Genomic DNA, 243,793 nt, shown 5'->3' on the forward strand with positions numbered 1-243,793 from the left:
GGCACTATATGGGCATTATTATTACTGGGGAAAATAGCTGGCACTATACTGGCCTTTATACTGGTAAAATTATGAAGGGCATTACTATTAGTGAAGGCACTGTCAGGGTCTCAGTGACATTATTAATACTGATAGCCCGACCGGGGCATTGCTATTGCTGGGACCACTATAAGGAGATATTTTAAATACTAGTACACTGTAGGGGACATTACAGGGGGCCTTATAACTGCAGGGGCACTAAAGGGATGCATTAGACAGTAACCACTGGTGGCCCTATAGGGGAAACTATAACTACTGGGGACACTATAGAGGTGGATAAATAATACTGGCGGTACCACAGACATCCTTATTAATACTATAGAGAGCCTTATTACTGCTGGGTGCACTATGGTGGTTGTTATTATAGGGCACAATATGGAAGGCACTCTCACTAACAGGGGCATTCTTGGGGAGCGGTATCATTATTGGGGGCATTTTAGGGGGCACTATTGCTAACAAGGGCACACTGGGAAAGAATCATTGCTATTGGTAGGATTTTTATATGACTATGGAGGGACTAACCTGTATGGCGGTATAGTATTTGTGGAGCACAGCAGGCACAGTACTGGGGGCATCAGCAGGATAATATTGTTGGGGCAGCAGGGTGGGAGGATGAAGATAATAGAAAAATTAGGAACCTAAGATGTCTGTTTGGTAAACTCTGAAGAGACAAGATGCTGCCGAAAGAAGTCGTCATGGGCCAAGGGGAGAAGATGAGGAAAGAAAAATGCTACATCAGAGGAGACGTCGCCTATGAAGCACTGGATGTAATAGGTATGTGGCGCCGCATTCTGTATGTTTGATAGTGTCCATACAGCAAGTAAAATATAATGTATGTTTAGTCCTAGGGTGTGTGTGTATGGGGGAGGCAGGGCAGATACTTTGAGAATATGGCACATATGCATTGGGGCTTGGGCCCCGGATCTTTTGAGACCCTAGCAACGCCCCTGGTCTTGACTAGGGTTTAATCACTATAATCCAGCAACTGTTAATGGGGTGTGAGAGAGATAGCACTCTTCCTCCGCAAACCTCCTGTATGCCAACGTCAGCATTGACCATGGCATATAGGGGCATAAGAGGTTAATCCACTGGCACCGTCGCTTCCAGTAATGGGGCGGTCTGTAACAGCTGGGCTCCTGCCACTGATCGAGCAAGCTTCTGCGCCCACCCGATCAGAGCGTCGTACACATACGACTCTAGTCAGGAACTCACTTCCCACTGTGCCATACATATATGGGGCATGTTGGGAAGGGGTTAACACATGAAAATAAACAGATGAGATGGGAAAATCTCCTTTAGTTACGTAATAATTTTGCACACTAGTAGTTGCCCAGTAATTATGCACACATACACATTCTCCTAAGAATAAATAAATGAAATTATTTGAGCACAAGAATATACATACCGGAGGGGGCGGTGGTGGTGCCATAAAACCAAACAGTGAGTAACCTGATCCAGCAACCTGTAAGCAAGAAAAGCAGCCCTATATAAATATTATATAGTATTAATTATATTTTGTATATATTATAATTTTCACTAAAGCGTGTGCAAAACAAGAGCTTTGAAAGAACATACAGTACATTGACTTTGTCTTGACCAGGGTTTTTTTTTTGGTTTGTTTTTGTAAAACAGTGTAGTGTGAAAATAGCCTAATGCTATTTGCTGAAATGAGTCAACCCCTTTAAGGACAGTTTTAAGAAAAGTAAGTCTGAAAACAGTGTAATGTGCCCAGTAAGAATATGTCATTTGCTGCACAGGCGTAATCATGTTTGTTTCTTCCTCGATTATGTGGAAGAGTACTCCTGTGTTTTAGAGGATATAATAACGTCGATTATTTTAGGATGTTGCTTATGGAGGGGAGCAAACAGGGCTTTTCTGTGTATGAAATATGGGAACAGAGAGTGCTTACTAATGGGGAAAAGTATTGGTTAAGTTCATCTTGCAGTTTCAGTCCTTATTAGCAACAGGTGGCTTTGCAGGAAAGCTGCCTGTTGCTAATAAGGACTGAAACTGCAGGATGTACGTAGCCAATACACAGACAGTCCATTGAGTTCAATAGGTACTGTGATATGCTTCACACACCTTGGCATGCTATCAGTGAGGTTATTAACCCCTTAAGGATTTAGCCCTATTTCACCTTAAAGACCCGGACATTTTTTGCAAATCTGACCAGTGTCACTTTAAGTGGTGATGACTTTAAAACGCTTTGACTTATCCAGGCCATTCTGAGATTGTTTTTTGGTCACATATTGTACTTCATGACACTGCTAAAATGAAGTAAAAAAATGTAACCAAAAATGGGTAAAAAATTGAAAATTTCCAAGTTTCAATTTCTCTACTTCTATAATACATAGTATCACCTCCAAAAATAGTTATTACTTTACATTACCCATATGTCTAATTCACGTTTGGATCATTTTGGGAAATGATATTTTATTTTTTGGGGATGTTACAAGGCTTAGAAGTTTAGAAGCAAATCTTGAAAATTTTCAGAAATTTTCAAAAACCCAATTTTTAGTGACCAGTTCAGGTCTGAAGTCACTTTGCAAGGCTTACATAATAGAAACCACCCAAAAATGACCCCATTCTATAAACTACACCCCTCAAGGTATTCAAAACTGATTTTACAAACGTCGTTAACCCTTTAGGTGTTCCACAAGAGTTATTGGCAAATGGAGATGAAATTTCAGAATTTCAATTTTTTGTCAAATTTTCTATTTTAATCCATTTTTCCCAGTAACAAAGGAAGGGTTAACAGCCAAACATTATGGCCCTGATTCTGCAGTTTACCGAAACACCCCATATGTGGTCATAAACAGTTGTACGGGCACACGGCAGGGCGCAGAAGGAAAGGAATGCCATACGGTTTTTGGAAGGCAGATTTTGCTGGACAGTTTTTTTTGACACCATGTCCCATTTGAAGCCCCCCTGATGCACCCCTAGATTAGAACCTCCAAAAAAGTGGCCCCATTTTAAAAACTACAGGATAGGGTGGCAGTATTGTTGGTACTATTGTAGGGTACATATGATTTTTGGTTGCTCTATATTACACTTTTTGTGAGGCAAGATAACAAGAAATAGCTGTTTTGGCACCGTTTTTATTTTTTGCTATTTACAACATTCATCTGACAGGTTAGATCATGTGATATTTTTATAGAGCCGGTCTATACGGACGCGGCAATACCTAATATGTATACTTTTTTTATTTATGTACGTTTTACACAATGAGTTCATTTTTGAAGCAAAAAAAAAATATAATGTTTTAGTGTTTCCATAGTCTGAGAGCCATAATTTTTTCAGTTTTTGGGCGATTACCTTGGCTAGGGTATGATTTTTGCGGGATGAGATGACGGTTTTATTGGCACTATTTTGGGGTGCGTCTGACTTTCTGATCGCTTGCTATTACACTTTTTGTGATGTAAGGTGACAAAAAATGGTTTATTTAGCACAGTTTTTATTTTAAATTTTTTACGGTGTTCATCTGAGGGGTTAGGTCATGTGATATTGTTATAGAGCCGGTCGATACGGACGCGGTGATACCTAATATGTATACTTTTTTTTATTTATGTAAGTTTTACACAATATCATTTTTGAAACAAAAAAAAATCATGTTTTAGTGTCTCCATATTCTGAGAGCCATAGCTTTTTCAGGTTTTGGGCGATTATCTTAGGTAGGGTCTCATTTTTTGCGGGATGAGATGGCGGTTTGATTGGCACTATTTGGAGTGCATATAACTTTTTTGATCGCTTGCTATTACACTTTTTGTGATGTAAGGTGACAAAAAATTTTTATTTAGCGGTTAGGTCATGTGATATGTTTATAGAGCCGGTCAATACGCACGCGGCAATATCTAATATGTCTATTTATTTTTTTTCCCCTGTTTTTTACAATTTTTTTAACTTTATTTGGGGAAAATGAAGTTTTTTACTTGAAACTTTTAATTTTTGGGGTGGAAAACTTTATTTTTTCAACTTTTTTTTCACTTTATTTTTTGTCCTACTTTGGGACTTGAACTTTTGGGGGCCTGATCCTTTACAATTCATTCCAATACTTCTGTATTGGAATGCATTGGCTGTATGAGTAATACTGCGTATATTATTCATACAGCTTCCGGCCTGTGAGATCCAGGGGGCTGGATCTTACAGGCTCGTCACCGGAAGGCAGCACGATGCCTTCCTTAGGCATCTCGCTGCCTTCCATGCCATCGGGTCCCCCCTACAGCTGCATGGGGACCTGAAGGCACCGCCACACGCCGCCGCAAACCGCAGGTAAAGACGCAAACTGAAGGTGTGAATTGACGGCGATGAATCGATCGCCGACACGGGGGGGGGTCACCAGACCCCCCCCGCGCATTTAGCCAAACATGCCGTACCAGTACATCATAAGTCCTTAAGTGGTTAATGATCGTCTGAGGAATGTTCAGCCACTATGAATGCACTTGGGCACCCAAATCATTAAGATTCGGTGCTAGCAGCTCCATTTGCAATTGCTGACAAGTGATGTCTCAGATATGCCCGACAAGAGAAGCTGCAGGCTGCTGACAGTACAACAAGCAACATGTAGCCTGGCATTGTCCTGCTGAAAAACGGCTTCTGGACAGTTTGGTCTCCAAACCAATCTCCAGCTCTCCAGGTGTCTGAGACAAAAGCGGGGTTCATTATTGAAGAGGACAGACCTCCATTCCAGCCTCCATTGCAGTCTTGCTGTGTACCATGATAGTATTTGAGAGTGGTTTGGAGTGGATTGTAGCCCAATGTAGAGCAAATGCCGCCTCCTGGTTTCTGTAGACGCTGTTTGCCGCACCTATGCTTGGGATATGACATGCAATTTCACTTGCAGTACAGAATGGATCACTTCTAATCAGATGATCCGTCCATGCAGAGGGTCACCCCTATGCACCTCTTGCTGTCATTCCAGTTCATCATTGCCCCCCACCCCAACCAGCGGGACATGCAACGTTGCACAATGCCGACATCTCGACCTAGGTGTGTAGCAGTCTGCTGAAGTGATAAACCAAGGTCTCTCAGCTCAATGTTTCTTCTCTGTTCATGACAAGTGGTCATAACTGGCACATCGGAGTTTGGGAGGCATCGCACAATTATCCTACACAATCTCAGCGTCACCTGCTACTTCCTAGATTTGCATAACCATACGGCTTGTCCTTCATTCTGTTGCAATTTCAGTGTAGTTTAGATACAAAATGACATTGTAAGAGATAATTATTAAATTATATGAGCACAAAAATATACATACCGGAGGGGGCGATGGTGGTGCCATAAACTGTCTTAGTGAAGCTGGAGGACCACTCGCTGGGGGTGGAGGTGGGGGAATTGCTGAACCAAACAGTGAGTAACCTGATCCAGAAACCTGTAAGCAAGAAAAGCAGACCTATATAAATATTATATAGTATTAATTATATTTTGTATAAAATATAATTTTCACGAAAGCGTGCCCAAAACAAGAGCTTTGAGAAGAACATACAGTACATTGACTTTGTCTTGATTCGGTTTTTATTTTTTGGGAAAACAAGGTTTGAAAGGGAACCTGTCACTTCCAAAAACCATTCCAGTACCTGAGAGTAGCCAGCAGTGTATTTCTGATGATCATTTTCTTCCTGAAGGCTACTCTGCTGGCTACTCTCAGGTACTGCTGGCGGCTTGGGATGGTTTTTGGCGGTGACAGGTTCCGTTTAAGTAGTCACATTCAAGACATATTATCTAATATCTAGGTCTGTAATCACTATAATCCAGAAACTGTTAAATATACTACCATAAAATGGAAAGCTATGAAGATCATCAGTATCAGGACTTGGGGGGAGGTGACAAAGGTGGGAGAACGGAGCCTCTAAGAGCAGGAACAACGCCCCCCCCCTGCTCCTAGAGACGAATTAGCATATTATATAAGTTAGATTTATGGTGTAACGGGGGCATAGATAAAAGTAGGAATAGGCTAGTTAGGTTTAGCTGACATTAGCACATCGCTAATGTCAGCTAGCTTAATAGGGTTAAATCTGGTGACAGAATCCCTTTAAGACAAAAGTCTGAAAACAGTGTAATCTGCCTAGTAGCAAAATGGTATTTGCTGCACAGGCATAATCTGATGACAGGGTCCCTTTAATCATTTTTGTTTCTTCCATAATTATGTGGGAGAGTATCTGTGACGAATACCACACCTCATCCCCGCTTGACGTCGCCTACGTGGAGCTCACGAGACGCGGTATGGTCAAGGGTTACCAAAAACGTGACGTTACGCCCTCCAGAGGAGCAGGTAAGGTCAGCTTGGTACAGTTTACACATACACCTCCTGTCCACGTGGGCACAGAGAGGCAACAAGCGGAGAGAGCCTTTTCACTGCCGCAGTGAAAACAGCGCGTTCTCAGCTCGGATAATCTGCCACCAGCTTCTCATTTGATATAAGCCCAGTCCGCTAACGGGATTATATACGGTGAGTAACCAACCCGCGGTAGCTTAGAACTAGGCCGAAACACGGACGTGGGCAATTCATGATCGAGATACAAGACAGCACAAGATTAAAGTATATATTTAATCGCCGTAAGGGCTCACTAGATATAACTGTTGAGGGAAGTGTTAGATTTAAATATATATGCATATATGCCCTTACATATATGCATATATATTGGCCCTTTTGCATGGGCCGGTCCAGGTGGTGTATGTATATACATAGAGATGTATGTATGCCCCCTTGTCAGCATACCTCTCTGTGTATAATATATATATGTATATATGCAGGTGGGCTTATTGCTGCCCATTTATGCCCCAGAATTATATTGTGTGTATATATACATGCATGTAGATGTACCCCAAACATCTATATGGGTGTATATACCTAAATGTGGCCAAATATTTCCCCAGGTTGGTGTATGTGTATATACATGTATATAGATATGCCCCAAGTATCTGTATAGATGCGTATACTTAGATATTGCTGGCCGGAGAATGGTGCCCCCCCCCCCCAGCTGAGGAGAGGCCGACATCTGGACAATTATGTCCAGTTTCGGCCACTTCAAAGGACAGATGATCAATAAAGATCCTCTCCCCGGAGTTGGTATGCCTAACAGAACAGGGACATGAGAACAGAGTTCCCATACCCCTGTGTGCCACTCTGTAATTACAGCGCCAGAGATGTGCGATATCTCCACAGGCGGGAGGATCAAAGGATCCCCCCCACCTGGAAGCTCGGGCTGATGCGGTGATGTCATATCACCGCGCCAGCCCATGTGGACCTGGCTGCAGGCGTGCGTGCGTACGCCTGCAGGGCGGGAAAACGGGAGAGAGCGCAGCGGGGTTTAAATACCCCAGCGGCACTGTGCTCGGCAGATCGGGATCCCTACCTCCCCCTCCAGAGAAGAGAGCGCAGGCAGCCATGTGCAGGGCTGCGCTGCGCTAGGAGACACAGAACCCCCCCGAAGGAGAGCGCATAACCCATAGAAGAGAGCGCAGGCAGCAATGCACTGCACTCAGAGTCTACCCTGCACCCCTGCCTGCTGCTGAATCCTGGCAGCATCAACTCCTCAGACCCTGTGTGTAGCCCCAGAATTAACCCCTGATACCCCTGCAGGGTATTAAACCCTTCATTGCTGCTCTCCTGAACCCCTTCATCCAGGAACCCTTGAATTGTTAACCCTTTCTTGGGTTACCCCTGCACAGTAAACCCTTGCTGTCCAGCTACAACCCTGTGTACCCTGGCCTGCAAGTATTAACCCATGCAGTGCCACAATTGTGTTTAACCCCCCGTAGGGACAGTGAGTAGCCAGGCGGGTGGGTTGCCGATATTTGTGTGTAAGTAAGTGTAACTGTAGTTAGATCCTGGGGAGGACTTGGGACTGTGTTAGCGTAGTTAGGACCGTATTAGTGTGTTGTTATAGTGTGTGTACTTATATTTCTGTGTGCTGCTATAAATATATATATCTATTCCATTGATATAGATCTATATAATTATAAGCAAATATTAGACTGTAATGTGTAGTGTGTTAATAAATACCTTTTATTTAAGCACAGTGTGTAGTCTTTTGTAGTAGTAGGCACCGCAGCAATAGCCGCAGGTAGTTCAGTATAGAGCGATGTATTCAGTATCATTTGTTTAATTGGAATAAATAGGCAGAGTCATCACTAGACGACTCACGCCTATTTATGAATATAAATTATTGGTACTATCCAAAATATCAATAATTAATATTACCTTTAACAATAACACAATATACACAGAGAATATATACAGTGGACTGAGGTTACAGATACAGGTTACCGTATATGGGTATATAATATATAAATAATAAAGTTGAATATTTTTAGATTTTGCTTATGAAGCTTTTTAGTCCTTTTTCTGTGTATGCAATATCAGAATAGACAGCGATTACTAAGGGGGATTTGTATTGGTTAACGTCATCTTGTGGTTTCAGCTCTTATTAGCAACAGGTGGCAACAGGTAGACAACCAGGTGCATCCATGCATTACACAGACAGTCTAATGATTTCGATAGGTACCGTGAAATGCTTCACACACCTTCACACATCAATGAGGTTATTAATGATTGTCTGAGGAATGTTCTGCCATGCTGAATGCTCTTGGGCACCCAAATCATCAAGATCCACTGCTAGCAGCTCAATTTGCAAATGCTGACCAATGATGTCCCAGATGTGCTCGATGGGAGACAAGTCCGGACAAGCTGCAGGCTGCCCACGGTACTACAATCAACACGTGGGCCAACATTTTCAAGTTGAAAGACAACTCCTGGGACGCTTTGTAGAAATGGCAGTATCACTGATTCCACAATCAAATCATTCTAACCGAGCTGTTGGTGTACCTGAAATGAAGACTAGAGGGGTCCGGCTACCATAAATTATGCCTCCCCCTCTATAATCCAAGGAGTAGGACCAGTGTGACGATCCCTTTTGAAGGCCTCATGGTGTTGCCCACATGGACTCCAGACCAATTTCCAGCTATCATTGCATCTGAGACTAAAGTGGGACTCATTGCTGAAGAGGACAGACCTCCATTCCAAACTACATTGCTATTTTGCTGTGTGCCAGGATGGTCTTGGAGAACAGTGGCATGAGGTAAATGGAACACCTGTAGCTGGACTTCTTGATTGTAGATCAATGTCGCCTTCTGATGGTTTGTGTAGATGCTGTTTGCCGCCCTATGCTTGGGATATGACATGCAATTTCACTCGCAGTACAGAATGCAAATCACTATCCATCATCATTAGATGATCTGCCCGTGCAGAGGATCATCATTGTGCACCTCTTGCTGTCGTTCCAGTTGATCATTACAACATTAACCACCACGCAACGTTGAACAGCACTGACAACTTGGCCTAGGTGCGTAGCAATCTGCTGGAGTGATAAACCAAGGTTTCTGAGTTCAAGATTTCTGTTCATCTCTGTTTGCGACAAGTGGTGATAACTGGCACATCGACGATCAAGAGGCATTGTACAATGATCCCACGCAATCTATGCGACGTCTCCTACTTCCTTGATTTGCATAACCTTACGGCTTGTCCTTCATGGTGTTGCAATTTCAATGTGGAGGAGTGTAGTTTAGCTAAAATATTACTTTGTAAGAGATAATTATTAAAATATATGAGCACAAAAATATACATACCGGAGGGGGAGGTGGGGGTGCCATAATCTGATGTACTGGAGCTGGAGGACCACTACCTGGGAGTGGAGGTGGGGGAATTGCTGAACCAAATGGTGAGAAACTTGGTGCAGCAGCCTGTAACCAAGATCGGTCTTTGAGCTACACAGAAATGATTTAATAATAATTCTATTTTGTAAATAAGTTAGTTTTCACAAAAGTGTGCACAAAATGAGCTTTGAAAGTACAAACTGACTTTGACTTTTTGTAAAACTAGAGTTAAGTAGTCACATTCAAGACATATTACATAATATCTAAGTCTGTAATCATGATAATCCAGCAACTGTTCTATCTACTACCATAAAATAGAAAGCTATGGAGGTCATCAGTAAAAAAAAAAAAATGTTCTCTCCAAGTATAATTTTACTCCAAGCATAGTGAAATGGCTTTTTTCAGGCCCTCTCCCTTCTAGCAACTAAAATAACTGTATTGGTGGGGCATTGTGGTGGAGGTGGCGGGCTGTAACTCTTCACAGTGCACCAAAGATATGCAATTTATACAATACTTATTTACAAATATTACTTTTAGGCTACATTCACATAATAGTGGAAAAAAGCAGTTTTATTAATGGCTGTCACTTTTTTTTTAGAACCAAAGTCTATGAAAAAAAAAAAAAAAAAAAAATATATATATATATAAAATATATACACACACATACTTAAATACTCACCTCATCCACTTGAACGCGCTGAGACTTGCTCTGCACTGGAGGGAACTGATGCTCCCAGCATTTTGATGTAACTATTGGGGGAGATTTCTATAGTATGGGAACACTATTGGGGGCATTTTATTACACAGGGGGCACTATTAGGTGGATTTTATATATAGAGTCGCACTCTACAGGGCCCTATACTGTATATACTAGGCCTACTATGGGGTCATTATGGGGCACTGTGACAGTCTACTGAGGGCACTGCAGGGGTTGGGATGCTTAAAAAAAAAAAATAAACCAATTAAATTCATCTGTTTTTCAAGGCCATTTTTAACTGACATGAAAAACAGCTGTAAAAAACGGATAAACTGACAAAATGAATGCACACATGGATGCTGAATGGCCATGAAAAACTGACAGTGTGTCTGTTTTTAATGGTAATTTTTTTTTACTGTTGTGTGAATGTAGCCTTAGGATTTTATATGATATTTTTTATAATAATTTGTGACATTACTTTCTATGTTAACCTAATGCTGGAATCTACATTAGGCCTCATGCACACAGTCGTTACCTGGACATGCCCGTATTGCGGCCCGGAAACAGCAGGCCTGCAATATGCGGGCACCGGCCGTGTGCTCACTGCATCAACGGATGCGGACTAATTCACTAGAATTGGTCCGCAATTCGGAAGGTGTGGCATCACACCTTCCGCAAATTGGGTCCCCTATGCAAGGAACGGCCAAGCAACGGCCGTGTGCATGAGGCCTTAACGAGGATTTCTGGGACCTCTGTATTGACAATACTGATCAATACTATCACAGAGTAACCGCCGCCAGCTGCCCGTCTCGCAGCAATCAATATTCCTTTAAGCTTCTTGAGGTCAGCCCCAGCTGGCCTCAAATTTCACACCTGCCCATAGAACACTGTGCTCAAGGGCGTAACAATGACTCATGGGACCTCATAGCTAAACTTGTAATAGAGCCCCACCATAACCACCTTGAACAACAGGTTCTGAACATGAGCAGCTACACTGAGAAGTTACAGCACAAGCATTATGTGCACAATTATAGTATATAGTTTAGCACATGGTGCATTTACAGGTCCAGGACTCTCTTACGTCTAGTTTGCAGATGCAGATGCAGCAGTAACCTTAGACCCCATGCACATGGACGTATGTGTTTTGCGGTGTGCAAACTGAGAATTCGCAAAACACGGATACCGCCCTTGTGCATACCGCCATTTTCCCCTTCTATAGAAATGTTCCTCTTTTTGCAAAAAAGTATAAGACCTGTTCTATTTTAATTTTTATTTTTGCGTTACTGCGGCATGGGCATACCATGTGCTGTGCGCATTTTTGTAGCCCTGTTGAAATGAATGGGTCCACATCAGATCCACCAAAAATGCACAATTTTTTATTTATCTGACTATCATGATTGTGATTGGTATCGTTATATGGTGATCTCCACATTTTTATAATCCCCTGATAAACCAGTAAGAGTGGGGAAAGGCGTTGGAACTTGGGCATCTCCATATCTAACGTAATTGCCAACATATTTATATATACATATATATATATATATATATATATATATATTTATATTGTTACTACAGAGCACTTTTGCACTTGTGTACATTGGGGAAAATAAGTATTTTGCAAGCTTTCCCACCTGCAGGTCTTTTATACAGGTAACGAGTTCAAACTGGTGCAATTAATACAGGTAATGAGTGCAGAGTAGGAGGGATTCTTAAGGCTAGGTCTACACGACGACATTTGTCGCAACCATATCGCGCGACAATTTTTAGAATGATAGTCTATGGTGTCGCACTGTGACATGTGACTGCGACGCGAGATGTCGTCGTGTAGACCTAGCCTACAGAAAAACTAACAGGTCTGTGAGAGCCATAATTCTTGCTGGTTGGTAGGTGATAAAATACATATTTCATGCAATAAAATGCAAATTAATTATTTAAAAATCATACATATTTTTTTTATTCTGTCTCTTACAGTTAAAGTGTACCTACGATAAAAATTACAGACCTCTCCATTCTTTGTAGGTGGGAAAGTTTGCAAAAATCGCCAGTGTATCAAATACTTATTTTGCCCACTGTATAAATATATATATATATAGTGCCTTGAAAAGTATTCATATCCCTTGAACTTTTCCACATGTTTTCACATTACACCCACAAACGTAAATGTATTTTTTTGGGGGTTTTATGAGATAAACCAACACAAAGTATCAAGTACGTGTGAAGTGAAAAGAAAATGATATATGTTTTTCTAAATGTTTAATAAATAAAAATCTGGAGGTAAAACATATGTATGTGTATGTACAGTATATATATATTTGTGTGTTTATTTAAGTAACAAGAGGTTTGAAACTTCGGCTATTTTTTATCGAATATATGCGATAGTTCTGTCTGTCTAGCAATCAAAAAGTGCTATGTACTGTACCTTAAAATGGTACCAATAAAACTACAGGTTGTCTGCAGACAGCTCTATAGGTTGAAATCTAAAGTTATGACACACCCCAAAAATATTTGTAACAACTTTGGTACAAAAGTGGCAAAAGATAAAAAATATATTTATTAGTTTGGTATCTAAGTAATTATTCTGATCCACTGAATGAAGTTTACATGTACATTGTACCACACAGTAAACACATTGGCCCCCAAACAGTTGAATAGTGATTAAATAGACTGTAGTCCAAAAGGGTACAAATGGAAACTTAAAGGGGTTATCCCATCTTAGACAGTGGGGGCATATCGCTAGGATATGCCCCCATTGTCTGATAGGTGCGGGTCCTACCTCTGGGACCCGCACCTACAAGGAGAACGGAGCCGGGGAGAGTTGTGGCTGGAGGACCCTGGGTTTCCCAGGGTCCGTCCACCACCAGGCACAGCTCCCCGCCTCTCCCATTGAAGTGAAAGGGAGCGCACCGCGCATGCGCAGCCAACGCTCCCATTCATTTCTATAGGGTCGACGAAAATAGCCGAGGCTGCGCATGCGCAGTGCGTCCTCCTCCACTTTCTCTGCTCCGTTCTCCTTGTAGGTGCGGGTCCCAGCGGTGGGACCCGCACCTATCAGACAATGGGGGCATATCCTAGCGATATGCCCCCATTGTCTAAGATGGGATAACCCCTTTAAGCTTGTCCTATAAAAAAAAACAAGCCCTCACTCAGCATCATTGATGAAAAAATGTAAAATACAAATGTTTTTTTAAAGTGTATTCACAGTGCAAAAGTAGTAAAACATTAAACAAGCCCTAATGCAGCTAAGGGAAATAAGTGTTATAGCTCTTGGAATGCAACAATGAAAAAAAAAATTGCTTTGTCCTTGATCATTTGCAGGTCTCAGCGACATCGGCTACCTCCTCAATTTGCATAACCATTCGGCTTGTCTTTCTTGGTGTTGCAATTTCAATGTTGAGGAGTGTAGTTTAGATAGAAAATTACATTGTAAGAGATACTTAATAACAGGAGCACAAAAATATACATACCAAAGGCATTGCCCGCCTAGACCTTCTTTTTTTCTCTGTGAATTCAAAGCCTCCAAAATCTGAGGAGCTGATTGTATTGTACTGTGTTGCTGAATCAAGCAATTCCCCATATGAGGCTAGAGGAACCCCACATGGGACTGGAGGTTGGGGAATTACTGAACCGATGACTGTGGCCTATACAAAAATTATAAAATAATTATATTTTTTTTATTGAAGTTGTAGTCACAATCAAGCCATTTTACCTAATATCTAAGGGCTCATGCACATGACCGTATTTTTTGTCTGCATCCAATCCGCAAAAGGTGCGGACATCACACCGTGTGCTGACTGCATCCATATGTCCTTTACGCAGCACTTGAAAAAATAAAAAATAAAATAGAACATGTCCTATTCTTGTACATTTTATGGACAAGGATAGGACTGTTCTATAGAGGGGAGGGCATTTCATTCCACATTTTCCACAGCCTGTATCCGTGTTTTGCGGACCACAAAAATGGCTACAGCCGCGTGCAGAAGCCCTTAGTCTGTAATCATGATAACCCAACAAGCGTTCTATATACTATCATAAAATAGAAAGCTATGGAGATCATTGGTAGACAATAATAGGAAATGTTCTCTCCAAGTATAGTTTGACCGACTAACAACCACAATACCTGTAGTGGTGGAGGCGGGGGGCTACAACTGTTTACAGTGCAGTAAAGGTTTGCAATTTATACAATGCTTATAAACACTTCTTTTATGATTTTACTTGATATTTATAATACAGTATCATTTTATAACATTACTAAATATGTTGGCCTAAGGCTTGGTGCTACATTAATGTTTTGGGACCTCAGTATTGATGACGTCACTGCCGCCAGCCCACCTACCTCGCAGTGATTGACATTACTTTAGCTCATTGCCAGCTCACCTGAAATCTCACGGCTGTGTATGGAACACTGTGTTCAAGGGCGTAACAATGACTCATGGGGGCCCCATAGCAAAACTTGTAATAGGGGCCTCGTACCACCATACCACCATGACCATGTTCAGTAGCAAGTTCAGAACATGATTATGGTGGTTCCCCTAAAGTATAGGGATAATGCACACAGTGGTGTCACAGTCATGGGAGAATGTGCACAGAGAAGTTACAAAGCAAGCAAAATGTGCACAAAGATGTCACAGCAATAACGCTCACAGTGATATCACAATAGTATCATGCTCATGGTGATGTACAGAAATAAATCAGTGAAGCCATAGCACAGAAATAATGCAAAAAGTAATGCACTCTTCTATTCTCCATATACAGTATATCACTAACTACACATGTGAGTGTAGATGGGCCCCATTAGATACTGGGCCTTGTAGCACCTGTTACTCCTGCTACCCTGGTACTTACGCCTGTGACTGTGCTTCCTCCTCGCTGGAAACATGCGCAGTGAATTGAGGTGCATACACCTCAATAGCACATTGCGCATTTACAGGTCCATGAACCTTTCACGGCTAGTCTGACAGACACGGCAGCAACCTTAGGCCTCATGCACATCCGGTCCACATTTTTTGTGGCTCTGTTGAAATGAATGGGTCAGCATCTTGTGGATCAGATGCATAATAAAAATACGGTTGTGTGCATGAGGCCTTTGAAGCGGACTGTTAAGTGCACAGGTGTGAGATTTCGGATGAGCCGGCCCAGACTTTAGGAAGCTAAGGGAATGTCAATTACAGCGAGGTGGTTGGGCTGGCAGCGGTGACTCCATGACTAGGGAAATCCAGTTATACGCCTCAGTGATTCCTGGGCCCTTTTTTCAAGAAATTGCCTTTTAAATCGTTTTAAGAAAAATAAGTCTCAACAGGGTAATGTGCCCAGTAGCAATGTGCAATTTGCCGCATGGGCATAATGTGATGATATGAATGCGAGGGAATAATAAAGTAGAATATTTTAGGATTATGTTTATGGAGGGCAACAAGCGGGGAATTTAGCCCTTAGGCAGTTTGGCGTCTAAAGTTCGGGTTCGGGTTATCAAAGAATCGCGTTATGGATTCCGCTACCATGGACCATAACGGAATTTAGAATCCATAACGCGATTTTTCGATAACCCTAACCCGAACTTTAGATGCCGAACTTAAAACACAAGTTCGCTCAACACTACCCTTATGGCTTTTTCAGCGTGCCCAATAAGGGCTCATGCACACGACCGTGTGCTGCCTGAGCCTGTGCTGCCGACAGCAAATTGCTGTCCACACTGCACGGGCACCGACCGTGGGGCAGCCGCATGCGGATCGTGGACCCATTCACTCGAATGGGGTCCGCAATCCGCACCGCAAAAAAGTAGTGCATGCACTACTTTTTTGAGGTGCAGAGGCACATACAGTAAACCCACAGCAGCACTCCGTAGTGCTTCTGTGGGCTTCCGTTCCGTGCCTCTGGTCCGCATCTCCAGGACTGTGGACCCATTCAAGTGAATGGGTCCGCGATCCGTGATGCACACGGCCGGTGCCCGTGTATTGCGGACCCACCGTATGCGGGCCGAAATACAGCCACGGCCAGGCAACAGCTGTGTGCATGAGCCCTAAGGAAGATTTGTATTGGTGAAGTCCTTCTTGCTGTTTCAGTCCTTATTAGCAACAAGTGGATTTAGAGGTCCCGATGTAGCCATGCATTACACAGACAGTCCATTGATTTCGATGGGTACCGTAGTACCGTGAAATGCTTCACAAGAGACATTAATTATCATATAATAAACATATTAATGACTAAATATAAACCACTAAAGCTAAAATCACTGGCGCTAGATACTTGTATCAATGCTGCAGTGTTGTGGCAGTCCCATATGTCCTGCAAATCACAGTAAAAACAAACTTGGACACCGCGCAACGCCCATCAAGCTAAAACACCCCCTCCTGCTATTTCTCTCTGATACAATAATGCCAATAAGTATCTCCACTAAAGGATCAAGATTACCTTGATTCGGATACTTTTCTGGAACTTCTCGTTCTCCGAGGTGCAGGTCACATCATATGGGGCGCAGGTTTTTTCAAGGTTCTTTTGCGCAGGGGGATTCTACAGATTAAAGGCTGCTAGTTGGGATTTCGCCCCGGCCGGTGGCGAAAGACTCTGCTATGCTATTACTCGCACTCGCAGGGGAGCGGGTGACATCACCACTAAGAGCTACAAATCGTCAGTAGCACCAAAGACCAACCAACGCGTTTCGAGCAAACTACGATGCTCTTTGTCAGGGAATCACTTGAACGCTACTGTTGCTTTCTTTATATAGATATCACTTCTCTGCATACACCCTACGAGCGCCATGAATACACCTGCGCCTCATTCGAAACCAAACAGTTCAATCTTGAAATTAAGGCCCCTGGGTATGAGTGTATCCATATTAAAAATCCATTGAGTTTCTTTTCTTGACATATTTTTTATAAAATCTCCTCCTCTCGCTTCCTTTTCCACTTTTTCTAACCCAATAAATGATGATAAATGAAAGAATGATGGAAGTTTTGAGGGATCGTCATCTATTAGGTTAGAAAAAGTGGAAAAGGAAGCAAGAGGAGGAGATTTTATAAAAAAAAATGTCAAGAAATAAAACGCAATGGATTTTTAATATGGATACGCTCATAACCATGGGCCTGTCACGAGGGTGTCAAGACCCACGCCTGACTCCGTTATACCCGGGGTCAGGAAGTCGCAGCGGTTGGCTGCGCGCTCTATGTAAGATAGGGCTGTTTCCTTATGGTAGCTTTCTGGGTTTGCTTTGCAACCCTTTTTGGCTCACTCAGGGATCCGTAGCTCCTTCTCCTCAGCTGTTCCTTGTCCAGCACTCCCAACCTCCTTATATTCCCCTCTCACACTTCTCTGGTTGCCAGATATAGAGCTTCCTGCCTTCTATACTGACCCACTGGAGCTGTGTTGCTGCGTTCTCTGGTTGTTGGTCCAGAACGTTTCCCTCCGGATCCCTGTTGGACCTTTGTGGTCTGCTGTGGTCGCCCACCTGGGTTTATGTGTTTGTCTGTATTGTCTGTCCTCTCCCTGGTGTTTCCCTCTTAGTGTCAGTGGTGCGGACTAGCGATCCCACCGGCCCGTTCACTATCTAGGGCTCATTTTAGGGAAAGCCAGGGTTTAGGCTCGTGATCGCCGCACGGGTGAGGAACCCGTCTAGGGACGTCAGGGCAGTCAGGTGCCAGCCGCAAGGTGAGTCAGGGGTCACCACCTTTCCCTCTCCCTTGGGCAGGGCTTTCCCTTTTCCCTCCCGATGCGTGACGCCGGTCATTACAGGGCCTTAATTTCGAGATTGAACTGTTTGGTTTCGAATGAGACGCAGGTGGATTCATGGCGCTGGTAGAGTGTATGCAGAGAAGTGATGTCTATATAAAGAAAGCAACAGTAGCGTTCAAGTGATTCCCTGATCCAATTGGCTGTCCGTCAAGACACTGGACGATCCTCGACCCAAATTAAGGCCCTTACTGGTGCTGACTGCAGCCCCATAACCATCAGATGACATCTGAGACTGAAGGGCTTCAAAAACAAAAAACGTCTTCAAAGACCTCGTCTCCTTGAACGCCACAAAACTGCTCGTTTGGACTTTGCAAGAGAGCACCAAACATGGGACATTCAAAAGTGGAAGAAAGTTTTATTCTCTGATGAGAAAAAATGTAACCTTGATGGTCCTGATGGTTTTCAATGTTACTGGCATGACAAGCAGATTCCACCTGAGATGTTTTCTACGTGCCACAGTGGAGGGGGCGCCATAATGGTCTGGGGTGCTTTTTCCTTCAGTGGAACAATGGAGCTTCAGGAAGTGCAGGGGCGTCAAATGGCCGCTGGCTATGTCCAGATGTTCCAGAGAGCATTCCTCATGACTGAGGGCCCTCGTCTGTGTGCTAACGACTGGGTTTTTAACGGGACAACGCTACAGTACACAATGCCCGCAGGGCAAGGGACTTCTTCCAGGAGAATAACATCACTCTTTTGGCCCATCCTGCGTGTTCCCCTGATCTAAATCCAATTGAGAACCTTTGGGGATGAATGGCAAGGGAAGTTTACAAAAATGGACATAGTGAAATAGCTTTTTTTTCAGGCCTTCTCTGGTCTAGAAATACTGACTAGCAACCAAAATAACTGTACTGGTGTGGCAGTGTGGTGAAGGCGGTGGGCTGCAACTTATAAAATGTTGATTTATAAACATTACTTTTAGGATTTTATATTATATTTATAACATTACTTTATAACATTACTATCTATGTTGGCCTAAGGCTGAGTTTTACATTAAAGGTTTTTTTTGGGGACCTCAGTATTGATGATGTCACTGTCGTTAGTTCGACCACCTTGCAGTGATTGACATTCCTTTAGTTTCCTGAGGTCAGCACCAGCTCGCCTGAAATTTCGCAGCTGCGCATTGAGCACTGTGATAATGGGGAGTAACAATGACTCAAGGGGCCCTAAAGCAAAACTTGTAATAGGGCCTCTCTCCACCATGACCAGCTTTAGTAGTAAGTTCAGAACATGAGCAGCCTATGGTTATCACTGTGTGCATTATCCCTGTACTTTAGCGGAACCAGTGATGTCACATTCATGGGAGAAAGGGCACAAAAGTTACAGCACAAGCATAATGTGCACAGTGACGTCACAGCAATAAGGCTCACAGTGATATCAAATAGTCTCATGCTCATGGTGATGTACAGAAATAAATCAGTGATGTCACAGCACAGAAAAAATGCTAACAGTTATGTAGTCTTCTACCAATTTTATATTTTTTTTTTTTGTTTTACACAAAGCATTTTTGAACAAAACCATCCTGTTTTTGTGTTGCCATATTCTGAGAGAATTTTTTTTTATTTGCCGATCATCTTGTATTGGGGCTTGTTTTGTGTGGGACGAGTTTACTTTTTTTATTGGTACCATTTTGGGCTAGATAGTATTTTTTAACTGGTTGCTATTACACTCTTTGTAAGGCAATGTGACAAAAAATGGCTGTTTTGTCTTCTTTTTTTTTTACGGAGTTTACCCGACGTGGTAGATCATACTGTCTATTTTGAATTTTTTATTTTTTTTATTTTAATGGCTGGAAGAGGGGACAGGGCCCTTTTACTTGAAGCTTTTAATTTTTTTATTCTTAAACACTTTTTTTTGCAGTTTTTGTTTACTTTTTATTTTTGTCCCACAGTGGGACTTCAACATTTCAGTCTTATCTTATCCCTGTTTGAATGCAGTGCAATATATGCTGTATTGAACGGCATTGACTGTCAGTGTATTAGACTGGCAGTTCGCTGGGCCTAATAGGACTCTGTAGCTGCTGGGCCCCAAGGCCTGTCAACCATTGGAACCTCGTCATAGCAGGTGTCCCAGATATGTCCGAGAAGAGACCAGTCCAGAGAAGCTGCAGGCTGCTGACAGTACAACAAGCAACATGTAGCCTGGCACTGTCCGGCTGAAAAACGGCTTCTGGACCGTTTGGTCTCCAAACCAATCTCCAGCGCTCCAGGCGTCTGAGACAAAAGCGGGGTTCATTATGGAAGAGGACAGACCTCCATACCAGTCTCCATTGTAGTCTTGCTGTGTACCATGATAGTATTTGAGAGTGGTGGCCTGAGGTCAATGGAAGAACTATAGCTGGAAGTCTGGATTGTAGTGAAAATGCCTCCTGATGGTTTGTGTAAATGCTGTTTGCAGGGCCGGCTCCAGGTTCATGTGGGCCCTTGGGCGATAAAGTCTCATTGGGGCCCCTTGTGGTATTTTGCACAGCGCTTACAGCAATGAAACTGCATGTATTATAGATTAAATACCTTACACAGAGCGGATATATGGGAACCAGTCCTTATGTGCCTACTTTTATTTACTACCCAGTGTTTCAGTCCCTCTGGTCTACTCACAGTTATGTGCCCCCTCACAGTAGATATGCCAAGAAATGTGCCCCCTCACAGTAGATATGCCAAGATATGTGCCCCTCTCACAGTAGATATGCCAAGATATGTGCCCCCCTCACAGTAGATATGCCAAGATATGTGCCCCCCTCACAGTAGATATGCCAAGATATGTGCCCCCCTCACAGTGGATATGCCAAGATATGTGCCCCCTCACAGTGGATATGCCAAGATATGTGCCCTCTTATGGTGGATATGCCAAGATATGTGCCCAGTGCCCCCTTAACAGTGGTTATGCCCAGATGTGCCCTTCACAGGAAGTGAAAAAAAAAAAAACAATAAATCCTCCTCGCCTCAGTCACCTGGCTCCTCCCATGATCTGTGCTCCCCATCAGCAGCAGCAGGATACTGTGACACATCGTGCTGCTGTGTAGGAGGAGCAGAGGCTGATTCTCAGCCTGCCCCACTCTCCTCCTACACAGATCAGCAGGACCATGTGTGAGGACATCGTGCCACTGCTGCGGAGCGCTGGCGGCTCAATGATCGATCGGGGAGCGAATAGTTCCCTGCTTCAGTGGCGTGCCTACAGTGTTTGGAACTCAGGGCGGGTACTTTCTCTGGCACTCCCCCCCCCCCCCCCCCCATATTCTAAAAAAAATGTTAACCCCCTCACAGGTATTGCCCTCATTGTACAACCTTCACAGTAGTTTTGTACAGAAGTGTGCCCCCTCACATTAATTATGCCCACATTGTGCCCTCTCACAGTAGTTATGCCCTCTCTGTGCCCCTTTCACAGTAATAATTCCCATTGTGCCCCCTTCATAGTAATAATGCCCATTGTGGCCCCTTCATAGTAGAAATGCCCACTGTGCCCCCTTCACAGTAATAATGCCCACTGTGCCCCCTTCATTGTAGTAATGCCCTCTGGCTCTGTGCCCCCTCCACAGTAACATAACATAGTAGTAACATAGTACATAAGGCCGAAAAAAGACATTTGTCCATCCAGTTCGGCCTGTCATCCTGCAAGTTGATCCAGAGGAAGGCAGTAAAAATGCTTATTGTGCCCCCTTCATATTAGTAATCCCTCTGTGCCCCCTCCATAGTAATAAAGACCTCTGTGCCCCCTCAATAGTAATAAAGTCCTCTGTGCCCACTCAATAGTAATAAAGACCTCTGTGCCCCCTCTATAGTAATAAAGACCTCTGTGCCCCTTACATAGTAATAAAGACCTCTGTGCCCCCTCCATAGTAATAAAGTTCTCAGTGCCCCCTCCATAGTAATAAAGTTCTCAGAGCCCCCTCCATAGTAATAAAGACCTCTGTGCCCCCTGCATATTAATAAAGACCTCTGTGCCCCCTCCACAATAATAAAGACCTCTGTGCCTCCTCCATAGTAATAAAGTCCTCTATGCCCCCTCCATAGTAATAAAGTTCTCTGTGACCCCTCTGTATTAAAAACAAAAAAACACAGTAACTACTCACCTTGTCCCGTTCCTGAAGCTCACAGTCCTCTCTTCCTTGCAGGCACGGATCGCTCTGCAGCACTGTGTGGGGGCGGAGATTATGCAGATTACTGGGCTGCAGGCCCCACCCATGCAGGCCATCAGCGCGATCTGTGTCTGCAGGCTGAATGGTGGAGTGGGGAGAAGTCTTCCTGCATCACATTCAGAGCGCGGCAGGCCTGAAGGAGGGGAGGAGCGCTGGGAGCTGAGCGTTGAGTGACAGGACCCAGCTCCCTGCACTCCGGCAATGAGCGCTTCCATCTGTATTGATGGAAGTGCTCATTGCTTCTGGCCTCTGGCAGCTGTGCTGTGGGCCCTGGCACTTGCCCGGGTATGCCGATGCTGACGCTGGCCTTGGCTGTTTGCCGCCCTATACTTGGGATATGACATGCAATTTCACTTGCAGTACAGAATGGATCACTTCTAATCAGATGATCTGTCCATGCAGAGGGTCACCTCTGTGTACCTCTTGCTGCACAATGCTGACATCTCCTGTGTAGCCGTCTGCTGGAGTGATAAACCAAGGTCTCTCAGCTAAATGTTTCTTCTCTGTTCATGACAAGTGGTCATAACTGGCACATTGGAGATCAGGAGGCATTGCACAATTATCCTACACGACCTCAGCGTCACCTGCTACTTCCTTCAATTGCATAACCATACGGCTTGTCCTTCATGGTGTTGCAATTTCAGTGTTAAGGAGTGTAGTTTAAATAAAAAATGACATTGTAAGAGATATTTATTAAATTATATGAGCACAAAAATATACATACCGGAGGGGGCGGTGGTGGTGCCATAAACTGTTTTACTAGAGCTGGAGGACTACTCGCTGGGGGTGGAGGTGGGGGAATTGCTGAACCAAACAGTGAGTAACCTGATCCAGAAACCTGTAAGCAAGAAAAGCAGCCCTATATAAATATTATATAGTATTAATTATATTTTGTATATATTATAATTTTCACTAAAGCGCGTGCAAAACAAGATCTTTGAAAGAACATACATTGACTTTGTCTTGACCAGGGGCGTCGCTAGGGCTTTTTATCCGGGGCCAGGGCCCCGAATCAAAACTACCACTGCCCCGAACCTCGTGACAACAAAGTCAGCAGCAGCCCCAGCATCTCCTCCTATACCTTGCCTAGCGACATTCGTGTAACATCCCAGAGTATGTCACTAAACTCTGTCTCCCTGCTACAACATGTCAGGTGCATATGTATTGCCATCTTGTGTAATCAAACTTAGCATTTTACTGTGTATGTATTGTCCAGGCTTGTATTATATAATTGCTGTGATTTTCATGTTCACCAGCAGGTGGCAGTAATATGTAGCAGACCATAGCCAGTTAGTATATCTGGATTGGAATAGTCCATTCCAGCCTAGTCTCCCCTGTCTGACCAGGAGTGGGCTGTTCCTGTAGTGTCCCACTAGGTAGGAGTGGGCACTACACAAGGGTTAATTGGGTCACGTGTTACTTCTCCTCACAAGGGACAGTGATGTTATATTTATATATGCATTTAATGTATTTTTCTATGTGTTGTTTCCCCTGTGACATGCATAGCAGGCCTATCTGGGTGTAGTTCGACATCCTGGACACTAGAGGGAGATAGGGAGCCCCTAGTATAAATGTCCAGGCCGAGACAGGGAGGGGTTAGGTCATAGTCAGGAGTCTGTGGAGACAGAAGTGAGAAGGCACCAGCCCAAGATATGCTGAGGGCCTCCTCCTGACATGCAGCTAGATAGTCCAGGCTCCTAGTTGCCCCAGGAGGCTAGTGAAGGAGTACAGCCTGCCTGGAGACCAGTAATCCAACAAGCACAGAAGAAGTGACCCCAGTAGTAGGAATTAACCTCCTGGGAGAGACCTGCAGCTTCCCTCACAACAGGAATAATGCAACCAGCTCAGAGAAGTAAGCTGAGAGGCAGAGGTACTATAAGATAGAAGCAAGGGTCAATACTGGAGGAAGATTTAATTACCAAGGATTAAAGCCAGCATTTAGGCATCCGGGCCTTGGGATCCAGCCAGCTAGAATAGCTGAGGGGATAGTGCAGCCTGGTCTGTGAAGCATTAACTGTTTACCCTCCAAGTATCTTGCAAGATTTATAATTGTGAAAGTAAACCTGCTGTGGCATTTGTGATATAAGGGACTGCATCATTATCAACTGTCTGTACAAAGTTGGACTGTTTTCCAAGTAAAGCAACGTTTGGTTTACCATACCATCTGTGTACTCTATTACTACTCCTATAAATCGGTGTGCCACCGTTACAGGCACTGGCGTCACGATCCTTAAAGGGACCTTGCCTCAGGCACTCAAAATACCTGCAACATCCAGGGCACCTCATCCACCATCAGGTCTGGTCCCTCCATACAGAGAGTGTGCCCCAGAGGAACTTGTGTCTACCTCTCCTTCACTGCCGCATGCCTGCCCAGGGTTCTCCACTAAAAAGTGAGTAACCCTCGATTGCCCATAACCGCGACCTCACTATCGCAATACCCTGCAGGTCTGGCGTGCTGCATTCCCATGTCCTGTCTCATGAGGGGAAAAAACAGTTAGATCCAGTGTGTACCAGCCCCCCCGCTTGGGGAAGGCTGTGTTAGTAGGAGCTCCCAAAACAGGGATCCCAAGACAGGATCATGCCTCGGCTGAGGCAAAGATCACTCTTCCCAGCCTGAGCCATCAGCCTCAGCTGGTTGACAAGAAAAGCAGCCACCTCCAGCCTCCAGGAAGAAGCATCCCCTGTGAGCCAAGCTATGAGTACATATTCAGAGTCCAGGAGAAGCCAAATTCCTCCTCAGCTAGTCAGGCCCATTACAAGCAGAAGACAGACAGAGCAGAAGATAGATATCTGCCAGATTCTCCAGGCACATAGTATAGAAGCAGAAGAGGCATTAACCCCTGCCATACATTGCCAATACCTGCTGGGACCTAAAGACTATTGCTGTACTCATATGGATTTATGCTGCACCCATTCAGTAAAGACAAGTTGGATCATATTACCTGTTTGGATCTCATTTACTGCTATCAAATTCCGCAATTACTCCTACTAGCAACACTTATTTTATTGCAAGTGAGCCAGGATCCAGGAGTCCAGCCGTACCAAGGTAGGAGACACCGTTGACGCTACACATTATCCCCCTCTGGCATTCCTCACCTGGTACGTGAGTTATTACATCTGAAAGGGCCCTGAGACTATAACCTGCGCACATTGCAATTGGCGTCACAAACTAAAAACTATTAATTTTGCGCCAGTGTGCATTAGTCACCAGACCGGCTTACTGCATTCGCAGCTCCAGCCGCCGCATCTGCAGAGGCAATGGGACGGGCTGTGACGTCACGCTGCGCGTCCAATCAGCTGGCGGCCATTGGACGGGACGCAGCATGTCCTTCTACTCCGGCCTTGTGGTAGTTCTTACCTCATAACTATGAGTGCTGACGGCGAGCCGCCTGGGAGCTTCAGCAAGAGGCGGGGCGGGCTTCATGTAAGTGTCACAACCAGACAGCTGAGAAGCTCTGACAGAGGCCTTTCAGAACCTCCTCCTCGAGTTTCTGTGTTGTGGGATTCAGCTCCTCCTCTCGTTAGCCTCTCTCAGCTGTCATGTGTTAGACTAATTGCTTCCCTTTAAATTCTTCCCCAGAAGGCTTTTCTGGGCGGCTTATACTACTTCCTGGAGTGTGTGTGCACGCTGACTCTGTCCTCCTGTTTGCTTCAAAGCTAAGTGTTGTACCTTTATCTGTTATTTTCTGTTTGCTGGATCCCAGGTGACCCTGACTCCCTCCGTATCTTGTGTAGGGAGCCGGTGGTCGTGTCCGCTCACTATTGTAGGGTGCTCAGGGCTTTATAGTCAAGGTTCGTGGATATGCAGACCTCCACCATTCGGATCTTTGCACAGGCTGAGCAGCCAGGGAAAGTGCCAGGTCTTCTGCAGGGGTCTCCCTTGGTTCCTTAGTTTTTGGATCCAGCGAGTCGTTTATACATGTTGCTTTGCCTTGTTTCCTGTACACCGTCCGTGACATTATAAGCCGCCATAACCGTCTCAAGCATGGATCCGGTTTCACTTTTGGCTGAACGCTTACAGGGTCTTTCATTGGAGGTAGCTGATCTCCGTAAGACTTTTTCTCAGCTTCAAGTGACCGGTTCAGCTTGCGTTCATGGAGTTTGTTCTGAGCCTAAGATCTCGCTCCCGGATACGTTCTCCGGGGGTAGTGAGAATTTTGTGCGTTTTAGAGAGGCTTGCAAACTCCATTTTCGCCTTCTTCCCCACTCCTCTGGTGATGAGGAACGGAGGGTGGGGATCATTATATCGCTGCTCAGAGGTAACGCTCAGTCCTGGGCCTTTTCTCTGCCGGAGGGGGCACGGCCTCTCCGTTCAGTGGATGAATTCTTTTTAGCCCTGGGTCAGATATATGATGATCCGGATCGTATTGCTCTGGCTGAGTCTAAACTACGTCTATTATGCCAGGGTAAACAATCCGCAGAAATATACTGCTCAGAATTTCGGAGATGGGCAGTTGATACTGGTTGGAATGATGCTGCGCTCCGAAGTCAATTTTGCCATGGTCTTTCAGAGGGATTGAAAGATGCATTTGCCTTTCATGAGAGGCCTATTTCTTTGGACTCTGCTATGTCTCAGGCCGTTCGTGTTGACAGGCGTCTTAGAGAGAGAGGAGAGATGTCCCCTTCCTGTCATACTCAGTCCCAGGACAGTGCAGCGGTCCCGTTCTGTGCGCAGGGGTCTCAGTCGCCGTCAGCCCCTTCTGAGCAGGAGCCCATGCAGCTGGGGTTGATTGCTTCTGATAATAGAAGATTCAGCTCGCATGGGAGGGTTTGTTTTTGTTGTGGAGGTATAAATCATTTGGCAAATATTTGTCCCTCTAGGAGATTCAGGTAGTTTTCTGGGAGTAATAAAGAAACAAACAGGAAAAAATCTTTTAAAAATGTTCCGTCTGTTACTATTGGCAGGGTTGAGGCGGAAATTGAAGGTTTTCCATTTGCTTGTAGTTCCAGTTTTGTCCTGCCGGCTAGGGTGGCGCTAGAGAGCAAGAACATTTTTTGTGAGATTTTTGTGGATAGTGGAGCAGCGGTTAATCTCATTGATAATCAATTTGCGATAACTCATGGTTTCCAGGTGCGCACTTTGGGAAAGGATATTCCTGTTTTTGCTATCGATTCCGCTCCACTTTCTCAAAAATCATTAAAGGGCATAGTTCACAATATCCGTTTAATTGTGAGTGATGCTCATGTTGAGGATGTGTCATGTTTCGTCCTTAGCGGTTTACCCACCCCTCTGGTGTTGGGGCTGCCCTGGCTCACTAAGCATAACCCCACCATTGATTGGCAAGCGAGGCAAATAAATGGTTGGAGTGACTTTTGCAGAGAGAATTGCCTCATGACATCTGTTTCTGAGGTTGCTACTAAGACTGTACCATCTTTTCTCTCTGAATTTTCGGATGTCTTCTCTGAGAGTGGAGTTCAGGATTTGCCCCCGCACAGGGAGTACGATTGCCCTATTAATCTCATCCCAGACGCCAAGCTGCCTAAATCTCGTTTATACAATCTTTCCCAACCTGAGAGGATCGCTATGCGTGCTTATATCTCTGAGAGTCTGAGAAAGGGACACATACGACCCTCGAAGTCACCTGTTGCCGCTGGTTTTTTCTTTGTTAAGAAAAAAGATGGTTCTTTAAGACCTTGTCTGGATTTCAGGGAGCTGAACAATATCACAATTCGTGACCCTTATCCGCTTCCTCTGATCCCGGACCTATTTAACCAGGTTGTTGGGGCTAAAGTCTTTTCCAAATTAGATTTAAGAGGGGCATACAACCTGGTCAGGGTCAGAGAAGGGGACGAATGGAAGACGGCCTTCAATACCCCTGAGGGCCATTTTGAAAATTTGGTTATGCCTTTTGGTTTGATGAATGCCCCAGCCGTTTTTCAGCATTTCGTGAACAGCATTTTTTATCATTTGATGGGAAAATTTGTATTGGTGTATTTGGATGACATTTAGATTTTTTCTCCCGATTTCAAAACTCATAAGGAACATTTACGTCAGGTCTTGCTCATCCTGCGGGAGAATAGATTATATGCGAAACTGGAAAAATGTGTGTTTGCGGTTCCAGAAATTCAATTTCTGGGGTTTCTTCTCTCCGCTTCTGGTTTTCGCATGGACCCCGAGAAGGTCCGCGCTGTGCTTGAGTGGGAGCTTCCTGAGAATCAAAAGGCGCTGATGCGTTTTTTGGGCTTTGCCAATTATTACAGGAAGTTCATTTTGAATTATTCTTCTATTGTTAAACCACTCACTGATATGACCAGAAAGGGGGTAGATTTTTCTTCTTGGTCAGTAGAGGCGCGTAAGGCTTTTTCTGATATCAAGGAGAGTTTTGCTTCCGCTCCCATCTTGGTGCAACCTGATGTTTCTTTACACTTCATAGTTGAGGTTGATGCTTCTGAGGTGGGTGTGGGGGCGGTCTTGTCTCAGGGTTCCTCTCCTGCCAATTGGCGACCGTGTGCCTTTTTCTCAAGAAAACTCTCCTCCGCAGAGAGAAATTACGATGTGGGAGATAGGGAATTGTTGGCCATCAAGTTGGCTTTTGAGGAGTGGCGCCATTGGCTAGAGGGAGCCAGACACCCTATTACCGTATTTACTGACCATAAAAATCTGGCCTACTTGGAGTCAGCCAAGCGTCTGATCCCGAGACAGGCCAGATGGTTCTTTTCTAGGTTTAATTTTGTTGTCACGTTCCGCCCTGGAGTTAAGAATGTGAAGGCAGATGCCCTGTCACGTTGTTTTCCGGGAGGCGGGAATTTTGAAGACCCGGGTCCCATTTTGGCTGAAGGTGTGGTAGTCTCTGCTCTTTTTCCTGAATTGGAGGCAGAGGTGCAGGCAGCCCAGTCAGAGGCTCCTGATCTTTGTCCTCCTGGGAGGTTGTTTGTGCCTCTCGCTTTAAGACACAAGATTTTTAAAGAACACCACGATACGGTCCTTGCTGGGCACCCGGGGGTAAGAGCCACACTGGATCTCATCGCTCGGAGATTCTGGTGGCCTGCGCTTCGTAAGTCGGTTGAGGGTTTTGTGGCAGCCTGCGAGACTTGCGCTCGTGCCAAAGTCCCTCATTCACGGCCATCAGGTCCTCTCCTTCCCTTACCCATTCCTTCCCGTCCTTGGACACATCTGTCCATGGACTTCATAACAGACCTGCCTCGTTCCTCGGGGAAGACTGTGATTCTGGTGGTGGTGGACCGTTTTAGCAAAATGGTGCATTTCATCCCTTTTCCTGGTTTGCCCAATGCTAAGACGCTGGCGCAGGCATTTGTTGATCACATTGTCAAATTGCACGGTATTCCTTCAGACATAGTCTCTGATAGGGGCACGCAGTTTGTTTCCAGATTCTGGAAGGCTTTCTGTTCTCGCTTGGGGGTTCGGTTGTCATTCTCTTCTGCTTTCCACCCGCAGTCGAATGGCCAGACAGAGCGCGTCAATCAGAATCTGGAGACATATCTGCATTGTTTTGTGGCGGAGAATCAAGAGGATTGGTGTTCTTTTTTGTCCCTTGCTGAGTTTGCTTTAAATAACCGTCGTCAGGAGTCCTCTGATAAGTCACCATTTTTTGGTGCATATGGGTTTCATCCACAGTTTGGGACTTTCTCGGGAGAGGGGTCTTCTGGTTTACCTGATGAGGACAGATTCTCCTCGTCTCTGTCATCTATTTGGCAAAAGATTCAAGATAATCTAAAGAGCATGAGTGAGAGATATAAGCGTGTGGCTGATAAGAGACGTGTGCTTGGTCCGGACCTGAATGTTGGTGATCTGGTGTGGTTGTCTACCAAGAATATCAAATTGAAGGTTCCCTCCTGGAAGTTGGGTCCTAGGTTTATTGGGCCTTACAAAATCCTGTCTGTCATCAATCCTGTTGCATACCGTCTTGATCTTCCTCAGACTTGGAAGATCCATAATGTTTTTCATAAGTCCTTATTGAAACCTTATGTTCAACCCATTGTACCCTCGCCTTTGCCTCCTCCTCCGATTATGGTTGATGGGAATCTTGAATTTCAGGTCTCTAGGATTGTGGATTCTCGTCTTGTCCGCGGTTCTCTTCAGTACCTTGTTCAGTGGGAGGGGTATGGTCCTGAGGAGAGGATGTGGGTCCCAGTGACGGACATTAAGGCCTCTCGTCTCATCAGGGCTTTCCATAGGTCCCATCCTGAGAAGGTGGGTTCTGAGTGTCCGGAGTCCACTCGTAGAGGGAGGGGTACTGTCACAACCAGACAGCTGAGAAGCTCTGACAGAGGCCTTTCAGAACCTCCTCCTTGAGTTTCTGTGTTGTGGTATTCAGCTCCTCCTCTCGTTAGCCTCTCTCAGCTGTCATGTGTTGGACTAATTGCTTCCCTTTAAATTCTTCCCCAGAAGGCTTTTCTGGGCGGCTTATACTACTTCCTGGAGTGTGTGTGCACGCTGACTCTGTCCTCCTGTTTGCTTCAAAGCTAAGTGTTGTACCTTTATCTGTTATTTTCTGTTTGCTGGATCCCAGGTGACCCTGACTCCCTCCGTATCTTGTGTAGGGAGCCGGTGGTCGTGTCCCCTCACTATTGTAGGGTGCTCAGGGCTTTATAGTCAAGGTTCGTGGATATGCAGACCTCCACCATTCGGATCTTTGCATAGGCTGAGCAGCCAGGGAAAGTGCCAGGTCTTCTGCAGGGGTCTCCCTTGGTTCCTTAGTTTTTGGATCCAGCGAGTCGTTTATACAACTGTTGCTTTGCCTTGTTTCCTGTACACCGTCCGTGACAGTAAGTGACAGGGCCCGCCGCCAGTGCTAGTAACCCTCTGATGACAGCCTGTGGGTGCATTGGAGGGACATTACTGGGGGCAGTTTGGAAAATTACTATGGGCACTATAGGGAGATTACTGGGTGCATTGGAGGGAGATTACTGGGGGCAGTGGAGGAAGTTACTATAGGCACTATAGGGATATTACTAGGTGCACATTACTGTTGGCACTATGGGGACATTACTGGGGGTAGTGGAGGGAAATTACTGTTGACACTATAGGGACATTACTGGGGGCAGTGGAGGGAAATTACTGTTGACACCATAGGGACATTACTGGGGGCATGAACATTACTGGGGGCAGTTGGGGGTCATTACTGTGGGCGTTATAGAGACATTAATGGGAGCAGTGGGGGAATATTACTGGGGGCACTGTGGGGACATTATTATTACCAGAGACACAATAGGGGGCATTAATATTACTAGGGCACAATAGGTAGTATGATAACTCAGGGCACTGTGGAAGCATTATTATTACTCGAGCACCACAGGGGTTATTTTTATTATCGGGGTCACTAAGGGTGCATTTAAAATACTGGGGCACCATGGAGTCATTATTATTACTGGGGGCACTATATGTGCATTATTATTACTGGGGAAAATAGCTGGCACTATACTGGCCTTTATACTGGTAAAATTATGAAGGGCATTACTATTAGTGAAGGCACTGTCAGGGTCTCAGTGACATTATTAATACTGATAGCCCGACCGGGGCAATGCTATTGCTGGGACCACTATAAGGAGATATTTTAAATACTAGTACACTGTAGGGGACATTACAGGGGGCCTTATAACTGCAGGGGCACTAAAGGGATGCATTAGACAGTAACCACTGGTGGCCCTATAGGGGAAACTATAACTACTGGGGACACTATTGAGGTGGATAAATAATACTGGCGGTACCACAGACATCCTTATTAATACTATAGAGAGCCTTATTACTGCTGGGTGCACTATGGTGGTTGTTATTATAGGGCACAATATGGAGGGCACTCTCACTAACAGGGGCATTCTTGGGGAGCGGTATCATTATTGGGGGCATTTTAGGGGGCACTATTGCTAACAAGGGCACACTGGGAAAGAATCATTGCTATTGGTAGGATTTTTATATGACTATGGAGGGACTAACCTGTATGGCGGTATAGTATTTGTGGAGCACAGCAGGCACAGTACTGGGGGCATCAGCAGGATAATATTGTTGGGGCAGCAGGGTGGGAGGATGAAGATAATAGAAAAATTAGGAACCTAAGATGTCTGTTTGGTAAACTCTGAAGAGACAAGATGCTGCCGAAAGAAGTCGTCATGGGCCAAGGGGAGAAGATGAGGAAAGAAAAATGCTACATCAGAGGAGACGTCGCCTATGAAGCACTGGATGTAATAGGTATGTGGCGCCGCATTCTGTATGTTTGATAGTGTCCATACAGCAAGTAAAATATAATGTATGTTTAGTCCTAGGGTGTGTGTGTATGGGGGAGGCAGGGCAGATACTTTGAGAATATGGCACATATGCATTGGGGCTTGGGCCCCGGATCTTTTGAGACCCTAGCAACGCCCCTGGTCTTGACTAGGGTTTAATCACTATAATCCAGCAACTGTTGATGGGGTGTGAGAAAGATAGCACTCTTCCTACGCAAACCTCCTGTATGCCAACGTCAGCATTGACCATGGCATATAGGGGCATAAGAGGTTAATCCACTGGCACCGTCGCTTCCAGTAATGGGGCGGTCTGTAACAGCTGGGCTGAGCAAGCTTCTGCACCCGCCCGATCAGAGCGTCGTACACATACGACTCTTGTCAGGAAGTCACTTCCCACTGTGCCATACATATATGGGGCATGTTGGGAAGGGGTTAACACATGAAAATAAACAGATGAGATGGGAAAATCTCCTTTAGTTACGTAATAATTTTGCACACTAGTAGTTGCCCAGTAATTATGCACACATACACATTCTCCTAAGAATAAATAAATTAAATTATATGAGCACAAGAATATACATACCGGAGGGGGCGGTGGTGGTGCCATAAACTGTCGTATTGAAGCTGGAGGACCACTCGCTGGGGGTGGAGGTGGGGGAATTGCTGAACCACACAGTGAGTAACCTGATCCAGAAACCTGTAAACAAGAAAAGCAGACCTATATAAATATTATATAGTATTAATTATATTTTGTATATATTATAATTTTCACTAACGCGTGTGCAAAACAAGAGCTTTGAAAGAACATACAGTACATTGACTTTGTCTTAACCAGGGTTTTTTTTTTTGTTTGGTTTTGTTTTTGTTTTTGTAAAACAGTGTAGTGTGAAAATAGCCTAATGCTATTTGCTGAAATGAGTCAACCTCTTTAAGGACAGTTTTAAGAAAAGTAAGTCTGAAAACAGTGTAATGTGCCCAGTAAGAATATGTCATTTGCTGCACAGGCGTAATCATGTTTGTTTCTTCCTTGATTATGTGGAAGAGTACTCCTGTGTTTTAGAGGATATAATAACGTCAATTATTTTAGGATGTTGCTTATGGAGGGGAGCAAACAGGGCTTTTCTGTGTATGAAATATGGGAACAGAGAGTGCTTACTAATGGGGAAAAGTATTGGTTAAGTTCATCTTGCAGTTTCAGTCCTTATTAGCAACAGGTGGCTTTGCAGGAAAGCTACCTGTTGCTAATAAGGACTGAAACTGCAGGATGTACGTAGCCAATACACAGACAGTCCATTGAGTTCAATAGGTACTGTGATATGCTTCACACACCTTGGCATGCTATCAGTGAGGTTATTAACCCCTTAAGGATTTAGCCCTATTTCACTTTAAAGACCCAATTTTTTGCAAATCTGACCAGTGTCACTTTAAGTGGTGATAACTTTAAACGCTTTGACTTATCCAGGCCATTCTGAGATTGTTTTTTCGTCACATATTGTACTTCATGACACTGCTAAAATGAAGTAAAAAAAATAACCAAAAATTGGTAAAAAATTGCAAATTTCCAAGTTTCAATTTCTCTACTTCTATAATACATAGTAATACCTCCAAAAATAGTTATTACTTTACATTACCCATATGTCTAATTCACGTTTGGATCATTTTGGGAAATGATATTTTATTTTTTGGGGATGTTACAAGGCTTAGAAGTTTAGAAGCAAATCTTGAAAATTTTCAGAAATTTAAAAAAAAACAATTTTCAGTGACTAGTTCAGGTCTTAAGTCACTTTGCGAGGCTTACATAATAGAAACCACCCAAAAATTACCCCATTCTATAAACTACACCCCTAAAGGTATTCAAAACTGATTTTACAAACGTCGTTAACCCTTTAGGTGTTCCACAAGAGTTATTGGCAAATGGAGATGAAATTTCAGAATTAAATTTTTTTGGCAAATTTTCCATTTTAATCCATTTTTCCCAGTAACAAAGGAAGGGTTAACAGCCAAACATTATGGCCCTGATTCTGCAGTTTACCTAAACACCCCATATGTGGTCGTAAACAGTTGTACGGGCACACGGCAGGGCGCAGAAGGAAAGGAATGCCATACGGTTTTTGGAAGGCAGATTTTGCTGGACTGTTTTTTTTGACACCATGTCCCATTTGAAGCCCCCCTGATGCACTCCTAGATTAGAACCTCCAAAAAAGTGGCCCCATTTTAAAAACTACAGGATAGGGTGGCAGTATTGTTGGTACTATTTTAGGGTACATATGATTTTTGGTTGCTCTATATTACACTTTTTGTGAGGCAAGATAACAAGAAATAGCTGTTTTGGCACAGTTTTTATTTTTTGCTATTTACAACATTCATCTGACAGGTTAGATCATGTGATATTTTTATAGAGCCGGTCGATACGGACGCGGCGATACCTAATATGTATACTTTTTTTTATTTATGTAAGTTTTACACAATGAGTTCATTTTTGAAGCAAAAAAAATCATGTTTTAGTGTTTCCATAGTCTGAGAGCCATAATTTTTTCAGTTTTTGGGCGATTACCTTGGGTAGGGTATGATTTTTGCAGGATGAGATGACGGTTTTATTGGCACTATTTTGGGGTGCGGGTGACTTTTTGATCGTTTGCTATTACACTTTTTGTGATGTAAGGTGACAAAAAATGGTTTATTTAGCACAGTTTTTATTTTAAATTTTTTACGGTGTTCATCTGAGGGGTTAGGTCATGTGATATTTTTATAGAGCTGGTCGATACGGACGCGGTGATACCTAATATGTATACTTTTTTTTATTTATGTAAGTTTTACACAATATCATTTTTATAACAAAAAAAAAATCATGTTTTAGTGTCTCCATATTCTGAGAGCCATAGCTTTTTCAGTTTTTGGGCGATTATCTTAGGTAGGGTCTCATTTTTTGCGGGATGAGATGGCGGTTTGATTGGCACTATTTTGGAGTGCATATAACTTTTTGATCGCTTGCTATTACACTTTTTGTGATGTAAGGTGACAAAAAATGGTTTATTTAGCACAGTTTTTATTTTTTACGGTGTTCATCTGAGCGGTTAGGTCATGTGATATGTTTATAGAGCCGGTCGATACACACGCGGCAATATCTAATATGTCTATTTATTTATTTTCCCCTATTTTTTTATATTTTTTTAACTTCATTTGGGGAAAATGAAGTTTTTGTTTATTTTTACTTGAAACTTTGAATTTTTGGGGTGGAAAACTTTATTTTTTCAACTTTTTTTCACTTAATTTTTTGTCCTACTTTGGGACTTGAACTTTTGGGGGCCTGATCCTTTACAATGCATTCCAATACTTCTGTATTGGAATGCATTGGCTGTATGAGTAATACTGTGTGTATTACTCATACAGCTTCCGGCCTGTGAGATCCAGGGGCTGGATCTTACAGGCTCATCACCGGAAGGCAGCGCGATGCCTTCCTTAGGCATCTCGCTGCCTTCCATGCCATGCCTTGCCTTCCATGCCATCGGGTCAGCCGCATGGGGACCCGATGGCACCGCCACACGCCGCGCAAATCGCAGGTAAAGTCGCAAACCGAAGGTCTGAATTGACCTGCGGTTTGCGGCGATCGCCGACACGGGGGGGTCACGGGACCCCCCCGCGCATTTAGCCAAGGTGCCTGCTCAATGATTTGAGCAGGCACCGGGTTCCGATCACCGCCCGCCGGTGATCGGAAATACACATGACGTACCAGTACGTCATGGGTCCTTAAGGACTCGGGAAACATGCCGTACCAGTACATCATAAGTCCTTAAGGGGTTAATGATCGTCTGAGGAATGTTCAGCCACTATGAATGCACTTGGGCACCCAAATCATTAAGATTCGGTGCTAGCAGCTCCCTTTGCAATTGCTGACAAGTGATGTCTCAGATATGCCCGACAAGAGAAGCTGCAGGCTGCTGACAGTACAACAAGCAACATGTAGCCTGGCACTGTCCTGCTGAAAAACGGCTTCTGGACAGTTTGGTCTCCAAACCAATCTCCAGCTCTCCAGGCGTCTGAGACAAAAGCGGGGTTCATTATTAAAGAGGACAGACCTCCATACCAGTCTCCATTGCAGTCTTGCTGTGTACCATAATAGTATTTGAGAGTGGTTTGGAGTGGATTGTAGCCCAATGTAGAGCAAATGCCTCCTCCTGGTTTCTGTAGACGCTGTTTGCCGCACCTATGCTTGGGATATGACATGCAATTTCACTTGCAGTACAGAATGGATCACTTCTAATCAGACGATCCGTCCATGCAGAGGGTCACCCCTGTGCACCTCTTGCTGTCATTCCAGTTCATCGTTGCCCCCCACCCCAACCAGCGGGACATGCAACGTTGCACAATGCCGACATCTCGACCTAGGTGTGTAGCAGTCTGCTGAAGTGATAAACCAAGGTCTCTCAGCTCAATGTTTCTTCTCTGTTCATGACAAGTGGTCATAACTGGAACATCGGAGTTTGGGAGGCATCGCACAATTATCCTACACGATCTCAGCGTCACCTGCTACTTCCTAGATTTGCATAACCATACGGCTTGTCCTTCATTCTGTTGCAATTTCAGTGTAGTTTAGATACAAAATGACATTGTAAGAGATAATTATTAAATTATATGAGCACAAAAATATACATACCGGAGGGGGCGATGGTGGTGCCATAAACTGTCTTAGTGAAGCTGGAGGACCACTCGCTGGGGGTGGAGGTGGGGGAATTGCTGAACCAAACAGTGAGTAACCTGATCCAGAAACCTGTAAGCAAGAAAAGCAGACCTATATAAATATTATATAGTATTAATTATATTTTGTATATATTATAATTTTCACGAAAGCGTGCCCAAAACAAGAGCTTTGAGAAGAACATACAGTACATTGACTTTGTCTTGACTATTTTATTTTTTTTTTTTAAAACAAGGTTTAAAGGGAACCTGTCACTTCCAAAAACCATTCCAGTACCTGAGAGTAGCCAGCAGTGTGTTTCTGATGATCATTTTCTTCCTGAAGGCAGATTCGGCAAAAGCTCTGAAAACGTTCTTTTATCCCCTGCCTGCGCGATTTTCTAGTCATGCTTGCTTCAAGTCAAGGTAACCGTGCCCCCTTCCCTGCCCCTTCGCTGTGACTGACAGCACTTATGCACGAGAGTTCGGCTGGCTTTGCAGGCTGTCAGTCACAGGCGAAGGGGCAGGGAAGGGGGCACGGTTACCTTGACTTGAAGCAAGCATGACTAGAAAATCGCGCAGGCAGGGGATAAAAGAACGTTTTCAGAGCTTTTGCCGAATCTGCCTTCAGGAAGAAAATGATCATCAGAAATACACTGCTGGATACTCTCAGGTACTGCTGGCGGCTTGGGATGGTTTTTGGAGGTGACAGGTTCCGTTTAAGTAGTCACATTCAAGAGATATTATCTAATATCTAGGTCTGTAATCACTATAATCCAGAAACTGTTAAATATACTACCATAAAATGGAAAGCTATGAAGATCATCAGTACAAAATAATATCAAACGTACTCTCCAGGTATAATTTGACTCCAAGTACATCGCTGCCACTAGCCCGTCCAACTCACAGTGATTGACATTCCTTTAGTTTCCAGAGGTCAGTGCCTCGCCTGAAATCTTGCGGCTCTAAATTGAACACGCTCAAGTGCATAAAAATGACTCAAGGAGCTCCATAGCAAAACTTGTAATAGGGCCCCACCTTTAGTAGCAAATTCAGAACATGAGCAGCTTATGATTATGTATGTTTCCCTAAAGTACAGGGATAATGCACACAGTGATGTCACAGTCATGGGAGAATGTGCACAGAGAAGTTACAGCACAAGCAAAATGTGCACAATGATGTCCCAGCAATGCAGGGAACTGAGGTGCAAACATGTTAGCTTCAAAAGCACACTGCGCATTTACAGGTCCATGAACCTTCGCTAGTTTGACAGACAAAGCAGCAACCTTAGGACTCATGCACACGACCGTATGTGTTTTGCGTTCCGCAAATCGCAGGTTTGCAAAACACGGTGTGGCAAGGTGTGTGGTAAAGTGCTGGAAGGAGTGTATATCTCACCCAAAGTCCTCAACTGTGTAAGATGCAACAATCCAGAAAGTTCCAGTAAAGGTTTATTTTTCTGGAGCCGTTTTGTTCGGATCTTGTTGTAGGCTGAATCTTTTTGGACTGGTGGCTAGATTTGGTAGAGGGACCAGTCCACACTCTTATTCCAGCACAGATATTACCTCTGGCCTGAGGTGATCTCAAGGTGAGCCAGAGCCTGGATGCTGGTGGACCTGTCTACAGTGAAGAGTCTGATCTCCTGGTGTTTGGTGAAACCTATGTTTAGAGCCTAGACCGGGAAGGTTTTTTTTTTTTGCAGTTTGTGTTAAGTAGACGTGGACCCTTACAAGTTGACCCTCTAACTTGGGTTGGAGGAAAAATAAATGGTATTTTGGACTTTTGAACCTGCTGTCTCCAGTGCAGTCTTTTACTGTCAACCCCATCCTGAGTACCGATCCCAACAATGGATACCTGTCGTGTGTATGCTACCGTTTTATTTTAGCCTTATATGAACTTCTATAGAAATGTTTTATCCTTGTCTGCAAAATGGACAAATATAGGACATCACGGGACTGCGGCACAGAAATATGGATGCGGACTGTACACAGTGTGCTGTCTGCACTTTTTACTGCCGTGTTGAAATGAATGGGCATGTATCTTGTGGATTGGATGCACAACAAAAATACGGTTGTGTGCATTAGGCCTTACACTGGAGAGGACTGTTCAATACACAAGTGTGAGATTTCGGTCAAGCCGGCGCTGACGTTTAGAAGCTAAGTGAATGTCAATCACAGCAAGATGGGTGGGCTACTAAAGGGGACTCTGTGACTAGGAGGATCCAGATATAAGCCCCAGTGACTCCTGGTCCCACACTAACCTCACGTTAGGCCAAAATACTTATTTCAAGAAAATGGCTTTAAGGAGATTTAAAGGGATTGTATTCGGCGCAGGGGCGGTCAGGAAGCTGGCCGCCTGCGAGCGTCTTTCCCTCACCGCACCTGCGCCGAATGCTGAACAGCACGAGATTTCACCAGAGCACAGGGCTGGCAGACAGATGTGAGCGCTGCCTGGTCCTATCAATCAGGACTTGGAGGGAGGCGACAAAGGTGGGAGAACGGAGCCTCTAGGAGCAGGAACAAATTCTGTCCAGTTTCGGCCACTTCAAAGGACAGATGATCAATAAAGATCCTCTCCCCGGAGTTGGTATGCCTAACAGGGACATGAGAACAGAGTTCCCATGCCCCTGTGTGCCACTCACCTCCGGCGTGTAATTACAGCGCCAGAGATGTGCGATATCTCCACAGGCGGGAGGATCAAAGGATCCCCCCGCCTGGGAGCGCGGGCTGATGCGGTGATGTCATATCACCGCGCCAGCCCACGTGGACCTGGCTGCAGGCGTGCGGGGTTTAAATACCCCAGTGGCACTGTGCTCGGCAGATCGGGATCCCTACCTCCCCCTCCAGAGAAGAGAGCGCAGGCAGCCAAGCGCAGGGCTGCGCTGCGCTAGGAGACACAGAACCCCCCCGAAGGAGAGCGCATAACCCATAGAAGAGAGTGCCGGCAGCGATGCACTGCGCTCAGAGTCTACCCTGCACCCCTAACCCCTGCCTGCTGCTGAATCCTGGCAGCATCAACTCCTCAGACCCTGTGTGTAGCCCCAGCATTAACCCCTGATACCCCTGCAGGGTATTAAACCCTTCATTGCTGCTCTCCTGAACCCCTCCATCCAGGAACCCTTGAATTGTTAACCCTTTCTTGGGTTACCCCTGCACAGTAAACCCTTGCTGTCCAGCTACAACCCTGTGTACCCTAGCCTGCAAGTATTAACCCCTGCAGTGCCACAATTGTGTTTAATCCCTTGTACCCCGTAGGGACAGTGAGTAGCCAGGCGGGTGGGTTGCCGATATTTGTGTGTATGTAAGTGTAATTGTAGTTAGATCCTGGGGAGGACTTGGGACTGTGTTAGCGTAGTTAGGACCGTATTAGTGTGTTGTTATAGTGTGTGTACTTATATTTCTGTGTGCTGCTATAAATATATATATCTATTCCATTGATATAGATCTATATAATTATAATCAAATATTAGACTGTAATGTGTAGTGTGTTAATAAATACCTTTTATTCAAGCACAGTGTGTAGTCTTTTGTAGTAGTAGGGCACCGCAGCAATAGCCGCAGGTAGTTCAGTATAGAGCGATGTATTCAGTATCATTTGTTTAATTGGTATAAATAGGCGGAGTCATCACTAGACGACTCACGCCTATTTATGAATATGAATTATTGGTACTATCCAAAATATCAATAATTAATATTACCTTTAACAATAACACAATATACACAGAGAATATATACAGTGGACTGAGGTTACAGATACAGGTTATATGGGTACAACAGGGTTAAGCAGAGCAAAAGTCAGTTACCGGGTAGTTGGCAGTTCAGGGCTGCCAGTAAATATTAATCCATTTTCCATTCTTTATTAAAGGATATAATAAAGTTGAATATTTTTAGATTTTGCTTATGAAGCTTTTTAGTCCTTTTTCTGTGTATGCAATATCGGAATAGACAGCGATTACTAAGGGGGATTTGTATTGGTTAACGTCATCTTGTGGTTTCAGCTCTTATTAGCAACAGGTGGCAACAGGTAGACAACCAGGTGCATCCATGCATTACACAGACAGTCTAAAGATTTCGATAGGTACCGTGAAATGCTTCACACACCTTCACACATCAATGAGGTTATTAATGATTGTCTGAGGAATGTTCTGCCATGCTGAATGCTCTTGGGCACCTAAATCATCAAGATCCACTGCTAGCAGCTCCATTTGCAAATGCTGACCAATGATGTCCCAGATGTGCTCGATGGGAGACAAGTCCGGAGAAGCTGCAGGCTGCCCACGGTACTACAATCAACACGTGGGCCAACATTTTCCAGTTGAAATACAACTCCTGGGACGCTTTGTAGAAATGGCAGTATCACTGATTCCACAATCAAATCATTCTAACCGAGCTGTTGGTGTACCTGAAATGAAGACTAGAGGGGTCCGGCTACCATAAATTATGCCTCCCCCTCTATAATCCAAGGAGTAGGACCAGTGTGACGATCCCTTTTGAAGGCCTCATGGTGTTGCCCACATGGACTCCAGACCATTGCATCTGAGACTAAAGTGGGACTCATTGCTGAAGAGGACAGACCTCCATTCCAAACTACATTGCTATTTTGCTGTGTGCCAGGATGGTCTTGGAGAACAGTGGCATGAGGTAAATGGAACACCTGTAGCTGGACTTCTGGATTGTAGATCAATGTCGTGCAAACGCCTTCTGATGGTTTGTGTAGATGCTGTTTGCCGCCCTATGCTTGGGATATGACATGCAATTTCACTCGCAGTACAGAATGCAAATCACTATCCATCATCATTAGATGATCTGCCCGTGCAGAGGATCATCATTGTGCACCTCTTGCTGTCGTTCCAGTTGATCATTGCAACATTAACCACCACCAACGTTGAACAGCACTGACAAATTGGCCTAGGTGCGTAGCAATCTGCTGGAGTGATAAACCAAGGTTTCTGAGTTCAAGGTTTCTGTTCATCTCCGTTTGCGACAAGTGGTGATAACTGGCACATCGACGATCAAGAGGCATTCTACAATGATCCCACGCGATCTATGCGACGTCTCCTACTTCCTTGATTTGCATAACCTTACGGCTTGTCCTTCATGGTGTGCAATTTCAATGTGGAGGAGTGTAGTTTAGCTAAAATATTACTTTGTAAGAGATAATTATAAAAATATATGAGCACAAAAATATACATACCGGAGGGGGAGGTGGGGGTGCCATAATCTGATGTACTGGAGCTGGAGGACCACTACCTGGGAGTGGAGGTGGGGGAATTGCTGAACCAAACGGTGAGAAACTTGGTGCAGCAGCCTGTAACCAAGAAAATCGGTCTTTGAGCTACACAGAAATGATTTAATAATAATTCTATTTTGTAAATAAGTTAGTTTTCACAAAAGTGTGCACAAAGTGAGCTTTGAAAGTGCAAACTGACTATGACTTTTTGTAAAACTAGAGTTAAGTAGTCACATTCAAGACATATTACATAATATCTAAGTCTGTAATCATGATAATCCAGCAACTGTTCTATCTACTACCATAAAATAGAAAGCTATGGAGGTCATCAGTAAAAAAAAAAAAAGTTCTCTCCAAGTATAATTTTACTCCAAGCATAGTGAAATGGCTTTTTTCAGGCCCTCTCCCTTCTAGCAACTAAAATAACTGTATTGGTGGGGCATTGTGGTGGAGGTGGCGGGCTGTAACTCTTCACAGTGCACCAAAGATATGCAATTTATACAATACTTATTTACAAATATTACTTTTAGGCTACATTCACATAATAGTGGAAAAAAGCAGTTTTATTAATGGCTGTCACTTTTTTTTTAGAACCAAAGTCTATGAAAAAAATAAAAAATAAATATATATATATATATATATAATATATACACACACATACTTAAATACTCACCTCATCCACTTGAACGCGCTGAGACTTGCTCTGCACTGGAGGGAACTGATGCTCCCAGCATTTTGATGTAACTATTGGGGGAGATTTTTATAGTATGGGAACACTATTGGGGGCATTTTATTACACAGGGGGCACTATTAGGTGGATTTTATATATAGAGTCGCACTCTACAGGGCCCTATACTGTATATACTAGGCCTACTATGGGGTCATTATGGGGCACTGTGACAGTCTACAGAGGGCACTGCAGGGGTTGGGATGCTTAAAAAAATAAATAAACCAATTAAATTCATCTGTTTTTCAAGGCCATTTTTAACTGACATGAAAAACAGCTGTAAAAAACGGATAAACTGACAAAATGAATGCACACATGGATGCTGAATGGCCATGAAAAACTGACAGTGTGTTTTTTTTTACTGTTGTGTGAATGTAGCCTTAGGATTTTATATGATATTTTTTATAATAATTTGTGACATTACTTTCTATGTTAACCTAATGCTGGAATCTACATTAGGCCTCATGCACACAGCCGTTACCTGGACATGCCCGTATTGCGGCCCGGAAACAGCAGGCCTGCAATATGCGGGCACCGGCCGTGTGCTCACTGCATCAACGGATGCGGACTAATTCACTAGAATTGGTCCGCAATTCGGAAGGTGTGGCATCACACCTTCCGCAAATTGGGTCCCCTATGCAAGGAACGGCCAAGCAACGGCCGTGTGCATGAGGCCTTAACGAGGATTTCTGGGACCTCTGTATTGACAATACTGATCAATACTATCACAGAGTAACCGCCGCCAGCTGCCCGTCTCGCAGCAATCAATATTCCTTTAAGCTTCTTGAGGTCAGCCCCAGCTGGCCTCAAATTTCACACCTGCCCATAGAACACTGTGCTCAGGGGCGTAACAATGACTCATGGGACCTCATAGCTAAACTTGTAATAGAGCCCCACCATAACCACCTTGAACAACAGGTTCTGAACATGAGCAGCTACATGAGAAGTTACAGCACAGGCATTATGTGCACAATTATAGTATATAGTTTAGCACATGGTGCATTTACAGGTCCAGGACTCTCTTACATCTAGTTTGCAGATGCAGCAGTAACCTTAGACCCCATGCACATGGACGTATGTGTTTTGCGGTGTGCAAACTGAGAATTCGCAAAACACGGATACCGCCCTTGTGCATACCGCCATTTTCTTTTTCCCCTTCTATAGAAATGTTCCTCTTTTTGTTCTGTTCTATTTTTTATTTTTTTTGCGTTACTGCGGCATGGGCATACCATGTGCTGTGCACATTTTTGTAGCCCTGTTGAAATGAATGGGTCCACATCAGATCCACCAAAAATGCACAATTTTTTATTTATCTGACTATCATGATTGTGATTGGTATCGTTATATGGTGATCTCCACATTTTTATAATCCCCTGATAAACCAGTAAGATTGGGGAAAGGCGTTGGAACTTGGGCATCTCCATATCTAACGTAATTGGCAACATTTATATATATATATATATATATATATTGTTACTACAGAGCACTTTTGCACTTGTGTACATTTGGGGAAAATAAGTATTTTGCAAGCTTTCCCACCTGCAGGTCTTTTATACAGGTAACGAGTTAAAACTGGTGCAATTAATACAGGTAATGAGTGCAGAGTAGGAGGGATTCTTAAGGCTAGGTCTACATGACGTCATTTGTCGCAACCATGTTGCGCGGCAATTTTTAGAATGATAGTCTATGGTGTCGCACTGTGACATGTGACTGCGACGCGAGATGTCGTTGTGTAGACTTAGCCTACGGAAAAACTAACAGGTCTGTGAGAGCCATAATTCTTGCTGGTTGGTAGGTGATAAAATACATATTTCATGCAATAAAATGCAAATTAATTATTTAAAAATCATACAATGTGATTTTCTGGATTTTTTTTTTTCTGTCTCTTACAGTTAAAGTGTACCTACGATAAAAATTACAGACCTCTCCATTCTTTGTAGGTGGGAAAGTTTGCAAAAATCGCCAGTGTATCAAATACTTATTTTGCCCACTGTATAAACATATATATATATATATATAGTGCCTTGAAAAGTATTCATATCCCTTGAACTTTTCCACATGTTTTCACATTACACCCACAAACGTAAATGTATTTTTTTGGGGTTTTATGAGATAAACCAACACAAAGTATCAAGTACGTGTGAAGTGAAAAGAAAATGATATATGTTTTTCTAAATGTTTAATAAATAAAAATCTGGAGGGAAAACATATGTATGTGTATGTACAGTATATATATATATATTTGTGTGTTTATTTAAGTAACAAGAGGTTTGAAACTTCGGCTATTTTTTATCGATTGTCTAGCAATCAAAAAGTGCTATGTACTGTACCTTAAAATGGTACCAATAAAACTACAGGTTGTCTGCAGACAGCTCTATAGGTTGAAATCTAAAGTTATGACACACCCCAAAAATATTTGTAAAAATTTGGTACAAAAGTGGCAAAAGATAAAAAATATATTTATTAGTTTGGTATCTAAGTAATTATTCTGATCCTCTGAATGAAGTTTACATGTACATTGTACCACACAGTAAACACATTGGCCCCCAAACAGTGGAACAGTGATCAAATAGACTGTAGTCCAAAAGGGTACAAATGGAAACTTAAAGGGGTTATCCCATCATAGACAATGGGGGCATATCGCTAGGATATGCCCCCATTGTCTGATAGGTGCGGGTCCTACCTCTGGGACCCGCACCTACAACGAGAACGGAGCCGGGGAGAGTTGTGGCTGGAAGACCCGGGTTTCCCAGGGTCCGTCCACCACCAGGCACAGCTCCCCGCCTCTCCCATTGAAGTGAATGGGAGCGCACTGCGCATGCGCGGCCAGCGCTCCCATTCATTTCTATGGGGCCGAAGGAAATAGCAGAGCCAGCGCTCTGCTATTTTCGGCGGCTCCATAGAAATGAACGGAGGGCGGCTGCGCATGCGCAGTGCGCCCTCCTCCACTTTCTCTGCTCCGTTCTCCTTGTAGGTGCGGGTCCCAGCGGTGGGACCCGCACCTATCAGACAATGGGGGCATATCCTAGCGATCTAAGATGGGATAACCCCTTTAAGCTTGTCCTATAAAAAGAACAAGCCCTCACTCAGCATCATTGATGAAAAAATTTAAAATACAATTTTTTTTTAAAGTGTATTCACAGTGCAAAAGTAGTAAAACATTAAACAAGCCCTAATGCAGCTAAGGGAAATAAGTGTTCTAGCTCTTGGAATGCAACAATGAAAAAAAATAAAATTGCTTTGTCCTTGATCATTTGCAGGTCTCAGCGACATCGGCTACCTCCTCAATTTGCATAACCATTCGGCTTGTCTTTCTTGGTGTTGCAATTTCAATGTTGAGGAGTGTAGTTTAGATAGAAAATTACATTGTAAGAGATACTTAATAATATGAGCACAAAAATATACATACCAAAGGCATTGACGTAAACCTTCTATTTTTCTTTGTGAATTCAAAGCTTCCAAAATCTGAGGAGCTGATTGTATTGTACTGTGTTGCTGAATCAAGCAATTCCCCATATGAGGCTAGAGGAACCCCACATGGGACTGGAGGTTGGGGAATTACTGAACCGATGACTGTGGCCTATACAAAAATTATATAATAATTATATTTTTTTTATTGAAGTTGTAGTCACAATCAAGCCATTTTACCTAATATCTAAGGGCTCATGCACATGACCGTATTTTTTGTCCGCATACAATCCGCAAAAGGTGCGGACATCACACCAGTGTGCTGACTGCATCCATATGTCCTTTACGCAGCACTTGAAAAATAAAAATAAAATAGAACATGTCCTATTCTTGTACATTTTATGGACAAGGATAGGACTGTTCTATAGAGGGGAGGGCATTTCATTCCACATTTTCCACAGCCGGTATCCGTGTTTTGCGGATCCATAATTTGCGGACCACAAAAATGGCTACGGCCGCGTGCAGAAGCCCTTAGTCTGTAATCATGATAACCCAACAAGCGTTCTATATACTATCATAACATAGAAAGCTATGGAGATCATTGGCAGACAATAATAGGAAATGTTCTCTCCAAGTATAGTTTGACCGACTAACAACCACAATACCTGTAGTGGTGGGGCAGTGTGGTGGAGGCGGGGGGCTACAACTGTTTACAGTGCAGTAAAGGTTTGCAATTTATACAATGCTTATAAACACTTCCTTTATGATTTTACTTGATATTTATAATACAGTATCATTTTATAACATTACTAAATATGTTGGCCTAAGACTTGGTTCTACATTAAGGGGATGTTTTGGGACCTCAGTATTGATGACGTCACTGCCGCCAGCCCACCTACCTCGCAGTGATTGACATTACTTTAGCTCATTGCCAGCTCACCTGAAATCTCACAGGCTGTGTATGGAACACTGTGCTCAAGGGCGTAACAATGACTCATGGGGCCCCATAGCAAAACTTGTAATAGGGGCCTCGTACCACCATACCACCATGACCATGTTCAGTAGCAAGTTCAGAACATGATTATGGTGGTTCCCCTAAAGTACAGGGATAATGCACACAGTGATGTCACAGCAGTCATGGGAGAATGTGCACAGAGAAGTAACAAAGCAAGTAAAATGTGCACAAAGATGTCACAGCAATAACGCTCACAGTGATATCACAATAGTATCATGCTCATGGTGATGTACAGAAATAAATCAGTGAAGCCATAGCACAGAAATAATGCAAAAAGTAATGCACTCTTCTATTCTCCGTATACAGTATATCACTAACTACACATGTGAGTGTAGATGGGCCCCATTAGATACTGGGCCTTGTAGCACCTGTTACTCCTGCTACCCTGGTAGTTACGCCTGTGACTGTGCTTCCTCCTCGCTGGAAACATGCGCAGTGAATTGAGGTGCATACACCTCAATAGCACATTGCGCATTTACAGGTCCATGAACCTTTCACGGCTAGTCTGACAGACACGGCAGCAACCTTAGGCCTCATGCACATCCGGTCCACATTTTTTGTGGCTCTGTTGAAATGAATGGGTCAGCATCTTGTGGATCAGATGCAGAATAAAAATACGGTTGTGTGCATGAGGCCTTTGAAGAGGACTGTTAAGTGCACAGGTGTGAGATTTCGGATGAGCCGGCCCAGACTTTAGGAAGCTAAGGGAATGTCAATTACAGCGAGGTGGTTGGGCTGGCAGCGGTGACTCCATGACTAGGGAAATCCAGTTATACGCCTCAGTGATTCCTGGGCCCTTTTTTCAAGAAATTGCCTTTTAAATCATTTTAAGAAAAATAAGTCTCAACAGGGTAATGTGCCCAGTAGCAATGTGCAATTTGCCACATGGGCATAATGTGATGATCTGAATGCGAGGGAATAATAAAGTAGAATATTTTAGGATTATGTTTATGGAGGGCAACAAGCGGGGAATTTAGCCCTTAGGCAGTGTTGAGCGAACTTGTGTTTTAAGTTCGGCGTCTAAAGTTCGGGTTATCAAAGAATCGCGTTATGGATTCCGATATCATGGACCATAACGGAATTTAGAATCCATAACACGATTTTTCGATAACCCGAACTTTTGATGCCGAACTTAAAACACAAGTTCGCTCAACACTGCCCTTATGGCTTTTTCAGCGTGCCTAATAAGGGCTCATGCACACGACCGTGTGCTGCCTGAGCCTGTGCTGCTGACAGCAAATTGCTGTCCACACTGCACGGGCACCGACTGTGGGGCAGCCGCATGCGGATCGTGGACCCATTCACTTGCATGCACTACTTTTTTGCGGTGCAGAGGCACGTACAGTAAACCCACAGCAGCACTCCGTAGTGCTTCTGTCGGCTTCCGATTCTTGCCTCTGGTCCGCATCTCCAGGACTGTGGACCCATTCAAGTGAATGGGTCCGCGATCCGTGATGCACACGGCTGGTGCCCGTGTATTGCGGACCCACCGTATGCAGACCGAAATACGGCCACGGCCAGGCAACAGCTGTGTGCATGAGCCCTTAGGAAGATTTGTATTGGTGAAGTTCTTCTTGCTGTTTCAGTCCTTATTAGCAACAAGTGGCTTTAGAGGTCCCGATGTAGCCATACATTACACAGACAGTCCATTGATTTAGATGGGTACCGTAGTACCGTGAAATGCTTCACAAGAGACATTAATCATCATATAATAAACATATTAATGACTAAATATATCAAAATAAAATCTAAACATAAACCACTAAAGCTAAAATCACTGGCGCTAGATACTTGTATCAATGCTGCAGTGTTGTGGCAGTCCCATATGTCCTGCAAATCACAGTAAAAACAAACTTGGACACCGCGCAACTGCCCATCAAGCTAAAACACCCCCTCCTGCTATTTCTCTCTGATACAATAATGCCAATAAGTATCTCCACTAAAGGATCAAGATTACCTTGATTCGGATACTTTTCTGGAACTTCTCGTTCTCCGAGGTGCAGGTCACATCATATGGGGCGCAGGTCTTTTTAAGGTTCTTGTGCGCAGGGGGATTCTACAGATTAAAGGCTGCTAGTTGGGATTTCGGCCCCGGCCGGTGGCGAAAAACTCCGCTATGCTATTACTCGCACTCGCAGGGGAGCGGGTGACATCACCACTAAGAGCTACAAATCGTCAGTAGCACCAAAGAACACCAACGCGTTTCGAGCAAATTGCGATGCTCTTCGTCAGGGAATCACTTGAACGCTACTGTTGCTTTCTTTATATAGATATCACTTCTCTGCATACACTCTACCAGCGCCATGAATCCACCTGCGCCTCATTCGAAACAAAACAGTTAAATCTCGCAATTAAGGCCCCTGGGTATGAGTGTACCCATATTAAAAATCCATTGAGTTTCTTTTCTTGACATATTTTTAATAAAATCTCCTCCTCTCGCTTCCTTTTCCACTTTTTCTAACCCAATAAATGATGATAAATGAGAATGATGGAAGTTTTGAGGGATCGTCATCTATTAGGTTAGAAAAAGGAAAAGGAAGCAAGAGAAGGAGATTTTATAAAAAAAAATATATATGTCAAGAAAAGAAACGCAATGGATTTTTAATATGGATACGCTCATAACCAGGGGCCTTAATTTCGAGATTGAACTGTTTGGTTTCGAATGAGGCGCAGATGGATTCATGGCGCTGGTAGGGTGTATGCAGAGAAGTGATGTTTATATAAAGAAAGCAACAGTAGCGTTCAAGTGATTCCCTGACGAAGAGCATCGTAATTTGCTCGAAACGCGTTGGTTGGTTTTTGGTGCTACTGACGATCTGTAGCTCTTAGTGGTGACGTCACCCGCGCGAGTGCGAGTAATAGCATAGCAAAGTTTTTCACCACCGGCCGGGGCGAAATCCCAACTAGCAGCCTTTAATCTGTAGAAACCCCCTGCGCACAAGAACCTTGAAAAGACCTGAGCCCCATATGATGTGACCTGCACCTCGGAGAACGAGAAGTTCCAGAAAAGTATCCAAATCAAGGCAATCTTGATCCTTTAGGTCCCTTTCACACGAGCGAGTTTTCCGCGCGGGTGCAATGCGTGACGTGAACGCACAGCACCCGCACTGAATCCTGACCCATTCATTTCAATAGGGCTGTGTACATGAGCGTTGTTTTTCACGCATCAGTTCTGTGTTGCGTGAAAATCGCAGCATGTTCTATATTCTGCGTTTTTCACGCAGCCCTGGCCCAATAGAAGTGAATGGGGCTGCGTGAAAAACGCATTGCATCCGCAAGCAAGTGCGGGTGTGATGCGTTTTTCACTGATGGTTGCTAAGAGATGTTGTTTGTAAACCTTCAGTTTTTTATCACGCGCGTGAAAAACGCATCAAAATGCATTGCACCCGCACGGAAAAAACTGAACAACTAAACGCAATCGCAGACAAAACTGACTGAACTTGCTTGCAAAATAGTGCGAGTTTCACTGATCGCACCCTGAACGCATCCGCCCCAATCCGCAACCCCCGTGTGAAACCAGCCTTAGTGGAGATACTTATTGGCATTATTGTATCAGAGAGAAATAGCAGGAGGGGGTGTTTTAGATTGATGGGTGTTGCGCGGTGTCCAAGTTTGTTTTTACTGTGATAAACCACTAAAGTTTATATATCCTATAAAATATAGCCAAAAGGTTCAAGCTTCTTGTTAGTTAAAGGGGTTCTGCACTTTCAATTAACTGATGATCTTTCCTCTGGATAGATCATCAGCTTCTGATCGGCGGGGGTCCGACACCCGGGACCCCCGCCGATCAGCTGTTTGAGAAGGCAGTGGCGCTCCAGCAGCGCCGCGGCCTTCTCACTGTTTACCGCCGGGCTGCCCGCCCACTGACGTCACGACTTGTATCAACTAGAGTGGGCGCGGCTAAGCTCTGTTCACTTGAATAGAGCTTAGCCGCGCCCACTGTAGTTGATACAAGTCGTGACGTCAGTGGGCGGGCGGCCCGGCGGTAAACAGTGAGAAGGCCGCGGCGCTGCTGGAGCGCCGATGCCTTCTCAAACAGCTGATCGGCGGGGGTCCCGGGTGTCGGACCCCCGCCGATCAGAAGCTGATGATCTATCCAGAGGATAGATCATCAGTTAATTGAAAGTGCAGAACCCCTTTAAAAGAGTTTTCTGACATTTTAAGGCCCCTTTCACACGAGCGAGTCCCACGCATCAGACTCGCAGCATGTGTGAGGGAGAGCATCTGTTCTGAACCTCAGAGCACTGCCGGGGTCACATAGCATTGTATTGATTTATGATGCTATGTAACCCTTTAGGCCCCTTTCATACGAGCGTGACAGATTAGGTCCGGATGTGTTCAGGGTGCGTTCAGTGAAACTCGCACCATTTTACAAGCAAGTTCAGTCAGTTTTGTCTGCCATTGTGTTCAGTTTTTTCCGCGTGGGTGCAATGCGTTTTGATGCGTTTTTCACACGCGTGATAAAAAACTAAATGTTTACAAACAACATCTCTTAGCAACCATCAGTGAAAAACGCATCGCATCTGCACCTGCTTGCGGATGCAATGCGTTTTTCACGCAGCCCCATTCACTTCTATGGGGCCAGGGCTGCATGAAAAATGCTGAATATAGAACATGCTGCGATTTTCACGCAATGCAGAAGTGATGCGTGAAAAACAATGCTCATGTACACAGCCCCATTGAAATTAATGGGTCAGGATTCAGTGCGGATGCAATGTGTTCACGTCACGCATTGCACCCGTGCGAAAAACTCGCTCGTGTGAAAGGGGCCTTACAGTTCTGGAATGTATTGGATAACACTGGCAGCATTATGTCAGTGTCATCTAATACAGTCCTAATCAAAAGTTTAAGACCACTTGAAAAATGGCAAAAAATCATATTTTACATTGTTGGATATTAACAAGGTTCCAAGTAGAGCTTCAACATGCAACAAGAAGAAATGAGAGTGAGACAAAACATTTTTTGAGCATTCAATTAATTGAAAATAACAATTAAACTGAAACAGACTGTTTTTCAGCTGATCCAAATTTTAGGACCACAGGCCTTTAAAAGGCCAAATCTGTGCAAAGATGTGGATTCATTGTCATTTTCTGTCAGGTAGTCACACGTTGTGATGGCAAAGGCAAAGAAACTCTCCCTTTTTGAACGTGGTCGGGTTGTTGAACTGCATAAGCAGGGTCTCTCACAGCGCGCCATCGCTGCTGAGGTGGGACGCAGTAAGACAGTCATTTGGAATTTTTTTAATGATCCTGAGGGTTATGGAACAAAAAAGTAAAGTGGAAGACCCAAAAAAAGTCATCAGCACTGAGCCGGAGGATCCAATTGGCTGTCCGTCAAGACACTGGACGATCCTCAACCCAAATTAAGGCCCTTACTGGTGCTGACTGCAGCCCCATAACCATCAGATGGCATCTGAGACTTAAGGGCTTCAAAAACAAAAAACGTCTTCAAAGACCTCGTCTCCTTGAACGCCACAAAACTGCTTGTTTGGACTTTGCAAGAGAGCACCGAACATGGGACATTCAAAGGTGGAAGAAAGTTTTATTCTCCGATGAGAAAAAATTTACCTTGATGGTCCTGATGGTTTCCAACGTTATTGGCATGACAAGCAGATCCCACCTGAGATGTTTTCTACGCACCACAGTGGAGGGGGCGCCATAATGGTCCGGGGTGCTTTTTCCTTCAGTGGAACAATGGAGCTTCAGGAAGTGCAGGGGCGTCAAACGGACGCTGGCTATGTCCAGATGTTGTGGAGAGCGTTCCTCATGACTGAGGGCCCTCGTCTGTGTGGTAACGACTGGGTTTTTCAACAGGACAACGCTACAGTACACAATGCCCGCAGGACAAGGGACTTCTTACAGGAGAATAACATCACTCTTTTGGCCCATCCTGCATGTTCCCCTGATCTAAATCCAATTGAGAACCTTTGGGGATGGATGGCAAGGGAAGTTTACAAAAATGGACAACAGTTCCAGACAGTAGATGGCCTTCGTGCGGCCGTCTTCACCACTTGGAGAAATGTTCCCACTCACCTCATGGAAACGCTTGCATTAAGCATGCCGAAATGAATTTTGGAAGTGATAAACAATAACGGCGGAGCTACTCATTACTGAGTTCATGTTTGGAAGTTGGATTTCTGTTTTGGGGGGGTTTAGTTTTTTTTTGGAGGTGTGGTCCTAAACTTTTGATCAGCTGAAAAACAGCCTGTTTCAGTTTATTCGTTGTTTTCATTAAATTAAATGCTCAAATTTTTTTTTCTCTCACTCCCATTTCTTCTTGTTGCATGTTGAAGCTCTACTTGGAACCTTGTTAAGATCCAGCCATGCTAAATATTATTTTTTTGCCATTTTTCAAGTGGTCTTAAACTTTTGATCAGGACTGTATGTCACCTGTATTATTTTTAACCCTCTATTTAGCTCACAAATTAGTTTTAATGGTGTGAATTAAAAGTTACATTTTATTTAGATACAAGTATTTGGGTCAAGTTTGGTATTTAGCCATTTGGTTTATTGTGGAGATGTAGTTATCATACCTATACCCAGATAGGGTCCTCTTTTTGAAAATTGTACACTCGCTGACACATGCTGCAAGTCTGAAGTGTGGAACTCACTCATGTGAAAGGGGCCTAATACTGATGACCTATCCTGAGAATAGGTCATAAGTATCTGATTGGTGGGGTCCGAGACCCGAGACCCCCACTGATCAACTGTTTTGAGAAGGCTCTTTCTCACAGCTCGCCAAGCACTGCACTGTACATTGTATAGCAAATGTGCTTGGTACTGCACTTAGCCCCATTAGCTTGAATAGGGCTGAGCTGCCCCTAGGCGGCGTAAATGATGACGTGACATCACTGGCCTAGGAAAAGCTGAAAGAAGCTGTGAAGGAGGTCGCTGCATGTCTCCTCCGCTAGCGTGCAGGCGATTGCCAGGCATCTGTACACGCTAAGTCTACTTTCACACTGGTGTTTTGGCTGTCCGTTTGTGAGATCCGTTCAGGGCTCTCACAAGCGATCCAAAACTGATCAGTTTGCATTCTAATGCATTCTGAATGGATAAGGATCTGCTCAGAATGCATCAGTTTGCCTCCGTTCCGTCTCCATCCCGCTTTGGAGTCTGCTTGCAGCGTTTTGGTGTCCGTCTGAAACTGAGCCAAACAGATCCGTTTTCACTGACACAATCTGGCACAATAGAAAACGGATCCGTCCTCTATTGACTTTCAATAGTGTTCAAGACGGATCCATCTTGGCTATGTTACAGATAATGCAAACTGATCCGCACAAAACGCGAGTGTGAAAGTAGCCTAAAATCCGGGATCGGTGCAAGAATCGGGGGAGCCTAAATGTGTGTGCAGCAGCCCCTGTCCTCCTCCTGCACATAAGTTCCCGTGTCAGGGCTCCATAGGAATATAGTATAATCCCCATAGACTCCAATGCTAATGCACTGGAGTCTATGAAAGAAGCAAAAAAGTTATTAAAAAAAAATCTAAAAATTCTAATCACCCCCTCTTTCCCCAAAATGAAAATAAAAAGAAAACACAATAAAAAATAAAAATAAAACACATCATGTGCAATGCTGAGATGTACTATTAAAATGTAAAAATATTTATCAAATACGGAAAACAGCAAATTGGGAAAATTGGGAAAAAAAGGCAAAATGGCCAATTCCCACAACAAAATTAAATAAAAAGTGATCAAAAAGTCATACAAACCTCAAAATGGTATTGATGAAAAGTATAGATTGCCCCGCAAAAAATGAGCTTTCACACAGCTCTGTACACATAACTACAAAAACGTTATAGGGGTCAGAATATGGCAACAAAAAGACAAAAATAATTTTATTTAAGGTTTTTATATTATTTTTTCAGTACAAAAACGCAAGAAAAAGTATACATATGAGGTATCGTTGTAATTGTACTGACCTGGAGAATGAAAGTAAATGGTCAGTATTACCATACAGGGAATGCCGTAAAACAACAAAACCCATAAAACTGTTGGGAATTGCATATTTTTTTTCCAATTATACCCCATTTGGAATATTTTTCCCAGCTTCCTACTATAGCATATGCCAGGCATGCTCAACCTGTGGCCCTCCAGCTGTTGCAAAAATTACAACTCCCAGCATGCCCTAATAGCTGAAGGCTGTCCAGGCATGCTGGGTGTTGTAGTTTTTCAACAGCTGGAGGGCCGCAGGTTGAGCATGCCTGGCGTATGCAATATTAAATGGTGGAATTATAAAGTGCAACTTGTCCTGCATAAAACAAGCCCTTATACAGCTATGTGAACGGAAAAATAAAAAACGTTATGGCCCCAGAAAGGCAGGAAGTGAAAAACGAAAACACAAAAACTAAAAAAATTATGTTAACACACGGGTATACGTACCGGCTTCAATGTGGTTAGGTCTTCTGCCTATCTCAATGCTTTCAACAAGTGAAAAACACTTTTCTTTGGGCTCTGTCGCTATACATAATTTGACTAACGGCTTTTTGCGTCGCAGAGCTTTAGGCGGGCTGGGTTTAACCTACAGGAGAGAATAGTAACTATTATAATGAATTATTCTCATAATAAATGCATTTCGTATATGACTGTTAATAGTCACAAAAAGCATGCACATAACAAGAGCACTGGAAGCACAAACGTTCCTTAGCCTAATATAGGAACGTCTCACAAGGTAACAATATATATGTGTATGTATATGTACAGTGACACACAGTATGTCACCGTATGGACAAATATGCAGCTAAGCTGCAGTCACTGTCCTTGTGTCTTAAAGGAGAAGAGACAATCCTGAAGAAAATAGATGGCAGGTAAGCAGCGTCCATGCGGTACTGGCTTAAAGAGATTTCCCCTACAGCACCATTTGTTTTTCAAATGTTTTTATTTAAGGCTGACATAAAGAAAATAACATACATTTTGTTATAAACAATAGTATTAAGCATTATTATTTATGACCCAGCTTTGACCTTTCGAATACACTCAAATATGACAATACATCAAAGTTATTTTGTCAACCTTTTTTTGTTTGTTTTTTAAGGAAAAGGGTGGGGGGGGGGGGGTAAAGAGGGATGGGTATGGGAAGAAGTGGTGGGGGAACCCTAACTAAATTCTCCGTGAACAGAACATAACAGTAGCCCATTTCACTCATCTCATCTCCTTAATTAGTTTGTATGAAATCTAAGCAAGCACGCGGCACGCAGGGACCCCCATCAAGCACCCCGGTTAGATCACATCCCTGATATAGGTAGGTCATTTGATAGGATACGTATCTGGTACCATGAAGTGAGCTGGAAACATTCCTGGATGCATCTCCTAACCTGGAGAGGCAAGATATCTATAAAACCCTCCCAGAATGCGGAAAATTTCTTCACTTGAGTCTCCTTTTTGAAAGATGCCTCTACCCAATCCATTTTCCATTAAGAAGGAGAGTTTCTGTAAAAATAGCTTAAATGGTGGAGGTGAAGGGTCAATCCATGTGTGGAGGATGGTCTTGACCCCCGCCCCTGCTACTAGAAATAGTAATTTCCGTCTGCCAGGGGTGCATCGTGTGGTTGAGGAGTCAATATACCCAAAAATGCCCCATATAGGGACTAGAGGTGCTGCTGACGTCAGATAAGTGGTGGTGAATGTGCGTATTTTACCACAAAAGGATTGTATCACCGGGCATGACCACAAGCAATGAAAAATATCTGCTCCTGCCTATCCACATCGAAAGCAACTATCCGACTCGAAGACACAATTCGATGGCCCTGTACCGGAGATATATATGCCCGGTCGTACTTATAGAGGTGGGGTCATGTAAAGAGTGAATGTGGACATATTTAGTGCGGTTTTGGGTCAGACGCGCCAAAAGGCGTCCCGATTTGTTTGCCTCCCTGAAATATTTGTTCTGATCCAACCAGGGTCATCCAGATTGCCTGACTATGGACAAAGGACTCTAGTATCTGTTTAGTTTCCTCATATATTTGTTTGGTCTGTGGGGAGGGAGAGTGGGCATATGACTGTTGGGATGTGAGCAGATTTGTATGCAGGGAGGAGAATTTCTCAGCAGCTTTTTTGCATTTCAATCGGATGTAGTTGATAATATGTCCTCTAAGGACTGCCTTGGATATTGCCCATAGGAGTGGGAGGTTATCTAAGTGTTCAATGTTCCACAAAATTGTCCCAGTGTATTTTGAGGTATTCCTGGAATTCGTCTGACTTACAAACCGGATTCCAAAATAGTTGGGACACTATACAAATCGTGAATAAAAACTGAATGCAATGATGTGGAGGTGCCAACTTCTAATATTTTAAGGGAAAAATATGTTGAATCAGAATTTCATGGTGTCAACAAATCCCAAAAAAGTTGGGACAAGGCCATTTTCACCACTGTGTGGAATCTCCCCTTCTTCTTACAACACTCAACAGACGTCTGGGGACCGAGGAGATCAGTTTCTCAAGTTTAGAAATAGGAATGCTCTCCCATTCTTGTCTAATACAGGCCTCTAACTGTTCAATCGTCTTGGGCCTTCTTTGTTGCACCTTCCTCTTTATGATGCGCCAAATGTTCTCTATAGGTGAAAGATCTGGACTGCAGACTGGCCATTTCAGTACCCGGATCCTTCTCCTACGCAGCCATGATGTTGTGATTGATGCAGAATGTGGTCTGGCATTATCTTGTTATAAAATGCAGGGTCTTCCCTGAAAGAGATGACATCTGGATGGGAGCATATGTTGTTCTAGAACCTGAATATATTTTTCTGCATTGATGGTGCCTTTCCAGACATGCAAGCTGCCCATGCCACACGCACTCATGCAACCCCATACCATCAGAGATGCAGGCTTCTGAATTGAGTGTTGATAACAACTTGGGTTGTCCCTGTCCTCTTTGGTCCGGATGACATGGCGTCCCAGATTTCCAAAAAGAACTTTGAATCGTGACTCGTCTGACCACAGAACAGTCTTCCATTTTGCCACACTCCATTTTAAATGATCCCTGGCCCAGTGAAAACGCCTGAGCTTGTGGATCTTGCTTAGAAATGGCTTCTTCTTTGCACTGTAGAGTTTCAGCTGGCAACGGCGGATGGCACGGTGGATTGTGTTCACCAACAATGGTTTCTGGAAGTATTCCTGAGCCCATTCTGTGATTTCCTTTACAGTAGCATTCCTGTTTGTGGTGCAGTGTCGTTTAAGGGCCCGGAGATCACGGGCATCCAGTATGGTTTTACGGCCTTGACCCTTACACACAGAGATTGTTCCAGATTCTCGGAATCTTCGGATGATGTTATGCACAGTTGATGATAGATGCAAAGTCTTTGCAGTTTTTCGCTGGGTAACACCTTTCTGATATTGCTCCACTATCTTTCTGCGCAACATTGTAAGAATTGGTGATCCTCTACCCATCTTGGCTTCTGAGAGACACTGCCACTCTGAGAAGCTCTTTTTATACCCAATCATGTTGCCAATTGACCTAATTAGTGTTAATTGGTCTTCCAGCTCTTCGTTATGCTCAAATTTACTTTTTCCAGCCTCTTATTGCTACTTGTCCCAACTTTTTGGGGATTTGTTGACACCGTGAAAATTTGAATGAACGTATTTTTCCTTTAAAATGATACATTTACTCGGATTAAACGTTTGATCTGTCATCTACGTTCTATTACAAATAAAATATTGACATTTGCCATCTCCACATCATTGCATTCAGTTTTTATTCACAATTTGTTTAGTGTCCCAACTTTTTTGGAATCCGGTTTGTATATAGATATGTTGGAAATTTCCATAGCCTAGTTCTGATTTGTGATTATAGGGTTTGTATAGTCATGGTGATGGGCGCTTGATCTGAGATTGTAATTGCCATAATCGAGGTGTCTTGAATAGTGTGGAAAAGGGAGGTTGATGTTAATAGGTCAGGGGTGCACAACGTTTCCTGGTTGGGGGCCACATTGCCAGACTGAACCAATGACGAGGGCCACAATTAAAATTTAAAGGTGTATTAACAACTGAAATATTGTACTTATGGCATGTTGAACACACATTATATACCATTAATGTCTAGTTACACTTCTAGGACTCCCATCTAATGGGAGAAATACATGAAAAATACATGTGAGCAGCCACAAGACATAGGCATACATGTCTGTTACCAGATGGTTGGGGGCCGCACAGAATGGTATCAAGGGCCGCATGTGGCCCCCGGGCCGCAGGTTGTGCACCCCTGTAATAGGTAGTCAAGTCTTGAGAAGCTAGCGTGTGCTGCAAAGTAAAAGGTGTATTCTCGGGAGGTGGTGTGTTGAATTCTTCACGGGTCGCATAGGGATACTGCTTCCAGTAGGTTTGTGAGGTCCCTGGAGGACGGTCTAAGTGATGATTGTGAGGTGGAATTATCTAGAATAGGGTAGATGGTGGTATTAAAATGGCCTCCAATGATTAGGCTAAGATCTGCCCTAGGTAGAAGGGCCTGGAGTCTAGCGAAAAAGTCTGTGTTAGTTTGATTAGGGGCATATATGTTAAAAAGGATATATGACTTCCCCGCTATTTGTATTCGGAGCAGTATATACCTGCCCCCTTTATCTATAATTTCCTCCTCTATAGACACCCCCAAGCCCCTTCTGAACAGTATGGCTACCCCCCTGGCTTTGGACATATAGTCTTCTGAGTAACATCCCTCTAGCCAAGTCGCCCGTAGGCCCCTATTGGATCCCTGTTTCCAGTGTGTTTCTTGTAAAAATATTACATCTGGTTTCATACGTTTTAAATGGGTGAGAACCTTTTTTCTTTTGACTGGGTTATTAAGGCCCGCTACGTTCCAGGATTTGAGTTTTAATGTGGAGGGGGTGTGATAGTCCTCTGTGTCATGAAATATGTGTGGTGTCATCCGATCTCCGTACTGTGGTGTAGAAGTACAAAGATTGCATCGTAACTGACCATTCCCCATCGTCCCAACAGTGAATGAGGTGGCGAGACCAAGGTGGCGCGCTCAAGGGCCCGCGCGCCGCAACAAAAAGCCTGGAGGAAGAAAGTAGGAGGAGATGAGTGGGCAATAACAAGAACAAAACATAAAAAGAACCATATAAACAACTGCATAGTAGTGCAAACACATTGTAAACAAAACAGTGTCCCGCAGTCTAGTTCTGATGGGGGCAATGAGACCCATATGTTACCCACAAGCGTAAGATCATGGGTGTAGAAAGGCACATGGTACCCTCCCATTATGGTAGTACAGGTTTCAGTTCTCTGGATCAAGGCAGAAGTGACATCGGGCATCCCATGGATCTTTGAAAATTAGTTGCCTGCCATTTTCCAACACTAGTAGATAGATGTGCAGCGTGATATTCTACAGTGTTGAAAAGTCAATCACTTGTAGTATAGACCCCAAGACAAAAAATAAAGGAAAAAAAGCGCCAGACCCCGTATCAAGTACAGTTGGAAATAGAATGAAATGGGAGTAGAAAACACCTCTACACGGTGATGACTACTAGATAGCACAGAAATGTGTCGTGAAGCAATAGTGTGGAGTCGAGATAATGTGTGCTCCGGGTAGAAGACCCTGAATATACACCGCTATGCAAATAAGACCAACTAAAACCCTATAGTCAAATGGTGGTGTGGTTAATAAAGATAAAATGATAAAAATGATATAAATAGTAAAAGTGTGAAGTGCCCAAGCAGGACAATATCACACGAAATAAATAACACTCACTTCACTGGGGGGTAGTCATCAGGATAAGCATAAAACACCTGTGACTTGGACCCCCCTGACCAGGATCGCATGTAGAGTCGTAGTGATGGAAGGCAGCAAAAAGTCCAGTGCTTCTGATCAATCACCTTTAATGTGTATACGTGGCTCAACGCGTTTCGGGGACAACAAATCCCCTTCTTCAGGAGCATTACATTACATTTTCCAACACTCCCAGTTTTGCCGGGTAGAGCAGTTGGAATCGAATCGCCCTGTCGTAGAGACCTTGGCATATTGGGGTAAATGCTCTCCGTTTCTGGGATACTAAAGCGGAGAAGTCTTGAAAAATCAGGATGTTGTGTCCTTGTACCTTTAGTGTACTTTTTTTTGCCTACTTGTATGCCAAAGTCCATCCATCACATTCAGGTTGAGATTGACGACTGAGTATGGGTTGCCACTCCGTATTGTTGGATTTATGGATTTCCATTAAGTAACCTGGCTATGTCAGTCATTAAAGCACTGGTATCTCTTTATATATACATTTTTTACATCTCTGGCTATTTGACCAAGATAGCCTTATTTATACTGACTTGCCGGTGGAACGCATAGCCACACCTACGGGACGCCACAGTGGAACGCAGTTGCTCACATGATCCAGCCTCTGCCGCCGACGGATGACGGTTTGGACCATTTCTGGCATGGTGGAACGCACGGCCATTTTGGATTTTGGATATGGAGACTGCAGAGTCAGCAAACCAGATATTGACCACACAGGCAACATAACAAATATAAAAAATAAAGACTTAGGGCTCATGCACACAAACGTATTCTCTTTCCGTGTCGGTTCCGTTTTTTTGCGGAAAGTATGTGGAACCATTCATTTCAACGTGTCCGCAAAAAAAAAAAAAACAGAAGTTATTCGGTGTGCATTCTGTTTCAGTGTGTCCATATTTCCGTCCACATTACGGACAAGGATAGTACTGTTCTATAAGGGGCTAGCTGTTCCGTTCCGCAAAATACAGAATTAACACGGCTGTCATCTGTATTTTTTGCGGACTGCAAAATACATACGGTTGTGTGCATGAGCCCTTAGGGGGAGATTTATCAAACTGGTGTAAGGTAGAACTGGCTTAGGCTACTTTCACACTTGCGTCATGGATGGATCCGTTCAGATAATACAGCCGCCTGCATCCGTTCTGAACGGATCCGTTTGTATTATCTTTAACATAGCCAAGATGGATCCGTCTTGAACACCACTGAAAGTCAATGGGAGACGGATCAGTTTTTTATTGTGCCAAATTGTGTCAGTGAAAACGGATCCGTCCCCAATGACTTACATTGTGTGCCAGGACGGATGCGTTTGGCTCAGTTTCATCAGACGGACACCAGAACGCTGCAGGCAGCGTTTTGGTGTCCGTCTCCAAAGCAGAATGGAGACTGAACTGATGCAAACTGACGCATTCTGAGCGGATCCTATCCATTCAGAATGCATTAGGGCAAAACTGATCCGTTTTGGACCGCTTGTGAGAGCCCTGAACGGATCTCACAAACGGAAAGCCAAAACGCCAGTGTGAAAGTAGACTTAGTTGCCCATAGCAACCAATCAGATTCCACCTTTCAGTTTCCAAAGGAGCTGTGAAAAATGAAAGGTGGAATCTGATTGGTTGCTATGGGCTTCTAAGCCAGTTCTTCTTTACACCAGTTTTATAAATCTCCCCCTTAAAGGGAACCGGTCACCAGTTTTATGGTGTCCTAACTAAGGGCAACATAAATGACTGATTCTTTTAGCAAAATGCTGGGTCACTTTCTTTAATTGACCCAGTCAATCTGCCAACATCTTGTATTGAAAAGCTCCAGCTGATAATGATGAGTCATGAATATTCATGAGCTCCTGACTCTCCCCGCCCACCTGCTGCTGAATGACAGTTATTTTCCATATGAATCAGCAGCAGGTGGGCAGGGGAGTGGCTATAGCTCTGAATTAAATATACGCCGGACTCACTGACATCACGCTGGACTCAAATCAGCTCATTAGCATGCGGCATGCGGCATCTTTGTGTGTATATTATGAGGTAACCATCTGTCACACCAGTAAGTGAATACATCTAAGGTACTTTTTAGTAGTTAATGATTGTATATAATTAGTTAGATTATAATCAAATATCCACATGACAGGTTCCCTTTAAACTGTAAAGTTTCTTTTTACTCTCAAATGTAAAATAAAAAAGGGATGTAAAATAAAGAGAACTTGCACATCCTTGCACTGGCTAGTCCCAGGATGATTTATAAATTTTTGTTGCTTTTTGGGGAAACTAGCCAGTGGTATTGTATTCGTGGGGTCTCCATAATAATTATGATGACCTATAAGAGCACTAACTATGCAGAACTTAGGCCCTGTCTGTTCACATCATTTTTCCCTGTTGTATACTGTATATCAAACACAACCATAAGCCCTATTGATGTGTTGGAGTACCTCTCCATTATGAAACAGCACAGTTTCAGCATTGTTAATACACAGTCATCCTACAGACAATGTAGTTAGTGAGTCATTTTACTGCAACTATATTAGTGACAAATTCCACTGTGTGCCTATAGTGTAGCACGCCTTGGAGACTTCCATCAGAAGTAGACGCCAGCAGCATTGCCCAATGGATCAATGTACATTGGAAACACTGCATGCATCAACTCTCCTCATGAACAGTTCACCGTACATTGCAACAGAAATACATTAAGTAATGCAAACACAAATACATAACAAATGGCCCTAGTCCTCAAGCCGTACCGACAATGGAGGTTCCTTCTCTTCTAAACAAAAGCTATCCACTGGTGCAACGTCAGGACGTGACATTTTGGACATGAACATTTGGGAACGAATATCCGGTAAACTTGATTCCTGTTTCTTCCTAGAACACTACAAAAAAAGAATGATAGCTATGATTTACAATCAATTATTCTCACAATAAATGCAGTCTATGTAAGAACACTTAGTGGGGTTTCCAGGAACTAAACTGATTAGGCCTGAACTGCAAAATCAGGGACAGACGGTGGACAGACGTGGCACTATTTCTGGGGGGGGGGGGGGGGCAAAGCAGATCATTTTAACTAATCCTGAACAACTAATTTAAAGGGAATTTGTCACCCCTGTCACCCACGAGTAGTACTGCAGGTAAGGAGTCCAGATCACTCATTTTTATTTTCCTACTGCCCTCGGTCCCCCCACTGCCAGCGATCAATGCTGAACTGAAATACACAGTCCGGACTGCTGTGCTGTTCTACCATAATGGAGAGGACTCATGTGCGCATGCACAGCAATCCCGACAATGTATTTCAACACAGTTCTCATCAATGACAGCGAAAGAACTGGGGGCAGGAGGAAAATAAAAAATAGCGATCTGGACTCCATATCTACAGTACTACTCATATATTACTATAGATAATGGTTCAAAATCGGGGTGACAGACTACCTTTAATTAGAATGTATTATCATAAAACTTTATCTTTAACCACTTCTCAATGGAGCCATTTTATTTTTTTTTATTTTTTTTAATTCACGTAGCAATATGAAGGCTTGTTTTTTTTTTTGTCAGACAAGTTGCATTTTTTAACAGCACCATTTACTGTACTACTCCATCTGATGTAATAGTAAGCCGTGAAAAAATTATTAATGGTCTGGAATGGGAAAGAAACAAATTTACCAAATTTCTATAGCTTTTTCTATGTTTTAATACTTTAAAAGAACATGTCATCAGTAGTCAGTCACTCAAGAGCTAAAGTAAGTGGTTTCTGAGAACCAGCATCAAAACCATCACAGCTGCCTGAGAAGAGTCACAGCTGCCTGAGAAGAGTCATGGTTATTAATGAGCTCCTGCTGGCTCCACCCACTTGCTCATAATTGGTGCTTTTTTCCTTAGGCCTCTTTCACACGGGCGTCATGTTTTTTGCCCGGATAAGAGGCGGGTGCATTGCGGGAAAATGCGCGATTTTTCCACGCGAATTTGGTACCCAAACCCGAACTTCTTCACAGAAGTTCGGGCTTGGGATTGATGTTCTGAAGATTGTATTATTTTCCCTTATAACATGGTTATAAGGGAAAATAATAGCATTCTGACTACAGAATGCATAGTATAATAGTGCTGGAAGGGTTAAAAAAATAAAAAAGTTAACTCACCTTATCCTCTTGATCGCATAGTTCCCGGTCACCTGTGGTGACGTCAGATCACATGCTCCAATCACATGGTCCATCACCATGGTGATGGAGCATGTGATCTGACATCACCACAGGTCCTTTAGCCCACAGCTAGTAAAGAACAGACCGGGAACTACGCGATCAAGAGGATAAGGTGAGTTAACGTTTTTATTTTTTTTAACCCTTCCAGCACTATTATATTATGCATTCTGTATTCAGAATGTTATTATTTTCCCTTATAACCATGTTATAAGGGAAAATAATACAGTGAATAGACTGTCACCTAGAAACCATGCGTGAAAATCGCACCGCATCCGCACTTGCTTGCGGATGCTCGCGATTTTCACGCAACCCCATTCACTTTTATGGGGCCTGCATTGCGTGGATTATCGCACCGCAACGCACAAAGAGGAGCATGCTGCGATCTTCACGCAAAGCATAAGTGATGCGTGAAAATCACCGCTCATGTGAACAGCCCCATAGAAATGAATGGGTCAGGATTCAGTGCGGGTGCAATGCGTTCAACTCACGCATCGCACCCGCGCGGAATACTCGCCCGTGTGAAAGGGGCCTTAGTTTTCTCCCTAGGAGAGCCAATCATTAGCACGTAGGTGGGGAGAGCAAGAGCTCATGAATAAATGTGACTCTTCTCAGGCAACAGTGACTCTTTTCTAGGCCTGGGTTGCAATGCTAATAATGAGTGACTGCGGAAATCAATGTGTATGACAATTCTTTATGCTGCCGTAAAATTGATGACAATTTCCTTAACAAAAAAAAAAAAACGTTGAAAAAGTTATTACTACGCGAGACTTCGGGTTATAACTACAGAAACTTATTTCTACTATAAAAAACCTTTGCCCCGAACTTAGGTTCGGTTCCAGGTGCTACCTTAGAACCGAACCCGAGTTCTGTGCAATGGCTTTTTACAGTAGAAATTAATTTATGAAGTTATTACCCGACGTCTCGCAAGACTTCACAAAGTAATAACTTCAGCTCATCGGAGCCAATACATTCTAATACTGTGCGGAGCTTGGATTAAGCATCCGAAGTCGATTCGCTCATCCATATCTGGCATGCATAACTAAAAAAAAAAACGTTTCTGTTTACAGAGAGGCAAGCTGTAATTTTTATTGATGCTATTTTAGGATATTTATGATGTTTTGATCTTTTTCCCTGTTATGACCGCACAGATTAAATACTTACATATGTAAATAGATGGGATATTTTGGGATGCAGTGATACCAAAGATGTTCATTTTCTTTTTTATTTTAAAATGAGGACTTTTCCATTGGTCTTGTTTTTTTTTGCATAACAAGTTGTAATTTTTAATGCTACCATTTAATCTATAATATTACCCCCGCTCACTGTGAACTGTGGATGATTACGGTGATACATTTGATATGATTACGTTTTTTTTGTTTTATTAAAAACATCATCTTTTCATTTATTTTGGCAGGTAAACTGGTATGACCTACAGATTTTATTTGTACCATTTTGAGTACATATAGATTTTTCTATTTACTATTTATTAAACTTTTTAATAGTTTGTAATTTTACAGATGTGCCAATACCAAGTATGTTTTCATTTTATTGTTTAGATTTTTTTTTATTACAGAGGTATTTGGACCCTTTTAACTTTGAGATTTCGAGACACCTGAAACATGCTGCATATGGAGCAGGTTTATCTCCTGATCCTGCTCCCCACACCCACTGCACATACACACTAAGGCTGGGTTCAGACCTGAGCGTTTTACAGCGCGTTCCTACGCGCTGTAAAACGCTCAACAGGCAAGAACCAATGATTCCCTATGGGAATGGTTCTCACCTGAGCGTTTTACAGCGCGTACGATCGCGCTGTGAAACGCCCAACGCCCCAAGAAGTACATGAGCTTCTTTGGGGCGTCTTGTCACGCGTTCCCGTACATAGACTTCCGGGAACGCGAGACAATGGGCGTTCGCTTGTCTCTGTATGCGCGATTGCAAACGCCGGTACAATCGCGCATACAGAGCGCTCCATCGCGAACGCTCAGGTGTGAACCCAGCGTAAGGGGTTGTAGAGGTGTTTTGACTGGGACCTGCACCTATCTATAGAACATGGCACCCCTGATGCCATCCAGGCTGGACATGGCAGCCTGAGGTGATTCCATATAGAAAATAGAGGTAACAGCCCAAAAACAAGCTACTCTGATTCCACACCTCACAAGTGAAGAAAATAGCATAGTTTGCAGCGCTACACAGTTTTTGTAATATGCATTGGGGCACATTTACTAATAGACTTGTGACGTAAAAAGTGTCACAAGTCCCCTTTTCTGTCCGACCGTACAACACAATTTTGGCGCATGGACAGTTTTGCGCCTTGTACACCAGTTGAGCTTGAATGGGGTGGGGATGTGTGGGGGGCCTAGCCCTGGCAAATTTGCTTACAAGTCTTACAAGTGCAAATGTTAGCTAAAAACGACACCAGCCAGGGGCGTAAAAAAACGTGCTCCATTCACTTTCAACCAGAAAAAAAGCTATGCCTCTGGTTCCACCAGTTGGAAGGTAGCTATCCTATAAGTCAATGTCTGGCCTTCTAAACAGGCCTTGAAACATAATATAGGATTATAGCTAAGACAGTAGTTTTTCTGAAGATAGCGGTTTCGGGATGATTGCCTATCATTAGTACAGATGAGACTACTTGCACCACAGTTATTTTTAAAGCATACCAAGCCTGCTACTCCCCCTGTTACACAAACTGCTATAAGAGTATGACCACATGGCGCTGTTCTGACGGAGTTGCACCTTCAATAATGGAGGGCCATTAACTATGGAGACTGACTTCGGGTAGAAGCACACGGTTTGGTCGTGTCACAGTTGCAATTTGGTCGAGTACAGTGCGGGCCGCAGCCGGCTCTTGTTAAACTAATGAGACCGCAATGTGTAGTCGGTCTGCATCGTTAATGGTCCCATGGCACCTTCAATACTGTGTGGCCTTTAACAATGCAGACCAACTAAACAGTGCGGTCTTGGTTAGTTAAGCTGTGGTGGTACCCTAACCCTAAGTTCACACCTGAGCGTTTTACAGCGCGTTCAAACGCGCTGTAAAACGCTCAACACGTGAAAACCAATGCTTCCCTATGGTCCTGGTTCACACTTGAGCGTTTTACAGCGCGTTTGAACGCGCTGTAAAACGCCCAATGCATAAACAAGTTCTTGAGGTTTTTTTGGGGCGTTTGTCGCGCGTTTTGGCCCATAGACTCATTGGACAACACTGCAGTCAATCACACAAACGCGCGTTAAACGCGCGTTTACTATTGCAAAAAACGCGCGACAAATACGCGCGTAAAACGCGCGTCTCAGAAACGCTCAGGTCTGAACCCAGGGTAAGGCTTCAATGTAGTGGGGACGAGTAGAACCACAGTTTGATGTAGGGAACTTCAGAGAGTATATAGACCAGCTTCCATGTATGTATAAAATAAGAAGTGGATGAGAGCTTCTGCATGTGATGAAGGTGTGGTCTCCTAAATTTTGACCCATTACATAGGAAAGTCCAGCTCGGACATACATATATACAGTATAATATATATGATGGCCTATGCCACCTTTTTTACATGCAGTATTGAAGTGTTTTTGGGGGCAGCAGAAAAAAAAAACACATGCAATTTAACACCATGAGTTTTTTTGTTCACATAGCCATATGAGGTCTTGTTTTTTATCAGTACAAATTCTATTTTTAAGGCTAGATTCACACGATCATATGTGTTTTGCGGACCGCAAATTGTATATCCGCAAAAAAAAAAAAAAAGGATGCTGTCCACATTTTTTGCGGACCCATTGAAATGAATGGGTCTGCATCCTATCTGCAAAAAAAACAAAACAGACACGGAAACAAAATACGTTTGTGTGAATGTAGCCTAAGTGGTACAATTTAGCAAATGGTGTATTAAAAAAAAATTTGGGGGTTAATTTATATATTTTGTGTTTTTCTTTTTGCAACATTCATTGTGCGCTAAAAATCATATCATGACCTTATTCTGTGGGTCAGCATGACCATGGAGACACCAAATCTTTAATTGTTTTTATTATATTTAAAGGCTTTGTACACCATAGGGGGTAATTTTTTTATGATTGCATTTTATTCTTTTTGGGCTAAAAATAATTTTTTCAAATGGTCTTTATTAAAATATTCCGCTGTTTTGTCACAAAGGGTTAACTGTCTAGCTGTGTGAATTGTACTTTCACTTTGTGCCAGTCATCTAATAACCCTTTTCTCTAAATTACTAAAGTAATTTAAGGTCATAACCACTTATTTAAGCCACATTGTTATCAGTGAGATATGAATTGAACTATAATGAGTGTTTAGGAGGTCATAGTAGAAGCCATCAGCTGAGCTCCTTGATGGAACAGAGTGAAAGTTCCGAGCCTGCTACTAGAGAATTTCAAGGCTACACAGAAAAAGGGGTTCAAAAATTTTCATAAAAATATATTTTTAGATCAAAGTGAGTACAGAGCAATAATAAAAAAAACAGCCCCCAAAAGTGTGCATATAATATTTTTGTATATAAATATAAAAGCCTTTGGGGAAAAAAAGAATCAAAATGAGGCTTGCATCACCACGTTCTGACACCAATGACTTTTTATACTTCTGAACTAGGCTTGTTTTTGTGTGTGTGTGAACAATTTGTTTCAGGGCACAAAGAGGCCAAAAAAGAAAAAAGGCTATTCTGCTATTTTAATTTTTCTCTCTCAGTGTTTGCCGTCCAGGATATTTTATATTTGAATAATCTAAACATTTTGAGATGTGACAATACCTAATGTTTATTTTTTTATTGCTTATTTTATATGCTAATTGGAAAAGGGGATTGATTAGAATTTTTTATACATTTGGGCTTTTAAAAAATATTTTTAGAAACATGTTTTTACTTTTTATTTTTTAGTCCCCAAAGAGGGCTGCAGTAGTTTATTATTGCAGTGTACAAGAATTGTGCAGTTTACCTATTAAAGGGGTTGTGCAGTCTGTGTATATTAATGACCTATCCTTAGACACTTGCCAGGGTGGCGATCTGGGGACAGGTTTGGAAAATTTAAACGTAGCCTGTGCAAGTTGCTCCTAAGAGAGGGCGGAGCTAGCCGAGCATGGTGGTGGACACTTAGCCTTGTGCTCCTCATCACACCACCCGGCCACATAGCTTTTTTAAGCAAATAACCTGCTCGAAACATGGGCAAACTATACAAGGAGAGAAGCAAAGATACGGAGGGCACACTGAGATCCCAGAAATCAAAAGGGGACTTGACAAGGTTCCTGAATAAGGCGATGCCTTCTCCGGTCAGAGGGAAGAAAATGGCGGCGGGCGCTGCCCGCTCCGAAACACAGGAGGATGACTCAGATGGTGGTAGACACGCAGGGAGCAGCTAACCCACTACCGATTAAAAGATCCTTCCTGAAGCACTCCCTGTCGCAGGCTCTATCTCCAGTGATGAAGGAGTTGGCAGATATAAAGATTGAGGTACATCAGATGGGGTCTCAGACGGCTATTGTAGAACATAGCAGGGGACTGCAAGCTCAAATGAAGTCCCTGTGCTCACAGTTAAATACTGCTTACCTTTGCCTGGAAGACCAGGAAAATAGAGGAAGGCGAAAGAATGTGAGAATCAGGGGGATCCCTGAATCTATCCCAGCTGAGGAACTTTCAGATTGTGTGCGCTGGATCTTTTCTATACTGGTAGGTCAGACGCATGCGGCCGCCATTACAATCGAGAAGGCCTACAGGGCTCTTAGGTCCAAACCTGCAGACGGTGATCCGCCAAGAGACACAGTCTGCGCACTTTTAAACTACCTGGATACAGAGGAGATCTTCAAAAAAGCAAGAGAGAAAGAGGACATTCTCCTGGACAATCATAAAATCCTGATTTTTCAAGATTTGGCGGCTAGCACACTTGCAAAACGGAGGATCTTACGTCCTTTGACAACAGAGCTGCGAGCTAAAAAGCTGCCTATGAGATGGCTCTTACCTTTCGGCCTGAGCACTACAATTAAGGGCCAACAAATTACGGTGCGCCATCCGGACGACCTGCCGAAGATCTGGGAGGCCCTTGAGAGACCACCCATGGACATACCGTTGTGGCTACCAGCGACTACTGCAGAGGACCTTTCCCAACTGCCTTCACCAGCACCGTGGACTCTCTAATCTAAAGCCAAATCTGCCAGGCCCCTATGGACTAGCGCTTAGCTTTATAAGGTGACTATGCTACCAGCTGTAGCATTCTAATCTGATAGTCCATCTATTCGCAAAATGTTTGCATTGCTGTTATAGTTATTATTAGCAAATTGTTGTGTCTGAGCTGACAATATGCAAATCCATGTATGGGGAGTTGACCCGGCTGAGAACCGGGGTTGCCATTCAGAAAGAGGAGACTACCTGGGATGACAAGACCTTTTAAGTGCCCCCCTTCTCCCTCACCTGGAGCGGCTCTCTTCCTGACTCGCAACAGATCATATTTGTGTACCCAGATGCGAGTAGGTTCTGTCATAATTTCATATTGGTCGGGTGTGTGTGGAGTCCCTGGTCATATCAGGCTATATCACTGATGGTCGTCCCCCCCCCCCCCGACCTTATACTTTTTGAATGTTATTGCACTATTGCGCAGATTTGCACTGTTAGGGCATCTGTGCCCTTCTTCCTATGTTTACACCAATACTTACCCATGTCTCCCAAGTAGTGTCGACCTGCGTACAACTCTGTATCCTTGCGTTAGGCGAGCTAGATGTTAGTTGACTAATAATATGGCTGAAGTTACTATTTGCTCACTGAACGTCAATGGGATGAATATCCCTCAAAAAAGAAGCCAAGTGTATCAGACTCTTAAAAGAGAAAATGCCGACATACTCTTTTTTGCAACAGACTAATTTTAGACATCAACGTGTCCCTAACGTGGGTAATAAGTGCTTCCCTGTCTGGTACTACTCCACCTACTCCTCTGCTTCTAGAAGGGTTTCTATTGGCATTAGCAAAAATATACCATTTACCTTAACGGCCAAGATGGCGGATCCTCTTGGACGCTATTTGTTTGTCAAGGGAAAAGTTCTTAATAAAACAATCACCATGGCCAATGTATATGCCCCAAATGTTAAGCAGATTCTGTGGTTTATACAGATGCTGGGCACCCTCCAGGAATTCATATAAGGCCTATTGATATTAGGTGGTGATTTCAACCTAGCCATAGATCACACCATAGATTCCACCTCCAAAGCACCGCTTTTCTCCGAAAAACAAGTACGTAGATTGCAATTGGCTCTCTCGGACTTGCGGATCTCTGATGTCTGGAGGGTCCTCAACCCAGAGGAGAGAGACTATACATTCTTCTCGCATGTCCACGGTACTTACCAGCGCCTGGACTACATCTATATGTCTAATGGATCGCTCACTTCTGTTGTGAGCGCAGAAATTGGAATCTCCACTGTCTCTGATCACGCTCCGGTCAAAGTTCAGTGGAAGCTGCAAGATTTGCCCCCAAAGGTATGGTTGTGGCGTCTCAACACCACACTTCTAGAAGATGAGACTACTATGACCCAGATAGAACAAAAGATCAAAGAGTACTTTAATAAGAATGATAGACCTCAAACCCCCATGCCCATAATTTGGGAAGCCCACAAGGCAGTTATTAGAGGGGATTTGATTAGCCTAGGCTCTAGAGTAAAGAAACAAAGAACCCAGAAGTTGAATTCCCTATTGCTACAGATTTCTACCCTAGAAACCTTACATAAAACAACACAGACTGATGAAGTACAATGTACACTCAAAGCGCTGCGCCACCAGGTTAAAGACCTGTTAAATATTAAAACGGCTAAAATACTGCAATCGTTACGCTTTAAATACTACTATCATGGGGACAAAGGCTCTAAGGTGATGTCTAGCCTTTTACGCACTCAAAAAAGCTAAACTTTTATTCACGCAATCAAGACTAAAGAGGGTAAGAGACTCACTACAACACCTGCTATAGCTAGAGAGTTCTGTAACTTCTACTCGTCACTATATAACTTAGAAAAGGAGAATTGAAGGCAGATTCTAAACAACACTATTTAGGCAACTGCGTTGATTCCTTCCTTCAATTCATCACAATACCCACCTTATCAGTGGACAACAAGTCCAAACTACTGCAACCCTTCACGATTGAGAAGGTGGATAAGATCCTTGGCACTATACCATCGGGCAAAAGCCCAGGCCCAGACGAATAGCCTATTTATTACTATAAGAAATGTAAAAATATTCTGACTCCCTACTTTGTGAGACTCTGTAATGACCCGCTGCATGGTTCTACCCTTCCTGCCCAAGCCCAAGAAGCTCACATCACCATCATCCACAAGGAGGAGAAAGATCAGGAGTTATGTGGAAGTTACAGACCCATATCTCTTCTAAATACAGATCTGAAGTGGTGGGCCAAGCTGCTGAGCCACAGAATTGCCTCTCTGCTTCCGGACCTGATTGGTGAGGAGCAGGTGGGATTTGTACTGGGCAGGGAGGGAAGACATAATGTTAGCAGAGTATTACATGCAGTTTCTTATGCCAACTCTAAAAAGATGCCCCTAGTCCTTCTAGCAACAGATGCGGAAAAGGCGTTTGACAGAGTGAGCTGGAAGTTTATGCGGAAAACTCTGGAATCCTTTGGGTTCCCGGATAGATTTATACAGGCGATATTCACATTATACTCCTCCCCTTCAGCCCGTATACTAGTGAATGGTACAATGTCAGACCCCTTTACCATTGGGAATGGTACCAGACAGGGTTGCCCGCCATCTCCTACGCTCTTCATACTAACCATGGAAACGCTGCTTTTGAAATTTAGGCAGACCCCTAATGTTAGAGGTTTGAGAATAAATACATTTGAACACAAAATGGCAGCGTTCGCTCATGATTTGCTATTGTTTATCTCAAACCCGTAAATAGCCATGCTGTGTGTAATGGGTATTTTCGAGGCATTTAGTAAAGCATCTAATTTCAAGATTAACTTTGACAAATCAGAGGCTCTAGGGATTTCTCTCTCCCCTTCTCAGTTGAGAAGAATAAAGGATATGACCCCTTTTAAATGGCCTGTTAAAGCAATCAAATATCTGGGGTTCAGACCACTGTGTCAGGCTTCTCCAAGAAAATGTTATCTTGGTTGGGAAGGAAACGTGCTGGTCACATTCATCCTCCCACAACTGTTATATTTGTTTCGGTCCCTCCCGATCTCCATACCTGTCGTATTTCTAACCAAATTGAAGTCAATGTTCAGTAATTTTCTCTGGGCTGATAGAAAAGCTAGGCTACCCTTCTCGCTCCTTACTATGAAAAAGAAACAAGGGGGTATTTCCCTACCAGATGTCAACTCATATCTACAAGCCATCCACCTAGAAAGGTGGTTAGCATTAACACGACCCGACCTGGTCCCTATACACGTTGATATGGAAAAGACCCTATTGGGGAGACAAAGAAAATACCTGCTATGGTATAATACACCCTTGCCAAATAAACAGGAACTACCGAGTGAACTAATAAGAAATACAATATATAGATGTCAAAGATCTAGTGCGCTAAATATGGGGAAGAATAAACTGTCCCCCCTTAGCCCCCTCCATATCCTACCACAGATACTTGCAAAGCGCCCTACAGAGGCCACAAAAATCTGGACCTCTGTAGCTCACTTTAGATTAGGTGATCTATATCGTTCCAAAGCTAATAAAGATTTTTACAATGATATTACTGGCAAATCTAGTGGAGCGGGAAATATCCTACAAGTTTGGGATTTTGAAAAATCCTGTACTAGTTTCAAAAGGTCCATCCATTTGCCCCTGCCTGATCCTTCATGGCTAGAAAACTATGTACTATTGCCCACTCTACCAGCTAAATGTCTTTCCACGGTGTATAGACAGCTGTTGACGCCTGGAGATTCTCAAGAACCAATCTATCTAAAAAACTGGGAACGAGAGTTGAACATTAAACTAGATGAGAGCAGTAGATCCTCCATTCTTGCTCACTCACATGGGTTCTCTAAATGTGTCAGAATTCAGGAAAATTCCTTTAAAACACTTTCTAGGTGGTATAGGACCCCAGAGTTCCTCCACCGAATAAATCTGTCTCCCTCAGATCAATGTTGGAGGTGCTCATCAGGAATTGGTAACATCTCACATATTTGGTGGTTCTGCCCCAAATTGAAAGAGTTCTGGTCAGAGATAGAACTTACTTTATTAATTATATGTCCCAATAAGATAAAGCTATCTGCCCCATTAGTACTACTTTGGTTACCAGAAGCAGACTTTAGACCAAATAAATAGAATTTGGCCACTCACATGATCACGGCAGCATAATTACTCATTCCGCTGAGGTGGAGAGAGGCGGACCCCCCCGACTATCTCTATGTGGTATGATAAGATGTCAAACTTATGTCGTATGGAGGAGCTAGCTAGCTGAGAAAACAAGACTAGGAAAGCTTTCCTAAACGTATGGAAACCGTGGTTAGCACATGTAAAGGAGAAAATGGAACTAGACACAAAGAAATGAGTCTTAAGACCTAGGGATGTTCAAAGTTTTATACGTCTTCTATATTGATTTCACATGTATCTCAATACATATGGGGATCTTGGTCGATACCCCCCCTCAACCCCCTCCCCTGATTCCCCTAAACCCCCCCCCCCCTATCTTTTCCTCCACATGTATACTTAGATAACCAGCTGTTTGCATATTTTATGATGCTAATGATGCTATATGATCCATGTCTCCTGTATTGTCAGGCAGATGGCCTCTGAAGGTTATATATTGACCAATAACTATATGACTGTACAGTTATCTGTGTCTCATCTACTTATCTGGTGATCTCTGTATACTGAATGTATATTCTCATTTCTCATATCCACAAAGTTCAATAAAAAGAGATTTGTTAAAAAAAAAAAAAAAAGTTGCTCCTTAGATGTGGAACTCCTGAAAGGTGTAAATCCAAACACTGTGTCTCCTGGGGTCTAGTCCTGGACAGCCGTTTTAAAAGAATATACGCCATCATTGTCAGGTCAATAGTTTTATACCAAACTAAGCAGCCACAGTCAAGATGTCTAAATGAAAATACAGTGGGATGCGAAAGTTTGGGCAACCTTGTTAATCGTCATGATTTTCCTGTATAAGGCCTCTTTCACACGACCGTATGGCTTTTTCAGTGTTTTGCGGTCCGTTTTAAACGGATCCGTTGTTCTGTTTTTTGTTTCCGTTCCGTTTTTCCATATGGCATATACAGTATACAGTAATTTCATAGAAAAAATTGGGCTGGGCATAACATTTTCAATAGATGGCTCCGCAAAAAACAGAACAGATACGGAAGACATACGGATGCATTTCCGAATGTGTTCCGTTTTTTTTGCAAACCCATTGACTTGAATGGAGCCATGGAACGTGATTTGCGGGCAATAATAGGACATGTTCTATCTTTTAACGGAACGGAAAAACAGATATACGGAATGCATAGGGAGTACATTCCGTTTTTTTTGGGCGGAACCATTGAAATGAATGGTTCCGTATACGGAACGCAAAAAACAGGCCGCAAAACGGAAAAAAAAAAACGGTTGTGTGAAAGAGGCCTAAATCGTTGGTTGTTACGATAAAAAATTTCAGTTAAATATATCATATAGGAGACACACACAGTGATATTTGAGAAGTGAAATGAAGTTTATTGGATTTACAGAAAGTGTGCTATAATTGTTTAAACAAAATTAGGCAGGTGCATAAATTTGGGCACTGTTGTCATTTTATTGATTCCAAAACCTTTAGAACTAATTATTGGAAGTCAAATTGGCTTGGTAAGCTCAGTGACCCCTGACCTACATACACAGGTGAATCCAATTATGAGAAAGAGTATTTAAGGGGGTCAATTGTAAGTTTTCTTCCTCTTTTAATTTTCTCTGAAGAGTAGCAACATGGGGGTCTCAAAACAACTCTCAAATGACCTGAAGACAAAGATTGTTCACCATCATAGTTTAGGGGAAGGATACAGAAAGCTGTCTCAGAGAGATTTCAGCTGTCTGTTTCCACAGTTAGGAACATATTGAGGAAATGGAAGACCACAGGCTCAGTTCAAGTTAAGGCTCGAAGTGGCAGACCAAGAAAAATCTCGTATAGACAGAAGCGATGAATAGTGAGAACAGTCAGAGTCAACCCACAGACCAGCACCAAAGACCTACAACATCATCTTGCTGCAGATGGAGTCACTGTGCATCGTTCAACCATTCGGCGCACTTTACACAAGGAGATGTTGTATGCGAGAGTGATGCAGAAGAAGCCTTTTCTCCGCCCAGAGCACATAAAGTGCCGCTTGAGGTGGGCTAAAGCACATTTGGACAAGCCAGCTTCATTTTGGAATAAGGTGCTGTGGACTGATGAAACTAAAATTGAGTTATTTGGCCATAACAAGGGGCGTTATGCATGGAGGAAAAAGAACACAGCATTCCAAGAAAAACACCTGCTACCTACAGTAAAATATGGTGGTGGTTCCATCATGCTGTGGGGCTGTGTGGCCAGTGCAGGGACTGGAAATCTTGTCAAAGTTGAGGGACGCATGGATTCCACTCAGTATCAGCAGATTCTGGAGACCAATGTCCAGGAATCAGTAACAAAGCTGAAGCTGCGCCGGGGCTGGATCTTTCAACAAGACAACGACCCTAAACACTGCTCAAAATCCACTAAGGCATTTATGCAGAGGAACAAGTACAACGTTCTGGAACGGCCATCTGAGTCCCCAGACCTGAATATAATTGAAAATCTGTGGTGTGACTTAAAGAGAGCTGTCCATGCTCGGAAGCCATTAAACCTGAATGAACTAAAGATGTTTTGTAAAGAGGAATGGTCCAAAATACCTTCAACCAGAATCCAAACTCTTATTGGAACCTACAGGAAGCGTTTAGAGACTGTAATTTCTGCAAAAGAAGGATCTACTAAATACTGATTTCATTTCTTTTTTGTGGTGCCCAAATTTATGCACCTGCCTAATTTTGTTTAAACAATTATAGCACACTTTCTGTAAATCCAATAAACTTCATTTCACTTCTCAAATATCACTGTGTGTGTCTCCTATATGATATATTTAACTGACATTTTTTATCGTAACAACCAACGATTTATACAGGAAAATCATGACAATTAACAAGGTTGCCCAAACTTTTGCATCCCACTGTATGTAAGTCTGCTATCATGATATGTGAGCGGCTAGCTTTATGCACTACAATTAAAACGTAGTGCAATTAAGATCATCATTAGAAGATAATATTAAATATTTTTTAAATACATTCTCACCCAAGATACATTGGACAAGCCAATTCTGTCCTTAAAGGAGTGTCCAGATAATTCTGCAAACCTGACAAATTCCCCATGATGTTGCTCAGAGGAAGAAGAGTCATCTTCTTATTCAAGTTGTCCGTAGTCTAATGGTGCAGATAGAATAAAGCTATTCTGTTTCTGCCCACCTCGGTTTTCTCATTCCCAACTCAAGTCCCAAGTCTGTTGCTTACAAGCTGGAATAGCTGGCCAAATATTTTACCAGGAGTCCCAAAATGCAGGACCTGACTGTTGGTGATGGTTGCCATAATACTTTAGATAACCTGCTGTAGCAGAGCAACTTCTTCTCAGGCACGCTTTACCTGCCATGTAGAACATTGCCCCCAAGCTACAGGCACCATGTTATAGAGCAGAATGAGCTGAGCAGAGTGATATGTAGTTTTGTGGAAAAAGATTTTGAGAAACTTATTTTATTAATATAAACCTCTGCTTTTTCTATGCTTAGGAGTCCAGTGGGCAGTCCTATTCGTGATTGACAGACATCCCTGTATAACTGTCAATCACTAATTAGAACCACCCACGGACTCCTAAGCCCAAAATGAGCAGAGATTTAAATGAATACACAGTTACACTGAATCCTCCTCTGTACTAGGCTAGACAGAACTGCAGGCACAATGTAACAGGTCCCCTTTTATTAATGTTAACACATGGGTATACGTACCAACATGATTGGTGCAGGGATCTTTTCTGCTACCTCAAAGTTTTCATAGGGTGAGATACTCCTTTCTTCTTCGGACTCTGCATCCATACATATTTTCCTCTGTATTCTACTACGTGGTGGTAACATAGGCTGGCTGAGGTTAACCTATATGAAAGAATAGTAACTATTATAATGAATTATTCTCATAATTAATGCATTTTGTATATGACTGTTTATAGTCACAAAAGGCATGCACATAACAAGAGCACTGGAAGCACAAACATTCTTAGCCTAATATTATGAACATTTCATAAGGTAACAATATATATGTGTATATATATGCACAATGACCCACAGTATGTCACCGTATGGACAACCATGCACCTAAGCTGCAATTACTGATGGCAGGTAGGCATTGCTCATGTGGTACATGCTTAAAGAGATTCCGCCTTCAGTACAATTTAAGATTCCATCCATGCCTTATTGGCAGTAGCCTAACTTCTGGAATCCCCACTGATCCCAAAAAAAGGAATACCCACTTGTCAGTGCATGTCCAAATTGGCCGCGCATGCGCAACAACTCACTACAGAATCAGCAAACCAGAGAGTGACCACACAGGCAATATAACATATACACTGCTCAATAAAATAAAGGGAACACAGACAACATAATGTAACTCCAAGTCAATCACACTTCTGTGAAATCAACCTGTCCAGTTATGAAGCAACACTGATTATGAATCAATTTCTCCTGCTGTTGTGCAAATTGAACAGGTAGAAATGATATGTAATTAGCAAGACAACCCCTGACCACGGACCATTTCTCTGTTCTCATCCTTTTTTGGCTTTTGTTTCGGTCACTTTTGCATTTCGTCATTGCTCTAACCTCTAGAGGTAGCATGAAGTTGCTCAAGTAATGCAGCTCATCCATGATGGCACATCAATGCGAGCTGTGGAAAGAAGGTTAGCTGTGTCTGTCAGCGTAGTGTCCAGAGCATGGAGCAGATACCAGGAGACAGGCCAGTACACCAGGAGACATGGAGGGAGCCGTAGGGGGGGCAACAACCCAGCAGCAGGACCACTACCTCCTCCTTTGTGCAAGGAGGAACAGGAGGAGCAGTGCCAGAGCCCTGCAAAATGACCTCCAACAGGCCACTAACATCCATGTGTCCGCTCAAACTGTCAGAAACAGACTCTATGAGGGCCCGACGTCCACAAGTCAATGTTGTGCTTACAGCCCGACACCGTGCAGGGTGATTGGCATTTGCCAGAAAACACCAAGATTGGCCGTTTCGACACTGGCACCCTGTGCTATTCACGGATGAGAACAGGTTCGCACTGAGCACATGTGATAGAGTCTGGAGACGACGTGGAGAACGTTCTACTGCCTGTAACATCCTCCAGCTTGACCGGTTTGGCAGTGGGTCAGTAAGGGCTCATTCACACGTCCGTAGAATAGGTCTGCATCCGTTCCGCAATTCTGCTGGACGGGTGCGGACCCATTCATTCTCAAAGGGGGCGGAAAAGGATGTGGACAGCACACATTGTGCTTACCGCATCCGCATTTCCGGTCCGCGGCTCCCGAAAAAAGGAGAACATGTCCTATTCTTTCCGCAATAGAGGAAAATAATAGGCATTTCTATAGGGGTGCCGGCCCAGTGTATTGCGCATCCGCAATACACTATGGACGTGTGAATGAACCCTAATAGTGTGGGGAAGCATTTCTTTGGAGTGCCGCACAGCCCTCCTTGTGCTAGCCAGAGGTACCCTGACTGCCATTAGGTACTGTGATGAGATCCTAAGACCCATTGTGAGACCATATGCAGGTACAGTGGGCCCTGGGCTCCTTCTGATGCATGACAATGCTAGGCCTTATGTGGCTGAAGTGTGTCAGCAGTTCCTGCATGATGAAGGCATTGATGCGATGAACTGGCCTGCCTGTTCCCCAGACCTGAATCTAATCAAGCACATCTGGGACATCATGTCTCGTTCCATCCACCAATACCGCGTTGCACCACAGACTGTCTAGGAGTTGACTGATGCTTTAATCCAGGTCTGGGAGAAGATCCCTCAGGAGAACATCCAATGCCTCATCAGGAGCATGCCCAGGCATTGTAGGGAGGTCATACAGGCATGTGGAGGCCACACATACTACTGAGCCTCATTTCCTTGTCTTGAGGCATATCCACTGAAGTTGGATCAGCCTGAAATTAGATTTTTCCACTTTTGAGTACCATTCCAAATCCAGACCTCCATGGGGTATTAATTTTAAATTAACTTTGATCATTTTTGTTTTATTGTTCTTAACGTATTCCACCATGTAATGAATAAAGATTTGCAACTGGAATATTTCATTCATTGAGATCTAGGATGTGGTATTTTAGTGTTCACTTTTTTTTTTTTTAGTATATATATATATATATATATAGATATATAGATATAGATATATATACACTGTGTATATATATATATATATATATATATATAAAATAACCTAAACTGTAAAGTTTTAAGTTCTTCAAATGTTAATCTCCAGTCATTTGTCTCTTAGAGCGGTCTACGAGTCTGAGGGAATTCTTCCCCTTTCCTCCACAGAGAATGTTTTCAGCTCTGTAGTTTTCTCTCCTGGCGGTCGGTGATGGTGGAGGAGTTTGCCCTTTTTCCTAGGGGTCTAGGGCAGTGAAACGTCTGCTTCTCATTTGCCCTGTTGATCTAGGGGGAAGGAGGGGTTAGTAGTGACTTCCCTGTTGCTTTAGGGTTGTGGAGAAGTTAAAGGGGTTTCCTCAACTCAAACACTGGTGACATATCGCTAGAATATGCTACCACTGTGAAGTTCCTTTGGAGCTCTGCCTATTGCAAGGCTTCATAGAAACATAGCAAATCTCCAAATCAGAGCAAATCAGATGATCGCATGTTGAAGTACGTGTTTTGGATAAGGAGGCCGATAGGTACAAACGAGGTGTGAAGGAGGCCATCTACGTAAAAATGGAGAAGCCAAGCTTTAATAGAGGTGGGGGGGTTAGACATCTATTGTCTGCCACATACAATGCTGTCTTGACACCTTTTTCTGGGAAGTCTTTATCACCTACTGACTCCAATTAGGATAATAGAATCAACACCTTTGACCCCATGCTGGGTATAATGACCTCTGACCCCATGCTGGGTATAATTACCAGATGTTGATTCAGTTACATATTTATTCCCAGAGATTTCTTGTACAGTCACTCAGAATTAAGAAAGCTTGTTCGAAGAATGAGTTTAAATGTTTTCAAGAAATCTACAGTACGTCCAGTTGCTTTGATTTATTCTTTACAGATATCTTAGAGATCTACCTTTTCTGTAGGACACCGCCAGATAATCTGGTAAAATATCTCTCAGATCTGGGTCCATTTTAATAATGTCCCAGTACCTATTCAGAATCTCACGTACCTTTCTACTCTTGTTATCAAAGGTCCCTATAATTCTCAGAGCTGAATCAGGCCCTTCATTTCTATAGGTTCGTGTATGAATGACACCATCCTGAAGCCTAATATTAAGATCAAGAAATGATATATGGTCATCATGCAATTCATAGGTAAAATGCATGCCAATGTCATTAGTGTTAATGACCAGCATGAACTCCAAAAAGGCTTCTCTGGGGCCACTGCATAGGACAAAAGATACTATTAGCTGAAGAACACAAGTCAATTATCGGGAATGAGTGCTCATCCCTGATAACTGACCCAAAGAACCATCTGTGTAGAAGGACCATTAAACATGAACATATAGTTACAAAATGATGTATTATTTAAAGGGCTTATCCCATGACTAATGTAAAAAATGAAAATCAGACATTATATAGTACATGACAACCTCTTTCTAACAAAGCTAGACCCAGCCCTGTACCTCACATGGATCCAGAGAACTCCCCACTCATTGCTCTGCTAGATTTATATCAAGCTGGCAGTTCAAGGAAGGGGGGGGGTCTTTTCTGCTGTAGCTAAGGGGGCGTGTCTCAGCTCTCCCTATCACAGCTCAGGAGGCAGCTGAAGGATGAAACTGAGCATGTGCGGCCTTCTCAGTGAGACGGACAAAGAAATAAGAAAAAAATAAACAGCAGGTGGCACTATACAGATACATTTTATTGAAAAACTCAGTGGCTGTGCTACATTTTTAGTTACATGCAATTACAAAAGGATTCACATGCAGGTGCTGGTTTGAAAACTGAAGATTATTTTTCATGGGACATCGCCTTTAAGTCTAATTTTTCTGTAAATCTCTCAAGGCCCAAGTCAATTTTGGGGGCAACATATCACTTTCCCCTTCCCATCTTCAAGAAGTTGTAACTTTTTATTTTTATTTTATCATTTATTGTTACATAACAACATCAGGGTATGCACACCCTAAAACAGTTACAGCTGGGGTGCGCAGACCCCCAAAAAAAGTCACTTACAAAAGAGGTATGCAAACCTCGAAACAGTGTCACGTATAAATGGAGTACCAATAAAGTCCAATGTCAGCTTAAAAATATAGTGAAGAAAGGAAAAGAAAATGAAGCCTCTCCATTTCTGAAAAAGCCTCTTTGTATGTCTATCTTTGGATCGCATTGTATATCAGCGCTCAATATGTAACAGTTTTTTCAGTTGTTCCATAATAGTGGGTATTGTTGTCACCACCAGACATCTGAGAAGCTCTGACAGACGTCCTTCAGAACCTCCTTCCTTTTGTTTTGCTTTCATTTTCTCATCTTGTTAGCCTCTCTCAGCTGTCATGTAGTTGCACTGATTGCATCCCTTTAAATCCCTTCCCATACTGCATCACTTTGCGGTTTATACAACTTCCTGGAGTGTGTGCATGTTGGATGCTACTACTGAGTCTTCTACAGATAAGTTTTGTTCATTCATTTGTATTTTCCTGTTTGCTGGATCCCAGGTGACCCTGACTCCCTCCGTATCAAGTGTAGGGAGCCGGTGGTCGTGTCCCCTCACTATTATAGGGTGTTCAGGTGTTATACAGTCGAGGAACGAGGATATGCGATCATCTACCATTGAGATTTTTGCATAGGCTGAGCAGTTAGGGAGAGAGCCATGTCTGTTGCAGGGCTATCCCTTTGGTTCCTTAGTTTTGGATCCAGTCAGTCGGATCTTCATTTTGTGTCTTCTAGTTTTCTGTACACCTTCCGTGACATTTGTAGGCATCTCCGTTTGCAACCACCTCTGCAATGTACATCTTTTAGTCACCATACAAATTGAGTGGAACAGATGGGGAAGAGACTTCCTCGAACCCATCCGATCCCCTTCCTCAAAAGGAAATAGAAAGAGCTGGGGGGTTAATTCCACCCTCTGCCCCCATATCTCTCTGATCATCCTAGCCACTGCCTCCCAAAGCTGCTTGCTCTTCGGACATGTCCAGAGCCCATGATACAGGTCTGTATAACTCTTGCCACATTTAGGACAATTTGTTATACGATCAGGTCTATCTGAGTGTGAGGGTATTTTAAAACCAAAGATGGCTCTGTGTACAATTTGCAATTGAGTATCCCTCCAAGCTGTTCAGCCCAAGTTTTGAAGTCCCACTGACTTTCCCCTTGGGTTCTTTCCTTTTGCATTCTATAATAAACAGAAGAGACTGACACCTTAACCCCTCCTAGTTCCAGAATTGTATCTAGGGTGTTTTGGTTAACTTCTTTATGTAGTACTACTAGATTCGATGTAATAGCTGCTTTAACCCCTTAAAGACCTTAACCTGCTTTAACCCCTTAAGTCCAATCCCCAAACATTGCACTCGCCTTAGCGGTGGGGTTTCTGCAATTTTAAATAGCAGAGACCCGTGGCACATGTATGCAATCAGCCAAAAGGCTGATCACATACATCTTATCCTTCAGATGCCGTGGTCAAATGTGACCACGGTATCTGATCAGTCAGGAACCCAAAGTTGCACGCTTCTGGTCCGGTAACAGCGCTCCCCGACTGAGATCGGGGAACCTGTTACATTGCGCTAATTGACCAAAGCCTCAAGCAGGCTTCAGAGTCAATTAGATGAATATACCAATACAGGCCACTAGGTTGCAACATTGTATTGGTATAGTGCAGGGATGCTCAACCTGCGGCCCTCCAGCTGTTGTAAAACTACAACTCCCACCATGCCCTTCTGTAGGGTGATAGCTGTAGGCTGTCCGGGAATGATGGGAGTTGTAGTTTTGCAACAGCTGGAGGACCGCAGGTTGAGCATGTCTGGTATAGTGCAAATTAAGTTTTCAATGATGACTATTTAGCCATCAATGAACACTATGGGCAATCGAATGACTGCCAGTTATTGCCACCCAAGGTGACTTAAAAAAAGTTAAAAAAAAAAAGTTTTTACAAATATAAAAAAAAAGAAGTTCAAATCACCCCCTTTTCCTAAAAATAAAAACACTTACGGTAATTAACCAATTAAAAAAAATATAAACATCATGGGGATCGCCACATGCAAAAATGCCCATACAATTAAAATATAACAATATTAATGGCATATGGCAAATGGCGTAACGGGAAAATAAAAATAAAACCAGACAATTTGCCATTTTTTGTCACTTCAACTACCCAATAATTTTTTTCATAAAAAGTGATCAAAAAGTCGCACACACTTCAAATTGGTATCACTGAAAAGAACAGATCGTCCTGCAAAAAATGAGCCATCACACAGGCCCGTACACAACGGTTTCAATTTTCTTTTCAGTGTTAAAACGCAAGAAAAATGATACAAGTGTGGTATTGTTGTAACCGTACTGACCTGGAGAATGAAGATAACAGGTCAATTTTACCGCATAGTGTACAGTGTAAAAAAAATATAAAAAAAAACTTTTCACAGAATTGCAATTTTTCCCAATTCTACCCCATTTGGATTTTTTTTCCGCTTCCTACTACAATGTATGCAACTGTAAATGGTGCCATTAGAAAGTGCAACTTATCCCGCAAAAAATAAGCCCTTATAAGGCTATGTGAATGGAAAAATAAAAAAATTAGGACTATGGGAAGGCGGGGAGTGAAAAACGAAAAAGCAAAAAAGGAAAATCCCAGGATTCTCAAGGGGTTAATCTGGGCAAGTTGGATATTCTGGAATGGACGTAATGAAAATTTAGCTATCAGCTCCTCACTGGAGAGCCATCTGGGTTCTGAGTCGTGAAGCAGGTGTCTTACTTGTCTGATCCCTTTAGATTTCCACTCTGCAAAAAGGCTATTGGTATGTCCATGTATGAACTCCGGATTATTCCATCCATGTTTAGATATTCTATAAGATAACCAGTACCATCTCCTCAATATTCTCCATGTTGCTATAGTATCTTTTGTCAGCTAACATTGTCAAATGCCTTTTCGGCATCCAATGTAATAATAGCTGGGTTTCTCCCCAGATAAGCCGGCGATCTCATGACTAACAGCGCCAGCAGTACTTTGCGAATATTAGTGACTGCCAATCTACCCTTAACAAATCGCACCTGTCTAGGGGAGACCAACGTGGGAAGAATATCTGCCAGCCATTTGGAAAGTATTTTCAAATCCTGATTTATTAATGAGATTGGCCTATATGAAGATGGGTGTTCAGGATCCTTCGCCTCCTTGTGGATTAAGGTAATGAAGGCTGTATTCATGTCGTCAGATCTGAGCACTCATTGCTTTATAAAAGTCAGAGGAATATCCATCTGGGCCCGGAGCCTTTCCGGACGGAAAGGACCTTATAGTAGCCTGGATCTCCATTGCTGGTATTGGGTCCTTCAGAAAAGCAAGCTGTCCATCGGTGATCTTAGGCAAAGACAGGGCATCCAAGAATGCTCGTCCTTCCCTATCATCCCCCCCCCCCCTAAGTAAAGCCTAGTCCCCCAGTATGCCATTTGTGTGTTTATGTCTGTGCTCCTTGGTCCCATCCTTCCTCCTCATACTGTTAATGTGCATCATCGGACGCCTACCCCTTGCAAGTGAAGCCAGTAGCCTCCCCGACTTATGTCCAAACATATGTAACTCAGCTTCAAGTCGAGTTCTTACTATACTTTCCTTCTTGTCAGCTCATATGTCAAAGTCTCTCTAAGCCGAAACCCATTTCTCTTTGGTGGCCACGAGAAAGTCCACATACGCCGTTCTCAAAATATCGCTCACCTTCTCGAAATTTACCCTTGCTAGCTTTTTTATAGACAAAACATATGCCATTAGGTGCCCTCTCAGGACAGCTTTTGCTGTTTCCCAAAACAGTGCGGCTGAGTGGATATGTTCCATGTTATAGTCTGCATACTCCATCCACCATCCCTGCATTATCTTTATAAAGTCCTCATCCTGCAAAAGAAAATTTGGGAACCACCACATAAAGTCTCTGTCTCTAGGGTGCTGATCTTCAAGGTCAAGAAGCAGAGGAGAGTGGTCTGATATGACCATATATCCAAGGTAACCTTTTTAATTTTACATCACAGCTGTACGAGGGCTAGTTTATTTGTGGGATGATTGAACCATTTAATGGCTCATATATTGTATTGAGAAACTGTAATGTGATATTTATTTATTACAGTGTTAGGCCTCATGCACACAACAGTATTCATTTTGCGGATCTGCTAAATATGGATGCTGTCCATGTTGCATCTGCAATTTTTGCATGGTCTGCATTTTGCAGACAAGTATAGGATATGTTCTATCCTTGCGCGGAACAGATATCCATATGCTTTCCGCAAAATGCAGGCCAGAAACCCACCAAAGTCAATGGGGGACATTTACTAAGCATGTTGCAGAATTATGGCATAACATGCGCCAAAAGGAATGGCGTTTTGATTTGCTCAAGTATATCAACTATCTTCTCCAGAAAGAATGCATCACGCCAGGGAATGAGTTATAAATGTCAAAGTAGGCAAGGTTAACAAATTGGCGCATATTACGCCTCATTTATCATCCTCTTATCGGCAGAAATAGCTCAAATTGTTGCAGACAATTAAGCCAGCTTATGTGGTGGTGTTTTGTGTAAAAAGTTGCATTTATGGCATAAAGTTGCGACCTTTTTGTAAAAAAAAATAAAATAATTGCATTTATGAAAACAAACTTGGGGTGGTAACAAGTTATAGTTTATTTTTATCTAATATAAATTACAAAAACAGGGTTCTGTCAGTAAAGTGACATTCAACAAAAATGTCCCAAGTTTGAGACAAAATTCACAATTTACCAGTGGAAATTTCTCAAATATTGCTTCAAAAGTCGCAAGTGTGCTCTGGCAGGGTTGGCTGAAATGGCGCATTTGGGTTTATAAAAGTCGTATTTTAGTGCTATTAGCTTTAAAATGTTGCAAGTCGAGAGAAATAGGAAAATAATCAAGTTAATATTTAAAAATTCACATTGTAAAAGTGGCGTGCGCCTTTTCATATATGAGGTGAAACAAATCACCTCTTTTGATTTGTAATGTTAGTATTTTTTGCACACATTATGCCAATATTGATAAAAGTCCCCCTATAGGTCCACAAATAAAATGTGGATTTTGCTGATCCGTGATTTGTGGACTGCAAAATTGACACTGTCGTGTGCATGAGGCCTTGTCAGTGCGGTAAAATTGCATGAAAATTTTTTTTTTTAATTTTATAAACATGATAAATAAAAAAATGAAAATAAGTTTCAATTTATTTGTTTTTAAACTTTATCAAGCCATTTGTAATGTTTTTTTTAATGTCCCCCTAAAGGACTTCAACCTGTAATAATCTGATTGCTTGTATTTTACACTGCAGTACTTCTGTATTCCAATCAATAGTGGTTTTACAGGAATCCTACTAATATTAGCAGTAAGAGGGCAGAGCTGGGGGGCTTCAGATGGTCCCTGGCTGCCATGACAACCATTCGGCACCCTATGTTTCTGTCTGCCAGGGTGGCGATCTGAAGACAGAGGAAAGCCCCTCCTCTCTCTAAATACTCAGATGCCATGGTTGCTATTGACAGTGGCATCAGAGGGGTTAAACAGGGGTTAAACAGCCAGGATCAATGTTATCTCCAACCTGACTGCTGCAGGCGGCTGTCAGTTGTATAAAACAGCCAGTACCCACCATGCACGGAACAGGCTTTGCTCCTGAGTCTGTTCCATACACTTCCCCATTACCAATGACATACACTGATCATTAAGGGATTAGAAAAAAAAATTGTGATTGCTTCTTTTTAGTTTAGTCTCAGGTCTGCGTTTCACTGTTAGCTGCACTGATGGCAAATGCATGCCTACAGCAGCTAGACATAGTTTGTCTTGTATTGTCATTGATGTTTTTTATGGAATTACCAGATATATATACCTAACAATTACATTTATAACTTATTCTTAAAGGGGTTATCCAATCCTGTAAATACCCCCTGAAATGCCTGGGTCCCTCCTACAGAACATACTTACCGGGTCCAAGATGTCGGAGTCCCTCTGGATCACTGAACAGCGGTGGCTCCTGTAGAACGGCCATCCTTTGCAGATCAAAGCATCTGGCGACTGAATCTCCATAATGTTCTAAAGAAAAGGAATTTCCATAATTTAAAAAGGTCTTTGTATTTAAACTGCAGGATTCGCCATTTCAGATGACCCATATCGCTTCACTTCTAAACAGGTAAACGCTGGTCGAAACTGAGTGAATTGTAGCCAAGACTGATATATCATATGAACCCCTTTCCGTTAGAAAAAACATGAGTTTAATTCAATATGGTGGATTTCAAAATGTTGAATGAAAAAGTTTTAATGTTTCCTCCACCAAATGATGCAGCCTCCCTCCCAATCAATACTTTCACACATTGTCATCTTTCTACAAATTACACCAATTAACACATAGTAGGAGTTAGCTCTGTAGTGGTAGGCAAAATGGGATCAGATGCAGTCAGAGACAGTGACACAGGCTTTACCTGTTCTTTATTTTTGTTGCACAAAATAAATGTATAGTATAGCCTTTACATGCAGGCTCAAAACACAAATCAACCGCTGCTTGGCTGAGCACTACCTAAACATAAGGTTCCCTGAGTATATGAGTAGCTAGTACTACCAACCACTCGAACAATATTATATTAACGTACCTTATACCAGTATTAAATGTCCACATTGAGGCTAGCAATCACAGTAACAGTCTCCCGAGACAGGTTCTGCCTCCTCAGATGGCTCTGTCCAAGAAGAGAATGATAGGCCCCACTATAAAACTGCCCATCATTCCATTTAGATCCAGGCCTGAAAACAGGACTTACAGAAGCCTTTTGCAAACTACTCTTTGCTAAGGATAATCAGCTTTCCTGGATTCCTTATTTCTCATCAAGCTTTCCCTGGATGAGATATATTTTTCACCCTATAAGACGCTCCTGCCCATAAGACGCACCTAGGTTTTAGAGGAGGAAAATAAGTATTTTTTATCAAACCTCAGCTCAGAGCCCCAATCAAACCCTCAATATTAAATCAGACCTCATCTTAGACCCCCAATGTTAATCAGACCTCAGCTCAGACCCCCAATAAGACCTTAGATCAGACCCCTAATAGAAATAACCCCCAAGCAGACTTCAGATCAGACCCCTAATGTGAATGACCCCCCCCCCCCACAAGCACATCTCAGATCAAATCCCCAGTGTGAATGACTCCTTAAGCAGACCTCTGATCAAAGGCCCAATGTGAATGAGGGTTAGTCCAATCTTGAGGAATTCAACCAAAATATAGGAGAAACTAGAGGCGCCAGTGGATTAGGAGAAGTTAGAGGTGGATAGAGTGTGGATAAAATGACCCTATAAATCTTTCGTATAGGTTGAGGAGGGATAGACAGCTAATGGGATGTACCACGCGGATAACAATCACCACCCACAGTGTATCACGCCATTTTGCATTAACCCACAATAGTGACCCCTCTTGAACATGTATCCCTCTCCTTTCAACAATTGTGTAGAAAAGAAATGTTTTGGATCTTCCAATTGACTACCCTTGTACCATATGGTCTTAGTGAATCCTTTGAATACATTAATTACTAAGCTCTTTTATTCACCCGATTTCCGTTACCATACCATTAGCACCATGGTTTTAGGTCACCCTTTTATGAATTCTCTACATATTTTTTATAATTTTTAATTTGTTTATACTTCCTATATGTACCATATATTTTTTTTTTGGGTTCATTTAGTCCTTATGTACTTTTATAATATTTATTTCACTCATAGAACAATTTTAACTACTTCATTGCTATGAATATGATCTTCTGTTCATTTATGCATATTTATACATATATATCCTTTTTACCTATTTTCTTTTTATCATACATACCTTTAAATATATATTACCTTAAATATATTCCCATTATATTAAGTAAATCCCTCTGCATACCTTGTTTAATTAAAGTATATTCCCCTATATGTAAACAATGTCTTTTTGCCAATATGCACATTCCCAGTGTTTAGAATGAGTCCCTTTGGTTTTATTGATCATATATACTGTATATATATAATTATATGGCATAACTACACAGCCAGGCCTTTACACATCATGTATTAATTACTAATGAACTACTATTCCAATCTGACGAAGAAACACGTTTGTTTCGAAACGCGTTGGTAGACTTATTTTTTTCTCTGGAGGCATCCGTCACACAGGAGCGTTCTCGGACTAACTCCCACTAGCTTCCCCACACACATGCCAGAGCTATTTGTACTACCACGAAAGGAACAAGTATTTTGCCGAATCATAATACCAAAGTAAGTCGGGAACATCGGATAACTTGGAAACAGAAAGATAGAGGTGAGATCATCTTTCATATACCCACACTGGCTGCATGGTTGAAAATTTGCTAGATTTGATACATCTACATAATTAGGTGTCTTGTTTTCAGCGCAGGGATCCACTCAATTTTATATTCCCCTTAGGCCTCTTGCACAAGACCGTATGGCTTTTTCAGTATTTTGCGGTCCGCAAAAAATATGGATGACGTCCGTGTGCATTCCGTTTTTTGCGGAACGGAACAGCCGGCCTCTGATAGAACAGTACTATCCTTGTCTGTTATGCGGACAATAATAGGACATGTTCTATCTTTGAACGGAACGGAAATACGGAAACGGAAGGCATAGGGAGTACCTTCCGTTTTTTTTGCGGATCCATTGAAATGAATGGTTGTGTATACAGTCCGTATACGGAACGCAAAAAAACGGAACGGAAACGGGAAAAAAAAAAACTTTTGTGTGCAAGAGGCCTTACTCCAGAACAGCTATTACACCTAGCCTTAGGAGATTCCAGGTGTGGCTACTGGGATCTTTATTGGTGAATAAATACAGGCATTAAAGCCAGGGTCAGAGTCTGCTGGCTATTTGATCGTGTTGCTGTGCAAATCCTAACCTTCCTGACATGCTGAAGGCATAGGTGTGAGAGAGAAGTTCTCTGTACAGTTAGGCTACATTCACACGTCAGTATTTTTCTATATCCTGAATTTCGGTCAGTTTTTTGCGGATCCGTTGTTCCTGAAAATGTTTCCATATGTCATCCGTATGTCATCCGTTTTTTGCGGATCCACTGACTTTGTATTGTACCAGGATCCGATTTTGCGGATAATAATAGGACAAGTTTTATATTTTTTCGGACATGCGGAACGGAACAACGGAAACGGACAGCACACATTGTGCTGTCCGATTTTTTTCAGGACCCATTGAAAATGAATGGGTACGCAACTGGTCCAGATCTGTTCCGCAAAAAACGGAACAGATCAGGAAAGAAACAACGGACGTGTGAATGGACCCTTAGTGCCCAGACGGGAAGGTGTTTATTTAATGTTTTTGTTTTATCCTTTATGTGCTGTAGCTTCACCCGAAGTGATGGCTAACTTAGATATCCTGTATTGTGTTTCTCTAGATGGAATATAAAGCACCATTTGGACTTTTAACCCCTGAAGTCTGATAGTTTGTCATTGCCAACTCCACTGCATGTACATGAACCTGCGACTAATATATACAGTATATATATATATATATATATATATATATATATATATCCTTTACTTATTTTATAGTGATCCTGAGTTACAACCTTTATAAAATAGTCCCAAGTGACATTCACCATTCCGCAGTACACAACATTTCTGCAATGTCCTGCACTCAGTTTATGTACCCCTGTGTCTTGAAAACTGCATTAAAAAAATTAAAAACATTAAGGTAAGAAAATAACTAACTTACAGAACCGCCAACGGTCGGATATTCCTGTTCATAACAGGGTGATTCCTGAAAGTAAAATATTGAAGATACACATGATTAAATCAGTCATTTAGGGATAACTTTCAGAAACTAGTTAGAAACAATATATGTGTGTGATCGTTCTGTCACCATTGGTATTTATATTTTAATAGTATATGTTTAGAACTACACGAACCAGAGACCTGTATAAAATATATTTATAAAGACTAAACCTGTGTAAAAGTACAATAAGAAGAATAAAGGTAGAAACCAGTAGACACACTTGCTATTTCAAATCATTCCAACTTTACTGAATGCAAACACAAATACTATACAACAGGTACTGTAGGCTTACAAATTTGGAACCCATATCTCCTTAAAGGAAATCTGTCACCAAGATAATTGCTATTGAAGTAAAGCCATAGCCTAAGAGCACTTAGTACCTTATTTCTAGATGTGCCTTTGTTCTAGCAATAGATGTTTTCTATCTTCTGAAAATCCAGTTTATTTCATATGCAAATGAGGCAGTAAGGTGCCCAGAGGGGCGTCACTCTTGCAGGAAGGAGCCCAGGCACGCCTCCTGCTAGTGCCCAAGCCTGCCCTCATGCTGGGAGCAGCAAAAAGGGGGCAGAGTTATGGCTTGAATGTGATGAAGGAGGGGTGTGGACACATTGCGGCAGGAGGCGTGCCTCGGCTCCTTCCTGCAAGAATGATGTCCCTCTGGGCACCTTACTGGCTCATTTGCATACCAAATAAACTGGATTTTCAGAAGATGGAAAACATCTATTGCTGGAACAAAGGCACATCTGGAAATAAGGTACTAAGTGCTATTAGGCCATGGCTTTACTTCAATAGCGATTATCCTGGTGAAAGATTTCCTTTAATCACACAGCATATACCTCTAGTTTTTGCTAAACTATATGGCAAAAAATCGTAGACCCCATCCTAATTATTGGGTCCCGATGTTACAGCGACACCTCCTATACAAGTGCATTAAATTCAAGCTCACAGTCACGCGATCTCCACAACTCAACCATGAGGCAGTACAAACTTTTGGCCTGCATGGCACATAACACCTTCAATTTTCTGTAACATCCCACATTACAAAGCTCCAAACTGCTCCAGAAGTGACATCCGCACAAGAACTTTGCACCAGGAGCTTCATGAAATGTTTATCCATGGTCAAGCAGCTGCACGCAAGTCTAAAATCACCATGTGCCATTCCAAGCATCGACGGGAATTGTTGTAAAGCACTAGTGGACTAACAGTCTAAAGCACGATTCAGAGGATTCCGCTTTTCTCCAGCAAAGGGTAATGCTACAGCATAAATCATGTTTTAGACAATTCTAGGTGACAACTTTGTGTCAAGAGTTTGGGGAAACAACATCCTCAAAAGACATGGTTAGGTGGAGGAACTCAAGTTATCTGCATTGAGCCCTGACCTGAACCCCACTGATCACCTTTGGAATGGATTTGAAAGATAACTACAGGTCAGACCCTCTAATCCAAATTCAATGCCTGACCTCACTATTGTATTTTTGGCTCAATAACCACAAATTCCCACTTCAAAATATTGTGGAATGCCTTCCCAAAAAGTTGGAGGCTGTTGTAGTCACAAAAATGGAGGCCCGCCCATGGTTTAACTCCTATAGTTTTGAAAGAAGCTCCAACAAGGTTATGTAAGCATGCACAGGCAAATTAAGAACTCAAAGTGGTCTCATGTTGTAGGCTGACCCAAACTAGTAGAAGGCACGACCAAGCCAAGTGGGAGGGTTCAGAACACAGCTAGGCATGGTCACAATGATTCTTTTTACTATGTAGGTATAATGTACAAGTAAGCAAGGCATTGCACTGGTAGGCAGGGACAAAGAAATAGAAATGTAGGCAATACAAAATATGGCAATAGGCCAGCACACTACTTTGCAGTATATATATTTGATTAAACTTTATTAAGTCTTTCAGCAATACCACCACTGAGTTTTCATGTTGTAAATTTTACAACTTTCAATTATGATTACAGGCTCAGTGATGACAAATATATACCTTTTTTTTTTTAACACAACTTTTCTATTTCATAAACTATGTTGTTGATCAGTACGGACCCAGCATCGTATTTCTTTTTTGTCAAGTTCCGCAGTTATAAATCCCCTCCATTTTCTCATAAGCCTTTTTACCATGGATTCTTTTGCATGTTCCGCAGCCAAGAATTCCATTCTCATTCACCATTTGATTTGTTGTAGGATGTCTAATAGAGAAGGTGTAGATGGTTTCAACCAGTGGTGTAATAAACATCTTTTAGCTGCTAATATGCTCACGTGTATTATTTGTGCAATTGGTGTATTTTCTGGGTGGTGATGAAAGAGGATAATGTCAGATGATAGTGGAATGTTCAACTTCATCACATCTCTGGCCCATTTTATAAACAAGGTCCAGTAAGCAACAGATTGCGGGCAGGTCCAGAGACCATGATACAGGTTAGTGTTGTGCATTTTACATTTTGGGCAATAAGTTATTCTGTCAGGATGCACTGTTTTGTGTGTTTCATGAAAACCGTATATCGCCTTGTGTAAAATTCTAAACTGGGTCTCACGCCGGATCTCATTTGGGGCTGATTTCCTAAATTGCTAACCACCCCTGAAGGATTTTATCTTGTAGATTTAGGGCTTCTAATTCCTTTTCCCAGGATTTAAAGCATCTATCAGGGGACTTTTCGGAGTGGGCCTTTTGTAGTTTATACGAAAGATCTGATAGGATAGAGAGGTATTGTTTGTCTGTTTCACAAGATCAAACTGGTTTGAAGGGAATTATCTCGATAGATCTCTCAGTTGCGGTCTCAGAAAATTCATGACCTGCAAGTAAGCCAAAAATGTGTCAAATCAGTCCATATGTGGAGCAGACCTCTTGAAAAGAAAGGTATCTATTTCCTGCCTCATGCCACAAGTCCCGTACTGTCCTGATTCCCTTATTCTGCCATTCTCCAAATTGTATATTATGTATTCCCTCTTTGAATTTAGGGTGACCACAGATGGGCATGTGTTTGGACAGTGAAAAGGATAAACCATAATCTTTTCAAACTGCCTTCCAGGTTGCCACTGTGTCTCTTATAAGTAAACTCTTCTTCGTTAGGGGAGGTAAACTGGTGTATTTTGAATGTAATAGGGCAGCTAGAGACCATGGTTGGGCCAGTTGAGATTCTATCTCATAATTAGAGTAGTAACTCGACCGAGATAACCAATCTACACAGTGTCGGAGATTGCTAGCCAGAATTTATCTTCATGTGTCAGGAAAATTTTGTGTATCTATGTTTATAGCGTGTTTTCCCTGTGTTAGGAACATCAATTCTCTTTTAAAAACAGTACAATAAAAGTCAGTCCTGTGTCCCAGTAAGGACAGGTACTTGCGCTGCTGCAGGCTCCGTGGTAGTGTGGTAGGTATTCACACTCAAAGCAGTCAATAGAAGGGGGGTTGGAGCCGCGCTGCTCTAGATTAGGTTCCCCGGTCAGTGATGAATGGTATTGGGCTCCACACGCCTTTTCTCTGTCACCCTAACAGGGTCCGATCTTCCAAATACAGTGGCCTCTATGAGGTTCAAAGGACAGACAAAATAGTGAAGTACCCTTTACCAGATGGTATAAAAAGGTTTTAATCTACTCACAACAAAGTTGTTCAACAAAGGCATATAGTAATTCCACTTTACAGCGTCTCGTTCCTGCCCGACCCGGGTTTCGCTACCTTGCTTCTTCAGGGGCGAACTGCGCATATGCACAATCAGGCTCCTTAAGTAGCCCAGCTGCCTCATTACATTGAATGTTACACCGGATCATATCCGGGAAGTGCAGATCACACTTTCATATTATACACTCACAAAACAGCATTACTTTCATCTTAATTACTCTCATCAATTTCGTCATAAATCATGACCACATATCTCTTATATTACAATATCATTTTAGTCAGCCTAATCATAATCCGTTATTGCATTTATCTAATACATCAATCCCCGCTAATAGCCGCACTTTAAACACATTTTCTAAGAATGGTTACATATTCTCCTTCTCGTAGTTTTATCCCTCATCTCCTTTCATCTATCAGTCATCATGACATCGTCATTTCGCCCCACCCTCTCCTAGAGCGTCATTCGGATCTGTCCAATCCCGCCTCTCCGGTTACCTCCAGCCACGTCACTCCATGACGCTGCCCTACCAAAATAGTCCAACCTCCTGACGTCACCCGAAGGTCCTCAAGAGGCGAGATGGGGAAGAGTCGAATATCGCACCAGGTAAGGTATTTCAAAAAGGCACGGTTTCAAGTCAAACTCGATATTTAATCCACCTGGCTGCAGAGTCCCCAACTGGTAGATCCACTCGACCTCTTTCTTATTTATTTGTGTCAGTGAATCCCCTCCTCGCCAATGTGGTCTAACTGTCTCGACTCCAGCAAATTTCAAACCCCAAGGATTCTTCCCATGTACAAGCTTGAAATGAGCCGACACACTATGAGTGATAAGACCTTTTTTAATGTTTCGTATATGTTCTTGTATTCGAACTTTAAGTTTCCTTATTGTCCTACCCACGTACTGGAGCCCACATGGGCACTCCAGTACGTATATGACATTCTCGTTTTCACATGAACAATTCCCTCTGATACGAAATTCCATTCCATTTTTGCTAGATATAATGCTATTACTATTCCTCTTGCGTTCCTTTGTGTTCCGGTTTCTGCAACCTACGCAGAAACCACACCAAGTGAACTTTCCTCCCTCTCTATTTATTTTAATATTCGCAGGTGGAATGGCACTATGCACAAGCTTAGTTTTAATATTAGCCGCTCTTTTGAAAATGAAGGAAGGATTTTCGGGTATGATTTTTCCTAAAACAGGGTCATTTTTAAGTGTCCCCCAGTTCTTTTTTACCATTTTCTTAATATTATCGGACATGGAACAATACTTTGTTACAAATGAGAACTTATAATCCTTACTCTCTTTTTTCTTCACTATTCTCTTTGTATTATCGCTTTCTTCCTTTTTCTCTTTTTCTACCATATTTATGCATACGTCCAGATCCGCCTCATTGTAACCCCTTTCGACAAACCTATTCTTTAGTATATTACTCTGTACTCTATATTCTTCCGTTTTCGTGCAATTACGGGCCATCCTCTTGAACTGTCCCTTTGGGATATTCTTGAGCCAAGGTCCGTAATGGCAACTAGTCACATCAATATAGGAGTTAACATCTGTTTCCTTAAAGTATGAACTGGTCAGGAATTGGCCGTCTTCTATCCGTATGCATAAATCGAGGAAGTTTACTGAACTGTTACTAATTTCCCCCACAAATTTCAAATTCCAATGGTTACAAATTCCAAGGGACAGTTCAAGAGGATGGCCCGTAATTGCACGAAAACGGAAGAATATAGAGTACAGAGTAATATACTAAAGAATAGGTTTGTCGAAAGGGGTTACAATGAGGCGGATCTGGACGTATGCATAAATATGGTAGAAAAAGAGAAAAAGGAAGAAAGCGATAATACAAAGAGAATAGTGAAGAAAAAAGAGAGTAAGGATTATAAGTTCTCATTTGTAACAAAGTATTGTTCCATGTCCGATAATATTAAGAAAATGGTAAAAAAGAACTGGGGGACACTTAAAAATGACCCTGTTTTAGGAAAAATCATACCCGAAAATCCTTCCTTCATTTTCAAAAGAGCGGCTAATATTAAAACTAAGCTTGTGCATAGTGCCATTCCACCTGCGAATATTAAAATAAATAGAGAGGGAGGAAAGTTCACTTGGTGTGGTTTCTGCGTAGGTTGCAGAAACCGGAACACAAAGGAACGCAAGAGGAATAGTAATAGCATTATATCTAGCAAAAATGGAATGGAATTTCGTATCAGAGGGAATTGTTCATGTGAAAACGAGAATGTCATATACGTACTGGAGTGCCCATGTGGGCTCCAGTACGTGGGTAGGACAATAAGGAAACTTAAAGTTCGAATACAAGAACATATACGAAACATTAAAAAAGGTCTTATCACTCATAGTGTGTCGGCTCATTTCAAGCTTGTACATGGGAAGAATCCTTGGGGTTTGAAATTTGCTGGAGTCGAGACAGTTAGACCACATTGGCGAGGAGGGGATTCACTGACACAAATAAATAAGAAAGAGGTCGAGTGGATCTACCAGTTGGGGACTCTGCAGCCAGGTGGATTAAATATCGAGTTTGACTTGAAACCGTGCCTTTTTTGAAATACCTTACCTGGTGCGATATTCGACTCTTCCCCATCTCGCCTCTTGAGGACCTTCGGGTGACGTCAGGAGGTTGGACTATTTTGGTAGGGCAGCGTCATGGAGTGACGTGGCTGGAGGTAACCGGAGAGGCGGGATTGGACAGATCCGAATGACGCTCTAGGAGAGGGTGGGGCGAAATGACGATGTCATGATGACTGATAGATGAAAGGAGATGAGGGATAAAACTACGAGAAGGAGAATATGTAACCATTCTTAGAAAATGTGTTTAAAGTGCGGCTATTAGCGGGGATTGATGTATTAGATAAATGCAATAACGGATTATGATTAGGCTGACTAAAATGATATTGTAATATAAGAGATATGTGGTCATGATTTATGACGAAATTGATGAGAGTAATTAAGATGAAAGTAATGCTGTTTTGTGAGTGTATAATATGAAAGTGTGATCTGCACTTCCCGGATATGATCCGGTGTAACATTCAATGTAATGAGGCAGCTGGGCTACTTAAGGAGCCTGATTGTGCATATGCGCAGTTCGCCCCTGAAGAAGCAAGGTAGCGAAACCCGGGTCGGGCAGGAACGAGACGCTGTAAAGTGGAATTACTATATGCCTTTGTTGAACAACTTTGTTGTGAGTAGATTAAAACCTTTTTATACCATCTGGTAAAGGGTACTTCACTATTTTGTCTGTCCTTTGAACCTCATAGAGGCCACTGTATTTGGAAGATCGGACCCTGTTAGGGTGACAGAGAAAAGGCGTGTGGAGCCCAATACCATTCATCACTGACCGGGGAACCTAATCTAGAGCAGCGCGGCTCCAACCCCCCTTCTATCAATTCTCTTTTGCTTGCGTTTATTTTAAAACCGGACACTTGTCCATATCCCTGTAGGTGCTGTAAAAGAGTGGTCAACTCTCTCCGTGGGTTTTCAAGAAAAACTATGATTTTAGATAGGATCTTAAGGTCGGTATTAATTAAAGCTATCGGCCTGTATAAAAAGGCTAACAGAGGGTCCCTACACGGTTTTGGCAACAGTTTGATGTGTTCTGTGTTTGCCATTGGGGGGTTGGTGGAACCACCCAGATAGACGTTATATAAGGAAGTTAGAAGTGGGGCAATACTTTTCCCAAAGATCTTGTAAAACTCCCCAGAGTTTCCGACGAGGCCTGGGGCTTTCCCTAGTGACAGTTTAGATATGACATTCTGAACTTCTGGTTGTGAAATCAGTGTGTTCAAAATGTTTAACTCGCCTGGAGAGATCTGTGACATGGTGATGTTATTAAGCCATTTCTCACTCTCATGGTTTCATTTTTATTGCCAACTCTATATAGATCTTTATAAAACTCCATTAATATTGCATTTATATTTTTTGGGTCATGTTGAAGGGTGCCCATTGGATTCCGTAGGGCTAATATGGGAGTGGAGGGTCGATAGCCCTTCGATAGCCTGGTTAATAGCTTACCCGATTTATGACCAAACTTATAAAGTTGGGCTTCTGCATGGAATTTAAACATTTGCTCCCTTCTTTAAAGCCAATGCTCATATTCTTGTTTCTATCGCTTCCATGCTTGTTCTGTCACCGTAGATGGGCATGTTGTAAAAGTGGTATACACTTTTCTCAACGCCTTGCTATGTGTTTCTATCTGGACTTCTACTTTCTTCTTCAGATCTGTCACATGTGAGATCAACCTGGCCCTCAATACTGCCTTACCTGCAAACCATGTTAACTGAATATTATCAGTGTTATCATTTATTTGTATGTATTTGTCCCACCATCCCATTAGTTAATTACGAAAGTCTTCGTTTTTGTATAGATCAGAGGGGAAGCGCCAGATATAAATCAAGGCCTCGAGTTGTTAAGTCACGTAATGTTAATGACAGAGGGGCATGATCCGAGATCACTAGATCTTTTATGATGGAATTTGTATATCTACCAATGAGAGCTGTGGATAACAGTATGTAATTAATGCAAGACCATGAGGAATGTGCCGCTGAATAGTGGGTATAGTCCTGACCCATGGGGTTTAGTGTTCTTTATGTGTCTACCAAATCCGACGAGGACATTAGGTCTTTCAAGGCTGTCTCTTTGCGTCTTACTGGGGGTGTACTACCCCTGTCCGTCCTCTTGTCTTCGACCCAGTCAGTGACAATGTTCATATCTCCAGCCACCACTTTATCTGAAATCTGGTCGGATAAAAGCCACTAATTGGAACTAGGGCCATATATATTATAAATACTTAACTGCCCTGTTGCAGATGTTAAGCTAACTTGGACAATCCGCCCTTCATCGTCAGCTGAGTGTGAAAGCACTGTGCAGGTCAGATTTTTCCTTAGGAGTGTAAGGACCCCTGCCTTACGGGCTATGGAAGTGCACTTCTCCCACCCATAAGTTACGCATACGAAAAAAATCACTTTCCTCCAAATGTGCACCTTATACCAGGATTAAATGTCTACATTGAGGCTAGCAATCACAGTAACAGTCTCCCCAGACAGGTTCTACCTCCTCAGATGGCTCTTTCTCGTATACATATCGCACCTTAATAGCTTGTAATGAGCTGGACCATGTTTAAAAGAAAATTCTTATTGTCCAAGAAGGGAATGATAGGCCCCACTATCAAACTGCCCATCATTCTATTTTAATCCAGGACTGAAAACAGGACTTACAGAAGCATTTTGCAAACTACTCTTTGCTAGGGATAATAAGCTTTCCTGGATTCCTTATATCTCATCAAGCTTTCCCTGGATGAGATATATGTTTCACCCTATAAGACGCTCCTGCCCATAAGACGCACCTAGGTTTTAGAGGAGGAAAATAAGAAAATAAGTATTTTTCATCAAACCTCAGCTCAGAGCCCCAATCAGACCACTAATATTAATAAGACCTCATCTCAGACCCCCAATGTTAATCAGACCTTAGCTCAGACCCCAATGTTCATAAGACACCCAATAAGACCTTAGATCAGACCCCTAATGTGTATAACCCCCAAGTAGACCTCAGATCATACCCTTAATGATTACTACCCCACCTAAGCACACCTCAGATCAAATCCCCAGTGTTAATGACTCCCCAAGCAGACCTCAGATCAAAGGCCCAATGTGAATGACCCACCCAAGTGGACTTTAGATCAGAGAACCAATGTGAATCACCCCCCCCCCCCCCCCCAAGCAGACCTCAAATCACTACTTACCTCTCCTGCTCCAGGCGACGCCACTCCTCATATCTTCTTGTTCTTCCAGCCGCACGCTGTGCTTTGACCAGATCTTGCACAGCTTGAGGTCACAGAGCGCGCCAACGTCCTCATGCTGTGCTCAGTCAGAGAATAGCGAGTGGCTGAGGAAGACCAGGAAGAGGTGAGAACAAAGAGACAGCTGCATTCACTGCTTCCCGGTCCAGCTGTATTAATGATGGAAGTGCTCATTAGTATTTGCCCAATAAGATGCACTGACATGAACCCCCCACTTTGGGGGTGAAAAAGTGCGTCTTATAGGGTGAAAATACGGTACTTCCTGCAGTCTAGAAATCTTTCACTTTTTTTGCCACTGTCTCACTATATTACATACTGGAAAGGGTGTATATTTCACTCAGAGTCCTCAGCTGGGTGAGAAAAAAGAATCCAGAAAGCAGTATTTGCTACAACAAAGTGTAGTTTGCTGGAGCTGTTTTGTTCAGACTTTGTTGTGGGCTGGACTTTTTTGGACTGTTAGGTAGGATTTACATTGGGACCTATGAGTACAAACCCTTACTCCAGAACAGTTATTCCCCCTAGTCTGAGATCCCAGGTGTGGCTACTGGGATCTTTATTGGTGAATAAATACAGGCATTAGAGCCAGGGTCAGAGTCTGCTGGCTATTTGATCGTGCTGCTGTGCAAATCCTAGCCTTCCTGACATGCTGAAGGCCTAGGTGAGAGAGAGAAGTTCTCTGTACAGTTAGTGCCCAGATGGGAAGGTGTTTATTTCACGTTTTTGTTTTATCCTTTATGTGCTGTAGCTTCACCCGAAGTGATGGCTAACTTGGATATCCTGTATTGTGTTTCTCTGGATGGAATATGAAGCACCATTTGGACTTTTAACCCCTGAAGTTTGATAGCCTGTCATTGCCAATCCCACTGCATGTACCCAAACCTGCGACTAATATATACAGTATATACTGTATATAAAAATGAAAAATTCCACGGCACTTCCAAGAAACAATAGATGTGTTTATTACACCAGGTGCGACGTTTCGGTCCTCTCAATGGAACCTTTTTTCAAGCTAAATTTTACTTAAAAAAGGTTCTATTGAGAGGACAGAAACGTCGCACCTGGTGTAATAAACCTATCTATTGTTTCTTGGAAGTGCCGTGGAATTTTTCATTTTTATATTGATTTGGATGCTGGATCGCTTCCGTGGCCGCTGGCATTCTACTTTTTCACTTTGCCTACAGTGCTGCCCAATATCTTGTTTGCAGTGTGTGTATATATATATATATATATATAGCCCTTACTTTTTTTAGAGTGATCCTGAGTTACAACCTTTATAATATTCCCAAGTGACATTCACAGTTCCGCAGTACATAAAAGGTCTGCAATGTCCTGCACTCAGTTTATGTACCCCTGTGTCTTGAAAATTGCATTAAAAAATAAAAACTTAATGTAAGAAAATAACAAAACTTACATAACAGTCAACTGCCTCAGAATCTTCTTCAGTACTAGATGATTCCTGAAAGTAAAATATTGAAGATACACATGATTAAATCAGTCATTTAGGGATAACATTCAGAAACTAGTTAGAAACAATATATGTGTGTGATCGTTCTGTCACCATTGGTATTTATATTTTAATAGTAAAGGTGTAGAACTACACGAACCAGAGACCTGTATAAAAGATATTTATAAAGACTAAACGTGTGTAAAAGTACAATAAGAAGAATAAAGGTAGAAACTAGTAGACACACTTGCTATTTCAAATCATTCCAACTTTACGGAATGCAAACACAAATATTATAAAACAGGTACTGTAGGCTTACAAATTTGGAACCCATATCTCCTTAACACGTTAACGACCCAGGATGAGAATGCTCGTCCTAAATCACCGGCACTTAGCGCTAGAAGACGAGCATTCTCGTCCTGCGGTTCTTCCTTCCCCCGCGTGCGGTGCAGCGATCAGCGGCAGAGATCCGGCTGTTACTGACAGCCGGATCCCTGCTGCATCCACCAGCATCGGTAATGATGCCGATGTCAGTGGATTAACCCCTCATATGCCGTGGTCAGTGCTGACCGCGGCATATGGGAGGTTTGCGCTCCCTCACCTCATCCATCAGTCCCCGCGCTGCTGTGGCGGGGACTCGATGGTTGCCATGGCAGCCCCAAGTCATTCCAAGGGTTGGGGCCTGGTATGTACGAAGGCTTAAGAGGCCCAGCCCCCAGGCTGGGTCTCCTAGGCAACTGTTAGCGTCTTACAGTGTAAGACACTAACAGTTCAATACAGCACAATACAAATGTATCATGCTGCATTGAAACAGGGATCAGACCTTGTAATGTTGAAGTCCCAGAGTGGGACAAATAATAAAGGGAAAAAAAAAAAGTTTATAAAATTAAGGTTTTACAAAAAAATATAAGTTTCATGTGTAAAAAAAAAAACACGTCCTTTTCCAATTTTTTTTTTAAAATAGGGAAAACACATATAGACATATTAGGTATCGCCGCGTCCGTATCGACCAGCTCTGTAAACATATCACATGACCTAACCCCTCAGATGAACACCGTAAAAAATAAAAACTGTGCTAAATAAACAATTTTTTTGTCACCTTACATCACAAAAAGTACAACAGCAAGCAAACAAAAAGGCGTACGCCCACCAAAATAGTACCAATCTAACCGTCACCTCATCCTGCAAAAAATGAACAAAAAAAATAAAAAAAATATGGCTCAGAATATGGAGACACTAAAACATCATTTATTTTGTTTTAAAAAACCTGTTATTGTGTAAAACTTACATAAATAAAAAAAAGTATACATATTAGGTATCACCGTGTCCATATCGACCGGCTCTATAAAAATATCACATGACCTAACCCCTTAGGTGAACACCGTAAAAAATAAAAACTGCTAAATAAACCATTTTTGGTCACCTTACATCACAAAAAGTGTAATAGCAAGCGATCAAAAAGTCATATGCACCCCAAAATAGTGCCAATCAAATCGTCATCTCATCCCGCAAAAATCATACCCTACCCAAGATAATCGCCCAAAAACTGAAAAAACTATGGCTCTTAGACTATGGAAACACTAAAACATGATTTTTTTTTGTTTCAAAAATGAAATCATTGTGTAAAACTTACATAAATAAAAAAAAGTGTACATATTAGGTATTGCCGCGTCTGTATCGACCAGCTCTATAAAAATATCACATGACCTAACCCCTTAGGTGAACACAGTGAAAAATAAAAACGGTGTAAAAAAAAAGCTATTTTTTGTCATCTTACATCACAAAAAGTGTAATAGCAAGCGATCAAAAAGTCATATGCACCCCTTATAGTGCCAATCAAACCGTCATCTCATCCTGCAAAAAATTGAGACCCAACCTAAGATAATCGCCCCAAAAACTGAAAAAACTATGGCTCTCAGACTATGGAGACACTAAAACATGATTTTTTTTGTTTCAAAAATGAAATCATTGTGTAAAACTTACATAAATTCTATTCGCCGCATCCGTGACAACCTGCTCTATAAAAAAAATCCACATGATCTAACCTGTCAGATGAATGTTATAAATAAAAAAAACGGTGCCAAAACAGCTATTTCTTGTTACCTTGCCTCACAAAAAGTGTAATATACAGCAACCAAAAATCATATGTACCCTAAACTTGTACCAATAAAACTTCCACCCTATCTGGTAGTTTCTAAAATGGGGTAACTTTCTGGGAGTTTCTACTCTAGGGGTGCATCAGGGGGGGCTTCAAATGGGACATGGTGTAAAAAAAAACAGTCCAGCAAAATCTGCCTTCCAAAAACCGTATGGCATTTCTTTTCTTCTGCGCCCTGCCGTGTGCCTGTACAGCAGTTTACGACCACACATGAGGTGTTTCTGTAAACTACAGAATCCGGGCAATAAATATTGAGCTTTGTTTGGCTGTTAACCCTTGCTTTGTTACTGGAAAAATTGATTAAAATGAAAAATTTGGCAAAAATTTAAATTCTGAAATATCATCTCCATTTGCCAATAACTCTTGTGGAACACCTAACGGGTTAACGACGTTTGTAAAATGAGTTTTGAATACCTTGAGGGGTGTAGTTTCTTAGATGGTGTAAATTTTATGGAGTTTCTACTCTAGGGGTGCATCAGGGGGCTTCAAATAGGACATGGTGTAAAAAATAAACAGTCCAGCAAAATCTGCCTTCCAAAAACCGTATGGCATTCCTTTCCTTCTGCGCCCTGCCGTGTGCCCGTACAGCAGTTTACGACCACATACCACATATGGGATGATTCTGTAAACTACAGAATCAGGGTCATAATTATTGAGTTAACCCTTGCTTTGTAACTGAAAAAAAAAAAAAAGGAAAATCTGCCAAAAAATGATTTCCATTAATTCTTGTGGAACACCTAAGGGGTTAACGACGTTTGTAAAATCAGTTTTGAATACCTTGAGGGATGTAGTTTCTAGAATGGGGTCATTTGGGGGGTTTCCATTATGTAAGCTTCACAAAGTGACTTCAGACCTGAACTGGTCCTTAAAAAGTTGGTTTACTTCTAAACTTCTTAGCCTTGTAACGTCCCCCAAAAATAAAATGTCATTCCCAAAATGAACCTAACATGAAGTAGACATATGGAAAATGTAAAGTAATAACTATGTATGTAGCTATGTATTAATATGAATTATAGAAGTAGAGAAATTGAAACTTGGAAATTTGCAAATTTTTCCAAATCTTTGGCTAATTTTTGGTAAAAATGTTTTTTTTTTTACTCCATTTTACCAGTGTCATGAAGTACAATATGTGACGAAAAAACAATCTCAGAATGGCCTGGATAAGTCAAAGCGTTTTAAAGTTATCACCACATAAAGTGACACTGGTCAGATTTGCAAAAAATGCCCTGGTCCTGAAGGGGAAAATGAGCCAGGTCCTTAAGGGGTTAAAGGAAATATGTTAATAGGATAATCGCTATTGAAGTAAAGCCATAGCCTAATACTTAGTACCTTATTTCTAGATGTGCCTTTGTTACAGCAATAGATGCAAAAGAGACAGTAAGGTGCCCAGAGGGTCGTTACTCTTGCAGGAAGGAGCCCAGGCACACCTCCTGCTAGTGCCCAAGCCTGCCCTCATGCTGGGAGCAGGAAAAAGGGGGCAGAGTTATGGCTTGAATGTGATGAAGGAGGGGGGTGGACACATTGTGGCAGGAGGCGTGCCTCGGCTCCTTCCTGCAAGAGTGACGTCCCTCTGGGCACCTTACTGGCTCATTTGCATACCAAATAAACTGGATTTTCAGAAGATAGAACACATCTATTGCTGGAACAAAGGCACATCTTGAAATAAGGTACTAAGTGCTATTAGGCCATGGCTTTACTTCAAAAGTGATTATCCTGGTGAAAGATTTCCTTTAATCACACAGCATATACCTTTAGTCATTGCTAAACTATATGGCAAAAAATCGTAGACCCCATCCTAATTATTGGGTCCCGATGTTACAGCGACACCTCCTATACAAGTGCATTAAATTCAAGCTCACAGCCACGCGATCTCCACAACTCAGCCAGTACAAACGTTTGGCCTGCATGGCACATAACACCTTAAATTTTCTGTAACATTGGATCCTGTAGGGCTAATATGGGAGTGGAGGGCCCTTCGCTAGCCTGGTTAATAGCTTACCTGATTTATTACCAAACTTATAAAGTTGGGCATCTGCATGGAATTGGAACATTTGCTCCCTTCTTTGGAGCCAATGCTCATATTCTTGTTTCTCTCGCTTCCATGCTTGTTCTGTCAACGTGGATGGGCATGTTGTAAAAGTACAAACCGGATTCCCAAAAAGTTGGGACACTAAACAAATCATGAATAAAAACTGAATGCAATGATGTGGAGATGGCAAATGTCAATATTTTATTTGTAATAGAACGTAGATGACAGATCAAACGTTTAATCTGAGTAAATGTATAATTTTAAAGGAAAAATACATTGATTCAAATATTCACGGTGTCAACAAATCCTCAAAAAGTTGGGACAAGTAGCAATAAGAGGCTGGAAAAAGTAAATTTGAGCATAACGAAGAGCTGGAAGACCAATTAACACTAATTAGGTCAATTGGCAACATGATTGGGTATAAAAAGAGCTTCTCAGAGTGGCAGTGTCTCTCAGAAGCCAAGATGGGTAGAGGATCACCAATTCCCACAATGTTGCGCAGAAAGATAGTGGAGCAATATCAGAAAGGTGTTACCCAGCGAAAAATTGCAAAGACTTTGCATCTATCATCATCAACTGTGCATAACATCATCCGAAGATTCAGAGAATCTGGAACAATCTCTGTGCGTAAGGGTCAAGGCCGTAAAACCATACTGGATGCCCGTGATCTCCGGGCCCTTAAACGACACTGCACCACAAACAGGAATGCTACTGTAAAGGAAATCACAGAATGGGCTCAGGAATACTTCCAGAAACCATTGTCAGTGAACACAATCCACCGTGCCACCCGCCGTTGCCAGCTGAAACTCTACAGTGCAAAGAAGAAGCCATTTCTAAGCAAGATCCACAAGCTCAGGCGTTTTCACTGGGCCAGGGATCATTTAAAATGGAGTGTGGCAAAATGGAAGACTGTTCTGTGGTCAGACGAGTCACGATTCGAAGTTCTTTTTGGAAATCTGGGACGCCATGTCATCCGGACCAAAGAGGACAAGGACAACCCAAGTTGTTATCAACGCTCAGTTCAGAAGCCTGCATCTCTGATGGTATGGGGTTGCATGAGTGCGTGTGGCATGGGCAGCTTGCATGTCTGGAAAGGCACCATCAATGCAGAAAAATATATTCAGGTTCTAGAACAACATATGCTCCCATCCAGACGTCATCTCTTTCAGGGAAGACCCTGCATTTTTCAACAAGATAATGCCAGACCACATTCTGCATCAATCACAACATCAAGGCTGAGTAGGAGAAGGATCCGGGTCCTGAAATGGCCAGTCTGCAGTCCAGATCTTTCCCCTATAGAGAACATTTGGCGCATCATAAAGAGAAAGGTGCAACAAAGAAGGCCCAAGACGATTGAACAGTTAGAGGCCTGTATTAGACAAGAATGGGAGAGCATTCCTATTTCTAAACTTGAGAAACAGGTCTCCTCGGTCCCCAGACATCTGTTGAGTGTTGTAAGAAGAAGGGGAGATGCCACACAGTGGTGAAAATGGCCTTGTCCCAACTTTTTGGGGATTTGTTGACACCATGAAATTCTGATTCAACATATTTTTCCCTTAAAATGGTACATTTTCTCAGTTTAAACTTTTGTTCCGTGATTTATGTTCTATTCTGAATAAAATATTAGAAGTTGGCACCTCCACATCATTGCATTCAGTTTTTATTCACGATTTGTATAGTGTCCCAACTTTTTGGGAATCCGGTTTGTAGTATACGCTTTCCTCAACGCCTTGCTATGTGTTTCTATCTGGACTTTTACTTTCTTCTTCAGATCTGTCACATGTGAGATCAACCTGGCCCTCAATACTGCCTTACCTGCAAACCATGTTAACTGAATATTATCTGTGTTATCATTTATTTGTATGTATTTGTCCCACCATCCCATTAGTTAATTACGAAAGTCTTCGTTTTTGTATAGATCAGAGGAGAAGCGCCAGATATAATCAAGACCTCAAGGTGTTAGGTCACGTAATGTTAATGACAAAGGGGCATGATCCGAGATCACTAGCTCTTCTATGATGGAATTTGAACATCTACAGTCATGTGAAAAAATTAGGACACCCTTTGAAAGCATGTGGTTTTTTGTAACATTTTTAATAAAAGGTTATTTCATCTCCGTTTCAACAATACAGAGAGATTAAAGTAATCCAACTAAACAAAGAAAACTGAAGAAAAGTCTTTTCAAGATCTTCTGTAAATGTCATTCTACAAAAATGCCTATTCTAACTGAGGAAAAAGATAGGACACCCTTGCCCCTAATAGCGAGTGTTACCTCCTTTGGCTGAAATAACTGCAGTGAGACGGTTCTTGTAGCCATCTACCAGTCTTCGACATCGGTCTGAGGAAATTTTACCCCACTCCTCAATGCAGAACTTTTTCAGCTGTGAGATGTTTGAGGGGTTTCTTGCACGTACAGCCCTTTTCAAGTCACCCCACAGCATCTCAATGGGATTCAAATCTGGACTGACTTGGCCTTTCCAGGACTCTCCATTTCTTCTTTTTCAGCCAATCTTTGGTTGATTTACTAGTATGTTTTGGGTCATTGTCATGTTGCATGGTCCAGTTCCGCTTCAGCTTTAATTTTCTAACTGATGGTCTCACATGTTCTTCAAGCACCTTCTGATACACAGTAGAATTCATCGTGGATTCTATGATGGTGAGCTGACCAGGTCCTGCTGCAGCAAAGCAGCCCCAAACCATGACACTTCCACCTCCATGCTTCACAGTTGGTATGAGGTTCTTTTCTTGGAATGCTGTGTTTGGTTTACGCCAAACATGTCCTCTGCTGTTGTGTCCAAATAATTCAATTTTGGACTCATCTGTCCAAAGAACATTATTCCAGAAGTCCTGGTCTTTGTCAACTTTATCTCTGGCAAATGTCAGTCTGGCCTCGATGTTTCTCTTGGAAAGCAAAGGTTTCCTCCTTGCACACCTCCCATGCAAGTTAAACTTGTACAGTCTCTTTCTGATTGTAGAGGCATGTACTTCTACATCAACAGTAGCCAGAGCCTGCTGTAGTTCTCGAGATGACACTTTAGGGTTTTTGGAGACCGCTTTTAGCATCTTGCGGTCTGCTCTTGGGGTGAACTTGCTGGGGCGACCAGTCCTGGGCATGTTGGCAGTTGTTTTGAAAGCCCTCCACTTGTAGACTATCTTCCGGACAGTGGAATGGCTGATTTCAAAATCTTTTGAGATCTTTTTAAATCCCTTCCCAGACTCATAGGCTGCTACAATCTTTTTTCTGAAGTCCTCTGACAGCTCTTTTGCTCTCACCATGGTGCTCACTCTCACTTCAACAGTCAGGAGCACACCAAACTAAATGTCTGAGGTTTAAATAGGGCAAGCCTCATTCAACATGCAGAGTAACGATCTACTAATTATGTGCACCTGGTGTGATATACCTGTGTGAGATCTGAGCCAATTTAAGAGGGAATACATGTGAGGGTGTCCTATCTTTTTCCTCAGTTAGAATAGGCATTTTTGTAGAATGACATTTACAGAAGATCTTGAAAAGACTTTTCTTCAGTTTTCTTTGTTTAGTTGGATTACTTTAATCTCTCTGTATTGTTGAAACGGAGATGAAATAACCTTTTATTAAAAATGTTACAAAAAACCACATGCTTTCAAAGGGTGTCCTAATTTTTTCACATGACTGTACTAATGAGAGCTGTGGATAACAGTATGTAATCAATGCAAGACCGTGAGGAATGTGCGACTGAATAGTGGGTATAGTCCTGACCCACCGGGTTTAGTGTTCTCCTTGTGTCTACCAAATCTGACGAGGACATGAGGTCTTTCAAGGCCGTCTCTTTGCGTCTTACTGGGGGTGTACTACCCCTGTCCGACCTCCTGTCCTCGTCCAAGTCAGCGACAATGTTCATATATCCAGCCACCACTTTATCTGAAACTTGGTCGGATAAAAGACTTCTAGCCACTAATTGGAAGAACCGCCCCACTTGCTTCATTAGGGCCTTATATACAAACCGGATTCCCAAAAAGTTGGGACAATATACAAATCGTGAATAAAAACTGAATGCAATGATGTGGAGGTGCCAACTTCTAATATTTTATTCAGAATAGAACATAAATCACAGAACAAAAGTTTAAACTGAGAAAATGTACCATTTTAAGGGAAAAATATGTTGAATCAGAATTTCATGGTGTCAACAAATCCCAAAAGAGTTGGGACAAGGCCATTTTCACCACTGTGTGGCATCTCCCCTTCTTCTTACAACACTCAACAGATGTCTGGGGACCGAGGAGACCAGTTTCTCAAGTTTAGAAACAGGAATGCTCTCCCATTCTTGTCTAATACAGGCCTCTAACTGTTCAATAGTCTTGGGCCTTCTTTGTTGCACCTTCCTCTTTATGATGCGCCAAATGTTCTCTATAGGTGAAAGATCTGGACTGCAGACTGGCCATTTCAGTACCCGGATCCTTCTCCTACTCAGCCATGATGTTGTGATTGATGCAGAATGTGGTCTGGCATTATCTTGTTGAAAAATGCAGGGTCTTCCCTGAAAGAGATGACGTCTGGGTGGGAGCATATGTTGTTCTAGAACCTGAATATATGTTTCTGCATTGATGGTGCCTTTCCAGACATGCAAGCTGCCCATGCCACACGCACTCATGCAACCCCATACCAACAGAGATACAGGCTTCTGAACTGAGCGTTGATAACAACTTGGGTTGTCCTTGTCCTCTTTGGTCCGGATGACATGGCGTCCCAGATTTCCAAAAAGAACTTTGAATCGTGACTCGTCTGACCACAGAACAGTCTTCCATTTTGCTACACTCCATTTTAAATGATCCCTGGCCCAGTGAAAATGCCTGGGCTTGTGGATCTTGCTTAAAAATGGCTTCTTCTTTGCACTGTAGAGTTTCAGCTGGCAACGGCGGATGGCACGGTGGATTGTGTTCACTGACAATGGTTTCTGGAAGTATTCCTGAGCCCATTCTGTGATTTCCTTTACAGTAGCATTCCTGTTTGTGGTGCAGTGTCGTTTAAGGGCATCCAGTATGGTTTTACGGCCTTGACCCTTACGCACAGTGATTGTTCTAGATTCTCTGAATCTTCGGATGATGTTATGCACAGTTGATGATGATAGATGCAAAGTCTTTGCAATTTTTCGCTGGGTAACACCTTTCTGATATTGCTCCACTATCTTTCTGCGCAACATTGTGGGAATTGGTGATCCTCTACCCATCTTGGCTTCTAAGAGACACTGCCACTCTGAGAAGCTCTTTTCATACCCAATATTGTTGCCAATTGACCTAATTAGTGTTAATTGGTCTTCCAGCTCTTCGTTATGCTCAAATTTACTTTTTCCAGCCTCTTATTGCTACTTGTTCCAACTTTTTGGGGATTTGTTGACACCGTGATACATTTACTCGGATTAAACGTTTGATCTGTCATCTACGTTCTATTACAAATAAAATATTGACATTTGCCATCTCCACATCATTGCATTCAGTTTTTGTTCACAATTTGTTTAGTGTCCCAACTTTTTTGGAATCCGGTTTGTATTATAAATACTTAACTGCCCTGTTGCAGATGTTAAGCTAACTTGGACAATCCACCCTTCATCATCAGCTGAAAGCACTGTGTAGGCCAGATTTTTCTTTAGGAGTATAAGGACCCCTGCCTTACGGGCTAAGGACGCTGAGCCGTGCACTTATTCCACCCATAACTTATGCATACAAAAAAAATCACTTTCCTGGAGAAATGCGTTTCCTGGAGAAATGCAATGTCTGCATGTAACCTAATAAGATGGCGCATTACCATTAGCCGTTTGGAGATCCGAGCTCTTTAACATTCTATGATATTATGTTTACAATGACATTGTGTTTCCAGACATAAACCCTCCGTAGGACTGTTTCCAAGCGACTGGGAATTTTTTAGCCCAACCGCCCCTCTCCCCTTTAACACAACCCTCCCTTCCCAACTTAATAATAATAAGTGCGGTATCATTTATGAACCGCCATATAAATTGTTTATGAACTTCACTTCTTCCCAACATGTGAGAAGCATTTAACCGAATGCAATCAAAAACACCTTACATATTTTTCCCTCTACCACCACCCCACTTATAGTATAATGCAACATGCTAAGGGGTCTCTGTAACATCTGACGAGACCACTTTAAATACTCTGTCACTCACCCAACAAGACAGAAGACACAGTCTCTTGGCTTGAGTGTTCTAATGAATACAGCGTTACCTCACCATACATCCCTCTTTGGCCTCCATGTCAAAACGCTTGGCACACCTACAGAAGTTCCAAAAACATACTTGTCGCAGCTGGACTCTTTAAAGATCACGTCGGCTGGCGTGTGGTTGATCTCTGTTGTTGTTCTCTCAGTTGTTCCTTGCGAGGGATCTCTTCGGGTGGAAGGTTCCAGGTTGACAGGTTTTCTTGACGACGTGGACTCTTTGCCCCCTGTTCGTGGTCAAGCGTTGGTGAGTAGGCCGCAGCCTCTTCTGGAGTAAAAAATGTGTCAAATGACTTATTGACATGAAAGATCTTTAATGTCGCTGGGTAAAGTAGTGCAAACCGCTTATTTAGCGTGAACAGAGCATAGCAAATGTGCAAAAATGCCTTGCGTTGTCTGGTTACCTCCACAGATAAGTCACTAAATAGTAGTACCTGCTGCCCTCTAATTTCTAGCTCTTTTGGCTTGTTTTTATATTGGCGCAGTAGCTCTGATTTTTCAGAGTAATCCAGATACTTGACGATGAGCTGTCTAGGTCGTGGTGTCACACGTGCGCCTAGTATTGGATGCTGCTGAATAACTGTTTTCTTGTTGAGGGCCTACCCTATGTGTGCGCTCCACTTTACATGGGGTTGTGATTTCCAGCTAGGGGTAGTTCAAGTTCGCATATCTGGTGAAGCTCTTTAGAAGCAATATTCTCTGGGAGGCCCACTATTCTAAAGTTATTTCTTTGTTAGCAATTTTCCAAATTGTCGATTTTCTCTCATAGTTATTTTCTGCAAGCGCTTCTTGCAATTGGGAATTTGAGGTGTTAATATCCACTTCTAGAGAGTGCACTTTATTCTCTAGGTCGTCTATCCGCTCGGTGTTCCGTGCCACCTCTCCCTGCAGCGCCGCAAAGGACGAGGTCACAGTTGTGGAGAAGGACTCCTGAAGGTCAGGTAGTATGCAGTTAGCCACTTCAATGGCCAGCTTTTTATAATTAGTAGATGGGGTGTCGTCCCCTTCCTCTTGTGGTTAGTAGTCTTGTTCATCCTGTGGCGGGGATGCCGCGCCTGAAGCCTTGTCTGCAGGTTCTGCCATCTTGAGCGCTGGGGTGCCTGACTTTCCCCCTTTCTCCTGTGCTTTGGTTTTAGTTTTGCTCCCAATAGTTGTGAGGAAACGATCCATAGGACCTTTAGCAATGTCTGTGGTATGATGAGCCCACCAGTTGCGCCGGTGTGATGGGGAGAGAAGGTACTTGTGAGTGGTGACGGAGTACTCTTCACTCGCTTCCTACCATGTCGGCGCCGAAAACGGAAGTCCTATATATCTTTTTTGGTTTTACTAGTTGTGCACAATAAAAACCCTTTTAACTTAAAAAAAATGTTGTAGTCTTGTGATACACCGCTGTGAACTATACAGAAAACGCTGGAAAGTGTAGTCATGCTATACAGTACTGTGAACTATATACAACAGGCTGGGACTTACTAGGGCTATTGTAGTGCCCTGGGGTACTTTGAAGTCTGAACATTTGTAGACATTTGCCTGTTTCCTCTATGAAATGTCATCAACTCCTTACTTTATTTCACTTTAAAGGGTTTCTGTCACCAGAATTAACCCTCTTAAACTGTCTGACATTAGCAATGTGCTGATGTCAGCAGAATCCAACTCTGCTATTTTTATGTTTATTGATGCCCCCCCCCCCCCCCCCTACTGCACAATTCTTACTTTTGTACAGGTTAGCGGTCACCCCATAAAAGTGAATGAAGCAGTGGCCGCGCTTGCGCGGTACGCCTTCCATTCAGTTCAGTGGGACTTCCGAAAATAGCAGTGTGTGCCTCTTGGTTATTTTCAGCGCTCCCACGGTACGCCCTCCTGGACTCTGCAGGCTCCATTCTAAGTATAGGTGCCGTTTCCAGCGGTTGGACCCGCATTTATCAGACATTTGGGGCATATCCTAACAATACGGTTTACAGAAGGGCCAAAACAGTAAAGGACAGGGATAGTGAAGTCAGGGATAGTTAGAAAAAGAGTGGAAGGAAAGAGGTAAAACAGGTTTCTTCCCACACAAGAAATGCAAAGTGGGCACAACCACTAGGCCTGAAGACATTACTAAGTTTTCAATTAAAAACAATTATTAGTAAAAAGCTTAAACAAGTCTCATCTGGACATTTATGGCACATCGATCGTATAAGCCATGAATGTCCAATAGGTGCAAGTCTCAACTCTGAGACCCATTCCGATCTCAAGAATGGGAATGCTGCGCACATGTGGTGTACTCTCCATTCACTGCTATGGGACTTCTGAAAATAGCAAAATAGCAAGTGTATTCATCTATTCTAGGAAGTTCCATAAAAGTGAATGGAGAGGGTACTATGCATGTGTGGAACTTCTGAAAATAGCCAAGTCAGCATTTTGATATTTTCAGAAGTCCTATCTCAGGGCCCCATTCCTAAAGGGAACCTGTCATCAACTTTATGCTGCCCATACTAACGACAGAATAAAGTAGAGACCGGCGAGTTGATTTCAGAGGTCTGTAAGTGGTTGCCAAGAACCAACATCACAATCATTGCAGACTAGGCCTGGAAAAGAGTCACGGCCACCTGAGAAGAGTCATGGTTATTCATGAATTCCTGCCAACCTGCTGATGACTGACAGTCTTCTACCTAGTTTTCTCCCTTTCTCTCTAGGAGAGAACTGCCAATCATCAGCAGATGGGGAGAGAGCAGGAGATTATGAATAACCAGGACTCTTCTCAGGTAGATTGGACTCTTTTCCAGGCCTGGGCTGCAATGATTATGATGCTGGTTCTCAGCAACCACTTACTTTTATCTCATGAGTGACACACCACTGACATCAGCATTTCTGTCACTATTTTACGCTGCCCTCAGTGAGGTCAGCATAAAGTTGATGACAAGTTCCCTTTAAGATGGGAACCTCACACTTATGGCATATTCTATTGATGTAATATGTATATTAGCTTTCTGAGCATATCTCAATGTGTTAATGCTATAGTACAGGCATGCTCAACCTGCGGCTCTCCAGCTGTTGTAAAACTACAACTCCCACAATGCCCTGCTGTAGGCTGATAGCTGCAGGCTGTTCAGGCATACTGGGAGTTGTAGTTTTGCAACAGCTGGAGGGCCGCAGGTTGAGCATGCCTGCTATAGTACATAGTGTATATATGTAGATGCTAGGACACTGCTCTGCCCTCACCATGTTGATGTCTAGCCCTGTCAATCAAGGGGAGGGGGGAGTGTGCAAAGCACAGGGGGTGTTAAAAAGCAGTGCTCAAAGGTTTCAGCCCAACTTCCTGGTGCTCCAAGTAGCTCATTTGCATATGAATCTAAACACAGATATCTCTAGCTGTTAGGCATACAGACAAAAGAAATGCAATATGCCTGGTTTAATAGGGTTGATCATGCTGACAGACAGTGTTCCCTCTAAGCCATGCAGCTGCTTCCACGAGGCCTCCGTTCAGGGCCTCTGCAGATCAGCTTACCACCGCAGCCCTGGATGTTATGTAATGGTGTGTTTCTGTTCCAAATTCTAGAGAAGCCCATCCCGACAATGCACACAATTTTCACTACATTAATTGGCATGGTGGACGGCCCTAGAATTCAGAGCAGGTACATTCCATGGTGCCCACAGAGCTCTTATCGTCCTGACGTTAACTAGTCAGGACATTCCTGTTGGGCGCTAAAAGCTGGCACCGCCTCCTTCCTCTTGGTGCACTGCTGCTGCTGGAACAGAAGGACACAAGTGCAACATGGCGAAAGAAGGAGAAGGAGGCAGCAGTGCCTTCTTTGAGGCAAATATGAGAGGGTACTGTCCAAACTCCATGCACTGAGGAGGTCAGAACTCAGTGGCTAAAAGTTACCTCTCTGACCCCTAACTCACTAACTGTAAACCCTAAACAAAACCCCTAAACACTAATCCCTGATCATAACACCTAAACCCCTAATGTAAGAGAAGTACTTAACCTATATAGCCCAGAGCCACGTGACCATCAGCGACATGGTACCAGTGATGTCTCCCTCCTTTTAACTACTCCATTCCATGTGACTGTGCCCAACCCCTCTCTAACTCCAGTTCCTGCCCTCCAGGAATTATCATCAGGAAATCTTGTCAGCTGACAAAGTAGCTGACTGTAGGACACGTGACACAGGTGCAGTGATTGCGGAGGGCTGAGCATGCATGGTGGAAAATGTGTGTGTATGAACCATGCATGCTCAAAGAGTGTGATAATCTTTCAAATAATACTTTCTCTATAAAGCGCTCTGTTCTTTTGTGAGCCTGCAATCCAGAGTAAAACGTAATTATCACAACATTAATACTGCATATTGGAGGAGGTCAAAACTGGAAAACTGGTGAGGTACTTTGTAGTGCAAGTGTTCCATACTGAATCATGACTTTATGCCCTGTATGGCAACTTTTTGCTTTCAGGAAACTTGACACATACAGTGCACTTCACATTCTCAACAGAAAAGTCTTAAATGTACACTTACAACATTATTCTCATCAGAATCTTGAGTTGACCAGTCCATGTACGGAAGAATATCCACGTCTACTGAAGATATAATTTCAAGAACATTCGGTTCAAGGTCAATGTCTTCTTCTGCACTCTAGAAAACACAGAAGATATTTTTGTTTTCCAATCCATAATCTATTAGTATTGCTGTCTACATCTTCCAATCAAAAAGGACCTAAGCAATGTGCACCGCTGTATCTTGATGTTTCTAACTCTGGTATTCTCTACTCAAATAAATGACATCAACGTACCCCTAAATCTATGATCATAAATCTATGATCATACACTATGCTACACCTACTTAGATGTAAGCAATGCATGAGGACAGTGCGATTACCACCAAGAGCCATGTTGTGGACCTCCAGTCCACTGGTTGAGAACCTAGTAGGTTGAGCAGATAACTACATGCAGAACACATGCAGGGAGCAATCAGAATAGGACGTTAGTGCAGTAAAACTTAAAGGTATTGTGCAAAGTTTTTCAAGTTATCCCCTATTCCAAATAACACAGCATCTTACATGTGGACAGTTTCTCTATGTTAGTCTCATAGGAATGAATAAAGTAGTAACTGAATTCGTGTCCTGCATCAGTTGGAGAAGCAGAGTGTTGGTCACATGACACAGCTGAGGATCAGAAGGGAGGTTATAACTCACAAATACAGTCTCTGGTAAAATTACCTTCGCTACATTTTACATCATGGACCTTTCTTTTCTTAAAAATTTTTCAAAATCATACAATGACAGGTGATTACAAATGGTGATGAAGCAATTTGATTGCAAATGTGTGATCAAGAAGCAGAACAATATACACTACGTGCAGAATTATTAGGCAAATGAGTATTTTGACCACATCATCCTCTTTATGCATGTTGTCTTACTCCAAGCTGTATAGGCTCGAAAGCCTACTACCAATTAAGCATATTAGGTGATGTGCATCTCTGTAATGAGAAGGGGTGTGGTCTAAGGACATCAACACCCTATATCAGGTGTGCATAATTATTAGGCAACTTCCTTTCCTTTGGCAAAATGGGTCAAAAGAAGGACTTGACAGGCTCAGAAAAGTCAAAAATAGTGAGATATCTTGCAGAGGGATGCAGCACTCTTAAAATTGCAAAGCTTCTGAAGCGTGATCATCGAACAATCAAGCGTTTCATTCAAAATAGTCAACAGGGTCGCAAGAAGCGTGTGGAAAAACCAAGGCGCAAAATAACTGCCCATGAACTGAGAAAAGTCAAGCGTGCAGCTGCCAAGATGCCACTTGCCACCAGTTTGGCCATATTTCAGAGCTGCAACATCACTGGAGTGCCCAAAAGCACAAGGTGTGCAATACTCAGAGACATGGCCAAGGTAAGAAAGGCTGAAAGACGACCACCACTGAACAAGACACACAAGCTGAAACGTCAAGACTGGGCCAAGAAATATCTCAAGACTGATTTTTCTAAGGTTTTATGGACTGATGAAATGAGAGTGAGTCTTGATGGGCCAGATGGCTAGATTGGTAAAGGGCAGAGAGCTCCAGTCCGACTCAGACGCCAGCAAGGTGGAGGTGGAGTACTGGTTTGGGCTGGTATCATCAAAGATGAGCTTGTGGGGCCTTTTTGGGTTGAGGATGGAGTCAAGCTCAACTCCCAGTCCTACTGCCAGTTTCTGGAAGACACCTTCTTCAAGCAGTGGTACAGGAAGAAGTCTGCAAGGTAAGAAAAACATGATTTTCATGCAGGACAATGCTCCATCACACGCGTCCAAGTACTCCACAACGTGGCTGGCAAGAAAGGGTATAAAAGAAGAAAATCTAATGACATGGCCTCCTTGTTCACCTGATCTGAACCCCATTGAGAACCTGTGGTCCATCATCAAATGTGAGATTTACAAGGAGGGAAAACAGTACACCTCTCTGAACAGTGTCTGGGAGGCTGTGGTTGCTGCTGCACGCAATGTTGATGGTGAACAGATCAAAACACTGACAGAATCCATGGATGGCAGGCTTTTGAGTGTCCTTGCAAAGAAAGGTGGCTATATTGGTCACTGATTTGTTTTTGTTTTGTTTATGAATGTCAGAAATGTATATTTGTGAATGTTGAGATGTTATATTGGTTTCACTGGTAAAAATAAATAATTGAAATGGGTATATATTTGTTTTTTGTTAAGTTGCCTAATAATTATGTACAGTAATAGTCACCTGCACACACAGATATCCCCCTAAAATAGCTAAAACTAAAAACAAACTAAAAACTACTTCCAAAAATATTCAGCTTTGATATTAATGAGTTTTTTGGGTTCATTGAGAACATGGTTGCTGTTCAATAATAAAATTAATCCTCAAAAATACAACTTGCCTAATAATTCGGCACTCCCTGTATGACATATTACTAGGAACTCACTGAGAGACATGAGTTATCACCTTCTCGAAATATAACAGTTCAGTTTATGACAACCAACAAACTGAGGTAGTGGAGGAGGGGAGTGGTTAGGGAAAGTATGGAGTGGGGAAGGTTAGGGTCCCCTGATCTCTGGGTGGACCTGCCTAAGCAAGAGGGCATCTACAGAAGAGTTCTGTGGTGAGGTCAGTAGGTTAGATATATATGAGATAGGTTATAATTAAAGATGTAAGTTAGAAAGATTACGTTACTGTGTTGTGTATGAGTTGGATGAGTATTGTACAGTTGAGGTCTATTTGACGAGCAAGAGTTGCAGATTTGTGAGAATGCTCAATGAGAGCAGGATTCCCAGAGTATATATCAGAGTGTGATAGCTCTTCAAGTCTTGCTAATTGGTCAGTTTTTTTAAGCCAATGAAGAGTAGAGGGGACATTGCAAGATTTCCAATGTGTTGGGATTAGTAGTCGTGTGGCTGCTAGCATGTGGTTTATAGGTTGGATGAGTTTTGGTCGAAAGAGAGAGAAAGTAGGGCTATGTGGGTCTTGAGAGGGAGGCCAATCTTTCAGATTTTTCATTTATAATATTGAAAATCTTTCGCCAAAAAGATGATATAACCTCACACTCCCAACATCATGTACTTTTCTAACAGGCCTGAGAATAACATTTTTTGTTGGAGTACTTCTTTAAAAACTGCACAACCCCTTTAAAGAGTACTTGCTACCTCTCCTGACATGTCTGTTTTAGTAACTACTTGCATTCTCCATGTAATAATTCTGGAGCATCTATTCTTATAACACTATGTTGGGCTATTCCTCTATTATTCCTACTGGACATTTAGGAGTAAAGGTCTGCAGTAAAGGTCCAGATGGGTGTTACCAGTTTCCAGCGCTATGTACTGCAGATCATTTCCCATTCACTTGAACAGTGATTTCTTCAGTGAATGGATCCTTGTTCTTCTTCTTCTGCCTCCATCCACTGTACAGTTTCCATTGCTGGTGGCAGCCCAAGACAACTGATCAGTAGAGGTGTCAGATGTTGGCCACCCACTCATCTGATATTGATGATCTATGCTTTGCAGCACATTAAGTGTTTCAGTTGTTTCTTTCGACTTGTCTGACAAGAGGGCATGGCTTAGCGGGAAATGGGCATGGCTTAGCGGGAAATGGGCATGGCTTAAGATGCAACAATATGTGCAACAAATGTGTCAGAATTTTGGTAATCAATCTAAAGGTGCGCCACATTCAGCCACAGATCATCCACTTTGATCAATCCGGGACATTTTTGACTGACTAGTCTACAGTCACACTATCAAAAAATTAAGGTTAGTAAATCTGTCCCATAGTCTATAGGGCTGATGGAAATAGAGCAGAATGGAGTGGCAGGGTGCATAATCAACAGCCGCTCCTTTGAAATCGGAAGCTTGGGATCCCTATAAGTAATTATAGGGGCACAGTAGTGAGGCACCCAGCAATCAGATATTTATTACCAGTTCTGTGGACTTTGTGGGGCAATTCCAATAACATTTGTTACCTAATTTGGTGCAATTTATCCTCCTGCTTAGTCAATTCTTGCTAAAAGTTGTAAAAGGTTGTATTTCTTTTCCCAAAACTGGAACAATGTAATCCTACATATATATATATATATATACATATATATATATATATATATATATATGTTATATAAGTGATATATGATATAAGTTCATCCGAGTCACCAGCCTCAGAAATCGCAGGTTAACAGCAGCTCAGATTAGAGACCAGGTCAATGCCACACAGAGTTCTAGCAGCAGACACATCTCTAGAACAACTGTTAAGAGGAGACTGTGTGAATCAGGCCTTCATGGTAGAATATCTGCTAGGAAACCACTGCTAAGGACAGGCAACAAGCAGAAGAGACTTGTTTGGGCTAAAGAACACAAGGAATGGACATTAGACCAGTGGAAATCTGTGCTTTGGTCTGATGAGTCTAAATTTGAGATCTTTGGTTCCAACCACCGTATCTTTGTGCGATGCAGAAAAGGTGAACGGATGGACTCTACATGCCTGGTTCCCACCGTGAAGCATGGAGGAGGAGGTGTGATGGTGTGGGGGTGCTTTGCTGGTGACACTGTTGGGGATTTATTCAAAATTGAAGGCATACTGAACCAGCATGGCTACCACAGCATCTTGCAGCGGCATGCTATTCCATCCGGTTTGCGTTTAGTTGGACCATCATTTATTTTTCAACAGGACAAAGACCCCAAACACACCTCCAAGCTGTGTAAGGGCTATTTGACCATGAAGGAGAGGGATGGGGTGCTGCGCCAGATGACCTGGCCTCCACAGTCACCGGACCTGAACCCAATCGAGATGGTTTGGGGTGAGCTGGACCGCAGAGTGAAGGCAAAAGGGCCAACAAGTGCTAAGCATCTCTGGGAACTCCTTCAAGACTGTTGGAAGACCATTTCAGGTGACTACCTCTTGAAGCTCATCAAGAGAATGCAAAGAGTGTGCAAAGCAGTAATCAAAGCAAAAGGTGGCTACTTTGAAGAACCTAGAATATGACATATTTTCAGTTGTTTCACACTTTTTTGTTATGTATATAATTCCACATGTGCTAATTCATAGTTTTGATGCCTTTAGTGTGAATCTACAATTTTCATAGTCATGAAAATAAAGAAAACTCTTTGAATGAGAAGGTGTGTCCAAACTTTTGGTCTGTACTGTATATATATATATATATATATATATATATACCCGCCGATCAGCTGTTTGAGAAGGTACCAGCGGACCGCAGCTTTTCCTAGGCCAGTGACGACACATTCATTGGTCACGTGGCCTAGGGGCAGTTCAGCCCAACATAAGTGAATGGGGCTGAGCTGTGGTACCAAACACAGCCACTATACACCATACGGCGCTGTGCTTGGTAAACACGGAGAAGGCCGCGGTGCTCACAGGAGCGCCGATGCCTTCCCAAACAGCTGATTGGTTGTTGGACCTCCACTGATAAGATACTGATGACCTATCCTGAGGATAGGTTCTTGGTTATTAAATCTTGGAAAACCATTTTAACGCAGCAGATGAAAAGAACATCATGCTTACTTCCCTTCAAAACTGGATGATGTCCAGCAGAGCCATAAGCTCATAACTGGCAGAAACCAGTGGGATCCAGGCACATCTGTACAGAAGCCTGGCAAGAAGTGGTCTTCATGGACAAATTGTGTCCAAAAAGCCATACCTTCGATGTGGAAGGTTATCTATTTTGGTTTAATCTATCCTCCTGCTTAGTCCATTCTAATGGAAGAATTTTGGCCAAAAAGCCATACCTTCGATGTGGAAGGTTGTCCATTTTGGTGCAGTCTATCCTCCTGCTTAGTCCATTATTGTTACAAGATGTAAAAGGGTGTATTTCTTTCACCCTTCAAAACTGGACTATGTCGAGCAGAGCCATAAGCTCTTAACTGGAAGAAACCAGTGGGACCCAGGCAACCTGTACAGAAACCTGGCAGGAAGTGGTCTTCATGGAAGAATTATGGACAAAAAGCTATACCTTCGATGTGGAAACAAGGCCAAGTGACTCAAAAACATAGGAACTGGGGTACAGGAAAATGGCTGCAGATGATCTCGACTGCGGAGTCAAAATTTGTTCACCGAAGGGCTGGAGAGGGATACAATAATGAGTGTCTGCAGGCAGCAGTGAAGCACGGTGGAAGTTCCTTGCAAGTTTGGGACTGCATTTCAGCTAATGAAGTTAAAGGGACACTGACAGGCCGTTAGAGCATATAAAGTGACATATATTCTTCTATTGGTCTTAATATGCTTAATTAAACTATACCATTATCACCCCTCGCTGCCTTTCCGTTACTTATTAAAAGTGTTTTTATCAATATGCAAATTACCTTACTTTGTTGCCCAAGGGGCTGTCCCTCATTCAGTTCTGTGCCCAGCCGCGCCCCAACTGCCGTCTCCTAGTGCCGCCCATCTCATTAGTATTCACTGCACTGGGCGGCTTTATTTTCTCCCGACGCGGCGAAATCCTGCGCATGCCCAGTACTATCTTCCTGGCATCAGCTTCATCTTGTCTCTCCGTGCCTGCGCCGGATAAGGTCCCCGGCACCCTCCAGCTCCAGTAGAAGATAGTATTGGGCATGCGCGGGATTTTGCATATTGATAAAAACACTTTTTATAAGTAACGGAAAGGCAGCGAGGGGTGATAATGGTATAGTTTAATTAAGCATTTTAAGACCAATAGAAGAATATATGTCACTTTATATGCTCTAACTACCTGTCAGTGTCCCTTTAAGGATTTTGTCAGGATTAATGGTGTCCTCAATGCCGAGAAATACAGGCAGATACTTATCCTTCATGCAATACCATCAGGGAAGCGTGTGATTGGCTCCAAATTTATTTTGCAGCAGGATAACCACGCCAAACATACAGCCAATGTCATCAAGAACTATCTTCACTGTAAAGAAGAACAAGGAGTCCTGGAAGTGATGATATGGACCACGCAGAGCCCTGATCTGAACATCATTATGTCTGGCAATTATTACATGAAGGGATGGAAGGATTTGAACAAGCCTATATAAGATCTGCGGTTAGTTCTCCAAAATATTTAAAAAAACTCCCTGTAGAGTTCCTTCAAAAACTGTGTGCAAGTGTACCTAGAAGAGAACTGATCCTGTTTTAAAGGTAAAGGGTGATCACATGAAATATTGATTCGGTTTAGATTTCTCTTTTGTTCATTCAATTTGCATTTTGATAACCTATAAAAATAAACTATTAACACTGTTTTTCAAACCTTCTAACTTTGCAGCATTTTTCTCACACATGCCTAAAACCTTTGCACAGTACTGGACAGATGGATAGATCTCTCTCTCTACATATACAGGATATTGGTGTTAATTTTTATTACAAATTTACATTTTTTTTATTTGAATCTCACGATTTAATCATTGCATACACAAACAACAAAAGACTTTCATTAACATTAGTGGTTGCTATGGTTGTTCACTACTCACCCGTTCTTCCACGGCCACAAAACTAGTGAATTGAGTCACTAACGAGTATTCTTTACTGAGGTCAATGATGGTAGACTTCATCTTTTGTTTCTTCATCTGTAAGTATAAAATGATTATCATAAAATTCATCAGCTCTCTATCAAAACGTATTAGTCTGATCTGAAGACCTATTATCTGAGTTTATGATGATAAATGCCACCATCTTCCACTGAAGCTTTTCTCTTGCAGGTGGAAATCTTGGTGCAAGGTTTGGTATAAAGTCATCAGAAGTAAAGTTTGTACCTTCATTCAAGGTTCGTCTGTTTTACCATTATGACATGATGACAGGACCCAAATGTCCCAAACTATTTGACCCTGACAAATGAGCCGTTCACTTGCTGTTGGGATACATTTCTTTTTTGGTTGTTTCTCAAATTACCAATTACCCTAACTTATGATATTCTTGTTAGAAGGCAAATAAAAGTGCAAATACATTTTTTCTTCATAACTGGAGGGAGGTTCCTCTGAATAATTTCCTTCTCTAATGAGCCATACATACCCCACTCCAACATCACCTATACTTACTGTGATTATTGTACATGTACTGCATAGACTTTTTATGTAATTTTCCAAAAATGTTATATTAATACAAAAAAAAACATTAGCAAAAACCCTTCAGCCTGTGTTGGCATTCTGGTCAATGTCTAGGGCAAAACAACACCACATGGTTTCACAGCAGGAGACTCCTGTGACCACCAAAGAGATAATGGGGGGTTAAATAGACTGGGTAAGTCTAGAAATAGAAAAATAAAGTGATATGTAATGTTGACACATCTCAAAAGTGGCCCAGGTATGGATTTTAGTGGAACTATAGTGGTCTGGTATAGAGACGGGGGGGGGGGGGGGGGGGAGTTTATGTTAAAGGTCTTCTGCGATAGGAGAGTGCCCAAATCTGAAGAATATTGGGGGCAATTTACTATGAGAGTAATATTTTAAGTTTTACACAGCATTGCCCATGATCAACAATAGCACTGTTCACAGACATTTACCCCTCAGATGTTGTGATCAATTGTGACCATGGCATCTCAGCAGTGAAATCCCAGAAGCGCTGCGTTCCTAAGTCCTAAACGGCTCCTCCGTGTTGAGATCAAGGAAGTTATGGCAGCCTAAGGCCTTCTGAAGGCTTCCAGGCCTGCCAAAGAGATATTTCCATGGAGCCCTGACTTTGACAGGGCTCCATAGGAATATAGTGAGTTTTCCATAAGCTGCAATGGTAAATCATTGCAGTTTATGAAATAAGTGATCAGGCAATGGCACGTTAAAGTACTCTTGTGGAACTAGGTGGTAGAAATTTTTTTTTTTTACAAGTTTTACAAATATTCATTAAAATAAAAATATAATTAGTATGCATTAGTAAGTATAAATTATTTAGCAATTTGTCCTGCAAAAAAAACAAGGGCTATGTGAGCAGGAAAATAAAAAAGCTATGATTGCTGGAAGGCAGGGTAAAAAATAAAAAAAGGAAAATCACTAAATTGTGGTACAAGGGACTCAAAAAGCTGCAAAGCCCCAATTTTACAACTTTATGAAACCAGAATTTTGGAGTACAAGGCATGATAAATTCCCTCCACTAAGTGTAATCTTAAAGTCTAGATTCAATACAAAGAAGTAAATTAAAAAAATGAAACAACAAAATGGGGAACAAGGGGAAGGAGGGGAACATATGCTGGGGAATCCTTAAAGCACTCCAGGCGCAGGCCCTGTGAAGATACTCTGATTATAAATGTCATTATTCATTTCTATAATATGTATTGCAGTCGTATTGCACTGACCTCATTCTCATTTTCCTTCTCGTGCAGAATACCATCTTCGTAGTCTTTAATTATAGCTCGAGCTGTAAGGGTGTGCAGTATCTGGAGACAGAGTGATATAAAGTAAGTAAAGTGAACAGATCGCCAGCCACAATTTCACTTAAATTTTTATATACATTAGTTTTAAAACCATAATAATTTTTTTTTTATTAGGCTACCAAGATGATTTTTTGTAGGTTTTAGGGGACATAATTTACTTCTGGACCATTTATATACAAATAAAATATGGCATATATTACAACCATCTGTCTGTCTAATTATCTATTTTTTTATCTGTAGTAATTAGGAGTATTGGCGTTTTTGCACCTTCATTGTTTGGTGCATTTAATGGGGTAAAAAATGCCAGTTACGGATGTTAGCTAAAAGTCTGTGGAAACTATGAAATACAGGACACAAATGGTATTTTTTTGCTACCGGTGTTTTGTTAATTAGATGCTGTTTCTTGGGAAACAATGCATGGCGAAACTTTTACAGTTTTTTTTTTCTCTAGCACTTTATAGTTTAAGGCAGTCATTTATGATAAATCGCTGCTAAGGAAAACACCATAAAAACCGCAGTATGGAATAGGGGATTCTATGGCATTTTTTTTAAGAGAACAAAAACCGCCAGAGCAAAATCACGCTGTGTAGGGGCCCTTATAGTAATTTTGGGGGTTTGGGAATTTTGGGTCAGTACTAGGGTTATAGATAGTTTGTAGTGCCTTTTGTGGAGTATTCCCAAAAAAGATGATCCAAGGGAAAAAAATTGCATGTTTCAATGTATTTGATTTATAAAGCATATTTTGTAGACAACAATGAAAAGGATGGTAAGTATAAAGTGAGAAGGATTCTCTAATGTGCTTCAATACACTTCACAGTCACACGGTAAAAGTTTTTTTGCATCTTAGTAAGTGATGAGTATCACCAGGTCCATCGTCCGTGGAATAAAAAGCACATCATTAGCTAAGCACTGCTGTTCAAGAGGTTTAGTAGTAGTAGTAGTTGTGTAAATGGACCCTTACCTGCCATTACAGATAGTTTGGAGTCCCCATAGACATATGATCAGCAGGTAGGCCAACATTTATCTAATGTGTATCGCCAGCCAAAGTGCCTGCACATGAGCAAATCTGGGCCACCTACTGTGCAGAGAACTGCAACACAGCCCAACAAGGCATTACAGCTTTTATGAGGGACCATATACTTCTAAGTTTGATGTATGTCCAATACGACCCAGGCATGTTCATGATTAGGTGAGTCCAGAATTGTTCTAACTTGGTTGTTTGGATGAAATTGTACTTGTGAAGACACATTAAATTTATCCACAAGCTAAATTAGGAGTTGCAGGGTCATCAAAATCCAATCCCAGTCTGGAGGTAACCAACATGTCCAAGAGAGAGGCTGCAGTTAGTCAGAAGCTCCCTCACACCTATTTGACCGACTCAGCTGGCAGCGTTAGCCCTTAAGATCTCAGGTCACCTTATGGTGGTTGCATTTAGAGACAGTGTAGGACTGGAGTTACTTGGGCCCACCAGAGGAAATTATCTGAGGGCTCAATTTTTATATCATCAATAAAGTCTACTAGGTTTTAAAAAAAAAACAAAAAAAAAACCACTTGTGGCAAGTGATCGGCTCCAAAGACCGTTAAAAATTAGATTTTTCTCCTGGACCTTTGGGGCCCACTATGGTTTCAGAAACAGGGCTCAACGGGGGATCCTCTGGCACTCTGGTGGGCCAGTCCAATCCTGCTTAGAGCTATTTTATACAGTGAGCACTACGTAAACTCTATAACATGGAAAGGTTCAGGAAGTCAAAGCTGATCAGAGACACTTTCAGGTTCACGAATAGAACTTGGCATATGACTAGGATATCCTATAGTCTACGGTTCAGTCTAGAACAATTCTGAATATTCCCTGCACAGTGGAAAGTGGAAAAACAGGGAGTAATGCAACCTACTGTTCCAGTTGTCTTCTGTAGCTCAGTGGTCGAAACAATATTCTCAAGCTCTTCATTATTAATTACCGCCTTCAGTGTTGCCTGCAATTTAAAACAAGGAAAGCTCAGAACAAAGAACATCCGAAAGTTAAATCCAAAATAAGAGACTGGGTTCACTCCACATTTTAGGCCTCCACTGAGCTTTTTGGAGGAGGTGTACTTGGAAAGGTATTGAAACGTATATCACAATGGATTTATTCACTTTAATGAGCAAACTCAGTCCAACAGATTAAACTCTGAATTCTGACTTTCTTTCTGTTTGTTTCCATACTTCTTTGTTGGACAGAATGGTACGGTAAGTTGCACTATTCTGTGTGAGAAAAAAAAGAGAGAAACGAACAGAAAGCAAGTCATACAGAGTCCAAAGTTTAATCCTTTGGACTCCTTAAAGGGGTTTTCTCATCATTAACAATGGGGGCATATGGCTAGGATGTGCACTCGGCTATTTTTGGCGGCCCTATAGAAAATGAATGGAGGACAGCTGCGCATGTGCAGGCAATGAGACCTGCCCTCACCGACTATCCTGGCTACCTGTAGCATTTAGCTGAGCGGAAGGGAAAAACACTCTTGTAAGGTTTGAGAGTCATCACCCACGGCCGATGATCAAGTCCCTTCCCCTCAGCCAAATGCTACAGGTAGCCAGGATAGTCGGTGAGGGCCCAGTTAGGGACCACAGACTATCAGAGATGGCCACCAAGTTCCAGTCTAGGGGCTATCCTAAGAGGCTCATCTCTGAGAGCATCAGTAAAACTAGGACGAGGATGAAGGATGGTGACCCCAGGAGGACCAAGACTGAGATATCGAGGATTCCACTTGTCACAGACTATTGTACCGGTAGTCCTCAGGTTTCCTCCATTGTCAGGAAACACTGGCCGATTTTGACAATATAGAGGAATTTAGAGTCCCCCCTCTGTGCTCCTTTCGCAGGAGTCGCAACTTAGGAGACAAGTTAGTCAGGTCAGATGTTGGATCTACTAGGGTCGATTGCAGCACGTATTTCAGGCTCCACACGCAGGGGCTGTTATCCGTGCTGCAATTGTGTGAACTGCCCCTATATGATTAGGGGTGATTCTTTTGTAAATCCAGCCTCTGGTAAAACAATCAGAATTCAACAATACCTTACGTGCGATTCCACCTACGCAATTTATTTATTATCATGCCCGTGTAAACTGTGGTATGTTGGTGAAACAACTTGGGACGTCAAAACACGGCTAAACCAACATAGATACACTATAAGAAAACAGAGGCTGGATTTACCTGTGCCCAAACACTTTAAAGAAGCGGGTCATTGTGAACGTGATTTGAAATTCAGAATACTTGAGCAAGTGCCCTTACCCAGACGGGGTGGGGACAGGACGATACGTTTGAAAAGAAGGGAGCTCTATTGGATTTTTGGTTACAAACTCTCAAACCAAGAGGGCTCAATCTTGACTTTGGGGTTATATGAACATCTCCCACCGGTTTGTGTTTGTTCCCCCTTTTGTTCATTTCTGTTTTGTTTCCCTTCCCCTCCTTTGTTCCCTCCCCCTGTTCCTGTTTTGTTTTATTTTATTTTCATTTGTGATTCTGTTGAACTCTGCTCACCTCTCTCGTAAGGTTTTATACATGTGCAAGTTTTGTATTCAATCCAACAACTAATAGTTTGTTTTATATATTTTTTTATAGATGAATATGCAAATTTATTCTATAATGAATCATCTTCTTGGAAGCTAGAAGACAGCAGGACTATACTGGCGATTAGCGATTTCTGACAATGTTTTATTTAACGTTTTTGATATATGTAGTTGGACGCATGATGACACAGACAGGATGTGACTCAGCACTATACATGTTTCCTTGACAGTGGGACCTTTGACACAATTTTGCTGGCCAGTTTTCCAGGCCACCTATTTCTGTACATCGGTCACCCTGAAATGATATAGTCTGTATATGTATGGATGGTTCTCTTATGATGGGGACCGGGACACAGAGTCACTTCACGGTGATGGCTGTGCCTGTCGCTCCCCCTAGGTGTGCTGCCTCCGCTCGGGTAGCTCCCGGCGGAGACGCCACACCATTTGAGATTAACTGTGACAGCCCATGATGTGTGGACCATTGGAGATAAAACCATGATTACCAGAGTATGGGAAATAGGTGATTAAGGGTGACAGTGGCGATATGCCATGAGCCCGCTTTACACTGCTGTTCTCCCCTTTTTTGAGTTATTAATAAGAAAATGGTGTAGTATAATCGGTCCGCTGTTATGAATGGTGGTCATGTGATTCGTCACATGATCTGCGTGTGTCAGACTACGTCCGCCCTGTCTTGGGAACGAGCATGCCCAGTCTGTGTTTGGTGCTGAGTCGCCATCTTGGATGTTGGCCGCTATGTGTCTTATGTGATAGATAGTCTCGCGGGATGAGGTGCTTCCCACGCCTGCGCACTGTTCAGTTCCGGACGCCGACTGAGTCCTGCCGTCTCCAGCTACATGTTTTTAATTAGCACAATTATATACACCTGAATGGGAATACCAATCTATGATATTATGCACTGTAATCGGATGAATCGATGGTTAATATTTTCGGCACACAGCACTTTTTTGATATATGATCTGTTTTCACTGCAGTATAATCATGTACACTTGAGATATATTGTTTTTATTAATGTTTTTGTAGAAATTGATGTATAATCATGTAATCACTTTTGTTAATTATGTATGCTATATAAGCACCTGATTTTGCACTTTGTATTATGGCTTGACAAAGTCTCCATGGAGTGAGCTGAAACGTTGCTGTCTACACATGGGTGAATAAAATACCCTTTTTTTCATGGATATCTGTGTGCTGCCTTGGCCTTTCCTTATACATATCTAGCAGGATCAAGTCCGTGATCCGTTTCAAGGAATGGCACCGCTTTTGGATTTGTGTGCTGCTCATCAATTTTTCTATACATATCTATGTATCTATCTATCTATCTATCTCATATATATCTAATCTCATAACTATCTATCTAATAATGAGATTTTTGTGAACTCACCTGTAAAATGTCTTTCTCGCTTAGTTCATTGGGGAACACAGGACCGTGGGTATAGCTGCTTGCTGCCACTAGAAGGCGACACTAGGCTGAAAAGTGTTAGCTCCTCCCCTGCAGGCTATACCCCCTCCAGCCTGGAGAGAGCATGTCAGTTTTTAGCTTAGTGTCTGTAGGAGGCAGACCTCCCTGCTTAATGCAGGGTGGCTTACTTTATTATTTTTTCTGTATTCCCTTTTAGGTTTTGGGAAACAGTCACCTAGCCACTCTGTGATATCTTTCTATCTGATATCTATCTTATATCTATTATCAATCTCATTTTTTCTGGTATCTATCTATCTATCTATCTACAGTATCTATGTAATATCTACATAACTTTATTCTGAACAGTTTTCTTTAACATTCAGATTGATGTTTACATTTTGATTTATTCTATGTGACATTCAGTACAGTTGACCATTCTATAAGATAGGTCATCAATATCAGATCGGTGGTGGTCAAATTTCCAGCACCCTCACCATACAGCTGATAGGAGTCACAGTGCACATTTTGCAGACAGTGCAATGCTCAGTTCTTTTCACTTGTATGACACACTTTTCACTCAGCAGTGCTCATCCAATTTTTTCTTTGATGGGAAGGTGCCATGTGACCAAGCTCTGTGAGAACTGCAGTGTAAAGAAATTCAGGGGTTCACTCCTTTTTCTAGATCTGGGTGTTGTCTGGAGACTAGAACCAAAGTGGTCTTTGGAGATGGTCAGGGTAATTCATCTGAACGATATGTTGCAGCACGCTAGGCTGCCCCTAAACATAGCACTAAGTGTGCTGCATGACCATAGGCTTCACCTGTACAAGTCAGGAAGCATAAAAATGCATTGTAAAAACCACTGCAACTCGCGTAGCAGCACATTACTGTTACATGACCGGGACAGCCCACCACGGCTATATATGAAACATACAAACCTGAGTGCAATGAGAGACAAAGCCATAGCAAAAAAGGGAATCCACGGAGAATAAAGCTTGTATGTTTGTAGGGGCTTGCAGGACGTCACAGATAGGTTTATACTGCCTCCACTTGACAGAGACCTCTGTACATGCTGGATCCTGGAGCCGTTGACTCTGTTTCTCTATCTGTAAGAAAAAATATATAAAATATATATTCTCACAATGCTAAAGATTGCAATAATCAAATACATCTCTCTTTTCTCCTTAGGATTATCACAAACGTGATGTAAAAGAACATTGAGGGAGATTTATACTGGGAAAAGGAAAAGTGAAGGATTTGGCACCTCAAGAAAGAAAATAAAAGCAGCAGAGATGTCGTAGGATTGCTAGAACTACTGCGAAAACCATACCACAAGAGCATTATCACTAGGCCACATATTAAAGAAGTGCTGTGATACTATATTGATGACTAATCGTCAGGATAGGTCATCAATATGAGATCGGCGGGGGTCTGACTTCCAGCACCCCCGCCGATTAGCTGTATGAAGAAGCTGCGGCAATTGACCTCTTCAATGTTTTACTGCATGTCGTCTTAGTTATGTTGTCAGTGCAGTGTAACTACAACTGCTCATCCCAGAACTACAAGTTAGATGCCGCAGCCACTTCAAACAGCTGATTATCAGATCAGCGGGGTCTGATTCTCAGCACCCCCACCAATCTAGTATTTAAGGGGTTTTCTGATAATTTAATACTGATGACTAATCTCCGACACCTGGGAACCCCCCGCCGATTAGCTGTTCGAACAGGCAGCGGCACTCGCAGTAGAGCCACAATCTTCTTGCAGCTTCTCCTAGGCCAGTGACGCCACGTTCATCGGTCGTGTGGCCTCGGAGCAGCTCAGCTCTATAGAAGTGAATGGGGCTGAACTGCGATACCAAACTACCAAGCACAGCCGCTATACAATGTACGGCACTGTGCTTGGTAAGCTGCGAGAATGCCGCGGTGCTCACAGGAGCACTGGTGAGTTCTCAAACAGCTGATTGGCGGGGGTTCCAGGTGTCGGACGCCCACAGATCAAATACTGATAACCTATCCATTGGATAGGTCATCAGTATTAAGATCTCGGAAAACCCTTTTAATGACCTATCCTGAGGATAACTCATCAATATACTAGCGCTGCACAACCCCTTTAATAGGATTCCTCACTTTTACCATTCAGAGGGGCTTAACACCACCATCTGTCATATCTCAATGTAGATTGTGACCTGTAAAAGGTTGGAGACTACTAATTTAAGTCATAAATAGAGACCACCCAATAACCAGCAAAATTATACAGTTTTTCATTACTTTGTTAATCAAATTATCTTTATTGGAAGAAGTATGGGAACCTTTGATATTATTACCTGTAGTTATCTGCAACTCTTAAAGGGGTGCACATTTATCACCTATCTTGGGGTTACCTTGCCCTCTTTTTTCACTGTACAGCTGTAGTATGAAGGAGTTTGAATGGAGCGTGGAACTACTCTATTCGGTTTCAATGGGGCTGACTGAAACAGACGAATGCTGTACTTGACTGTAGCCATCATTCCCATGACAATGAATGGAGAAACAGTGTGCATGTGTGACCACCGCTCCATTCAAAATCCTCTTTACTGCAATGAAGATGAACAGGGTGCTTGGAATCCCAGAGATCGTGAGGGTCCCCACAGTAGTGGGATTCCAAGCTTTTGGACATTTGTTACCTATCCTGTGGATAGGCAATAAACATCCATTGCGGCACAACCACTTTAATGAAACATACTAAGAAAAGTGTGACAATGAAATTGTGGGTGCATTTACTGAAAACAAGTTATCACTGGAGGTAATTTAATATGCAGCAGCCCTTGTCTGTGATTAGCATATTACAACTTGTGAAAGTGATTAGCATATTACAACATAAAAAATATAATAAAAAAAGTCATAAGTTACCAGAGCGTTCCATCTGCTCTTAGAACTGTCAGCAAAATATTCAAAGGCTCCAGAACCATATTGTGCGAAACATCTGAGCATGTGCTTATTTGCTGTAGTCCTGAAGCAAAAAAATACAAAAGTAATACATGCAGTGAAGGAGTAGACTGTGATTTGTCTGTAGGGACGGACTGGCCATAGACCCTACATGTACACTTCCGGGTAGGCTGATGCCCAGGAGGCTGCCTGGCCCTCCTCATAGCTGCCAGCCGCCACAGAGAGGCAGTTTTTGGGAAGGTATTTTGTGCTGCTGGGGCAGTATTTTGTAATGTGCTGTGGTAATGAGCTCAGGCGGGGTGGTATAATGTGCCACAATGTGGTATTGCTGGTGCTGCCTACTTGTGTTAACCCTGCCTTCTGACAGTTTGGGCTCCACTACAAAACAGAGGGGCACATAACCAGACCAGTGCATCAGAGGCCACTATTGAACACACACAGCACTGCGCAAGTGCTAGTTTCCCCTGCTGTGTGCAGTGTTATTCAATGGTGTCGAAGACAAATCATGGCACTCACCACAAAGGTTTAGTCCAAAATGTATTTCAGCATTGCCATATAGGTTGCAAATAATGGACACAGGCACCGTTTTACATCACTCTAATGCTTCCTCAAGGCCTGATGGGACATTGCATAGCCATGCTTAAACATCCCTCTGTGTGACACCATGACCAATCCTCCTACAGTACTATCATGTTATATAACTATATATATATATATATATACACACACTATATTTTTTCGGACTATAAGACACACCTAGAATTTAGAGGAGAAAAATAAGATTTTTTTTTTTCAACCTCTAATCAGACATTTAAAAAAAACGATGTACCTTGCTTGCTTCGCATGGCGCTGGCACTCTGCAGATCAAGGACTCAGCGCTTCCTAGTCTTCTACCGGCCTGTGCTGCAATGTGAACTGATGCCACCAGGGAGGGTGAGTACAGCTCACCACCCAGCGCCTCCTGCATACTAATGACCGCTTCCATAATGGAAGCGGGCATTAGCATTTATACTATAAGACACATTGCCATTTTCCCTCACTTCTGGAGGAGAAAAGTGCATCTTATAGGCTGATCAGCTGTTTGAGAAAGCAGCGGCACTCCAGCAGCGCTGTGGCCTTCTCACTGTTTACTGCTGGCCCAGTGACGTCACGACTAGTATCAACTGGCCTGGTCGGGGCTAAGCTCCATTCAAGTGAACAGAGCTTAGCCGCGCCCAGGCCATTTTTTTCTTTTTTTTTCTTTATTCATCTTAATCAACACTTACAGAATTAAGAACAAAGTTCCCTCCCCCCAAAGTGCCGCCATGTCCGGGAGAAAAAGAAGAAGAAGAAGAAAAAAAAAAAAAAAGGAAATACATATATATATATATATATATATATATATACACACACACACACATGTGTATGTACGTACAAATAAATACACACATGTGCTCACCCATTCCATGCTGTCCAAACCCTGAGCTATTTATCATATGAACCTCTATACCTGTACAGAATGGCCTCATAATCTCTGATTTTATTGACTAATTTCAGCCACTGGTTAACATAAGGAGGGGTAGCTGCAAACCAGGACCTGGAGATCAGGAGACAGGCCACAAACATCACCCTAATCAAAAGGCACTGCTCTGGCTTCTGCCAGTTTAAAGAGGAAAGATCCCCAAGGATCCATAGCTGAGGCTGGCGAGGGAGCTCCATCTGCAGTCGCCGCGCAAGAAATTCTTGTATTGCTCCCTAATAACCATCTAAGAGGGGGCAATCCCAAAACAGATGAAGATAATCTGAGTTCGGGCTCCCACAACGCATACAGTTGGAGCTATCTCGTAATCCACGCCTCTGAAGCCACAGCGGCGTTACATATATCCTGTGCATAATATTAAACTGAACAACTATGTGGTTAAAGCTAGAAGAAACCAAACCCATGTTCTTCAATACATTTTCCCAAGCCTCAAAAGATGGATTGGGGTACATGAGTCTCCAAGACTTTTGTCCAGGCGAGAGACAATCCAAAAAACGTGCCCTAATTAAGTGTTTATAACAATAAGCTATCTTAGCCTTAACATAATTCTTTTTCCTTATTAAGCTGTGCAAAAAACTTGACGTGTCTATAATTAATAAAGTTCTATCCACAATACTACAAAGTGCCAATCGTAACTGAAAATATCTAAACCAAAGTATTTCTCCTGTGTTTTCCTTCTGCACTATCCGTCCATCACCAACTACTTGCGCTATATAGTGAATATTCTTGGACCTCCAGTACTGCTGGCAATCAAAGTCCCAGTCTTTGATTTTGCCATAGTGGGGTGCAAACCAATGAAGATGTGATAGAAAGCCAGCTCTTAATCAATTTCCAGGCCCTGGTGACAAGCTTAACAAAACCTCCAAACTCCTGCATGCGACTCGTTAGGCATCCTGACTCTAATAGAGTAAAACAATCAAGAAAACCAAATTGATCCACAATTTTTTTACATAAGGGGCTGGCAATAAAGTATCCCCTGAAACTCGGAAGGTTCAAACCCCCCTTTTCCAGCGGCATTGAAAAATAATCCAGTTTCAGCCTTACCCGCTTTCTCCCCCATAACAAATCATCTTCTCTATCAATTTAAATAATTTATCCTCTATCCAAACCGGGGAATTTCGGAGAACATAAGGCAGTTGGGGAAGAACTATCATTTTAACCAAAGAGACCCTATCTCCTCTCGAAAGGGTAAACCGATGCCATATTTTAATTTTAGATCTAATCTTCATAATGGCCGGCAGTAAATTAAGTTGAACATAATCCTGAATATTAGCAGAGACGTTTATCCCCAAGTACTTCATGGAATCCTCAACCCCCAGGTCAAGAGGTAGATTCTCCACTAACGCTTGTGGCTTATCTATAGGGAGGAGGGTAGTTTTGGACCAATTCACCTCCAGGCCCGAGAACCTGGAGTACAATTCTACAATCTCCATAACTTTTGGCAGAGTAATATTGGTCTGTTGCATAAAAAACAGAATGTCGTCTGCATACAAAGAAATCCGATCATAATCTCCCGCAATCCCAAATCCAAGAACCCCCGGGTCCTGTCTGATATTTATGGCCAAAGGCTCAATATAAATGTTAAATAAGAGTGGCGAGAGAAGACATCCTTGACGGGTGCTTCTCTCCAACCTCAAAGACCTAGTAAGGATCCCGTTAATCCTAAATTTGGCCAGGAGGGATTTGTAAAGCAAATGCACCATGGCTATAAACCTTGGATCAAATCCCATTCTTCCCATAACCCTCCAGAGGAAGCTCCACTCAACCCTGTTGAAGGCCTTAGTGGCATCTAATGACAGGATCGAGCGGGCGGTCACCCCAGGGGATTGAATATTAGCAAACAGACGATGTATATTATAGTGAGTACCCCTCCCGGGCATGAACCCATTTTGGTCTGGGTGAATTAGTGATGTAATCACCTTGGAAAGTCTGTTAGCCAGGACCTTGGAGAGCAGCTTGATATCCGTGTTAAAGGGGTTATCCGAGTTATTTTTTTGTTCTTTCTATGTTCCTAACTAAGCAAATGTAACAGCTTTCCAATTCACTCACTTTATCTCCACTGGCTGGTTTCTCAGATTTCACTGAGGGTCACATGACCTGTGATGTCAGCTTCTCTCCCTGCTCTGATAATGTTTGTTTACAAGCCTGTAAACGAGAGTCACTGTGCTGGCCACGCCCCCCCCCCCCCTTCACTGCCGTCTACTCTCTGCTAGGATACTTAACCCTTTCAGCTGCACAGCTCTGCAGGCAGGGACAATTCTGGGCACTGGAGCTGAGATACTAGAGAGAACATTACAGAAGAAGGTGGGGGTAAGATCCTGTGTGTATTAGCAGTGTAATTATACAGCTGGGACTTGTAGTCCTACACATACAACATGCTGCAGAGTCTCCCAGCAGGCAGACATGTCACTCAGGGCAGCTCTTGTACTCACTCCCTTAGCAGTGCAGGCGGAGGGGCAGAGATTGTTTTTATTGCATGTAAACAAAGCTTAGCTCAGTTATATATCAGATGTTATATGCTATATTATTTTTTTTTCATAACTCTGACAACCCCTTTAAGTAAAGAAATAGGTCTGTAAGCACCCATCTCCAGAATATCCTTATCCTTTTTTGTAATTAAAACTATGAGTGTCTCATACATGGAGGTCGGAAGGCCTTCTCCCTGCAACCCCTTTGTAAATACTTCTAAAAGATGCGGGAGGAGTGTATCCCCATATTTCCTGTAGAATTCATACGGAAGGCCGTCCAGCCCGGGGACGAATTACCTGATATTGACCCAAGGGCTAAATAGATCTCCTGGACGGTTATCTCTCCAGCGAGGCCCTCTGGCCTTCTGAAAGAGCCGGAAAAGAAAGACCATTCAGATAAGTGTCCACGAGGCTGTCCGGCACAGGAGGAGCCGTCCTGTAAACTGCTACAAAGTATTCCCGAAAAACCTCAGCTATACCCTCCAAATCTCGTACAATCCTACCATCCGGCCCACGAATGCCAGTTATTTCCTTCCTCCTGTTCTCTTGTTGCTTAACTATCCTAGCTAAGAGCCTGCTTGGTCATCCAGACTCCGTATAATATATCTGTCCCTTAAAGAACAAACTGTGGTGGGCCTTATGCAAGAGAAAGTTTTTAAGGTCCTGACTAGCTTTCTGCATTTTTTCTCTATTTTGTTCCGTTTTTTGAATAATAAGCTGCTCCTGTGGTGCTAGCCACTAAATGAATTAATTCCTTCTCTCTTCTCTTAAATGATCCACTTAGTGCAGAGATTTTACTAATAAACAGCCCCCTCATATAGGCCTTCAAAGTATCCCTTACACAGCCAATACCAGCTGAGGGGTAGTTAATCTGCCAAAAGGAGGTTATCTGTTTTTGGAAAGACTGATGGTCATCCATTATAGCCAACCAATATGGGTTTAGTCTAAATAACAAATCTGATTTAACCTGACCTGGCTCTACCATTATTTCTATTGAGAGGGGAGAATGATCTGAGAGGGTTCTCGTCCCGTATTTAACTGATTTAATATTTCGAATATTATCTCTATTGGTCAGTGCCAGGTCAATCCTGGACATTGACCTCCCTCTATTACTAACGCATGAAAAGACACTCTTTCCCCTCCCCATATACTCCCACACATCCACAAAGCCCGTCTCTTGGCATAAACGTGACAGCAGAGTTCCAGTCCCACTGATTGTGGTGCTGGGATCTGCCGTCAACCTGTCTCTACTGGGATCCATCACATTGTTAAAGTCGCCTGTCAGGACCACCCGACAGTCTGGCCACCGTTCCAAAAAGTACAACAGGCAGTTGAGGGGGTGCAAGGAGAATGGGGGGGTATATAAAAAAAGGCAAGAATATATGGGTGACCCCCAAGTCTACCATGGAGAAAGACAAACCTTCCCTGATCATCTATCCAGGAATCAGTCAGGACAAAATCCACTATCAAACACAATCCTTCATTTAGCCGGGTATAGAAAAGAGTACGTAATATCCTTGGACTGAAGACGTTTCTTAACATCCAGAAAAGTGCGTCTTTTATCTTGCACTTCCTTTGAAAAATCCGGAAAGAAAGAGAGTTTACATCCGTTATACAAAATCGAGGGGGAATCTTGTGCTCACCTCAAAATCAAATCTCTATCAGAAGCGGCCATGATCTTAATTATCACTGACCTTTGCGGCCGCCCCGGAATAAGTTTACCCCAGGGATTCGATGGGCCTTTTCGATTAAAAATAAGGGAGAAAAATATTCCTTCCCGAAATTGTCAAAAATAATGGATTGTATTATTCCTACTAGATTTTTATCGTCCACATCTTCTGTCAGTCCAATAATTCGTACATTAGATCTTCTGGACCGATCTTCTAAATCAACAAGTTTTTCCCCCCAGATAATTATAATCTATTTTTAATGTAGTGTTCCCTTCTTTTAATATTTTCGCTTGTTGCTGCAGGTTAGTCACTGTATTTTCTAATTCTTTAATTCTGTCCCGGATCTTTGTTAAATCGTCCTTTATAATAAGAACGTCTGTCTATATTGACCCCAGTTGCACTGCCATGCTTTGTATCGCCTTTCCGTTATTTTTTACAGCTGATAAAATTTCCTCTAGTGGAGAGGAGTTATCCATAAACGTCTCCGCCTCTCCAATATGGGGGTCCCCCTCAAGTGCCTCCTCCGGTCTATGTTCTGAAATATTTTTTCTCGTGGAGATATCCGGCTTCACTTTTAACCCCGACCTGGTGCTTAAGTTTGGGGATCTCAGAAACTGGTCAATTTTGGAAGACTCTACTTGTTTCTGCACTGCTTTACCCCCAGTCAAATCTGTTGAGCATCTATTCTGTTTAGGGGCCATTTTATTAAATTTTTTCCTTTTTTTTTCCCTCTTTCCCCCTTTCTTGTTCTCTCGTCTTCCTTTCTTCCTTCTTTATTTACTTCCTTTTTTCCTTACTTCCACTCCGCCCCTTCTTAAAAACTCTTTATATATTGACTTTGTTTTAATTATTTTTTTTATATTTTAATATTTTTCTTATTCCTTTCTTTTCCTTTTTCTATCCCCTCTTCCTCTCCCTCTTTCTCCCTTTTTTTTGGCTCAGTTCCAAGATAAACAGTAACAAAAAGTTAGTATAACTTGTTAGTTAAAAAAAGAGGCTCAGTGGTGGGGGGTTAGGAAAGGGGGGACTTGTAGTTAGCTGTAGTTAGATAGGGAAACGAGGAGGACCAGAGATCACAAGGGAGTACACAATGTCCACGGGGGCAATCAGATTAGATCTCACTCAGCCGAGATGTTTTGCAGTCCACTCCGGATCCCAGGATCAGCATCGATCTAAGAAGGATGTGGAAGTAAGCCACCGATCTTCTCACCCCGTCCGAACAGAGATGCGCAGAAAGCTAAAGCACCGGAGACAGTCAGGGAGCCCGGAGACCCCCACAGATCCAACGCCGGTACAGGAAACCAAACGGAAAGCAGACCTTCCAGATCCACCAGGCGGCATGCAAGGAGCCCAGCACACAAATCAAACAGCGCAGATTACAGCTCAAAAGGGAGAGACAGAGTCCGGGATGTCTGCTCCTGCACCCCCCGCAGCAAACCGGAGATCCGATGTAAGTAAATGCTTTATCACAGGAGAGGGTCCGCGCGGGGCCAGAGCAGATTCAGGCTCTCGATATCGTCATTCAAACACCCGCTCCCTAGCAGTATGGGTAGATCGGAGAGCCCTCGGCGTTGAGGGAGGAGGGAGGGAGCGACAATGCGCAATCACGTCATCACGTCCTCACTGTTAATTACCGCCCAGGCCAGTTGATACTAGTCATGACGTCACTGGGCCAGCGGTAAACAGTGAGAAGGCTGTGGTGCTGCTGGAGCGCCGCTGCCTTCTCAAATAGCTGATCGGCGGGGGTCCCGGGTGTCAGACACCCGCCAATCAGAGGCTGATGATTTATCTAAAGGATAGATCATCAGTTAAAACAAACTGTAGAATCTCTTTAACCCCTTAAGGACTCGGTCCTATTTCACCTTCTGGACTTGGCCATTTTTTGCAAATCTGACCAGTGTCACTTTAAGTGCTGATAACTTTAAAATGCTTTGACTTATCCGGGCCATTCTGAGATTGTTTTTTCATCACATATTGTACTTCATGACACTGGTAAAATGAAGTAAAAAATAAAATCATTTTTATTTATAAAACAATACCAAATTTACCAATTTTTTTAAATAAAAATTGCAAATTTCCAAGTTTCAATTTCTCTACTTCTATAATACATAGTAATACCTCCAAAAATAGTTATTACTTTACATTCCCCATATGTCTACTTCATGTTTGGATCATTTTGGGAATGATATTTTATTTTTTGGGGATGTTACAAGGCTTAGAAGTTTAGAAGCAAATCTTGAAATGTTTCAGACATTTTCAAAAACCCAATTTTTAGGGACAAGTTCAGGTCTGAAGTCACTTTGCGAGGCTTACATTATAGAAACCACCCAAAAATGACCCCATTCTATAAACTACACCCCTCAAGGTATTCAAAACTGACTTTACAAACTTTGTTAACCCTTTAGGTGTTCCACAAGAATTAATGGAAAATAGAGATACAATTTAAAAATTTCCCTTTTTTGGCAGACTTTTCCATTTTGATAATTTGTTTCAAGTTACAAAGCAAGGGTTAACAGCCAAACAAAACTCAATATTTATGGACCCGATTCTGTAGTTTACAGAAACACCCCATATGTGGTCGTAAACTGCTGTACGGGCACACGGCAGGGCGCAGAAGGAAAGGAATGCCATACGGTTTTTGGAAGGCAGATTTTGCTGGACTGTTTTTTTGACACCATGTCCCATTTGAAGCCCCCCTGATGCACCCCTAGAGTAGAAACTCCAAAAAAGTGGCCCCATTTTAGAAACTACGGGATAGGGTGGCAGTATTGTTGGTACTAGTTTAGGGTACATATGATTTTTGGTTGCTCTATATTACACTTTTTGTGAGACAAGATAACAAGAAATAGCTGTTTTAGGCAGGTTAGATCATGTGATATTTTTATAGACCAGGTTGTCACCGGATGCGGCGATACCTAATATGTATACTTTTTTAAAATTTATGTAAGTTTTACACAATGATTTATTTTTTGAAGCAAAAAAAAAATCATGTTTTAGTGTTTCCATAGTCTGAGAGGCATAATTTTTTCAGTTTTTGGACGATTACCTTAGGTAGGGTATGATTTTTGCAGGGATGAGATGACGGTTTGATTGGCACTATTTTTGATCGCTTGCTATTACACTTTTTGTGATGTAAGGTGACAAAAAATGGTTTATTTAGCACAGTTTTTATTTTTTACAGTGTTCATCTGAGGGGTTAGGTCATGTGAGCCGGTCGATACAAACGCGGCGATACCAAATATGTATACTTTTTTTTAATTTTATTTATGTAAGTTTTACACAATAACAGCTTTTTTAAAACAAAAAAAATGATGTTTTAGGTTCTCAATATTCTGAGCCATAGTTTTTAAATTTTTTAGGCGATTGTCTCAGGTAGGGTCTCATTTTTTGCGGGATGAGGTGACGGTTAGATTGGTACTATTTTGGTGGGCAAACGCCTTTTTGATCGCTTGCTGATGTAAGGTGACAAAAAAATTGTTTATTTAGCACAGTTTTAATTTTTTTATTTTTTATGGTGTTCATCTGAGGGGTTAGGTCATGTGATATGTTTATAGAGCCGGTCGATACGAACGCGGCAATGCCTAATATGTATACTTTTTTGGGGGGAAAAATATGTTTTTGTTTATTTTTTAACTTTTTTTTTCACTTTATTTTTTGTCCCACTTTGGGACTTGAACTTTTGGGGGTCTAATCCTTTACAATGCATTCCAATACTTCTGTATTGGAATGCATTGGCTGTATGAGTAATACTGTGTGTATTACTCATACAGCTTCCGGATTGTGAGATCCAGGGGGATCTCACAGGCTCGTCACCGGAAGGCAGCGCAGATGCCTCAGGAAGGCATTGCGCTGCCTTCCATGCCATCAGGTCCCCCCCACAGCCCCATGGGGACCCGATGGCACCACTACCGCCGCCGCACCAGGTAAAAGCCGCAAACCGCAGGTCTGAATTGACCTGTGGTTTGTGGCGATCACCGGCTCGGGGGGGGTCACGGGACCTCCCCGCGCATTTAGCCGAGGTGCCTGCTCAATGATTTGAGCAGGCACCGGGTTCCGATCACCGCCCGAAGGCGGTGATCGGAACAACACATAACGTACCGGTACGTCATGGGTCCTTAAGGACTCGGGAACCATGCCATACCGGTACGCCATGGGTCCCTAAAGGGTTAAATAAGCCAGCACCTCATCTGCAGACAGCTGTTTTGGGGTAATTGCCCCTTATCAGTGCAGAGGAGGATATATAGTACCCCCCCAAATCCTGACTTAATCTACCTTATATCTGGTGGCATTAGAGGCAGAGCTTGTTAAGAGCTCATTTGCATCCCTTTCTTCCAGAATTCCAGAGGAGCCTGTATGGTCTATAAGTCTCCTCACGACGATAAAGGCCAAGGAGTTATAATACCCTCCAAATCCTGCTCATTCATCAGGTAATCGGTGGCACCTTTACACCAGTAGATTATCGCTAACGAGCATTCGTACTAACGCTCATCAGTGAGAATTTGCCTGAACACTGGGCAGTCTAAAGGGGCCTTTAGTATACTGAACACCACCAAGAGATAAGATCATGTGCGATCAGCTGTGGATTCCAAAGGTGAAAGCAGTGCCGACATTTTTGTTGAAAGTGAATGTGGCGAAACCAACCTCGCCACTGGGTTTTGGAGAGGGCTGTTTAAAAGCCTCTTGCCTCAGGATTATGGCCCATAGTAACTTTAAAGGAGAAAACAGACCGGCCGCACAGCTTAAATCTGTCTGTAGAATTGTATTTTATGTTATTATGCGTTCGGTTAAATTGTATGTTATGTGAGGGCACCCAGATAGCTAATATTATTGTATTCGTGTATTCTGAGTGCCATTCACCTAATGATATGCACTCAGACTTGAGCTATCTGGGGATATGTTAAATGTCTGTGTTTGCTGTGGGGGTGTGCCATTGTGTGTTTGGGTGGTGATTCCTGTCCTGTTGTCTCCACATGTGTATTGGTGATCTCCCCTTTGTCCTGAGAGATAATTGGATTGTCTTCGGTCGTCTCCCAGGCAGAGAGGAGGAAACCATGATGCATTGTGGGGATATGTTGTATCTGTTCTGTATTTGAAAAACTGTAATAAAAACCAGGCTGGGTGTGCCAGCACATCAGAACACTGCTTGACCCTGATCACGGAGCCTTGTCTCGTTATTGGGGGGATTCCCTGTATGCTGTTGGAGACTGATTGCCAGGAGTGTAAGCTGACTGTACGCTTTTCCTGTTCGCCTGCTGACAGCTATTTGCGAGGTTCCAGTTTGGAGTGCTATTTTGTATCCAGTTCGGGAGGTTGGTGTTCTGCAGTAGCTGTGCCTGTCTCTTGGAAAGGGGCATATCGCCTAAACGGATTTTAACCCCTTGTCTGCTGAAACGGTGCCGTTACATTGGTGGCAAGCAGCGGGATCGTTCCTACAGCCAGAAGGACAGCTACAGGAGACACCATTTCTGTGGATTCTACAATTTAAGGGCAACGCATGTCTCAGTACAGTGACGCTAAAAGCACCAGGATGGAACCAGCAGTGGAGTACAGATACTCTGTGGAGGAATTTGACCGTATGATGTGGTTGCGGCTGAACTTCTTCGGACCCAATCCAGCTGAGAAATACGTGAAGTTTGTGAGGAATCTAGTGTCTAAGACCCTACTATACCGGGCAGAAGGTGACGGTCAGCTGTCACGTTGGGTGGACCTCCATCGGAAGTTACGGTTGCGGGACAGTGGGAGCCCAGTCTCCATTCCCCAGCGGCAGTGTGAAGTGCAGGGAGGGGAGAGCAGCGGCCTCCCTCCCCAGCGGCAGGCTGAGTTACAGGGGGCAGAGGTAGTTGTTCCTGCCCCCCAGCAGCAGCATGATTTTTTGGGAATTGGGAGCCTAGTCTCCATTCCCCAGCGGCAGTGTGAAGTGCAGGGAGGGGAGAGCAGCGGCCTCCCTCCCCAGCGGCAGGCTGAGTTACAGGGGGCAGAGGTAGTTGTTCCTGCCCCCCAGCAGCAGAGTGATATGCCGGGAAGGCAGTGTGAAGTGCAGGGAGAGGAGAACAGCGGCCTCCCTCCCCAGTGGCAGGCTGAGTTACAGGGGGCAGAGGTAGTTGTTCCTGCCCCCCAGCAGCAGCATGATTTTTGGGAAATTGGGAGCCGAGTGTCCATTCCCCAGCGGCAGATGGAGTTACAGGGGGCAGAGACAGTCGGTCCTGTCCCCCAGCGGCAGAGTGTCCTACAGGGAATAGAGAGCCCAGTCTCCTTTCCCCAGCAGCAGGACACTGTATTGGGAGCGGAGGCGGTCGGTCGCCCTCCCCAGCGGCTGGAAGTATGTATGGGAGAGGAGCTCGTTACCCCCTCTCCCCAGCGGCAGCTTAACGCACCAGGGGGAGACAGTAAGCCCCACAACTGTGCAGATGGGACCGTGGTCTCTGCACTTACAGCACAGGGGGTAGGGACAGTCGGTCCTGTCCCCCAGCAACAGGGCAGTTTAGCCAAAGGGGAGACAGTCGGTTTCCCCCTCCAACAACCAGACTCCAACCAGGCTTCTTCCGTGGTAACGCTGGCACCAGGGCAGAGTACCGCTGATCCCTGCCCACAAAGCAACCTCCACTCCAAGCCAGGGAGCAACTCAGAGACCGGGAGTACCAGCTACCAATATAACCTTGGTGGATTCACTGGACAGAGACAGCCTACTAAATTCTACAGGTCCAGTATTGGGTTGTGGGTGGGCTGCCAGACTAACTCAGGTACCGACCGGCGTGAGGTCAGGTATCTGGTTAGTCTTCCCTGGGGGGGGGGAGATGTGTGGCGAAACCAACCTCGCCACTGGGTTTTGGAGAGGGCTGTTTAAAAGCCTCTTGCCTCAGGATTATGGCCCATAGTAACTTTAAAGGAGAAAACAGACCGGCCGCACAGCTTAAATCTGTCTGTAGAATTGTATTTTATGTTATTATGCGTTCGGTTAAATTGTATGTTATGTGAGGGCACCCAGATAGCTAATATTATTGTATTCGTGTATTCTGAGTGCCATTCACCTAATGATATGCACTCAGACTTGAGCTATCTGGGGATATGTTAAATGTCTGTGTTTGCTGTGGGGGTGTGCCATTGTGTGTTTGGGTGGTGATTCCTGTCCTGTTGTCTCCACATGTGTATTGGTGATCTCCCCTTTGTCCTGAGAGATAATTGGATTGTCTTCGGTCGTCTCCCAGGCAGAGAGGAGGAAACCATGATGCATTGTGGGGATATGTTGTATCTGTTCTGTATTTGAAAAACTGTAATAAAAACCAGGCTGGGTGTGCCAGAACATCAGAACACTGCTTGACCCTGATCACGGAGCCTTGTCTCGTTATTGGGGGGGATTCCCTGTATGCTGTTGGAGACTGATTGCCAGGAGTGTAAGCTGACTGTACGCTTTTCCTGTTCGCCTGCTGACAGCTATTTGCGAGGTTCCAGTTTGGAGTGCTATTTTGTATCCAGTTCGGGAGGTTGGTGTTCTGCAGTAGCTGTGCCTGTCTCTTGGAAAGGGGCATATCGCCTAAACGGATTTTAACCCCTTGTCTGCTGAAACGGTGCCGTTACAGTGAACTTATTCAAGGGAAGCCACTGTTGGTCTGGCCCAGTCACATGCCCCTCAGTCAGCTACCATGTTGGGACCGAAGCGCTGTATTGTCAGTGACGAAGACTGGCCTAAACAAGTGGGTAGCATTGCATAAATAAAGACATCAGCAGTTTAGCACAGATCTTATAATAAAAAGTATATTAGTAAGTGACTACATTTTAGAATACTACAAAGAATTGTCAATTATGTCTTACCCTACACCACAAGTGAACAGCTGAATGTCATTCTTATATTTTTTTAGAATTTGAAATATCACGTTTTCATTCTGGACATGTCCATCAGTGATGAGGAGAACTTTCTGATGTCCCTTTTTTGGTCTGAGTAAACACAAGGATTGTAGAACCTTCCAGAACTCAGTGCTGCCCATGGTGGGTTTTGCATCCTATACGAAGATAAAAACCTTACAGTTAGTCAAGGCAAATTCCATAAAAATGATGAACCAGTAGTAAAGTCTGAAGTCAGCGCAAATATCTTTTCAAACTAATTTGATTTCCAGTAATAAATCAATGTTGCTGCACTCCTTACTTTTATAAATTTCTCCTCAACTGGATTTCTCCAGTGGCAGTTCTTTGGGTAGAAATACATCTGTTTATAACCTGCAAAAAGAAATATACTATTAGATTTTCTCTATAAATTGTGGTGTTGTATGTGGAACTGTTCAAATCTAATGTATGGATTGCACAACTATTTCTGTGCCATAAGTAAATTGTACCTTTTGTCCTAATACAGCATGTGTCACCAAAATACTATTTTCCTATGTCAATTAATCACTCAGTATAGAATCATAAGACAAATATTTTCATTATGATTTTCTTCCAGAAACTTGCACTGCAATTGCCATGTGTCTTGGAGGGTATTGAATCTCCTTGCAGAGATCCAAATAGAAAGTAAGGAGCACATTTATTAACACCTGAGTTTTAGACGCTGTGTCTTAATAAGGCCATGTGCTGGAGGTGGATCATCCAAAGTTATGCAGAGGTGTCGGCCTCTACATAACTTTGGTGTATCCACCGCCGCTTCTAAATGTAAGACAGCTTCCTTACCATTTTCTACACCTAAGGCCTCATGCACACGACCGTGGTGTGTTTTGCGGTCCGCAAATCGCGGATCCGCAAAACACGGATGGCGTCCGTGCGCGTTCCGCAATTTACGGAACGGCACGGACAGCCTTCAATATAAATGCCTATTCTTGTCCACAAAGAGCGGACAGAAATACGGACAGCACTGCCGGGACTGGAAGATGTAGAGAGTGCAGGCAGTGCTGACCTCGAAGCGCTGCATGTGACCATGCCTATAGCTGGCCAGATGTAAACAATGCCAGGACCGGAAGAAACAGAGAGCAGTTGCAGCGCTGACCACCGAAGTGACATGGAGCAAGTAAGAATGAATCTTCAGTTTTAGGCCATGCTGCAGGAACTTAAAGGGCATCTGTCAGCAGATTTGTCCTTATGAAACTGGATGAGTTGTTACATGTACACTTGGCAGCTAAACTCCATAGAAAATTTAAAAAAGCTATGGGTCTTGGGAAGCGGCAATGCAAAAACATTTTTTTCTTTTTAAAAAAAAGGGGGTTTTTTGCAAAAAAGTAGTAAAATGTAAAAAAATATATATATGTATTTGGTAACACTATAATCGTACTGACCCATAAAATAAAGATATTATGTTATTTATACCGAAAAATGAACGCCGTAAAATATATAGCGTAAAAACGCAGTGGCTGTATTGCGGTTTTTCCCATCTCCCTTCCAGAAAGAGTTAATAAAAGTTAATCAGAAAGTTATGTATACCCCAAAATTGCCCCATTAAAAACTACAACTTGCCCCGGAAAAAACAAGCCCTAATAAAGCTATATAGACGGAGAAATAAAAAAGTTATCGCTCTTGGAACGCGACGATGAAAAAAAGAAGAAAGAAAGGTTGGTCAGTAATTAGTGATTAGTCACCTATAAGTGACACCAGAGAGACAGTTTTCTTCCTTCTATGTGAGAGCTATAATATACTGAAGCTGTTCCAAAATGTATCTATGTATAACCCCATGTGCTCATTAGAGATGAGCACATTTCCTAAATTTGTTCCAGGTTTGCCTCTATTGCAGTTGGTGTTTTTTGTAGGGGTAGTTGCAGCGGCAGAAGCCCAGCATGGAAAATGATAGATAAGGCAAGAGATGTGCAGCTGTGTATTGGTCGTGGTAGTGGCAAAAGCAGCACAGTATGGAACATGATGAACAATGTGCAGCTGTGTAGGGGTCATAGTAGCTGCAGCAGTGACAGTGTGGCACATGATGCACAGGCCGACAGCGGCAGTAGCATAATTGGGCTAGTAAGAAATGGCCAGTCCCCACTGTCAGCAATGGGAGGTCTTTTCATTGGCAACTTGGCATCTGCTGGAGGAGTTTGAAATTCCTTACGGATTCATGCCCGTTTCATTTTCACAAATGTAATGTTTTCCACACTCGTGGAGAACAATTTTGTCTGCTTTGCTGTGATGATGCCACCTGCTGCGCTGAATAACCTCTCTGACAGTACACCAGAGGGTGGACAAGATAGTACACTGATGGCAAACTGGGCCAGTAACGGTCACTGGTCCAATCAGTCAGGGATCAGGGTATGTGCAGGAGAAAGGACACAGTCCAGGTACAATTGAACCTGGTTGTTAAGGCAGTGCGTATCCATTTGCTAATGCACATCAGGTTATGTGCACTGGATGAAAAAGATAACATATCCACTGGTTAATACAAAGCAGAAACTGATCCACTATGTGGGTTCTCTCTCCCAGGTTCCACTCCCAGCTGTAAGGCTGGGTCCAGACCTGAGCGTTTTACAGCGCGTTCCTACGCGCTGTAAAACGCACAACAGGCAAGAACCAATGATTCCCTATGGGAATGGTTCTCACCTGAGCGTTTTAAAGCGCGTACAATCGCGCTGTAAAATGCCCGACGCCCAAAGAAGTACAGGAGCTTCCGGGAATGACCGACAATGGGTGTTCGCTTGTCTCTGTATGCGCGATTGCAAACACCGGTACAATCGTGCATACAGAGCGCTCCATCCCGAACGCTCAGGTCTGAACCCAGTGTCAGACAGCATGGCAGTGCTACTGCATACATGGAGGGGGAGTGGAAGGAACCCTCCGCCCTGTTTCTGTTCAAGATGAAAAGATGTCCATTGAGGAGGACTGGGATGTTGACAATTTGTGCTGTACAAATCTCAAAACCTTTGAATTTGTTGGAAATCAAAGTCTTGGGAAATTTGTAATAAATTTGATTTGTGTAGAACTGGTTATGTCACTGAGTGCAATGGGCCAACGCTCAGTGCTGTAATAGTATGTTGCAGAGATGGCGTGAGCTCAGCAGCTGGGCCAGTGTCACAGCTTAGGCAAGGAAGCTATTAAATAGAAAAACAAAAAAGCATCCCAAACCCGCTGCATTCCAGCACAACTCCAATCATCCCTGACAGAATTTGCTGCCCTTATTGCAGTGGTAACATGGCAGTTTACTGGACTGGAGTGCGTCATCCAATCACCTCAGCAGTCATGAGCAGTATATGGACACATCATTGCTGTAGCCAAACATAAGCTAGGCCTAGGCGCTCATGAAGCATTGCAGCCTCTTCAAACAGCTGATACTGGTGGTGCTGCTGATTTAAAGGGATTCTGTCAGCTAGTTTTAGGCTAGGTCTACACGACGACATTTGTCACGCGACAATAAGTCGCGCAACAGATAGTGCACAACTACACTGCAACATTTGTAGTGCAACATTTTGTTGCACCAATGTCGCGCACCAATTTTTATAATGGCAGTCTATGGTGTCGCACTGCAACATGCAACATGCTGCGACTGCGACGCAACAGTCGCAGAAAAATCCATCTCGAATGGATTTTCTGCGACTGTTGCGTCGCAGTATGTTGCAGTGCGACACCATAGACTGCCATTATAAAAATTGTTGCGCGACATTAGTGCAACAAAATGTTGCGCGACAAATGTCGTCGTGTAGACCTAGCCTTAGCCTATAGAGCTATGGACATGTGCTGCTAGATCGCCACTAGCACTTCCACAATATACATTTTGCATAGCTGTGAGTGCTTTTATTCAGTCAAAAGTACAATTTTATATATATGCAAATGAGGCTAGTAAGGAGCCCAAGGGGCTGTTACGATCGTTTTAGGAGCCCAGCACCGCCCGCATCCCCTGAATCTCCTCCTTGCTCCCCTGACATCACACAATTGAAGCGACATAATCTCGCGCATGTGCAAGCATGCCGCATGTCAGTGCCGGCATGGTGTTCCTTCCCTGTGCTGGCACCAGCCTCAGGGAACGAACTGCGCATGCTCAAGCTGGCATGCACAAGCTTACGGCGCTTCAATTGTGTGACGTCAGGGGAGCAAGGAAGAGATTCGGAGCATGTGGGGCGGTGCTGGGCTCCTTCACAGTGGGCGTGGCTGGGCTCCTGAAAGGTTTATAACAGCCCCTTGGGCTCCTTACTAGCCTCATTTTCATATATCTAAAATCATATTTTTGACTGAATAAAAGCACTCACAGCTATGAAAAATGTATATTGTGGAGGTGCTAGTGGCGATATAGCAGCACATGTCCACAGCTCTATAGGCTAAAACTAGTTGACAGAATCCCTTTAAATCTGCAGGAGTCTGACTCCTGGCACCACCAGTATCAGCTGTTTGAAGAGGTTGCAATGCTCCATGAGTTCTAGGCTATGTGACATCACGTTTATCAGCCACATGGCCTAGCTGTAGCTCTGTCCTATTGAAGTGAATGGTGCTGAGCTGCAATATCAAGCACAGCACTATCCAATGGATGGTGCCATGCTTGGTAAGCTGTGAGGAGGCTGAGGAGCTCCGGTGAGCGCCACAGCTTCATTAAACAGCGGGGGTGACAGGAGTCAGACCCCCACCAATTTTATATTGATGACCTAGATACTCCACCCATGTTCAGTTTTCTGAGAATATAGGATTTAGCAGCTAATTGGCTGATCATCTCCCCTTATATACTGTGTTCAGATACACTAAGGGTCCATTCACACGTCCGTTGTTTCTTTCCTGATCTGTTCCGTTTTTTTGCGGAACAGATCTGGACCAGTTCTGTACCCATTCATTTTCAATGGGTCCTGAAAAAAATCGGACAGCACAATGTCCGATTTTTTTTCAGAACCCATTAAAAATGAATGGGTACAGAACTGGTCCAGATCTGTTCTGCAAAAAACTGAACAGATCAGGAAAGAAACAACGGACGTGTGAATGGACCCTAAGTCTGATTGGTCAGTCTCCACTCCAGCTTCCACTTTTAAAGGCGTATTGTGGTTTTTATTTTTATTCATATGTTAAAATAGGAAATCATATAATTTTCTAATATATATCGATTTAAAACTCTGCATACATAACTTTCTGCTATCAGGCAGTTAACCAATAAATGCAATAGAATAGTATAGCCCATGTATAAGTTTTATATAATGTATCCATGGCCTAACTGAAATATAGCATCAGCCATGTGCAGGGGCGCACGTTTAATGAGGCAAGGTGAGGCGGCTGCCTCATGTGGCACCATCTAGGTGGAAAGTAGGGGGTGGAGATCTGAAACAGTACTTCACAATGACAGCAGAGTACTCTATGAGCTGTTACTGTGGTGAAAGACCTTCCTCGCCCTCAGGACGTGCCGTGCACTCAGCACACTGGTCTAATGAGCATTGAGGACTAACCCTAAGTTCACACCTGAGCGTTTTACAGCGCGTTCAAACGCGCTGTAAACCGCTCAACACATGAAAACCAATGCTTCCCTATGGGAATGGTTCTCACCTGGGCGTTTTACAGCGCGTACGATCGCGCTGTAAAACGCCCGACGCATAATCAAGTACTTGAGCTTCTTTGGGGCGTTTTGACGCGCGTTTGTGGCCATAGGACACTGCAGTCAATCACACAAACGCGCGTCAAACGCGCGTTAACTATTACAAAAAACGCGCGACAAAAACGCGCGTAAAACGCGCGTTTGAGAAACGCTCAGGTGTGAAAGCAGGGTAAGGCTACTTTTACACTTGCGTTCAGGGCTCCGCTTGTGAGTTCCGTTTGAAGGCTCTCACAAGCGGCCCCGAATGGATCCGTACCCTAATGCATTCTGAGTGGATGCGGATCCGCTCAGAATGCATCAGTATGGCTCTGTTTGGCCTCCGTTCCGCTCAGCAGGCGGACACCCGAACGCAGCTTGCAGCGTTCGGGTGTCCGCCTGGCCGTGCGGAGCCAAATGGATCCATCCAGACTTACAATGCAAGTCAATGGGGACGGATCCGTTTGACGTTGACACAATATGGTGCAATTGCAAACGGATCCGTCCCCCATTGACTTTCAATGTAAAGTCCTATAATATACCATCAGATCAGATTTTTCTCCAATCCGATGGTATATTTTAACTTGAAGCGTCCCCATCACCACACCATCACCGCACTGGCCACCAATGAGTTAAAAACGAGGGGGGTGGGGAAGGGGCAGTCGCACTGGCCACCAATGAGTTAAAAACAGGGGAGGGGAGGGGGGGCCGGCCGCACTGGCCAACAATGAGTTAAAAACAGGGGGCAGTCATGTACACAGTTCTTTTAGTATATTCTAACTTGAAGCGTCCCCATCACCATGGGAACGCCTCTGTGTTAGAATATACTGTCGGATCTGAGTTTTCACGAAGTGAAAAATCAGATCTGAAAAAAACTGTTATGCAAACGGATCCGTTCTGAACGGATACCATTGTTTGCATTATAGGAGTGGATCCATCTGTACAGACACCAGACGGATCCGCTCCGAACGCAAGTGTGAAAGTAGCCTAAGACTAGATCAGCATGTGCTGTGTGGCACACTGCTCTATTGAGGGGCGGAGCAGCACATCCTGTGGTCCATCTGCGATAACTCTCCTCTGCCTCTCAGGCTGTTGCCAGTGTCCGCTGGGTCCTGTCATGCTGTAGGCATGAGGTGAAAGATGAGCAGAAGAGTGGGCCAGCGAAGGCGCTGCGTGACTAACGGCATGAGTGAGGAACCATGTGTGTCACAATACCAGTTCCTGTCCTGTCCCCTGTGCTGAGTCACTGAGTCTAGTCCAATGCGTGATGACTGTAGTAGGTCCCGTGTCTCCTCCTCAGACTTTGTGCAGTACCTCAGAGTTGGTGGTTAAAGGGAACCTGTCACCGGGATTTTGGGTATAGAGCTGAGGACATGGGTTGCTAGATGGCCGCCAGCACATCCGCAATACCCAGTCCCCATAGCTCTGTGTGCTTTTATTGTGTAGAAAATAAAGATTTGATATATATGCAAATGAACCCGAGATGAGTCCTGTCCCTGACTCATCTCACATACAGGACTCATCTCAGGTTAATTTGCATATGTATCAAATGGGTTTTTTCATACAATAAAAGCACACAGAGCTATGGGGACTGGATATTGTGGATGTGCTAGCGGCCATGTAGCAACCCATGTCCTCAGCGCTATACACAAAATCCTGGTGACAGGTTCCCTTTAATGATTAATGTGTGATTATGGGACCTGCTCCAACTGCAGGCCTACTTCTGCAGCCACCTATGAGGAACCACAAGTGACTACTGGAGGCTACCTGTGTCCCTACTGTCACAGCCAGGCTCTGAACTTACAGGCACACAGTATGTTTTGTTTTTTACCCCGGCCATCACCCCTGCCCCCTATTGTGACTGCCCACACATTGTAAGGCGACAGCCACATGGCTGTATGTATTTTGCAGTCAGCAAACCGTGCATCCGTAAAACACAGATGCAGTCTGTGCGCGATCCACATTTAACAGACGAGTAAACATAGGACACTTTCCGCATCTGTATGTCCGTTCCGCAAAAGATTGAACATATTCTCACAAAGAATCCACACAAAAGTTCCACACAAACAATTGACATGCTGTGGATTTCCAAGACTCATTCAGACATGAGGTGAACTGCAAGACTCACTCACTTCAGCATGCAAGTTACTGACAAACGGTACAAAGTGGAAGGAAAAAGTAAAACATATTATTTGCTTGACTATGTGACTATATATATATATATATATATATATATATATATATATATATATATATATAGTAATGCCTTACTGTATATACTTACTTGACCCAAAAAGGACAACGTTCACATAGCTGCAGTTTATAGATCTCAGTGCAAGTAGTGCCACCTGTTTAGCACTGTGAAAACAGGACTCCATGGAGTTGGAACAATCAAGGCATATTGTCAAAAATATATCCTCACATGCATATTCAATCTCAGGTTGAAAAATCAGCATGCATGCCTATAAAAATAGAATCAACATAGAAACAGTAAAAGAAGCAAATATCTGTTATGAGCCAACATATGCAGCATTGGATTTGATATTATATTAGGGGAATAAGCTCACATGGGAATGTCTTTAATTGCAGTTTCTTAATTAGATGTAAGGGTAGATGTACACGTTGCAAAAAGAAAATAAATACAACAAAAATGCTTTGTGAAAAAAACAAATAAAATAAATGGTAATGCACTTTGTTTTTATTTCCCTGATCATGACAAACCCTTCCTGTACTGAATGTTGTGTGCTTTATAGATAAAAACATTTTTATACTTTTTATACATGGCTAAGGCTACTTTCACACTAGCGTTCGATCGGATCCGTTCTGAACGGATCCGATCATAATAATGCAGACGGAGGCTCCGTTCAGAACGGATCCGTCTGCATTATATTGGCATATAAAAGCTAAGTGTGAAAATAGCCTCGGACGGATCCGTCCAGACTTTCAATGTAAAGTCAATGGGGGACGGATCCGCTTGAAGATTGAGCCATATTGTGGCATCTTCAAACGGATCCGTCCCCATTGACTTACATTGTAAGTCTGGACGGATCCGCACGCCTCCGCACGGCCAGGCGGACACCCGAACGCTGCAAGCAGCGTTCAGCTGTCCGCCTGTCCGTGCGGAGGCGAGCGGAGCGGAGGCTGAACGCCGCCAGACTGATGCAGTCTGAGCGGATCCGCTCCATTCAGACTGCATCAGGGCTGGACGGAAGCGTTCGGGTCCGCTCGTGAGCCCCTTCAAACGGAGCTCACGAGCGGACCGACGAACGCTAGTGTGAAAGTAGCCTAAGGAGTATCGGGAGGTGCAACCAAGCCTTACTTGTGTGTATAGTGCTAATTGCCTGCCTTATCTGGGCCTCAATCACTACAATGGAACTTCCACTTCCTCACTCTATAATGACCTGTCCCATTCTACACAGCAAAACTGACAATTCAGCAGCATTACAGTTTAGTACATACTCAAGTGGCCAATGTGAAAACTGGAACAGTCCAAAATTATTTTTTATATAGATATGAGCATAAAAATATTTCAAAAATAGTGATAAAAAATATAAAAATGTAAGGCCAAGTTCACATGTTCAGTCAGGCTTTAGGCATAGATTCCACACGTAAATTCTGATGGAACTCACTAACTTTCCAATAGTAACGCAAGTGAATGTGCTATTTTATACCCCATGCTCCTGAAAAAAATATATGTGGAACATGATGCTGATTTTAAAATTGAACTGGGACTAGTCCGCAGGGTGTCCGCTGGTCAATTGTAAAAATCCACAGCAGATTTCACCCTATAATGTGTGAATACGGCCTGTCATTTTCTAATAATACATTTCCTTCTCCTGACATGTCTGTTTTAGAATTTACTTTTATACATACATTTCCAGGTGAAATAAGAGAGGAATGCCAAAATTCTAAATTCTAAAAAAAATAATGATGCTCCAGAATAATTTCATGGGGAATACAAGTACAGTATTTACTAAAGCAGACATGTCAGGAGAGTCATCTGGAGGCTACATTTTTTTGTGGTTTCTTTTTCTGCTGTGTTATAGGTACTGTGGATGGACAATTAATATTTCAGCTGAATTCTAGTGACTTAAAAGATGAGAAAATATAGTTATTGTATTTTACAAAAGCATACAAGCACTATAGGTAGCAAGCAGCACATTACTCCATGCACAAAGACACAAGCAAACACTCGAAATATGGGTTATTCTGAATTGCATTACTGCTAAACTTACTGTACATAAAAATTTGAAGCAAAATTGTGTCAGGCCTATCTACTTATGGCAAGGTTGTTTCTTCAGATATGAATTTACATTATTAGACTTGCCTCTTTCTGGACCTAGGCCTACTAAATTCCAGGTAATGTAGGATCTAACTATACTATGCTCTAATTAAAGCTTTGGAGTTCACTGTCCAAATAGAGATGGGCACTTCTCTAAAAGTGCAATGCAAAAAAACACAGTTCGACCAGCAACTTCAAACAATATGAAATATAGTATAGGTGCTGGTGCACGTTTTTTGCATTGCACATTTGGGGGAGTCACTGCCTCAATTTGGACCGTGCACCCCCTGCCCATCTGTAAAGCAGGCATGCTCAACCTGTGGCCCTCCAGCTATTGTAAAACTACAACTCCCATCATGACTTGCTGTAGGCTATCCAGGCATGATGGTAGTTATAGTTTTGCTGGAGGGCCGCAGGTTGGGCATCCCTGGTCTAAAGCTTTTAATTACAGCATAGTATAGTTGGATCCTACATTTCCCTGAATGTTGTATGCGAAGGTCGAGGAGAAGAAAGTCTGATAGAGTAGGTTCCCGTCTGCAGAAGCCAACTTGCCACTGGTAGATGGGCTCAACAAATTTTTTATAAGAAAAGAGCTTCAAATTTTCATGTATAGTAAGTACAGCAGTGATGACATTCAGAATCAGGCCCCCTTTCCCATGAGGCGAGATGAGAATCTCGCCTCAGGCGGCATCTTGTGCTGGCTTTGAAGGGGCACATCGGCAAAGCCTGTGGCCAATGCCCCCCTTGCCAGTGGCACTGCATTTTTCCCTTTGTAAGATGCAGTGCACCTTATAAAGGGAATACTAGTGAGCGCTTCCATTATGAAAGCGCTAACTAGTATGCAGGAGAAGGGGGGGGAGAAGCGCTGTACTTACCCCTCCTCCTGCTTGCTCTTCACAGGTCCTGCGCTGCTGGGTCCTGGCTGCCTGCAGCGTCAGGACGCACAGAGCGCAATCTGACCTGACGCTGCAGGAGGTCAGGTAACTGCAGCACGGGCCCTGAGAAGAGACCCGGAGACTGCCGGACATGGAGAGGAACGGCGGAGCAGGAGAGGTAAGTTTATAAAAAATTTTATCAAGTCTGATCTAAGGTCTGATATGGAGGTCTGGAGGTCTGATTGGGGGGTCTGGAGGTCTGATTGGAGGTCTGAGGTCAGATATGGGGGTCTGAGGTCTAATATGGGGGTCTAGAGGTCTGATTGGGGGTCTGAGATCAGATATGGACGTCTGATTGGGGGTCTGAGGTCAGATATGGGGGATCTAGAGGTCAGATATGGGGGTCTGGAGGTCTGAGGTCAGATATGGGGGTATGCAGGTCTGATATGGGTGTCTGGAGGTCTAATATGGGGGGTCTGGAGGTCTGATATGGGGGGCTGGAGGTCTGATATGGGGGGCTGGAGGTCTGATATGGGGATCTAGAAGTCTGATATGGGGGGTCTGGAGGTCTGATATGGGGGGTCTAGAGGTCTAATATGGGGGTTCTAGAGGTCTGATATGGGGGGTCTAGAGGTCTGATATGGTGGGGTCTGGAGGTCTGGGTATCTGAGGTGTGATATGGGGGGACTGGAGGTCTGATAAGAGGGCTCTGAAGGTCTGACTGGTGGTCTGATGTGGGGGGTTCTGAGGTCTGAAATCGGGGTAAGTCTATTGGGGGTCTGATATAGGGGTCTGGAGGTCTGGTCTGATATGAGGGTCTGGAAGTCTAATGGGGTCTGATATGTGGGTCTGTAGGTCTAGTGTGAGGTCTGATATGGGGGTCTGAGAGGTCTAATAGGGGTCTGATGGGGGGTTTGGTCTGAGATGGGAGGTTTCTGACATGGAGGTCTAAAGGGCGTCTGATCTGAGGTCTGATATGGGGTCTGACATAGACGTCTAAAGAAGGTCTGGTCTGAGATGGTGGGGGTTTCATCTGAGGTTTGATATGGGGGTCTGATCTGAAAGGTAAGGGGGTATTTTCTGTACTGGCACACTATCTGTGTGGTACCAGTATTTTCAGGGGGAACTGTTTCTGCAGTATAGTATTGGGGAGCACAGTGGGCACAGTATTAGAGGTAGCAGGATGGGGTGTTCAGAAAGTGAGGAGGAGGAAGGAAAAGTAGGAAACTAAGATGTTTGTTTGTCAAACTCTGCAGAGAGAAGGGATAGTTGAAAGAAATCATCACAGTGGTCTGGTCTGAATGGAGAAGATGAGGAAAGAGAATATCTACATCAGAGAATACGTCACTGGATGTAAGAGTTACATATGTAGTGCTGTATTACCCTGTATGTGGTTGTAGGGCTGTATGTAATGTTTTCCATGCCTTTAAAGGGGTTGTCTGCTTCTTTTTTTTTTTTTGTATGAGCGCTGCCTTCTCTGCTCTGTTTACCTGCTCACCACTGTAAATGCGGCGGTGAGCAGTTGAGCAGAGAAAGAACCACTCTTATGAGCTGATCTGGAGGGAATGGGTTAGGTTGAGAATTAGGCATGTGGGTGACGTTTCAATTTTTACCTCAGGCAGCAGAAAGGCTAGGTGCTCCCCTGCCCCTGGCCACAAAGGGGAGCACCATTTCATTTCATTTTTTGCCTCAGGCAGCAGAAAAGCTAGAATCGGCCCTGTTCAGAATAACCCATGTTTACAGTTTTTGCATGTATCTTTGTGCATGGAGCAGTGTGCAGTTAGATACGGTGTTTGCTTTTGCATGTCAGCAGTGGTAGTGTGCACCTGTACTTTATTTCATACTAGCTGAAGGACCCGGCTTCGCTCGGGTATATTTAATCTATTTCATTTAATTATTGTGTGTGTCGTTAAAAGATATCAAAACTATCCACTATAACAGTGACATCTACAGCACCCCGCCCCCTTAACAGTGAACTCCAAAGCCCCCCACCGTGCCCCGTCCCTTAAAATTGGACCTCCACAGAAGCCCACCCCTTTAACTTAACTTTGACCTTTACAGCAGCCTTTAACAGTGAGATTCACAGCACACCACCCCCTTGACAATGACCTCCACAGGGACCCGCCCCCTTAACAGTGGACTTTACAGCAATCTGCCCCTTAACACTGACCTCCATAGTGGACCATTCCCTTAACTGTGACCTCCACAGCAGCCTGCCCCTAGGGTGGCCAGGGGTCCAGTTTCAGACTCCCTGTCCTCTGTCTGCTGCAGGGCCTGGACAGACACAAGGATGTCCTTTTGAACAATTCACTCTCAGACAGCAGCACTGTGCTGTCTGAGTGTGAGCTGCAGGAAGAAAGTCACCCTCCCTTCCACCTCTGCAGCTGACAGAAGTTGATTTTTAACTTTATTTTTTTAATCCCCGTTGGCTCAGGGGTCGGAGGGGGCATGGCCTAACCAAATCGCTGCGTAGCTTGGCGGGACCTAGAAGTTGATTTTTAACTTCATTTTTTCAATCCCCGTCAGCTGAGGAGTGGGAGGGGGGTGGCCTAACCGGATCAGGGGCGTGGCTTAGCAGGACCTGGGGGCGGGTTTTTTAAGTTTGTCTTTTGAGGGTGGACACATTGTGGCAGGAGGCATGCCTGGGCTCCTTCCTGCAAGAGTGACGCCCCTCTGGGCACCTTACTGGCTTATTCGCATACCAAATAAACTGGATTTTCAGAGGATAAAAACATCTATTGCTGGAACAAAGGCACATCTTGAAATAAGGTACTAAGTGCTTTTAGGCCTTGGCTTTACTTCAATAGCGATTATCCTGGTGACAGATTTCCTTTAAAGCTCACCTACAGCAGTGAAGAAAAATGGCTGGGTTGTAATGGAAACCTGGTGTAAAGCTGTGTAAATGTGGAGACTGGCCTGCGAGCTTCAATTGGCTGATAAGGGTCATGTGACCAGGCTTCTATTGGCTAATGTATTTTTTGGGAATATCTCAGGAACAGTACGCCCTAGAGAGCTGAGACCTGGTCTAAAACTTTCCCGGACACTTGATGTACCTGTGTGCCAAATTTTGTGATTGTAAGTGCAACGGTCCAGATTCCTTTAGTGGACATACATACATACACATACACACACACATACACTCCGCTTTATATATATTAGATTGTTTGGAAGTGCTGGTCTAACTTTGTTTTTTTGTTACTGTATTTTACCTCGCTGTCTTGATCTGGGTGTTTCTCAACCCACATCCTTGGGATATAGGCATTTTCCAATGATATGATTAAACTAAAACCGTCATCATTGAAACAACTGGATTCTTCAGTTTGAATGACAGCTTTGCACTCGGTTTTCTGAAATACAAACAATAGACCAGTGGTGTTAGGATAGCTTGAATGCGCAGTTAAAGTCTGGGACATGTTTTAATTTAATGGCACATTTTTCTGCACAAAACCTTAAAGAGGAACTGTCACCACAAAATGCAATGCAATCTGACAGTACTACGTATGTTATAGAGCAGGAGAAGCCGAGCAGACTGATATATATTTTTGTGGAAACATTTTAGTAACACTTGTAATTTATACATTTATATCTTAGCTTTTTTAATACAGTACAGGGAGGAGGAGTTATCGGTGACTGTCAGCTATCTCTTATGCACACTTATACTCACAATGCTATCAGTATCTAACAACCCCGCCTCCTGTACCAATGGCTGTTCACAGGAGGTCAAATGTATAAATTACAGGTTTTACCAAACCTTTTACAAAGAAAAAAATAAAATTAAAAAAGAAATATATATATATATAAACACACACATCAATCTGCTCAGCTTCTCTTGCTCTAAAACATGCTGCTTTCAGATTGCTTTGCATTTTGTGGTGATAGGTCCTCTTTAACGAGTGTCTGTCATCAAGAACATAGTTATTAAACAGTTTGAAAGTAGACATGTGCTAATGTCATCCGAAGCTAAGTCTTTGTCCCTTATTTCTATGTGCCTCTTATTTTGTGAAAAATGAACTTTTATCTGATGAAAATGAGCCTCTAGGAGCAATGTCGGTGTTGCCCCTACTCCTAGAATCACATTATACACTGCTCGTTTCCATGCTTCCGACCACCCTGCATTCCAGCTGCAGTGATCATGCTTATAGGAAAAAGCGTTCCCTATGATGATTCCCATGTCCCTGCCAGCAAAGGAGGCAATATGGACAATCACAATACATTAGTAAGGGCCCTGTATTAAACTTTCTCTACATGATAAATGCCATTTGCTAAAGTAAGACAACCCCTTTAACAGGCACTTTGGTAGGACAGGCTTGGGAGCCTTCACAAGTGGCCAGGCTGCCATAGCAACAGATCGGAACCTTTAACGTCCCAGATATTGCTGCATCAACCCACTCATAGCGGATGTTGCGTCCACTCAGAATTTTTTGGTAGGCAAATTCTCTGCATCTAACTAAAGTGATTGTTGATAAATCAGATAAGAATTGTAATGTTGTAGAAACCTGTGTGGGATCTTTGCCTGAGGCTGCAGTTTTAGCTATCATTTCATTAAAATGATAAACATATAGCCTGACTACAACATCCCTGGGGGCTTGGCTGGGGATGTTTTTTGGCTTGGGTGTGTGGTGTGGAGGACCTTGTCTATAAGTAGACCTCTTTGATGAGCTTTAAGCAGAAGAGAGACAAAATAATCAAATCGCCATTTAAGGTACCTGAATCAGTACTTTCAAAGATCCTTCTTAGGCCTCCTGCACACAAACGTGTGCTCCCCGTTGCTGTATTGCGGACCGCATTTGCGGATCCGCAATACAAGGGTGCCGTTCCGTGGGCATTCTGCATGACGGAGGCGGACCCATTCAGTTCAATGGGTCCGAAAATCCGGAGATGCAGAATGGTGCGGGACGGAAGCATGGAACTGAACCCTATGCAAAGCACTACGGAGTGCTTCCATGGGGTTTCACCCCGTACTTCCGTTCTGCAAAAAGATAGAACATGTCCTATCTTTTTGCGGAAATGGCCGGCCATTAAAGTGAATGGGTCCGCGATCCGCTGCGGCTGCCCCACGGACAGTGTTCATGCATTGCGGCCCGCAATTTACAGGCCGCAGCACGACCACGGGGCGCACACGTTCGTGTGCAGGAGGCCTAAAGCTGATGTTGTTTCTTCTAGAGCGGTCTTCTACTTTTACCACAGTACTTTTCTTATACTTAGATATGCGTAGAGGTGGCTGACAGTGTCCCTACTAATCCACATTAGGCAAACTTACTAATGCAGTCTAAAGGTACGCCATACACATTAAAGTACATTACTGTTAGCCAAATGCACAGCTTATGGCAGAGCCAGCTGACTAATGTGTATGGGGAGCTCCCAACTCTGCTTCACAGATGAGGTTGGGAAGAGAAGGCTCAGGCGCATTGAATTTCGTCACCCGATCCTTCTCTTCTCTTGTTGGATAAGCCACCACCAGAGGTGTCTATCAGCGGCTTTCTCCTCTTATCCCCGCTGAAAACACATACAGGCTTGGCTCTGAATGTGAATGGAGGAGTTGGGAGAGATAGCTGTCAGCTGACAGTTGGAATCCCACTGATCTAACAGTTATTCCCTAACCTGTGGATAATAAGAAAAAAAGTGGTTTTCAGTCAGGAACACATTCCTGCGTGCCACTATAATAAACATTTGTGCTGTCTCTGTATCTAACAATGAAGAGATCTTTTGCAGTTAGAAACTGAGTATTTAATTTGACAATTCTTAAGACAAATTCATTAGATGAGTGTCAGTACATCCATTAAATGGAGCATTTTGGGCCTTAAAACCTTCCCCAGTGGTATGGCTGCAGAAGATGTTCCTTAGGCATGGATTCCAGACAGTCCATGAACTTGCTTTCTGTGGATTTCTTTACATGTGGTGTATGCCACTGAAAACCAGCAACACAGTGTTCGGTCAGATTTCAGGGTCAGGTGCCAGAGAGAGTATTTTGTCTCAAACTGACATTATTCTGATACTTGACTATGCTATCTGACCATGTCCTAAAATTAACACTGTACACGTGGTCTTGTGCCGGTCACCCTGTCCACAGTATCCCCCACAAATTCAACTGTATAAACACTCTCAAGATGTGGAGACAACTGAATAACAGATTATTCATCTATCACTAAGGCTACTTTCACACTCACGTTTTCTGCGGATCCGTCTTGTATCTGGACAGACGGATCCGCACGAATAATGCAAACGCTTGTATCCGTTAATAACGGATCCGTTTGCATTATTCATAAAAAAAAAGTCTAAGTCAAAACGGATCCGTCATGACTTACATTGAAAGTCAATGGGGGACGGATTAGTTTTCAATTGCACCATATTGTGTCAGTGAAAAACGGATCCATCCCCATTGACTTACATTGTAAGTCTAGATGGATCCGTTGGGCTCCGCATAGTCAGACGGTCACCAAAACGCTGCAAGCTGCATTTTAGTGACCGTCTAAAAAATGTAACGGAGACCAAACACAGCCAAAGTGATGCATTCTGAACGGATCCTTATCCATTCAGAATGCATTGGGGCTGAACTGATCCGTTTTGGTCCGCTTGTGAGAGCCCTGAAACGGATCTCACAGGCGGACCCAGAAACGGCAGTGTGAAAGTAGCCTAACAGATTATTCATCTATCATGATTTTGTAATTTTTTTGCTGTGATTTTCAAAAAGAACTCTGTTTTCAGCCTCTACATCTGCTAGCCAAGGTGTGCTATTACAGAAAGGACTTACCTTTATTTTTATTGTGTGTGTATAAGATTTAATGAATTCTATTTTTCTTGGCATCTCAATGGACATATCCAAACTAAAGGATCTGAAAGGAATTTTAAATGAGTAAAAATAAGCAATCACCTTTACAATAAAATAATGGCATGCAATATTTTTTTGTTTTGTTATTTTTTTGTAAGTTTTGATTCTGAGAAAACGACTTTAGTAGGTTATTTTCCAACTGACCACGTGGCTGCTGTGACACATACCATGGTATCTTATCTAAAGCAAGTTATTTCCCAAATCGTTTAGGCTGGGTTCAGACCTGAGCGTACTGAACGTACGCTCTGTATGCGCGATTGTACGGGCGTTTGCAATCGCGCATACAGAGACAAGCGAACGCCCATTGTCACGCGTTCCCGCTGAAGTCTATGTACGGGAACGCGCGACAAGACACCCCAAAGAAGCTCCTGTACTTCTTGGGGCGTCGGGCGTTTTACAACGCGGTCGTACGCGCTGTAAAACGCTCAGGTGAGAACCATTCCTGTTGAGCGTTTTACAGAGCGTAGGAACGCGCTGTAAAACGCTAAGGTCTGAACCCAGCCTTACCCAGGTTAGTCCAGTTTTATGGCAGGGACAGCAAGAAAATTAGGTTAATACTAATCAACTAGTCACGGTAACTGGTCTTCGTCAGTGGATCTAGAGAAGGCTTTTGACCAGGCTGAATGTGTTATGAAACTTTTTTTATATATATATATATATATATCTTTTTAAAATAAATCTGACATGTGTCACTTTCTGGCACCAGGAGAAGTAAAACTTAAAAAGTTCACGCTACAGTAATATTAAATGATGAAAGTAGGGCATTTAAGTAGAAGCATGCAATGGTGATTACCTCATCTCAAACAATTTATTGAAACAAAAGCCTACAACAGTGGTGGGTATAGGGTGGCCCTCAGGTCATTGACGTTTTGGGGTACAGAGTTACGAGCCTCTAAACGGTAACTCAGCTGATCCCATAGGTTTTTTTAATGGGATTCAGGTCTGGAGAAAGTGGAGGCCATTTCTGCTCAGCGTGAACCAACCTTCATCAGTGAACAGCACTGAGGCCCACTGGTCCCTCGTCCAGCGTAGATGGTCCTTTGCCCATGCAAGACAATGATGCCTGTTCCTGGTAATGTGGTCAGGTACCTTTGCAGGTCATCTAGCATGCAGACCTGATGTAAATGGTTTTGAATGGTCTGACAACACTTTGGTGCCTCTTACCTCCCTTAAATGTGCCTGGAGTTGTGCGGCACTCATCTTCCGGTTCCGCAAGGCATTGTTCACAATTAAGCTGTCCATCAGTGTGGGATGTGGCCAAAGGGCGCCCACTTCTATGCCTTTCTGTGACTCTTCCAGTCTCTCTGTATCTCTGTTACAACCTACTGATGACAATCTGTGACACTCTAAGCTCAGTGGCCACTTCCGTCTGAGAACATCCTGCTTGAAGCCTCGCAATCGTGAGGTACTGATGATCAATTGTTAGGTGTCGTCTTGGTCTCATGATGTCAAAATGTGAACAGCATGATGAGGAGGACTGTTTAAATACTAGTTCTGATTGCACCAAGAAATTTATTGGGTGACTCATAGATCAAACACCTGTTGTGAAGTCCATAGATGAATTCAGGCCAACATTGGTGGCCTGAAGAAGCGCGAGAGCGCATAAGGGCCGTCGCCGCTTACCTGACTGTATGAAAGCTGTTCCGCCCCTGCTTTTTATTGTGAGTGTAGTTATGGACAATAAAGAAGTTTGTTTTCTACATTGGTGAGTGCCGCCTACTATATTCTATTCATCTATAGACTTTATAATTTGTTATGGCTTGAGCACCAGCCGCTGAAGTGAGGCAGAGTTACGGGGACGCCTTGGCATTTTTGATGGGACATAGGCTGTGCCGCCCATTTCTATTTCTTATGTGATTGAAACACCTATTGTGAATTTTGCTCCTTGTTAGTGAACAGCAAGTTGTGCAAAAAGTACTCAAACACTGAACAGTTGGACATGTGCATTCAAAAGTTTAGAGAAGGTCACATTAAGTTCAGCTGTAAAGGTTAGAGTGCATTTTATGTTCATCCTGAAATTTCACCCACAAGCCAAATATCCCCAACTTTTTGTGAGTAGTGTAGAAGTAATATGGTATTGAAATATAATATTGAAGTAATATGAGCCATGACTGTTTGTAAAACAATAGGATACATATAAAACTACTGAGCAAAATAAAGTACTATTGAGAATAAAGTTACATTACACTACAATGATACACAATAACTCCATAGTGGTTTTTCAAACTTACCCCTTTGTTGCCATGTCACTATCAATGCCCACTTTTGTTAAAGTATCCTTTAAAAAACAAAAAGGTTCCAGTCATGAACTACTGAACTGATAAACCTCCAACAAAATGAATTTCAAAGCAATATTTTTACCTGGGTATTTTCTTTTAATGCTCTGTCTTCTTGCCATTCAACCACACTTCCAGGAATTGAGAAATTAATAGAACCATAGTCACAGCTGAGCTCCATAACATAGGTGATTTTTATGACAACAGTTGCATTGGGTGGTAAATTTCCCACACTCACTGTGAATACATCCTAAAACAGAAGTAGCTAAATTATTTATTAGTCTTGGCAAGTCACCGCTGGTTTATAAATGGTCAGTATGGTCAACTTACAAAGACAGCAAAACTGTATACATAACACTGAATATACTAAAAAGATCTGTACAACTTAAAAGAACAGTAAACGCAGAAAATGAAAACAATAATAACACTAATACTGATAATGGGACAGAGATCGATACCAAGCACAGCTGCTAAACAATACAATGTACGGAGCTGTGCTTGGTAAGCTGCTAGAAGACTGCGGCACTACCAGGAGCACCAGTGCCGTCTCAAACAGCTGACTGGCAGGGGTCCCGGGTGTCGATCCCCCACCGATCATATACTGATGACCTATCAAGAGGTCATCAGTATTAAAATCTTGGAAAACCCTTCTAAGGCTACTTTCACACTAGCGTTCGGGTGTCCGCTTGTGAGCTCCGTTTGAAGGCTCTCACAAGCGGTCCCGAACGCATCCGTCCAGCACTAATGCATTCTGAGTGGACGCGGATCCGCTCAGAATGCATCAGTCTGGCAGCGTTCAGCCTCCGCTCCGCTCAGCAGGCGGACACCTGAACGCTGCTTGCAGCGTTCGGGTGTCCGCCTGGCCGTGCGGAGGCAAGCGGATCCGTCCAGACTTACAATGTAAGTCAATGGGGACGGATCCGTTTGAAGATGACACAATATGGCTCAATCTTCAAACGGATCCGTCCCCCATTGACTTTCAATGTAAAAGTCTGGACGGATCCGTTCAGGCTACTTTCACACTTAGAATTTTTTTACAATATAATGCAGACGGATGCGTTCTGAACGGATCCACCGTCTGCATTATATGAGCGGATCCGTCTCAGACGGATCCGCTCTGAACGCAAGTGTGAAAGTAGCCTAATCCTATTTTGTCTCCAATTACAATTAAAACTGAGAAATATATAAATAAATCTTTTTTGTGTATCTACAGATCAGCCATGTCCACCCTCCTCCTCCTTACTGCCCTGTGTGTGGCTGTCAGACAACTGGCTGCAGTAGTAGTGTTCCCCTTACCCTGTCCGCAATAGGACAAACAGAATGCTGAACCTCGACCCTTGGCTAAGCTTCATTCCCTTAGGGGATCTCTAGCCAAAGATCAAATTGTTTAGCAGGATATTAAAGAGGTTTCCCGGACTTTTAATATTGATGACCTATCCTCAGGATAGGCGTGTGTCCAACACCCGGCAACCCCGCCGATCAGCTGTATGAAGGGAAGCCCTGCGCAGTGTGCCGTCTTTCTTCTTGCTGTCTATGGCAAAGCAGCAGCGAGCAGTAAAAGAGAAGGGCGGCGAGACATGCACACAGCTTCATACAGCTGATCAGTGGGTGTGCCGGGTGTCGGACCTCCGTCTATCCTGAGGATAGGTCATCAATATTAAAAGCCCGGAGAACCCCTTTATGCATGGGGGTGGATCAACCATGCTTTGTGGTTGTGTTGCAGCCAATGGCAAGAGCAACACTTCACGGGTAGATGGAAGAATTGATTCAATGAAATTCCAGCAAATTCTGGAAGCAAACATAACACCAGCTGTTAAAAAGCTGAAGTTGAAAAGAGGATGGCATCTACACATGGAAAATGATCCTAAACACAAAATCCACAATAGACTACCTCAAAAGGTGCAAGTAAAGGTTTTACCTACTGGCCCTCACAGTCCCCTGGTGTGAACATCATTGAAAATCTGTGGATAGACCTCAAAAGAGCAGTGAATGCAAGACTGCCCAGGAATCTAGTATAACTGGAAGATTTTTGCAAGAAAGAATTGATGAAAATCCCTCAAACAAGAATTGAAAGACTCTTGGCTGACTACAAAAAGTATTTACAAGCTGTGATACTTGCCAAGAGGGTGCTACTAGGTAACTAACCATGCAGTGTGCCAACAGTTTTGTGTTGGGCCATTTCCCTTTTTTGTTACTTTGAAAGTGTAAAAGATTAAAACAAAAACTTGCTTAAAGGGGTTTTCTGGGATTTTAATATTGATGCCTTATTTCCTTCAGCTGGATGAAGAGAAGGTGAGTGTCGTGCCAGTGCAGCCTTCCTTTCATTGTAATTACAAGAAACCATCCCATTCACTTCTATGGGACGGCTCCAGCCTACTCAAGTATATAGCAACGAGCTGTCCCATAGAGGTGAATAGGACGGCTTTGTGTAATTACACCTGCTTGCTGCTGCGATGTTGACCGCAAGCAGGTAAACAATAAAGGAAGCCTGCGCTTGCATGGAGCGCGGCCTTCTCTTCAATCAGCTGATCGACAGGGGTGCCGGGTGTCAGACCCCCACTGATCCGAGGACAGGTCGTCAATATTAAATTCCCGGAAAACCCCTTTAACTGTTCACAGTAATTTTGACCAGGGGTGCCCAAACTTTTGCATGCCACTGTATATGCTGGATCTTGTTTCAGTTCCTCATAATTTTTAAGAGTCCTGACTTGTAACAATATAATGAGTCAAACATACTTTGATTTTAACTCTCTATGTAAGGCTACTTTCACACTAGGGTTTTTTGCGGATCCGTCATGGATCTGCAAAAATGCTTCCATTACAATAATACAACTGCATGCATCCGTCATGAACGGATCCGGTTGTATTATGTCTTCTATAGCCATGACGGATCCACCTTGAACACCATTGAAAGTCAATTGGGGATGGATCCGTTTTGTATTGTGCTAGATTGTGTCAGAGAAAACGGATACGTCCCCATTGACTTACATTGTGTGCTAGGACGGATCCGTTTGACTCCGCTTCGTCAGGCAGACAGCAAAAACGCTGCAGGCAGCGTTTTGGTGTCCGCCTCCAGAGTGGAATGGAGGCAGAACGGAGACAAACTGATGAATTCTGAGCGGATCCTTTTCCATTCAGAATGCATTGGGCCAAAACTGATCCGTTTTGGACCGCTTATGAGAGCCCAAGACGGATCTCACAAACGGAAAGCCAAAACGCAAGTGTGAAGGTAGCCATACAAGTAAGATTATTTTAACATTAACACAATGTAGTGTTTTGAAACCATACAGGAGCATCTTGATCCATGAGATAAGCACCATGTCCTTCACAGATAGCAGTCCTGTACTCTCGATGTGCCTGCTGTTTTTCCTTTACCTGCGGAAAATTATTTACATAATTAGACAAATTAAACAGTATGTTAAACAAAAATCTAGTAAAACCAAATATTATACCTTTCCTATGATGTGTTTCCTATTGATAAAAGCTTCAAAACCACATACAGCTCCTGTACTGTTCAGAGGGAAAACATATTTTGCCTCAATAGGGAAGTCAGAATTATTCTTATAGGTCTGGAATATCACCAACTGTAAAATACATATTAGTAGATATATCTGAAAGATTCTAGGTCATCTATAAAGCAAAAAAATATTTTTAAATAGTCACAAAGTACCTGAGCTGCAAGGTCCATTAATTGAGCTTTGACGTGTATGCTTTGTAAAGGAATTTGCTGCCCATCACTGCCTTTTAGACCACTTTTTATAACCTGTTCATCAGGTAGATCATCTATTGAAACATCTGTTAATAAAAACAACTATTTAGTGGAGTTCTCATCTTATAATGCTATGAGATTTTGCTTAAATGCCTTAAAGGGGTTGTCCAGTCTTTAGTAAATGATGGCCTATCCTTGGGACAGGCCATCGCTAGTTGATTGGCAGGGAACGATAGTCCACAACTGTCACGGATGGTGTAACAGAAAATAAGAAGTTACAAATAAGGATCCGACTGGCTTGATCCAAAACTAAGGAACAAAAGGGTGACCCCTATTAAAGCCCTGAAGCTCTCCCTGTCTTCTCAGCCCATGCAAAGATCTCAGTGATAGAAGGTTGCATGTCCACGTACCTAGACTGAATGACACCTGCAAACCCTATAAAAGTGAGGGGACACGACCACCAGCTCCCTGCACTTAATACGGAGGGAGTCAGGGTCACATAGAACCAAGCCAACAGGAAAACAACAAATACAGAAATAGACTTATCTGAAAACCCAGCTGTAGCAACTTCTAGCAGAGAACACAATCCAGGAAGTAGTATAAACCGCAAGGTGAGGCAGTATGGGGAGGAGATATATAGGTAGGCAATAGATGACAGCTGGGAGAGGGAGGAGAGATATCAAAACGAAAGCAAAACAAAAGAAGATAATGCAGGAGGTACTGAAGAACGTCTATCAGAACTTCTCAAAGATCTGGTGGTGACAGTACCCCTCCCTCTACGAGTGGACACCGGACACTCAGAGCCCACCTTCTCAGGATGGGACCTATGGAATGCCCTGAGAAGACGAGTGGCCTTAATGTCCGCCACTGGAACCCACAGCCTCTCCTCAGGACCATAACCCTCCCAATGAACGAGGTACTGAATAGAACCGCGGACAATACGAGAATCCACAATACTAGAGACCTGAAATTCAAGATTACCATCAACCATGATCGGAGGAGGAGGCAAAGAGGAGGGTACAGTGGGTTGGACATAAGGTTTTAATAGGGACTTGTGAAAAACATTATGGATCTTCCAAGTCTGAGGAAGATCAAGGCGGTAGGCAACGGGATTGATGACAGACAAGATTTTGTAAGGCCCAATAAACTTAGGACCCAACTTCCAGGAGGGAACCTTCAATTTGATATTCTTAGTAGACAACCATACCAGATCACCAACATTCAGGTCCGGACCAGGCACACGTCTCTTATCCGCCACACGCTTATATCTCTCACTCATGCTCTTTAGATTATCCTGAATCTTTTGCCAAATAGATGACAAAGACGAGGAGAATCTCTCCTCATCAGGTAAACCAGAATCCCCCTCTCCAGAGAATGTCCCAAACTGCGGATGAAACCCACATGCACCAAAAAATGGTGACTTATCAGAGGACTCCTGACGACGGTTATTTAAAGCAAACTCAGCAAGGGAGAGAAAAGAACACCAATCCTCCTGATTCTCCGCCACAAAACAACGCAGATATGTCTCCAGATTCTGATTGACGCGCTCTGTCTGGCCATTCGACTGCGGGTGGAAAGCAGAAGAGAATGACAACCGAACCCCCAAGCGAGAACAGAAGGCCTTCCAGAATCTGGAAACAAACTGCGTGCCCCTATCAGAAACTATGTCTGAAGGGATACCATGCAGTTTGACAATGTGATCAATAAATGCCTGCGCCATCGTTTATAGCATTGGGCAAGCTAGGAAAAGGAACAAAATGCGCCATTTTTCTAAAACGGTCCACCACCACCAGAATCACAGTCTTCCCCGAGGAACGAGGCAGGTCTGTAATGAAATCCATGGACAGATGTGTCCAAGGACGGGAAGGAATGGGTAACGGAAGGAGAGGACCCGATGGCCGTGAATGAGGGACTTTGGCACGAGCGCAGGTCTTGCAGGCTGCCACAAAACCCTCAACCGACTTACGAAGAGCCGGCCACCAGAATCTCCGAGCGATGAGATCCACTGTGGCTCTACCCCCCGGGTGCCCAGCAAGGACAGTATCGTGGTGCTCCTTAAAAACCTAGTGTCGTAAAGCGAGAGGCACAAACAACCTCCCAGGAGGACAAAGATCAGGAGCCTCTGCCTGGGCTGCCTGAACCTCTGCCTCCAATTCAGGATAAAGAGCAGAGACAACCACCCCTTCAGCCAAAATGGGACCCGGGTCTTCAAAGTTCCCCCCTCCCGGAAAACAACGTGACAGGGCATCCGCCTTCACATTCTTAACCCCAGGGCGGAACGTGACAACAAAATTAAACCTTGAAAAGAACAAAGACCATCTGGCCTGTCTCGGGTTCAGACGCTTGGCTGACTCCAAGTAGGCCAGATTCTTATGGTCGGTAAACACGGTAATAGGGTGTCTGGCTCACTCTAGCCAATGGCGCCATTCCTCAAAAGCTAACTTGATGGCCAACAACTCCCTATCTCCCACATCCTAATTTCTCTCTGCGGAGGAGAGTTTCTTTGAGAAAAAGGCACACGGTCGCCATTTGGCAGGAGAGGGACCCTGAGACAAGACCGCACCCACACCCACCTCAGAAGCGTCCACCTCAACTATGAAGGACAGAGAAATATCAGGTTGTACCAAGATGGGAGCGGAAGCAAAACTCTCCTTGATACTAGAAAAGGCCTTACGCGCCTCTACCGACCAGGAGGAAAAATCTACCCCCTTTCTAGTCATATCAGTGAGTGGTTTAACAACAGAGGAATAATTCAAAATAAACTTCCTGTAATAATTGGCAAAACCCAAAAAACGCATCAGCGCCTTCTATTTCTCAGGAAGCTCCCACTCAAGCACAGCACGGACCTTCTCGGGGTCCATGCGGAAACCAGAAGCGGAGAGAAGAAACCCCAGAAATTGAATTTCTGGAACCGCAAACACACATTTTTCCAGTTTAGCATACAATTTATTCTCCCGCAGAATGAGCAAGACCTGATGTAGGTGGTCCTTATGAGTTTTGAAATCAGGAGAAAAAATCAAAATGTCATCTAGATACACTAGTACAAATTTCCCCATTAAATGATAAAAAATGCTGTTCACAAAATGCTGAAAGACAGCTGGAGCATTCATCAAACCAAAAGGCATAACCAAATTCTCAAAATGGCCCTCAGGGGTATTGAAGGCAGTCTTCCATTCGTCTCCTTCTCTGACCCTGACCAGGTTGTATGCCCCTCTTAAATCCAACTTGGAAAGAACTTTAGCCCCAACAATCTGGTTAAACAGGTCCGGGATCAGAGGAAGCGGATAAGGGTCACGAATTGTGATACTGTTCAGCTCCCTGAAATCCAGACATGGTCTTAAAAAACATATTTTTTCTTAACAAAGAAAAAAACAGCGGCAACAGGTGACTTCGAGGGTCGTATGTGTCCCTTTCTCAGGCTCTCAGAGATATAAGCACGCATAGCGACCCTTTCAGGTGGGGAGAGATTGTATAAACGAGATTTAGGCAGCTTGGCGCCTGGGATGAGATTAAAAGGGCAATCATACTCCCTGTGAGGGGGCAGCTCCTGAACACCACTCTCAGAAAACACATTCGAAAATTCAGAGAGAAAAGATGGTACAATCTTAGTAGAAACCTCTGAAACAGATGTCGTGAGGCAATTCTCTCTGCAAAAGTCACTCCAACCATTTATTTGCCTCGCTTGCCAATCAATGGTGGGGTTATGTTTAGTGAGCCAGGGTAGCCCCAACACTAGAGGAGTAGGCAACCCGCTTAGGACGAAACATGACACATTCTCAACATGAGTATCACTCACAATCAAACGGATATTGTGAATTATGCCCTTTAACGATTTCTGAGAAAGTGGAGCGGAATCAATAGCAAAAACAGGTATATCCTTTCCCAAAATGCATACCTGGAAACCATGTGTTATAGCAAATTGATTATCAATGAGATTGACAGCTGCTCCAGTATCTACAGAAATCTCACAAAAAATGTTCTTGCTCTCTAGCGCCACCCTGGCAGGTAGGACAAAACGGGAACTACAAGCAAACGGAAAACCTTAAATTTCCGCATCAACCTTGCCAATAGTAAACGGATGGAACGTTTTTAGAGGATTTTTTTCTTTTTGTTTCTTTATTACTCTCAAAAGACTGCCTGAATCTCCTAGAGGGACAAACATTTGCCAAATGATTTATACCTCCACAACAGAAACAAACCCTCCTCTGAGAGCTGAATCTTCTATTGTCAGAGGCAAGCAAACCCAGCTGCATGGGCTCCTGCTCAGAGGGGATTGAGAGAGACCGAGACCCCTGCGCACTGAATGAGACCGCCGCACTGTCCTTGGACTGAGTATGACAGGAAGGAGTGATCTCTCCTCTCTCTCTAAGACGCCTGTCAATACGAACGGCCCGAGACAAGGCAGACTCCAAGGAGGTAGGTCTCTCATGAAAGGCAAATGCATCTTTCAATCCCTCTGAAAGACCATGGCAAAATTGACTTCGGAGTGCAGCATCATTCCAACCAGTATCAGCTGCCCATCTCCGAAATTCTGAACAGTATATCTCTGCGCACTTTTTACCCTGGCATAAAAGACGCAGATTAGATTCAGCCAGAGCAATACGATCCGGATCATCATATATCTGACCCAGGGCTAAAAAAAATTCATCCACTGATCGGAGGGGCCATGCCCCCACCGGCAGCGAAAAGGCCCAAGACTGAGCGTTATCCCTGAGCAGTGAGATGATGATCCCCACCCTCTGCTCCTCATCACCAGAGGAATGGGGAAGTAGGCGAAAATGGAGTTTGCAAGCCTCTCTAAAACGAACAAAATTCTCACTACCCCCAGAGAAGGTATCCGGAAGCGAGATCTTAGGCTCAGAACAAACTCCATGAACGCAAGCAGAACCGGTCACCTGAAACTGAGATACAGTTTTACGGAGCTCTGCGACCTCCAGTGAAAGACCCCGCATGCGGTCCGTCAAGGCTGAAACCGGATCCATGCTTAAGACGGTTTTGGCAGTTTATAATGTCACGGATGGTGTAACATAAAACAAGAAGTTACAAATAAGGATCCGACTGGCTTGATCCAAAACTAAGGAACAAAAGGGTGACCCCTATTAAAGCCCTGTAGCTCTCCCTGTCTTCTCAGCCCATGCAAAGATCTCAGTGATAGAAGGTTGCATGTCCACGTACCTAGACTGAATGACACCTGCAAACCCTATAATAGTGAGGGGACACGACCACCAGCTCCCTGCACTTAATACGGAGGGAGTCAGGGTCACCTAGAACCAAGCCAACAGGAAAACAACAAATACAGGAATAGACTTATCTGAAAACCCAGATGTAGCAACTTCTAGCAGAGAACACAATTCAGGAAGTAGTATAAACCGCAAGGTGAGGCAGTATGGGGAGGAGATATATAGGGAGGCAATCACTGCTAATAGATGACAGCTGGGAGAGGGAGGAGAAATGTCAAAACAAAAGCAAAACAAAAGAAGATCATGCAGGAGGTACTGAAGAACGTCTATCAGAACTTCTCAAAGATCTGGTGGTGACAGCAACCTGCTGATCAGGTGTTGTGTAGCTCCATCACCAGAAGTTGGTGCCAGGACTACAAAGCACTGTCTACATCATAGTGGAGTGAGAATGTCACTATAGTGTAGCTCTCAATTAAGTCACATCTGAACATCTAAATGTGACAAATAAAATCTAACGCTTCTGCATGATGAACTTTTTGTGTGGGTCATTAAATTTCTGTTAAACTATAGATGACTATTCAGTCCTCTGCTGGCACCAATACTTCCAGGCATGGCATGCAAGTCCCTTCTTCTTTACCCTTTCTTAAGGATAGGTTATCAACATCTGATCGGTGGGGGTCCAAATCCTGGCATCAGCTGTTTGAAGAGGCTGCAGTGCTCACAGCTTACCAAGCACAGTGCCATCCATTGTATAGCAGCTGTGATTTGTATTACAGCCCAGGACCATTCACTTGAATGAGCTATGTGTAGACCATTTGACTGATGAAAATGATGTCACTGGCTAGGATGAGACCACAGTACTCACTGGAGCACCTCGGCCTCTTCAAACAGCTGATGGTGGGGGTGCTGGGAGCCAAAACCCCACTGATCATATATTGTTGACCAATCCTTAGGATAGGTCATAAATATTAAAATCTTAGAAAACCCCTTAGACTCCCTGATAGAGTATATGAAATGGGTTTTTTAAACTGGTCAACTGCTTTAAGGTTCCTTACCTTCGGATGGTTCAGGCAGGCCTATACAATGATCAGGTGTCTGACCAATGGAAATAAACAAAGATTCCTTATCCAGGTCGACATAATCCCCATCGGTGGAAAACTGAACAATGTATTTCATTTCTACTTGATTTACATTATACACTACATATTCATCATCCTGAAAAAAATACAAGAAAAGTTATAACTTAGTTTTCTGGTCAAAATAAGCAGGTTATCAAACAAGGTGATGATCCTCCTGATCGTCCTTTCACCCATGAGTTGCAGTTCGTGACCATTGTGAATAATGGTATGAGATGAGGTATAGAAAAATGGTAGGTGGCTGAGCGACGATCAAAATAATGATACAGCATTTGTATCGTGAGCAAGGTATAGAAATCATAGAATCAAGTAAAGTCAGAATAGAAAGGGCCAAGGATCAAACAAACTGGAGCACAGGACAAAGAGTGGAGGAAGGCGTAAAGTCGGGACAAAGAAAAAGCCAAGACTGGAAAAAGGACAAGAAGAAATATGTGACACAACTGCTAGTAGGCATTGTTCACACTTAGGAGTTTGATACAGTTTGGCGGTCAGATTTTTAATACAGGAGTGGAAGATGTATAATGGAAAATGTAATGGCACATTCACAATGAATTTGCAGTTTATGTTAGGAAGATGTGGCGGTAATGCTCCCAGGGTATACATCAAATGGATCCATGGGCCCCTGTTCACCTGACGGAGGACAAAGAAATGTCCCTTTGGTCCCCATCAGGATGAAATATGACAGTATACATTTTTTGCTCTATAGAAGAGCGTAGTTGACTATGGCTATTCTATACAGAGGCATCTAGTACTGCTATAGAATATCACATGGTATACAGTTTTTTAACATGGAAGTCTATGGATGATGCATGTCACGGGCATCTTTTTGTGGCATATGTCAGGGAATCCTCCAGGTATATCTGCAATATAAGGCTACTTTCACACTTGCGGCAGAGGATTCGGCAATCCAGACGCAAACTGATGGCATTTGTCAGACGGATCCGGACGCGGATCCGTCTGACAAATGCATTGCAATACCAGATCCGTCTCTCCGGTGTCATCTGGAAAAATGGATCCGGTATTCATTCGTTTTTTTGCATTTTTAAAGGTCTGCGCATTCCGCAGACCGAAAAGCCGGATCCGTTTTGCCAAAACACTTAATGACAGGATCCGGCATTCCGGCAAGTGTTCAGTATTTTTGGACAGAAATAAAACTGCAGCATGCTGTGGTATTTTCTCCAGCCAGTGTCATAGGTACAAATCTGCTGACAGATGCTCTTTAAGCCAAAGCTACTTACTGTAAAGTCTGAGTTGACCCCATCCTTCCATTGGACACCATGCACACTGTGGAAGCCACTGGGTGGTTCAGTGATTGTATAATCTCTGCGAAACACATCTGTGCTTTTACCAAGAGCCACATCACAGACAACCAAGAGCCGCGATCCAGTGATATCACTTGGCTGGGAATACTTTACGCTTGTGCTATATATATAAAAAATAATTAATTCATTAATTATTACTAGCTAATGAGATATATGTTTTGAGATGTATTCACAATTCTTACCAGGCTTATATATTATATTATTTTGGGAATTTTACAAAAAAGACTAAGAGGGTCATTTATTAAGACCGGCTGTTTTAGGCGCCAATCATAATAAGGCCCTGTGCTAGTGTTGGATACGACAAAGTTATGTAGAGGCCAGCGCCTCTAAATCTACGCCAGATCGCTTGCTGGCATAGATTTAGACCATTTTCTACGCCTAAAATAGGCATAGAAAATGATGAATGAGGTGGACCTGCTGGCCTGTCCCCTTTCCCTGCTCGGCCCACTTTTGTAGACCTGGTGTGAGCGGGGAAAAGTCGCACATTGCAGCACAAAGAGCCTTTGTGCAGCAATCTGTGCCAGAAATACGCCTAATTTAGGCGTATTTCTGTAAGTAAATGACTTTCTACGTTATTGAACTCCGGTGGTCTGCTCCGGCAGATGAACAGAATACTAGAGTTACTGTATCCGGCATAGCCGGACATGGCCACACACCACTGGATCCCCATTACAGAGGATCTTTCATGGGTCCAGACATGATAAACTAAGTATCAGGATATGTAGGGGATAGTGCAGGGATCTAACTGCACTTACTAGTTTTCCTGGGCACCGCTCCATTTGCCCACTGTGGCCCCGGTTGTATTCTCCCGCCTGGTATGCTAATTAACAGCATCGGAGCAATGAGGAGGAGACTGAGTCTTTCTCCGTGGGCGTCTCCTTCTCCCCTGGCTGTAGCGCTGTCCAATCGCAGTGGAGAGCGTTACAGCCAGGGAGGAAAAAAAGGAGATTTTTTTGTGAAACTCACCTGTAAAATCTTTTTCTCGTCTTTTCCATTGGGGGACACAGACCATGGGTATAGCTTAGGCCATTACTAGGAGGAGACACTATGCAAATAATAAAAAACAGCTCCTCCTCCACTGGCTATACCCCCATGCTTCAACAGGAGGACCTCAGTGCGTGCAAAAGCAGTAGGAGAAGGAGATCAGAGACCAAATATTAACAAAGAAAAGCAGAACCAAGGAACACCGCCATTGGGCCGTTAACCATAAAGGTCCCACTAGAATAGAATCAGCCCCTCCTGCAACAGACAAGAATGGGTGGGAGCTGTGTCCCCCAATGGAAAAGACGAGAAAAATATTTTACAGGTGAGTTTCATAAAAAATCCCATTCCATTGGGGGACACAGACCATGGGACGTCCTAGAGCAGTCCATGGGGTGGGAAGACCAGAACCTCCAGAGGGAAAACGTCCAACGGTTAAACAGGAACCACAGCCTGCAATACCTTGCGCCCTAGGGCAGCATCAGCCGACGCCAAAGAGTGCAGCTGGTAGAACTTTGTAAAGGTATGTAAGGACGACCAGGTGGCCGCCTTACAAAGCTGTGATGTAGAATCTCGATTGCGCTTGGCCCAGGAGGCCCCCACCGCCCTGGTGGAGTGCGCGGTAACCCCCGCTGGGGGAACCCTACCCCGGATCGATAGGCCATAGGCAATAGTCGACCGAATCCACCGAGCCACAGTGACCTTGGAGGCCGCCAGACCCTTACGAGGCCCCTCAGGAACCACAAAAAAGGGAGTCCGAGCGGCAAATGGGGCAGTAACCGACAGGTACACCCGTAAAGCACGGACAACATCCAGAGAATGGAGAGCGTGCTCCTTGGGGTTCGCCGGAGCGGGGAAAAAGGATGGCAGGACTATGTCCTCCTTAAGGTGGAAGGCGGAGACCACCTTGGGCAAAAAGGAAGGGACAGGGCGCAGTACCACCTTGTCCTTGTGGAAGACCAAAAAGGGCTCCTTAGAGGAAAGGGCGGCCAGCTCCGATACCCTCCTGATAGAGGTGATGGCCACCAAAAAGACCACCTTCCAGGTGAGAAAACTCAGGGAAATGTCCCTCGAGGGGCTCAAAAGGAGCCGCCTGGAGAGAAGACAGAACCAGGTTCAAATCCCAGGGGGCAGAGGAGGGACATACGGTGGGACCAGAGCGGAGACCTGACCCTTCAGAGAGCTCAGGGACATTCCCATCTCAAGACCCGACTGGAGAAAGGAGAGGACCACCGGAACGGAGAAATTAAGAGGAAAAAACCCATCTTCTCACAAAAGGCAAGAAAGGCCTTCCAGGTACGATAGTATATCCGGGAGAAAGTTGGTTTCCTGGCTTTGATCATGGTCTTCACGACAGAGTCAGAGAAGCCCCTCTTCTTCAAGATGGTGGTCTCAACAGCCACGCCGTTAAACGAAGTGGTTGTAAATTCTGGTGGAAGAGGGGTCCTTGAGACAGTAGGTCCTCCCTGAGAGGAAGAGGCCACGGAACGTCTGCCAGCATCCGAGTGACCTCCGAGAACCAGGCACGGCGAGGCCAATCGGGGGCGATGAGGATGGTCGGGATTCCTTCTCCCGCGACCCTGGGAAGAACCTTTGGGAGTAGAGGCAATGGTGGGAAGACATAGAGGAGTGCGAAGTCTTGCCACGGAGACACCAGAGCGTCCACCCCGTACGCCTCCGGATCCCGAGCTCGGGCCAGGAACATGGGAACCTTGTTGTTGAGCCTGGACGCCATCAAGTCCACGTCCGGGAGGCCCCAACGGCGACAGAGGTCCTCGAATACGTCCGGATGCAGAGACCAGTCTCCCGGATCCACCCTGTTGCGGCTGAGAAAATCCGCCGTCCAGTTTTCGACCCCTGGGATGTATACTGCAGACAATATTGGAACGTGAGCCTCCGCCCACTGGAGGATCCTCTTCACCTCCTGCATCACCGGCCGGCTGCGGGTTCCGCCCTGATGATTGATGTAGGCCACGGCTGTGGCATTGTCCGACTGGATCCTTACCGGGAGACCCGTTAGGAGGGGGGTCCAATGAGACAGAGAGAGGAAAATTGCTCTGAGCTCCAATATGTTGATCGGAAGGCGGGCTTCCACTTCTGACCACACCCCCTGAACCGTCCGAGCCTGGAGAACGCAGCCCCAACCCAGGAGACTGGCATCAGTGGTGACTACTGTCCACGGGATTGGGAGGAAGGATTTCCCCGAAGTCAGATTCTGAGGGGACAGCCACCACAGGAGTTTCATGCAAACCCGAGGAGGAAGGCGGATCCGAGAGTCCAGACCCCTCGATGTCCTGTCCCAGAAGGACAGGATCACCTGCTGCAGAGGCCGAGTGTGAAACTGGGCAAAGGGGACTGCCTCGAAGGAGGCCATCATAAGCCCCAGAACCTGCATGCACTCCCGGATGGAGAGACACAGGGAATGTAGAAGGCGAGAGACCGACTCCCGTATCCGTGAGAACTTGCAATCCGGGAGGAATACCCGGGCTGCAGTAGTGTCCATAATCATCCCCAGGAAGGTCACCCTCTGGGAAGGTTGGAGAGAGGACTTTGGGAAGTTGATCAGCCAGCCGAACTTTTGCAGAGTCTGAACAGTGATCCTGACGCTGTCTTCGGACTGGGGACGAGAGGGAGCCTTTATCAGAATGTCGTCCAGGTAGGGCAGCAGAGATATGCCCCTGGTACGGAGAAGCGCCATGATCGGCGCCAAGATCTTTGTGAATACCCGTGGGGCTGTCGCCAGCCCAAAGGGAAGGGGAAAGAACTGATAATGACGGTCGCCAATGGCGAAGCGCAGGAACCTGTGGTGAGATTCTGTGATAGGGACATGCAGATAGGCGTCCCGGATGTCCACCGACGCGAGGAACTCCCCTGGAAGAAGAGAACCAATAACGGAGCGGAGGGATTCCATCTGGAACCTCCGCACCCGCAGGGACTTGTTTAACAGCTTCAGGTCTAGGACCGGACGCACTGATCCCTCCTTCTTTGGCACTACAAAGAGATTTGAGTAGAAACCTGCCCCCTGTTCCTCCAGCGGAACTGGGACAACTACTCCCCTGACCAGAAGGGAAGAAACCGCTTGTAAAAGGGCCGAGGCTCGGGCCGGATCCCCCGAAACGGAAAGAAACGTTCCGGAGGTCTGGAAACGAATTCTATCTTGTAACCGGAAGTTACAATTTCCAGGGCCAAGGCGTCTTGAACGTGAGCTCTCCAGACATGCTGAAAGGAGAGCAGACGGGCCCCACAAGCGGTGGGGGCGCCCCTTCAGGCGGAGGACTGCTTGGGAACTGCGGGGCGGGCAGAACTCCCCTGGAACTGTGCCTACTGGCGCCAGGAAGGTTGAGGCTTAAAGGAAGGCTTCTTGCGGGAGTCTTGAGAGCCGCCGGAGGAGGGGGCTGTCGCAGACCTGGAGGAAGAGAAGCGCCGAAATGACTGGTTTCTAGAGCCAGAGGGGCGAGCTCTGAAGGTGCGCTTGGATCTAGATTGGGGCAGGTGTGTACTCTTGCCCCCCGTAGCGTCAGAGATAATCTCATCCAGCTTAGCACCGAAGAGCCTGGAGCCCGCAAAGGGGAGGTTAGTGAGGGAGCGCTTGGAGGAAGCGTCGGCGTCCCAGACCTTCAACCAGACCTCCCTGCGCTGCATGACCGAGAGGGCCGAAATCCACGCAAAGAGAGTGCTGACGTCCAATGAGGCCTCACAGAGGAATGTTGTCGCCTGGGACATCTGGAGGATGAAGTTTAGGGTGTCTGCAGAGGCATCCTGCTCCGCGAGGTCCTGATGATGGCGCTGCGACCACACCGAAAGCGCCCTGGCTACCCAGGCCGAGGCGAACGCGGGCCGCAGACCTGTGCCTGCCAGAGAGAAGATGGCTTTGGAAAGAGAGTCCAAACGCCTGTCAACGGAGTCCTGTAGGGAGGACCCGTCCAGGAACTGGTATTGCCGTATTTTTAGCCAATCTGGCCACCGGCGGGGTCGACCTTAGGAGGAGAAGACCACTGCTGCACGTTATCTGCCGGGAAAGGATAAGGAGTATCCATGCGCCTTGTAGCAGAAAAACGGTGATTAGGGCGTTCCCAAGCCTTAGAACTGACTTTGGCGAACTCGCCATGAATGGGGAATGTGACAGCCTCCGGTTTTCTGGAGTGGAAGAGGGGGAATTCCTGGCTACTAGTAGAAGGAGGTTCCCCCTGGATGTCAAAGGTGTCACGTACTGCCGTGACCAAGTCTGCCACCATGGTGGAGAGCTTAGGTAAGGGTTCCGGCTCCGTGTCCTCGTCCGAGCCGGACCTTTCCCCTTCAGACCTGTAATCCCTGCGAGAGGGAGAGGCTGCACACGCCTCCAGGCGAGGGGGGCAAGCAGAGTCATCCGAGGAGGGATGCTGCTGCGTGCGCTGCCTCTTAGCGGTCAAGCATCCTCTGTGGGGGGCACCGGGAGGTGGAGCGGTGCTAACCACTGGCACCGCAGGCTGAGAATCAGTGGCCGCCATGCGTTCCATAAAGGCCATGGCCTGCGCGCGAGACTTGGGCCAAGTCCGCGGCGCCCTAGCTATGGCAGAGGCCCAGGAGGGCTCCGCAGGCTCCGAAGGGGCGGAGGAGGGACTGGGCTGGTTTGGTGGAGGGAAAGGAGGAGGTGGATTATCCTGTCCCGAGGCAAGGCAAGAGTCACAGGAGCCTGTAACCGATAGTGGCAAGCAGCAGAACTTACAGGATCCCAGTGGAATTTTTGGGAGGCCCCAGGTCTTGGCATGATGGCGGCAATCCCGGAGTCCTAAAGTTTTGCAGAACACTATCAGTCCTACCGTGACCTGTGAGGAGCTGGAGTAGCAGTCAAGCTTGGAGAGGCGCTGATGCAAAGCAGAAGCGTCGGAGCTGACGCCATAGGCTCCGCCCCCAGTCGCGTCACAGAAATTGCGGCAAAAAAATTGCGGGGAAAGATCGGGAAAAACCGCGGAAAAAAACGCGAAAAAATAGTGCGAGAAAATAGCGCAAAAAAATCACGCGCGCGGGAATATGAAAAAAGGCAGACCCCGGCTCTGAAAATGGCACCCACCGCCAGGATACAGGGGACAAGAAGGAATCCCTCCTCCCTCTCAACCAGCCGGCCCTCTCACAGATAAGCTCTAAACAACCGTGTCACAGTGTGAGCACGGGGGGAGGGGAAGCTGCAGGAGAGCCGATGTACTTATCTGAGTCCTGCAGTCTTCACCCTCTGTTCCGGACCAGCATGGGGTCACCTCTTCAGTCATCTGGCACAAGGAGTGGCAGTGCACTGGATAGAGGGCAGGACTAGGTGACCCCGGATCTGGTAGGCCACCTGAGCTGCAGGTCGAGCCCGGTTCCACTTATCTTCTGGGGGGAAAAGGAGGTAGCCGGGGACGGCCATTCGACCCCGGCGCTCGCTCCACTGAGAGACCAGGGACGCACCATGTGACCCTGCGTCCGCTGTTTAGAAAAAAACAAACAGGAGAAGAAAAAACTACAGGGACAACCCTGCAGGAGCAGGAGTGTCACCTCCTTATCCAACACTAAGCTAAAACTGAGGTCCTCCTGTTGGAGCATGGGGGTATAGCCAGTGGAGGAGGAGCTGTTTATTATTATTTGCATAGTGTCTCCTCCTAGTAATGGCCTAAGCTATACCCATGGTCTGTGTCCCCCAATGGAATGGGCGAGAAAAAACTCACCTTCTCCCTGGCTGCTACGCTCTGCGCTGCGATTGGACAGCGCTACAGCCTATCTTTTTATCCAGGCCAATCACATTCCCTAACCTCACTCTTCTTTGTTTAAAGGGGTTGTCTGCCTTTTTCTTGCTGATGATCTATCCTTTGGATAGGTCATCAGCATTTGATCGGCGGAGATCCAACACTCGGGATCCCCACCGATCAGCTGTTTGAGAAGGCAGCCATGCTCACAGTAGTGCCACTGACTCCTCACAGCTTCCCACAGGTCAGCTTCCCTGGACTATAGGTCACATGGCCTGGGCACAGCTCAGCCCCATTTACTTCACTAGGGCTGAGATGCGCCCAGGGCATGTGACCTATAGTTGTGAAGTCTCTGGTCTGCAGGAAGCAGCGAGAAAGCTGTGGCTCAACTGCCTTCTCAAACAGCTGATTGACGGGGGTCCTGGGTGTCGGACTCCTACTGATCAGATGCTGATGACCTATCCAAAGGATAAATCATCATTAAGAAAAAAGCGGACAACCCCTTCCCAACCCGCCCTTCCCTTATTATTCATTGGAACATGACCCCTTCATTCAACACAATGCCCCCCTTGAACCATAAAGTACTTCATACATGTAAATCTGGTGACTGGCTCACGCCGTTTTATGTGTCCTTTTATATGGACCATTGTAGAAGACAACCACTTTTTACCTATTGTGTCACCCCTATTTTCACATAGATTGTAAGCTCTTGCAAACCAGACCCTCAATCCTATTGCTTGTTACAGCATTTGAGAATTTAAATCTCTGAATTGTAAAGAGATGAAGAATACAGTTCGGTCCATATATATTTGTACAGAGACAACATTTTTCTATTTTTTTGTTCTGTACATTACCACAATGGATTTTGAACAAAACAATTCAGATGCGGTTGAATTTCAGACTTTCAGCTTTAATTCAGTGGGTTGAACAAAATGATTGCATAAATATGTGAGGAACTAAAGCATTTTCTAGACTCAATCCCATTATTTTAGGGGCTCAAAAGTAATCGGACAAATTCAATAATTGTAAATAAAATGTTAATTTCTAATATTTGGTTGAAAACCCTTTGTTGGCAATGCGCACACCTGCCCATGAAACAGTCTTTGAGTCAATTGTTCAATTACTTTTGGTCCCTTTAAAAACCGGGTGCCGCATGTAAAGGAGCTGAAACTGCTAAACCCTTCATCCAATTTTAATGTGGATACCCTCAAATGAACGCTAAAAGTCTGGACTTTATGTCCATGTCCATTATATAACTATAACTTGAATATGTTTTAGTAAACAGGCAATAAAAACAAAATTTGTGTCGATGTCCAAATATATATGGACCTAACTGTATGTTTAGGCTATACAAAGAATATCAAAGAATAGTGCTGCAATCTCACATTGTTACTTGATACACTTTCCAAAACCGTGTGAACTGATGCAAGCTAATAAACCTTATCAACTTGAAACCAAACTACTGAATTCATCTTATCTTTTAATTGTCAACATTAATGAAAATTATAATGATATAATCAAATTTGCATGCAAACCTTATTGAATCACTGAAATAAATGCCACTTCCAAGGTTTCCAATATCAGTTCTTTCACCACCAAATTCTTCAACAACAATCTTTGGCATCATTAGTCCTCTGTAAAAGACAAAAAAAGATAAATACAAAATAAATAAAAAATGTGTTCTGAAAGGAAAACACAAAGCAATGTATTCCATAAGGGTGGGTTCACACTAGCGTTAGGGATTCCGCTATGGCTTTCCGTTATAACGGAAAATAACGGAATGCCCAGACAGAATGCAAAACGGAAGCCTTTAAAAGGCATTCCGTTTGCTCTCCGACCTAATAGAAGTCTATGGGAATCAAAACAGATCCGTCTGGGTCCCGTTATGCAAGACGGAAAACAAAGTTCTGTCGACAGGACTTTGTTTTCCGTCTTGCATAACGGGACCCAGACGGATCCGTTATGCTTTCCCATAGACTTCTATTAGGACAGAGAGCAAACGGAATGCCTTTTAAAGGCTTCCGTTTTGCATTCTGTCTGGGCATTCCGTTATTTTCCGTTATAACGGAAAGCCATAGCGGAATCCCTAACGCTAGTGTGAACCCACCCTTAGAAAGTGCATACCAATTATTATTTATGCTCTCAGGAGGAATCTCAGGCTTTGGACAAATCTACTATGATTATTATTGATCAGAATGATTTATTATATACATAATAGATTTCTGTTGTGGCATATACTACCATCTCTGTGTTTGCATATTCTGCATCCTTCGTATCGTCTTTCTTATTGGTTCCCTTTTGTCTGTCACCTAGATTCTCAGTTGTTTAACACAGCCTTTCCTTTGCTACACACACATATGCCATGTTTCAGGACCATTGCTCCTCACCTCCAATACTCCTTTAAGAGTAGACATGGGCTATCTCAGACACCAGGCCCCATATACAGCCACTTTTGTAGCTAGACCCTTGTGATGACAATTACATAGAAAAAAAAACAAAAAAAAACAACTGTCTAAACTCACCGTGAGAGGATACCCACAAAATTGCATGGTGAAGAAGCATGGAGCAAGGACTTGACATTTCCAAGTTCACTTCTAAAGTTCATGGCCTCACTCAGTCTTCCAACTCGGAAAACTCTTAAGATATTAAACTGTCCTATTACTGTGTGAAGAAAAAAAAAACATGTCACATGCCACAGAAATAAAAAACAAAACAAAAAAAAACATTCAGCCTGACATGCTCTAGAAGTGATTATCTGTACTATTTTTAATGCCAGTGAGGCAGAAGAAATTCTTGTTGTTCCCTAGCAAATAAAGTTTTTTTCTTTTACTGTTTTAAACATTATATTTTTAAACTATTATAATATTTTATTATAATAGTTTAAAAATATATAGTTAGAGTTATATAGTTTATAACAGTAAAAAAAACAACGTTATTTGCTAGGGAACAACAAGAATTTCTTCTACCTCACTGGCTCTTTTTCATTTCGGCAGTATTATGCCTTTAAAAATCAAATACAAAATATTGTCCTTCTGTAGCATTCATTACAAATGATTAGGCCTTCTATATGGATATGTAATCCATTGTCAGTTTACTGCTGCTGTAAAGAGGAAATTTTATCTGTGGGGGTATCCTCATTATAATAGTTGATGTAGAATAGGTATAATGGCATGACAACCCTTGATAAGCCTAGATAAAGATGTCCATAGAAGAGCACTGTATTGATCATTGTATGTATTAATCAATATGATGTATTAACCTGCTCACCGTCGCAACCGCAGTCGTGGGCAGGTGTAATTACAACTGCTCAGTCCCCATTCACTTCAATGTGACGGCTCCTTCCTGTTCAAGTGAATAGGATGAAGCAGGTTTATTGAAGTGAATGGGGACGACGTAGTTGTAATTACACTGCCCATGGCTGCAGTTGCGACGATGAGCAGGTAAACAATGAAGAGAAGGCAGCGCTCGTACAAGCGCTGCTTTCTCTTTAAATAGCTGATTGATGGGAGTGCTGGGAGTTGCCCCCCACCACCACCACCACCAATTTGATATTGATGACCAATCCTGAGCAAAGGTCATCAATATAAAAAAAGCAATTCCTTTAAAGGGTTATCCAATTCTAAAAATGCCCCCCACAATGCCCGGGCCCCTCCTTAGATCATACTTACCCCGCTTCCCGACACCTGCATAACTCCGGATCTCTGCCCGGCCGCTGCTGCATCTCCCTGTCATGCAGATTAAAACATCCGGCGACAGGGGCAGGGAAGGGGGATTTGCGGGTGCAGCCAACAGTAGGCGGCGACAGTGACCAGCACCCTTGCAGCGAGATGCAGCGGCAGCCATGCGTGGATCCAGAGTGATGTGGCTGCCGAGAAGCGGGGTAAGTATGATCTATAGGAGGGGCCCTAACATTGTGGGGGAACTTTTAGAACTGGATAACCCCTTTAAGCAAGACTGGTTGCCTTACTATAAGTCCAAAGAAAGAGGAAGTTAAAGAGCCAGGACAGGGGGTAGAATACATCCAGAAAACTATCCACCTTTTTTGTAATAAAAATAAATAAAAAATACATAGAATATTCACATATAGGTAGTTAATATATGGTAAAAACATTTTTGATGGAATTGTCCCTTTACGTCATGTCATTCATTTTTTTCACAGACCACTTATACAAAGGGAATCTGGCAGGATGGTACGCACTTGATCTCCACTTGACTGACTCTTCCTTCAGATGCAGTCAGGTTATGTTCATAAATGTAATACAGTAGAAGGAGCAGTAAAGTTTTGCCATTAAAATATGAACCGATATAAAAAGAAGCCTCACACTGGTGAGATTTACTAAGGAAAATGCATTAATAAATGGAGCACATGGTCTATGTAGTATTTTTGGCACTTTTCATGTCTAAGGGTTCATGCACACGACCGTGCCGTTTTTTGCGGTCCGCAAATTGCGGGTCTGCAAAAAACTGATGCCGCCCGTGTGCCCTCCGCAATTTGTGGAATGGAACAGGAGGCCCATTATAGAGATGCCTATTCTTGTCCACAAAACTGTCACCACCAGACATCTGAGAAGCTCTGACAGATGTTCTTCAGAACCTCCTACTTGAGGTTCCTTTTGTTTTGCTTTCGTTTTCTCATCTTGTTAGCCTCTCTCAGCGGTCATGTAGTGTCACTGATTGCATCCCTTTAAATCCCTTCCCATACTACATCACTTTGCGGTTTATACAACTTCCTGGAGTGTGCTGATGCTAGAAGCTGTTACTACTGCATCCACAAGATAAGTCTGTTTTCTTTATTTCTGTTTGCCTGTGGGCTTGATCCTAGGTGACCCTGACTCCCTCCGTATTAAGTGTAGGGAGCCGGTGGTCGTGTCCCCTCACTATTATAGGGTGTTCAGGTGCATACAGTCGAGGAACGAGGATATGCAATTTTCTACCATTGAGATTTTTGCATAGGCTGAGCAGTAAGGGAGAGAGCTAGGGCTCTTACAGGGCTTACCCTCCTGTTCCTTAGTTTTGGATCAAGTCAGTCGGATCTTCATTTGTGTCTTCTAGTTTTCTGTACACCATCCGTGACATTATAAACCGCCAAAACCGTCTCAAGCATGGATCCGGTTTCACTTTTGACTGAACACATGCAGGGTCTTTCATTGGAGGTAGCAGATCTCCGTAAAACTGTTTCTCAGTTTCAGGTGACCGGTTCAGCTTGCGTTCATGGAGTTTGTTCTGAGCCTAAGATCTCGCTCCCGGATACGTTCTCCGGGGGTAGTGAGAATTTTGTTCGTTTTAGAGAGGCTTGCAAACTCCATTTTCGCCTACTTCCCCATTCCTCTGGTGATGAGGAGCAGAGGGTGGGGATCATCATCTCGCTGCTCAGGGATAACGCTCAGTCCTGGGCCTTTTCGCTGCCGGTGGGGGCACGGCCCCTCTGTTCAGTGGATTAATTTTTTTTAGCCCTGGGTCAGATATATGATGATCCGGATCAAATTGCTCTGGCTGAGTCTAGACTACGTCTTTTATGCCAGGGTAAACAGTCCGCAGAGATATACTGTTCAGAATTTCGGAGATGGGCAGCTGATACTGGTTGGAATGATGCTGCACTCCGAAGTCAATTTTGCCATGGTCTTTCAGAGGGATTGAAAGATGCATTTGCCTTTCATGAAAGACCTACCTCCTTGGACTCTGCCATGTCTCGGGCCGTTCGTATTGACAGGCGTCTTAGAGAGAGAGGAGAGATCACTCCTTCCTGTCATACTCAGTCCAAGGACAGTGCGGCGGTCTCATTCAGTGCACAGGGGTCTCAGTCGCTCTCAATTCCCCTCTGAGCAGGATCCCATGCAGCTGGGTTTGCTTGCCTCTGACAATAGAGGATTCAGCTCTCATAGGAAGGCTTGTTTCTGTTGTGGAGGTATAAATCATTTGGCAAATGTTTGTCCCTCTAGGAGATTCAGGCAGTTTTTTTAGAGTAATAAAGAAACAAAAAGAAAAAAAATCCTCTAAAAACATTCCATCTGTTACTATTGGCAAGGTTGATGCGGAAATTAAAGCTTTTACATTTGCTTGTAGTTCCCGTTTTGTCCTACCTGCCAGGGTGGCGCTAGAGAGCAAGAACATTTTTTGAGAGATATTTGTAGATAGTGGAGCAGCTGTCAATCTCATTGATAATCAATTTGCTATAACTCATGGTTTCCAGGTATGCACTTTGGGAAAGGATATACCTGTTTTTGCTATTGATTCCATTCCACTTTCTCAGAAATCGTTAAAGGGCATAGTTCACAATATCCGTTTGATTGTGAGTGATACTCATGTTGAGGATGTGTCATGTTTCGTCCTAAGCGGGTTGCCTACTCCTCTAGTGTTGGGGCTACCCTGGCTCACTAAACATAGCCCCACCATTGATTGGCAAGCGAGGCAAATAAATGGTTGGAGTGACTTTTGCAGAGATAATTGCCTCACGACATCTGTTTCTGAGGTTTCTACTAAGACTGTACCATCTTTTCTCTCTGAATTTTCGGATGTGTTTTCTGAGAGTGGTGTTCAGGACTTGCCCCCTCACAGGGAGTACGATTGCCTTATTAATCTCACCCCAGGCACCAAACTGCCTAAATCTCGTTTATACAATCTCTCCCAACCTGAAAGGGTCGCTATGCGTGCTTATATCTCTGAGAGTCTGAGAAAGGGACACATACGACCCTCGAAGTCACCTGTCGCCGCTGGTTTTTTCTTTGTTAAGAAAAAAGATGGTTCTTTAAGACCATGTCTGGATTTCAGGGAGCTGAACAGTATCACAATTCGTGACCCTTATCCGCTTCCTCTGATCCCAGACCTGTTTAACCAGATTGTTGGGGCTAAAGTTTTTTCCAAGTTGGATCTAAGGCATACAACCTGGTCAGAGAAGGAGACGAATGGAAGACGGCCTTCAATACCCCTGAGGGCCATTTTGTTTTTAAATCAGAAATTTTTTTATTATCTATTTTTCTTTTTCATCATCAAATGACAGTCAAATCAAATATCCAATCATCAAAAAGACATCAGGTACAAAGGATAAATGTACAAAATATCACATATGCACAATGTACATAATATACATCCTATGACCGTAAGACATCGTAGGAATTTACACAATAGATCTAGACCTTTATTTATCTATTTTTTCTCCCTCAACAAACATCCCTGTAAACAGCCCCCCCCCCTCCCCTCCCAAACCTTCCAAGAGCAGGACATCATTGCAATAAGAGCATAACTACCTCCAAATTCTTTTTCTCCTCATCATATCGGCACCTGTTCCATTGATTCCAATATATATTACAAGCAATGAGCCCCAAGTAACTAAACTCCCATACAGTTATGGCACTCAGTCCACGGTCACACCTCACACATCAGATACCAACAAACGTACATCACACATTCCACATATCACCAGGTTGTACACAGTCACTTCCCCAGATCAGCCTTACCGGGCACTCAGAACACTCCTCGTTAATGCTAGCCAAGGACTACAGCATCCCGACCTATCTATCCAGCTACCCCAAATAGCCTCAAATTTAGTCAAACATTTTCTTTTCTGGTACACACCCCTCTCAAGACGCACTACCACATTCATTCTAGCAACATATTCCGGTACCTCCGGGGGTATCCCCTGTATCCATTTTGCTGCGATAGTCTTCCTCGCCTGATAAAGCATCCTTTCTATTCCGGTAGCTACTGTAGACTGCAAATTTTCCTCTGGCAGCATTCCCAGAATACAAATTTTCGGATCCATTTTAAATTTAGTACTATGTACCTTATTAACAAGATGTAATATTGCTCTCCAGTAAGAGGTCAATGAAGGGCATGACCATAACATATGCAGGAGATCAGCTTCAGCGCTACCACATTTCGGACAATTGGGACTATCCCTGCAACCCACTTTATGTAGGAATACCGGAGTCCTATATACTCTGTGCACTAGATACAGCTGGGAGAGACGTGCCGCCTCACTGAGAGATAGAGTGGGAGTAAGCGCTACCACCTCTGACCATTGTACATCTGTAAGCCCACCCAAATCTCTTTCCCATTGCTGTCTGCATTTTAGCGGGTATCCTTTAAGAAAATCCTCTAGTAAGGCCTGATACATCACGGAGATTGCCCCTTTCACCGATCCAGCAGCCACCACTGTGTTCAGTGCATGAGTGGATGTAAATACTATTGGAGCCACTTTAGCCTGAGCATCTAATGCATGCCTGAGCTGAAGATATCTATAGAACTGCGAGGAAGGAAGCCCAAACTCCGAGCATAGCTGTTGATATTGTTTTAATACCCCACCTGAGAAGATATGGCCCAAATTCCATACTCCCTTGTTATTCCACCCAGAAAATCCAGTTAGACCTTCCAACTCTGGCAGTGCTGGGTTCCTCCAAATAGGCGAGATATTGACATATCCCTCTAATCCCAAGATATGTTTGGTTTTACACCAAACTTTCCTCATGAGCACTAGTATTGGGATACGCCCTGCATCTTCCTTTACCCTACCTTCAATGGCCGTCAACGGGGGAGATCTATTCGACGCCCACTCCATCAATCGTCCACTCTTCGTGCCTGGGCTACCCCCCACTCCCCACCCTTTAAAATGCTGCAACTGGGCCGATAGAAAATAAAGTAAAGGGTTAGGCAGAGCAAGTCCCCCTGCATCTTTGTTCCTCTGTAGCGTTTCATACTTTATCCTTCCCCTATTACTTTTCCACAGAAAAAAACGAAACAATCGTAAGATTTTGTGAAAGTAATGCACGGGAATCCAAACAGGGGAGTTGTGCAGGACATAGAGCAATTGCGGCATAAGGATCATTTTCAACAAATTTCCCCTTCCTATCACTGACAAAGGCAATTTATGCCACACTGTGATCTTATTTTTAAATTTCTCCAACAAGGGTAGGAGGTTACTAGTAATATAATCTGCAGGGTTCATGGACACTGTTACCCCAAGATACTTAAAGGATTGCACCACCTTAAGTCCGGAGAAGGCAGCAGTGTGTGACGGTACTTGAGAGGATACTGGAAGAATCACTGACTTATCCCAGTTTACCAGTAATCCAGACTGGTCGCCAAACTGAGACACCACAGATATTATTGCATCCATATACTTTTCCAGATCATTCACATATATCAATGTATCATCCGCATATAACGATACTCGCTCCTCCATTGAGCCCCGCAATAACCCACCCACCGAAGAAGTAGAACGCAGGATACAAGCTAAGGGTTCAATGGCTATCGCAAATAATAACGGAGACAGCGGACAGCCCTGTCTTGTCCCCCTCTCCAAAGCAATAGTTGACGATAAATGCCCATTAACTCGTACTCTAGCTCTAGGTTCACAGTACAAAAGTTTAACCCACTTCATAAAGTCCATTCCAAAGCCCATCTTAGTCATGACCGCCCACAAGTAATCCCATTCAACACTGTCAAAAGCCTTGGCAGCATCAAGAGAGACCACCGCGGCCCTGTTATCCAACACATCCCTACCCTCTAACTGGAGGTTCAGGAATAGCCTCCTAAGATTTAAAGCCGTGGATTTACCAGGCATAAAACCGGACTGGTCATCATGAATAATGGTGTGAATAACTCTGTTTAATCGATTAGCTAGAATTTTTGCCAAGAGTTTAACATCAACCGTCAGGAGAGAAATGGGCCTATATGAATCTACCAAAGCTGGATCCTTACCCGGTTTGGGTATTACTACAACTATAGCCTCTCTCATGGAGGAAGGCAAAATACCACTACCAAAGGCATACTTAAATACTGCAAGCAGGTGCGGAAGTAGCAGTTCTCCATGTTTTTTATAAAATTCCCCAGGGAGACCATCTCCACCCGGTGCCTTCTCATAAGACTTTAGTGCCTCTTCCAATTCCTCCAACGTTATATCCTCCTCAAGGAGCGCCCTATTTTCCTCAGACAGGACAGGCATATCAATGCCCTCCAAATATCTAGACCTACAGGAATCAGTGGCGACCAGCCTGGATCTATAAACCTCTTTAAAGTGTACATAGAATTCTTCCAGAATGTTCTCATTTCCCACCACCATTTGTCCCTGAGGGCCATTTTGAGAATTTGGTTATGCCTTTTGGTTTGATGAATGCTCCAGCCGTCTTTCAGCATTTTGTGAACAGCATTTTTTATCATTTAATGGGGAAATTTGTATTAGTGTATCTAGATGACATTTTGATTTTTTCTCCTGATTTCAAAACTCATAAGGACCACCTATGTCAGGTCTTGCTCATCCTGCGGGAGAATAAATTGTACGCTAAACTGGAAAAATGTGTGTTTGCGGTTCCTGAAATTCAATTTCTGGGGTTTCTTCTCTCCGCTTCTGGTTTTCGCATGGACCCCGAGAAGGTCCGCGCTGTGCTTGAGTGGGAGCTTCCTGAGAATCAGAAGGCGCTGATGCGTTTTTTGGGTTTTGCCAATTATTACAGGAAGTTTATTTTGAATTATTCCTCTGTTGTTAAACCACTCACTGATATGACTAGAAAGGGGGTAGATTTTTCCTCCTGGTCGGTAGAGGCGCGTAAGGCCTTTTCTAGTATCAAGGAGAGTTTTGCTTCCGCTCCCATCTTGGTACAACCTGATATCTCTCTGCCCCTCATAGTTGAGGTGGACGCTTCTGAGGTGGGTGTGGGTGCGGTCTTGTCTCAGGGTCCCTCTCCTGCCAAATGGCGACCGTGTGCCTTTTTCTCGAAGAAACTCTCCTCCGCAGAGAGAAATTATGATGTGGGAGATAGGGAGTTGTTGGCCATCAAGTTAGCTTTTGAGGAATGGCGCCATTGGCTAGAGGGAGCCAGACACCCTATTAGGCTACTTTCACACTTGCGCTTGATCGGATCCGTTCTGAACGGATCCGATCATATTAATGCAGACGGAGGCTCCGTTCAGTACGGATCCGTCTGCATTAATAACTTAGAAAAATTTCTAAGTCTGAAAGTAGCCTGAGCGGATCCGTTCAGACTTTCAATGTAAAGTCAATGGGGGACGGATCCGCTTGAAGATTGAGCCATATGGTGTCATCTTCAAGCGGATCCGTTCCCATTGACTTACATTGTAAGTCTGAACGGATCCGCTCGGGCGGATGCCCTGTCACGTTGTTTTCCGGGAGCTGGGAATTTTGAAGACCCGGGTCCCATTTTGGCTGAAGGTGTGGTGGTCTCTGCTCTTTATCCTGAATTGGAGGCAGAGGTTCAGGTAGCCCAGTCAGAGGCTCCTGATCTTTGTCCTCCTGGGAGGTTGTTTGTGCCTCTCACTTTAAGACACTAGGTTTTTAAGGAGCACCACGATACTGTCCTTGCTGGGCACCCGGGGGCAAGAGCCACAGTGGATCTCATCGCTCGGAGATTCTGGTGGCCGGCTCTTCGTAAGTCGGTTGAGGGTTTTGTGGCAGCCTGCGAGACCTGCGCTCGTGCCAAAGTCCCTCATTCACGGCCATCAGGTCCTCTCCTTCCCTTACCCATTCCTTCCCGTCCTTGGGCACATCTGTCCATGGACTTCATTACGGACCTGCCTCGTTCCTCGGGGAAGACTGTGATTCTGGTGGTGGTGGACCGTTTTAGCAAAATGGTGCATTTCATTCCTTTTCCTGGCTTGCCCAATGCTAAGACGCTGGCGCAGGCATTTATTGATCACATTGTCAAATTGCATGGTATTCCTTCAGACATAGTCTCCGATAGGGGCACGCAGTTTGTTTCTAGATTCTGGAAGGCTTTCTGTTCTCGCTTGGGGGTTCGGTTGTCATTCTCTTCTGCTTTCCACCCGCAGTCGAATGGCCAGACAGAGCGCGTCAATCAGAATCTGGAGACATATCTGCGCTATTTTGTGGCGGAGAATCAGGAGGATTGGTTTTCTTTTTTGTCCCTTGCTGAGTTTGCTTTAAATAACCGTCGTCAGGAGTCCTCCGATAAGACACCATTTTTTTGGTGCATATGGGTTTCATCCGCAGTTTGGGACATTCTCTGGAGAGGGGTCTTCTGGTTTACCTGATGAGGACAGATTCTCCTCGTCTTTGTCATCTATTTGGCAAAAGATTCTGGATAATTTAAAGAACATGAGTGAGAGATATAAGCGTGTGGCGGATAAGAGACGTGTGCCTGGTCCGGACCTGAATGTTGGTGATCTGGTGTGGTTGTCTACTAAGAATATCAAATTGAAGGTTCCCTCCTGGAAGTTGGGTCCTAAGTTTATTGGGCCTTACAAAATCTTGTCCGTCATCAATTCTGTTGCCTACCGTCTTGATCTTTCTCAGACTTGGAAGATCCATAATGTTTTTCATAAGTCCTTATTAAAACCTTATGTCCAACCCATTGTACCCTCGTCTTTGCCTCCTCCTCCGATTGTGGTTGATGGTAATCTTGAATTTCAGGTCTCTAGGATTGTGGATTCTTGTGTTGTCCACGGTTCTCTCCAGTACCTCGTTCATTGGGAGGGTTATGGTCCTGAGGAGAGGATGTGGGTCCCAGTGACGGACATTAAGGCCACTCGTCTCATCAGGGCTTTCCATAGGTCCCATCCTGAGAAGGTGGGCTCTGAGTGTCCGGAGTCCACTCGTAGAAGGAGGGGTACTGTCACCACCAGACACCTGAGAAGCTCTGACAGATGTTCTTCAGAACCTCCTACTTGAGGTTCCTTTTGTTTTGCTTTCGTTTTCTCATCTCGTTAGCCTCTCTCAGCTGTCATGTAGTTGCACTGATTGCATCCCTTTAAATCCCTTCCCATACTGCATCACTTTGCGGTTTATACAACTTCCTGGAGTGTGCTGATGCTAGAAGCTGTTACTACTGCATCCACAAGATAAGTCTGTATACGGAATGCAAAAAATGTTTGTTTGCATGAGCCCTAAACAAGAGAAACATACCTAACAGATCTTGTGATTTGCTACAAATACATAAATATATTATGCCATGTGTGAACATTTTCATAAAATTCATGCAATAGCCGTTTATAAATCTTGCCCACACTCCTGTGATACATGTATAACCAATTGCTTGGGAGGGTAGAGAAAATAATTCCCAGGCCATCAGTAGTTTGTCTGCAGACCAAGCCCACCTCTGACAACATATTTCTAAGGGCTCATGCAACCAGTTGAAATCTTTTTCCATATGCAAACTCCAAACATCTTTGCCTCTTACCTGTGGTTGTGATCCAGAATACCCTGTTTCACCTGAAGACACTCTGCAGAGTCTGGGTGAATATGTTCAATTCTGCATCTGAGCGCTTGGTATTTAGCAGTAGAAGTTGGAGTGTGTTTAGATAAGCTGGTCTCACAGACATTAATCATGTCCCTAATTACCTAGAAGGAGATTGTAAAGAAAAAAAGAAGAGCATAAATACCTTTTAATCTGTACACAGAGAGGTATATTAACGCATATCTACAAACGGATAGCCCTGAATGTTGTTGTGACCAGCATAGACATCTTTCACCATCAGGCGAAGAAGGATGTACGTGCTGTTATGTACCCCAAAGCACAGGATAATGTCAGTAGTGAGGAGCGACAGGCTCTAAACTGGCTTTGTGCACAGGATGATATCATAGTGAAATCGGCGGACAAGGGGAGTAATGCGGTACTCATGTCGAGGGAGTATTACATCAACGAAGCCCTCAGGCAACTCAGGGATGTTGACACTTATGAAGTGATACGGGGGGACCCCACTTTAGACATCAGGCGTCAGCTTGAGTACTTTGTCCGCAGGTTATGTGGCAAGAGGTTTCCTGGGTGATAACATGGTAGACAAACTTGTACCCACATTCCCCTCTACACCCTGCTGGTATTTCCTTCCCAAGATCCATAAGTCGCTGAGCCAACCCCCGGGATGTCCCATCGTCTCGGGGATTGGCTCGGTGACTGAGCCCCAAAATATATCGATTGGCTCCTCAGACTGTTACTTCCCAGCGCCCCTGCCTATCTCAGGGACACCAATGATTTTCTGTTGTCCTTGGGTGAAGTACATTGGCAGGAGGATTATCAGCTGGTATCCCTGGATGTGGAGAGCCTCTACACCCGCATACCTCACGACGCGGGTGGGGAGGCGATCCGGGTCATCCTACGGAATGTGGGGAGGAGTGACCTCTTCTGTGTTTTCAGGTTTGGCAGTGAGTGGTTCAGACAAAAGCTGGGGACGGCAATGGGTACCCCCGTTTTTTATGTACATTTGCCAACATGTATCTTGCGAGACTGGAAGATAGATTTGTGTTTTCCGTGTCAAACCCGTTTTTACAGTATTTGAAAGTTTTCTTACGTTTTGTTGATGAGGTCTTCATTGTCTGGTCTGGACCAAAGGAACATTGTGAAGAGTTTGTCCGGTACTTGTATATGAACGACATGGGGATGAGATTTACCCTTAATTTTTTTTTGGGGGGGGGGCATGGTTGGAATTCCTGGATGTGGTTGTTGTGGTAAGGGGCGACGGGTTGGTCACGGAGGGCTTTCGTAAGCCCACGGCGACCAACTCCTTGCTCCGCCATGACAGCTTCCATCCCGGAACTGTCAAGAGATTGTTGCCAGTACGGACAATTTGTTAGATTACGCAGGATCAACAGTGAGTTGGAGGGATATCGACGACAGGCGTCAGAGTTAAAACAACGGTTGGTAGCAAGAGGGTACCCAGAGAATGAGGTTAGCAGGGATATGGAAAAGGTTGATTAGACATTCTCTCAAAGGGATTTACTGCAAAAGAATAGGAAACTCAGAAAGGTAGTGGAGATGCCTAGGTCGGGACAGGGCGATACAAGTATAGGTAGATTTGCCTTCTCTTTTAAGTTTAGCACAATGGCTGATCAGATTCGTTCCGCTATCTTTAGGAACTGGGATATACTAAAAAGAGATAGCACCCTGAGTGAGGTAACTGAGCAAAGACCACTAGTCTTCTTTAGAAGGAGTCGTACGTTGAGAGATAAACTTGTAAGGAGTAGGTTGACTCCTTTGCATTCTAGTCAGTGGTTGACAATTAGTAGACCAGAAAGGAACTTTAGATGTGGGAATTGTTCTAAATCTAAATATAATTCGTGCAAAAAATTCATTGATTTTGCAGGGGTACACCACAGGGTACAAAGTTTTATTAATTGCAAAAGCACATTTGTGGTTTATCTATTAAGCTGCAAATGTGGCCGATTTTATATCGGCAAAACAATAAGATGCTTATATGAGCACATAAGAGAACATGTTAACTCCATAGCCTTTGGTAAAGGTTGCCCCAGGGTGATAGAGCATTTTAGAAAGGCACATGGAGGAGATGTTAGTTATTTGTCTTTTTCAGGATTAGAGGTGGTACAATCACCGCCGCAGGGGGGTGATAGACACCGGCTCCTTTTACAACGGGAAGCGAGGTTGATCCTCCGTACCCAAGCGGTGGACGAATTGGGCCTCAATGAAAGAATTGACCTAAGTATGTTCCTTTAAAAGTGTTTCTGCAATGGCGCTTTTACATTTGCTATGTTTTCTGTTTACCTTGTCATTATGGATTTTCTTGGGAAGCATCGTGGCAGCATCACTGGTCACCCAGGTAACGCATCGACTCCACGGCTTAGGAAGGCGGAGCGCACCTGTGCTCTGACGTAGTAGCCTGATGAAGTGCGTCAAGGGTGAAACGGACGTCGCTACCTCACCTGTGTGAAGCTCTTGGCGTCCTGCCCGATGCCGCCCACTGCTACTTTTTGGAATGAAGCAACTATCAAGTCCTTACACTGGTGAGTGCCGCCCTTCTTCATTCCTTTGCATGGTTGTATCTACATCATCTTATCATATTTAGGGCTGAGCACCACCGACAGTGTTTTGTTATTAGGAGACTGAGCTGTGGCCGATTCCTACATACCGGGACTTAGCGGAGGACTGTGAGTGCCGCTTCATGTCTTTTTGCTGACCTTTAATACAATGCCTCAGGTCCTATACCCCAATTATTGATTTTGGCCAGGAGTACCCCCAATATATAGTACCTGTGGCATATTCTCATACTATCATAGAAAATATGATGTATGAGACAATAACGTCAAACATTGTGTCTGTAAGCAAAAAAAAAAAAGTTAAAGAAGGTATGTTGTACCTGGCATAAGTCCTGCTTAACAGTCAATAACTTCATATTAATCTTATTCTGTTTCTTTTCCTTGTGTGGAATAAATCGGTAGAACTCTTGCATCATCTGATTAATGTCTTCTTTATCTTTCTTGATTAAAGCATTTCGGACTTGGCATAGAATTCCTTCAGCTTTACTAAGCTTGAGAAGTAATTGAGAACAACATTACACTTAATCTTTACAAAATGTAATAAAAGCATGTTCATAAAGATCAGTTACATCCAATATACTGTACTAATGCTTTATTGCAACAGAGCACAAATAGTGGAAACAATCTTATATTCCTGAGTCACTATAAAGACATAAAAGCTGAGGCTGACTCAATGGTTTAAACACAGGGTGATTGAAATACAGAAAAGCTTCTCCTTTCACTCCATGCAAGTAAGGGTACTTTCACACTAGCGTTAGAAGAATCCGTCAGGCAGTTCCGTTGCCGGAAATGCCTGCCGGATCTGGAAATTCGTATGCAAACGGATATCATTTGTTTCCGGATCCAGATCCGTCTAACAAATGCATTGCAATACCGGATCCGTCTCTCCGGTGTCATCCTAGAAACCGGATCCGGTATTTATTTTTTTCACAGATTTAAAGGTCTGCGCATGCGCAGACCGGGAAACCGATTCCGTTTCCCCGGAACATTTGGTACCGGATCTGGCATTAATACATTCCAATGGCATTCCGGAATTTTGGCAGGAGAAAATACTATAAATATTTTCTCCAGCCAAATATCGTGAAAGGGACGAAACGGAAGACATCCTGATGCATGCTCAACAGATTGCTTTCCATTCAAAATGCATTAGGATAAAACTGATGCGTTTTTTTCCGGTATTGAGCCCCAAGGACGGAACTCAATACCGGAAAACTTTAACGCTAGTGTGAAAGTACCCTAACAGTAACTGTTTCGTATGCACATATAAATATATATATATATATTATATTATATATTTTTTTTTTTCACTCATTGCATGTGTTTTCACCTGGTCACCAAATTACTTACATCATTCAGACTGATGTTTTCCACAGGGCATGAAAGTATAGAGTCCAAATGTCCAACTGCATCCACCCAAATAGACTCAACCAAGCCAGCGACTTCTGGGGACAATTCTGTAATATTGATGGCTTCTCCGAGCAGCACCTTTAATGACCAGACAAATGTTTTAAATTGTAATTTTCTATGACTTTCTAAGACATTGATTTGAAAAAAAAACTTGCACATGTTGAAAAAATACCAATAAAAAATTTTTATCAGCATACAGATTATTTTTTTTTATTCATTTGGGTAAATATGCTGAAAAGTTCAGTAGAGAGAAAGTTTCTCTGTCTTATGGTTAATGTATAGATTACTCATATACTACGGTAGACAGGTACACCGGAAGTCTGCTCTTCTAAAATGGCGCCCGCTTCCGAGGTTCACATCGGTGCCATAGCTGCTGGGTTACTGGTGGCGTAACTAGAACTGACTTGGTGGGCCTCACACCAACTGTTTGAATGAGCCACCCCCTCCCAGCAACGCTTTCCTCCTGTGGCTCCTCAAGATAGTTTTTTCAGACCAGGCCAGGCAGCCACTCCATATATACTGAATGTGATGTCACTGTATATACTGTCACTGTATATAATGTCATTTTATAATACAGTTAAAGGGGCCCTGACAATAAAATCTTTCAGTCCTCCTCCTGAGTTTGGGCCCCACAGCAGCTGCTTCCACTATAGCTACGCCCCAGGCTTTGCCTTGCGAATATCAGGGTAGCAGTTCATTCTCTGAAGAAATCGAGACTGCTATAGCTGTATTTACAATGGAGCCTGTGCTGTTGGTAGGGATAAATAGGAACATGGTGAATCTTCCATACAATGCAATGTTAATTTATTACATTGTATTGGAGAAACAATCTGAAGATCGCATATTCAAGTTCCCTCAAGGGACTTAACCGCCTAACGCAGGATTGCGGTCCGAAGGCGGCAGGTTTATTCCTCCTTCACGCGCCGGCGCGTCATCTCGCGAGAGGCGAGATTTCCTATGAACGCGCGCACACAGGAGCGCGCGTTCACAGGAAAGGCAGGTAAACAAGTGCATCTACAGCCTGCCAGCGGCGATCGTTCGCTGGCAGGCTGTAGATGCGATTTTTTTAACCCTTGAAAGGTATATCAGACGCTGTTTTGATAACAGCGTCTAATATACCTGCTACCTGGTCCTCAGGTGGTCCCTTTTGCTTGGATCGACCACCAGAGGACACAGGCAGCTCTGTAAAATAGCACCAAACACCACACTACACTACATCCCCCCCCCGTCACTTATTAACCCCTGATCACCCCATATAGACTCCCCTGTCAGGCCCCATTCAGACGTCTGTATGTGTTTTGCGGATCCACGGATCCGCAAAACACATACGGACGTCTGAATGGAGCCTTACAGGGGGGTGATCACCCCATATAGACTCCCTGATCACCCTTCTGTCATTGATCACCCCCCTGTAAGGCTCCATTCAGACATCCGTATGTGTTTTGCGTATCCGCGTATCCGCAAAACACGGACACCGCGGATCTGTAAAACACGGACACCGGCAATGTGCTTTCCACATTTTGCGGATCCGCACATTGCCAGAACTATATAGAAAATGCCTTTTCTTGTCCGCAATTGCGAACAAGAATAGGACATGTTCTATAGGCTCTACAAAAAACGCAGTGTTCGCCCGATCAGGCCTGATCTTGTGCGCACACTTGCGTTCAGTCCGCCCCACCGCAGTGACAGAATATATTTTTTTCTGATCACTGCAAAAACACTGTAAAATCACTGTGGCGCTATAAAAAGATTACTTTTGAGGGGCATGGCGAGTTCATAGAAGAATTTTTTTTTTGGGCACAAGTTAGTTTTTTTTTTCTTACAAAGTCTCATATTGCACTAACTTGTGACAAAAAATAAAATCTCACATGAACTCACCATACCCCTCACGGAATCCAAATGCGTAAATTTTTTAGACATTTATATTCCAGACTTCTCACGCTTTAGGGCCCCTAAAATGCCAGGGCAGTACAAACACCCCACATGTGACCCCATTTTGGAAAGAAGACACCCCAAGGTATTCCGTGAGGGGTATAGTGAGTTCATGTAAAATGTTATTTTTTGTCACAAGTTAGTGGAATATGAAACTTTGTAAGAAAAAAAAAAAACGTTTTCCGCTAACTTGTGCCAAAAAAAAATAATATTCTAGGAACTCGCCATGCCCCTCACGGAATACCTTGGGGTGTCTTATTTGCCAAAATGGGGTCACTTGTGGGGTATTTATACTGCCCTGGCATTTTAGGGGCCCTAAAGCGTGAGAATCCAAATGCCTAAAAATGCCTCCTAAAAGATACTCTTTGGAATTTGGGCCCCTTTGCGCACCTAGGCTGCAAAAAAGTGTCACACATGTGGTATCGCCGTACTCAGGAGAAGTAGGGTAATGTGTTTTGGGGTGTATTTTTACATATACCCAAACTTTGTGTGAGAAATATCTCTGTCAAATGACAACTTTGTATAAAAGAAATGGGAAAAGTTGTCTTTTAGAGAGATATTTCTCTTACCCAGCATGGGTATATGTAAAAAGACACCCCAAAACACATTGCCCTACTTCTTCGGAGTACGGCGATACCACATGTGTGACACTTTTTTGCAGCCAAGATGCGCAAAGCGGTCCAATTACCAATGAGTACTTTCAGGATTTCACAGGGCATTTTTACGAATTTGTATTCCAAACTACTTCTCACGCTTTAGGGCCCCTAAAATGCCAGGGCAGTATAAATACCCCACATGTGACCCCATTTTGGAAAGAAGACACCCCAAGGTATTCCGTGAGGGGTATGGTTAGTTTATGTAAAATTTTATTTTTTGTCACAAGTTAGTGGAATATGAGACTTTGTAAAAATAAATAAAAAATATATCATTTTCCGCTAACTTGTGACAAAAAATAAAAAGTTCTATGAACTCACTATGCTCATCACGAATACCTTAGGGTGTCTACTTTCCGAAATGGGTCCATTTGTGGGGTGTTTCTACTGTCTGGGCATTGTAGAACCTCAGGAAACATGACAGGTGCTCAGAAAGTCAGAGCTGCTTCGAAAATGCGGAAATTCACATTTTTGCACCATAGTTTGTAAACGCTATAACTTTTACCCAAACCAATAAATATACACTTATTGCATTTTTTTTATCAAAGACATGTAGAACAATAAATTTAGAGAAAAATTTATACAGAAATGTAGTTTTAATTGAAAAATTTTACAACCGAAAGTGAAAAATGAAGTTTTTGGGCAAAAATTTCATGTAAATTTCGATTAATATAAAAAAAAGTTAAAATGTCAGCAGCAATGAAATACCACTAAATGAAAGCTCTATTAGTGAGAAGAAAAGGAGGTAAAATTCATTTGGGTGGTAAGTTGCATGACCGAGCAATAAACGGTGAAAGTAGTGTAGTGCAGAATTGTAAAAAGTGGGTAGTGTAGTGCAGAATTGTAAAAAGTGGTCTGGTCATTAAGGGGGTTTAAGCTAGGGGAGCTGAGGTGGTTAAAAAGGTAAAAAAATAAGTAAACAAAAGTTTTTAAAATTATTTAAAACATTTAAATCACACCCTTCCCCCATAATAAAAATAAAAATAATAAAGATCATTTGCACCGCCACGTCTCAAAACGTTCATACTAATAAAATTGAAACATATTGTCCCGTATGGTGAACACTGTAATGCAAAAAAAATATTAATTATCAAAATGGTTGATTCATCTTTTTTTTTGTGGCTTCACATCCCAAAAAAAAAAAAGCCAAAAGTGCTCCAAAATGGTATCAATAAAAAACTACATATGGCCCCACAAAAAAATGAGCCATGAGCAATGAGCTCAATAGACATAATTATAAAAATGTTTTGGGGGTCAGAATATGGCAATGCAAAAAAAAGTATTAGTAGTGGTAGTATTTCAGTATTAGAACACAAAAAATACTCTATAAATATGGTATTGTTGTAATTGTACTGACACAGTGAATAAATAGAACAGTTCAGTTTTACCGCAGAGTAAAAGTGTAGAAACTAAACCCATAAAACTATGGCAGAATTGTGTTTTATTTTTCCACCCCATTCTACCCCATTGGGAATTTTTTTCAGCTTCCCACTGTATTAAATGCAATATAAGATGATGCCATTAGAAAATACAACTTGTTCTGCAAAAAACCAAAAAACAAAAACAAGAACACAACTCTAGGGCTATGTGCATGGCAAAATAGTAATAATATGGCTCTGGAAAAGCAGGGAGCTAAAATTAAAACCTTTCACATAGATCAAACCAAACACCAGTACCAAGGGCTCAGACATTTGATTCAGAAAGCTACATCCACAAATGAAGCACATGTAGTCATCACCTTCTGCAGTGCTTTGGAAGCCAAGTTCTCAGCTTGCAGGGGGATCTTATCGATTTGCGTGAATCCTTTATTAATAAGGTCATTAATGCGATGCTCATATTTCTCACAAGCTTTCTCAGCAGCATCCACCAGGTGAAACGTAAAATCTTTCTGGAAAGAGAGAAAACAATAATGAAAATGTATTTTCAAGTAAAAAGTACTCTACATGCATGCAGTTGTGTAAAATATAAATTCTTCTATAGAATTGTATAGAACTATTATTTCATACTTGTATGATCCTAGTTTCATGTACCCAGGTCTTAAAGTGATAAGATAAAGGCGTACATTCCCCAGTAAGTAAAATGGTAGCATCCCTTTATAATGCGTAGTTATAAAATTGACTAATGATGACACTAATTATAGGAGAGATAGAGCAGCAAAAGGCTTTCTTAAAAAACGTATGGGGTCATTTATCAAACTGGTGTAAAGTAGAACTGGCTTAGTTGCCCATAGCAACCAATCAGATTCTACCTTTCATTTTTGAGAGCTCCTTTGGAAAATGAAAAGATGGAATCTGATTGGTTGCAATAATATTCAACAGTGATGGTCAGTTCGCAGTGTTCACCTGCGAACACATGCGGGCTGCCATCTTGACTCACCCGTCCGGCAATGCACAAAAGGTGACACAAAAGTAGCCACTCCCTTGTAAAGAATCCAGCACGAGAAGAGACTAAAAAATTATGGAATATGATCCCTCATCAAGACAGAGATAAGGGATGGCCAAGGGGGACAAAAAGCCACAACGGGAAGCAATCAGAGGTAGAAAATGAAAAACCATAGACAAATGGGAGTAGTCTGAGAGGAAAAGACTGTGTCCTCGGGGATCAATAGCATCCCAGCCGTGCAGCAGAGAGCAGTACACTCGCCGAAATACACTCATGGAAGCCGATCCAAAAGGTAAGGATCACAGCATAAATCTCTGTTTAAAAAGGAAACGCCCCCTAAGGAGCAGGTACTGTGGAAGTCAGATGCCCCCAGAGCCGTAGAGGCTTGTCGTGAGACTTCTAACAAAAGAAGCTGCTTAAAACTCCACAAACTGCCTGGATCAGGCAGACCCAACTACAGGCTGAAGAACAAAAATACCATAGTGATAGGTAGAAGCAAAGCTGACGGCAACAATATCGGAGGTGTGTAGATTCATCAGAGACCATCTACTGTCGCCGTGTAGCGACTCTGCCTGAAGGGGACAATGCGGTCATCAGCAGAATGCACAGATTGGTCCGAGATAGGAGAAATACTATTCCAGGAGAGAATAAGATGACTATGTCCGACGTCACAAAAACATCAGAGAAAATCTGGACATATAAGAAAAAATAGTGCAGGCGTTCCAGAACACTAAGAATCCAACCTCAGGAATATGGAAAGTGGCCAGGTAGACAGAAACATAATCTGGGGGGAAGCGCAATTACTCGTCTTGCGGAGGGGCATAACGTTGAAAGGGTGTTGCGTTCCAGCAATGAAACATCTATTAGCATTGACAGCATGCGACAGCACCATAGTCCTGTCCGGTGAGGGGGGAAAAGCAGCTGATGCATATTATGTGCTCTGAATAGGTGTGTCCCCTACATAAGGACATGTCAAATCTATTAGGCCCCTTTCACACGGGCGAGATTTCCGTGCGGTTGCAATGCGTGAGGTGAACGTCCCACTTGAAATGAGAACCATGTGGTTGACCAATGTCATAGAAACGAGGGGGTTATGCTAAGCAAGGAGAACCCCGCAATAGTGAGTACCAGAAGTGAATGGCTCATTAGCTATAGCATGCATACTAATGCAAATGCCTGATCAGAGAATGGAAGTACTGCAGATGACCATGTCATCAGGAATGAGTGGACGAATCAGCTAAAACTGCAAGCGCCAGCATAAAGACCCCACCTATTGGTGCAACGGCATCCATTGGTTGCGTAAAATGAGCCGGAGATCCACCTGAAAGGGAATGTAGACACAACCACCACACCTAGGACCAGTGTGAGGATTCACCTTTAGAAGGAGAGAAGCAGTAGAAGCTACCGCATACAGAGCCAGTGCCGAAACATGGAATGGAACAGAAGGCAATGTGCTAGAAACCCCAGAACCATATCCAGTGCAAATGCAAGGAGAGAGGAGGAAAGCAACGCGGGTGTCAGCATGGGTTGCAGAGGGAACGTTAGCCCCGAGCCTGAAAAGGGAACCACACAGTGGTAGACAAGGCACTTAGGGCTAAGGTAAATTCTAGACCTGAGAATGGGGCCAGACAGGAGTAACCACAGGAACTAGTGCTGGTGCAATATTCCACCTGAGGAGGAGGTCATACCATAGAAGCCATAGTATATGGTGATAGCATCATACTCCACCTGATGAGGAGACCATACAGAAGGAGCCATGGTATGTAGTACTAACGCAAATACTCCCCTCAAGGGGGAGACTATTCAGTAGGAGACATGGCATGAAGTGCTAACACAAATCCTTCCCCTGAGAAGAAGCCCATACAGATAGTAACCACCGAAACAAGGGCTAGCGCAATACCTGAGAAGGCCATACAGTAGTAGCCATGATATGTAGTGCTAGCGTAAATACTCCACCTGAGAAGAAGGCTATGCTGTAGTAGCCACAAAAGCCAAAGTCAGGGTAGACACGCCACCTGGGAAGGAGGCCCTACAGTAGTAGCTAGAATCTCTAGTGCTAGCGAAAATACTCCACCTGCGGAAGAGGACACACAGTAGTAGCCATAGAATGGAGCGCTAGCCTAAATGCGCCACGAGGTGGGACCCGCACCTATCAGACAATGGGGGCATATCCTAGCGATATGTCCCCATTGTCTGTGATGGAAATCCCCCTTGAAGGTGAAAAGTGGCTCTGTAGTGAAGGGGTTAAGACTTGCTGTACTAAATCCTCATATTAGCCGCCTCTAGAGAAAATAAAGCTTCCTGCAGGCCGGTTGCTAAGACTATTAAAATGGAAATGTCCATCAGATAACTGCAAATTATTTTTCGCACCACCAATTGTTTGTTAGTGGTTTAGATAACTTTTTCATGTAAATTGGTAATACCATACCTCAGATGTGTTAGGAAGACCACAGACAGTAGATACCCTAAATGGAAAGGGATCCTGTCTGCTAAAGCAAAGTAGTTCAACAACTGCATATTCTTTATCCTGAAAAATAAAGATATAAACATTAACGAGTCACTGTAATTTCAAACTATTTCATTTAATAGGGAATGGTGTAACTAGAACATTTTTAAATCACTTAATTTAAAGGATTTTTCCTATCCTCAAGATAAGTCATCAGTATCTGATTAGTGGAAGTCCGACACTCGGGACCTCCGCCGATCAGCTGTGGGAGAAAGCACTGGCGCTCCTGGAACTCGCCATGCCCCTCACGGAATACCTTGGGGTGTCTTCTTTCCAAAATGGGGTCACTTGTGGCGTAGTTATACTGCCCTGGCAATTTAGGGGCCCAAATGTGTGAGAAGTAGTTTGCAATCGAAATCTGTAAAAAATGACCGGTGAAATCCGAAAGGTGCACTTTGGAATGTGTGCCCCTTTGCCCACCTAGGCTGCAATAAAAAGTGTCACACATCTGGTATCGCCGTACTCAGGAGAAGTTGGGGAATGTGTTTTGGGGTGTCATTTTACATATACCCATGCTGGGTGAGAGAAATATCTCGGCAAATGACAACTTTTCCAATTTTTTTATACAAAGTTGGCATTTGACCAAGATATTTATCTCACCCAGCATGGGTATATGTAAAATGACACCCCAAAACACATTCCCCAACTTCTCCTGAGTACGGCGATACCAGATGTGTGACACTTTTTTGCAGTCTAGATGCGCAAAGCGGCCCAAATTTCTTTTAGGACGGCATTTTTAGACATTTGGATCCCAGACTTCTTCTCACGCTTTAGGGCGCCTAAAAAGCCAGGGCAGTATAAATACCCCACATGTGACCCCACTTTGGAAAGAAGACACCCCAAGGTATTCAATGAGGGGCATGGCGAGTTCATAGAATTTTTTTTTTGTTGCATAAGTTAGCGGAAATGGATTTTTATTTTTCTCACAAAGTCTCACTTTCCGCTAACTTGGGACAAAAATTTCAATCTTTCATGGACTCAATATGCCCCTCACGGAATACCTTGGGGTGTCTTCTTTCCGAAATGGGGTCACATGTGGGGTATTTATACTGCCCTGGCTTTTTAGGGGCCCTAAAGCGTGAGAAGAAGTCTGGAATATAAATGTCTAAAAAATGTTACGCATTTGGATTCCGTGAGGGGTATGGCGAGTTCATGTGAGATTTTATTTTTTGGACACAAGTTAGTGGAATATGAGACTTTGTAAGAAAAACCAAACAAAAAAAATATTTCCGCTAACTTGGGCCAAAAAAATGTCTGAATGGAGCCTTACAGGGGGTGATCAATGACAGGGGGGTGATCAGGGAGTGTATATGGGGTGATCACCTCATATACACTCCCTGATCACCCCCGGTCATTGATCACCCCTCTGTCATTGATCACCCCTCTGAAAGGCTCCATTCAGACGTCCATATGATTTTTACGGATCCACGGATCGGATCCGCAAAACACATACGGACGTCTGAATGGAGCCTTACAGGTGGGTGATCAATGACAAGGGGGTGATCACCCATATAGACTTCCTGATCACCCCCCTGTCATTGATCACACCCCTGTAAGGCTCCATTCAGACGTCCGTATGATTTTTACAGATACATGGATCGGATCCGCAAAACGCATACGGACGTCTGAATGGAGCGTTACAGGGGGGTGATCAATGACAGGGGGGTGATCAATGAGAGGGGGGTGATCAGGGAGTGTATATGAGGTGATCACCCCCTTGGCATTGATCACCCCCCTGTAAGGCTCCATTCAGACGTCCGTATGTGTTTTGCGGATCCGATCCATGTATCCATGGATCCGTAAAAATCATACGGACGTCTGAATGGAGCCTTACAGGGGGGTGATCAATGACAGGGGGGTGATCAATGACAGGGAAGTGATCAGGAAGTCTATATGCGTGATCACCCCCTTGTCATTGATCACCCCCCTGTAAAGCTCCATTCAGACGTCCGTATGTGTTTTGCGGATCCGATCCATGTATCCGTGGATCCGTAAAAATCATACGGACGTCTGAATGGAGCCTTACAGGGGGGTGATCAATGACGTCCGTATGCGTTTTGCGGATCCAATCCATGTATCAGTGGATCCGTAAAAATCATACGGACGTCTGAACGAAGCCTGACAGGGGGGTGATCAATGACAGGGGGGTGATCAGGGAGTCTGTATGGGGTGATCAGTGGTTCATAAAGGGTTAATAAGTGACGGGGGGGGGGGGTAGTGTAGTGTAGTGTTTTGTGTTACTTTACTGAGCTACCTGTGTCCTCTGGTGGTCGATCCAAACAAAAGGGACCACCAGAGGACCAGGTATCAGGTATATTAGACGCTGTTATCAAAACAGCGTCTAATATACCTGTTAGGGGTTAAAAAAATCAGATCTCCAGCCTGCCAGCGAGCGATCGCTGCTGGCAGGCTGGAGATCCACTCTCTTACCTTCCGTTCCTGTGAGCGCGCGCGCCTGCGTGCGCGCGTTCACAGGAAATCTCGGCTCTCGCGGGAGGACTCGTTTATGCGTCCACCCAGAAGAGCAGGACCGCCGGCAGGACGCAATCCTGGCTACGGCGGTCCGGAGCTGGTTAAACCAGTGATTCTCATCAGTGATCGTGAACTAAAACCAGGATTGGAGTCTATGCAGGGATAAGGTATCATGGAAAGATCTGCACCTGTTCTGTGCTGTTATTGCTCACTATCACTGATGGAAAACACTGACCGAACACTGACTGTGTGAATTAGGCATAATTAAGATTTCCCCCCCTCTTTATCTGTTCTGTCAGCTCCAGAGATGAAAACAAACATAGTGGGAGGTAAGGGAAAGGACAACACAGCAGTACAGTGCTGGCAGATTTTACAGAACGGAGATGCCCCTACTTGTGAGAGAAATGTATATAGCTGTGCAGCTGAAGAGGGGAATAATTAGGTTGAAAAAGAAATCAGGGAACCTATTCCTTGACAGTTATGATTGTACAAACTTGTTTTGAAAACTCATGAATGCTTTAAAAGGGGTTGTCCGCTTTTTACTATTGATGACCTATCCTCAGGATAGGTCATCAATATCTGATCGGCAGGGATCTGACTCCCAACAGCCCTGCCGATCAGCTATTTGAAGAGAAGGCAGTGCTTGTATGAGTGCTGCCTTCTCTTCTCTGTTTACCTGCTTGCTGAAGCAATTGCAGTGGTGAGCAAGTGTAATTACAAGTATGGCATCCCCATTCACTTCTATAGAATGGCTCTGTCTGTTCAAGTGAACACTACAGAGCCGTCCCATAGAAATGAATGGGGATGCCATGCTTGTAATTACACCTGCTCACCAATGCAATTGCTGCGACAAGCAGGTAAACAGAACAGAGAAGGCAGTATTCATATGATTGCTGCCTTCTCTTCAAACAGCTGATCTTCAGGGGTGCTGAGAGTTGGACCCCCGCTGATCTGATATTGATGACCTATCCTGAGGATAAGTCATCAATAGTACAAAGTGGACAACCCCTTTAAGGCATGTCAGGAAAGAACTATAGATCTATTTATTACAAAAATCAGTTTTGGACTAGAATACGTTGGTCACAGGCATTTATTTTGAGGGCCTATATTCAAGAACACCTACTCTTTTATAGGCACAAATAGGTAATTTGTGAAATAGCTGAAAATATGTAGAAATAAGGAACCTGTCAGTGGGATTATGTGCTGCGGAGCCATATATGATCTGTTGTGACTGGGCATTGTCATCATGTCTAAACCAGGGGCCAACAAAGGATCCTCTGTAAATGGATATTTGCTAAAAAACATAGTGCAGTGATATCACTGCAATAATCCAATAATAACACATGGTTAAAACTTTTTAAAAGCTGAGAGGGTGGAAATGTCATTGAATAGTCCAGCAGAGCAGGTTACTGTAGGTTCTTAGGGCTTCTAAACTGTCACATTTATGACCTACAATGTCTCCAGATAATACAAAAAAAATAATTAACTTTTTGGAAACAATAGTATTGTGCCACTTCAGTGTCGTCTGGAATATTGTCATTTTCTCCACTCTCTTCAAATTCGAAATCCTCTTCCAAAGTGCTACACAGAGAAACAAATGTTGTTATTGCGTTCTTCAATATAACCATATCATCAAAATCTATGACATAACAAAGGTAAATGATTTTATGTAAAATATGTGCTTTCTTTGCTATTGACCCATGAGGGGTCCAAATATGGATTCCAAGATTATACTGTATACTGGAATCATTCCGTGTTCAAGCTTTGTTGCGTATTTACTTGGTTTTGACATCAGCATGCATCATCTTTAGCTATGTTTTATACTATGCTGATTCCTTTTGATTATTTTATTATTTTTATTAGTTATTTTTAATGTCCGTTTGTCACACAACTGTATTCATTTAGGGATAGAGGCGTTATTTGCCATAAATGATGCTATCTGTTCAATATGCTTTCAATGGTGAAAACTCAGTCATTACGACATATGTGATGTTGGTTTGTCATGTGTTTGAAAAAATGCAAGAAATACATTTTTATTTTTTTAAAGGTAAATGATTGGGGCTAAATCAGTAATAATTTAGGACAGTCCTCTATTTTTATTGTTGTCTATGCTCATTCCAATTTATCTTGATTTACACGTGCATATGCAGTAAGAAATATTTCCTCGGCTGGTTATGTGGATAAGTCAAATTATAAATTTCAGGAACCTAGATCAGTGTTTCCCAACCAGTGTGCCTCCAGCTGTTGCAAAACTACAACTCCCAGCATGCCCGCACAGCCAAAGGCTGTCCAGGCATGCTGGGAGTTGTAGTTTTGCAACAGCTGGAGGCACACTGGTTGGGAAACACTGACCTAGATAAAAGCAATCCTATGTTAGCCAAAGGCTGCGCTGTGAACTCCAGCAGAAGGACAGACTGACGGAGTTCACCGTCTCCGACACAGCTCGATACCACCGTGCACAGCTGGATCCTCATTCACTGTAATGGGATCCAGTGGTAATCCAGTTGCTTTCCGGCATATATGCCGACTTTCGGACAGACAATAATGTTGCGTTAATAGTAATGCTCATTAGCAATGATCTGGCGGTGTAAATGTAACGCCGATTACGCGATGAGTGAGCAAAATGCTCGTTCATTGGGTAATTGGATCGTTTGTGCGAACACAAAAATCATTTCCCGGTGGCAGATCGTGCTGTGTAAACACGATCAGCTGCTGGGAAACAACAGGTCGGTTTGGGAAAAAGCGATGGCATTATCGATCGCTCATCCCCATCTCTTTAGGATATTGCTGCATGTAAATTCAGCGGTCTCCTCCGCCAGTGAAAAGGACGGTCTCCTCCGCCCCCTGTAAAAGGACCTTAAGGAGCAGGAGAGGCCTGTGCAGGAAATTGGGAGGCAAAGACCGGCATGTGCAAGGTGCCTGACACAAGGCACATAGAAGGAGGTTATGCAATAAATATTTTTAACATACCTTTCCAGTGTTTCTTTCTTGTTTACGGTTATACATTTTTCAAGAAATAGATTTTTCTTTTTCTCTGAAAAAATAAATAATTTCACATTTGATAACTTTAGACATTTTGACTGAAGTCCAGACACTAAAACTTCAAAGATCTATATGATAATCTTAACCACAGAAAGCCACATACATTTGTTGAACAGAATTTGATGTTTATAATAATTACTTTTGAGGTTTGTAACTTATGAAAACTGGGGGCTATCATTGAAAAATAGGATATCCAGGCCAAAGTGCTACCCTGTTACAATATTTGGAATAAGACCCTTTGAGCCCTGCCTCCATCAGCAGAGAGTTTTATTTATTTTTAATCAAGTATATTTTTTATTGAGAAAAAAAGTATTTCTTGTAACATTTATCCATATATCTGAGTCAAAGCATAATATACTATTACATTAATACAAATATTGCATATTTTGTCATTATTGCTATATCGATTTTTATAAAGTACCAAAACACATAGTACATACTTTAGAGATTCCCTCCCACCCCACGCCAACTTCCCTTAGGATAGAAGACTACATCAGCTCATGTTATGAAGGTACTGCATCATGGTGCATGGCAGGTACAATGTGACACTATCTGCACAATTGATTGCATAGTCCAGAATGTCGGGTTTTCCCACGGTTACAGGTCGGAGCCGTAACAGGAGTCCCCAAGGTTCATATCATTTGCCCTAGCACGGAAAGTTTCCCCTGTAAACAGTCTCTTGTTAAAGCCTGCAACGCCAATCCAGGGACTTCAAACCATCCCTGCCAAATAGCCATAAACTTAGCTGGGAATCTTATTTTCAAATATACTCCTATTCGATATCTCACGATATGGTTAAGTCAGTTTACAAATTCCCTTTTAGTTGGTGGGTTCTGTTCTATCCAGCATTTGGCTATCAATATTCTAGCTTGGAAGAGCATTCTTTGAATACTTAGAGACACTCCTATACCCTGTCGGGTATATAAAGCAAATGCATTATATAAATATATTAAAAAAAATATCGGGTCAAAAGAAAGATTATGCAAACTATATTGACCCGTGAGATGGACATAAACATCTCAAAGAGTTCAATCAAGAACCTGATTATTTTGTGCAATCAGTACAAAAGGGTACAAGCGTCTATGCAAAAATATAAATGGTTTATTATACAATAGTTTAAAATACAATCAAAAATTAATCAACATAAATTTCAATAATATACAATGATATGCAGTACCCAGAATTCACCACTATATGATACCAACAAAACACTACTCAACCAACACAAGAATATTATGTAATACAGCTTTAAATTTGTGAGAGATATACAATCAATGGATTATGCGGTAAACTCAATCAAGTAGATGACAGATACGAGCCCTTGCTCCGCCCAAAAATGATGACCAATCTTCAGATAATGGTAGTATTGCAACAAAACTTATAAATTATTGGCTTGATATCAAACTAGGGAATACAAAGATTCCCAACAAAGAGTTTCTCCAATATTATCCCCTTTTTTCAGTTATATGCATCGTAACTGAAATCAGAGAAAATACCGATGTAGCAACTAACGTTACACGTCCGCAAATGAGCGGGTATCTGGCTAAGTATCAAGCCAATTAATTTAGATCAATACTACATAAAACAAAATATACATTACCCAATGGTCAAGTAATGTGCAGAGTCTTGGGGCAGCCAGCTCTCAAGAGTTTTTCCCGATAATCCCAATGATTCTCCAGAGATCTATAATCCAAATGTTTGTTTCTCTTTTTTTTCTTTTTCTCCTTTTTTTTTTTTCCGGTAACTGGTTTCTTAACCCAAAACTTATCAGATAAACACGCCCTCCGAGTTTGGAACTTTCCAATCATTGTTGGATGGGTGTGTGCATTGATAAGGAGCATGACGTCATAATACTACCGATAATGCAATTTTGCTACTGATGTAGTATTAACTGCTAATATCTAGGTGGCACTGTTGTATAAGCAATAAGCATCATACCATTAAGGGTTAACTCACACATGCCTGATATTTTCAATACTTCACACCTCTGACATCTAGAGGCCTTGTCTCAGGGCTGAGGGACAAACTTTGATACATGAATATATACTTTGAGGAACATCTAGACCATTCTCACACTGAGGAATTCATGTTCAGATACAATTAATACAATGAAGCCTCAGAATCTGCAGGTGCGGTGTATCTTCTAACTTTCTAAATGTATAATATATTGTTACAATAACACTAGCTTTTGAACGGCACAGTAATCTTCTCATCGACTTAGGCTACTTTCACACTTGCGCTTGATCGGATACGTTCTGAACGGATCCGATCATATTAATGCAGACGGAGGCTCCGTTCAGTACGGATCCGTCTGCATTAATAACTTAGAAAAATTTCGCAAGTGCGCAAGTAGCCTGAGCGGATCCGTCCAGACTTTCAATGTAAAGTCAATGGGGGACGGATCCGCTTGAAGATTGAGCCATATTGTGGCATCTTCAAACGGATCCGTCCCCATTGACTTACATTGTGAGTCTGGACGGATCCGCACGCCTCCGCACGGCCAGGCGGACACCCGAACGCTGCAAGCAGCGTTCAGCTGTCCGCCTGTCCGTGCGGAGGCGAGCGGAGCGGAGGCTGAACGCCGCCAGACTGATGCAGTCTGAGCGGATCCGCTCCATTCAGACTGCATCAGGGCTGGACGGAAGCGTTCGGGTCCGCTCGTGAGCCCCTTCAAACGGAGCTCACGAGCGGACCGACGAACGCTAGTGTGAAAGTAGCCTTACTTCGGCCTACATGAAACTTCATACAAAACAGTGAATATAAATCAACATTTCTCTTAAAGGCAATGAATACCCATTATAACTAAAATAAGTAAATATAACTGTTTACACTTATGAAAAAGCACAACAATGCATCAGGGAAGCCTCCTCCGCTCCACACTGGGGCAGCACAAATTTGTCCGAAGACCTATCTTGTGTAAGAATACAGGGGTTTTATACACTCTATGTACTAGTTATAGCTGGGATATTTGTTGAGCCTCACTAAGTGTTAGGCTAGGAGTTAAAGCCAGAACAGTGTCCCATTGCTCCTGCGTTATAATACCAACATCTCGTTCCCATTTATCTTTGATCGGTAAACAGCCCGATGAGGTAGAATTATCAAACAGATGCCTATAGAGCATAAAAATGAATCCCTTAGAGCTGCCGCAACGCAACACCCGTTGGACTATCGGAGGGGAGGCTGACATTTGTATGCCTTCCTTAAACTGCCCCTGATATGCATGTCTTAGCTGCAGGAATTGTTAGAATACAGTATGAGGGAGACTAAATTCTAGTTGTAATTGTACAAACAGTTTCATAACGCCTCCCTTCTGAATCTGATGGAGAAAAAGAATACCCTTTTCTTCCCACGGGGAAAAACCTTGTAGTCTAAATACCGTATATACTCGAGTATAAGCCGACCCGAATATAAGCCGAGGCCCCTAATTTTACCCCCAAAAAATGGGAAAAATTATTGACTTGAGTATAAGACTAGGGTGGGAAATGCAGCATATGTGGGGGATCTGTGGAGGACGCTGTTATGTGCGGGATCTGTGGAGGACACTTATGGGGACCTGTGGATGGCACTGTTATGGGGTGGATCTGTGGAGGACGCTGTTATGGGGTGGATCTGTGGAGGACGCTGTTATGGGGTGGATCTGTGGAGGACGCTGTTATAGGGGATATGTGCTATGACACATAGGGCCATGAGGGGGGGCAGCATAAGACATATAGCATCTTATGCTGGTCCCCCTCATGGCCCTATGTGTCCCCTCGTGTCCTAAACTGCCTTTGCGTGTAAAGTATGTTACTCCTGTGTACTCCTGTGTAAAATAATCTCTCTCCTATTGATAACGGGTCCGGCTGTACTCACTGTCACGATGAATGCACTACAGCGAGCGGGAGCTGGCTGGCCGGCGCGTGACTGACATCACTTAGTAACGCTCCTCCCACTTCAGGAAGCAGGAGCGTTACTAAGTGACGTCAGTCACGCGCCGGCCGGGCCGCTCGCTGCAGTGGCATTTTCGGGTCGGCCAAATCGAGACTCGAGTATAAGACGAGGGGGCTTTTTGAGCACAAAAATATGTGCCAAAAAACTCGTCTTATACTCGAGTATATACGGTAGTTCAGGTAATCGCGGGTTGCGCCACAAAGGCGTATTGTCATATAATCCTTAAAGACCAATCAATTCCTTAAACCTATAACAGATTTTCGTTATTAGAGAAATTGTAGGATAATTCCCAGAACATGTCTGTGGCTTTTCCAACTCTGCCATAGCAATAGATGCCTTTTGCACCAGAATAAATGACGGTATTCTAGCCGAGGGCCCCAAGCCAACATGTTGTCCCCATCTCTTAAGGTGTTGTATTTGTGCAGCTACAAAGTACGGTATAACCATGGATTTGGGAGAAAGCGACCTCCCTCCTCTTTGCCCCTCTGGAGAGTCTCCATACGAATTCTAGGTTGTTGCTTTTTCCACACCAGGGAGCGAAAAATGGATCTTATAGAATATACTTTGGGGAATCCACATAGGAGAATTATGTAGTATATAAAGCAGTTGAGGCATCAGTATCATTTTAATTAGATTACAACAGCCAACAATTGAAAAGGGTAGTTTACACCAGGCATTAACCTTAACAGTAAATTTTTGAATCAGGGGGTCCATATTAACTTTAACATAGTCTGTAATTGTTGGTGTTATCATCAGACCCAGATATTTAAAGGTATGGGTGACTTGTAACTGGATTTGAGTCTAGTCTATCTGTGATGGAAGGGGATCAAGAGGAAGAATTATAGATTTGTCCCAATTAATTGTTATTCCGGAGCATTTTTCAAATTCAATAATGTCCCTCATAATTGAGCTGATAGATTGCACTATGTCCCCTGTATACAGAAGCATATCATCGGTGAACAGGGAGACTCTTTCCTCTTGAGAACCTAGCAGAAACCCTTTTCAGTCAGGAGAAGCACGCAGAAGGCAGGCCCGGGGTTTGACAGCAATAGCGAACAATAGAGGGGATAGTGGACAACCCTGCCTTGTTCCCCTGTGAAATGGAAATTGTGGAGATAACTCCCCATTTGCCCTAATCCTGGCTACTGGTGAGCAGTAGAGAAGCTTGGCCCATGACATGAAACCTTGTCCAAACACCATAACCTCCATGACCTCACGCAAATATTCCCACTGTCAAAAGCCATGGCAGTGTCTAGAGATATTATTGCACGACAGCCCCCAGTGTCCACTGATCTTTGGAGATTAAGGAAAAGTCCCTGAAGATTAATGGAAGTACTTTTGTCCGGCATGAACCCTGACTGGTCTTCATGTATGAGGGAGGTAATAACCTTACTCAAACGATTAGCCAGTACTTTCGCCAGTATTTTCACATCCGTCGACAGAAGGGAGAAGGGCCTATAGGAGTCAGGCAAGGTTGGGTCCTTTCCAGGTTTTGGTAACACTACCACCACAGCCTCCCGCATAGATGCAGGCAATTTCCCCAATCACAAAGAATCATTAAAATTGTCTAATAGATGAGGGAGAAGGGTTTCCTGATATCTTTTTAAAAGTCAGCTGGTACGCCATCAAAACCCGGGGGTTTTTCATTGGGGAAAGAACCAAGGGCTGCCCTAAATTCCTCCAAATCTAAAGGCTCATCTAGGTATCGGGCTGATTCCAGAGACATCACCAGGATAGGTATATTGGCTAGATAAGATTTGATATCACCAAACTCCATATCCAGTTTGGAGGTGTATAACTCTTTATAGTATCTATTAAACTCATTAAAGATAACCAAATCATCTGTAGAATGAGCCCCCTCTCTAGTTCTGATAGCCACTATTCTAGATGGCCTTCCTGTGAGCAGACCACTCTGGCCAGCAAACTGCCTGCGCTTTCACCTGCTTCAAAATATTTCTGTCTTAGGAAGAAAGGTTTGTTGTCTGCAGTTTGGAACAAATGATCATTAAGTTTATCATGTGCCTCCTTCCACACCGACTCAGTCTGCGTTGATGGACCCTGTATATAAGCAGCCTCAGAGTCTTTCACCACCCACTGCAAGGAGTCAGAAAGTCCCCAAGTCTTAGTTTTGCGCCGTTAAATTTTTTGTATATGTATAAACTAGGCCTGCACAATATATCGCCAAAGCAATCGCAATCGCAATTAATCGCCATATCGCAATCACCAATTGGCCGACTCAAAAATGCTGCAATTATATTACCATATTTTTCGCTTTATAAGACAAACTTTTTCCCCCCCCAAAAGTGGGGAGAAAATGGCAGTGCGCCTTATAAAGCAATGGTTGACTTTTTTACGTGGTTGACACGTGGTTGGCACAGCGCGGCCGGCGATACACCAGTTACAGTATGGGGAGGGAGGAGGGGCTGGAGGCAAGTCGTTATTTTAATGAACAAATGTTCTTTTATTTATTCTATTTTATTTATCTGTTCTGTGCAGTGCTATTAAGAAAATGGCAAGTTTTGTATTTTGTACTTTTGCAGTAATGCAAATATGTTATTTAATTTAGTAAAATGTTTTATTTTGAAAAACACTGTGCATTTCAGTTCTTGAGCATAACTACATTTCAGCATTATCAGTAATTTCTGTGTGCTTTTGCCTTGAAAATCCAAGCAAATAGACCTCTAGCACAATTCCCTTAAAATATCGCATACCGTTATCGCAATTTTTAGGGCCCTAATCGCAATCGCACAAAATTCCCATATCGTGCAGCCCTAGTATAAACCCTGGACTTAAGCTTTTATAGTAAGGCTGCAGTAAACGATTATTTCAGTAATCGAGTATTCTATGGATTATTTTTTACGATTAATCGAGTAATCTAATAAGAAAAAATGAATTAACAGACTGTTTTCCTTTATAAAAACTCATCAGACCCCCTGCCATCAGTTCCCAACACCCTTCATTCCCCCCTCTGTGATCAGCCCAAGTGCATCAGTTCCCCCAGTGTTATCAGCTCCCCCCCACCCCAGTGCCTTCAGCTCTCCCCCACCCCAGTGTCCTTCAGCATTCCCCCACCCCAGTGTCCTTCAGCTCTCCCCCACCCCAGTGTCCTTAAGCTCCACTCCCCCAGTGCGATCAGCCACTGCATGCCATCCATTGCCATGTCCACCACTCCCCCAGTGCCATCAGCCACTCCATGCCATCCATTGCCATGTCCCCCACTCCCCCAATGCCACCAGATCAGCCCCGCCATGTCCCCCAGTGCCACCAGATTAGTCCCTCCATGTCCCTGACTCCCTCAGTGCCATCAGCCAATCCATGCCATGTCCCCCACTCCCCCAGATCAGCCCCTCCATGTCCCCCAGTGCCACCAGATCAGCCCCTCCATGTCCCCGACTCCCCCAGTGCCATCAGCCACTCCATGACATCCATTGCCATGTCTCCCACTCCCCCAGTGCCACCAGATCAGCCCCTCCATGTCCCCCACTCCCCAGTGCCATCAGTCGCTCCATGCCATCCATTGCCATATCCCCCACTCCCTCAGTGCCACCATATCAGCCCTCCATGTCCCCCAGTGCCACCAGATCAGCCCCTCCATGTCCCCCACTCCCCCAGTGCCATCAACCACCCCATGCCATTCATTGCCATGTCTCCCACTCCCCCAGAGGAGCCCCTCTATGTCCCCCACTCCCCCAGTGCCATCAGCCACTCCATGCCATCCATTGCCATGTCCCTCACTCCCCCAGATCAGCCCCTCCATGTCCCCCAGTGCCACCAGATCAGCCCCTCCATGTCCCCCAGTGCTACCAGATCAGCCCCTTCAGCCTTATCAGGTCACAGGAATATGGTGGTGGAATACACATAGCAATCAGAAAAAAATGCACTTTATATAAAGAACAGTGTAAGCATACATATCTGCCGTCAGGATCAATTTCCGAAGAATAACATTCAAAGGAAAGAGCCCTGTGAACTAGGACACTGACCCCTCTGGCGTGTGTAGAGAAGGTGGAATAGTAGGTGTGTGAGATCCACTACTAAGGCTACTTTCTCACTAGCGTTTTAGTTTTCCGATATTGAGTTCCGTCATAGGGGCTCAATACCGGAAAAAAACGCTTCGTTTTGTCCCCATTCATTGTCAATGGGGACAAAACTGAACTGAACAGAACAGAATGCTCCAAAATGCATTCTGTTCCCATATCGAAGAGCAAACCGCAACATGTTGTAGTTTGCTTTCTGTCCTGGGATGCGGAGCAAGGCGGATCCGGCATAACCCCCAATGCAAGTTATTTGGGACGGATCCTTTTTCTCTGACACAATAAAAAATGGATCCGTCCCACTTTGACTTTAAATGGAGTTTATGACAGTTCCGTCTTGGCAATGTTAAAGATACAACCGGATCCGTTCATAACGGTTGCAGACGGTTGTATTATCAGTAACGGAAGCGTTTTTTGCTGAACCCTGCCGGACCCAGTAAAAACGCTAGTGTGAAAGTAGCCTTATCAGGGGGAGAAAAACAGAACTGGATTGCACATCCACAATGCTATGCTTTGATCTAATTAGACTCACTTCTCAGCGGCAGATTTAAGTGTACAGCCCCCCATACTGCATGCTGTACAAGAGACATTAGTGTACATTTTGATCAAAAGGCGTAAGCCCACTCACCACGCCAAGGTCGCCTCTTTGAGTGGGACCTACTCTGACAAAAAGGCGCAGCAACAAAGTGGTGACAAAGAGGCACTGCCCTAGTAGGCGGCGGGACCCAGGAGTCAAACAGCACCTCTGCTGTCTGACAATGCCAACCATGGCACTGGGTCCCACCAACCCACCAGCACAGCGCCACAAAAACAAAGGCCACCACGCAGTACTGTACTATGTGAACAGTTGTCTAACACAACATGTCCATTGCTATCAGGAGCTACAGGTCAATGACCACTTATATGCAGACTTCTGTGATTAAAACCACCTGTGCTGAATGGGAGGAGTGCCTGACGTTTTGTGGCATCCCCCAAGCCTCTGACATTCCAGACTATAACCTGAGCCTTACCCGCCATATTTTAGAAGAGTACAGAAATGTGTAGGATATTATATATATATATATATATATATACAGTTGCAAGAAAAAGTATGTGAACCCTTTGGAATAATATGGATTTCTGCACAAATTGGTCATAAAATGTGATCTGATCTTCATCTAAGTCACAACAATAGACAATCACAGTCTGCTTAAACTAATAACACACAAAGAATTAAATGTTACCATGTTTTTATTGAACACACCATGTAAACACTCACAGTGCAGGTGGAAAAAGTATGTGAACCCCTAGACTAATGACATCTCCAAGAGCTAATTGGAGTGAGGTGTCAGCCAACTGGAGTCCAATCAATGAGATGAGATTGGAGGTGTTGGTTACAGCTGCCCTGCCCTATAAAAAACACACACCAGTTCTGGGTTTGCTCTTCACAAGAAGCATTGCCTGATGTGAATGATGCCTCGCACAAAAGAGCTCTCAGAAGACCTACGATTAAAAATTGTTCACTTGCATAAAGCTGGAAAGGGTTATAAAAGTATCTCCAAAAGCCTTGCTGTTCATCAGTCCACGGTAAGACAAATGGTCTATAAATGGAGAAAGTTCAGCACTGCTGTTACTCTCCCTAGGAGTGGCCGTCCTGTAAAGATGACTGCAAGAGCACAGCGCAGACTGCTCAATGAGGTGAAGAAGAATCCTAGAGTGTCAGCTAAAGACTTACAAAAGTCTCTGGCATATGCTAACATCCCTGTTAGCGAATCTACGATATGTAAAACACTAAACAAGAATGGATTTCATGGGAGGATACCACAGAGCAAGCCACTGCTGTCCAAGAAAAAAATTGCTGCACGTTTACAGTTTGCACAAGAGCACCTGGATGTTCCACAGCAGTACTGGCAAAATATTCTGTGGACAGATGAAACCAAAGTTGAGTTGTTTGGAAGAAACACACAACACTATGTGTGGAGAAAAAGAGGCACAGCACACCAAGATCAAAACCTCATCCCAACTGTGAAGTATGGTGGTGGGGGCATCATGGTTTGGGGCTGCTTTGCTGTGTCAAGGCCTGGACGGATTGTTATCATCGAAGGAAAAATGAATTCCCAAGTTTATAAAGACATTTTTCAGGAAAACTTAAGGCCATCTGTCCACCAGCTGAAGCTCAACAGAAGATGGGTGTTGCAATATGACAACGACCAAAAGGATAAAAGTTAATCTACAACAGAATGGCTTAAACAGAAGAAAATACACCTTCTGGAGTGGCCCAGTCAGAGTCCTGACCTCAACCCGATTGAGATGCTGTGGCATGACCTCAAGAAAGCGATTCACACCAGACATTCCAAGAATATTGCTGAACTGAAACAGTTCTGTAAAGAGGAATGGTCAAGAATTACTCCTGACCGTTGTGCACGTCTGATCTGCAACTATAGGAAACGTTTGGTTGAAGTTATTGCTGCCAAAGGAAGTTCAACCAGTTATTAAATCCAAGGGTTCACATACTTTTTCCACCTGCACTGTGAGTGTTTACATAGTGTGTTCAATAAAAACATGGTAACATTTAATTATTTGTGTGTTATTAGTTTAAGCAGGCTGTGATTGTCTATTGTTGTGACTTAGATGAAGATCAGATCACATTTTATGACCAATTTGTGCAGAAATCCTTATCATTCCAAAGGGTTCACATACTTTTTCTTGCAACTGTATATATCCATATGAATTAATCTGTGTCCATTGGTCGGATGGAAAGAAAGATAAGTCGTCTCTCTGCAGATATCCTCCCAATACAAACAATATAACAACAAGAACCCCTCAACAAAAATCTCTCCAATTGTCCCACGCAGGGGACTTGAGGCACAAAAATTTCCTGAAGCCAGCAAACATGAAGAGGTGGCACCAACGGCCTAACCTTAACAATGCGTTGTAATAAAGCAATTGTTCTGTGAACATAAGAAAACCCTCCAAAAAGAACCCTGAGCAGCGACCAGCTTAATCATATAACTAAGATACATAGACGGCTAACCTAACAAGGCCTAGAAAAAGGGGAAAAAGGAAAAAAAGAGAGGGAGGAGGGAAGAAGGAAATAATAGGTAAAAATTTAGGACAGCCCCCTGTTCATTGCATCTGTTTAGTGGACAGTAGAACATAGAGAAGAGAGGGACAGTAATGGTAAATAGAGTGAAGTACAGAGGAGGCAGAGTACTCATCACTATGCTTCAGCAGTCGCTGTGATATCCTCAGTGACAGTACAATTCAAGAGTCAGTCCCCTTGGTCAGCCAGCCCCGGTAGGATCCCATAGGGAGCTTTCTTTCAGATCCATCCAGCGGGTGGCATCTTCAGGTGATTCAAACAAGTGGACATTTCCGCCAGCAACCACACGCAGCTTGGAAGGATTAAGCATAGCGTACTGCACATTTTTCATTCGTAAACGTCTTTTGACATCCAGAAGTTTCGCCCGTCGTCTTTTGACCTCCGCCAAGAAGTCAGGGAAGATGGATATCTTATTACCATTGATAAGTAGATCCACATGATCTCTTGCTTTGCAGAGAATAGTGTCCCGATCTTAAAGTGCTAAATCCTAAGCAGGATTGGTCTGGGGGGTGCCCCCGGTGGTGGTGGACAGAATGGCACCCTGTGCGCCCTTTCTATTGCAAATAAAGACAAGGAGTCTTGTCCAAATTTATCTTTAAACCACTCTTCAAAAAACTGTGCAGGATTAACCCCTTCCGCCTTTTCCGACACTCCGACCAAGCGGAGATTGTTACGGCGTGATCTATTCTCCAAATCTTCAGTTTTATTCATAAGAAGGGTGTTATTGTGAATTACTTTAGCCAGGTCCAGCTTTACAGGGGGTACTTAATCTTCCTAAAGGCCCACTCTTTCCTCTACTCCAGCAACACGTTCATTAACTTTCCTTATATCTTATTGGATAAAAGAGACACTCTTTTGAAGGGACCCCATGGATGTATTTAGGGTCATTAATGAAGAACTGCAGTTTTGTATTGCCAGAAATATATATTTGATTGTAGGCTCTATATCTTGTTGGCAGGGTAGGGAAAGGTAGCTGTGGTTGTAGCATGGACTGTGTGTTTAGCAATTTATGGGCTCCCCCTTCACCAGCTCCTGCCTCCTCCACGTGGGATCTGCCATCTTGGCGAGCGCTTTCCACCAGGGTGGTATTAATGAGGGAGCTCACCTCTGATCCCTCCATCCTCCTCAGTGGTGTGTCCGTGCTCTCAGGGCCCCCTTCTGCATGAGGGACCTAGGCAAACTTCTCTAATCGTGCCACCACATCCACAGACCGCCATTTTTTTTCACCAGCGTTGATCGTGGTCCCTCCCGGCCCTCCCTCTCCTTCTTTGTAGTGCAAAATCATTATAGGGTTTTTCTACCATTAGAAGTAAAGGTATTCCACTTTAATCCCTTACTGACTGACTGGGATCCCCACTATCCCACGAATAAAGGGGCTGAATTGAAAGTGTTGTCCCATCAGGACAAATGTACTAAAAGGGAATATGGACACCATAGAACACCGTACTCTAGAGTAAAAGAGAGAAGTAGACACTTTTGTTCTGGAGGACTCAGTCATCGATATATTACATGGAATGGCATTTATCTGAATGGTCACCATGTAATGCTGTATACATGTCTCCTGTAGCATGTTTAGGTAGTCCTTAAGTTACCATATCTATACAGTAAGCTTGGTTCTGTTACCGGATCTATACAGTAAGCTTGGTTCTGTTACCGGATCTATACAGTAAGCTTGGTTCTGTTACCGGATCTATGCAGTAAGCTTGGTTCTGTTACCGTATCTATGCAGTAATCTTGGTTCTGTTACCGTATCTATACAGTAAGCTTGGTTCTGTTACCGAATCTATACAGTAAGCTTGGTTCTGTTACCGTATCTATGCAGTAATCTTGGTTCTGTTACCGGATCTATACAGTAAGCTTGGTTCTGTTACTGTATCTATACAGTAAGCTTGGTTCTGTTAACGGATCTATACAGTAAGCTTGGTTCTGTTACCGTATCTAATCTATGCAGTAAGCTTGGTTCTGTTACCGTATCTATGCAGTAATCTTGGTTCTGTTACCGGATCTATACAGTAAGCTTGGTTCTGTTACCGAATCTATACAGTAAGCTTGGTTCTGTTACCGGATCTATGTAGTAAGCCTGGTTCTGTTACCGGATCTATACAGTAAGCTTGGTTCTGTTACCGGATCTATACAGTAAGCTTGGTTCTGTTACCGGATCTATACAGTAATCTTGGTTCTGTTACCATATCTATACAGTAATCTTGGTTCTGTTACCGGATCTATACAGTAAGCTTGGTTCTGTTACCATATCTATACAGTAATCTTGGTTCTGTTACCGGATCTATGCAGTAATCTTGGTTCTGTTACCATAAGCTTGGATTGGGTAAAGCACTGTTTTTAGAATGATCTGAACCATGGATTTCAATTTCTGCTTTCATTGTCTTGTCTTTTGGTGCTGTCTTCCTATGTTATGCAACATTTACATAAGAGGACAATAGTATCTTGTGTGGAGCAGCTATAATAGGTCTCAATGATGTTTCACCATAAATAAATTCTCAATTTGGTTAATATGTTGTATTATGTGAAACAAAAAGTAATGGTGGATGTCCAAGACACGGATATAACCTGTCCAAAAATGTGCAGTTATAAGAGACAATCTTTGAAGTGACAATTATGCCCCAATGCATTGGCCCCAACAACTACTAATGTGACTATGGCTAATAGTTTGCACACCATACCCACTGATATTGGCCTCACCTGCTGCCAATTCTGAAGCCACCTCCAACATCGGGACACTAATGGGGTCATTTATCAAACTGGCGTAAATTAGAACTGGCTTAGTTACCCATAGCAACCAAACTGATTCCACCTTTCATTTTTGACAGCTCCTTTGGAAAATGAAAGGTGGAATTCTACTTTACACCAGTTTGATAAATGACCCCATAAGTTCCCAATCTGGCCCTGAGCACACCCTATTCACCAAAATGAAGCTGTGTTACAATCCCTCTTTCACACGAACGATATGGATTGGTTCAGGGTGCGTTCAATGAAACTCACACTATTTTGCAAGCAAGTTCAGTCAGTTTTGTCTGCGATTGCGTTCAGTTTTTTCCACGCAGGTGCAATCAGTTTTAGGCTCCATTCACAAGTCCGTGGCACCCGCAACACACCCGCCCGGCACCCCTATAGAAATGCCTATTCTTGTCCGCAAGCTGCGGACAAGAATAGGACATGTTCTATGTTTTGCGGAGCTGCGGACGCAAAGATCGGGGCCGCGCTCCGCAAATGCGGATGCGGACAGCACACTGTGTGCTGTCCGCATCCATTCCGTCCCCATAGAAAATGAATGGGTCCGCACCCGTTCCGCAAAATTGCAGAACGGATGCGGACCCATTTGCGGACGTGTGAATGGAGCCTTAATGCGTTTTTCACGTGCATGATGCATGAAAAAAAACTAAAGGTTTACAAAAACATCTCGAGGCAACCGGATGCAATTTGTTTTTCACTGAAGTCCCATTGACTTTTATGGGTCCAGGGCTGCGTGAAAAACACAGAATATTGAAACATGCTGTGATTCTCACGCAACGCAGAACTGATGCGTGAAGAAAAAAAATGCTCATGTACACAGACCCATTGAAATGAATGGGTCAGGATTCAGTGCGGGTGCTATGCGTTCATGTCATACATCGCAGCAGCGTGAAAAACTCGCTTGTGTGAAAGGGGCCTTAGGCTCTTGTCCACGGTCCACCCAATGTGCAAATAGCCAAAGGGACCTTGATTCCTTCATTCTTGGGACTGTCAGGAGTCCCATGGGCCAGACTCCCAACAACCAAAATATTATAAATATTTCTTATTGGCTTATATCATGGGCAAGTGAAATACATGTTGTGTATACTGTACATTTTTCTCGTTTACAAAATAAAAAAAAAGAAATATTTACATGTTTGGGTCAAAATTTCACTATCCTTTTAAAGAAGATGTTTTTCTAATGGCACAAAACAGGCAAAAGGAGTAAAGCTGGCATACAGATTGCTTTACCTTGATGTTCATCCCCAGTGACTTCAATTGGTCCATCATTGTCCTTACATTCCACCTCTAGAAGTCTTTCTTCTTGCACTGATTTCCATATGAAGTCAGGATTTACTACGGAGATTATGTACTTCTCGATTTTCTTCTGCTGGGTACTGTTTAGTGTGGCAGGATTAACGACAACAGCGTGTGTGCACTAAAACACAAAGAACAGTTTATTTTTTCCAAGTACAGCAAATATGGAAACTGCAGCCAAAAAAGGGATGAATCATTATGTACAGTAACTGAGTGCAGTCTTTCTTTTGTATTGAGTCATTTCTGCTCCAGATATCTCCTGCCTTCCGTTATTGTGTAGAGACACACCGAGTCAACAGGGTCTATGCTTGTCCCAGGGGCGTAGCTATAGGGGAAGCGGCTGCTTTGGGGTCCAGATCCACAAAGGGCCCTCTCAGGAGGAAGACTAAAAGATTTTATGGTCAGGGCCCCCTCAACAGTATTATACAATGAGATTATATACAGTGACACTGTAGGAAACAGACGGAGTGGCTACCAGGCCTTGTCTGAGAGCTCAATCTTGACTAGGCACAAGAGTGGGGGTTGCAAAGAAGTTGCCTGGGGGCAAGAGGGGCCAGTTAAAAAAAATTCTGTACCTACCTGGTTCTTAATTACATGTTAAACTATCAATTAGGACCCTAAAGGCCTCTTTTACACCAGCGAGTTTTTCATCAAGCAAACGCATAGCATCCGGACTGAATCCTGAGCCATTAATTTAAATGGGTCTGTGCACATTTTTCACGCATTATTTCTGCGTTCAGGAAAAATCACAGCATGTTCTATATTCTGCGTTTTTCACGCTGGTTCCATAGAAGTGAATGGGGCTTCAGTGAAAAACGGACTGCATGTGGATGCAATGCGATTTTTACTGATGGTTACCAGGAGATGTAGATTGATATTATTCAGGGTTTTTTTCACACGTGGGAAAAACACATCAAAAACTGATTGCAACCGTGAGGAAAAAAGAAAGAGGCTTAGGGGTGCTGTAATAAATGGCAGTTGCCACAAGGCCATCACACGGCCAAGCCCTGCCCAGGAGCCGCAATTTCTCGCTAATTACTGATTAAAGAATTGATGAAAAAACGCATCAACAAACAGCAAGGAGTTAAAACTTTTTTTCATTAACACATCACAGGAACACATGGGAGGGGGGATTTATCATTAATGGGAATATTTGAAGTCAATTTTCCTTGAGTCTGCATTGTCGCACTTTATACCACATTCATCAAATGTCGCAGATTGTTTGATAAATTGTCTGATCCTTTTGTCCAGAAAAGCTGCTCCAGCTTTCCTCCTCCACCCTCCTACTGGAGTGAGACTGCGACTTTTTTGTGACTTTAAAGTAATAAAAGTCTCAGTGATAAATCTGGAGTGAAACTCATTAATATTGCTAACCACACCCATATTTAAAAATGCAAAAAGTCGCAAAATATTTGCACCTCATTTAGCAACTTTTTAAAGCCAGAATTCTGGAGTGAAGGCATGAGCCGTATGGGAGCACATTTTTATTTATTTTTTTAGAGACTGAAAATTCTTTAACAGTCAATGAGTTTGTTTTGGCGGCAAAAACAAGGATGAAATTTGCAGTGTGAGAAGACACCCTAAGGGCCCTTTCACACAATGTTTTTGGTGCTGTTTTCCACGCATTTTCTGCACACAATCCGCATTTAAAAAAAACTTATTTTTTTCAAGCCAAACTGCTATTAGTAAATTACCCCCATCATGCTAGATTTGGTTATTATCATGTTATAAAGTAGAACAGAAATATGAGAAGCGGATGTGTCTGCATGTTTTCAGTGTCATAATAGTGACTGATCCATGATGACTGGGGTTCCTCACATTTGAGCAATGCATACTACATGGCAGAAACATTCTTAGGCCCCTTTCACACGGGCGTTGCGGATTGGGGCCGGATGCGTTCAGGGAAAATGGTGCGATTTTGACACTAAAACAAGTCCGTTTTCACTGCGATTGAGTTCCATGTTTGTGTTTTTTCTGCGGGGGTAGTTAGCAAAATCGGCATGTTTGGTACCCAGACCCGAACCCAGACTTCTTCACAGAAGTTCGGGTTTGGGTTAGGTGTTGTGTAGACTGTATTATTTTCCCTTATAACATGGTTATAAGGGAAAATAATAGCATTCTTAATACAGAATGCATAGTAAACTAGCGCTGGAGGGGTTAAAAAAATAATAATAATAATTTAACTCACCTTAAGCCACTTGATCGCGCAGCCCGGCTTCTCTTCTGTCTTCTTCTTTGAGGAATAGGACCTTTGATGACGTCACTTCGCTCATCACATGGTCCATCACATGATCTTTTACCACGGTGATGGATCATGTGATGGACCATGTGATGAGCGCAGTGACGCCGGCAAAGGTCCTTTTCCTGTGCACAGCAAAGAAGAAGACAGAAGAGAAGTCGGGCTGCGCGATCAAGTGGCTTAAGGTGAGTTAAATTATTATTATTATTATTTTTTTAACCCATCCAGCCCTATTGTACAATGCATTCTGTATTAAGAATGCTATTATTTTCCCTTATAACCATGTTATAAGAGAAAATAATAAATGATCGGGTCCCCATCCCAATAGTCTCCTAGCAGCCATGCCTGAAAATCGCACTATATCCGCACTTGCTTGCGGATGCTTGCGATTTTCACGCAGCCCTAGTCACTTCTATGGGGCCTGCGTTTCGTGAAAAACGCAGAATATAGAGCATGCTGCAATTTTCACGCAACGCACAAGTGATGCGTGAAAATCACTGCTCGTGTGCACAGCCCAATAGAAATGAATGGGTCCGGATTCAGTGCGGGTGCAATGCGTTCACGTCATGCATTGCACCCACGCGGAAAACTGGCTCGTGTGAAAGGGGCCTTAGGCTACATCCACATCTGCGTTTTAGCATTGCGTTATTCTGTTTCGGCAGAGGAGCACAGTACAAGAACTACCACTGCATGCACCTTTTTTTTTCATTTTTTGAGGGGACAGAAAGATGGCATTCCTGCTGGATAACTGATGGATGCCAGTATGCTGAATAAGGATCCGGTAGTGTCCAGCTATGCTATGTGGACGTAGTTGTATGTGAAAATATAAATATGTCAGCGGAAAGGAGACCCAATTCTTTATTGCCAAGATATATACTGTACATACCTTTCCATTCAGCACTAATGAAATTTCTCCTCCATTCGAAATGATGCTGTTTTTTAGCCTTTTCCTTTCTTTAAGGGGTAAGGAGTTCACTTTGAGGAAGAATATGACATCTGAAAAAATGCCCACACCCATCCTAGAGAGAAAACAACCATTAATAAATTCTATGATAATCAGGAAAAAAAATTATCATTTAAGGGCAGTTTCACACAAGCGAATCCATTGAGGGAATCACGCTTCGTGTGTGATGATGATCCTCTGTTCTGGACACTGCTGGTCTTGCAGGAGCGCTTGGCATTATCATGATTTATAATTCTGTGTGCCTTCTGCTTGACCTTACGTCTACAGAATCATAGTGACATAAAGCTGTCAGTATGAGGCCTCATGCACACGGCCAGGAAATTTATTGGGCGATTCATTGATTAAAAACCTTTTCTTGCTGCTAAGTTCCTTGTTAGAGAACAGCAAGTTGTGCAAAAAGTACTCAAACACTGAACAGTTGGACATGTGCATTCAAAAGTTTAGAGAAGGTCACATTACGTTCATCTGTAAAGGTTAGGCCTATTGCACACGACCATATAACTTTTTCAGTGTTTTGCGGTCCGTTTTTCATGGATCCGCTGTTCCGTTTTTTTTTTCCGTTGTGTTTCCGTTTCTGTTCCGTTTTTCCGTTCCGTTTTTCCGTATGGCATATACAGTATACAGTAATTACATAGATAAAATTGGGCTGGCCATAACATTTTCAATAGATGGTTCAGGAAAAAACGGAACGGAAGACATACGGATGCATTTCCGTATGTGTTCCGTTTTTTTTGCGGATCCATTGACTTGAATGGAGCCACGGACCGTGATTTGCGGGCAATAATAGGACATGTTCTATGTTAAAACGGAACAGAAAAACGGAAATACAGAAACGGAATGCATACGGAGTACATTCCGTTTTTTTTGCGGAACCATTGAAATGAATGGTTCCGTATACGGACCGTATACGGAACGCAAAAAACGGCCAGTAAACGGGAAAAAGAAACGGCCGTGTGCAATAGGCCTTAGAGTGCATTTTAGGTTTATCCTGAAATTTCACCCACAAGCCAAGTAGCCCTAACATTTTGTGAGTAGTGTATCTTGAGGTTTCACCTGTCCCTGACAAAATTTACGCAATGTGTTACTTCACAATATTTTGTGGCACAGGTGTTATTACGTCACGTTTGACATAGGAGTTGTGGAATCTGGAACATTGGCAAATCTACTAACATTGCCTGAAAACAGGCATAAATGTTGGCAAAAAAAAATACTACAGTTAGTGGCTGGAGTTGTTCTTACATTTGACACACGGACTGCCAGAGGTGCGCCTGGTGATAAAGTAGGTAAATCCTATGGCAGTAAAACAAAGACCAGAAATCTACAGTAAATGCATACTGCACCACATAGATTGCCCTGCTTTTTCATTGTGTAAGTGTCACGGTCATATTAGTGTTTGACCGTGACGCGGTTGCCGTGTAGACTCGTTGCTTGTGGCAACGTGTAGTTTGTGGTTTGCACGTGCACTTCCCCTTTAAGTAGTGTCTCCCTGCTGTGTGGTGTGTGTGGGGTTAATACACTGGCTGGAGCAAAGTGGTGATTGGGTGTGGTCACTAGGTGCTTCATCTTACCTGTGGCTAGATGCCGGGAGTCAGTGTTACTCCAGCCATGGTGTGTGTTGGAGTTAGGCTGGTTTCACACGGGCGTTGCGGAAAAATGTGCGGGTGCGTTGCGGAAACACCCGCGATTTTTCCGCGCGAGTGCAAAACATTGTAATGCGTTTTGCACTCGCGTGAGAAAAATCGCGCATGTTTGGTACCCAAACCCGAACTTCTTCACAGAAGTTCGGGCTTGGGATTGATGTTCTGAAGATTGTATTATTTTCCCTTATAACATGGTTATAAGGGAAAATAATAGCATTCTGAATACAGAATGCTTAGTATAATAGTGCTGGAAGGGTTAAAAATAATAAAAAAGTTAACTCACCTTATCCCCATGATCGTGTAGATCCCGGTCTGTTCTTTAGCTGTGGACTGAATGACCTTTGGTGATGTCAGATCACATGCTCCAATCACATGGTCCATCACCATGGTGATGGAGCATGTGATCTGACATCACCACAGATCCTTTAGCCACAGCTAAAGAACAGACCGACCGGGAACTAGGCGATCATGGGGATAAGGTGAGTTAACTTTTTTTTAACCCTCCCAGCACTATTATACTAAGCATTCTGTAGCCAGAATGCTATTATTTTCCCTTATAACCATGTTATAAGGGAAAATAATACAGTGAATAGACTGTCACCTAGAACCCATGTGTGGAAATCGCACCGCATCCGCACTTGCTTGCGGATGCTTGCGATTTTCACGCAACCCCATTCATTTCTATGGGGCCTGCGTTACGTGAAAAACGCTGAATATAGAACATGCTGCGATTTTCACGCAACGCATAAGTGATGCGTGAAAATCACCGCTCATGTGAACAGCCCCATAGAAATGAATGGGTCAGGATTCAGTGCGGGTGCAATGCGTTCAACTCACGCATCGCACCCGCGCGGAAATCTCGCCCGTGTGAAAGGGGCCTTATGCTCCTGGTCTTCATGTTTCCATCTCCCAGAGTGAGGGCCTCCTAGTGACCACGCCCAACAAGGTGGTTAACCCCTCCAGCACCGAACAGAGGAGGAAACAACTGACAGGGGAAGTGCACACACAAGCAAAAGGCAACAGGTTGCCGCAGACAACAGCATGCGTGGCAAGCAAGTCACGGCGCACACAGAAAACACTGCCACAACATGCCAAAACAGCAACATGTTGCCATCGGCAACAGCGAGCGTGGCTACAGTGTCACGGCGTACAGCATAGGCCGTGACAGTAAGGGCGACTTTCCTATCAGCTGGACATTTTAATAAAATGGTATTCACATGCGACAGAATTGTTGAGTCAGAAAACATGTTCCATTCATCTGAATGGGGTTATTGTGGTGGTAGCAGTGGCATGCCTAAAGTGTTTGACACCTGGGATGGGTCCTTTCCTGGCACCCCCCCCCCCCAATACTTTAACCACCTCCCGACCGCCTAACGCACCGATGCGTCCGGGAGGTGGTTGATTTACTCCTCCTGGACGCATCGGCGCGTCATCTCGCGATGCCCGAGATTTCCTGTGAACGCGCGCACGCAGGCGCGCGCGCTCACAGGAACGGAAGGTAAGCGAGTGGATCTCCAGCCTGCCAGCGGCGATCGCTCGCTGGCAGGCTGGAGATGTGATTTTTTTTAACCCCTAACAGGTATATTAGACGCTGTTTTGATAACAGCGTCTAATATACCTGCTACCTGGTCCTCTGGTGGTCCCCATGTTTGGATCGACCACCAGAGGACACAGGCAGCTCAGTAAAGTCGCACCAAACACCACACTACACTACACCCCCCCCCCCATCACTTATTAACCCCTTATGAACCCCTGATCACCCATGATCACCCCATATAAACTCCCTGATCACCCCCCTGTCATTGATCACCCCCCTGTCATTGATCACCCCCCTGTCATTGATCACCCCCCTGTCAGGCTCCGTTCAGACGTCCGTATGATTTTTACGGATCCACGGATACATGGATCGGATCCGCAAAACGCATACGGACGTCTGAATGGAGCCTTACAGGGGGGTGATCAATGACAGGCGGGCGATCACCCATATAGATTCCCTGATCACCCCCCTGTCATTGATCACCCCCCTGTCATTGATCACCCCCCTGTAAGGCTCCATTCAGACGTCCGCATGTGTTTTGCGGATCCGATCCATGTATCCATGGATCCGTAAAAATCATACGGACGTCTGAATGGAGCCTTACAGGGGGGTGATCAATGACAGGGGGGTGATCACCCATATACACTCCCTGATCACCCCCTGTCATTGATCACCCCCCTGTAAGGCTCCATTCAGACGTCCGCATGTGTTTTGCGGATCCGATCCATGTATCCATGGATCCGTAAAAATCATACGGACGTCTGAATGGAGCCTTACAGGGGGGTGATCAATGACAGGGGGGTGATCACCCATATACACTCCCTGATCACCCCCTGTCATTGATCACCCTCCTGTAAGGCTCCATTCAGACGTCCGCATGTGTTTCGCGGATCCGATCCATGGATCCGTAAAAATCATACGGACGTCTGAATGGAGCCTTACCAGGGGGGTGATCAATGACAGGGGAGTGATCAGGGAGTGTATATGGGTGACCACCCCCCTGTCATTGATCACCCCCCTGTCATTGATCACCCCCCTGTCATTGATCACCCCCCCTGTAAGGCTCCATTCAGACATTTTTTTGGCCCAAGTTAGCGGAAATATATATTTTTTTTTGTTTGTTTTTTTCTTACAAAGTCTCATATTCCACTAACTTGTGTCAAAAAATAAAATCTCACATGAACTCACCATATCCCTCACGGAATCCAAATGCGTAAACATTTTTAGACATTTATATCCCAGACTTCTTCTCACGCTTTAGGGTCCCTAAAAAGCCAGGGCAGTATAAATACCCCACATGTGACCCCATTTCGGAAAGAAGACACCCCAAGGTATTCCGTGAGGGGCATATTGAGTCCATGAAAGATTGACATTTTTGTCCTAAGTTAGCGGAAAGTGAGACTTTGTGAGAAAAAAACAAAAAAAAGAAAATCAATTTCCGCTAACTTATGCAAAAAAAAAATAATTCTATGAACTCGCCATGCCCCTCACGGAATACCTTGGGGTGTCTTCTTTCCAAAGTGGGGTCACATGTGGGGTATTTATACTGCCCTGGCTTTTTAGGGGCCCGAAAGTGTGAGAAGAAGTCTGGGATCCAAATGTCTAAAAATGCCCTCCTAAAAAGAATTTGGGCACCTTTGCACATCTAGGCTGCATAAAAGTGTGACACATCTGGTATCGCCGTACTCAGGAGAAGTTGGGGAATGTGTTTTGGGGTGTCATTTTACATATACCCATGCTGGGTGAGAAAAATATCTTGGTCAAATGCCAACTTTGTATAAAAAAATGGGAAAAGTTGTCTTTTGCCAAGATATTTCTCTCACCCAGCATGGGTATATGTAAAATGACACCCCAAAACACATTCCCCAACTTCTCCTGAGTACGGCGATACCAGATGTGTCACACTTTTTTGCAGCCTAGGTGGGCAAAGGGGCACACATTCCAAAGTGCACCTTTCGGATTTCGCAGGCCATTTTTTACACATTTTGATTGCAAAGTACTTCTCACACATTTGGGCCCCTAAATTTTTTCTGTACAGAGCTGAGATGCTGTAGTGGCTGCCTGTGCATTTTCTGACTAGACAGGCTCCTTATCTCTGCTCTCTGACATTATAAACACTCATTATAGCTCAATCCTTATCTTACTGATAAAATGTGGCCTAAATAAGTGTTTTATGACCTCTTAGTAGTTCAGAAATAAGGGTTATTAGATGACTGGCACAAAGTGAAAGTACCAGTCACACAGCTAGAAAAACTGTTAACCCTTTGTGACAGAATGGCTCAATATTTTTTTTAAAAGGCCAATTGTAAATATGCTTTTTAGCCAAAAATGAGTAAATTGCAATCATAAACAAAAATTGCCTCCGAAGGTGTACATAGCCTTTCATCTATCCACAGTAACTATTGATTGAGTTGATCTACCTAAAGCAGCATGTTCCATTCCTTTAAGACAATTTGGGAGATAAGAATAGCGTGGGGAGATTTATCAAAGGAGCTGTGAAAAATCAAAAGAGGAATCTGATTGGTTGTTATGGGCAGCTAAGGGTACTTTCACACTAGCGTTATTCTTTTCCGGTATTGAAATCCAGTAAAGGGTCTCAATACCGGAAAAAAACGCATCAGTTTTGTCCTAATGCATTCTGAATGGAAAGCAATCCGTTCAGTATGCATCAGGATGTCTTCCTTTCCGTCCCTTGTACGGTACTTGACCGGACAAAATACTGCAGCTTGCTGCTGTATTTTTTCCGGACAAAATCCCGGAACACTACCGCACTTGCCAGATCCGGCATTAATTTCCATAGAGATGTATTAATGCCGGATCCTGTACAAAGTGTTTCGGAAATTGGCACGTTGCCGGATCCGGTTTTCCAGATCCGGTCTGCGCATGTGCCGGGATTTAGGAAGAGCTATTTTCCGTTTTGATCTTTGAAAAAAAAAAATACCGGATCCGTTATTCCGGTTGATACGGATCCGGTATAGCAACAGATCCGTCTAACGGATCCTGAAAAAACGGATTGCCACTTGCATACGGTTTGCCGGAACTGCCTGCTGGATCCGAATAACGCTAGTGGGAAAGTATCCTAAGCCAGTTCTAATTTACACCAGTTTGCTAAATCCCCCCAGTGTTCTGAATGCAGCTGAAATTATAGTACAGCCTTTTTTTTTATCTCTCTCCATTCACTTGTGACTTGGCCAGTACAGTTTCCTGTACTGCATCAGTTATCAGGTGACAGGTGACCTGGTTTGTAAAGAGCAGGGTGTGTTCTGCCATTTACAATGTTACATTAGCTACATGCTGCATTACAGTAAGTGGACACCGTATACATAAAAGCAGGTAAATCTGTAACACTGTAACTACTTTGACATCCTTCAATCAAACATTTTGCTACCCAGGTCAGGTCTGTTTGTTCTCTTAAAGTAGTGGTAGATTTTCTTACTTGTTTCATGAAACCATAAGAACAGAATCCACCCACCTCTTGTGTGCAGACAGCGGTCGCCCTGGGTTTACTGTGACACCAGCGATCTTCAGTCGTACATGAGCTGGAGAATGATCTTCAGTCGTACATGAGCTGGAGAATGATCTTCAGTCGTACATGAGCTGGAGAATAATCTTCAGTCGTCCATGAGCTGGAGAATGTTGCCAGAGCAGTTCAATGCAAAGTTCCTGGAGGGGAGGAGAAACTGTGGGGAACCAAATCACTTCCTGACTCATCTTAAAGGAACAGTGTATATTTACAGCATGGATCTGCTTTATGGTTTACCTGTTTGCCTTAGAGCTCATGTCCTATTATTGTCCACATTAGGGATAGGATTGGGCCGGCCATTATGTAAAATGCGGAATACACGTGGCCGGTATCCATGTTTTGCGGTTCCGGAATTTGCAGACCGCAAGACAACAACGTTCGTGTACAAGAGTTAGGCTGGAGCGGATCGAGCTTGAGATCATAGATCCAAAGTCGATTTGCTCACTTTTCTAATGCTGTTAAGAGACCTGTCTCTCTACATGTGTTGCCTCCATGGAGGCAAAATTAGTTTCTGCCAAAGTCACACGAAACTTCGGTGAATGAATTCACTATTCATTTCTGTATCTTTAAAAACATTTAAAATTCGTAATCCAAAGTCGGGTTTGATACCGGCTGGTAAATTGGTAACAAACCCGACTTCGGATTGCTATTTTAAAATGTTTTTAAAGAAGTGATCCACTGAGGCAATACATTTTAATGCTGTACGGAGACAGGTCTCAGGACAGTATTAAAACGAAATGACTGAATGAATCAACTTGATCAATTCGCTCAACACTAGCATGAGCCCTTAAAGGGAATGTGTCATAATATATATATATATATATATATACATACATATACACACACACACACACACATATACATACACACTAGAGATGAGCGAAT

At 43.4% G+C, this 243,793-nt stretch overlaps 1 protein-coding gene across 1 annotated transcript; it reads right to left on the bottom strand.

Moving 5' to 3' along the window:
• Positions 1 to 42,290: 42,290 nt before the first annotated feature.
• Positions 42,291 to 243,045, bottom strand: PARP4 (poly(ADP-ribose) polymerase family member 4). Its single transcript, XM_044288460.1, has 39 exons — positions 242,858 to 243,045; positions 236,131 to 236,263; positions 232,940 to 233,126; positions 217,844 to 217,907; positions 216,361 to 216,454; positions 212,324 to 212,422; positions 209,252 to 209,401; positions 204,869 to 205,006; positions 203,842 to 204,012; positions 200,934 to 201,094; positions 195,337 to 195,346; positions 190,308 to 190,435; positions 189,321 to 189,419; positions 181,022 to 181,205; positions 179,703 to 179,862; positions 173,429 to 173,553; positions 173,211 to 173,342; positions 173,047 to 173,133; positions 169,844 to 170,008; positions 169,714 to 169,760; positions 167,405 to 167,486; positions 163,863 to 164,000; positions 157,781 to 157,958; positions 150,196 to 150,266; positions 149,865 to 150,052; positions 136,363 to 136,462; positions 134,413 to 134,580; positions 130,405 to 130,485; positions 128,435 to 128,515; positions 126,624 to 126,719; positions 119,225 to 119,341; positions 104,304 to 104,348; positions 93,408 to 93,452; positions 89,635 to 89,742; positions 79,304 to 79,447; positions 63,908 to 64,036; positions 55,854 to 55,992; positions 46,463 to 46,633; positions 42,291 to 42,404 (listed from the first exon to the last, which is right to left on the bottom strand). The coding sequence occupies exons 2-38, from the start codon at positions 236,260 to 236,262 to the stop codon at positions 46,554 to 46,556; spliced, it is 4,323 nt and encodes a 1,440-aa protein (XP_044144395.1). The 5' UTR covers position 236,263; positions 242,858 to 243,045; the 3' UTR covers positions 42,291 to 42,404; positions 46,463 to 46,553.
• Between the last annotated feature and the right edge of the window lie 748 nt (positions 243,046 to 243,793).

Source organism: Bufo gargarizans, chromosome 3 (genome assembly GCF_014858855.1).
Source record: "Bufo gargarizans isolate SCDJY-AF-19 chromosome 3, ASM1485885v1, whole genome shotgun sequence".
NCBI classification, from domain to species: Eukaryota; Metazoa; Chordata; class Amphibia; order Anura; family Bufonidae; genus Bufo; species Bufo gargarizans.

Excerpts from the sequence above, each read along its gene's own strand:
- PARP4 (XM_044288460.1), bottom strand. The coding sequence starts at position 236,262 with ATGGGTGTGGGCATTTTTTCAGATGTCATATTCTTCCTCAAAGTGAAC. Across the intron at positions 157,959-163,862 it reads ACCCAGATCAAGACAGCGAG|GCATGCATGCTGATTTTTCA; the intron begins GTAAAATACAGT and ends CTATTTTTATAG. Across the intron at positions 130,486-134,412 it reads TTGTCTCTCATTGCACTCAG|GCAACACTGAAGGCGGTAAT; the intron begins GTTTGTATGTTT and ends TTTAAATTGCAG.